At 42.4% G+C, this 288,358-nt stretch overlaps 1 protein-coding gene across 1 annotated transcript; it reads right to left on the reverse strand.

Annotated features, from left to right (window-relative positions):
* Positions 1-433: 433 nt before the first annotated feature.
* LOC124796175 (alpha-protein kinase 1-like) lies at positions 434-126,909 on the reverse strand. The gene is made up of 5 exons (XM_047260265.1): positions 126,834-126,909; positions 115,970-116,298; positions 70,889-71,074; positions 36,649-36,834; positions 434-544 (listed from the first exon to the last, which is right to left on the reverse strand). The coding sequence occupies exons 2-5, from the start codon at positions 116,246-116,248 to the stop codon at positions 434-436; spliced, it is 762 nt and encodes a 253-aa protein (XP_047116221.1). The 5' UTR covers positions 116,249-116,298; positions 126,834-126,909.
* Between the last annotated feature and the right edge of the window lie 161,449 nt (positions 126,910-288,358).

The following is a 288,358-nucleotide window of genomic DNA, read 5'->3' on the forward strand; positions in this document are numbered from 1 at the left end:
CATGCATGAGTCACTCTGTGGTTTTTCAAATTTGTAATCACAAGTTTCCTTGAAGAATTTCAAATTATTCATCCATTTGTTTCACACTGAACTTTGCTCATAAATATTTTCTTCATGTGTTGTTCAAATAATGGGCTACACGTACACAGAATGATTCAATATGGCCTTAATCAGGGAACATACTTCTCTGGGCATTAAGTTATGTCTTGAACCCTTGGACTTGTCCAGCATGTCAACCAGTGAGATGTCTAGCAGCAGCGGATGATTTAAACGAGGAACGTGTTTCTCACTATTCCATGGAGACTCAAGAATGCATTTTCACAAACTTTGGGATCGTCTTCAGTTACTGCTCACATGATAACGACAGTTATCCATTAGCGCTTTGGCATTTGTAGTATTTGACTTCCTTTCTCTTTTTACTGATGTGCTTCAATTAGACATGTAAATAACCAACCTGAGTATCTTTATCAGCAAAACTATTCACATGTGCCAATATCTGCATTTTGATTCCTCTGTCACACTCTCGAAACACTTTCCTGTACACCTGAAAACACCAGCACAATCAATCAACTTGTGGTCAAACAGCCCCATTTTTCGGCTTAGCTGCAGGCCAATTAAGATAGGATTTTTGAGAGTACTGCCAAATACAGCAGTAAGTTATCACCTAAGGTATAGCTGTTGTGTTTGAGGCTCAATGTCAGTAACTACGCCTACCTGCATTGCGGTCCCGTTTAGTGTGCTGGTATGACATTTACACTGTAGCTTACATGTTGTTTCCATTAGACTTCTGTTCTTTTTATTCCATCACACTTACACAAAACTACCCTTTTTCCTTCTCTCTACACCCTCACAATCTGAAACTATCACTTTGACTCATTGTAAACAAAAGCATAACATAATCCCATGAGGAAGCACTTTCATTTGTCTATGCAAACATACACTCAGCACGCAGCACTTGCAGTGGTCAAACGTGACCTAACAGAAGGTACCTCTGAAAATGCCACATAGCAGGAGATACGACTTTTTTCCATGGAACGTGAAATACGGCTCTTAGTATCAACCACACAGTAGTGAGCGGGATTTGGCCTTTTCACAGGGAAGCACATTTCTTCTAGCACTTCGAGATTTTGAACTAAAATGTAAATGTGGTGGGGATGGACATATGGCATTTTCAAAATGACATTTGTTTCAGCATACATTTCCTCCCACCCTTAATGTTGTAACTGGGACAAAAATTCATGCAGGCCTTACGTTGAGAAGACCCTTTTGTAAACATTTAATTTAGGAATCTCTTCTACAGAAATATTTACTATTAATATCTAACACAGATGATCTAACAGGCCTATATTCTGAACATGTACAGAGTTTATCTGTTACTACATGGTCTATCTATGTATAAGATTATTTGTTACTCCAGTGGGACAATTTACAATTGAAGACATGCCATAACTGTACAGAATATTTAAGTAGGCTTCACTGACATCATCTGGCTTCACTGTATTGACATTTACATCCCCACAGATGGTCAGGTTTGTTTTTGAACAAGATACCTTAGCTAGTGTCTGGTTTAGTTTTGATAAAAAAAATTGTCCAAATCACCACTGGGAGATCAGTACACATGTAATACAATTAATTTTTTTACACACGTAATGTTCTCTTGCTTCCACAGCTGATATTTCAAAATATTTATCAGGACTTAATGCAATAAGGTGATTTCTGATTTCAAATGAAATAACTATTTTCACATAAATACATGTGAGTCTACTATAGGATCACACAAGTTCATAAGAGGGTAAAGAAAATTTAAAAATTTCATTCTGTTTATGCTAGTGTTCAGTAGTAAATTGAGGTGTCTAGTGTTAGCAAATTTACTTCTAGTTGTTGAATTTTGTTTCTTATGGATCGTATATTTTGGCAGAAGACTATAGAACTTTTAGTTGGATTTATTGTGGTGGTCTCCTCCTCTTCCAACTCCTCCTCCTTCTACGTTAAAAAATCCTTCAGGTGGGATGGAGGCACTGTTTTTCACTTGCTGGCTATACTGTCTATTTCACTGGGTGTTGTTTCCTTTTCTTCTTGTGGTGCTGATCCTGTGTCACCTACTGATGCTGCTGTTGTTCGTGTAGACATACATGTTGTGACAATTTCCTTTTTCTCTTCCTGCATTGTTTCTAGCTCTTATAGGTACGTTTCTCCTTGGCTGCCAACTTGCTAAATCATTTCTGTGGATTCTTGTACACCCGAGTATTCAACAGAATGTATCCTACATCCCAGCCTTTGGAAGTAGAGAAGAGTGTCCTGTATATTATGGATCACTTTATCTGGTCTACACAAATGTCGTTTTGATTGAAGGGCCCTCAATGAATAAGAGTAAACAAGAAATTTTACAGTCCAAATACATTTTATCTAATCCATTGCCCTCAAGATTACATATAATTCTGCATCAAACATAGGACATTTGTTGGGAAGACAGATCTTAGAGATGCAATGAGGGAAAACCACAGAACAATTGCAAGACAGTCCCCTGCTGGACGCATCTGCAAATATTGCTACAGAGTAGCTGTGCTCATTTAAAATTTCATAAAAAAACTGAATTACCAACAATGCTGGACTGCTGTCTCCTCTGTACCTGGCTAAACTGAAAACAATTCTGGTCCTCTTTCGGCAACCAAAGTGGAAGCTGGTACCACTCCTCAGTTTTTGTTGCTAATTGTCCCCACACCAGGTGCCTCGAACTTCATGAGGATCTCAAATGAACTCTCTGCTCATGGACAATTTATGAAAATTTCTTGTACTGGTGTTTCTGAAACTGCTAGGAACCTATTCACCTAACACACTGGATGGCAAGTGGTGCCTCCTAGCTTTAGCACAAAACTGTGTACGGAAGGAAGATTGGGTTTAACGTCCCATTGACAACATGGTTATAAGAGACAGAGGACAAGCTCAGACCATGTGAAGGATGGGGAAGGAAATAGACCATGCCCTTTCAAAGGAACCATCCCGGCAATTTCCTAGAGTGATTTATGGCAATCACAGAAAATCCATATCTGGATGGCTCGACGTGGGTCTGAGCCGTCGTTGCCCTGAATGCGAGTCCAGTGTGCTAGCCACTGTGTCACTGTGCTCGCTAACTGAGTGTGGGTAGAGTCCTGTAAGCACCTGTGGCCTGCCTGATCACCTTATGGTGGACAGCATTAACGAGCTTATTAACCTAACCTAACCTAACCTAACCTTAATTCTCACTTATCCATACACTTTGAGTGCAGATAATCCACCAAAGATCTCAAGAAATTAAAAAAATTGAGCAGCTTTGCTCTGCTGGCTCCCCAGAACTTTAGGATTTTCAGTAGCTTGAGGATTCTTGCCTTCAGGTTCTTGGAGTTTCACAAACAGAACAACTTAGAATCAAATATGAGACCCAGAAACCTCAATGAATTCTTCAAACATACTCGTAGAATGGTGTTTCCGATTTCCTCATGAAGATCACTACACAGGAAACTTTATGGTGGATTTTATAAAACTTATATCTATGACAAAGAGAGTAACCCTCAAAACACTTCCCTAAGGAACATCATTCTCTTATTCGAAACTCTCAGACAGAAATACACTAACTTGGTAGCTAAAAAACAGATGGTGTTCATACCCGTCCCACGGTGTGTCAGTGGTAAGAAAATAGAGGTGAAAGAACCAACCTGATCTGATCTGATACAATTCAACTGAGTGGATCATGTCCAGTAACCCATTTTACTAAACTATGTTGTCTTCACATGTTTGGTTACTAAAACACTCATCACTTGACTAAATTACTGGCCTAGCGTGAACTAGCGTTAGGTCTGAGCTGTTCACTTATGGCGACAACAAACATTGCCACCCTGTTATTACAAGCTCCATACACACTTGTATGGGGTGAAACTTGTCTTCCTTACCAGGTACATTGGCTCAGTGACTACAGAGATATAAGGAAGAAGATTAAGGTTTAACGTTCCGTATGCATTGAGGTCGTTAGATACAGAGCACAATCTCAGGATAGGGCAAGGGTGGGGAAGAAGACTGGCCACGCTCTTTCAAAGGAACCATCCTGCCTGGAGCAGGCCAAATTGGACAGCCAAAAGAAGATCTGAACCATCGTCGTCCAGTACCGAGAGGGCATTGCTTGTTAATTCTTATTATATTCTTACACAATTCACTATAAGCCAATGAGCCATCAACTTAACATTGTCTCACTTTCCATGAGGGCCTAAGATGGAACATGCAGCCACCTAGGATAAATTGGCTAACCTCTCTGACCACAGAGAAAAGTGTGTATTTGAAGCTGCTATCCAAGTTCTAGCAGGAAGATACTAGATTACAACTGTGGCTACTGTGCCAAGTGCAACACTGTTTCAACATAGCCTTCTACATTGGCACCACTGAACTTTGCCACAGGCAAAGTGTTTATCCAGCCACATGCTGCGTTCATTGAGTGGACCCATGAAGACAAAGACGGTTGCTCAGCAGCTGGGACAGAAGTTGGCAGTGGTCTTGTTGCCATGCAGCAATCTGCATGCACAGAGTTATTTTGAGCCTGCAGAGCTGACCCATCTTGAGGTGATGAAACCTATGGCTTATGGATTTGCTGATAGTGTGCCTGTGTTCTGTTTATGTCTGGCATGCAGAGTTTTATTGTGGCCACAATGTGTGCATAACTGAATGTGACAACAACTTTAAATTTCTGAACAGGTACTGTAATCTGATGGAAACTATAACCGCCATTATCTAACAAGCACCTAAGTGCAATGTGTTCACAGACTGTGTTAATAACTGCCTGTACTGAACTGATGGGCTACAGTGTTTTAAGTTTGCTATATAATTTTACAGGCCTTGAACAAGTGTATGTTGTCAGCCGATGATTGGCCTATTAGATTTTGTGTGTTATAATTAACACTACTTCTGAACTGAAGAAAGGAAGATTGGGTTGACCATCCCTTTGACAATGAGGTCATTAGAGATGGAGCACAAGCTCCAATTGTGTCACGGGTGAGGAAGGAAATCAGCCATGTCCTTTCAAAGGAACCATCCCGGCATTTGCCTGAAGCGATTTCCCTAAGTCATGGAAAACCTACATCTGACTGGCCGGACGTGGGTTTGAACCACTATCCTCCTGAATGTGAGTTCAGTGTGCTAACCACTACACCACCTCACACTCAGTTACTTTCATACTGGCTGGCTGCACCAGCAGTAGCTCCTTTTACTAATAGAACGGACAGTTGTTTTCTGTTCCTAATACTGATCTGTTTCAGGTTAGCTTCTGATGTATTTCTTATGCCTTGTATGTGCTGGTGGACTGAGGTTCAAGTACGAAGGTGTATAAGACAGTAGTATTCAGACGGCAAATATCCAGGTTTCTGCAGACAGGAAAGTTTCATTTTTAATTGTATTTATGCTCTTTCTGTTCTTAATTGGTTTTTATTGTATGCAAAGCAAATTTTTTGTTCTTTTCAATTCAGTATAGGTTTGAACTTGCTTGCACCAGCTTGTTGTCATACTGAACACAGTAGTATTGAAAATAAATATTGTCTTATCATTTTTTCTTTGTCATTTTTGGATTAACATTTAGACCAGGAAGCACGCAATTCAATTAAATTTAAATCAATTTAATGAATGCAACTTATTGTTCAGAACAAGCCAAATTTATAGTTGTATGAAGCTCACTTATGTTCTAAATAAATGGATAAATATTATGCTGTTAACCCGAACTCAATTGATTCCACCCTTTTATCCTAAGGGCCCTACTACACATATCATTTTATCAAAGTTTTTGCTGGCAAAATGATCAATCAAGTTGCCTATGATGATGTTCGACAAACTGCTAGGTAGGAGTTAATGCATGACAGAGCAGAGTGCCACAAGAAAGCCCAGTTATAACAACAGTAACGATTCAGCCACTGATTCAGTAGTGCCTGAAAGACGAAGTTACGAAGTCTGAAGCCTCCGCGAGAACTGACCGCATGAGAAAACTAACTACTACACATGATGTCACTATTACCCTCACTGCAGCAGAGTGCTCAGAATGTTCCAGCATACGTACTACACCTTTCTTAATCTAACTCTCAAGCGCAGCAGTCCTCTGGTACTGGGGAGGCTATCACAGTCAACCTTCTGCATGCCTAATTGTCTACAGTCATCTGTGAAGTTGCAAGTGTTGCTGGAGAGACTCTGCCATTGCAAACTGCAGCTCCAAATACCAACTCTTCACTGATGGGGTCATCAATCTGCTGGCCTACTGGAGGCTCGATCAGCAGGGCCAGGAAGCTGTATGCCATGCATCGATCTGAGGGGGAGCCACTGCTGCTGCTCACCCCATTCCAGCAGCCGACACCGATGCTGCCAGCCCCAGTCGGTCTCCTAACTGGAGACTGCAAGTCAGACTCTAAATGATGAATATTTCAGGCTGGTATGGAGGGTGAGTCTCCTGGATGGATATCCTCAATGAGAACGCTTCAGAGAGTGGTGTACAGAGGCTGCTGTTTACTGCTGTCCAGCCATCTGCTGGCACCTGGGTGGCACCAACTGAGCCATGATGTACAGGCTACAACATGAGCCTTACACAACACAACAGATCTGCAGGTGACACATGCTCACCTCTACTGGTTGGGTTCACACTCCTCTGGCCCAACGGAATTGCCAGCACCTAGGGAAGACAATCCTGTACTTCTGATTAATAAATGTTTTGTTGGGAATAATAGTTTCTTAATGTTCTCAAGCATTAACAGAGCCTTCACACTGCACCCTGCTCGGTTCAATCCTAACAACCACAGGGGTCTGGGTCTGGACCCCTATATCTGGCATCAAAAGTGGCCAACTCCACTGTATCTGGAATCAGCGAGTGGCTGCCAGCAGTAGAGATGTCTATGCTTGGTACCATGCCCACAGTTCCACAACAGCAACAGCTGACATCCGTCAGCACAGCTTTGCTGTGAGGTCAATGGCTACAGACTGCAGTTTGCAATGATGCCTTGTGGTGAGTAACTGGTAGTTGTTGGCCTCCCCCTTCTTGTGTCTTTGGTAGCGAGCATGTCGAATCATAAGGACCTCCACAGTACATTAAAAATGTCAACTGTTAGGTCACAAGAATCTGCAGATTTGCTAACTTCCAGCATCCTGGAATAGCTGTGGGTCAGCAACTTCTGTTAATCCAACTCCGTCCGAATAGGCCTTGCAAGGACCAATGGTACCGCCTGGCCGCCATATCATCCTCAGCCCACAGGCGTCACTGGATACGGATATGGAGCGGCATGTGGTCCGTACACCGCTCTTTCAGCTTTATGTCACTTTAGGAGGCCGGAGCTGCTACTTCTCAATCAAGAAGCTCCTCAGTTTGCCTCACAACGGCTGAGTGCACCCTGATTGCCAAAAGTGCTTGGCAGACCAGATGGTCACCCATCCAAGTGCTAACCCAGCCCGACAGCACTTACCTTCGGTGATCTGATGGGAACTGATGTTACCATTGTGGCAAGCCTGTTGGCAACTTCTGTTAATTAATACAACCAAAACCCAGTACAAAGCTGTATATTGCATTTTTTTATTCACTTGATGACCAGCTACATATACAGATAACTGCACGCAATGTAACTGTTTGCACAGTTTCGAAATGGTTTTTGCATTTTCGGGAATACCATATTTCACTATGTTACGATGAGTTGAAAATGGGTCCCAGTCCAAAACTCATCAACGAGTGAAAGTGAAATTTGCAACTTTGGACTGTTTTTTTTGTAGTACTAATTGCAGATTTGTCTTTATATTATGAAAATACTAGGTATGTTTTCTGGGGCCAGTGAGATGTCAGTATTAGAAAAATTTATCTGGGTATGACTTGCCATGTGTCAAGCTGTGTCAGTTATGTGTAGTACATGTAGGTGCTTTGGTCATGAGGCACAGCAGTGCTCAGAGTCCTGTTAGGGCATGATAAGGCACAAAGAGTAGCTGCAGTTTGTTCGCATTTATTTATTTATTTATTTATTTATTGGGTGTACTGTTTCTGTATTTTTCTTGTATAACAGCAGATGGAGGTTGTACAAATGCAAGACACACAGGCAGCACCTATTAATGATTCCAAATACTACAGCCCTACAAAAACAGGACAACAAGGCATTGTGTAAAAGGGCAGAGAAATGCGAAGCTGCTGGTGGACAAATATGATCTGATTTGGAGAAGACCAAAACTGTTGATGGTACCCATTCCTTCCATACATCCTAAGGCAGCTAACCTTATAAAGCCATTTTCATGAAAAGCAACTGAAGACGTATCTACACTCCTGGAAATTGAAATAAGAACACCGTGAATTTATTGTCCCAGGAAGGGGAAACTTTATTGACACATTCCTGGGGTCAGATACATCACATGATCACACTGACAGAACCACAGGCACATAGACACAGGCAACAGAGCATGCACAATGTCGGCACTAGTACAGTGTATATCCACCTCTCGCAGCAATGCAGGCTGCTATTCTCCCATGGAGACAATCGTAGAGATGCTGGATGTAGTCCTGTGGAACGGCTTGCCATGCCATTTCCACCTGGCGCCTCAGTTGGACCAGCGTTCGTGCTGGACGTGCAGACCGCGTGAGACGACGCTTCATCCAGTCCCAAACATGCTCAATGGGGGACAGATCCGGAGATCTTGCTGGCCAGGGTAGTTGACTTACACCTTCTAGAGCACGTTGGGTGGCACGGGATACATGCGGACGTGCATTGTCCTGTTGGAACACCAAGTTCCCTTGCTGGTCTAGGAATGGTAGAACGATGGGTTCGATGACGGTTTGGATGTACCGTGCACTATTCAGTGTCCCCTCGACGATCACCAGTGGTGTACGGCCAGTGTAGGAGATCGCTCCCCACACCATGATGCCGGGTGTTGGCCCTGTGTGCCTCGGTCGTATGCAGTCCTGATTGTGGCGCTCACCTGCACGGCGCCAAACACGCATACGACCATCATTGGCACCAAGGCAGAAGCGACTCTCATCGCTGAAGACGACACGTCTCCATTCGTCCCTCCATTCACGCCTGTCGCGACACCACTGGAGGCGGGCTGCACGATGTTGGGGCGTGAGCGGAAGACGGCCTAATGGTGTGCGGGACCGTAGCCCAGCTTCATGGAGACGGTTGCGAATGGTCCTTGCCGATACCCCAGGAGCAACAGTGTCCCTAATTTGCTGGGAAGTGGCGGTGCGGTCCCCTACGGCACTGCGTAGGATCCTACGGTCTTGGCGTGCATCCGTGCGTCGCTGCGGTCCGGTCCCAGGTAGACGGGCACGTGCACCTTTCGCCGACCACTGGCAACAACATCGATGTACTGTGAAGACCTCACGCCCCACGTGTTGAGCAATTCGGCGGTACGTGCACCCGGCCTCCCGCATGCCCACTATACGCCCTCGCTCAAAGTCCGTCAACTGCACATACGGTTCACGTCCATGCTGTCGCGGCATGCTACCAGTGTTAAAGACTGCGATGGAGCTCCGTATGCCACGGCAAACTGGCTGACACTGACGGCGGCGGTGCACAAATGCTGCGCAGCTAGCGCCATTCGACGGCCAACACCGCGGTTCCTGGTGTGTCCGCTGTGCCGTGCATGTGATCATTGCTTGTACAGCCCTCTCGCAGTGTCCGGAGCAAGTATGGTGGGTCTGACACACCGGTGTCAATGTGTTCTTTTTTCCATTTCCAGGAGTGTAATTTTATTGCTGATGTGAAATCTGCCACCAAATTGGAATAATGTTTGAAGGAAATGGCCTTGAATATGGCTAAATTGTGGTTAGTTGGCAATTCAAAACATATGTTACATGCCAAGAGACTTAGTGCGGCCTGTAAGTTTGGCAAGTTGTCTAACAATCTCGTCCAGCACTACCATAAGCAGAACTGCACAGAAACATGGTGAATCAGTGGGGTCATTCCCTGACTGAATTAGGGAACAGAATGTGCTAATAGACAGGTTAACACACAATGTTGTGGCCTACAGAGTCATCCTCCATGAGGCAGAAAAAAGGGGTTTTCATGTATTTGTAGGGCATATTTCTACTACTAGGTCAAGGAGAGTCAGAATTGACAACCAAGGTGATTTATCTGCTGCCATTACAGTTGCCATGCAAATAGAGGAAATCAACATTGCTACACAGAGGCAGAGTGACTGGGGTGTTTCCCCCTTTGACACAAAGTGTCACAGGTGTGGGCATTCGACCCCACATCAGGCTGCAGTGTCATGAACCAGAATGTTATGAAGGTGGGGAGGTGTAGGTGTGCCACAATGCATGTGATTGCCAAAAGAAAATTCAGGACAGGGTATGTCCGAATAATTACTCATCAAATGGTGACAGTGTGGCTCATCCATTGGACAGCATTCCAACAGAACATGAGAATGCAAAAATGTATGCAGAGATAAAATGCTACTTGTTAGGGATCAATCCATACCAAGCAGACCAGCACCGGTTGCTTGACCATCTCAGAAAAATTTTATATTTTCTGGGTGAATTCCCCAATGTTTAGTAGTTACAAAAATATTTTTTTTAAAATTATTGTTTATTATTTTGAAATGGCTGCCATATTTGTTACAGGCCGCATGCGTTTTTTCGTATTTGCAAGCATCTACATTTTTTACAATTATTCAATAGTGGATTTTCCTAAGCCTTTTAGATAAAATGCATTTAGTTCAACACACTCTGGGTTACAAATTAACATCATTATCACTTAGCAGAATGTATTATTTAAATAATTTGTAATAGTTCAAAGTTATCAGCCACAAATTAAAAAAACTCAATTTTTGAAAGTAGTTTTACAAAGAAAGATCAATTTCTCAGCTTTAACATTTTTTCTGCTATTAGACTGTACAGTATAGTTACTTTTTATAGAGTATCAATGGTGAGCAGCTTACACTTAAAAAATACACTATTTTTAAAAATTGATTTTATTTTTTAATTTTTCCATTTTGTGGCCTGCAATATCTTTGTCGGAGGACCAAATAAAAATCTGAAAATTTCACACTTAATAGACATTTATGATATCAAACTTCAGTATAAATTTCAACTTTGAGATTCAATTGGAAGTTATGGAAAAAAAGGCTACAAACACGAGTCAAAAATACGTTTTTTAACATCTGCGATATCTGGCAGGCTAATCAAATAAAGTATACCACTTGCATAATGTAACACACCACATCACACTAGCTAATGATTATTTGTCAAAAAAATGCTGTGGTAATTGTTTCAGGAGGCTAACTATTGCATCTGCAAGCCTATACAAGTCTGATTGTTGTCTTCCCCCTTACACTAACAAGTGTCTACTCACACTTATTTAGCTAGAAGTTTTTGAAGCATGCAGTTGAAAAATGGTGTCCCAGTGTTCTGTTGGTGTTTTATTAATGAAGCACGTCATGAAAGTGTGTATGGAGTGTATCCTAAAGACATTACTGTAATCAAAGACTTTTTTACTTACGAGTCGGCCCAGAGGTCATATCAACATCCAAGTACCATGAAATGAAATACTTAAAAAATTTCATCATCTTTTTGGTCAGTCTTGCATGGACCCTTCTGAGAAACATACGAAACCTATAACAAAAGGTCTATGAGAAATAACATTTCATCATTATTCTACAAATAAAAGCCCTTTTGTCAATCTCATACCAGGAAAATCATTGTGTCCAACATGTTATTCTAAGATATTCACAAGAGAAAGGATAGTGAAACCTTAGATGCAGAATTTTGTGACTTGTCAGCAACCATTGAAAAAGTACATACAGCTTGTGAAATCCTGGGTATATCACCTGCTAGTAAAATTAGAAAACTAAGTCAAGATAAAAAAAACGAGTGCCTGGAATACAGAAACTGAGAAAGTGGCAGCTACATTCAAAAAGAATTTGGAAGTTTCAGTTCAAAATACAATTTGTACTGAAACAGATGGAAGTTCTAAAACTTCACCAACCAAATATGACAATTTGATAGAAAAACTAAAAACTAAAAGCAGTACTTCAAACAAAGAGGATAAAATTAAGATTATCAGTTTACTGCCGAATTCTTGGAGTCGAGGAAAAGTTAGTGATGAATTTAATGTGTCAGAACATCTTGTTAAGTTAACAAGGCAATTATACCAGCATTACAAAAGAAAAGTGCATCTAATTTGGTAGATGAAAACATAATCAATAGAGTTGTTGAGTATTATGACGATGACAATAACAGCCACTTGGTGTCTGGCAAAAAAGACTTTCTGTGAAAGAAAATGGTTCTAAGATTCAAACACAAGAAAGGTTAATACTATGTAAGTTAAATGAACTAGTCACTGAATTTAAAAAAGAAAATCCTGACATTAAAATTGGAAGATCAAAGTTTTGCGAGTTGAGACCAAGATAGTATATTGTTGCAGGGGCATCTGGCACCCATAATGTTTATGTTGGTTTGTATCATCAGAATGTACAGTCAATGATAGATGGGGACAATCTTACAGCTGACTATAAAGACCTTTTCGAAGTTATTGTATGCAATATTGACGGTTACAATTGTATGATCAAGGGAAAATGTGAAGATTGTCCAGGCAAACAAGCCTTACTTGACATGTCTGAAGAGTCCGAAGAAGACAATTTGATGCCTGACAATATAAAACACGAACAATGGGTGACACAAGACAGAACTGAAATGCTGACAGTCAAACTCGCGAGAAGAGTTTTTTGAAGTATTCGTGGCTAACCTTGAAAATCTGAAACTGCATCATTTTATTGCAAAAGCTCAAAGTAAATTTTTGAAAGACAAAAAGCAAACCTTGGCAGCTGATGAATGCTTAGTTCTTGCTTACTTTTCAGAAAATTATTCCTTTGTTGTTCAAGATGAAGTACAAGGGCACCACTGGGTAAACAAACAGGTCACAGTTCATCCATTTGTATTCTACTATAAAGATGAAAATAAAGTAATGAGCCACAGCTTTTGTGTCGTAAGTGACTACCTTGAACACAACACTGCAGCAGTGCACATTTTTCAACCAAAATTAACAAACTACATTAAATAATTAATTAAACTGATTTAATTTTTGGATGGGGCAGCAAGTCAATATACACTATATATATATATATATATGTCCTTTCATAAAGAAGATTTTGGGTTTGATGTACAATGGCACTTTTTCATTTCATGCCATGGGAAGAATGCTTCTGATGGTGTCGGGGGTACAACAAGCGAGCTGTCACAAAAGCAAGTCTGCAGCAGACCGATGACAATTATGTAACACCTCAAGAAATGTTTGAATTCTGTAAAAAACATATCAAAGGAATTACCTACGTTTTTGTACAATGTGAGGAAATACGAGAAGTCTATGACAGTGTCTTGAAGGAAAGGTACAACACCTGTCAGAAGATTAAAGGCACTCAATCTTTTCATTCTTTTGTACCCCATTCACACAACTTACTGAAGTTTAAGATCACATCAACTTCGCCTGATAGTTAACTTCATCGGTGTGAAAAACCTGTACAATTGGTTCTTCAAAATAAGACATAGTGGCTTGTGTTTACAATAAACAGTGGTGGATTGGCAAAGTTGATAATACCGACTTTCCAAACCAAGATGTAAATGTTGTATTTTATCACCCTCCAGGACCAAGGATTTTTTTTTTTAAATGAGGAGGATCAAGTTTGGATGCCACTTAAAAATGTATTAAGGAAGCTGTCTCCCATAGCATTTACAACTGTGACTGGGCGAACTTATAATTTAACACCCAAACTGAGTGAACAAATTTCTCAAATGTTCAATGAGCGATGTACTAAAAACGAATAACAAGAGAACTATATAATGTAATTAGCAGGCTTATTTTCAATTTTTAAAAAGTAACTAATCATAGATATGATTAAATTGTGTACTGTTACTGATATAAGCCTAGATATCACAGATGTTAAAAAACGTATTTTTTATTTTGTTTGTAATCTCAAAGTTGAAATTTATACTGAAGTTTGATATCATAAAGGTCTATTAACTGTCAAATTTTCAGATTTTTATTTGGTCCCCCAACAAAGATATTGCAGGCAACAAAATGGAAAAACTAAAAAAAAAAATCAATTTTTTAAGTGTAAGCTGTTCACCATTGATGCTCTATAGAAAGTAACTATACTATACAGTGTAATAACAGAAAATACATTAAAGCTGAGAAATTAATCTTTCTTTGTAAAACTACTGTTCAAAAATTGTGTTTTTTTTAATTTGTGGCTGATAACTATGAACTATTAAAAATTTATTAAAGAATACATTCAGCTAAGTGATAATGATGTTAATTTGTAGCCCAGAGTGTGTTAAACTAAATGCATTTTATCTGAAAGGCTTAGGAAAATCCACTATTGAATAATTGTAAAAAACGTAGATGCTTGCAAATACGAAAAAACGGATGCGGCCTGTAACAAATATGGCCGCCATTTCAAAATAATAAACAATAAATTTTGTTTAAAATATTTTTGTGACTACTAAACATCGCAAAATTCACCCAGCAAATATAATTTTTTTTCTGATATGGTCAAGCAACCAATTATTTTTTTCTTGGACCACTTGGTATGGATTTACCCTTAGGTAAAGGGGACAGGAAGGAACCTAAACACAGTGGCTTGTGTCAGTTGAAAGTCTGGATCTCTTGGGCAGAAAGAGACCGAGGTCTCTAAGGTATAGGTTGTGTGCAGAGAGTGACAAATTCTCTGTTAAATGTTATACAACAAATGACCTTCCACAGCACATAGAGCGGGGGATTAGGAGGTGGGAGGAGATGCACATTGGTTCCTCTAGAGACAACAACTGCAAGTGTCATGATGCCACCAAGGTTCACCAGTCATGACTACGGACACAAGCACTTAAGACCAATTCACACAATACAGTATCACAAGGTGCAGAGAAGTTAATAGGTACAGACTTGCTGCGGTGTAAAGGCATTCGAAACCAATGAGGAATTGGGTAAGTCCCCCTTTTCTGTATGCATAAATACAGTACATGTCAGTGACATGAATGGAGATTTTATAGTCCCAGTCAGTGTCAAAAGTTTTGGATGGATGAAGTGATTCTGCTGAAGGATCTGATGACTGCTAATTTGGATGTTGTCCATTTGGTCCCAAGAAGTCACCAGATGGCACTAGGAAATACACATTTTACATTTCTTGATGTATGAACAATCACTGATGCATATCTCACACCAAACATAACGGATACTCTTGAGAACTTGGGTCAATGTTAATATTTCTCCACCATGGATTTAAAGCATGAGTATCATCAACTGGAGGTATAACTAGATGATCAGCAGAAGACACCTTTTACCATCTGCAGGGGTCATTTTTAGTACCATCAAATGCCATTCAGACTCAAGAGTGTGACCACCACTTTTGAAGGATTATCGGATAGGGCACTTAGAAAATTGGAGCCTATGCACTTTGTAGTGTATCTGGATGACACCATCATCTTTTCAAAGGACATGGAACAGCATGTGCAATGGCAGGAGAAAGTGTTCAAAAGACTAAGGACAGCACGAGTAAAACTCAGCATTGATAAATGTCATTTTGCAGCAACAGAAGTAAATTATCTTGGGCAAGGAATTAGTCAGGAAAAGTGAGAAGAGATACACGATTAATATCAGCAAACAGTTAAACAATTGCAATCTTATTTGGGTCTGTGTAATTATTATTGTAAATTTGTGAAAAACTTTGCTGAAATTGCCGAACCTTTGAATTGTTTGTTACGGAAAGAAGAAAAATTTGAATTGTCTACTGATTGTCAAACAGCATTTAAGATGTTGATAGCAGATTTGACATCAGGTCCAATTTTGATATTTCCAATCTTCAAAACAGAATTCATTCTGTCTTCCAATGCAATAAATACAGCAGTAGGATGTGTGCTTAACCAGAGTACGGATGATAGAGAACATGCCTATGATTTAGTAGATTTGATTATGAAGTAGTGCACAAGCTGGGAAAGAGGAACACGAATGCAGATTGTTCGAGTAGGAATATTGCAGTCCTGTAAACACTGGGAAGAACAATTGCTGAGTAGCGAAAGGATCAGGCAGCTGACACAGACTGTCAGATATTCAAGTCGCAACTGCAGTTTGTCAAGCATGATGGTTTATTGCGCGAACAATAAAGTTTGGACTAAGACTGGTGTACCTGCAGTGTTTTGGGATGAAGTTTGAAACAAGCACATCACCATCTTTATGTCATGGAAGGCCATGGTGGGCAAAAAGCAGCTGATAAATGAGTTGCCAGGAAAGTTTGGTGGATTACCAGGAATAAAGATGTCAAGTAATATGTAAGTAACTGTATAACAAAAGGCTACCAGATGTGTCTCAGCCATTTTCATGTTTTAGCCCCTTTTAATAAGACACAGCAGGAAATATCTACATATTGACCATACTAGACCATTTCTCACGACATATTGTGATGACTGCAATCCCTGACCAACAAGTGGGAACAGTTTCCCAAGGAATGGTGAATGACTGGTGGCTCACATTAGGTGTTTCAGATACAGTAATCACAGATCAGAGCACTCATTGTATGTTGAATTTGATTAGAAATTGTGTCGACTGCTCCGCATTTGCTAGTTGCAGATTTGCCATTTTCGCCTTCAAGCCAATAGAAGAACATAACCAGTTCATAGCATGATTTTGAAGTTGTTGAGCTAGTATGTTAATAGTAATGACAACTGGAATGTGTACCTAAGCTATGTGACTACTGCATACTATTTTAAAATTCACACGGCTACCAGTCTTTTGCTACCCACATTATATTATGTGTTTATTATACATTTTTCTCCCACACAGTAGTATGGGAGAAATATGTCTTCATGTTTCGAAGTGATGAAACAAAAAAATGGGAACTAATACCGGATTGGTGACAAAATTCACAACAAGCTTGCAAAAGGTTTGACAACAAGTGAAATAGACAAACACAAAGGCTTCAGGACACCAGGAGCAGATAGGACAACACATGGGGAAGTTGCAACAATGTAGGGTTGGCCAATGGGTGTTGGTGACAAACCCACACATACCTAATGGTATAACACAGAAACTCACGACACAATACCACAGACCTGACTGAGTACTAGAAATGACATTACCTGCCAATTTATGATACAGACACCAACAAAAACTTTGATTAGTTATCCATGTTGGGTGAATTAAGCCATGAAAGGAGCTGTGTCTGCCTTGCCACAAACATAATCACTGTCTGCAGTATAGAATATGAAATATAGGATCACGAAGGAGGACAGACTACTTGTGAATAAAGTACCTTGTGAATAAATTACCTTGTGAATAAATTACCTTGTGAATAAATTACCTTGTGAATAAATTACCTTGTGAATAAAGTACCTTGTGAATAAAGTACCTTGTGAATAAAGTACCTTGTGAATAAAGTACCTTGTGAATAAAGTACCTTGTGAATAAAGTACCATGTGAATAAAGTACATCTGACATGCACTTTGACCGTGTCGATAGATAGGGTTTCAGATTACCATTCAATTATATTTTACTGCATTTGTTTTTATTTAAATTATTGGGGTGTATTTTTGTTGTCATTCTATTCATAGTATGTTTTAGGTGTCTGTTTACTTTTCTTTCTTTGTTCATACCACATATTAAGGTATAGTATGAGAATTAACTGCTGAACTAATGCAAAGTACATGAGATACTGTATGGGTTTTGAATAGATACTTAGAAGCAGCACAAAACTGACTGAACACGATGGACAGAAGAATTAACTGTGGTAAGGTTGCTCCAAGACAGACAGTCTGAATGACACAAGGGTGGAGGTAACTATGTTACAAGAGGCAATACACCACACCATGAACGGGCAAGTAAGTTCTACACAATTATCACCCCAGCAATTCTTAACTAGACAATGCGAAGGGGTAAAGGAATTTATCCCAGAGTAACGGCACACAACTAACTGAAAGAAACTTGGCACTATTCTATCATGTGTCCACAGTGGAAATGAGAATTGATGATGCCAGATTACATGTATTAATTCAATTTCCAATAGCAGCCAGGAAAGTGACATTATCAGAGCTTTTCGGTACATCCTTACCGTATTTACTCGAATCTAAGACGCACTCGAATCTAAGCCGCACTTGAAAAATGAGACTCGAAATAAAGGAAAAAAAATTTCCCGAATTTAAGTCGCACCTGAAATTTGAGACTCGAAATTCAAGGGGAGAGAAAAGTTTTAGGCCGCACCTCCAAATCGAAACAAATTTGGTCCATTGTAATTTGAGACAATTTAGGTCGAATGAATGACGAGACAGCTACAGTAGTCTGGTTCGAGTCGTAAGCTTAGCAGTTAAGCTTTACCACGTAGGTAATGCGTCAGGCGCTCCGTCCGTATTTATACGGGTACCCTTCCTTTTTCACGTGCTTCGTCTGGTTTGAGTCGATTGCTTATTTTGCTTTGATCTGATAAGTGCCGTTAACTTTGTTATAGGTGTTTGCGTCACTCTAAGCTGAAAATGCATTACTGCATTGTGTCATGCATTGTTTGTCGCATGCTGATGGTGCGTGTTTACGGCCTGTCGCGGCTCGCGGCATGGCTTGCTTTTGTGCGCGCTACCGCCGCGTACATTTAAAAAGAGAGAGGAATCGTCTCATTAGCGAAACAATGGCAAGAGACTGCTATTTGTTGTTACTTACACTGCTGCTTTCTTTGATAATGATCAGCAAGAATCAAATAATAGACTGCGTATGATAGAACATGTTCTGAACGAGAATTAGGCGAAAATTTTTCTCCGTTTGAAAATCTTTGCGGCCGCTTCTTTATTACATCAAATTCTGCACAGAAATTAGAGTCATCTTAGATTTAAAAATCTAGTCACTTGCCGTGCTTCATTTCTGACAGTATCACTATTAGGCATAAGAATAATACGAATATAAACATGACACGATACGTATATTCTTCCGCGTTTGCTGTTGTCTCACTCTAGTTTCGTAGTTTATTAGGCAGACAGGATTTATATGAGATAGCAGCAAACACGAAAGAATACATGGCAAAATGTTTATATTCGTATTATTCTTATGGTGAAGAGAATACTGTATGTGATTCAAATTTCATCAGGTTCCTATTAGCAACCATCTCTTCTCACAGATAGGAAAAAATTCAGAACGTAGAGTTGGCCATATTGACAAACATCCCAAATAGTCTTGCCAGTCAGATTTTCGTAGTACACTGAAATTGTGCTACATTCGAAGATGAACAATACGGAATTTGTATTTACTTCGTTGGATAATGTATGAAAATGCAGTGGTCGAAACTCGCGGCGGAGAAAAAAAGCTCGTCTTCCACTTTTTTTAAAATTTATTTACTGACGCAGAGGTTTTGGCGCCAGTATTTATGTTTGTGCCTACAAAGCATGCATGCGTAGAGCTACATATATTCGACGGCAGAAGTTAGTTGTGGCGGCACGTACCAACATTTTTCATAACTTCCGCTTCCTTTGCACTCGATTCTAAGCCGCAGGCGGTTTTTTGGATTACGAAAACCGGAAAAAAAGTGCGGCTTAAATTCGAGTAAATACGGTAACCAGTGAGGTGAGAAATAGCAGGGAAATGGGTACAGGTACAAACTAAGGAAGTTTGGAACAAAGGGAGAGCCTCGCTTTTGTGACATTGCAAGATTTATTGGGAAAGTCAGAGGGAAAGTAATATATGATACAGATGCCAACAAAAACTGTGCACCAGACACTCACTGATTGTTTTGGAAATAAAGATAGGGAATAGTAAAAGGTTGTGTATAAACTGATAGACAAACTTTTAATTATATGGAATTTGTGTCAGTGATAGAAATATTACAGGATAATATAGACTGGTATATGAAAATGCAAAGTACGGGGCAAGCTGAAGCAAGTGAATGTGAAAGAGAAGCGTTAATGCCACGTCCAAAATTCCAGAGTGGACATACACTGGATTTAATGGCTAGTACAGAGCTATGAAACAACGGAATACCAATAAATGGTATAGTTTGTGACATAGCAGAAACGACTTTTGTCTACCAGTTACAGTCACTGGTATAACCACACTCAAGCGGACACAGCTTACCCTATGTTGTACTGGCCCGAGAAGCCACTAGAAGTGCTGCCTATTCAAAACTTAACCTTCCTGAATAAGACCCTAAACTGGGACATCCCACACTCACTCAATAACCTAGTAGCAACGCAGGAAGGGAGAATTATGGCAGAGTAAATGCTCTGACACATACTGGAATATCACAATAGACAATCTCACAATATCACCACTACAAGCGAAACATCGACCAACATTGTACTGGTTCTGATTGCAATTTGTGTAATCTACTCCTGTTTAGAGTAAAAGTAAGCATATCAGTCACATTTACCTGTACATCAAATACAAGTTGGCTGGTTTATAAATAAACTGAGGGAATAGTAAGAGGTTATGTATATACAGTTACATAAACTTCTAATTATATGAAATTTGTATCAGCAAATACGGAATAGCTTTGATAAGGATCAGGTGCTTAACTCAAGGAGTTGGACACAGACTATAATGCTTATGAATTAGGTGTCAGCCCAAGAAATCATGAGATTCAGTTTTATTTGTATGGAAGGATAACTATGTTGAGCAATGTATAAATGTTACTGTGAAATGTGGGTGGTGAGACTGTAACACAATCACTAAAAATTTGTCAATGTTCTTCACTGGTTACACCAGAAGACAAGTCGTCCGAGTCACTGATCAGCAAACTGTCAGCTAGGAGGCAATGTTGTGCAGACCAAGGCAAACACAGAAGTGACTGCAATATGTGGGACCAGCTTGGCACCCGAGTCCACAAGTTAGGCACAATGGCATCATGGCAACAGACAGATATTGTGATACTGGTGACAGAGCAGAGTGCCACAAGAAAGCCCAGTTATAACACAGCAACAACTATTCAGCCACTGCCTGAAAGATGAAGTTACTACGTCTGAAGCCTCTGCGAGAACTGACCACACGAGAAAACTAGTACACATGATGTCACTAATACACGTGATGTCAATGTTCCAGCATAAATATTACACCTTTCTTAATCTCACTCTCAGGTGCAGCTATCGTCTGGTACAGGCGAGGCTATGCCAGTCAACCTCCTGCATGCCTAATTGTCTACAATCATCTATGAAGTTATGAGTCTTGCTGGAGAGACTCTGCAAATGCAAGCTGCAGCTCCAACTAACGACTCTTCGCTGATGGGGTGCAGAGACCACCATCTATCTGCTGGCCTACTGCAGGTTGACCAGCAGGGCCAGGAACCTGTAGGCCATTCATCATTGTGAGATGGAGCCATGCTGCTGATCACCCCATTCCTGCAGCTAAAATTGATGCTGCAGGCCTCTGTCTCCAAACTGGAGGCTGCAGGTCAAACTCTACATGATGAAGACTTCCTCAGGCTGAGCTGGAGGGTAAGTTTCTTGGGTGCACAACCTCAATGAAAGCACGTTAAAGATTGGCCCATGGAGGCTGCTGTCCACTGCTGGCCAGTGAGAGCTGCATCAGTTGGCACCTTGGGGCCATCAACTGAGCTGTGACATAATGGCTGCCACATGAGCCTTTCGCAACATAGCAGAGGTTGCCACCACCTGGGGAAGACAATCCCATACTTCTGATTATTGAATGTTTTGTTGCGAATAATGTTTTCTTCACCCTCTCTAATGTGATCGGATCCTTCTCACCACACCCTACTTGGTTTAATCATGACAACCACAGGGGTCTGTTTCTGGACTCCAGATCCCTAAGACATTTGTGCAATTAGATGGGGTACTACAGCAAATACACACAATGGAATTTCTGGATTTGCACTGGTATAACTAAGCGTGACAGGAAGAGCTTGGGAGTGTAAAGAGTTAGACAGGAGAACAAAACTTTTATAGAGAAGCATGCCAAGGAACTGGTAATTCACAATGGCGTTCATCTCAGATAATGTGTTGGAATTGTGGCAAGCCTATAAGGACGGAATGTGTGGGAAGGAGAGCCGAAACCAAGAATTATCGCTGCAGGTGCCAATTCAGTTTTTGCGGCATGGGTGGGGTGGTGTGTGTGTGTGGGGTGGGGGGATGATTACAGAGGCATATGATAAACCCAGTGCGGAAGCAGGTAGTCTGGAAAGTCAGATGCTCCGAGTTCACCAGAGTATTAGAATATCATATTGCATTAAGTGATCAGGTTCTGATCAAGATGCCATCCTAAAGACTGTCACCACTGAGAATGAAAGTATTAAGACAACATGTGGAAATTAAGATTTAACCGCACCATTTAAATCTCCATATGCTACTAAAATATTCTTGGCGCCTAAATAAAATGGCAAGCACTGCTCCGTAGTGGACTACCGTGAACTAAATAAAAAGATAGCACTGAGACCAGTGCAGTTGCCAGATTTGTATTCATTTTTCTGGTGGTTTAAGAGAGTGCAGGCATTTGCCACCTCAGATCTTAATCAAGCTTATAATCAGATGTCTTTATGTGAAGATTCAAAGCCTATGGCCTTTGTGACAGACTAGAACTTGCTTGAATTTAACCATGTCCATTTTGTGTTGGCAACAAGTGCTGCTATCCTCTCGAGGATTTGGTGGTACATAGCTCAGCCCAGTCACATATGCAGCATTTGCAGAAGGTTTTTTGAATGATTAAAAAACAGTGGGATTTACAGTTAATCCACATATATATTCCACAAGCCATCATATCGTTCATGGTATACTGCACCTTATATTACTTCCAGTCACTTCCTTTCCTGTTCCAGTCACAAATAGAGCAAGGGAAAAATGACTGCCTATACACCTCCATATGAACTTTAATTTCTCTTATCTTTGAGGTCCTTATGCAAAACATATATTGGCGGCAGTAGAATCATTCTGTAATCAGCTTCAAATGGTTGTTCTCTAAATTTCTCAATAGCATTCCATGAAGAGAAAGTTCTCTTACCTCCAGGGAGACTGACCTGAATTCACAAAACATCTCCATAATACTTGCAAGTTGATCAAACCTACCAGTAACATATCTAGTAGCCTGCCTCTGAATTGCTTCAGTGCCTTCTTTCAATCTAACTTGGTGGGCATCTCAAACACTCTAGCAGTGATCAAGAATAGGTTGCACTTGTGTTCTATATGCAGTCTCCTTGACATATGAACCACACTTTCCTAAAATTCTACCAATAAACTGAAGTCAACCATTCACTTTCCCTACTATAGTCCTTTCATGCTCATTCCATTTAATATCATTTTGTGATGTTACACCAAGATATTTAAGCAACATCACTGTGTCAAGCAGTACATTATTAAATTTGTATTTGAAAATTCCTCTAATAAGTTGCTAGGTGAAGGAATTTATATTAATAAGCAATTCCCACTATTGCAAAATGTCAAGCCAGGCTTGTCAGCATTGCATTTTTTTTTTTTTTTCATTTTTTTCATTTATTTATTTATTTATTTATTTTTTTAGGAAGTTCATTACTGGTTTCATGGAGAATGCAGCTCCATTTAACAAGTTACACTGAAAGGATGTAATTTCTTTGGGGGTCTTTCCAGGAAGCCTCATTTTTGGCGGTAAGCACACTGAAGTCAGCCCTGATATTAGCATTACTGAACTTCAACACAGAATGCTTTCTACAGACGGGTGTGTTGGCTCTAAGGATAGGGTGGTTGGTTGTTGGTTGTTGGTATGTTTAAGGGGGACTAAGCAGCGAAGGTCATCAGTCCCCCATTCCAAAATCAGGCGAGCCGAAAATCTACGAGGCAGACAAAAACCAAAGGGGGAGGAGACGTCCCCCCAGGCGATAAAAGAACACAAATGCAGCAAGAAACACTACAGACAAGAACAGGACAGAGGAACACCAGACAGAAAGAAACAGAAGAAAGGAGGAAGGCCGGAGACTGGTTGACTGACCATGAGAAAAAAAAAGGGAAAGAGTCAACCATCTGACGGCACACCAGAACAGCAACAGACACAAGGACAAAAGACACAGAAAGGGAAAGGCTCAGGACTTCCCTAAATCGAACCATAAAAAGGACTACTACGGATAAAATGTAAAACAGTGTCAGCCATGGAGGCATCGTCGGATAAAACCAAAGCTAAAGTGCCCGGGAGATTAAAAGATTGCCGGAGTGTGCGCAGTCGAGGACACTCCAGCAAAATGTGGCCGACCGTCAGCCGGGACCCACACCGACACAAGGGGGGATCCTCCCGACGCAACAGATGGCCGTGCGTCAGGTATGTATGGCCGACGCGCAGCCGACACAGGACTACCGAGTCCCTGCGAGAAGCCCGCAGGGAGGAACGCCACACATCGGTCATCTCCTTGACAGCCCGCAGTTTATTCGGGGCTGTCATGCCACGCCACTCAGCAGCCCACATCCCAATCAGCTTACGGCGCAACACCAGCTGCTGGTCGCGAGCCGTAAGGCCGATCTCCAAAGCCGGGGCGTCGATCGCCCCTTTGGCCAGCCTGTCTACACGTTCGTTCCCTGGAATGCCAACATGACCGGGCGTCCAAACCAGGACCACTGAACCACCAGAACGGGCAATGGCGGAAACAGCCTCCTGAATGGAGGACACCAGAGGAGAGGAGGGATAGCAGCGGTCGATGGCCTGAAGGCTGCTCAGGGAGTCACTGCAGATGACGACGGACCTACCTGAGCAGAAACGCATATGCTCAAGAGCGCGCAAGATGGCCACCAGCTCTGCAGTAAAAATACTGCAGCCAGCCGGCAAGGAGCGTTGCTCAACATGGTCAGAGTGAGCAAAGGCGTAGGCAGTGCGACCATCAACCAGGGAACCATCAGTGTAGACAGGCTCACAGCCCGGAAATGATTCGAGGAGCGCAAGAAAACGGCGACGGAGGGCCACAGGCGGAACCGAGTCCTTAGGTCCCTGTGCCAAATCCAGATGGACGGACAGCCGGGACAAACACCAGGGAGGCGTAGGTGTACGGACCCGGAAGGGAGGCAGAAGAGGGAATGACCCCAGTTCTGACAGCAGGGACTGGACACGGACAGCTACGGAAAGCCCAGACCTAGGTCGCCGTTCGGGCAGATGGAGGACCATAGCAGGGAAAAGCAGGCGACGATTGGGATGATCTGGCGAGCAATGAACGTGGACAGCATAGTCGGCGAGCAGACGATTTCGGCGAATCCGCAGCGGGGGAACCCCGGCCTCCACCAGTAGACTATCCACGGGGCTGGTGCGAAAAGCGCCAGTGGCAAGCCTAACCCCACAGTGGTGTATGGGGTCTAACAACTGCAACACTGAGGGGGACGCAGACCCATAGGCCAGGCTCCCATAATCAAGCCGGGACTGCACAAGGGCTCTGTACAACCGCAGCAGCGTGCAGCGATCTGCACCCCAAGACGTGTGGCTAAGGCAGCGGAGGGCGTTGAGGTGCCGCCAGCATTTTTGCTTCAGCTGAGTAACATGAGGAACCCATGTGAGCCGGGCATCAAACACGAGTCCCAAGAAGCGGCAAGTGTCCACCACTTCAAGCAGGTGGCCGTCGAGGTAAAGGTCAGGATGAGGGTGGACCGTCCGACGCCTGCTGAAGTGCATAACCCAAGTCTTGGCAGCAGAGAACTGAAAACCATGAGCCAGAGCCCATGATGCTGCCTTGCGAACGGCGACTTGCAACCTGCGTTCGGCGACTCCCGTAGTCGTGGAGCTAAATGAGATGCAGAAGTCGTCGGCATACAAAGAAGGGGACACCGACGACCCCACTGCTGCAGCCAGACCATTAATGGCTACTAGAAATAACGAGACGCTCAACACCGAGCCCTGCGGGACCCCATTTTCCTGTATATAAGAGGAACTAGAGGTGGCACCAACTTGCACCCGGAAAGAGCGGCGCAATAAAAAGCTTTGAAGAAAAGCCGGGAGCCGACCACGAAGACCCCACCCATGCAACGTGGCGAGGATGTGATGCCTCCATGTGGTGTCATACGCCTTCCGCAGATCAAAAAATACAGCAACAAGGTGCTGACGTCGGGCAAAAGCCGTACGGACAGCAGATTCCAGCCGCACCAAATTGTCCACTGCAGACCGGCCCCGACGGAAGCCACCCTGGGATGGAGCGAGGAGACCGCGCGACTCAAGGACCCAACACAAACGCCGCCCCACCATACGTTCAAGCAATTTGCACAAAACGTTGGTGAGGGTAATGGGACGATAGCTGTCCACCGCCAGTGGGTCCGCACCGGGCTTCAAGATGGGGACAATAAGACCCTCTCGCCATTGCGACGGGAACACGCCCTCGCTCCAAATGCGGTTAAAGATGGTGAGCATGTGTCTCTGGCAGTCCCTGGAGAGATGCTTCAGCATCTGCGCGTGGATGCAGTCTGGTCCTGGTGCTGTATCAGGGCAATCGGCGAGGGCAGCGAGGAGTTCCCTCTCGCTGAAAGGAGCATTGTATGTTTCATAATGACGCGTGTGGAATGAGAACGGCGTCCGCTCGGCTCGCTCCTTTAGAGAGCGAAAGGCGGGGGGATAGGAGGCAGTCGCAGAGCTCTGAGCAAAGTGCGCGGCTAGCCGTTCAGCAATGGCGGCAGCGTCCGTGCAGACAGCGCCGTCCAAGGAGAGCCCAGGGACACCCACAGGGGTCTGGGAGCCATAAATCCACCGGATCCGGGACCACACGTGCAAGGACGAGACACGGGAGCCCAGGGAGGAGACGTACCTCTCCCAGCACTCCTGCTTACGCCGTGCAATAAGACGACGGGCGAAGGAACGGAGCCTCTTAAAGGCGATGAGGGTCTCCAGAGACGGGTGCCGCCTATGACGCTGGAGAGCCCGCCTACGGTCGCGAATAGCCTCAGCAATCTCCGGCGACCACCAGGGGACAGCCTTCCGCCGAGGGAGGCCAGAGGAACGGGGGATGGTAGCCTCGGCCGCTGAAATGATGGACGTGGTTAAAACACGGACCACCTCGTCAATGTCACCCTGTGGGGGAGACGCAATGGTTACAGCGGAAGTAAAAGCTGGCCAGTCAGCCCTGTGGAGAGCCCAGCGGGGCAAGCGCCCAGAAGAATGACACTGTGGCAGTGACAAATAGATGGGAAAATGGTCACTACCACACAGGTCAGGATGCACCCTCCAGTGGAGGGATGGGACAAGTCCAGGGCTGCAAATAGAGAGATCGATGGCCGAGAACGAGCCATGGGCCACACTGAAATGCGTGGGAGCACCGGTGTTTAAGAGGCTAAGGTCGAGCTGAGCCAACACATGCTCCACGGCCCGACCACGATCATCGGAGACAGTCCCACCCCATAGAGGGTTGTGGGCATTGAAATCGCCCAGCAGCAAAAAAGGTGGCGGCAGTTGTGCTATCAGAGCAGCCAGCACATGCTGCGCGACAGTACCATCAGGTGGAAGGTAAATACTGCAGACGGTAATGGCCTGGGGCGTCCACACCCGAACAGCGACAGCCTCTAAAGCTGTTTGTAGAGGCACAAACTCGCCGTGAAGAGAGTTCAGGACATATATGCAGACGCCACCAGACACCCTTGCATAAGCTGCCCGGTTCTTAAAATAACCCCGATAGCCACGGACGGCGGGGGTTCGCATTGCTGGAAACCAAGTTTCCTGCAGAGCAATGCAAAGGAAAGGATGACGGCTGATAAGGTGGCGGAGCTCAGCTAGATGGTGGAAGAAACCGCTGCAGTTCCACTGGAGGATGTTATTAGCCATGGATGGGAAAGGCGTGAAGGGACTGGGGAGGCAGATTACGCCTCTGGGGCCCCTGCTGCTACGGAGTCACCATCTGGACAACAGCCATCTACTGCATCCGAGGGACTGGCGAGATCCATGTCCTCAGCGGACGCCAGAATCTCCACCTCATCCTCAGACGCAGAGCTTGTAGGAAGCGGTGGAATGGGTGCCACCGCAATGTCGGTAGCCTTGGGGAGTTTCTTCTTCTGCTGCTTCTCGCGCTGTGCCTTTGGTGGCGCAGGCTGGGAGGGCGCAACTGGGTCGGTCTCAGGGACAGACGACGACCGTGTGTCCCTACGACCAGGGACCGGCGGTTGTTTAAGCCACTTGCGGCTGTCGGCCTTTGTACCGGACGGAACTTGGGAAGGGAGGTCCCCAAGGGACCCCTTCCTCACGAGAGTAGCCGAAGAAGTCTTACGCTTCTCCGGCTGGGAAGGGGGGACTGATGTCCCCGATGGTTGGGGGGGTGTTGCTCCTGAAGTAGATGGAGCAGGAGCAACAGGAGGTTTAGTGCCCCCCACCATCAAGGGGGCAGGTGTGGGACTTCGACTCTGAGAGCTGACTGGAGCGGATGGAATTGTAGAAGGAGTGACAGTTGCAGCATAGGAAGCTGTCATGCGCACCGGATGAAGCCGATCATATTTCCGCTTCGCCTCAGTGTACGTCAGGCGGTCGAGAGTCTTTATTTCCATGATCTTCCGCTCCTTCTGCAGAATCGGACAGTCTGGCGAGCAAGGCGGATGGTGCGCACCACAGTTCACACAGATTGGAGGCGGCGCACAGGGATGATCAGGATGGGAAGGTCGACCGCAATCGCGACAGACGAGGTCGGACGCACAGCGTGAAGACATGTGGCCGAACTTCCAACACTTGAAGCACCGCATCGGGGGAGGGATATACGGCTTGACATCACAACGGTACACCATCACCTTGACCTTCTCAGGTAACGTGTCACCCTCGAAGGCCAAGATGAAGGCACCGGTGGCAACTTGACGATCCCTCGGACCCCGATGGACGCGCCGGACGAAATGGACACCTCGGCGCTCCAAGTTGGCGCGCAGCTCGTCGTCGGACTGTAAAAGCAGATCCCTGTGAAAGATAATGCCCTGGACCATGTTCAGACTCTTATGGGGCGTGATAGTGACAGAGACATCCCCCAGCTTAGTACAAGCGAGCAAGGCCCGCGACTGGGCGGAGGATGCCGTTTTTATCAACACCGATCCGGACTGCATCTTGGACAAGCCCTCCACCTCCCCAAACTTGTCCTCTAAATGCTCTACAAAGAACTGAGGCTTCACGGACATAAAAGATTCCCCGTCAGCTCTGGTACAGACGAGATACCGGGGCGAGTATCTTTCGCTCTCATTCATAGCCCTTCGTTCCTCCCATGGTGTGGCCAGGGAGGGGAACGATTTGGGGTCATACACATTAGCCTTGAATTGAGCTTTGGAACGCTTAGAGACTGCTGACGGCTGGCCGCCAGCAAGAGATGATGTACCACGCTTCATTGCGGGTCATCCGCCCTGATGCCACCTACTCCGACCAAGGGCCCTCCCCACGGGCGCCACCCAGCCACAGCAAAGGCCACCTGGCAGGATGGCCATTGCCGGGAGTCCTGATGCCCCAGGGAGATGGGCATCTACTCCTTGGCATACGTGGGGAGTGAACGGCGCAGGCATCAGTAGAGCGATCCCTGTGTTGTCAGGGGGCTACAACCAAGAGGGTACATGGCGACCCCACCACAACGGACTGGCTACCGTGCTGGATCTTAGGTGCAAAAATGGCCAAGGTCGTCGTTGCAGTTAAAAGAAACACTGCAGAGTGCAATGTGGTAATCGCCCAAGAGATCGAAAACGAGCGGGACACCCTTACAACGACGAGAAAGACGGCTAAAGGTCTAATTGCACGACGGATACAGTGCACCATGTAAGGCGCCCTTCCCCAATTGGCTCGCTCTTCGGAATAATTTAGAAAGATGGAGGTCAAACCCGAGAGGGGACCATCACATAAGGCCGAAACATGTGAGACTCCTTTTAGTCGCCTCTTACGACAGGCAGGAATACCGCGGGCCTATTCTAACCCCCGAACCCGCAGGGGGGTAGGGATAGGGTGGTTTTGTTGCAAGAGTAATAAGGGATAAGAAGGTCATATCTGTGTTTCAAGGGGTTTAAATAAACTAGACGGACGGTACAGTTTTCTATGAATTGGAGGCTGTAGCCATGTTATTTGTCATGGAGACATTTTGATATTATCTCTAATACTGAGTTCATCCTGGAAACTATCAATCATATGCTCAGCTGGGTGTTAGTCAGACCAAGAAAAACTGAGTGCATTACCAGGTGAGCAATGAGCATTTTGTCCTTTAAATTTGAGATCTATAACATTAGGGGCTCAGAGAATATGGTCACAGATGGTACGAGTTGTCTGTTTTAGTGCGATGAGAGTAATCCAGGAGACAATCAGCTGGTGGTAGATTGTGGTTTGTGGATGGTGGTGATAGGCTGATTCTGTCGCTATTCCAGTATTTCCATGAATCTTCTGTGGTATTTTTTTAAGAATATACACCATCATGATTTCGATATCACAACATATTGTAGAAAATAAAATAAGCTCCAAATCACATCTTAGTAAGACAATAACAAAATTTTAGAAAATGAAAAAATTGGCGGAAAGTTGCATCTTAGTTAAAACAGAAACAATAAATTCTAGAAAATGAAACTGGCTGAAAATTGCTTTTAAGTAACATCAACCTTAACACTTTTCATCAGCTCAAAATTGTTTACAGCTTCTTCCTCATTCTGAGGACTGGTAGTGGCAGGAGTGACTGTGAATGCCTTCCTGCTCGCCACAAACCTCAGTGTAGAATTTGAGTTTGTCGTTGGCTGCCTAATTTTCACCAAAGCCGTGCTTCAAAAGGTTTTTTAGATCTCCAAGTTTGACTTTTGGAAGTTCTACACCTGCTGTGATTGGTGCTGGACTGTTTGCATTGCTGAGACTTCTCCCTTTCTTCAGGATGCTCTTCCCTCTCCAGCTTCAAACTGTAAAAGGTCTCTCTATGAAGTAGACAAATCATCTAGATTCTGAGAAGCTTCAAGAAGAAACCATCGATGTAGTGTGCTGATTATTTTATGTTTTTATTCTGACCTTCACATCCATCAGAAAACAACAGAAGTTTTTTCACACTTTCGAAGTTTAGGTGAGTTAGTCTGTGATGAACCATTGATGCTGTTTGGTTTGATCTTTTGGCTTATTCATGTTCCAACCAAGTATACAAAAACAATGTCTGTTTTGGTTGCAGACTGTAAACATGTAAAGGTACATTTGATGGAAATAATAGACCACTTGGTCTGGCACTTCTGGTAGTACTAGATTCTTTTGACAGTCACAGCTGAGAGTTAACTCACCCTCGTTATTTTCTTTCAGCATTGTGCAGAACACGACAGGTTTCATTTTGTGCATTTGGACTGGGTTTGCAGGCTCTGCTTTTTGGTACTTCATTTTTCCTCTTCAATATGATTTTCCAGCAATGAGCATGTCTAACAGGTAGCACTCCTGTAGTAATAGTACTTGACAACATTTTCATGGTTCTCTTCAATACATGATCCACAATTTCATTATGCTCAACTTGCTACTTAAATACACTCTTTGGGTGTTTGTTCCTTGAGAATAGTGACGTTCTAAGGGGATAAACTTTTTAATGTGACTTTTTACAAATTCTTTTCTTCATACAACTTGGTTCTTCTATCATCTCCTCTTATCTCAGCACTGCATCTTGGTCTACAATTTTGTGGCACAACCCAGTAACCCTACATTTCTTAACTTGAAAAGCTGAAAAGTCGCTTTGCAAACAGAAACATTCTCAATCTCCTCACCCCTCTTTTTTTTGTCATCCCGCTGAATATTCCTTTAGGGAACGTGGTAGAAACATCTTGAGCTATGCAGCTGTTCTGCCATTCACAGATTCTTTTATGGTAAAACGTTTGCTAATTTGTTATGTCTTTCATGGTAAGCTCATTACATCTTAATTTTCCAAAGGGATGTTTGCAATCAGGCATCTCTAGGAAGGAATTATCTGAAACAAAGTCCCATGCTTAAGCATGCAGAAGCAGTAAACGGTGATGGAGGCATAGGGGTGGAGTGGGAGGGAGGGGGGGGGGGGGGGGGGGGGAGACAGTGCCATGATGACACCATTACAGGTCTTGAGAAGTAGACATGACACTCTGCACAGAGGTAAAATTAAAGGGGTAGTAAGCACGACGAGCTAAGTTAAAAACCAGGTAGCATATATAATAAGGCATTGTTATACCATACGATTGATAGAAAATTTCATTTCTTACTGCCAGCACCCCACCTCCCACAGTGGTTGCTTATAATCCTCACCAACGGACAATTCTTGCAAAATTGAAACTGGGAGCAATCTGGAAACAGGGCAAGTGTAGTATATAGTGCAACTACACAGGATTGCACACTCTCCTTGCTGCTCCTTCAACATGTGCTGCATTTAACACAAATTTTCTTTAGTTCTGCTATACACTGGATTCTTACTTCATTGCCAGATAGCTACGAGTTTCAGTTTTGCAGAAATGTCCATTAAATTGGTCAGAGTACACCACTGTGTAGTGGAGAGTACAGATTGTACCACGAATTTGTTGAGGTTCTGTCATAACAATTAGAGTCAACACAGCTGGGTAGTGTGCCCAACTCAAAATCGACAAAAAATTCATTTAGTGGGTTTTACATCTGGGCTACTCATTTGTAAAAGAGTAGCTATTTGCGATGGATTTGCTGTCAATAATGCAGACCAGAAGAGGAGGATAGGATATTTGGTGACCAAGTCAGTGGACAGGCCTTTTCAGCGAATGTATATCAGTTTTGTGGACCCATTGCATAAGTCAAATGCAGGAAACAGGATTATTTTTGGTTTGTGTTGATGCATTTATGGGACTTTTCCAATTATTGTTCTATGCTAACAGCAGCTCATGTAGCAATCCAAAAATTACACACAATTTTCAGTACCTCTGAGCCTCAACAGTCTGTATTAACTGATAATGTGACTTCATTTACCGCACACAGCTTCCAGCAATATGGGAGTGCATCATGCAACAATATCTCATTATCCTAATCCGTTTTACATGGAGTGCATTAATGGAAACCTTGGGTTGGACCCAATAACCTGCCACAGCAATAACCACAGAGTATGGGATCACTTGCTCCTGTGGTTAATGATTGCGTGCAATTTATGGTCTATTGATGACCTCTTGCTTGAAAAAGAGAGTTTGGCTAAAAGAAAATTCAGGAGGCTCATAAGAGGGGAGCCACACATTTTAATAGGGAGCAGAAGTCAAACACTTACCGACTTGTTGGCAAGGTCTTTGTTAGGAATTTTCAGTGTGTTAGCATCCCTTCAGGATGGATGACCAAGAAGTTGTGCAGATTTAAGGGTTCCTTGGAGACTGAAAGGTTTCTTATTCCATCACTATTTTGCTAAGTGATCTAATTAAGGAGAAGGAAATCAGGGTTCACATTAACCCCCAGTTCTCAGGGCTCCCAGACATGTTGCTGCATTAAGGGCGGAATGTTCCAAGTGTGGCACTATTTTGACTTAGCCTTCTAGGTTGGCATCAATTCCTGTACTTTGCCACTGGTGAGTGCAGTTTGTCTCTCTGGTTTGGAAGTGCTTATCTGGCTGTGCACTGTGGGCAGTGAACAGGGCCATGAAAACAGACATGGTACCTCTGCAACCAAGTCATAAGTTGATAGTGGGCTTGTTGGTATTTCGCCATCTGCAAGCATGGAGTTATTGTGGGCCTGCACAGAACTGAACAGTCTTGAGGTGCTGCAATCTGTGGTTTACGGATTTGCTGATAGTGATCTGTGTCCCATATACCTCAAACAAGGGAAAGTCTAAGTTGGAATATCAACAGTATAATTATAATGAAAAGGACAGACTGCTACTCACCGTAAAGATGACACACTGAGTTGAAGACAGGCATGATGAAAAAGAGTGTTATATATAAAGGTTTTTGTCAAAGCCTTCTTCAGGAAAGAGAAAAACACACACACACACACACACACACACACACACACACACACACACACCGCTACCACCAGCCACTCCAGCTAGAGAGCAACAGAAATGCACTGAATGGCAGCATCAATCCGGAGCAGGGTGGGGAAGGGGGAGGGATAGCAGCGTACATGTTTGGGGAAGAGGAATCAGTGTTGCCTGGTGGAGCATGCAGGTGGTAAGACAGGGCTGACAGGCGACCGTCAGCTCTCTCCTGCCACATGCACGGTCCACCAGGCAGCACCGATTCCTCTTCTGCCCACCTGCACCCTGTTATCCCTCTCCCTCGCTCTCTCCCCCCCCCCCCTTCCTCTCTGGACTGTTGCTCCCATTCAACACATTTCTGTTGCTCTCTGACTGGAGTGGCCAGTGGTATGCATCGTGTGTGTGTGTGTGTCTAATGTGTTTGTTCATATCCATATGTGACACACAAAAAATGGCTCTGAGCACTATGGGACTTAACATCTGAGGTCATCAGTCCCCTAGAACTTAGAACTACTTAAACCCAACTAACCTAAGGACATCACTCACATCCATGCCTGAGGCAGGATTCGAACCTACGACTGTAGCAGTCGCGCGGTTCCGGACTGAAGCACCTAGAACCGCTTGGCCACCGTGGCCGGCTGTGACACACAAAGCTATGTTGTGGCCACAATGTGTGCATAATAGATCATGGCAAGTAACATTCATTTCTGAAGAGGTACTGTAATCTGCTAGATAACTGCAGTTATATTATCCATCAACTACCTGTATACAGTGCATCAGTGCTGTGTTAATAACAGATTATATTGAACTGGTGATCCACAGTGCTTGACGTTTGCTGTATAATTATACAGACATTGGATGAGTGTGTTGTCAATGGACAGCTGGCTTGCTAGATTTTGTATGTTATGATTAGCGTACTTGGACTGGTTGGCTGCACTAACCTGTAGCTCCTGTTACTAATAGAAGGCACAGTTGTTTTCTGTTCCTAATACCGAGCTGTTTCAAGTCAGTTTTTGAGGTATATTTTGTGCCTTGTATGTGCCGGCAGACAGAGATTCAACCATCAAGTTTTATGTTACAGCAGTATTTAGAAGGCAAAGAACCAGGCTTCTGCAAAAGGGTGGCTTCATTCTTAATTGTTTTTAATTGTATTTATATTCTTATTTGGTTTTAATTGTATACAATAAAATCTTGATTCTTTTTGACACATTGTAGTTCTGAACTTGCTTGCACTGGCTTGTCGTTCTGTGCTGTGTAACACTGAACACAGTGCTAAATTAAAATAAATATTGTTTCATCAATACTTTTTCTTTTTATTGCTTCTGGAGTAACATTTAGCTCAGCAAGCAAGCTATTTAATTTAAATCAGTTTAATGAATGTAACTTATTGTTCAGAACAAATCAAATTTATAGTTTTTTGATGCTTACTAAGCTTCTCAATAAATAGATAAATTTTGTACTGTTAACCTGAACTTCATCGATCAATTCCACCTTTTATTCTACGGACCCACTTCGCGTATCACTTCAGACTTGGACTTGGTGTCACAATCTGGTTTGTGTTAAATCCAGTGTGCTGCAATACCTTTAATTACAACAACTTGACAAACTTTCATTGTGTTAATTACTTACCACATTTTGTTTTTGTCTCCTTAGTAATAATTTTTCCAATGAAAATGCATTTCATAGCACTGCTCTTGCATTGGCAAGCATAAAATTATTTAATGTGGTAAGGTGAATTTCTGTGCAAAATACCTATGATGAACTCTAAAAACACTGTGCAGTAACAACTGCTACACATGCCCATGGGACATGCACTGGGATGAACATCACAGTATGCAACCAACAGTTATCACTAAAATTTATTTACAAATATTAGGCTAATGAATTAGTTCAAAGAATTTTTGTTTAGTGTCTTGTTTTGAAAGTTCCTACGAGTGTATTAATCAATTATCATTGATGACAACTTAATATTTATGCACAGTTATTTCCCACCTTAAATGCACTGGCTGTTTGTAACATTTCTACTGTAATATGCAATCCATCATAAACAGTCGCACATTGTGCAAGTTTGCTGCCATTTTCATGTCTACGGGATATTGTTCCAACCGAACACTCCAAAATGGTTTATGAAGCCAAATTGAGTTGTGTAAGTGAGTAAAGGTCTTAATAAGTATAACAACCTAAGAGGAAAAATATCTTTTCATCCAAAAACTCTTTGACTATAGTGGCCATTATGAGGAAAACGTCGGGTAATTCAAGTAAAATTAGTACAGCTTCTTGTAAAATAACCACACCAAGCTGCTAAAAGTCATTCACGTAATGGTCATCTTCTGGCAGAAACAATCCTGTGAACAGCTGTTGCCACTTCGTAAGAATGCTTATGTCTGGCTTAGATAGAAACTCGTGTCAGAATCTCTCAGAAAACTGTTTTCATTTGCAGTGTGAGTTTCCACTGAAGCTAGCCACAGACGGCTGTATATAGTTGGGCGACAGCTGGTTGCAGACAGCTGTATGCAGCTGATAATGTGATTACAGGACCAGTTCTGCCAGATGGCCATTAGGTCAAAACTAGTTGCAGAGTAGTAAAACAAAAACTTTTCATGCCTTGGTGTGGTTATTTTACAAGAAAATATCTTCATATTAAAGCTATGCCGCACAATTTTAAGACAATTTTAAAATTGCTCTTCTGGATATACTTGACAAAAGAAAAAACTGACATTTTGCTTTCCATTCACGTCAGTGCTGCATTTGTTTTCAACAAACATTTTTTGTGCTTTGAACCACATAGAAATGTCAGTTGGCCATATAGTATTTGCAACACTTGTTTCCGTGCATATTAGGCAGTGCATGAAATGAAAGTTACTAATCCATTACATATCTTACACATCCTTCAGGCCTTACCTCATCCAAAAATCTTCTCTGTTTTTCTTCAGTGAGAAAAATTTCTGACCTATCATCATGATATGGAAATCTATTTTGCAATTTTTTGTAATACAGACCATTATGTCTGTAATCAGTGTCTGTTGCCGGTTGGACATTTCTTGTGGGCAAAACCTCATTGTACAGTCCACTTTGTGCCTCATACACCTATAAAGAGAAGTACATATGATTATAAGATCATCTAGTATTCTTCCCGAATCACAACACAAAGTACAGAAACAAAAAATTATGTCTTCAGCTGGGACAAAACAAAAATACATGAAAAAGTGAGGCAGAGAGAAAGACAAGCAAGAAAAAGGATGTGGGGTAGGATTGGGTGGGAGTGGGAAAGAAAGTTCGGGGGGAGGGGGGAGGAGAGGGGGCAAGTGAGACAGGGCACAGAGCATGGGAGGAGTGGTTGACAAATTGGATGCGATGATGTGGGATGGGGGGTGGTGCCTGAGAGAGGGAGTGATGGCAGAGGACAGAGACATGGAGCAGCCACATGGGCAGGCTGACAGAGTGCTTGGTCAATGGCTGGCATGGAGGCAAGAGAGATGGGGTAGTGGTTGAGGGGAAGGGATCAGAGAGACAGGCTGGTGACTGTGGAGTGGGAGGGATGACAGTGGAGAGGCAGGAAACAGAGACAGGGTGACAGCATGGGGTGGGGGGTGGGAGTGGGGAGGGGTCAGTGACATGGGGAGGAGGCAGTGAAGGGGTAAGAGAGGCAACAAGGGTGGTGGAAGAGAGATGGCATGGCTGTCAGGGTGAGGAGGAGAGAGTACAGTAGAGGCAAGATTAGTGGGGTAAATTATAATTTACTACTACTACTACTACTACTAATAAGTGTCAGTGTCAGCAGTTATGCTTTGCACGTGTTGTATGGATACTGTTATTGATACCCTTACCAGTGAGCTACCTAGCAAAATGCACTAGCTGCTGAGAATCAGCTCCCAGAATTTTCTGTCATTTCATGCCTTTTACTGACGAATATGCCACAGTCATGTCAAGTCGATAATGCTAGGGAGTAGAGAGCAGAAGTGCAGTGCTGTGAAGACCGCACACTGTATTTTTGCCTCTGTCTGATCGGTGAAAGCCACCTGACTTCATGCCACTCTGGACGTTGACACTTGTAGCAACCTTAATTACGTAACAGTTTTGTGCGCCATCAACTTCTGTGTCGCATCTAAGATGCATTAACCCATTAAATGTTTGTTTCTTTTATAAGCTGTAAGCTGGCTGCTGTCGGAGGAGGAGACTGGCTTGTCTCAGGAGTCAATGTGTTACGAGCTCATCACAAGCTTTAGCTCCTAGCATCTTCGGTCACGGACCACTGTAACGTGTGCAATCTGTACTGGGTTTGAATCAGTCGAGTGAATATCAGATGAAAGAGTTATGGGACAGGAATAGGCAAAATTAAAATGGTAAATATTGAATAGTTGTGTTGAGGGGTGTGGTTAATTGATATAGGAAGATAGTGCAGTCTGCAGCTTTCCAGAGTAAATGGATTTCATCAACTTGTGCAAGCGAGATATACTGTTGGGAGTACAATAAGCTAATTAAACTGACATCATCTTTTATTGCAAAAGTCCCTTATCATCTTTTATGATTAACCTTTGTGGTAGATAATTAAAGACATTTCATATATAGTTAGGGCAGAACTTACCTGCTATGTCGTCATTGTCATTCATAAGTTGTCTCCCTTGAAGATCCAATAGTCAAAACCTTAGTAACACAGTTATTTGAATTAGAACTTCTATGGGAGAGATTACAAGTGGTATACCATGTCATAATGCAATCTTCAGGCTAAACCATTGAGGAAAGGAAATGTGTTAAACTATGCAAGGCAAGAATGGGGATGTACCACATTCACGAATGGCATGCAGTGGGTCACAATGCGGTAGTGCTGCTTAGTAGAAATACAAGTGTATTTTGCATGTGTGTTGTAAATAAACTAATGTACAATGTCAGGAAGTGAAAAGCAGTGTAACAAGGCTGAAGAAGTATAAGTCATGAAGAAATGTACTGAGATAGGTAGTGAACAGAATTTTAAGTTATACAAGCTGGGAGCAGAAATGGAAAGGTAAATACATATTCCGGAAAAGCAGAAATGTCAGGAATAAGTGTGATACACAATGGATGAGATGGGGAAGTGAAAAACAGTAATACACCACTTTCCTGATAGTGGCAAGAAGACTTACAATGAGAACCCATACAGACAAGTACCGGAAGGCAAAGGAGGTCACATATACAGACACTCTTAGCAACAGTAATGAAAAAGATGGAGGAAAACACTAAGCACCTAATGGATACAATTATGTCAGGCATGAAAGAAATGGATGAGATAAGGAAAATTTAGCCGAGATAGAGAAAAAAATGAAGGACGACCCAGCTGAAATGGAGAAAAAGATAGAGAAAAAATAGATGAAAACACTAGGCACCTTGGCAAAAAGACAGAGAAAAACACAGCTGAAATGAGAGAAGTAAAGACCCAGCAAGTGGAATCTATATTGCTGAAACACTATCTTGAAACCTGTTACCAGGTGTAGCATAGGTGCAACAAAAATTTGATTTTCAATATTTCATGTAACTATTGAGCAAATTTAAAAAGCTATCACAATCTACTCATTAAGAAGTATAATCTTCAGTTAAAAGTTTAACACAATAAGACAAGTAGAACAGTTAGAAAATGTGTGTTTGTCTTGAGACAGCGTAACTGACGGTGAGAAAATAACACAAGCTTCATTCATCCAGTATTTGATGATGAAAGTAAAAATATTTATTGCTTGTTACATTTTCATTGTTCCCGCAGTCATATTTCAACATCATGCATGATGTTTCACTTTACTGCTTCTTCACCACCAATTCTATTTGCAACACACTTTACCGACAGTATCTACATATATCACTGAATGTACTTGCAAAATTATATCCTTGTACAACAAACAGTTCAGGAGCCGAACATTGAGCTGCTTGAAAATCTACCTTTGCTCCAAATGGAGTGCAGATGCAGTGCTTCATAATGAGAGCACTTAGCAACTTTCAACCAATTTTAAGAATAATTTCAAACTTTTATTAAACTTTTTCTCATTTATATGCTTAAAGGTGAATATTTAACATAGTAACTCATTTTTAAAACAATCAGACGTCTGAAACTGCATTATACATTAGACTTTGATTCTTTAAGAAATTGCATAGCTCGTTCATCACTAAGTGGAATAAGTGAATAGAAAAATATGAATGAGTTGCAGTAAAGACTATAGCCAACTCAGCACACAGCACGGCAAATACAACAGCACAAAGAGCAACTAAAGTTAGGGAAAACAGTGAGGTGGAAATCACCAAGGTCAAGGTGAAGTTAACGACACAAGTAAAGACAATTGCTGACATGGTAATTGCTAAAAAAAGATAATTTGAGTATCTCCATAAAGGAAATTTCACAGAAAGAAGCTGGGAACATCAGCACAGGAGTGAACAACATAGTAGTAAATTGATTAGAAGAAGTGTAAGCTTCTGATGACCAGAAGAGAGACTACACTGAAGTCTACCTGGTAGTGGTGGGCTGCTTCTTCTGCATAGGACAGATGGCAACAGTGGGCTGTGGCAAGGACGCAGGCCACTGACAGCTTAGTAAAGCAATGTTAACATACAGTCCAAGCAGCTACATTCTGATGCTACAATGCAGTATACCTTTCTGGGTGCATGGTGTGGAGGGTGCATGCAACACGGTGGCGGCTGGTGACCAGCCGGTGGGTGCTGATGTGTGCACCTTGGAATACTGATGCCTTCGACAAGCTAGGAGAATTACAACCCAATTCGGCATGCCACGCTACATGCCGAAACACCTGCAGAGGATCCCAGCTTCCCAGTGGGAAGACCTGTCTCTACAAATGGTGATGTGAAGCACTGTGGCTCCCGCATCATTAATAGGAAGAAGAGCGGCTGTACCACAGTGATCATGACCTGCTGCCCCCTGTGTAAGAGTCTAGTTGGTGCTGCAGTGAGCCAGGAAGTGGTACACTAGCAGAAGGTACCAAGTCTCAGAGAGAGGACTTGGTGCTAGGAGATAGTGTGGTGGTGGCAGTTGACCAGGGTCATGGGGGCTGCTTGCTGCCCCATGATATAGCAGTCCCTGGCATAGCCCCAGCATCATAGTTGGTCTGCCAGGCTGTGTATATCTCCAATAAAAAGTACTGTTATTTATACAGGATAGAGGCTCCTTTGTTGTGCCAATGTACCAATCCAGTCATGTTCCTGACAACATGTTGGGGACCACTGGAGGGGAAAACCACGTGGACCATTATGTAGGAACCCTGTCTTACTGCTCAACTGGGAGACTTTTGATGCCATGTCTAACCCTGTTGCTGTAACTTGCATGGCGACATCCTGCACTCACTTGTTACCAATGGCTACTGCGATGCTGCACTGCTATGCTTTGACAAAATTGCCAAAAAATAGTAGTGGTGCTAGACTACCAATACTCCTTTGGAAGACCTGGTGCCCAAGTCTCTGCCCTGCACTGGTCTGCAACAAACTTCAACACCCATGGCCAAAAATGTACAATATCTACAAAAAAAATTTTTGTAAGTACTAGGTAGCTTGAACCACAATGTTCAGAGGCTGTGATTGTAACCTACAATGCTTAGCCTGTTAGATCCTTACTTACAACTAGAAGGTTACATCTTTGTCACATATCTTCAGAGGTTGCGATTGTACCCTACAATTCTTAGCCCATCAGATTCTTACTTACAACTACAAGGTTACATCTTTGTCACACTAATTAGCAGTCCATTAGTTCATGTGAGAAAGCACAAATCAGTGTACACCTACTAACATCCTGCTTGTCTGTTCAAACAAATTTTGGGCTTGCAGCCGGTCGTCGTTCATTACTTCGGACGATATTTCAACTGGGCACCTGCCAGTCATCTTCAGGTGAGCCGTCGCAGATTGCAACGGCTCACCTCAAGATGACTGGCAGGTGCCCAGTTGAAATATTGTGCAAAGTATTGAACGACGACCGGCTGCAAGCCCGAAATTTGTTTGAACGATCAATTCGCCAGGAAAATTTTAAAATTCACATCCTGCTAGTCATCTCATCTAGACAACTCTATGTACTACTTAATATCTCATCACACTTCTTAAGGTCCTCATAGCCTGTTCAATACCCCTACAACTTCTTAAACATTAGGAAATACATTTCTTACTACTAAGCACATTGTAATGTCACACATACTACAATTATCTTTTACCTCTCATTTTTTACTTACAATTAAAAATGATACTGAAAAACTCTCTCTCTCTCAATAAATTACCAAGAACAAACATTCTTCAACATCACTTGGTCTGGCTCTATTAAACTCTTATGTTAGGCATCTCACTTGTCTCTCCAATGAATTTCTTAATCCTTTTTTAACATCATTCAGAACTTTGTCTCTGTGACAACTTATTCCCAGATCTATCCCTGCGCATGAACTACATGTGGTACTATCACACACAATACATTGACAAGTAATCCCTCTTACCTGTAATGCTAACCAGAAACTGAATTTCTCATGCAATGCTCAGTTTTTGGTGCTCCTGCTCCCCCAAAGCAACTAACTGATATATTGCGGCGCCGTATCATACAAATTAAGCCTTAGGGTTTTGTACACAGTGTAATCGATTCATTGCTTAATGTGGAAAAACGTTGCAAAAATACTCCACTGATGACAATTTTCCCTAGCTGTAAATTTTTCCATCTAAATTTCATCATGAGTCACTGAATGTCAATTCTGGCATGACGTTCGGGCATTAAGTTTACTCTCAGGTTTATCTTGTACCATTAACATCTATTACGCCCATCATGGACCTCAGACTGCGTCCATGTTCTGACCAGCTTGCAGAGAGCATCAGCAGGTTGCTCTGCAATGCTGGGACATAGTGCTGGCCCCATTGTTACATTCTCAACCCAAGGCATACACTCCTACAAAGATTCAGCCCTGTGGACTTGATCACTCACTTTATGAACACTTCTCCCCTTCCTTTTCCTACATTCACCCCACTTATGACGAAATATATGAGTCTGTACCACTTCTTCCAAAACATCTGCAGCACTACTATCAACTCAATAGTTTCCTGTACATTTTGGTGTAGTACCTACAATAACATCACTGTCTGCACTGTCTCTATGCATGATGCAAAAATGTGTGGCAAATGCACTTCCATGTGCATCTGACCCAGGCGCCACAGTCTAAAAACAACACCCATTATCACACAATAGGGTAGATACTACTGCACTTAAATCACTCATGTTGGTATCCACACACTTGCCTGCTCCAGTATGCTACCAGTGGTAGCTTAGTAAAACAACACTGACACACCATTCACATTATGCACATACTGGTACACCATGATGCCACCCTCCCCCACCCCCACCCCCAACCCCCATGCCCCCTCTGAGGGCATGGCACCATAGGCTCATGATGCAGCCTTGTGACAGTTGACGACCAGCAAGTGGGTCCTAATGTATGCAACTGTAATGTTGACATCTGCGTCCAGCTAGCAGCATGCAACTCAGTTATACATGCCACACTGCATGTGGTTGGTGCCAGTGGCGCTGAAGACGACTACAACACTTGCAGCGGAAGCCAGTCTTCCAGTGTGAAATCTCACCTCTGGAGTGGCAGTGTGAGGCATCATGGCTCTTGCATCAGTGTACAAGCGAGAGAGCTGTATTGCCCTCGTCAATACCTGCTGCCCCTTGAGCAGGAGTCGAGCTATTGTTGGAGTGAGCTTGGAAGTGGCCCATCATTGGAGAGGCACTAAATCCCAGGACGACGACTTGGTGCTAGAAGATGGTATGTCAATGGCAGCTGATCAGGCTCAAGGTGGTTGCTTGTTGACCCACAGTGCGGTAGTGTCTCGTGTAGCTCCGTTGTCAGAGTCTGCTGCCAGGCTGCGAATATCTCTTAAAAAGTGACCATTATTTACAGAGGATAGTAGTTCATTTGTTGTGCCGATATACTGTTTCCAGCCACATTCCTGACATTTCCATGGCCTACCAGAGGAGAAACCACTTGACCCGTTCTGTAAGAACCCTGTTTTACTGCTTTACTGTCAGGTTGCAACGATAGGCCTGGTCTGTCTTGCAACGTGTTAACAGATCTGTTGCTGCAGATAGGGAAAGGAGCACAAGGCTGAGCACATTTCCTGTATTTAGACAGAATAATGTAAAATGAGTTTCGAAAAGCCTTTGCAGGTAAATATTTTTCTCGGGAATTATAAGAAATGATCAAAGATGAACTGAGGTTGCAAGGATGCAACAGACAGATAAGTGTATCACTAGCAGGCATACTTGAGAAGTCACTGGTGTTAAATAGATATTTGGACGTCAGTGGGAGCACAGAATGAAGATATATGTATGATAAGGTCTGATGATCAAAAAGAAGAAAGTGAGCAAAGATGATTTTAAAATGCATAGAAGAAAGAGCACACAGGGAGGTCATAATTGCAATAGAAATAACAAGAACCTGAATTACTGAAACCATAATACAGAGGTGAACGACCTGGCAACAATAGGCAGCACTAAGTGTGGTATAGTGGCTACGCAAGAGGAAATTTCCAAGGGCAATGGGGCTATAATAATGATATCATGGGAGCAGGCTTTCAACCACAGCCACTGGTGTACGAAGCTAGATATGAAGAGAACCACAAGAATGGGGCCATCTGTGCAGAGACATTAGTTGTGACAAGAGAGACTACTTCATGCTGAGAGCAGAAGAAATGTGTAGACCCTGGATCAAAAACAAGAGAGAGGAACAGAAACCAGGAAAACAGATTAGTTTCAACTCAGCCCCACCCTGGGCCACATTGTGCCATTAGATTCATAAAGTTGGGAAGACATGATGCAAAACTGAGATACAATCATAGAAGTAAACTTCAACAAGTAATCGATGATATGGATAATACCACAAAGAAGCCTGTGGATAATAATTAAAGAAAGTGACACTACAGTAGCTAACATAGATGAACATACAGTTGGTGGTAGTATCAGAGTCCAGTCAGTTAAAGATGATGTTATGGTTAATGGAGAGATTATGACCGATTTTACAGGAGGAAGAAAATACCAATGAAGATGATCCAGGAGTATTAAAAGATACAGTTTTAAAGGTATCAAACATCTCTAATGCCGAGCCACTGAGTAATACTGCAACATTATTTGAAGCAGTGGAGGATGTATATGCTGAAAACAAATGGGTGCCTCAAGAAAAAAGTGTATCTGTGAATACCACTTCAATAACAGCATTTGCAGTGCAGAGGCTGTAATTAAAGCAGAGAGACCAAATATTAATGAGGACAAGGCACACATCATAACATTATCAGAGATTTGCACACAAATATAGGCATTCAAACTGAACCTTGTCCCTCCAGAATCAGATACAGCAAATGTTTCTCAATTAAAGAAGAGATATCATGGTTTGAAATCAAATCTCTGCACTACAAAAAAGAAGTATGAAAAGGCAAAAGAAGGAAAGATGGATTTATATGAGGTACATAAATGTTTAAAATACATGTTTTGTATCAAAAGGAGGGAATTGAAAGCTGCCACAACGAAAATAGAAGAGATGAAAATGGGTGTGGTCCATCCCCAAAAACCAAAGGAAGATAGCAAGAAGACAGGAGTATGGGTGACACTGCAAAATCCACTGGTTTCAAATACACTCAGATCGGAACAATACAGCAGAGGAAATATGAATAATGATGACTAAAAAAAATTTTTTTTGAATGCCACCTCAAGGAACAGATGACAATGAAACAAGAGACAGAATAAACCAACACACGGACATCAAAGAGTGGTACAGAAACTTGGAATACTCAAAAGTACTAAAAGAAAGAAAAGAAGACTCATCAAGATATTCAAAGCAATGGGTGAATGAAGAAAAATGGCAACATCACGCATCAGCTTTAATTTGGCAGTGGAATGAAAAAAATATTGTGATGTGATTTGTGGTGGTCATTTGTTGTCTCTTTGTGCATGAGGGATACTTGTGAAGTATGATGATAAAGTGAATCAGATTAGGCAGTGGTGGCAGTGCCATGGCAAGTCCAATTTAAAAAACAATGTAATTTTGCGAATGGAAGAATGTAGGAAGTGACTGGACTGAGCCATACTGTGCCAGTTTAGGCTATGAAAATAACATGCTGTGAACGGACTATTCTTAAGTGTCAGTGAACAAGCTTGTTTTCTCTTTTATACTGTGTTTATAGTGTGCAATAATGGTTTTCCAAAGTCTGTGTGCAAGGGAACAGTGACATCAAGCACACATAAAATGTGCAATGGACTGGCTAGCAGACTGCTGCAGCTCAGTGGGTTGCTGCAATTGTTGTCAAAACATACCGTCTTCAGGTTGAAACCACACCATCTCCCTCCTTTACTGATAAGACTCTACCAGTAGCAGCTTACTGAACGCATCAACAAAGGTGGTCTGCACCCTTTCATTTATGAACAGTGTTGTGTTCACACATGCAACTGCGGGTGCTCTCTGAGTGATCCACTGCACCATGAGGTTGCTGCACCGGGCGTAGTCCAGTAACATTGTCACAAAAAGTTAAGGAGGGAGGGGGAAGGGGGGTCCACTCCACACTCCACACTCCACACTCCACACTCCACACTCCACACTCCACACTCCACACTCCACACTCCACACTCCACACTCCACTCAGCTGATAGCTAAGGCTCGAATGGTAACATGTGGTTGATTTACTTGTTAATACCACGACTTGAAATTAGTATTTGTGCCACTGAAATCCAAAATTCTCACTGCATCAGAGCTAGGATCGTCCATGAATTCTACATATTTCATACATAGTGAGAGCTTAAAAGAAGGTGATATAGTATTGGCAAAAGAAAATGAAGTAAAACCCTACAAGTGCTTGAGGTCACTAGGGGGATAGAGTTGGTTAAGTGAGCATCTGATGAAAGAGACAGTGGACAGGAATACAGGAAATTAAAGTTGAACGTGTTTAGTAGTCCTGTTGACAGATGTAGTTAACTGATAAAAGAAGCTTGAGAGGTCTGAGGCTGTCTGGAATGAATGGATTTGCGAATTCCATAAACTTGTGTGCCAAGTCCAACAGCACGGTTCCTTTCTTGACTATGTGCTGCTGGTGCCACCAGAGTGTGGCTGTTGCAAGATGTGTGACTGATGGGAGTGCTGATGTGGCTGTGTTGGGAAGAGGCGTGGAGGACAGTGGACGGACAGCTGGGCTCAAGTAGAGAAGTTGCATCTCCCAGAAGCAAATGCTGGAGTCTGTGGCTGGGGCCAGTGGCATGCTGACGACAGTCTGATTGGCGCAGAGGGCTCTGGCAGTGGTCGAGACTGGAGACTAGGCATGTGATTAGAGATGGACGGTCAATAACCACGGAAAGACATCACGGAAAGCAATTATGCGGGAAGCCAAGTCAAAGGATGTCTCCGAGTTGGCATATGCATCGACATTATATGGACATGGTAAGCGGAAGTGGTGATTGTGTGTGGACAACAGCCCGTTGGAGCACATCCTATTTTCTCTGGTCGCACACTGCAGGGAGGTGAGGAAGAGCTCCAACAGATTGCAGGAGCACAATCAGAATAATTTTGAGCTAATCCTGTTCGAGGTGAGACAGAGTGTTACATGTAAAGGTGTATCACGTGAAATCAGCTGTGGCTCACTTTGTCTGGAAGTTTTGAGTGTTGAATTACAGCTTGTTATGACTATTGCATGTGGGGAATTGCTCAGTGGTTGGTTGGTTTAAAGGAGAGGGGGATGGGGTGGAGTGGGGGAGGGGGGGGGGGGGGGGATAAGGACCAAACTGTGAGGTCATTGGTCCTGGTCCCTTGTTCCCAGTAAAATAATTACACAAGGGAAAGAAGAAAAGAAAGGAGATATACAGCACAATAACAGGAGAATGGAAGAACCAGAAGAATGACAGAAGGACGACCAACACTAATATGGACAAAACAGGAAAAGAAAACCACAGAGAAAAGCAAGAAACAGGTAGAAGGGATAAAAACAAAAGAGCAGATGATCATGGTTGGCCGACCACGAGGATAAAAAGGAAAAGCCAGCCACTCTGCGACACATTACAACATCCAGCCTAAAAGCATTAGAGTGGAGAACACACAAGGACAAAGGACATGTGTGAAAACTTAAACAGAATGATAAAACCCACCGTCATGTATAAAACATAAAACTAAATTAGCCGATGAGGTGTTGTCAGTTAAAATTAATGGCAATGAGTCCGGTAACTGAAGAGTCCATTATAGGGCAGCCACAGGAGGACAGCTCACCAAGATATGGGCCACTGTCAGCCAGGCGCCACACCAACACTGAGGTGGGTCATCATGGCGCAGGAGGTACCTGTGTGTCACCCAAATGTGGCCAATGTGGAGCCGACAGAGAACCACAGAGGCATGGAGGTCTTCCACACATTCATAGTCTCCTTAATGGCACGCAGTTTGTTGTGCGTACTGAGGTCATTCCGTCTCCGAAAGCCGCAAAACCTTGCGGCGTAGTACTGAACGCAGGTCAGTTGCAGAGAGGCCAATCTCCATAAGCAGTTTCCCTGTAGCCTATTTGGTCAGCATGTCAGCAAATTCGTTGCCTGGGATTCCGACGTGTCCTGGGGTCCAGACAAACACCACTGAACGACTGGACCGTTCCAGGGCATAGATGGACTCCTGGATGGTTGCTACCATAGGGTGACGAGGGTAGCACTCGTCAATAGCTTGTAGGCTGCTCGAGGAGTCACTGCCACAGAAGAAATGACTCCCCAGGGCATGAATGGCTGTGCTCAAGAGCACAAGATATTGCCACCAGCTCAGCAGTGAAAACACTGCAGCCATTGGGCAAGGAATGTTGTTCAGTATCTCCCCCCACGAACATACGCGAAGCCAACGTGATCATCAGCCATCGATCCGTCGGTGTAAACCACTTCATGGTCTTGGTACATGTCAAGAATCGAGAGGAAGTGGCAGCACAAAGCCGCGGGGTTAACTGAGACCTTACAGCCATGTGAAAGGTCCAGGCAAAGCCGCAGCCTAGGTGTACACCATGGAGATGTACGTGAATGAACCTCAAGTATAGGTGGTAAAGGCAAGGACTCCAGTTCGGAAAGAAGGGATTGGACACGAACTGCAACTGGAAGCCCTGACCTGGGCCACCAATGCGGGAGATGAACTGCCATGGGTGGGAAAAGGAGACAGTAATTTGGATGCACAGGAGAACTACGAATGTGTGCAATGTAAAAGCAAGCAGTTGTGCACGCCTAAATTGCAAAGTAGGGACTCTGGCCTCCACCAGGACACTGGTCACTGGACTCGTCCTAGAAGCCCCTGTCACTAGGCAAACGCCACAGTGGTGCACTGGTTCGAGTAAACGCAATGCTGAGGGTGCCGCCGAACCATAAACCAGACTCCCATAGTCAAGGCAGGATTGAACAAAGGCTTTGTAGAGCTGCAGCAGCATAGAGCGATCTGCAGCCCAATTGGTGTTTCGCAGGCAGCGGAGGGCATTCAGGTGCTGCCAGCACTTCCGCTTAAGCTGATGAAGGTGAGGAAGCCAAATCAATCGGGTGTAAAAAACCAGTCCTAAGAATTGATACGTCTCCTCTACAGTGAGTGGATCAACATTAAGGTAATGTTCTGGTTCCGGATGAACAGTATGACACCGACAGAAGTGCATAACACACGACTCTGCAGCCAAAAACCGGAAACCGAGGGCTAGAGCCCATGAATGTGCCTTGTGGCTGGCTCCCTGTAGATGCTGCTCAGCAACACCAGTACTGGTGGTACAGTAAGAAATGCAAAAGTCGTCAGCATATAGAGAAGGATGGCCCTACAGCTGCTGCTAGACCATTAATTGCCACTAAAAATAGAGATACACTCAATACAGAGCCCTGCGGGACCCCACTGTCCTGGATATGGGGAGAACTACGGAAGGCACCAACTTGGGACACAGAAAGTACGGATGAACTGAAAGCTTTGGATAAAAATCGGGAGTGGGCCCCAGAGACAGCACTCATACAATGTGGCAAGGATATGACGTCGCCAGGTTGTGTCATACGCTTTTTGTAAATAAAAAAAGACGGAAACCAGGTGTTGGTGTCTGGAAAAGGCTGCTTGGATGGCAGACTTGAGGGACACAAGACTATCAGTGGTAGAGCGACCCTGGCAGAAGTTGCCCTGACATGGAGCCAGTAGGCCACATCACATGACTCCAGGACCCAACCCAACCATCAACACACCATACATTCCAGCAGCTTACAAAGAACATTGGTGAGGCTGATGGGCCAATAGCTATCCACATCAAGTGGGTTTTTACTGCCGTTGCGAAGGAAAGACACCATCGCACCAGATCCGGTTAAAGATGACAAGGAGATGTCACTTGCAGACCGATGAGAGATGTTTAATCATCTGACTGTGGATCTGATCTGGCCCTGGAGCAGTGTTGGGGCAATGTGCAAGGGCACTGTGGAGCTCTGATTCTGTAAATGAGGCATTATAGGATTCACTGTGGCTTGTAGTGAATGACAGGGCTTTCTCTTCCAGCACTGAGAGTGCGAAAGGCTGGGGGGTAATTCTCCGACGCAGAGGCTTGAGCAAAGTGCTCGGCAAAGTGCTCGGCAATCGTGATTGCATCGGTAGATAACACAGCATTTATGTTAACACTGGGAACATTTGTTGGGGTCTGGTACCTGAAAACACATTTGATCCTTGCCCACACTTGGGAAGGTGATGTATGGCACACAATGGTCGAGACGTATCTCTCCCAGCACACCTGCTTCTGTCGTTTGATAAGTTGGCAAATGTGGGCACAGAGCATGTTTAAAGGCTATGAGGTGCTCCAGGGAAGCGTGCTGCTTATGCCGCAGTAGAGCTTGCCAATACTCCTTAATTGCTTCAGCGACTTCTGGCGACCACCAAGGAACTACTTATCGCCGGGGGCAACCTAACGAGCGAGAGATCATGTTTTCTGCCACAGAAAGGATTGTTGTCATCACCTGCTCAACCATCACATCAATGTTCTCGTGTGGGGGAGATTCAACAGTGACGGCAGAGGTGAAAGTTTCCCAGTCCGCCTTTTTTAAAGCCCATCCGTGGGCCTGATGCTGGGGCTGTGACAGGAAGATGGGGAAGGGGTCACTACCCCACAGGTCATCATGTGCTATCCAGTGGATAGATGAGAGAAGTCCTGGGCTGCAAAGTGATAAATCAATGGATGAGTAACTACCCTGAACCACAATGAAATGTGTGGCAGTCCCAGTATTTAAGAGGCAGAGGTTGAACTGAGAAAATAAAGTTTCGACATCTCTGCCTTGGCCAGTAAGCAAGGTGCCACCCCACAAGGGGATATGGGCGTTAAAATCTCCCAAAAGTAGGAAAGGTTTAGGGAGTTGATCAATCGTGCAGCTAATACATTCAGGGGTACTGAACCATCTGGAGGAAGATGTACATTGCAGACAGTTATTTCCTGTGTCGTCCTTATTCTGGCAGCCACAGAGGAGTTTGAAGGGGCACCACAGTTTCACTAAGACTGAGTTTAGGACATAAACACAAAGTCTGCCTGACACTCAATTATAGTCACTATGATTCTTGTAATATCCCTTACAGCTGCGAAGGGGAGGGGTCCGCATTGCCGGGAACCAGGTTTCCTGGAGAGCAATGCAGAAAGCTTAACAGTTTCCTTAGCTCAGCCAGGCGGTGGAAAAAACCACCGCAATTCCACTGGAGGATGACACCATCGTGAGACTGGGAAGGCATGGAACATTCAATGAGGCAGTTTACACCTCAGGGTCACCGGCTGCCACTGACTTAGTGCCTGAGCAGTTTATATCCATTGTACCTGAGGGTCCTCAATGGACGCCAGAACCTCCACCTCATCTACAGATGAGGACGCAGAGCTTGTAGGCAGTGGTGGTGTGGGTGCCACTGCAATTCCCTTGGTCTTGGGGATCTTCTTTTTGGATTTTTCTCCCTGCTCCTCGGGTTTCCCTGGCTGGGAGGACTTCACTGATTCACCCTCTGGAACAGAGGATGAGCATGAAGCCCTATGACCAGCTGCTTTTAGGCTCTTCAGCCACTGGTGGGTGTCATCTTTCCCACCAGCAGAAATCTGGGAAGGGAGTGACCCAAGGAACCCCTTCCTAGAGAGAGGAGCCAAAGAAGACTTACACTTCTCCGGCACATAAGCAGGGACTGATATCCCTGATGGTTGGAGTAGTGTTGCCCCTGAAGTAAGTGGAGCATGTGCAACAGGGAGAGAATACTGCATGATGAACCAAGCCAGTTCATATCATTATGCACAAGGAGTGTGATTGTTCAAAAGTTAAATGTAATTTAAAATCTTGTTACAACTATGCATCTATTCTGTTGTTTTAATGTGGATTCAGTAGGGATCTTGTTATTGAACCTTTGGTTCATTTGTGTGTACTGTGAACTGCTATATTTTCTTAATCGAATGAATTTCTTAAATTCAAAACTGGTGTACTGATCACTTAGATATAAGTGTGTGTAGTTGAGAAGTATATTGGTAGTTGGTGTCTTCAGGATTGGGATAGCTAGTAGTAGCCAGCCAATAAGTAGCTAGTAATGATTTTACTCAGTTTTCTATTATAGATCAGTGGATATTCCCTGGTGTAATAAGATGGAAGAATCAGCAACAATCAACAAAATGAGGATGCAGAAGTAATGAAAACCACTGCATTAAAGACACACAAGATGTATCTACAGGACATGTGCCCTGTAATTGAAAAGTATCAGCACGATCTCTCTGTTCCATTAGGCCTCAATATGGATCTCTAGGAGAGGAGTGCTGAGGGAGTGGGGGCAGGGAGGGTGAGGAGGGGGGAGGGGGAGGGGATAGGGGGGTGGGGATAGGGGGGAGGAGATGGGGGGGGGGAGGAGGAGACCATGAAACAAAGGTGGTATAACCAACAACATCCAAGTCAGATTGTGGAACGCCCGAAGTCTGAATGTGGTAGGGAAGTAATAAAATCTGAAAAGGGAAATGTAAGGGTTCATTCTAGATACAGTACGAGTCAGTGAAGTGAAATCGAAGGATCTCTGGTCAGAAGAATATGGGTAAAACATCAACAGCAGCAGATAATGGTATATCAGGAGCAGGATTCATTACACAGGGAACAAAAATGATTTTTTTTCTGAAGCGTAAGTTTATGGAGTCTGTTTAAATACATATGATAATGAAGTACTTAGCCTATAAATTATTTTGTTCGAATAGACTCTGGTTCTCACATGATAACCTTTCCATAAAAAAATAGATCTTTTTTACTACTCTACCCACATTGACATGTTTTTATTTTTTTATATACCTATTTTTTAAGTAAAGTAACTGTACTCAATATGGCCTAGTGCCTTTGTCTTAGTAACTATGACAGGAATCGAACAGATGGCATCTCATGTGTATTTGACAAACTACGTTAACTATCTTTACTTCTCAAAGAGAGCGCCATGGCTATCAGTCATTTCACAGGTGAGCTTTTGCTATTCGCCATTCAGTTGTTATTACTTTGTGCAGGTAGGCCTCTTACGTTACTCATTCGTTATAAGTTTTCTACAAACGTCATACAGTTCAAATGGTTCAAATGGCTCTGAGCACTATGGGACTTAACTTCTGAGGTCATCAGTCCCCTAGGACTTAGAACTACTTAAGCCTAACCAACCTAAGGACATCACACACATCCATGCCCGAGGCAGGATTCAAACATGCGACCGCAGCAGTCACGCAGTTCCAAACTGAAGCACCTAGAACCGCACGGCCATACTGGCTGGCTCGTCATACAGTAGTAGTAGAGGGGTTTTTGGGCGCACGACAGCAAGGTCTTCAGCGCCCTCGTCATACAGTGTCAGGTACTTCATGCAACTGTCCTGTTTGGGCATTTCTGTTACACAAAGTATGAATTCTTGACAGAAGTCTTGTGTCAATAACACCAAACATTGTTGCTCTGTATGTGGTAAATATTATCAAGAAAAGCAACAACAGAATATACAAGATTTTTTAAAATAAAGCTATTGGGCATATTGTAAAACAACTTGGACAACAAGAGAAATGTTAGGCTCTGCACAAAGTTTGTAAAACTTGCATGGATTCACTTCCAATATTGGAGTCAAGGAGCACGAAAAGGACTTCTGTTTGGAATACCAATGACATGGATAGAGCCAAGAAACCATCTCTATGATTGCTACTTTTGTGCTGAATGTAAAATGTATAAATCAATACAAAAATCAGTCTAGGGCTTACTGAAATGTGCAATCTGCTAAGCCACCACTCCTGTATAGTAAAGATTTGCCAATACCGGTATTTACTTCCTTATCAGACAACTACTGTGAATGATGTTGAAATGTTTGACAAAGTAAATGCAACAGTTAAAGTGAATTTGGAGAATGTAGGCCTGCATTGCAAGGCTTTTCTCAGGGTGAGCTAAACAACTTGATTTGAGATTTAAATTTATCAGAGAAATCACCTGAGATTCTTGCATCAAGACTAAAAATCGGAAATCTGGAGGTTCCTATGGGACCAAACTGCTGAGGTCATCGGTCCCTAGACTTACACACTATTTAATCTAACTCAAACTAACTTACACGAAGGACAACACTCACACCCATGCCCGAGGGGGCCTTGACCCTCCGACGTGGGAGCCGCGCAAACTGTGGCAAGGCGCCTCAGAGCACAAGGCTACCTCGTACAGCCAAGACTAAAAGAAAAACTATTGCCTTCAGCCTGGGATATCAATAACATCCTATTGAATTGAGAGAGTGCAACATTCTTCCATATTTTAATGATATTAATTATATCATATATTGTAGTGATATTTTTGGACTTATAATTTAATGACTCTTCGAACATACGAACCGCAAAACTGATGACTTTTCCTAGATAGCTCAAAAAACAGTTTTAAATGTGTGTTACTGCATAATGGAAATAAACTTGCTTTCATTCCAATAGCTCATTAAAGTACCCTCCAGGAAGAACATCAAAATATTAAACTTGTTTTAGAGAAAACATCATTTTAACACCATCAGTGGTCAGTGCGTGTAGATTTAAAAATGGTAAATTTTTTATTTGGTCAGCAAAGTGAATATACTAAATAGCCATTTTCTTTGTATGTGGGACAGTCATGATAAAAATGAACATTGGAACAGAAAGGAGTGGCCACCAAGAATGAACCTGACTATAGGAAAAGATAACGCCGTTCATGAACCATTTGTCAGTGAGGGGAAAATCATTCTTCCACCATTACATATTGATCTTGGGTTTATAAAAAAGTTTGCTATAGTTTTAGATAGTAATGGCAATTGCTTCAAATATGATTGTCAATCATTACCTCATCTCGGTATAGAAATGTTAAAAATAGGAATTTTTTATGAGTCACAAATTCGTACTCTTGCAAAAAACAATGATTTCACAAACCACATGACTCAAGTTGAACTGGTGTAAATTATCAAAAATTTTTTGGGAAATTGCAAATCTGAAGACTATTCCAAAGTAGTAGACAAAATGCTCCAGAATTTCCAAAAAACTTGGAGGCAATATGAGTGTCAAATTGCATTTTTTGCACAGTCATTTAGATAAATTTCCTGACAACTCGGGCGATACAGCGAAGAATAAGGGGAACAATTCCACCAGAACATCAAAATTATGGAGGAAAGATATCAAGGCCATTGGAATCGCCATATGATGGCAGACTTCTGCTGGAACTTGCAGACACACAGACGAAAATTGCATACAAGACTTTTTTCTTAAACCTTACTTAGCTGTTTTTGTTTTTATGATTAATTTTATTATTCTTTTTATCATTTATACCATTTTGTTGGGTTGAAATCATCTGATAACTTTTAAATAAACATTTAAAAAAATATTCTCCTCTTTTTTTACAATTTAATTTCCAGTATAAATGGACTGCTTTTATCTCAAAAATATTATTATTTTCATATTCAACAGACCAAAATCACCTGAAATTGATTAATAAATCATATGCTGCAGAATCAATGCTACGCTGTGTTACAAACAGGAAGGTAGGGCTGAGAGTGAGTTATTGTGAACTGTTCAGTTATGTGGTGGCAAAGGTCCCGAGTGCGAGTCTCAGTCTGTCGGGAAGTTTCACCAACAACAATAGTTTATAATCACATGCCGACGTTGCAATCAGAAGATGGAGAGAGAGACAAAGTATATGAGGATATTGAAAGAGTAATTAATATGTAAGGGGAGATGAAAATCTAACAGTCAAGGGGGATTGGAATGCAGTTGTAGGGGAAGCAGCCGACAAAAGAGTTACCGGAGAATAAGGGCTTGGTAGTAGAATGAGAGAGAAGAAAGACTAACTGAGTTCTACAATCAGTTTTCGCTATTAATATGAAATACTATGTTCAAGAATCACAAGAGAATATGGTGTGTACTTGGAAAAGGCCCAGACCACCAGAAGGCTCCAGCTGAATTACATCATGGTCAAACAGAGATAATGAAATCAGATATCTGAGTGTAAGTCATGCATAGGAATGAATATTGATTCATGTAACAATTCAGTAATGATGAATAATTGTCCAGAAAAACCAGTGTGAATCTAAGTGGGACACTAAAATTGTTAGGAATGATGAGATGCATTTGAAGTTTGCTAAAGATTTGGATACTGGGATAAGGAAATCCATGGAAGGCAGTTCAGTTCAAGAGGAATGGACATCTCCAAAAAGAGCAATCATTGATGTTGAGCAAACACATATATGTACAAGAAAGGTAACAGTGAAGAAACATTGGGTAACAGGAGAAATACTTCAAGTGGTCAACAAAAGAAGGAAGTACAAAAATGTTCAGATAGAGACAGAAACATAAATCATTTAGAAATGAAACAAAAGGGAAGTGCAGGGATGCCAAAGTGAAATGGGTGCAGGAAAAATATGAAGAAATTGAAAAAGAAATGATCATCAGAAGGACTGATTCAGCACATAGAAAGTCAAAACAACCTTCCATGAAATTAAAAGTATGAGCGGCAACATTAAGAGTGCAATGTGAATCCCACCGTTAAATGGAGATGAGAGAGTAGTTAGGTAGGAAGAGTCTATCAAAGACCTATTTGAGGAGGAGATGAGAGAGTAGTTAGGTAGGAAGAGTCTATCAAAGACCTATTTGAGGAGGAGGAATTCTCTGATGACATGATATAAGATATTGGAGTTGATATGAAAGAGACATGGGATCCACTATAAGGGTCAGAATTTAAAAGAGCTATGGAAAGACTTGAGATCAAAAATAGCAGAATGGATAGATAACATTCCACTAGGATTTCTAAAATCACTGAGGGACGAGGTAAGCATGACTATTCAAAGTTGGTGCACAGGCTCTATGGGACAGGTGACATACCATCAGACTTTAGCAAAAATATCGTGCACACAATTCCAATGGTAGGAAGAGCAGATAGGTGTGAGAACTATCACACAATTGATAGCTTATGCCTCCAAGTTGCTGACAAACATAATATACAGAAGAATGGGATAAAAAACGGAGGATCTGTTAGATGATGATCAGTTTGGCTTTAAGAAAGGTAAGGGCATTGGAGAGGCAGTGCTGATGGTGCAGCTGATAATGGAAGCTATTAATTTTAATTTTAAAAACCAACAGCCTCAGCTGCAAAGTTTACCTAGCTTTACCTAGATTTCAGTTGGAGTAACCCAACCTTCTTCAGAATAAAAGTAACTACCGGTTGTCCACAGTGGACATCGTCAATCTAAAACTACAAATCGATGAATTATCGCCAGCCTGTAAAAACTTATCTGAAACTGCCTCGGCCCCACTACGCAACCGTGATGCGGCAGCCACGAGTGCTGTACTAGAACTGACTGTAGCATCATGAGGCCCGCCTAGTCAGACACACTCCTTGCACCTGCGCATAAACTGTGTGATGGGTACGTGTTATGTTAATAAAAAGTTGTGTATGACTAGGTGATGGCATCACTGCTATCACATACACATAATATTGACCACAGTCGGTCATATTGAAGAATTATGTGGTAGCACGTATATTTTACAATAGGGTAGTGACTTGGTGATCGTCAATCCAGTTACTCCACGTACATGCTATTGACCAACGAAGTTATTATCCACTAATTAAATCAAGTGCTGAAACTGTTCTTAACTCTAGAACGTGCATACCGAATATCGGTTGACCATCTGCGTGCATGTTCAATGTGTTCAATACGCCAAATATTAACTATTTACGCTGTTACCCTATATAATAATGAAATATTAATTAGGTAACTGAATATTCCCATATAACAATAGACACCTTCATAGATGCGTCCAAAAAATTTTTATGGTATCAAACTAATACACCTAGCGATTGAACCTATGGGAGTACAGACATATGTTGGCGAGGATAAAGCATAACCCGCATTAACATTACGGTGGATGGAACAATGTTTGTAAACCTTCAAAGAAGCTTCTATTTCGCAGCTGCAGTTGATTGTTGACAAGGTTGTTTTTGTCATGTAGTAAATGTTTAAAAATTTGCATTTCCTCTAAATTGTCTAACCTTGCACCTTTTACTTCAAAATGCAAAAGCTGAGTATTGTGGGGAGTAGGGGGGGGGGGGGGGGGGCGCATGAGCCAATTGCACTAAATTTTCAGCAAATGTCGAACCACGTGTGAAGTCTCCAGTTGTAGTTGGAATATGCTCCTTGTACCATGTTAATAAGGCTGTTACTGTTTGGCCAATATAAAATTTTGGACAGTCGCCACACGTGATCTTGTATACTCTGGATAATGAAAATTTATCTTTAGGCTTTTTTACACTATGAATCAGATTCTTCTGAATACTATTATTAGTGGAAAAAAACTGTCTTAAATCCCTGATTTTTCAAAAGACGCCCTATTTTATACGAAACTTTGCCTATAAAAGAAATAGGTACTATGACAGACGGAGTAACATCTGGCATGGTACCTAACGTAGAAGCTGTCATCATTCTGTTATTGTTTACTTTCTTGTTATAGAGCCGTCTCACAATTTCGGGCTCATATCTGTTATTTCAGCCTATTGTTTCAAGAGTTACCAGTTTTTGTTCCAAGGCTTCTGCAGATAAAGGAACCAACATCACTCCATGCAAAATAGAATGAAAAAATCCAATTTTATGCAGTATAATATTATCCGAAAACATACATTTCCTAAAGATGTCATATTCTATGTGATTATGTACTATAGATACTGTCGGATCTAAGTAGTTCAATGTCCTATTGGGCGACTCCTTCTCAAGAGTAAAATTAATTAACTTTCTCGTGGAGATCGTTAAATGCTAAAAATATCTGACCTATGTCTTCCTGGGACCCGTCAATTACTAAGAGAATATCATCTACGTATCTTGCATGGAACTGTATTTTCTCAGCTTATTCTACATTACTTGCAAAAAATTGAGATTCCACTGCGTTCATAAAAACATCGAAAAGAATGCCTGCTAGCGGGCTACCCATTGCGAACCCGTATGGCTGGCAATATAAATTATCATTGAAAGAAAAAGTAGTTATGTTTCAGAACAATGTGCAGGAAATTCATGAGCTCGTCAATTTCAACATCTGGTTACTTCTTATGACAACGTAAGTTGCGCTGTAAAATATTTAAAGACTGATCTACAGGTATATTGGTGTAGAGACTGGTGATGTCTAAGGAAGCCAGCTTTGGTGTGGCATGGCATATTACATTATTTAACTTATTAACCAACTCAGCAGAATCTTTGATCGAATAATTTTTCTAAAGACGAAATTGTCTTTGATTTTATAATGTAAACACCGGGCCAGTTTATGGTACACACTATTCGTACTGTCCACAATTGGACGGATCAGGTGGAAGTTTTTATTAACCTTAAACTGCCTCCTCAGTATGGGCAGCTTCAGGTTCATAATCAGGAGCCATTTCTTTTGAAACATTCCTATCAATTTATTGGTATTCTGTAAATCTGTTCTTATCTCCTTCTGTAAAGCTTGAGTATGATCTGAAGCCATGGGAGTTATACCATTTTGATCAAAAAATGCCTCTGTTTTCTCTATGTATTCTGCTTTGGACGCTATGACTAACGAGTTCTTCTTATCGGCTTTTGTAATTAAAGCGCTATTATTCTGCAGTTTATGGTTAATGCTTTCAACTGTTCTATATGTGTAAGGTTTTGATTGAGCAACTGACAGTTCACTTTCCAAGAATCTACAGGATTCATAGGCTAGTCATGTTAGAGCATTCTTCGGTGCTTTCGCACGTTCTAAACCTAATTTAAGATCTGCTATAAAATGGTCTACCACGTATGGTTTTGAAATTGCAGGTACAACATTGAATTTTAGCCCTTTGGAAAGTAACTGGGTTTCAGCTGATGAAGACACAATGTCAGTTTTATTAATAATATGTTCATAGAACTTGGGTGTCAATCCTGTATTACTGCCCCCTCCTCGTTGACTACCTCTAATATCCCCCTTCGACAAATTTGACAATTTTTTCGCATGTCCTGCTGCGATTTCTTCTTTCTGTTTAGCTATGTATTCATTGGCTTGTGCCCAAAATTCATCTAATAGATAGTTGTAGTGTACCGAAAAATATTTCTATATTTCAAGAAATAGCATATAGGCTTCTGCATTTAACCTATCTTTCTTTGTACTCAATTCTGCAATTCTGTTATTGAGAATCTGACCAATGAACTTCTTTTTAAATACTTTTGACTTATAGAACAATTTTCCTAAATATCCGTTTACGAATTTTGGGGTGACACTGTTTTGTTTACACTTGTTAATAAATAGGAGAGCGAGTAAGCTACTACAAACAGCATAGTGAACGCATTATTGTAGCCAAGATAGACACAAAGTCCACGCCTACAAGTTTATATGCCAACTAGCTCTGCAGAAGATGAAGAAATTGATGAAATGTATGATGAGATAAAAGAAATAATTCAGGTAGTGAAGGGAGACGAAAATTTAATAGTCATGGGTGACTGGAATTCGAGAGTAGGAAAAAGAAGAGAAGGAAACTTAGTAGGTGAATATCGATTGGGGTTAAGAAATGAAAGAGGAAGCCGCCTGGTAGAATTTTGCACAGAGCATAACTTAATCGTAGCTAACACTTGGTTCAAGAATCATGAAAAAAGGTTGTATACATGGAAGAACCCTGAAGATACTAGAAGGTATCAGATAGATTATATAATGGTAAGACAGAGATTTAAGAACGAGATTTTAAATTGTAAAACATTTCCAGGGGCGGATGTGGACTCTGACCACAATCTATTGGTTATGAACTGTAGATTAAAACTGAAGAAACTGCAAAAGGTGGGAATTTAAGGAGATGGGACCTGGATAAACTGAAAGAACCAGAGGTTGTACAGAGTTTCAGGGAGAGCATAAGGGAACAATTGACAGGAATGGGGGAAAGAAATACAGTAGAAGAAGAATGGGTAGCTTTGAGGAATGAAATAGTTAAGGCAGCAGAGGATCAAGTAGGTAAAAAGACGAGGGCTAGTAGAAATCCTAGGGTAACAGAAGAGATACTGAATTTAATTTATGAAAGGAGAAAATACAAAAATGCAGTAAGTGAAGCAGGCAAAAAGGAATACAAATGTCTCAAAAATGAGATCGACAGGAAGTGCAAAATGGCTAAGCAGAGATGGCTAGAGGACAAATGTAAGGATGTAGAGGCTTATCTCACAAGGGGTAATATAGATAATGCCTACAGTAAAATTAGAGAGACTTTTGGAGAAAAGAGAACCACTTGCATGAATATCAAGAGCTCAGATGGAAACCCAGTTCTAAGCAAAGAAGGGAAAGCAGAAAGGTGGAAAGACTATATAGAGGGTCTATACAAGGGTGATGTACTTGAGGACAATATTATAGAAATGGAAGAGAATGTAGATGAAGATGAAATGGGAGATACGATACTGCGTGAAAAGTTTGACAGAGCATTGAAAGACCTGAGTTGAAACAAGGCCTGGGAGTAGACAACATTCCATTAGAACTACTGACAGCCTTGGGAGAGCCAGTCCTGACAAAACTCTACCATCTGGTGAGCAAGATGTATGAGGCAGGCGAAATTCCCTCAGACTTCAAGAAGAATATAATAAGTACAATCCCAAAGAAAGCAGGTGTTGACAGATGTGAAAATTACCGAACTATCAGTTTAATAAGTAACAGCTGCAAAATACTAACGCGAATTCTTTACAGACGAATGGAAAAACTGGTAGAAGCCGACCTCGGGGAAGATCAGTTTGGATTCCATAGAAATGTTGGAACACATGAGGCAATACTGACCCTAACGACTTATCTTAGAAGAAAGATTACAGAAAGGCAAACCTACGTTTCTAGCATTTGTAGACTTAGAGAAAGCTTTTGACAATGTTGACTGGAATACTCTCTTTCAAATTCTGAAGGTGGCAGGGGTGAAATACAGCGAGCAAAAGGCTATTTACAATTTGTACAGAAAGCAGATGGCAGTTATGAGAGTCGAGGGGCATGAAAGGGAAGCAGTGGTTGGGAAGGGAGCGAGACAGGGTTGTAGCCTCTCCCCGATGCTATTCAATCTGTATATTGAGCAAGCAGTAAAGGAAACAAAAGAAAAGTTCAGAGTAGGTATTAAAATCCATGGAGAAGAAATAAAAACTTTGAGGTTCGCCGATGACATCGTAATTCTGTCAGAGACAGCAAAGGACTTGGAAGAGCAGTTGAACAGAATGGACAGTGTCTTGAAAGGAGGATATAAGATGAACATCAACAAAAGCAAAACGAGGATAATGGAATGTAGTCGAATTAGGTCAGGTGATGCTGAGGGAATTAGATTAGGAAATGAGACACTTAAAGTAGTAAAGGAGTTTTGCTATTTGGGGAGCAAAAGAACTGATGATGGTCGAAGTAGAGAGGATATAAAATGTAGGCTGGCAATGGCAAGGAAAGCGTTTCTCAAGAAGAGAAATTTGTTAACATTGAGAATAGATTTAAGTGTCAGGAAGTCGTTTCTGAAAGTATTTGTATGGAGTGCAGCCATGTATGGAAGTGAAACATGGACAATAGTTAGTTTGGACAAGAAGAGAATAGAAGCTTTCGAAATGTGGTGCTACAGAAGAATGCTGAAGATTAGATGGGTAGATCACATAACTAATGAGGAGGTATTGAATAGAATTGGGGAGAAGAGAAAGGGTTCAAATGGCTCTGAGCACTATGGGACTCAACATCTTAGGTCATAAGTCCCCCAGAACTTAGAACTACTTAAACCTAACTAACCTAAGGACATCACACACACCCATGCCCGAGGCAGGATTCGAACCTGCGACCGTAGCAGTCCCGCGGTTGGAGAAGAGAAATTTGTGGCACAACTTGACTAGAAGAAGGGATCGGTTGGTAGGACATGTTCTGAGGCATCAAAGGATCACCAATTTAGTACTGGAGGGCAGCGTGGAGGGTAAAACTCACAGAGGGAGACCAAGAGATGAATACACTAAGCAGATTCAGAAGGATGTAGGCTGCAGTAGGTACTGGGAGATGATGAAGCTTGCACAGGATAGAGTAGCAAGAAGAGCTGCATCAAACCGGTCTCAGGACTGAAGACCACAACAACAACAATAATAAATAAAATTGCCATACTAGTATTCGCAATTTTTAACCTTATATCTAAATACTTGTTGGCCTCACCAGAAACTTCGGCAGGTAAGAACTTAAATATTTTCAACATTTCGCGGCCCTGTCAGCAACAGTATAAATATTAATCTTAATTTTTTTTTAAAAAAAAAAGAGACTTCTCAATGACCAACTGCAGCCGCGAAATAGAAGCTTCTTTAATGGTTTAAAACCATTGTTTCATCCACTGTAATGTTAATGCAGGGTATGCTTTACCCTCGCCAACATATGTCTCTATTCCCATAGGTTCAATAGCTAGGTATATTAGTTTGTCACTGCAAAAAATTTCTGAACCCATCTATGAAAGTGTCTATTGTTATATAGGAATATTCAGTTACATAATTATTATTTTATTATTATATAGGGTAGCAGTGTAAATGGTTAATATTTGGCGTATTGAACATGTACACAGATGGTCAACTGATATTCAGCATGCACATTGTAGAGTTAAGAATGGTTTCAAAACTTGATTTAATTAGTGGATAATAACTTCATTGGTCAATAGCATGTACGTGGAGTAGCCGGAATGACGATCACCAAGTCACTACCCCATTACAGAGTATAGGTGCTACCACATAATCCTTCAATATGACCGACTGGTTAATATTATGTGTATATGATAGAAGCGATGCCATCACCCAGTCATACACAACTTTTCATTAACATAATTAAAGGCAGTCATATCCATATAAGTATCGCAGGAGGGTAACTTCACCTTGCCGCAATCTACTGGACACGAAGTTTTGGTTCAGACTAGCTGGATCACTTTGAATTGATCTTACTCAATGACATTTAAAGGTGCCCTTTGGAGCGTTGTTCGAAAAATCACATCATAATTGAACCATTTTCCCGTATCCTCCCATAGTTTAGACTAGTTCTAAAAGTACATATTGACATTTGTCTGTCAATTATTTTAAATGTGTTGACTGGAGCGATGTTCGCCAAGTCACACTTTCAATATGAGCATAATTGACCTTGTCGGTCAATAGTTTTAAGTGTGTTGACCACAGCAATGTTCGCCAAGTCACACTTTAGCTTTAAATATAATTCTGCTGTCATTCCCTAAGTTCAATGGCAGTGGTCACCAGGCCTGAATTATGATGGCAGTGTTCCACACACAGTTTTCACAATATGTGTGTGGGTCACCTCCATAAAGACAAATTGAGTACCCCATTGCTGCCACATTATCGCCTACTTTAGTGTTTTCTGCAACTCATAACCATAACCATAACTTCGTCATGAAGCTCAATCAGGCACGTGCATTAGTTTATTTTGACTCAATAGACCATTTCAGGTCAAATATATTAATCTTGAATAATCACCATCTATTTTACATGGCCCGTATTGCCGGATGTTACAGATTAGATGTAGTCTTGTTCATAATTTCATTCATGACCATTTGTGTGCAAAGTCAATAGGAGGTTCATGTATTGTAACCATAGCTAAGCAAATGCTTAACATCTATGTCTCAAGAAAAAATTAGACCTAGTAATAATAATGACGATGTTGGCTTTATATTACCCTTTCCACTCCTACGTCCTTTTTAGGTGATTAAACTTCATGCTTAAGCAGAAAATTTTCCTAGACAGGCCATATGTTGTAAGCACATGATGTCTTCCTCATATCATGACCAACGAATACTTCATAAATGTTAAGACAGTCGATCTAAGTACGTTCTGCAAAGGATAACATATACACCCTTTTCCTCAGCTGTACCTTTCTTTTATTTCACTGTGCTAGTAAATTAAAGGACAGGATTTAGGTTCACGTCTTGTCCCAACAAGTACCCATCACAAAGTGTACGCGCAGGCGCAGGGTAACGTATCCGCCTAGGCGGGCCTCACGACGTTACGGTCAGTTGTAGTACAGCACTCGTGGCTTCCGCGTCACGGTTGCGTAGTGGGGCCGAGGCAGTTTCAGATAAATTTTTACAGTCTGATGATAATTCATGGATTTGTAGTTTTAGCTTGACGATGTCCACTATGGACAAAAGGTAGTTACTTTTATTCTGAAGAAGGTTGGGTTATGCCTACTGTAGCCTAGGTAAAGTTAGGTAAACTTTGCAACTGAGGCTGTTGGTTTTTGAAGTTAAAATTAATATTTATACAGCTGCTGACAAGGCCACGAAATGTTGAAAATATTTAAGATAATGGAAGCAATATTGAAGAAAAACTGAGGCACGTTCGTAGGATTTGTCAACCTAGAAAAAGCATTCAAGAACATAAAATGATAGAAGATGTTCACAATTGTGAGAAAAATATAAGTAAGCTGTTGGCAATGACAGGTAATACACATTATGTAAAAGAACCAAGAGGGAAGATCAAAAATGAAATGTTCAGATTAAAAAGGTTATAAGACAGGCATTCAGTCTTTTGTCTTTACTGTTCAATCTATACATAGAAGAAACAATGACAGAAATGAAAGATAGGTTCAAGGGTGGGATTAAAATTCACTGTGAAGGATATCAATGAAAAGGGGGTGCGGGTAGGAGTGGCAGTGGGGGGAGGTGGAAGGGTGCAGCGTTCACCAACAGTGCCTTGTGGAAGTTAAGTGAGTCACTTTACTGGCATCACCAAACAGTAAATGAACAGTTTGGCGAATACATTAACAGGGTTATGCGTGTATTTTGCATCCATGCCAGGGAAACTGAGATGGTTGCTCATATTACATAAGATAGGGCTTGGATTATGTTTTGCACTACCACCGTGTACACTTAGCAACTTAGAAGAATTAGCACAACAGAGTGGAGGATTTTGGTACGTAGATCAGGGTAGAGAAACTGACCCTCCTATGAATGAGGTAGATGGCCAAGGGTAGCGAGACAGAGGTACTACATCCTATCGGTGTTTCTCATGTGAGGTGAAGGGACGTTTGAGAAGTGACTGCATGCAAAAAAGGGAAACACCAGAATGTGTATTTATGTACCCTGGCACCAATGGCCTTGTCCTTGACTATGTGGTACTCATGCCGCCAGAGTGCAGTCACTGCAAGACATGGGACCTATGGGAGCACTGGCACAGCTATGCTGGGAAGAGGCCCAGGTGAGATCAGGCAATCAGCTGGACTCAAGTATAAGGAACATATCTCTTGAAAGCAAGCACCGAATCTGTGGTCAGGGCTGGCAGCACACCGCTGACAATCAGCATGGGGCATGGAGGGCTATAGTTGCTGCCAAGGCTGGAGATTTGGCCTTTGCTTGGAGATGGATGGTCAGAAATGGAGAATATCTGGAGAGACACCAAGAAAAGCAATTCTGTAGAAAGCCAAGTCCAAGACATCACCGAGTTGGCCTGGACATTGACTCTGAATGGGCACCGTCAGCATAGGCGGTGCTACCATGTGGAAAACAATATGTTGTAGGGAGACTTGTTTTCTCTGGTCGCACACACACAGCACTGCAGAAGGGCAAGGAATGGCTTCAGCAGGTTGCAGGAGAACAATCAGAGTGGTTTTGAGCTAATGTTGGAGCCTGGTGCTCTTGTGTTCAGGTTGAGTCAGTGTTACATGCAAAGGCGCATTAACTGGTGCCAACTTAGCTCACTTCATCCGAAGTTGTCAGCACTGAGTTACAGCTTGTTATGGCTATTGCATGTGGTGCACACTAAGTGAATATTGCGTATTGCACATGAGGTATGTTAAAGTAAATACTGTACCACAAAGCAAGCCGGTTTATATCAGTATGTGCAGTGCATGTGATAGTGCAAAATTTAAATGCAATTGAAAATCTTGTCACAACTGTGCATTTGTTCTGTACTCTGTGGTTTTAATGTTGATTCAGTAGTGATCTTGTCTTTGAAACTGCAATTCATTTATGTATATTGTGACTTGTTATAGTCCCTTGTATGAGATATCATCAAAAAGTAATGGGAATTTTTGTTTTTCTTTACAAAATCTTTATTTATTTATTTATTAACACCAGCTTTGTCCCCTTCAAAGTAATGTCCCTCAGATATAACACACTTGTGCCAGCACTTCTTCCAATCTTGGAAGCACTTCTGGAACTCACTTTTCATTACGAAGTTCACCTCCCTCAGCGATTCTGTTTTTATCTCGTCAGTGGTGGCAAAACAATGTCCGGTTCCCTTCAGCCTTGGGAATAAAAAGAAGTCACAGCCGGCCAAGACCAGCGAATACAATGGCTGAGGCAATATAAAGGTTTCGAGCAAGCACTGAGGTGTGAGCTGGAGCATTATCGTGATGCAACTTCCATGAGCAGTTTTGCCACAATTCTGGTCATTTTCTTTTAATTGCTTCACACAAATGGCATGTAACTTCCAGGCAGTATTCCCTATTGACCATATGACCATAAGACAAAAACTCAAGATGCACTATCCCATTTTAATCGAAAAAACAGTGAGAAAAACCTTTACATGTGATCGAACTTGCCAAATTTTTTTCTGTCTTGGTTCTTCAGGCATTTTCCATTGGGATGATTGGGCCATATACTCATGTTTCACCACCTGTTATGATCTCCTTTAGAAGTTCTGGATCGCTGTTATCTTCATTCAGCAATTCCTGAGTGATGTTTATGCAATATTGTTTTTGATCGAAATTCAATAATTTTGGAACAATCTCTGCTGCTACACATTTCATGTGCAAAACATGAAAAAATTGCTTTTTCATGAGCCAAAAGATATGCCGTCATCATAAATAATCTCTCTGGTGGTGATTAGGGAATTTTCTAGAACCATTCTTCTTCATTACTTCTTCCACATTGTCATCAGTAATTGATGTGCTAGAGCATACAAAGCGACCATTGTTTTCAACGTCTTGTTGATCCTCTCTGAAACATTTATACTACTCAAGCTCTTGTCTTACTCACAGTAGATTTGCTGCATTTTATTTCACTTTTCAAGCACAATTTAGTGTAAATTCTTTGCACGACTTTTTCAAAAGTTAATATTTGACGAGCACTCAAAAACCAGATTATAAAGGCTGCGAAATTAAAAAATTCCCATTACTATTTGATTACACCTCACCTGAATGAATTCCTTGCATATGTGACTGGTGTACTGATCACTTAGACGTAAGTGTGGGTATTTGAGTCACATATCAGTAGACAGTTTCTTGGGGATTGGGGTAGCTATTAGTAGCCAGGCTAGAAGCAGCTAGTAGCTATTTTACTTGGTTTTCTATTATAGATAAGTGAATATTTTCTGTTATAATAAGTTACTGTTGTTGTCACTATTGAAGGCCAAAGGCCACATATTTGGAGTACTACATCTATCATGTTTCTGGCTGGAGAAAGTGTTCATGTGTGCGTGAGGTGTGTGTGTGTGTGTGTGTGTGTGTGTGTGTGTGTGTGTGTGTGTGTGTGTGGCTCTGCAACTCTGCGTGTTATCTTTATGGTGAGTAGCAATCTATGGTTTTTCTAATGTTCTTCATATTTCATTTATAATAGCATTTTCTATCTTGTTACATCAGTCTTTGTAAGGCAAATAAAGTATTGGTGAAAAGACTGGGCCTGCTCAACCTCCAGCCCAAACCTCGCTCCACCTGAATGCTATACTTGCCACACTACACATGAAAGAAAGATACAGTTAGCCAAGTTAGCCATGTTATACTGTTGGGAGACAAATAAATTGAGTAAACAGACATAATCTTTTATTGCAAAATTCCATTACCATAATTTATGATTAATTTTTGTGGTAGATATTAGGTTGGTAAACAAGTTCATAGCATTTTTGTTTTACTTTTTGGTATTCTGGTTGCTATGGATTTATTTATCAACTGTAATTTTTTATTTGTTGTCCATTGTTGTTATTTGAGTTTACATCATCTGGAGGTAGTGAGTGGAGCTGTGGATGCTAGAAAATGGAGTGCCAAATGGAGAAATCTGAACATCTCTGACATATTTTTCTATCTGAATACAAGAGAGGGGTGACAGCAGCAGAGGCAGTCAGAAAAATTTGCGCCATGTATGAGGAAAATGCACTGGACAGACTTTTGTGACACTTCACTTTCAGGAAGACCTTTGGGGTTTGATGAACATCATTTAAACTCATTAATCCACTGTGATCCTCATCAGTGTACTTAAGAACTGACAAACATAATGAATTCTGATCATGCCACCATCATGTCACATTTGCATGCAATGGGGAACGTTCAAAAATCATGTGCATGGGTAATTCATTCTCTAAGTCAAGATCAAATAAATCACCAGGTGGCCTTAGTTCATCTCTGCTTGCTCATCATCAAATGGTTAGTGAACAACACCGACCATTCCTATCATATATTGTTACTGGTGACAAGAAATGGTGTCTTTATGTCAACATAAGGAAAAGAAGAGAATGGTTGAGCCCAAACAAAGACCTGCATGTATCCACAAAACATAATGTGGAACAGTGACAGTGTTGCGCACTACAAATTGCTTCCTCAAGGTGTAACCATCACTGATGACACGGTCCACGAACAACAGCCAGAAAGAATGGATGAAGTGATACCACTCCACAATAACACCCACTTGATTCTTTGTCTGACAAAAAACACGAGTTGGGTTGGGAACTCATTCTGCATTCACCTTATTCACCCGATTGTGTGCCCTCCAATTTTCACCTCTTCTGCTCTCTATCTAACATTCTTCAAGGAACTTCCTTTCTGGATGAAAATTGTTGTGTCTAGACAAGACAGCCTAGACACAATGAGAGGAAGCCGAAAGGCACGCGCTAAGTTAACGCAGGAGGGCGTGAGATCTGAAACAGGATACGTAATGAATGCTATAAAGAAAAGTACGTAGCTTCTGTAATACTTAACTTTAATCCATCCTTTTGGTACATCTGGAGATTGTGGCGATACAAGTGAGACTTTAGATACATGCAATGTTACTAATGGCGCCTTGCTAGGTCGTAGCCATTGACTTAGCTGAAGGCTATTCTAACTATCTGCTCGGCAAAGGAGCGAGGCTTCGTCAGTGTAGTCGCTAGCAAAGTCGTCCATACAACTGGGGCGAGTGCTAGTCAGTCTCTCGAGACCTGCCTTGTGGTGGCGCTCGGTCTGCGATCACACAGTGGCGACACGCGGGTCCGACATGTACTAATGGACCGCGGCCGATTTAAAACTACCACCTAGCAAGTGTGGTGTCTGGCGGTGACACCACAAAAATGCACCTTGACACAGCTCGACAAGATCTTCACCACAAAACCATGTGATTTCTACGGTCACGGGATCTAAAAATTACCCCAGCATTGGCATACTGTTGTTAATAGTGACAGAGAATACATCACTGATGACTAAAGTCTCTGTTATGTGTTTAAAACCTATGGAAAAACGCTACGAACTTATGCACCAACCCATCATGCACAGTTAGGCAAGAACATATTTGCTATATCGGTCGTGGTCTGTTGTAGGTTGTCTCACAAAACCTTAGGAACATGGTAATATTAACTAGATTTCCTAAGCAAGAGGTTAGAGCATTATAGCATGTCATTTATACCCTTCTTACAACAGTCTAAAATTTGTTTGTAAATTAATACATCAGTGAAAAACTGGTCATCTATTGGAATACAACAAAGGATTAAAGACACAATGGAGATGGAAGACACACAAACAGTTACAAAATTTTCATCCTTACCTCATTTAATAATCTTCTGTTTCTATGACCAGGATGAAATACTTCAGTTCTTGTTTCATGAAATGGAAAGTCATTTCCTTTTCCTTCATGATACAGAACACTATGTCTGTTATCATTATGTGTCGTCCTCCTCGTATTTCTAGCTGGGAGCGTATCTTCATATAGTTCTCTTTGTGCAGCACATGCCTTCAAAGAAAATTATTAATGATTTGATGATGTTTGTGTCAATTATATTGATACTGAAAGTGTAGCACTACATACAATAAATGGGTTTATATCTGCTCTGTATAAAGTATGATTTCCGTAATACTTAATATATTAATATGTCATGTGAGATTTACTCACTACAATAGGAAGTGTAATGACCTATACTTCACGAGTCTCACAGGTCAAGTAACACCATATATGAGATATTGAGACACTACAAGAACTGCAACAGATCTTTATGAATGTGCACACTAATCACAGCCTGTATTTGTGTCATGGATGATTTACTTATATTTCTTATTTCAGAAGACTCTTTCTAGCAATGTGGTGTTCAATGTAAAAAAGAAAGAATGGAGGGTCAAGGTTGGGGCTGAATCTGGAGGAAAGGATAGAGGGTGGGAGGAAATGCACATTAAATTGGTGACAGAAACCCAAAGGTGAATTATTGGTGTGGTCACGAGTTGAAACAGATGATGGTGAACAGAAGAAGAGTGTACGAGACAAGCTGAAAGTAGGAAATACATTTAACCTACATGTCGAAAAACTGGCATACTTGCTGATACATCAGACTAATGGCTAATGACTCAACATTGCTGAATGAATACTAATAAGCTGTGATCATGAAATTATTACAAAATAATGCTAAATTCTGTGCAAGGCTGTGCGTTTCTGAGTGTGTGTGTGTGTGTGTGTGTGTGCGTGTGTGTGTGTGTGTGTGTGTGTGTGTGCGTGTGTGTGTGTGTGTGTGTGTGTGTGTGTGTGCGTGTGTGTGCGTGTGGGGGGGGGGGGGGGATGGAGGGGGGGGCGGGGCGAGCACACACGCATGAACACCAGCCAACTGCCATACTGAAACCCTGTCATGTTACCAGTTAACTAGTTAACGATGAGTTGACATCACTTTATTTCCCCTGCTTGTTGCGAGTGTAAAATGACGGAGGAAGAAGATTAAATCCAGATATATTGCTGGATAAAAGAGAATTGTAGAAAAATACTGGTGCTGAATTGGTGTTGAAATGTCAATGGTGTCAGATTGAAAGAATAACAGAAAAGAAATTGAATTTTATTTCAAAATGATTACAAAACCCAATTTATACACCATTTTATATGCAAAGAACTAATAGCTAGATGATTCATTTTCATGCAGTTTACTGCAAAGATGGAGAGTGGTGGTATGATTTAAGACGTGATATTGGAGGAAGAGTGATAAATTTAAAAAAGAACCTTTCTAAAAGCCAGCCCCATGTGGTTAAAAAGGTGGAACACATCAGCTGTCACAGATACAGATGAATATTTTGAAAACGAATTCAAAAATCTTATTTCCTTTATCACATTCATTTCTGATGAACTTTATAATGCTGATGAATCAGATGGTATGCAGTAACATATTAGCTACCATATTACATGATTCTGCAAAAGGCTTTAAAAATTAAAGGAATATAATTTCAACCAGCAGAAAAATGATCCTATCAGAACAAGCAGAAAGATATATATGTTCAGTAAAATAGATAAAAAATCAGTGATATCATATCTCAATGAGGAACTTGAAACTTTCAGCAAGGTCAGGAGCATGTAGAGGAACTCTGGCTCAAGTTTAAGAAAATAGTTGACCACACACTGGATAGTGTAAAGGGAGGGAACCTCCATGTGTACAGTGACTGTTAAAAAACTTCTAAGGAAACAGAGATAAATGCATAACAGGCGTAAAACAAAGTGAAGGGCTATAGATAGATAGAGAGATGCTGAATGAAAAGTGAAAAGAGCAATGCACGATGCCTTCAATGACTACCATAGCAGAATACTGTAAAATGAAATTACACAACATCCAAAGAAATTCTGGTCACATGTATAGAGTGTAAGTGGCACCAAATTTAGTGTCCAGTCCCTAGTGAATGAGACAGGAACTGAAATTGAGTATAGCTAAGCAAAAGCTGAAATGCTTAACTCGATCTTCAAATGTTCCTTTAAAAAGGAAAACCCAAGAGAACTACCCCAATTTAATCCCCATGCCACTGAAAAGATGAATGAAATAAGTACTAGTGTCAGTGGTGTTGAGAAACAATTGAAATTGTTGCAGCCACATGTAGTAAGCGTTGCTTCACACAGCGGAGAATGGCAACATAGAAGCAGCCAACGACCGAGGCGTTGCGAAGTAAGCACGGCACAGATAGCCTTGCTGACAGCAACAGTCAACGGCTGATGCAAGTACGCACACAGACCGAGTGCCGAGCGAAGCCTGGAGAGTGTTGAGTAAGGGGAAGTGAGGCCAGCACGCTAAGTCACACTGCAATACACTGGGGGAGTAATAACAAAAAGCTACCACCGAGGGTAAAAAACGTCCTCCTGCCGGATATAAATAGTGGAGCGCAGGCAGCAACAGACAGAAGCCATTAGGAAGAAGTTCAGATCTGTGGACGGACGTGGTCCATGTCCAAATGTTCAATCTTCATAGGTGACGATTCCGGAAGTCTGTTCCAGCTAGCAGGAGTCATCCGTTCGCCGCCAGATGTCAACTTCTGCTCTGGTCGTCAGCCCGAGTTCGGTCGGCACCATGGCTGACTAACTACAGCGAGAACTTACAGCACGACCGGCCACAGCGCGGTCTTGGTCACAAGCGCCGCCGGGGACTGACGCCCGGACTTCACGGCAACCACAGCGTGTGGTCCATCCATGACGGGACCTCACGGACATCGCGGGGGCTTCCCAGCCGCCGGTGCAGCCGCCTTCGGCAGCTGACCTCACGGAGATGAGTTCACCTCAACCACAAGGCATCCTCACTTCAGGGGAGCACTGGTGGCCCGAGGCTCGGAATGCGAACAGCGGTGCGCGTTGCGCGCATTGTCGGAGAATGTACGCAGCAGTAGCCAGGCGGAGGGATCCGCAGGACTGGGCAGCGACGATGAGGGAGAAATTGTAAAGAAAGTTCAATAAATAATTGTAAAACTCCACGCCATCTCAGTCTTTGGCGTAGCCACTGTGTCTGCTGCTAACAAGTGGCCATCTGTCGTAACAAGTATTGGAAGCTCCGTAACAAGTGTGTCAGGCGCACCCACGCCACGACTTTGACTAGCACCGTGCAGAGCAACCGAGAAACACCGAATAGGGTGAGTCCAGCAATTGCCTTCTCTCTATGTTTTCTGTGTAGCTAGACATGTCGAGGGTAACATTAAGGGATGTGAGAGTGTCATTGAAAGGCCTAGCAGCCTTGTAGACGTATCGCAGTTTCGTGGGAATGATAGTCATGTTAACTTAGTACCATCTAAATGTGTAGTGTGTGGATTAACAGGTCACATCGCTCCTTGCGATAAATTTGTACCATACACTTGTGATATGTGTGGCTTCTATGGTCATGTAACGGGGCAATGTGGTAAGTCTAGATGGATTGCCATTAGATGTGCTAGGAATTAACTTGCTTCTGCGTAATACAATTTTATTTTTGTGAGGCGAGGTATACCACATGGAAAATGCCAGACACACGTGCACCCGAGACAAGTGATGCCGTAGTCGCACTGGCAGAGCAAGTTAAGAAACTGATTGAAGAAAGTAAGTTGCAAAAGCAGCGCATGCAGAGGATGGAGCAACAGCTATTGCAAAATACTCAATCAGGCTCAGGAAGTGATAGTGTAGAATGCAAGGGTACTGTCTTTTCCGGTGTGGCAGATTGTTCAGCGGCTAATTTGATACCTTCCTTCTCGGGTAAAACATCAGAGGATGTGAATGTTTTCATTGGTGACGTACATAGTTCGGCTAGACTGCGTGGCCGGTCAGATGGAATGTGTTTGTAAATGGCGAGGTTACGGTTAGTAGGTGACGCAGAGACTTATGTGGCATACCACAAAGGGTTAATGGATGCTACTACGTTCACAGAGTTGGCTGAGGGATTATTGCAAAGGTTTAGGAAACAAAACATTGCCAGATTTTGTAGAGAAAAATTTGGGAGGATGATGCAAAAAACGGGTGAAATGGTAAAAGAATTTTCAGACAGAATTAGGAGAACGAATGCGCCCACGTACGAGTTAACGCAAGATGCGAGTGCAAATGAAGTTCTATTGAAAGACGCAGAGAATAGAGCTTTAGACACATTTTTGCGAGGGGCCTTGCCGGATTTTTCACGCCGGATATGGATGGAAAATCCAAGTGACTTAGCAGCAGCATTGTGCGTAGCTACACATTTGCAGGAAGTGGATAGCACAACTAGAAGTCGCAACGAAAAGAAAATTTTTTCGTCTTCCAAAGAGTGTTACCGTTGTGGGAAGCAAGGTCATTTTAAGGGGCAGTGTTGGGAACCGCAGTGTTGCAATTGTCAGAAAATAGGGCATAAGGCAAGGCAGTGTAAAGCCAAAAAACGGGTTAATGATACAGCAGGTAAAAACCTGTCAAATGAAAAAGGGAGTGTTCCTGCCATCAGGCATTCCCAGTAAAAAGAGGTACTCAGAGAGTGCACGAAGAGGCAGATTGTAGTTTGATGATTTGGATAAAAGATAAGTGGCGAAGTTTTAGTGGATACTGGAGCGCATGTATCAGTCGTCAGTGTGGACCTCGTGGGCAAGAAAGGATTGGAAGCTCCGAGATACAGATTGCGCACAGTAGGTGATAAAAAATTAGATGCACTAGGGACAGCACAGCTCAAGTTTAAGATAGGGAACGTGTGGTTCCGGGAGCAAATGGAGGTGTTGTCAACTGTGGGACAGGGATTTTTAGCGATACTTGGGTTGGACTTTCTGATTAAACATCACGCCAAAATTGACCTTTCGCAACATATGCTGGAACTCGATGGGAACTTGTTTTCAATGGGTACAGCTGTTGCAAATGTTTCAGAGTCGCAAGGTGCACCAATAGCTAAGGTGATACCAACTAACTGCATACAAGTGCATTAAAGGTGATTTCGTGTGAAAGTACAAACAGGTACAGGGAAGTTGATCTGGGTACCGGTGGATGTCGATGTGCCACAGCAGGGGTTATTCTTGGTAGAGCCACTACCATGTAATGAGGTTTTAGACGAAAAGCATTGCTTTATTCGTAGGAGTGTATCACGGGTAACGGACATAAATGGGCAGTTTATGGTACCGGTGAGTTTAGATAACTTCGGGCGGGATGATGTCGATCTGCCGAAGGGATTAGTAATAGCCACAGTAGAGTTAATGGATGAAGAGGACATCGATCGTTCAAGGCTAGACTATGATGTAAAGCAAACTGTCAGCATGTCTGCACTTCATGACAAGGTAAATCATTTGAGAGGAAATGATCGTTCGGGTATGGAAGCATTATTACTAAAGCATAAAGCATTTTTTGAAGCACAGAGTATGTTACCTGCTACACCGATAACACAGCATCGTATTTCGACACGGAATCACGCTCCAATGTATCGTAAGCCATGCGGACTACTGAAACAATTACAACCAGTAGTAGAGCAATTAATAGAGCAGCAACTGGAAGATGGGATAATCCAGCACAGTAATAGTCCTTGGTCTAGTAGCGTGGTCCTAGTTCCGAAGAAGACACCGGACGGGTCGAAAAAAATTTCACTTTTGTTGCGACTACAGACATTTGAATGAACGGACAGTGGCGGGCGTATATCCAATTCCAAATATCACAGAAACGTTAGACAACCTAGGGCAGTGTAAATTTTTTTCCACTATGGATTTGCGAAGCAGTTATCACCAGATTGAAGTATGTCCGGAGGACAGGCCAAAAACAGTATTTACGATGCATTGTGGTCACTTCGAGAATAAAAGAATGCCATTTGGACTAAAAACGCTCCAGCAACATTTCAGAGGTTGTTGGATGGAGTCCTTTGCGGGTTGAAACCGAAAAAACGCATGGTGTATTTGGATGACATTATAGTTTTTTCAAGAGATATAGAGCAGCATATGGAACACTTAGAGGAGGTATTTAAAAGATTAGAGGCAGCACGGCTAACATTAAGTTTGGACAAATGCCCTTTTGCACAAGCACAAGTAAATTATCTTGGGCATGTTATCAGTCAGGACGGGGTACGGACAGATCCTCGTCTCACTTCTGCAGTACGAGATTTTCCAGTTCCACAAACTGTTAAACAACTGCAATCATATATTGGTCTTGCGAGCTATTATCGAAAATTCGTACAGGGGTTCGCAGAAACAGCGAGGCCACTTACTAAGTTGCTAAGAAAAGGTGTTACCTTCCAGTGGACGTCAGACTGCGAAAAAGCATTTCAAGAGTTGAAACGGATACTAACATCAGATCCAGTTTTGAAGTTTCCAGACTTTTCGAAGGAGTTTATACTACAACGTGACGCATCCAATCACGCTCTTGGGGATGTACTTGGGCAAGAAATTGATGGCAAAGAATATCCGATTGCATTCGCGTCTCGTCAACTTAACAAGGCGGAAGAAAATTACTCCACGACGGAGAAGGAACTGTTAGCGGTAATATACGGGATTTCGTACTTTTGATGTTATCTGTAGGGTAGAAGGTTTAAGGTTGTAACGGATCATTCAGCTCTGAAGTGGTTATTAGGTCTGAAAGACCCAGCGAGTAGGCTAGTGAGATGGGCACTGAAACTCAGCGAGTTCGATTATGAGGTAATACACAAGCCAGGTGTGAAACATTCCAATGCTGACACATTGAGCAGGAAAGTGGCAGTATTACAAGTAACAGGGGTGACTGAAGATGAGTGGAAAAAGACAAGCTGTGGATAGTGATTGCCAATTGTTCAGAAAGCAACCGCAGAAGTTTTGCAACTGGCGCATGACCATTTTCTATCAGGACATGGCGGGGGAAGAGCTATGGATAGGCGGATAGAGGAGAAGTTTTGATGGAGGACACGACGTCAAGACATGGACGAGTACGTCAGGAATTGTGTGCCATGTGCACAGCGTGCAGACTTGAGCCATCAAAAGATTCAGCTTCAAAGATTACCAGAGGCAGACTGACCTTTCCAACAAATCAGAATTGATGTATTAGGCTCATTTAATAGGATTGCAGCAGGGAATAAGTACGTGTTAACAGTGATTGACCACTTTTCTAGGTATTTAGTCATGGTCGCATTACCAGATCCGAAAGCAAGTACGGTGGCACAAGCTTTAGTTAATAATTGGTTACTCAGGTATGGGATAGCTCAGTCCTTAATCTCGGATCAAGGTACTAATTTCCCGTCTGATCTGATGAAGCAACGTGTAAGTTACTGAAGGTAAAGAAACTAGGAACTTGTCCATTCCATCTGCAAGCAAACGGACAAACGGAGAGAGTGCATTGCACGAACACAAAGATGTTGAGTCACTATGTAAATAGTCAACACACCGACTGGGATGTGTACTTGCAATTCGTAACCAGTGCATATAATAGTAAGGTACATACAGCGACAGGATTGTTGCCGTACGAAGTGGTGTATGGGCGGAAGACGCCATCACCTTTTAACATGCTTCGTCCAAGGCTGGGAGCGGAGGGCGAGCATGTAAGGCAATTTGCGAAAACCATTAAGGAAGTATGGCAGATGAGCTTACAAGAAAGTGTTGGAACGACAAGAACGGATGGGAGGTACAACGAGGAAGTTGCCACAGTACAGAGTAGGTCAATGGATGCTACTAGCTAATCCGTATGTTCCAAAAGGGAGAACCAAGAAGTTCACAAACAAGTTCCAGGGACCGTACCAGGTAGTGGAAATGACATCACCTGTCAATGTAAAATTACAATTGCCTACCAAGACAACGGTGGTTCACGTTAGTAGAGTTAAGCCGTTCCTGGGGGTAGTAGATTCATGTATATGTACTTCTCCTTCTGGCAGAAAGCGAAAAGAAGCACCAGAAGCAGACAGTAAACTGGGTATTAAGTATAAATTGCGTTCAAGGGATGTGTAGTTAGCAGTAATTATCATGTGCGTATTATTTTTGTGCACGGATTAGGGTTATTTTATTGGTATTAAGGGGTAGTGATGGGAGTTTTTCCTTCTCTCTTCATTCTGTAGGTGACGCAGGATGGGGTACAAGTGGGTACACACACAACAGAAATACGGGGATTAGGTACAGAGTTGTTGAATGTGACACACGTGGGGCATGGGATGGCTACAGGTTTATGAGCATAAATAGAACAAACACAGAAATTATTGAATACGGATCTGGAACAGGTACAAACGCGATTTGATATAGTGGAAAGGAAGCTGGAAATGGCTAAATTGCTGCGGGACCGGTTAACAGCATTGGTGATGCACGAGTGAGGGTGGATGAATTGCAAGAGGCAGTACATCACACATTACACGGGCAGGTGAGTGTGACGTTGAGATCACCAGAAAAATTCAGACGGAGTCTGAAGCAGGCAGAGGGGGAGTTTCCAGAGGGGGTAGATCATGTAGTGCTGCTAATTGAAGTAAGTATGTCACTTTGTTATCATATGTCTAGGATTAAGGCAACAACGGATCTAGTTAAGATGTATATAGAGATTAGATTTCCAGTAACTAGTGTGGGGAGACAGTATCACTGTTACACAGTGCATCCTTATCCAGTCAGATGGGAGCGCATGGGGAAGGGCATACAGTTTAGGACAAAGGAGGTTTTATTAATTTCTAAGGAGGGGGATACTCATGCTATTATGTCGAGTTTAGAGTTGAGTAGATATCTAACGGAGTCAGTTTCCATTTGTCCATCACGGGTTGTTTTCACAGGCAAGGGGTCGTGTGAGATCCCGTTATTTAGGACAGAAGCAGAAGCTACGGAGTGCCGGAGAATAATAGTGAAGTCTACGCCACATTTTCAGCAAGTTGGGAGGCATTCATTGTATTCAGTATTCGCTACGGAGAGGATATCAGCCAAGTGTTATGACAATGGGAATTGGACAGCAACCACGGAGATGGAATTACGGGACAGTGGTTTGCTAATCAACAGGACAAATTGTGAAATAGTAGGGGATCGTTTCGGCTTACCAGCAACAGTCAGGGGAGTCGCCAAGGTTACAGATACTCATCTGACGTTGTACTGGCCAGATGCGTCAATCAGTATAGCTCAAGGAGAAAATTTGAAGTATATTAACAACACCTTGGATGCTACACTATTGCAAACGATAGATAAACTAGTAGATTCAGAGAAAGGTCAAATTTCAATGCAACAATTATTAAGGCATGTGGAGGAGTACGATACCAGGCAGGAACGTAGCATAGTGACCATTGGTATTTCAACCAGTACTATTACCATGTTGACTGTATTTACCGCTGTGGTATATGTCTTATTAAACCAGAGGATTCAGCAGGTTAATGCAAGACCACTCCATGAGATTCCGGTAGAATGGATTACCAGTAGGGCATGAGTCAGGGCAACCAGGATGTAGAATATAGGATAGAACTAGAGTGAACGTATAGGGTAAATTTGGGGACGAATTTAATTTTTAGGAGGAGGCAGTGTTGCGACCACATGTAGTAAGCGTTGCTTCACGCAGAGGAGAATGGCAAAACAGAGGCAGCCAACAACCGAGGTGTTGCAAAGTTAAGCGCGGCACAGATAGCCTTGCTGACAGCAACAGTCTACCAACTGGCTGACGCAAGGACACACACAGACCGAGTGCCGAGCAAAGCCTGGAGAGTGCTGAGTAAGGGGAAGTGAGGCCAGCACGCTAAGTTACGCTGCAATATAGTGGGGGAGTAATAACAAAAATCTACCATCAAGGGTAAAAAACGTCCTCCTGTCGGATATAAATAGTGGAGCACAGGCAGCAACAGACAGAAGCCATTAGGAAGAAGTTCAGATCTGTGGACGGACGTGGTCCATGTCCAAATGTTCAATCTTCATAGGTGACGATTCCGGAAGTCTGTTCCAGCTCGCAGGAGTCATCCGTTCGCTGCCAGATGTCAACTTCTGCTCTGGTGGTCAGCCCGAGTTCGGTCGGCACCATGGCTGACTAACTACAGCGAGAACTTACAGCACGACCGGCCACAGCGCGGTCCTGGTCACAAGCGTCGCCGGGGACTGACGCCCGGACTTCACGGCAACCACAGCGCGTGGTCCGTCCATGACAGGACCTCACGGACATCACGACTGACAGCTTCCCAGCCGTCGGTGCAGCAGGCGTTGGCAGCTGACCTCACGGCGACGAGTTCATTTCAATCACAGGGCATCCTGGCTTCAGCGGAGCACTGGTGGCCTGAGGCTCCGGATGCAATCAGCAGCGCATGTTGCGCACATTGTTGGAGAATCTACACAGCAGCAACCAGGCGGAGGGATCCACAGGACTGGGCAGCAACGATGAGGGAGAAATTGTAAAGAAAGTTCAATAAATAATTGTAAAACTCCACGCCGTCTCAGTCTTTGGTGTAGCCACTGTGTCTGCTGCTAACAAGTGGCCTTCTGTCGTAACAAGTAGTGGTGAAGAAGACGTAACAAAATCATTAAAACTGGACAAAGCTCCAGGGCCCAAAGGAATCCCTGTCAGATTCCGTACTGAATTTGCGGCTGAGTTAGCGCCTCTTCTCACTATAATCTATTGTAGATCCCTCGAACAAAAACACCTCGCCCAATTCATGGAAAAATGCACAGGTCACAAGAAAGGTAGTAGAATTGATTCATAGAACTACTGTTCAATATCCTTGACATCGATTTGTTGTAGAATCTTAGACCATATTCTGAGCTCAAACATAATGAGGTATCTTGAACAGAATGACCTTCTCAATGCAACCAGTATAGTTTTCGAAAACACAAATCATGTGAAACCCAACTTGCACTTTTCTCACATGACATACTGAGAGCTTTGGATCAAGGTAACCAGGTAGATGCAGTGTTTATTGATTTCCGAAAAGCATCTGACTTAATGCCATGTCCATGCTTATTGTCAAAAGTACGATCCTATGTGGTATCAAGTGAAATTTGTGGCTGGACTGGGGAATTTTTGGTAGGGAAGACACAGCATGTTATCTTGCATCAAGAGTCATCATCAGATGTAGCAGTAACTTCAGGTATGCCCTGGGAAGTGTGTTGGGACCCTTGCTGTTCATGTTGTATATTAATGACGTTGCAGACCATATTAACAATCAAACTGAACTTTTTGCAGATGATGCAGTTATTTACAATTAAGTACTATCTGAAATCAGCTGCAAAAATATTCAGTCAGATCTTGGTAATATTTCAACATGGTGTAGAAATTGACAACTTGCTCTAAATGTTCAGAAATGTAAAATTTTGCACTTTGCGAAACAAAAAAAAAGTTGTATCCTATGACTATAATATCAATGAGTCACTGCTGAAATCAGCCAATTCATACAAATACCTGGGTATAAAATTTTGTAGGGTATGACATGGAATTATCACATAGGTTCAATCATGGATAAAGTAGGTGGTAGAATTTGGTTTATTGGTATAATACTGGGGAAGGGCAATCAGTCTACAAAAGAGATTGCTTCCAAATTGCCCATGCAACCCATCCTACAGTATTGCTCAAGTATACGGGACATGACCAGATAGGACTAACAGGGGATATTGAATGTATACAGAGAAGGCCAGCAAGAATGCTCACAGGTTTGTTCAATCTGTTGGAGAAAGTCAGAGGTACTGAAGGAACTGAAATGGCAGACTCTTGAAGATATATGTAAACTGTCTCGAGAAAGTCTATTAACAAAGTTTCAAGAACTGGTTTTAAATCATTACTCTGGGGATATATTACAACCCCTATGTATCACCCACACAAGGATTGTGAGGATAAGATTAGAATAATTACTGCACACACAGAGGCATTAAAAAAAATCATTCTTCCCACGCTTCATATGTGAATGGAACAGGAACAAACCCTAATAACTGTTACAATGGGACATACCCTCTGCCATGCACATCATGGCAGTTTGCGAAGTATAGATGTAGATGGTCAGGGAGGAAAGTCTTGCATCCTTCCCCGACAGTGATTCAGAGTACCTCTGTAAAGAATGGACAACAATGTCATGTTTATGAGCCAAAGATATGAACACAGTATCACAGATCCAGAAGCATCAACCTAAGATGGTCTCCTGCACTTAATCCCAGTCTTGGGACTGAACCTAAAAATTAGATCATTACCACAGTTCAGCAACTTCTTATCCTTTGCTAACTGCCACATTCACATCTATTAAATGCTACAGTATTACCGAGAATGGCCATGACTACAAACTTTTCTTGTGATAAGCTGCTACAGACAACTGGATTTTTTTTCCTTGAGATGAATGCAGGCTTACCTTCTGAACTTGACTTGAACAGCACTTTCAAACTATTTAAACCATTGCTTATGTAGATAATCTTGCTTACGTAGGTTTGTATGTCTGTTTCAATCTGTAACTGTGACACAATGTGTATCTTTCTAACAAAGACAATAAAAATTGAGTACTACAGCCATAGTTTAGAAGGGAGTGAGACAGGGTTGTAGCCTGTCCCAGCGTTTTTCAGCCTTTACAGTGAGCAAGAAGTAAAGAAAACCAAGTAGAAATTGGGAAAGGGAATTGAAGTTCAGGCAGGAAAACCACAAGGTTTGCCAATGACACTGTAATTATGTCGGTGGTGGCAATGGGCTAGGAAGAGCACTTGAATGGAATGAATAGTGTCTTGAAAAGGGGTTACAGACGAACTCAATACATGTAAAACAACAGTAATAGAAAGTAATCAAATTAATTAGGTGGTGCTGAGGAAAATAGGTTAGGAAATGAAATACTAAATGAAGTCAATAAATTTTCCTATTTTCCTGCAGCAAAATATCATGATGTCTGCACTAGATTACTGGAAACAGCAAGAAAAACATTTCAAGGAAAAAAAAGGAATAAGTTACCAGCGAGTACAAATTTCGGTGCTACGAAATCTTTTCTGAAGGAATTTCTCTGGAGAGTAGCCTCATATGGAAACAAAACATTGATGATAAACAATTCATACGTGAAGAGAATAGAAGTTTTTGAAATATGGTACTACACAATAATGTATAAGTTTACATAGACAGATTGAATAACTAATGAAGTACTGAACCGAATTGGGAGAAGGAAGAAATTTATCCAGCAACTTGATTAAATGAAGAGACTGGTTGACAGAACACATTCTTAAGTAACAAGGACTTGTCATTTGTATGGTAAACAGGCAGTCTGGTTGTCTCAGGAGACTAAGAGCAGCCAAGCAGGCCAGTTGGCTGGGTTGTTGCATGTCACCAACCGATTATTTCCCCAGCCCTCCAATTTCATTCATCATCAAGCAATCCCGTCACCTCTGCCGCATTTCATTTTGCTCCCATCTTAAAACTCTATATTTACCTTCCTGTATTGTCATTTCCATAAACCATAAAGGGTAGGTGGGTAACAGTTTCAGTCACTGTTCAAACTTTTAAGCTTCACAGCAGTGCCACTTTATACATTTTTTTTTAATTACCTCCAGCTCTTTACAGCATCATCATAGATATTTCTATTGTGATTATAAGAGGTATGTAACAGCAAAGATAGATACAGGTCATTACTGCAGACAAATTCATAAGTTCCAAATAGTACATATCAAGCATACAATGGCAGAATTAAAGGAATTTCATTATTATAGGTGAGGTATTTTCTTGTAGTGGGTTGATTTTAAGTGACTGATATATTGTGAGATGCCAAGTCTTTACTCATTCCCTGTAATAACAATTGTCATCTTTTCTGAATTTCCCAGTCGCCATATTGTTTTCTCTTGATGTTGTGGTCCTGCTACATATTTGACCATTGACTTCTTCCCGAGTGCAGAGATCAAAGGCTATAAGAGGGCTTCTACATTTAAACTACTCACTACAAAATCACAAAATAGATTTCCGTAATTCTTCTACATTCAAATAAGTTCTCAACTAACAACAACTGATAATTAACAAAGCTTTTCAGACAACAAGTTCATACATCATGCTTCAATGCTCAACCAAAACCATAAATTCATACTTAACTAAAGATAGCATAGCAGACAGTCTACATAACAACATTCACTTTTCTTTAGTGCTGAAGCATTATCATCATGCCCCTTTCTTCTTTGGAGTCCACAGCATCCCCAAAGCATGACTGTGAAGTGCAATTGACTCCTCACTGGCCAGTCCAAATTACACATGTATCATCTCTTTCAGTGCTGTGCCCGCATTTTTGTTTCTCATATTTGCACATAAATTCCAAAAATCTCTGGACACAATAGATGCTCTTTATGCTACTATTAGTTAAACTCACATTTTTCACATGCACATCTTTCATCAGTCTAGTAAAAGGAAAGTGAGACATGCTGCTAAGCTTTATAGCAACATGTACCGCTGCAGATTCCCCCACTAAGGTGAAAGGTGTCATGTGGAATAACTTACACAACTAAAGACAGTGTGGCTTATAAGCAACCCATAAATTAATTTCACTTTTATACTGAGATCTCATGTGACCTAAATTCAATGTGTTACTTTCAACTTCAAATTGATTCATACAGTCATAATCAGTTTTCTTACATGTCATCATGGCTTAAAACTCATTTGATTTGTGACCATGTAAAGTTTCTGACTTTGTACTTCAGAAAATACTTAGTATCGTAAAACTATACTTAATTAAACAAGAGGCAGTTTCTATCCCTTTTCTCCAACTTTCACCCCATACTTGTTTAAGATCATTATTTTAATAACATGGTTTGTTTAATTACCAGGAAATGCTAAATTTACCCTGCCATTTACCTTACGAAGTTACATGTTGGCATTTCATCTTATCTTAGTTTCCACATTTACAAATCTCAGAATTGTTCTTATTCAATGTGTATTCATGAAGGAAATGAATAAGGGACCAGTGAAGTCCATATGCTTTAAATATTTTGGAGAATACTTCCCGATTTTCATTTAGTTTACTTTTCTAGTTTTGAATTTTTTTATTCGCTGTACTCTCACCCAAGTATCTGGACAGATACACTGAACATGCTGTACTGCTTTCACAAGGTAAGCGCTCATAACTTAGCTTATATTAGTACGTCACTTTGTAATTTCTTAAAATATGATAGAGAGTTGTGTGTATGGAGGGACAGCGGGGGAATGCTCAGTGAGGTGTTTCTGGGTCAAGAAATGAGGATGGTAATTACTGTAAGTGACACTTCAGTGAATTGTGTCACTAAATATCTGGCACGTACCATGGGATCAGTGCAGATGTTACCATTGACGAGGATGCCATGAACCAATATCAGTGGTGGATGGGTGCAAATGTGGTCGAGTTTAGTCCATACTTGAGACAATGGGGTGTGGGATCACATAGGTGATTGCTCCCAACACTCCTGCTTCCTTTTCTTTATTAAAAACTGTGCTTTCATCTGGAGTCTCTTGAATGCTAATGAATTACCCATAAATGTATGGTGCTTGTGCCACTGAAGTACCCTGCAGCATTCCCTGATAGCTGTGGCTATGTTTACAGTACACCATGGCGGTTGTTTGAATGAGCTGGAGGAGTAGGGTATCATTGCTGTTGCAGCATGAATAGTAGTATCAGTAGTACCCTGTACAATTTTGTAGGTATCCACCACACGACTGGCTGCAAAAGTGTCTGTAGAGAAGAAAGCCTACCAATCAGTTTTCCCAAGTGACCAACGTGGAGCATGTTCGAGATATCTTTGAGTGGAGAGGGAGAGAACGATAGAAAAATGGTTGCTGTCACAAAGATTGCCATGGACTGAATCATGGGTAAGATACTCGGGCTGCAAGCTGTGAGGTCAATATTCGAGTACGTTACATGGCCACACTGAAATGTGTTCCAGCTCCAGAGTTGAGTAGGCCGACACCCAATTCTGAAAGGACGTGTCCTAGTATTTAGCCTCTGCAAGAAATAGTATCACCCCTCAGAGGATTATGAGCATTAAAGTCTCCCAGTTAAGAGGAATGAGGGAGGCAGTTGTTCCAAGAACTCTAACAGCTATTGGTAATGGAAAGGCCCATCTGGGGGTACATAAACATTACAGATTGTCACATGAACTGAAAAATAGACACTAACAGCCACAACCTCTAGTTAAGTGATAAGGGGGACCTGCTCAATGAAAATATCAGAGTATATGAGGGTGCAAATCCCACTGGATCCTCTCTTGACATTAATGCAATTGTACAGTAGAGTTTGCTGTTTTATAGAGCACAGAGGAGTGTTGCCATATACCATACTTCCTGAAATGCTATGCCAGTTACAAAATGGAGGTTGGTCAGATGGCGAAAGTAGCTGTTACAGTTCCACTGAAGGAGCATTGGAGTCAGGCCTGAGAAAGTGGTGAATGGAAAAGTTGGGTGTGATTACTTCGCTACTAGGTCACAGTCCACCTGACTCTGTGATCCATCACCATGATGCAGAGGCTCGATCTTTCAGGGTTGGGGAGTGGAATGTCCAAAGTCTCAGAAAATGGTTTATCTTTCTGCTTCTCCTTCTCATGCTTTTAAGACTTGGACTTCTGTGAAGATTTCCCCATTTTATCTTCTAGGAGAGAAGAGGATCATGCTTTTCTTCGGCATGCAGCCTTGACAGGTGTCTTCATCCCTGATGATGCCAGAGGATGACTAGGCATCTTTGGCCACATCAGTGATGAGGGAACCACAGGTACTGTAGGGGTAGGGAGTGTGCGAGCTGACATTCCCTCCTCCAACTGTGAGGCAGGCCCTGGAATATGACCAGGCCCAAGAGATGTCGTGTGAGACTTTGTAATTGCATGAGGTATGAACTGTGACACAAGTCACAAAATTTTAGGCCATATGAGTTGGGTGAAGTCTTTCAAGCTTTTCCTTTGCATCTTGATAAGACAGGCAGTCAAGTGTTTTATACTCTTGAATTCTCTTCTCACTTTTAAACACTGAGCATTGTGGTGAAAGAGGAGGGTGCGGTTCCAGACAGTTGATATATCGAGGGCATTGGTTACAAGGACTGCCCTCATGGGATGTCCATCCACATATCTGACAGATAGGCTCATTAGAACAGGACGACGACATATGTTCTGGCACTTAAAACATCTCATCGGCTGAGGAAAATAAAGTCTGACATCACCCCTGCAAACCATGACCTTAAGCTTTACAAGGAAAATGGTGCTGTTGAAAGCTAGGATAAAAGCTCCAGTGTCCACTCTATTATCTTTGGGTCCTTTCTGGATGTGGCAAACAAAATGAACACTATGCCACACGAGATTAGTGCGCACCTCTTCATCAGACTGTAGCATTATGTCCCGGTGGAGGATGACGTGTTGAACTCTATTGAGCTCGATATGAGGAGAAATCGTGACTGGTATATCTCATATCTTGATACAGCCCTGAAGTGTATGTGATACACATACAAATCAATCTTCAATATTTTTGACAAAAAACAGTGGCATTTGTAGCGAAAGATCCACCGTCAGTTTGGGAACAAACCAAGAACCCAGCAAACTGTCCACTTCCATTTCTCCTTACCTGGCTTTCACCTTGATGCATGGTCAATGATGAAATGGCATAGGATTGTAAACCTCTGCATTAAAATCACTGCTTCTGACTGTTTAAATGGGCATGTTGATCCATTTCACAGTGGATCATCCACCCAGATGCCACTCACTCCAATTGAGGGTGACACCCTGCCTAGACAAAGCCCACCTGGCACAATAACCGCTGCTCCAAGTCCCAGTAACCCAAAGTTGATCGCACCTACTCCTTGTGTGACACAGTGATGCAGCACAGGTAACGACAGTGTGATCCCTGCATTGTCAGGACGTTACAACTGAGAGGTTACATGACAATCTCACCATGAAGGACTGGCTACAGTGCTGGATTTAGAGTGCAGAGGTAGATACACTTGATTGACAGGTGCAAAAGACAACAGTGCACAGTGGACAGTTAATGCACCACAGCAAGGCGTCCTTCCCCGAATGACCCACACTTCTGTAAAATTTGGGAAGTGGAGGTCAAACCTAAAATGGGGACCAGACTTTCAAAAGCCAAAAAGAATGAGGGGAAAAAGCATTAAAAAAAGTTAAATGAAAAAAACCTTCAGGAGTCCAAAGAACAGCCAAAATACCAAAGTAAAAATGTAACCAAATACAAATACTCCTATTAGTAGCCTCTTATGACAGGCAACAATGGGCCGAGGGTCTATTCTAGCCCCCATCATCGCAGGGAAGATGTGTGTTGTGTTAAGACCTTGACAATTATGTTAGAGGTACAGTCATAGTGTATAACTCAGTTTACAGAGATGAATGTGCAACTCTATATACAGAGACTGAAGTGACAACACTCTAGCAGAGTGTTGGCTACAGCAACAGCAACAGCAACAGCAGCAGCAGCAGCAGCAGCCGCCGCCGCCGCTGCCGCCACCACCGACACTGGCCATTCTGCAGCCTGTGCCAATGTCCATGTGGGGGCTATCCCCAGAGAGCTACTGCGCCACCCCAGAAGATCCCCTTGCTGTCTGTCTGAGCATAGCTCTGCATCACTGGATGCAAGTGTTCACCCTGTGTCCAGTTGTTTTGGCTGGTGTTCTCAGTCATTCAAAAGGTGAGAAGCCAGGGTGCGGACAGGAAATTGCCATCAGCTGTTGTTCCTCTCTGTCTCTCCTCATCTTCATCAACATTTGAGGCTACTTCTGCCCCCACACCCCTTTCCTTTGGAACTTTTATTTGGAAATTTTCCCAGGAGTACATTCTTCTATGGGTAGTTCCCCGTTCTGTGGCATCACCTACAAGGTACTGAATGCAAAATCTATTTTCTTGGAGTCCTCTCATTTCTTAGGTAAGAATCTGGACAAATAGATAGGATGTACTTCTCCATCAACCTTGAATGTAGGAAATTGGTTAGAACAACTTCAGTTAAGACCAGGCATCAATTTATGAAACAATCACCTGTCATCCAATTATTACCTGTAATTGATCTTTAACTAAGTTCACCTTGGGTCTTTTCCAACTCTTCCCACAACTTTTAAAACTCTTTTTGGTTTTCTTCGGTATCACCCATAGAATTAGGTGCACTGCTGGCAGATTTACTTTTTCTTGTATTTCAGCTCCACAAATTCCTGTAGCTCTTCTTCCAAACAAGTCAATGCTTTCTAAGCATTCAGCATTTTGTTAAATTCTCTACTTTGTTCTAATACCTCTACTCATCCTTGCATATCTGAGATTTCATCATTTAATGTCTTAAGTTCATTGTGTACCTCTTTAAACTGCACATTCATTTCACTTCTTACTAGATCACACTGTTTATTTACATCAGTCTGTAATTCCTAAGGCAAATGTGAAGTTTTATCAACATTTGCACACATCAAAAAAAGTTTTGCATCACCTCGATTCTGAGAGTTCTGGAACCCGTACAGAAAATTGGAATAGAGATCAACATAAACATAATTTCTGCCCTTTTTATTGCTCATGAAAACCACGCATTGCATGTTGTATCACCATACAGAGGGGCCTTCAGAGGTGGTGGTCCAGATTGCTGTAAACACTGGTACCTCCAATACCCAGTAGCACACCCTCTTGCACTGATGCATGCCTGTTTTCGTCATGGCATACTATCCACAAGTTCCTCGAGGCACTGTTGGTCCAGATTGTCCCACATCTCAATGGTGATTTGGCACAGATCCCTCAGAGAGGTTGGTGGGTCACATTGTCCATAAACAGCCCTTTTCACTCTATCCCTGGCATGATCAATACGGTTTATGTCTGGAGAACACGATGGCCCCTCTAGTCAAGTGATGTCGTTGTCCTGAAGAAAGTCATTTACAAGATGTGCATGATGGGGGTGCGAATTGTCATCCACGAAGATGAATGCCTCACCAATATGCTGCCAATATGGTTGCACTATCGATCGGAGGTGGCATTCACGTATCATACAGCCATTACAGCGCCATCCATGGCCACCAGCAGCGTACGTCAGCCCCACATAATGCCACCTCAAAACAGCAGGGAAACTCCACCTGGCTGCAATCGCTGGACAATGTGTCTAAGGTGTTCAGCCTGATGGAGTTATTTACCTCCAAACACGTCTCCGGCGATTGTCTGTTTGAAGGCATATGCGACACACTTCGGTGAAGAGAACTTGATGCCAATTCTGAGCAGTCCATTCGGCATGTTGTTGGGCCCATCTGTACCCCTCTGCATGGTGACATGGTTGCAAAGATGGACACTGCCATGGACGTCAGGAGTGAAGTTGCGCATCACGCAGCCTATTGCGCACAGTTTGAGTCATAACACAACGTCCTGTGGCTGCATGAAAAGCATTATTCAACATGGTGGCATTGCTGTCAAAGTTCCTCCGAGCCATAATCCGTAGGTAGCGGTCATCCACTGCAGTAGTAGCCCTTGGGGGACCTTAGCAAGGCATGTCACTGACAGTTCCTGCATCTCTGTATCACCTCCATGTCTGAACAACAACACTTTGGTTCACTCTGAGACACCTGGGCACTTCCCTTGTTGAGAGCCCTTCCTGGCATGATGTAACATTGGGGACATGATCAAAAGTACAGTATTAACCAACTAGGACACTTAAATAACTTGACAATTCAGAGGCTTCCTGTACCAGGATACAGATTAGCTGGCTGTTTTTTAAGGAGTTCCTTGCTTGTTTGGGGAGTGGCTATGTATGTGAAAAACAGTGTTCCGTTTGAGTCGATAGACATATCACAACACTGCACTGAACAGATATCTGAATGTTGTGCGGAGCATTTGAATTTAATGAAACTAAACTTCTAATTGTTGTTGTTTATAGGTCTCCTAACTCTGACTTCAGAGCATTTCTGCTCAAGCCAGAGGGTTATTGCTTCACTTTGTAGGAAATACCAGAAATTAGTTATATGTGGTGACTTCAATATTAATTTTGTATATGATGGTGCAAGAAAAAGGATGTTGGTAGATCTCATAAATTCATATGATCTGATGCAGACTGCTTTTTTCCAACTAGTGTGCAGGGGAACAGTAGCACAGCCGTTGACAATATTTTTGTTCATTCTTCATTTCTAGATGGGCATTCTGTGAGTAAAAGGGTGAATGGCCTTTCAGACCATGATGCACAAATTTTAACACTAAAAGGCTTTTGTACTCAAACAAATGTCACATATAATTACAAACTATGTAGGAAAGTTAATCCAACAGCAATAGATGATTTTTTAAACCTTGTCAAGGAACAAGAGTGGCAGGATGTTTATAGCGCCGAAAACATAGATGATAAATATAATGCTTTCCTTAACACATTTCTCATGCTCTTTGAGAGTTGCTTCCCATTAGAACGTTCTAAACAGGGTACTATCAGCAATTGGCAGCCTGGGTGGCTGACTAGTGGGATAAGGATGTCACGTAGAACAAAGCGACAATTGTATCAAAATATTACAAGTAGTCACAACCAAGCTACAGTAGCCCATTACAAGCAGTATTGTAACGTGCTCAAAATGTTATTAGGAAGCCTAAGAGTATGTGGTATGCAAATAGAAAAGCTAATTCACAGGATAAAATTAAAACCATATGGTCAGTTGTGAAGGAAGTGTCTGGTCAGCAACAGAAGGTCAAGGATATAAAGTCAGTTCGTAGGAAAAATATTTCTGTTACCGATAAATCAGATATATGAACAGCATTTAACAATCATTTTCTGAGCATTGCTGGTGAATTAAATAAAAATTTAGTTTCTACAGGGAATCACATAACTTCCTTGGCAAATGCCTTTCCGACACTGACGTCTGAAATACTCTTCTGTGATACAGACAAGGGGGAGATTGACTCAATAATTAAATCACTGAAGACTAAGGACTCTCATGGATATGATGGAGTGCCTAACAGAATATTAAAGTACTGTGCTGCAAATGTTAGCCCTGTATTTGATCATATTTGTAATTTTTCCTTTAGGAATGGTCAGTTTCCTGAACGATTAAAGTGCTCAGTAGTAAAGCCACACTATAAAATGGGAGAAAGGGATAATCTAGGCAATTTTACACCTATTTCTACATCATCAGTATTTGCTAAAATTACTGAAAAGGCTGTGTATGTAAGGATAATTGATCATTTTAGATTGCACGATTTGCTATCAAATGTACAGTTCGGCTTTAGAAGTCATTTAACAACTGAAAATGCTATGTTCTCTTTTCTCTGTGAGGTACTGAATAGGTTGAACAAAAGGTTTGAAATGCTAGGCATTGTTTTTGATTTAACTAAGGCATTTGATTGTGTTGATCACAAAATATTGCTCCAGAAGTTGGATCATTACGGAATACAGGGAGTAGTTCACAACTGGTTCACCTCTTACTTTAGCAACAGACAGCAAAAGGTCACTATTCACAATGTTGAGAATGGCGGTGATGTGGGTTCTGAGTTGGGTATGGTTAAGTGGGGGGGGGGGGAGGGGGGGGGGATGCCCCAGGGATCAGTGTTGCGGCTACTCCTGTTCCTTATTTATATAAATGATATGCCCTCTAGTATTACGGATAACCCTAAAATATTTCTGTTTGCTGATGACACTAGTTTGGTAGTAAAGGGTGTTGTGTGCAACATTGGCTTGGTTTCAAATAGTGCAGTCCATGACCTAAGTTCATGGTTTGTAGAAAATATACTAATGCTACATCACAGTAAGACTCAGTTTTTACATTTTCTAACACACAATTCAACAAAACCTGACTTTTAATTTCACAAAATGGGTATGTGATTAGTGAAACTGAACAGTTCAAATTTTTAGGTGTTCAGATAGATAGTAAACTGTCATGGAAAGCCCACGTTCAGCATCTTGTTCAAAGACTTAATGCTGCCATTTTTACTATTCAAACAGTATCTGAAGTGAATGATCATTTGACATGAAAATTAGTCCAATTTGCTTATTTTGATTCACTTCTGTCGTATGGTATTATATTTTGGGGTAACTCTTCCCATTCTAAAAGGGTATTTTTGGCTCAGAAACTGGCAGTTCGGGCAAGAAGTGGTGTGTATAAGTTCACGAACCTCTTGTCAACCCCCGTTCACGACTCTAGGTATTTTGATATTGGCCACCCAACATACATATTTCTTACTGTCATTTCTTGTCTGTTCCCAAGAATAAGCAACTTTCACTCAATTAATACTCAGCAGAAATCAAGCCTACATTTGGATCGGACTTCCCTAACTCTCATGCAGAAAGGTGTGCAGTACACCGCTGCATCCATTTTCAATAAGATACCACTCAAATTCAAAATTCTTAGCAGCAATTCAAGTGCTTTCAAATCGAAACTGGAGAGTTTCCTCATGGGTCACTCTTTCTATTCTGTCGAAGAGTTCCTTGAAAAATTAAGCTGATTCTTGTTGTACTGTTGACTGCGTTTGCTTAAACTTATGGACTGACTTTTCTTGGGACCATAAAAATTTCATTTTTATCTGTTATTACTTTTATGTTGTAATTTCATGTACTGACATGTTCCATGACTTTTGAGATTTGCTCCTCAATTTGGTCCTACAGAACTTGATATGTAAATAAAATAAAAATAAAAAACTACGGACAACATGAGCCATGTACTCCTTCCTGGTGGAATGACTGGAACTGATCAGCTGCCGGAGCCCCTCCATTTAATAGGTGCCGCTCATGCATGGTTGTTTACATCTTTGGGTGGGTTTAGTGACATCTCTGAACAGTCAAAGGGACTGTGTCTGTGATAAAATATCCACAGTCGACATCTACCTTCAGGAGTTCTGGGAACCAGGATGATTCTAAACGTTTCTTGATGTATATTACAGCTAGTAGTTAATTCTGCTTTCATGGCTCTAATCTCTGTCAGCAACTCCTTTAATTTTGCAAACAAGACCATTACATTGGCTTCCATTTTGCAGTTCGTGACAGGCATGCAATAATAATATTAATAATAATAATAATAATAATAACATTCAACACAAACCAAAAGAAATTTTACCAAACAATAGATAACACACACATAAAAATAGACAATCCACCAAACATAACAGACATGGAACACTTCTGGAGCAACATATGGTCAAACCCGGTACAACATAACAGGCATGCACGGTGGATACAAGCAGAAACAGACTCATACAAGATGATACCACAAATGCCTGAAGTGATAATTTTGCAACATGAAGTCACCCGAGCAATTAATTCTACGCACAATTGGAAGAACAAAAAGGCTGCTGCAAAGGAGCACGAGGATGTAAAGAGCAACTGATAATAGATACAGAGTGGACATATCAAGCTAAAACCAAACAAAGGTCGCTGCACTACGCATACATTGATTACCAAAAAGCTTTTGATAGTGTAACCCACTCATGGTTGCTACAGATATTGGAAATATACAAAGTAGATCCTAAATTGATACAGTTTCTAAACATAGTAATGAAAAACTGGAAAACCACACTTAATATCCAAACAAATTCAAATAATATCACATCACAGCAAATACAGATTAAGCGTGGAATATACCAAGGAGACTCATTAAGTCCTTTCTGGTTCTGTCTTGCTCTGAACCCACTATCCAACATGCTAAATAATACAAATTATGGATATAATATTACTGGAACATACCCACACAAAATCACACATTTGCTATACATGGATGATCTAAAACTACTGGCAACAACCAATCAACAACTCAACCAATTACTAAAGATAACAGAAGTATTCAGCAATGATGTAAATATGGCTTTTGGAACAGACAAATGTAAGAAAAATAGCATAGTCAAGGGAAAACACACTAAACAAGAAGATTACATACTGAATAACCACAGCGACTGCATAGAGGCAATGGAAAGAACAGATGCCTATAAATATCTAGGATACAGACAAAAAATAGGAATAGATAATACAAATATTAAAGAAGAACTAAAAGAAAAATACAGACAAAGACTAACAAAAATACTGAAAACAGAATTGGCAGCAAGAAACAAGACAAAAGCTATAAATACTTACGCTATACCAATATTGACCTACTTATTTGGAGTAGTGAAATGGAGTAACACAGACCTAGAAGCACTCAATACACTTACACGTTCACAATGCCACAAATATAGAATACATCACATACATTCAGCAAGAGAAAGATTCACATTAAGCAGAAAGGAAGGAGGAAGGGGATTTATCAACATACAAAACCTACAGGTAGACAATTTAAGAAAATTCTTTATAGAATGAGCAGAAACTAGCAAAATACACAAAGCAATCACTCATATAAATACATCGGCTACACCATTGCAATTTCATAACCACTTCTACAACCCTTTAGATCTCATAACATCAACAGATACGAAGAAAGTAAATTGGAAAAAGAAAACACTACATGGCAAGCACCCGTATCATCTAACACAGCCACACGTCGATCAAGGCGCATCCAACACATGGCTAAGAAAAGGCAATATATACAGTGAGACGGAAGGATTCATGATTGCAATACAGGATCAAACAATAAACACCAGATATTACAGCAAGCATATTATTAAAGATCTCAATACCACAACAGATAAATGCAGACTTTGCAAACAACAAATAGAAACAGTAGAGCACATCACAAGCGGATGTACAATACTAGCAAACACAGAATACCCCAGAATACATGACAATGTAACAAAAATAATACATCAACAACTTGCCATACAACATAAACTAATAAAACAACACATTCCCACATACAAGTATGCACCACAAAATGTACTGGAGAATGATGAATACAAATTATACTGGAACTGAACCATTACAACAGATAAAACACCACCACATAACAAACCTGACATCATACTCACCAATAAAAAGAAGAAATTAACACAACTAATTGAAATATCCATACCCAATACAACAAACGTATAGAAGAGAATAGGACAAAAAATTGAAAAATACATCCAACTGGCTGAGGAAGTCAAGGACATGTGGCATCAGGATAAAGTTGACATTATACCAATTATACCATCAACTACAGGAGTCATACCACACAATATCCACCAGTACATCAATGCAATACAGCTACATCCAAACTTATAAATACAACTACAGAAATCTGTAATTACTGATACATGTTCAATTACCCGAAAGTTCCTAAATGCAACGTAACATATACCGTACAGTGAAAAGGAAGTGACGCTTGATTAAGGTCCGCGTCACTTTCCATTTTTAACCAGACTTAACGTCTGAGAAAGTAAAGAAATAATAATAATAATAATAATAATAATAATAATAATAATAATAATAATAATAATGGACCCCGTGGAGGCCTGGGAAAAGAATAGGCCTCCGGTATGTTCTGCCAGTCGTAAAAGGCGATGAAAAGAACAAACCACTAACAGGGCTAACCCCCCTTTTAGAGGGATTAGTTGGTTCAGGACAGAACTAATGAAACCTCAGACAAGAACTGTCATGGTCGGGGACGACGCTTGAACCCTATGCCCGTCCACAATGGTAACAACACTGCTAGCCACATGGCAAATGATTTAAATCCAAATAGAGGTGTTTTGCAGGATATGCTTCCTACAACCACTCCAGAAGGAAAACAAAGGCAGAGGATGAGATGGTCTGATGGAGTTAACCGACACCTCATGTTCTGTTATTACCAAGCAACAAACTTAGGAACCAACACAACTGGATACAGATCACAAGTATACACAACATTTATTACCAGATACCCAGAATTAAAATTTTTAACAGAACAACGACTAGCTGATCAGATCCGTGTAATAATAAAAAATAACAGGATACCCCAGTCAGAATTAGAAAACATCAAACAACAAGTACAACAAATACTGGAACAAAATAATGTGCAATCAGAAGAAGAAGAAAACACAGTAATGGACTCAAACATCCCAGAGCAAACAAACAAAGAACATGCATCAATTAAACAATCAGAGGAAAATGAAATCTTAAGACAGCCACCAGAAGAAGCACAAATAGAACATGAAGTGACACACATGTTAGATATAGAGGAAAAATTTCAGTTGACATATACAGAATACAAAGACACAAATACAGACATTAGACCATTCTTGCATAGACCACCAAATAACCCACAAGTCGAAACAACAATAATAACTATCAACACAATCATGCACAACAAAATAAATGAAAATACAACTATAGAAGAGTTACAACTACTGGTTTATGTAGGAGCACTCACTACACTAAATATACACACTAGGCAGAGATCAGAACCAACCAACACACAGAAGAAACCCACAAAACCAGCATGGCAACACAGGCTACAGATCAGAATAGAAAAACTGAGAAAAGACATCGGACAGCGAACACAATTTATAAGAAATGAAATATCAGACAAAAAACGAAAAAGGTTAGGTAAAATCTCACAACAAGAAGGGATAGAGCAATTAGATGAAAAGAAGCAGAAATTACACTTCTGGAGCAACATATGGTCAAACCCGGTACAACATAACAGACATGCACGGAGGATGCAAGCAGAAACAGACACATACAAGATGATATCACAAATGCCTGAAGTGATAATTTTGCAACATGATGTCACCCAAGCAATTAATTATACTCACAATTGGAAAGCCCCTGGAAAAGATAAAATAGCAAATTTCTGGCTAAAGAAGTACACCTCAACACATTCACATCTAACAAAAATTATTTAACATATATCTAAAAACAAAGATGATGTGACTTACCAAATGAAAGTGCTGGCAGGTCGACAGACACACAAACAAACACAAACATACACACAAAATTCAAGCTTTCGCAACAAACTGTTGCCTCATCAGGAAAGAGGGAAGGAGAGGGAAAGACGAAAGGATGTGAGTTTTAAGGGAGAGGGTAAGGAGTCATTCCAATCCCGGGAGCGGAAAAACTTACCTTAGGGGGAAAAAAGGACGGGTATACACTTGCACACACACACACACATATCCATCCACACATATACAGACACAAGCAGACATATTTAAAGACAAAGAGTTTGGGAAGAGATGTCAGTCGAGGCAGAAGTGCAGAGGCAAAGATGTTGTTGAATGACAGGTGAGGTATGAGTGGCGGCAACTTGAAATTAGCGGAGATTGAGGCCTGGTGGATAACGGGAAGAGAGGATATATTGAAGAGCAAGTTCCCATCTCCGGAGTTCGGATAGGTTGGTGTTAGTGGGAAGTATCCAGATAACCCGGATGGTGTAACACTGTGCCAAGATGTGCTGGCCGTGCACCAAGGCATGTTTAGCCACAGGGTGATCCTCATTACCAACAAACACTGTCTGCCTGTGTCCATTCATGCGAATGGACAGTTTGTTGCTCGTCATTCCCACATAGAATGCGTCACAGTGTAGGCAGGTCAGTTGGTAGATCACGTGGGTGCTTTCACACGTGGCTCTGCCTTTGATCGTGTACACCTTTCGGGTTACAGGACTGGAGTAGGTGGTGGTGGGAGGGTGCATGGGACAGGTTTTACACCGGGGGCGGTTACAAGGGTAGGAGCCAGAGGGTAGGGAACGTGGTTTGGGGATTTCATAGGGATTTAGATATATAGGGATTTAGATATATATTTCCTACGTGGAATGTTTCCCTCTATTATAACCTAAATTATTTAACAGTTACATTGCAGACCCATACACATTCCCTGATACACTTACACATGGAATAACTTATCTGAAACCTAAAGGTCAAGCAAACCCAGCAAAATATCACCCCATAACATGCCTACCAACAATATACATATTAACTTCAGTCATTACACAGAAATTAATGACACATACAATACAGAACAAAATTATAAATGAAGAACAAAAAGGCTGCTACAAAGGAGCACGAGGATGTAAAGAGCAACTGATAATAGATACAGAGTGGACATATCAAGCTAAAACTAAACAAAGGTCGCTGCACTACGCATACATTGATTACCAAAAAGCTTTTGATAGTGTACCCCACTCATGGTTGCTACAGATATTGGAAATATACAAAGTAGATCCTAAATTGATACAGTTCTTAAACATAGTAATGAAAAATTGGAAAACCACACTTAATAAACAAACAAATTCAAATAATATCACATCAAAGCAAATACAGATTAAGCGTGGAATATACCAAGGAGACTCATTAAGTCCTTTCTGGTTCTGTCTTGCTTTGAACCCACTATCCAACATGCTAAATAATACAAATTATGGATATAATATTACTGGAACATACTCACACAAAATCACACATTGGCTATACATGGATAATCTAAAACTACTGGCAGCAACAAATCAACAACTCAACCAATTACTAAAGATAACAGAAGTATTCAGCAATGATATAAATATGGCTTTTGGAACAGACAAATGTAAGAAAAATAGCATAGTCAAGGGAAAACACACTAAACAAGAAGATTACATACTGAATAACCACAGCGACTGCATAGAGGCAATGGAAAGAACAGATGCCTATAAATATCTAGGATACAGACAAAAAATAGGAATAGATAATACAAATATTAAAGAAGAACTAAAAGAAAAATATAGACAAAGACTAACAAAAATGCTGAAAACAGAATTGGCAGCAAGAAACAAGACAAAAGCTATAAATACTTACGCTATACCAATATTGACCTACTTATTTGGAGTAGTGAAATGGAGTAACACAGACCTAGAAGCACTCAATACACTTACACGTTCACAATGCCACAAATATAGAATACATCACATACATTCAGCAAGAGAAAGATTCACATTAAGCAGAAAGGAAGGAGGAAGGGGATTTATCAACATACAAAACCTACAGGTAGACAATTTAAGAAAATTCTTTATAGAATGAGCAGAAACTAGCAAAATACACAAAGCAATCACTCATATAAATACATCGGCTACACCATTGCAATTTCATAACCACTTCTACAACCCTTTAGATCTCATAACATCAACAGATACGAAGAAAGTAAATTGGAAAAAGAAAACACTACATGGCAAGCACCCGTATCATCTAACACAGCCACACGTCGATCAAGGCGCATCCAACACATGGCTAAGAAAAGGCAATATATACAGTGAGACGGAAGGATTCATGATTGCAATACAGGATCAAACAATAAACACCAGATATTACAGCAAGCATATTATTAAAGATCTCAATACCACAACAGATAAATGCAGACTTTGCAAACAACAAATAGAAACAGTAGAGCACATCACAAGCAGATGTACAATACTAGCAAACACAGAATACCCCAGAATACATGACAATGTAACAAAAATAATACATCAACAACTTGCCATACAACATAAACTAATAAAACAACACATTCCCACATACAAGTATGCACCACAAAATGTACTGGAGAATGATGAATACAAATTATACTGGAACAGAACCATTACAACAGATAAAACACTACCACATAACAAACCTGACATCATACTCACCAATAAAAAGAAGAAATTAACACAACTAATCGAAATATCCATACCCAATACAACAAACGTATAGAAGAAAACAGGAGAAAAAATTGAAAAATACATCCAACTGGCTGAGGAAGTCAAGGACATGTGGCATCAGGATAAAGTTGACATTATACCAATTATACCATCAACTACAGGAGTCATACCACACAATATCCACCAGTACATCAACACTATACAGCTACATCCAAACGTATATATACAACTACAGAAATCTGTAATTACTGATACATGTTCAATTACCCGAAAGTTCCTAAATGCAATGTAACATATACCGTACAGTTAAAAGGAAGTCACACTTGATCAAGGTCCGCGTCACTTTCCATTTTTAACCAGACCTAAGGTCTGAGAAAGGAAAGAAGATAATAATAGTATAACCGTTAAATAGCACTGAAAATTATTACACAGTTTTTATATCTCCTCACAGTCGATAAAGTATATCTACAGTTCCGCACAATGAATCACTAAACAATAATATCAGCTTGGGACTTACTCCATCTCACGTAAACGGGTGCACAGGAAGCTGTACTGCGCTGTTGATACGTCATGCGTGGGTCATGCATTATGAAGCGAAGCAGCTCTGCCTTGCATTGGCTGGCTGCCACAGAAACATTGTCAGAGATTAATGCTGCACTCATAACCTCAAAATCAGCACTCTGAATTTTTCTGCATTATCGGTGTACTGCGTCTTGACTTGCATGCCAAAAGTTTTTACTCAAGCACACGAAAATATCTTGCTGTTGACCTTGTTGCTATGGTCAACTATTTCCTTTTATTTATTTCTATGCAACAATTCAAATTCCTTTGGTTTTCACTGATTGGAAATTATTTCTTTTAAATATTTTAATTACTTTGAGTGACACTAAAGCATGTTCTTGCACTATATATCTGTCACCGTTTACCGCAGTTACTCAAGGCACCATTGTATTTTCTTCCATTATTTTGTGAAAATATTTCTTATTTTTGATAAAACTTTCTCTTCTTTGCCCCTTTTATCAACAACCTGGACTTAGTGCGACAAAATGGTATGTAACTTTGCTGTTATGGGGCTGGACTAAGTCCAAACGATATGTTATCTACCTAACAATCTATCGCCTTGATGCTATCTTGGATACTTTCTACCTTAACTTTGTTCTTGTATGCTCACCTTTCTTGAACTTTCTTGATATAGTGCCATGCTATGTAGTGCCACAATCTCTTGCCATGTGACTTCTCTGCCTGCAGAGGGTCGAGGGCTTTAAGAGAGCTTCAAAGTATTCAAGCTACTGAACGACAGAAACACTTTCAGTAACTCTTCTTGTTTTTGTTGCTCCAATATAACAATTACAGTCTAATTAATCAATAAATCAGAACATCAACTCCAAACAGAATAGAATCTCAGAAAAGAACAGAATTACATTTCTCGTAAGTCTCAGTCAACTGTTTCCTCGGGTATTGTCATTTTTGAGAGTGCCTCTTGTTCTCTGCCTTCCAAAACACTGCCAAGCTGTGACACAAAAGCATAAGTGATCCCTTCGTTGTCATGTCTTGCTGATGTTCTGTGCTCGCACATTTTGCTCCAACTCTATACATCCATCAAACCAATGTGTGCACAGTAGGAAGTTCTGTACGTACTAACTACCTAAACAACATTTTTACATGAACATCTTTTATTGGTTTGAAGAGAAAGAGGTGTAACATGCTAATCTGAATAAACTACATGTCACACCACAGTACACAACATTCCCACAGAATTACAGAGGTCGTTGGGAGAGCCAGCCATGAGAGAATTATTCCACCTGTTGTGCATGATAAATGCAAAATACCCTCACACTTCAGGACGAGTGTAATAATTCTAATTGCAAAGAAAGCAGGTGCTAACAGCTGTGAATACAGTTTAGCAAGTCTTTTTCCAGAGAAAATTGGGATATCTGAGGCAATACTGACACTCCGATTTCCCTCTAGGATATACGTTAAAGAAAGGGAAACCATGTTTATAGTATTTGTAGAAAGCTTTTGATAATGTTGACTGGACTACACTCTTTGACATTTCTAAGGTAGTGAGGATAAAGTATGGCAAATAGAAAGGTTATTTATAGTTTCTAATGAAACCAGAATACAATTATTAAAGTGGAAGAATGAGAAAGGGTTGCAGTATTTGACTACCATCAGGGATAGGATACAACTCTGACTCACTCCTTTCTGAATCTGTACATTGAGCAAGCAGTAGGGGAAACTAGGGAGAAATTTGGAAAGAGTATTAAAGTTCAATGAGAAGAAATTAACTTTGAGGTTTGCAACTGACACTGAGTTCTATTAGAGACAGCAAAGGACTTGGAAGAACAGTTGAACTAAATGGAAAATGTCTTGAAAAACATATTATAAATTGAATATCAACAAAAGTATAATAAGGGTAATGGAATGTCAGGCGATGCTGAGGGAATCAGTTTAGAAAAATGAGACACTACTAGTAGTAGAGGAGTTTTGCTATTTGTGCATCAAAATAACTAATGACGTCTTCACTAGAGATGATATAAATTGCAGACTAGCAATGGCAACAAAAGCATTTCTGAAAAAGAGGGTCTTGTTAACACCTAATAAAAATTTAAATTTGAGATGTCTTTTCTGAAGGCATCTGTCTAGTGTGCAGCTTTTTACGGAAGGGAAACATGGGCAATAAGCAGTTCAGACAAGAAAAGAATAGAAGCTTCTGAAATGTGGTGCTGTACAAGAATGGTGAAGATTTGCCTTTAAACTGCTCCATACCTGCCACCTAATAAAACAACAAACAAGAATGCTGGGAATTGCATGTTATGAGGCACGTTCAGAAAGCAATTGTGCTATGACCCTGATGGGCTCTGGAGGTTTGCTTTTACAGGGTTGGCAACACTGAGTGGTAGTTGGGGGTCCCCAAACCAGAAAGAGCATTGCAGGAACATGGTAGTATGTAAACTCATGTTGTAGTGTCCAGTTGTGCGAAAGTTGTCAGTAAGAAATCACGCCAAGTGTGAGCCACACGCCGTGACCTGCTTCCTACTCACAAGGAACCACACATTTAAAAATTTTTTCAGAAATCAAAATGGTTTACAGCGAAGGTGTTATGAACAGTACGAGTGAGTGTGTTTAAGTGGTGTGGGAAGTTTAAAAACAGAGCAAATGTTCAAGATGAATAGAGGAGCAGAAAGCCCTCATTTTGACTGATGTGTTGGTGAAAAAAAATTGAGGAAACTGTTTGTGAAGACCACCAGTTGACAGTGGATGAAATTTCTTTGATGTTTCCATAACTCTCCAGGACTCTCTTCTACAGGACACTCACAAAAATGCTGGAATATGGCAACTGTGAGCAAGGTAGGTCCTGAAACAGCTCACAGAGCATCACAAGAAAAATCGTGTCAGTACCACCTGCAAATTACTTGAGTAACTTGAATTGGAAGACGGTGATTTTCTGATCTCTATCATGACTGGCAGTAAAATGCGATGGCTCATTATGTTCCTGAGACAAAATGTCCGTTGTCACAGTGGCATCACCCCAATTGCTGGTGTAAAAAAAGTTCGAAACCACAATTTTGGGCAAAAAATTCAGGGCCTCAGTATTTTACGACTGAAAAGGCATCATTTTAGTAGAATTTCTGTGTTAGGAAGAGACCTTCAATGCACAACAATATTGTGAGATCTAAAACCCCAGTGCCTTCCTGTCATGTGGCAAGGAGTGGTATAAGGAAAGAAAAACATTTTAGTCTTGCTACCATATTTCAGCTTTACCATGAAACTGAGGGTGAAACAGTGCAGTAGTGACAATTGTATATACTGTTGGTAGCACAGAACTGATGAAAACTGGCTGATGTGAATTGCAATATGTTGTCCAAGATATGGATCTCAGGAAGAACTTCAAGATGAAAAATAAAAAGCAAAGCCGATAGGCTGATATCGTACATGCAACAAGGGTGGATGTCATGGGACAACAAAGGGAAATTCACTGTATGTATCTACCACCGAAGCCATTGCATGTTCCAGAATGGACCCGCAAAATCAATAAGAATGCATTGCCTCACTCCGTAGAAATGTGGCCACTCAAAACAGCATTGCAGTGGAGCTGATTGATGTTCCACACAAAAAGTACAATGAGAGGTCATTTGCTCAATCTGGGCATCCATGCCCTGCCCACTGCAGTGATATTGGGTGAGTTGCTTTGTTCTAACTACACCCCAGTGACCTTGGTGCAATCAAGACCAAATTTCCCACTGAGGAAGTGAGGAATCACAACATGTGCACCATCATTCTCTGCGTGCAACAACATACAGCCTGACTGCACAGATAGTGTGCCATGATACGAAAAGTAGCAAATGTGCCACTGGGTGAGGAATTTCTTTCAAACTACACAGCCAGGCATGGCACATGTATGACAGAACAACCTATAGAGTTGGGTCAAAGCAACTGCTGCGGCAATAAGCCAACAAAAGTAAGGAAAGTTTGAAGACTTTAAAAATCGTGAGTACTGATTTGGTAACATGATCCCTCAGATGACTCAAACACTGTTGGTACTGATCAGTAACTGAGACAAGAAGTTAGTATTCAAATTTTGGTTAGTGGCCTTGTACAACAACCAAACCCGTGTTGAGAATTTTTGAGTCAAAAGCAATAGGACAATCAACACAACCTGTTATAGCACAGCATCAATCCTGTACAAAGATGCATCCATAGCTAACACAACAGGCTTAGCTAGATCAAAATCAATCCAACAACAGTGACTTAATAATGTGTCCTTTAATTGCTGAAATGCATCCTGACATTTTTGGGACCACACACAGGGAATACATTACCCCACATGGCAATTTGCACAGCATTTGCAATGAATTTAATATAATATGCACACTTGCCCATGACAGCTTGGAGCTCCTTAATGTTATGGGCCACTGGCAGATCTTTAATTGCAGGCAAGTGAGAATCACAAGGATGAACACCATGAACATTAATAACATGTTCCAAATATTCAAGTTCTTTGTGGAAGAAAGAGCACTTTTCCTTGTTGCACTTAAAGCCAGCCACAGAAAGAACTTGAAAAAAGTTGCCTTGTATTTGCCAAATGTTCAGCACATGTATGACCCATGATGACAAAATTGTCCAAATAGTTTGTAAATGAAGGGGCTTTGCTGTTAATTGTTCCAGAAATCATTGAGGAAATAGCAGGAGCTGAAGCACTTCCAACCAGTCTTTAAAACTGGAACAATGCCACACGAGTGTTGGGCATAACATATTGCTTGAACTACTTGTACAGCAGTAACTGGAAGTATGCCTTACACAAATCAGTTTTGGAAAAGTTATCTGCCCTGTCCCAATCTGCCTATTAATTCCCACCCTTGGAAAAGTTATCTGTCCTGCCCATTCCGACCATCCAGCACTTTTTATTCCAGTTCTGTCACTGGTTTAACCTACTCCATCGGGGGCCGGGCCACCCATGGAAGCAGCCATGTCATTTGCCAGCTCTGCTGAATATCATTGCACAGCTTTTACTATTGGTATGGCTACGAACCAGCTGTCCACCAGGATGAACGGCCACTGCCAAACTGTGGCCAAGAGCAAAGTAGACACAACATACAGCTGAACATAACCTGCTTGATTTCAACAGCTGGTTCACTACCCGAGCCATCTGAATTCTCCCCTCCACCATCAGCTTTTCTGAAATGCAGATATGGAATTACATTTAAAAGAAGTTCTCCGCTCCCATAAATGTCCCTACCTCAACCTACTGTAACATACTGTGCACCCGCCTCCCCCCCCCCCCCCCCCCCTCACCCAACAATTTCCACCCCCTTCCTCCAATTCCTCCTCCAATTCCTCCTCTCCATTCTCATCTCCCATGCTCATTATTTGCCACCCTTTTGCCAATGCACCCACCCATCTTTCACTGTACCTCTGCTTTTTCACTCCGTTTTCCCCACCTTCCTGACTCACAACCTCCTGATACCGTACCTGTTGTCATTCTAGTTCCTGCATACTCCACCAGACAGCTCTCCTGCCTCCCCTCCCCCCCCCCCCCCCCCCCTCCTGTAACTTCTATCCCATCCCTTCCCTGGCCCGTCCAGACTGCTGCTTCCATCCCAAGTAAGAGTTGCATTCTGGTCTGAGCTGTCAGAGTTGGCGGCCATGTGTGCATGAGGTGTGCTTGCTTGTCTGAATAAATAGTGTGTGTTTCTCTTTTTGTGACAAAGACTGCGGCTAAAAGCTTACGTGTAAGTCTCTTTTAACTATGCCTGTCTTCAACTTAACATGTCATTTTTAGGGTAACTAGCAATCTCTCTCAACCTACATTGTTTATATTCCTACCTGGAGTTGCCATTGTTTGATAGAAGATAACATGAATGTACTATGTGAACAATACCCTATAATTCCACAGGCTTTACATGATTTAAAAACAGCAGAATTGTTTTGGTAAACTGTCTAAAGGTAGAAGACGAGACACCTATATTTTTTTTCTAATTGAATTTTGGTAGAAATGTGTGAAACTATATCCAATTAAACAAGTACACACAACTACTATAACAACCTCTTTCACAGAGGATTTTACAGATATAGATAAACCTCAATGGTTACTAATTAATATTGGATCACAGTTGCCAAGTAATAGCTCTATGGAATTTCTAGTATGAGAAGGTGCTAACACGCATTTATTTCAAAATAACACCATCGTTGAACCCTTGTGAACACACAATGAAAGAGAGATGGTGACTGCGTAGAACTTAATGTTCTGAGAAGCATGTTACATGGAAGAATACTAGTCAGGAAACACCTAGTTCCTGAGTTTCAAATGAGAATCAATGAACTGCTACACTCAGACATGTGTGGTAGTTTGTTGATTACGAGATATCCCCTGCTGAACTTATGCATAAAAATTTTATTGTAGTATCACTATTAGAATTATTTAAATGATCACCTACAAAAATGGTAGAATATGATTAATTCCATAAGATGGTAGTAACAGTCTATGCAAACAAGCAAAAATTAAGGGCAAGGGAATACAATGAACATGCAACACACCAGTATTTGATACAAATGAAATAGTAATGGTTAAGGATTACCACCACATTGTTCAAATATAAAGAAAGGGACCAGTAATTTTTTTTGCAAAATACTGTCGACCATATAAAGTAGTAGGAATTCCACATCCAAGAGCAGTGTTTTTGGTGGATTCCAAAACTCAGAAAGAAACAGGATTGTATAACAATTATACAATAAAGAAATTCAAATCCCCAAGAGAATTTGCACCCTTCGCAAATTTGGCAGAGTGATGTCCATCAGCAGTCCCAGTTAACTGTTTCGTTACTTAATATTTAGCTTTCTGTGAAGCAATTTCTTCCTCTTCAATTATCCTATTACCTGTATTCTAGAGGCATCTCTTACTGTTCTTTCCCAGAGCATGAAAGTACTAACAGAAAGCCTGTCATTTTATATATTTTAATATAAAGAACATATGTTAATGAACGACTATAAACTTTGAGTGAAATAATTGCACTTTTGTACATTTTGTATGTGTGATTTTCTACCTTTTCTTTTCTGTTATGACTAATGGTAGGGTTTTGTATCTCTTTTATAGGGGAGCTCAGGTAACACAAGATGTTAAGTATGCATTTTAAGCCTTAGCTACTTATTATTAAATATATAAATTTTGCAGTGGTGAAATACTGAGAGTGACCACTGACTTACAGACTGACGACTAAACCACTAACTGCTACTGATGGCTGACGTGTTGTGACCCAAACTCTAATGGCTACTCATAGAGGTGTAGCTAGGACCAATTTTTGGTGCTGATATGGGTGAAGGTGAGACAATCTGTTATGTAGGGTATGCCGACCACACTTCACCCTCCATTGTCTTGATGAAGTACCCATGAGGAAGGGTACCTTAGGGTAGGGGGTGGAAAGGGAATCTGTCTTTGGGGACCTACCTTCTTTATTCCCCAGTCCTAACAAACTTACTCTTACCTTTCATTTCATTCTACTCTGAAAGGCGTACGGATTGTATCTTTCCCCTGTCCGGCTCATGTGTTTCCATCACTGAAACTCTTCTTTCATCCAGATTACATTATGGTAATTACAACCAGTTTCCACAGGTACGGCGATGAGGTGATTCAGGTAATCCATGGTAACAATTCTATGAATACTGACATAGATAGTTTTTTTTTTTTTTTTTTTTTTTTTTTTTTTTTTTTTTTTTTTTTTCACATGGTAGGGTAAAGGATCATTGGTATTGTGATCTCAGATATATGTTAGCATATATATGTTAGCAACACTAAGTAAACAGGGGGTTAGAAGGAGGAAGTAAATACTCATTCTTAATGGAGATGTTGATGCCCTAACTTATCATTGCAAATCAAATAATGTAACATACAAGATCTTGGGCTGCTAGCAATAGGGCATTGAGTGCTAATCACTTGTTTAACAAATGAGGTGCAAGATTAGTCTAAAGGACTCACGTTACTTCCGATAAGTGTGTGCTAGTGGCTAACAGATTTATTTAAATACAAGAAAAATGCCATAAGTATTAATAAATAACGTCTTTTAATATGAAATGAAGGAATTAAAATGCTATTAAATCAAGGTTTTGTGTCGTGTAATTATTAAAAGAGAAGAAACTGAGATTAACAACAAATGTAGGAGTATTCTCAGCAGTAGATGAGAAGCTACCTTATCATATTTTTTTGTAGTGAGAGAGAAATACGATTCCTTCAGTGATCAATAGATATACACACTGTAATCGGGTAACGTTAAATAGGTCATTGGCGAATTGCCTTTGACAACAAGTGCAGGTCTGTTATGCATAATATAAAGGGAAAATGAATATAGAAAGCATAACACAAGAGGTGGCTTCGTACTGCACAATTTGAAAGAATATATGTGAGTTATGGTATTGTGAAAAGTTACGAAAGGAGGATTTAGTGAACATATGTTTGAAGTGACAAGGTAGAGTCAACAAAATGGGGAAATTTCATGACTGGAATTTACAATGGAAGGGTCAGAAGCTGGGCATATGGTTAAAAAAGTTAAGATAGGGTGAACCAATTTTATGTAGGTACGGGAAAGAGGAAGGATTGATGAACCAAAAGAATGGATGGTCTAATCCTTGGTCAGATGAATCCCTAATGTATAATGAACATGGTGGAGAGAAAGATTGGCAGAGCCATGGAATGGGTGGCCTACATTTAGATCAGATGAATCCATAGGCAGAATGACCTGAACTGTTTCTGTAAAGGATAAAAGAAAAGGACACTCACATCACAGAGACAACAATATACGTGCATAGTATGTGTCCAATGGATAAGGCGTTAGCATAGACCTTACAAATGTATGAAGCGGTAATGTGACACTAATGAAGTATTCTCCAAAATAGTCAAAAGTAGATAATGATAGGTTGAAAAACAAAAAAATAAGACAAATATTTATTCTTTCAATTTTCATTTCCATACACACTGACTTACCACAAATCTCAGATTTGAAATCGTGGAAAGAAGTGTAGAGTGCAATGTCAGCATGTAACTCCTTATGGTAAATAAAGAATTAAACCTTTTCTGTCTCAATAAATGTAAGAACCTTATGTTGTCATAGACAATGATTTAGAACCAGTAAAAAGCAAATCACCTTTTATTAAACATAATGAAATAATATTGAGGGTGATCAGACATGACAAACATCTCTCAATAGTTTTCTTTATGTACAATATGGTGTAATGTTTAAGTAGATATCCACTAGCAAGTTGAACAGGCAATATCAAGAAAAAATGAGGAAACTGAAGAGACATGATACCTGCATTAGGTAATAACACCTAGCTAACACAAAACTACATACAATGATGTTTACTGTTCTTAAACCAAACTAATCAAAAAGTGAAATACCTGAGGAAAGATACATGATAAGACTTTTTCCTTTTATTGTGTGAACAGAAAGGGAGCTTGGTCTTAAGAGACATTAGCTTTTATGATAATAAGAATTTAACAAAAATTTACAGGTTATAAAAGGATTATAATTAGTTAAGTCAGTTATTTTACATGACATCTTTCACCTTCAGGGGGGATCTATGGTGTGACATGTTCATTCAGAATGACATTTAACACATCTTTCTCTCAAGCAGATAAAAATTGTTTAGGTAGTTAGTATGTAAGAACTTTCCAATGTGCATGCACTGGTTTGAAGAATGTACACGTCGGAGTGAGACGCGTGAGTGCAAAATGTCACCAAGGTGCAACGGCGACTGAGTGTCTCCACTTGCTGTGAATGGGTCACTTACACTTAAGACATCACAGCTTGGTGGTGTTTTGGAATGCAGAAAAGAAGAGGCACTTTCAACAATAATAATGCTTGGGGAAACAATTGATTGAGACTTAGGACAAATGTCATTCTGTTCTTCTCTGAGATTCTATTCTGCTCTGTTTTAAGAATCTGTTTGGAGATTTGGTGATTAATTGTAGATTTATTCACCAAATGTTGTGATTGTTATACTGGAGCAACAAAAATACAAGAGTTATTGAAAGACATTTACGTCATTTTGTAGCTTGAATACTTTGAAGCTCTCTTCCAGCCCTCGACCTTCTGGAAACAGAGTAGAAGCCATACAGCAAGAGTTGATGGAACTGCATTGCAGGTCCACTGCATTAAGAAAGTTAAATAAAGATGAGTGTGCAAGAAAAAATTAAGGTAAAAAAATTTCAGGATAGCTTCAGGGTGACAGGGCATTTGGAAGGTAACATAGTTTGGGTTTAGTACAACAGCAGAACAGCAAAGTTAAAAAAAGTTTTAAAAAACAGTAAAATCTTAGGACATTGTTTCAACTTTGATCTTCCAGTGCTCTGTCAAATTATTCTCACAGTATCGCATCTCCCGTCTCATTTTCACTTACTTCCTCTTCTCTTTCTGTAACATTGTCCTCGAGTTTAATCCCCTTAAAACTTTCAGGTTTCTCTTCTGTACTTAGTACTGGCTTGCCACCTGAGCTCTCGATACTGATACCACTGTTTCTCTTTACTCCAAATGTATCTCAAATCTTCTGATATGTGGCAGCTGTCTTTCCTGTAATTATATATGCTTTTACAGCTTTGCATTTGTCATCTTACCATCCTTCTTAGGGTAATTTTCCACTTTCTGTCAATCTCATTTTTAAAGGCCTGTATCCCATTCACCTTCCTTTGTTGTATTTTTATTTTTTCTCTTTTCGTCACTTAAGTTTAATATCTCCTCAGGTATCCAGGAATTTCTAGTTGGCCTTGTCTTTTTACCTATGTGATTCTCTATTGCATTGACAATTTCATACCTCAAAGCTACCCATTCATCTTCTATTGTACTCTTTTTCCCATTTCAATCCAACATTATTTAATGCTGACACTCAGCTACTTCTGATACCTACAATTTATCCAGGTGCCATCTCCATAATTTCCTAAGTTTTTCTAATTGCTTCAATTTCAGTCAGGAGTTCATGACCAAGAAATTATGGTCAGAAATGTTACAGTTAAAAATCTATTTTTGGAATTTCTGTCTTACCATTACACAATCAATCTGAGCTTTCCAGTATCCTTATGTCTCTTCCACATATTTAACAATCTTTCGATTCTCAAGTCAATGATTAAATGTCTCTCTCTGTGCAAAATTCTACCAGGCAGTTTTGTCTTTAATCTCCCCCCCCCCCTCCCCCCTATTCTCCTATTTTTCCTTCTACTCTTTTTCTACTAGCATATTCCAGTCGCCTATCACAATTTTTCATCTCTTAAATATCTGGATAATTCTCTTATTTCATCACACAGTCTTTCACTCTCTTCATTACGTGCAGAGGTAGTTCAGCTATATTCTTGCCCCACTGTGGTTGTATTAAGTTAGTGCATATCTGGGCTATTTATAACAGCTTACCTACACATCTGTTTTCTTATTTATTATTAGAGCTACTCCTGCATTAACCTGTGTAACCCTATACTGAGCTGACCGAAAGTCATATTCTTCCTGCCACCACACTTTACAATTTTCCACTATATCTAGCTTCAACCTACTCATTTCCCATATTAAATTCTCTAACATACCAACCCAATTATGGGATCTAACATTCCACACTGTGACCTGTAGAATACATCTTCCTTTTCTTGATGATGATATCCTCCTCAGCAGTCCCCACCTACAGATCCAAACAGGAGACTTGTTTTATCTCATTGATCACAAAGTTTGATAAATCGTGTTATCTCAGGTATGACTTACACTGAATCAATTACTGGAAATCTGAAAGCATTTATAGGAGCCTAATGCAAAGCTGTGCAGAATATCTTCCTCAATACCACTACCAGCTTCACACAACTTGTAACAGACTTGTGTTACAAAGTGTGCTTCAGGGGACGCAGTTGCTAAATTAGAGTGTATTTACAAACTCTTTCACATTTTAATGACTAGTGTCCTTTCCTGGCAGTAACACGAAACTTTAAAAGCCAGCTAAATGTATAACAAAACAGTGTAGAAAAGCAGACATTACTTTACTCAACAAATGGGAATGAAACTCTGGAAGAAGTGGGACTAAATGAGGATAAAGTGAGACTGGCATCTTGGGTTGAGATAGACATAGCAGAAGGGGATACAAGACAAATCAATAATCATTTCATATGAGCTACTACCCAGTTGTGTTGGGGGGGGGGGGGGGGGGGGGGGGGGAAGGAGGGGGGGGCATGTAAACAACCTAGTAAAAACAAGTTTTCATCTGATATTTATTTGATTGCATTTCCTTATAAATACACTGAAGAGCCAAAGAAACTAATACACCTGTCTAACATCATGTAGGGCCCCCGCAAGCATGCAGAATTGCTGCAACACGATGTGACATGGACTCGACTAATGTCTGAAGTAGTACTGGAGGGAACTGACACCATGACTCCTGTGGTAGTTGTTGTTGTTGTTGTTGTTGTTGTTGTGGTCTTCAGTCCTGAGACTGGTTTGATGCAGCTCTCCACACTACTCTATCCTGTGCAAGCTTCTTCATCTCCCAGTACTTATTGAATCCTTCTGAATCTGCTTAGTGTATTCATCTCTTGGTCTCCCTCTACGATTTTTTCCTTCCACGCTGCCCTCCAATGCTAAATTTGTGATCCCTTGATGCCTCAGAACATGTCCTACCAACCGGTCCCTTCTTCTTGTCAAGTTGCGCCACAAACTCCTCTTGTCCCCCATTCTAGTCAATACTCATCATTAGTTATGTGATCTACCCATCTAATCTTCAGAATTCTTCTGTAGCACCACATTTCGAAAGCTTCTATTCTCTTCTTGTCCAAACTATTTATTGTCCATGTTTCACTTCCATACATGGCTACACTCCATACAAATACTTTCAGAAACAACTTCCTGACACTTAAATCTATACTCGATGTTAACAAATTTCTCTTCTTCAGAAATGCTTTCCTTGCCATTGCCAGTCTACATTTTATATCCTCTCTACTTCAACTCCTGCAGGGCTGTCCATAAATCCATAAGAATATGAGGGAGTGGAGATCTTTTCTGAACTGTATGTTGCAAGGCATCCCAGATATGCTCAATAATGTTTATGTCTGGGGAGTTTGGTGGCCAGCAGAAGTGTTTAAACTCAGAAAAGCATTGCTGGAGCCACTCTGTGGCAATTCTGGATGCGTTGAATGTCGCATTGTCCTGCTGGAATTGTCCAAATCTGTTGGAATGCAATGGACATGAATGGATGAAGGTGATCAGACAGGATGCTTATGTGTGTGTCACGTATCAGAGTTGTATCTAGATGTATCTGTGGTCCCATATCACTCCAACTGCACACGCTTCACACTTTTACAGAGGCTCCACCAGCTTGAACAGTCCCCTGCTGACATGCAAGGTCCATGGATTCATGAGGTTGTCTTCATACCCGTACACGTCCATTTGCTCGATACAATGTGAAACAAGACTCGTTTGACCAGCCAACATGTTTCCAGTGATCAACAGTCCATTGTCGGTTTTGACAGGCTCAGGCGAGGCGGTAAGCTTTGTGTCATGCAGCCATCAAGAGTACACGAGTGAGCCATTGGCTCTGAAAGCCCATATTGATGATGTTTCATTGAATGGTTCGCATGCTGACACTTGTTGATGGCCCACCATCGAAATCTGCTGCAATTTGCGGAAGGCTTGCACTTCTGTCACGTTGAACGATTCTCTTCAGTCTTCCCGTTATCACAGGGTCTTTTTCCAGCCACAACAATGTCAGAGATTTGATGTTTTATTGGATTCCTGATATTCAAGGTACACTTGTGAAATGGTCATACGGGATATCCCAAATTCATCGCTACCTTGGAGATGCCATGTCCCACTGCTCGTGCGCCGACTATAACACCATGTTCAAACTCACTCAAATCTTGATGATCTGCCATTGTAGCAGCAGTAACCACTCTAGTAACTGCACCAGTCACTTGTTGCCTTATATAGGCTTTACCAACTGCAAGGCCATATTCTGCTTGTTTGCATATCTCTATATTTGAATATGCATGCCTATACCAGTTTCTTTGGCACTCCAATTTATATGTAATGCATATAACACTAATCTAATGTCATTATCTTTGGATGAGCAGCAAATTATGTGCAAAATACACAAAACTTTTATCCTATAATAAATAACTTAAAATTAATGCAGCACTTAAAGGAAAGTCTAACCTGTGAATGAAATGATTCACTTACGAATGAAGAGGACACATCTAGCCACGGCGATGGAACTCTTCTTTGCAATGGATACTGCAACTGCTGCTGATGGTGTTGCTGGACATCATGTTGCAGCTGTTGATGGTGCTGCCGCTGATGTAACTGTGTCTGTGGGAGTTGATGTTGATATTCATGTACCCACCGAATTGGTAGTTGTTGCTGCTGTTGTTGTCGCTGCTGCTGCTGCTGCTGCTGCTGCTGAAGGGTTAATAGTGTAGCAATTTGCTGAGGGTTGTTAACTTGCCATCTCCATGACATTTTCAAGAGAAGCTAATCTGCACGGTTAAAATCAAAACCGTTTGGAGATTCTGAAATTAGTAGAAGAGATACATCTGAATTTAACCATCAGTCACCTTGTACCTAAAGACAACAAAATTTCTTTCAGACTTTACTAATAATTACTTACAAAAAGAAAGAGGAGGAAAAAGAAAAATAGTAGAACATGGACTAGGGGAAAATAATGAAAGAGGAACTCTGCTGGTTGAACTTTTCACAGAACAACATTTATTTATCGCTAACACTGCAGGGTCAATCCACTCCAAGTGGTCCACCACTGGTTGCTTGACCATCTCAGATAAATTTTATATTTGCTGAGTGGAATTCCCCAATGTTCAGTAGTCACAAAAATATTTTTAAAAAATTTATTGTTTATTATTTTTAAATGGCAGCCATATTTGTTTCCAGCTGCAGAATTCTTGCGTATTTGCAAATATCTAAATTTTTTTACAATTATTCAGTAGAGGATTGTCCAAGGCTTTAAGATAAAATGCATTTAGTTCAACACACTCTGGGCTACAAATTAACATCATTATCACTTAGCTGAATGTAGTCTTTAATATATTTTTAATAGTTCAAAATTATCAGCCACAAATTAAAAAAACTGAATTTTTGAACAGTAGTTTCTCAAAGAAAGATTAATTTCTCAGCTTTATTTTTTTGTGCTATTATGTTGTATAGTATAGTTACTTTTTATAGAGTATCAATGGAGAGCAGCTTACACTTAAAAAATTACACTGTTTTAAAAAATGGATTTTATTTTTTAATTTTTCCATTTTGTGGCCTGCAATATCTTTGTTGGGGGACCAAATAAAAATCTAAAAATTTCACAGTTAATAGACCTTTATGATATCAAACTTCAGTATAAATTTCAACTTTGAGAGTCAATTGGAAGTTATGGAAAAAAGATTACAAACATGAGTCAAAAATACGTTTTTTAACATCTGCGATATCTGGTAGGCTAATCAAATAATGTATACCAATTGCATAATGTAACACAACACATTACACTAGCCAATGATTATTTGTCGAAACAATGCTGTGGTAATTGTTTCAGCAGGCCAACAATTGCATCTGAAAGCCTATACAAGTCTGACTTGTCTTCCCCCCTTACACCAACAGTTGTCTATACACATTATTTAGCTAGATGTTCTTGAAGCATCCAGTTGAAAAAATGGTGTCTCAGTGTTCTGTTGGTGTTATTATTAATGAAGCGTGTCATAAAAGTATGTATGGAGTGTATCCTAAAGACATTACTTTAATCGAATATTACAGTGAAGAAGAAAAAGTGTTGTTTTACTTACGAGTCAGTCCAGAGGTCAAATCAACATGCAAGTTCCATGAAATGAAATACTTAAAAAAAATTTCATCACGTTTTTGGTCAGTCTCTTTTTGAGAAACATAAAAAAACCTATAACAAAAGGTCTGCGAGAAATAACATTTTCTCATTATTCTAAAAATAAAAGCCCTTTTGTCAATCTCATACCAGTAAAATCATTGTGTCCAACATGTTATTCTAAGATATTTGTAATTAACAAGAGAAAGGAAAGTGAAACCTCAGATACAGAATTTTGTGACTTATCAGCAACCTTTAAAAAAGGAGATACAGCTTGTGAAATCCTGGGTATATCACCTGCTAGTAAAATTAGAAAACTAAGTCAAGATAAAAGACCAAATGCCTTGAATACAAAATCGAGAAGGTGGCAACTACAATCAAAAAGAATTTGGAAATTTCAGTTCAAAATACAATTTGTACTAAAACAATGGAAGTTGGTGGCAGACAGGCCTTTACAAATGTCTGCTTGTGTCTGTGTATGTGCGGATGGATATGAGGGTGTGGGCGAGTGTATACCTGTCCTTTTCTTCCCCCTAAGGTAAGTCTTTCCGCTCCCGGGATTGGAATGACTCCTTACCCTCTCCCTTACAACCCACATCCTTTCGTCTTTCCCTCTCCTTCCCTCTTTCCTGATGAAGCAACAGTTTGTTGCGAAAGCTTGAATTTTGTGTGTATGTTTGTGTGTCTATCGACGTGCCAGCGCTTTCGTTTGGTAAGTCACATCATCTTTGTTTTTAGGTATATTTTTCCCATGTGGAATGTTTCCCTCTAAAATATATATATATATATATATATATATATATATATATATATATATATAAAAAAAAAATCAAAGATGATGAGACTTACCAAACAAAAGCGCTGGCAGGTCAATAGACACACAAACACACACACAAAATTCTAGCTTTCGCAACCAACGTCAGGAAAGAGGGAAGGAGAGGGAAAGACGAACGGATGTGGGTTTTAAGGGAGAGGGTAAGGAGTCATCCCAATCCCGGGAGCGGAAAGACTTACCTTAGGGGGAAAAAAGGACGGGTATACACTCGCGCACACACACACACACACACACACACACACACACACACACACATATCCATCCACACACACACAGACATAAGCAGACATTTGTAAAGGCAAAGAGTTTGGGCAGAGATGTCAGTCGAGGCGGAAGTAAAGAGGCAAAGATGTTGTTGAAAGACAGGTGAGGTATGAGCGGCGGCAAATTGAAATTAGCGGAGGTTGAGGCCTGGCGGGTAACGAGAAGAGAGGATCTACTGAAGGGCAAGTTCCCATCTCCGGAGTTCTGACAGGTTGGTGTTAGTGGGAAGTATCCAGATAACCCGGACGGTGTAACACTGTGCCAAGATGTGCTGGCCGTGCACCAAGGCATGTTTAGCCACAGGGTGATCCTCATTACCAACAAACACTGTCTGCCTGTGTCCATTAATGTGAATGGACAGTTTGTTGCTGGTCATTCCCACATAGAAAGCTTCACAGTGTAGGCAGGTTAGTTGGTAAATCACGTGGGTGTTTTCACACGTGGCTCTGCCTTTGATCGTGTACACCTTCCGGGTTACAGGACTAGAGTAGGTGGTGGTGGGACGGTGCATGGGACGGGTTTTATACCGGGGGCGGTTACAAGGGTAGGAGCCAGAGGGTAGGGAAGGTGGTTTGGGGATTTCATAGGGATGAACTAAGAGGTTACGAAGGTTAGGTGGACGGCGGAAAGACACTCTTGGTGGAGTGGGGAGGATTTCATGAAGGATGGATCTCATTTCAGGGCAGGATTTGAGGAAGTCATATCCCTCCTAGAGAGCCACATTCAGAGTCTGATCCAGTCCCGGAAAGTATCCTCTCACAAGTGGGGCACTTTTGTGGTTCTTCTGTGGGAGGTTCTGGGTTTGAGGGGATGAGGAAGTGGCTCTGGTTATTTGCTTCTGTACCAGGTCGGGAGGGTAGTTGCGGGATGCGAAAGCTGTTTTCAGGTTGTTGGTGTAATGGTTCAGGGATCCCGGACTGGAGCAGATTCGTTTGCCACGAAGACCTAGGCTGTAGGGAAGGGACCGTTTGATGTGGAATGTGTGGCAGCTGTCATAATGGAGGTACTGTTGCTTGTTGGTGGGTTTGATGTGGACGGACGTGTGAAGCTGGCCACTGGACAGATGGAAGTCAACGTCAAGGAAAGTGGCATGGGATTTGGAGTAGGACCAGGTGAATCTGATGGAACCAAAGGAGTTGAGGTTGGAGAGGAAATGCTGGAGTTCTTCTTAACTGTGAGTCCAGATTATGAAGATGTCATCAATAAATCTGTACCAAACTTTGGGTTGGCAGGCCTGGGTAACCAAGATGGCTTCCTCTAAGCGACCCGTGAATAGGTTGGCGTACGAGGGGGCCATCCTGGTACCCATGGCTGTTCCCTTTAATTGTTGGTATGTCTGGCCTTCAAAAGTGAAGAAGTTGTGGGTCAGGATGAAGCTGGCTTCCCTACACCTGCCACCCTACCTAAAACCCCTTTCCTCAATACCTTAGCCAGCTTCATCCTGACCCACAACTTCTTCACTTATAATCTAACACCCAAACTGAGTGAACAAATTTCTCAAATGTTCAATGAGCGATGTACTAAAAACGAATAACAAGAGAACTATATAATGTAATTAGCAGCCTTATTTTCAATTTAAAAAGTAAGTAATCATAGATATGATTAAATTATGTACTGTAACTGATATTTTTTATTCCATAAGCCTAGATATAGCAGATGTTAAAAAACGTATTTTTGATCTTGTTTGTAATTTTTTACCCTGACTTTCAATTGAATCTCAAAGTTGAAATTTATACTGAAGTTTGATATCATAAAAGTCTATTAACTGCGAAATTTTAAGACTTTTATTTGGTCCCCCAACAAAGATATTGCAGACCACAAAATGGAAAAATTAAAAATACCATTTTTTAAAATAGTGTATCTTTTTAAGTGTAAGATGCTCACCACTGATACTCTATAAAAAGTAACTATACTATACAGTGTAATAGCAGAAAAAAATTTAAAGCTGAGAAATTAATCTTTCTTTGGGAAATTACTGTTCAAAAATTGTGTTTTTTTTTTAATTTGTGGCTGATAACTATGAACTATTAAAAATATATTAAAGAATACATTCAGCTAAGTGATAATCATGTTAATTTGTAGCCCAGAGTGTGTTGAACTAAATGCACTCTATTTGAAAGGCTTAGGAAAATCCACTACTGAATAATTGTAAAAAATTTAGATGCTTGCAAATACAAAAAAACGCATGCAGCCTGGAACAAATATGGCCTCCATTTCAAAATAATAAACAATAATTTTTTTAAAAAAAAAGTTTTTGTGGTTACTAAACATTGGGAAATTCACCCAGCAAATATAACTTTATCTGAGATGGTCAAGCAACCAATTATTTTTTTCTTGGACCACTTGGTATGGACTGACCCTGCATTTAAGAATCACGGAAGAAGGTTAAGTACATGGAAGGCACCTGCGGAAACTGGAAAGTTTTAGAATGATTACTTAATGGTAAGAAAGGAATTTCAAAAACAGATTATAAGGTATAAGACATTTCTATCAGCAGATTTGGTCTCTGGCCATAATTTATTGATTATGAGCTCAACACAAACTGTAGCACATGCAAAATGTAGGAAATTAACAAGTTGGTGTAACGCAGTAGATTATTCCGAGTTGCAGTGAAGTAAGCAATCTTAGAATGTGTCTTGTCCTGTAGCTGGAATGGCTGGTCGTTCTCTCTCTCTCTCTCTCTCTCTCTCTCTCTCTCTCTCTCACCATCTGTATAGCTGATGATATCCCCTCGGGTTGTGAACCAGTATGGCATACAATCGAAATGCATATTCACACTCCCTATCAATCTGTAGTGGTATTATTAATTTTTACTCAATCTTTTTCATGCTCCAGGCACAGTCTGTGCTGCTACTATGACAGCACTGTTAAAAACCTCAGCTCCTTACATTCAGTACTTTCTGAGATACAAAATTTTACCTGAAAACTATGACAACTTTTCTTGTACTGCAAAACATTAAGGACTGGACTATATTTCCTTATAGTTTCATCTGAAACTATAACTAGTAAGATCAGTTATATAAATTGTTTATTTAAAATTATCTTTGTTTTCACTACAATATGTTGTTGAAGTGATCATTTTGAAAGTATTATTTAGTTATCAGGTCAGTCCATGTAAAATCCTGCAACGTTCTGGTTCCTGATCTCAGATTTTTATAATTTTTTGTACATTTGAAGTAGTAGTTGTTTGCATGAAAAACCCAAATTTAAATTTTTAGGGCCTTTCATTTTTGAATCATTAGTTTTTAAAACATTCAAAATTTATTTGTTAAAGTGTGTGCCACAATTCAAGAAGGTGTTCCCGTGATAACATATTAAAATAAATTTTATACTACCAATAAGAGCAGCACCTAATGCATAGTTTGTAGAGCTCCGGGCTTGTTACTAAGATACAATATGTTAGTAAAACAAATAAGGCTGTCAAATCATTATTTTTTATTTAGTGACAATTTATTACTTTTGTAAACCCTCATCACCAGTTTTTTTAAAGGACTCATCCCTACTACTGTGGAGGCTGAGTTTGTATGTTCATGAAACACTTCTGGTGCAGTACACCACTAAGACAATTTCTCCCTGCCACTATCACACAGCTATGCCCCACAGTCAGACAACAGAATAGGAGAACAAAGGTTCTACAACACTCCAACAAATGAGTAACAATGTCACACAACTGAGTTAAAAGGTTTACTGATCTGTGTGTCTTGACGAATAAGAAGTCTGCAACAGAACTTGTAATATAACACAAAGAAAGGCCCTCAATGGTTAAGTGCACATAATCGTAGGTAGACTTCACAGTACACAGCAAATGCAATTTTACAACAACCGTCTGTTCACTTCTAAGCACTAAACGATGTTCCCTGTCTAAGACAGCCCTGGACGATGATCCATAACCAAGTGGGCAAGAGCTGCTCTTTCATCTTCCTAGTAGGCTTCTGTCTGTTGTCGTCCGTTCATTGGCGGATTGTATTCAGACGCAACTGGCCGAGGCGGAGTCGATAACTTCATCCACAGCACCGCCCGTGGTGCTGGTGGATCTCGCGCATGTGGCGAGTCTCTATGGCAGTGGCGCCAGTCCGCATCTTTTGTGCCTGATGTGCTTTGCCGAGGCTGTGTCTTGTTCGGACAACACAGCAACCATATTATTACAATTATACACTTCAATTTAAATTCACATTTGGCTTTCCAAATCAACTGTGAAGATACTTTAACATAAACCAAACAAAACATACTCATAAAAAGACTGAATAATTTACTTAATTACACCTTCATTTTACAAATACATTAATATTAACCAATTTTACTAATTAAACAATGATGTAGCTATTATTATTTCACAGTGTTTTATTTGAATGCCTCATAAAGAGAAACATTTTGATCATCTTCATGGAGAAAGAAATTATGGTGATAAAGTAACGATCTTTAATATTAAAGTCTAAGATTATGTACTGCAGTTTTCTTTGAAATGACATAATCTAGTTCCTCCGGGCAATAATGACAGATTACTGGTGTAACAACACGTTCTTTCCCAATACAATCTGAGGCTTTTCACAGCTCTTCATCTGATAGTCTACATGCCCTACCAGTGGCAACTGTGGGATGAAGTTTTTAAATTGCAGTCAATTTATCGGGTCTTCTCGGTTATTGATCATTCCATGTGAAATCTGCCAATAAGTCAATAAATTTGAATCCCGATGATTTCTAATTTTTTTCCATTTTATTTTCCAAAATAAGACAAAAATCAATAATTAAAGATGTTTTGGACATTTCGTTTTTGAGTTGATCATTTTTACAGTTCCCTAAACTGTGCAAATTTTTGTCATATTTCAAAACCTTAAAATGGTCATGCATCAAACAGCATTTGATGTTATGACCTGAAATTTATACCATTTTGTTCAGTTTACTGTAGGCTTTAAAAATACATGTTGCTTGACCAAGCTCAATAAAATGCAAAATTTTACCAAACCAAAACTTTTGCCACATAACAGGTAGCGTGCAACCTCTGACAATAAAGTTTGGTGAATAGTCCTGCACCATTAATGAACTATGAACTACAGTTACATTACTGTCCTTCAAAATCGTCACCTCCCAGAACTATGAACTGTTGAGCTCTGCAATGCATTTCCTGGAAATTCGCAAACATTCATCCTTTGGGATGGTGTTCAAAAGCCATGCCACATTTCACTGGATGCCACGAATATTGTCAAATCTCTTTCCTTTCCAAGCGCGTTTGAGTCAAGGGAACAGGAAGAAGTCTGGAGGATTGAGATCCAGCGAGTATGGTGGATGTTAAAGTTGCAACACCCCCTTTTTTGCCAGGAACTGTTTGATGATGGTGGCTGTGTGTGAGCAAGCATTGTCGTGAGCAAACAACCAGGATTCTTGTTGTGCATACTGGAGTTGTACCCTGCGTAGACATTGCATGAAACGGGTCAAAATTTCAACATACCATGCAGAGTTCAACGCCATTCCTTCAAGTACGAATTCCTTGTGGATAAAGCCTTGACTATTGAAAAAGGTGATGAGCATCATTTTGATGCAAGATATTTTGGCTCTGACCTTTTTCCGACGAGGTGATGTTGGAAATTGCTGTTCCATGCTTTGCCGTTTTGTTTCAGGGTCATACTGGAGACACCAGGTTTCATCCTCAGTGACAATACGGGTCAAGAAGTTGGGTGTCACATCCACTGTTTCAACAAAATCCTGCAAAGCCTCTAAATGTGCCTGCTTCTGATCGTCAGTCAAGTGATGTGGCACAAGACAACAACACATTTTCCTTATCGCTAACTCCTGGGTAAGGATTTGTTGCATGGATTCATGGGTCATCTGCATTTCATCCGCTATCATGTGCACAGTTAACTGACGGTTGTTCATGATTAATGGCCTCAGTTTCTCAATGTTTTCGTCACTGATAGCAGTCGCCAGTCGTCCACTACAGGAATTGTCAGAAACACTTTCCTAGCCTCCTCGAAAACAGGCAAACCACTCATACACGTACTTCATGGACAGTGCTTGATCCCGATAAACACATACCAGCATTGCATGCTTTTCTTTCGGTGTCTTGCCAAGCTTAAAACAAAACTTGCTTTGCTCATTCACTGTAAACAGGCACTTTGTCCAACAGGTTTAACATGGAACACACACAATGCTCAACTGAACTACGGTGGGGACACGTACTCAACAACGGCTGCTACTCAGGTGCAGCGTTGTGAGTTGCCAGTGTTGCCTGATCAACTGTTCTGACTTCATTCACCAAAGTTTATTGTCAGAGGTTGTACATATTGTTAGGAGTAATATGTATTTTCCAATTTACATAACTTTTAATTTACAGGAGTTTAGTTTACATAATAAAACAAAAACAATCACTTCTATTAATAGTAATTCACCTCAGTTGAGATAAAATTAGAAAAAGCATGGTGAGCAAAATAGGACCAGGTTGCTGTGTGCACATATATCTCATTAAGCACACATACTCAGGTAACAAAGTGGCAGAAAAAGGATGCTGGTGTCAGGATTTAAAACGGTTAATCACCCAATAAAATGCTGAAAGGCCCACGTTCAAACAAAAGTACCATGCACAACCAACTGAGTGGAGTAGTGTACTTGTCATATTCCAGCAAGTGCACTTCAACATTTGTTGAGAAATTAAGCATTTATATCACATTTGTCCCACTTTGTCTCCCGATGGTGTTCATACAGTATAAAACCATGGCTTAAGAAGTGCAAAAAGAATAAAATTTGAATAACTGAAGTTGTTTTCTTAACATTAATATTAATCAGTTGTGAAAGCACAACACGATCAAATATTACCTCTCTTCAAATTGAGTGAGATAAAGTATATACACTGTCATTTTTTTTCTACGTGACAAAAGACAGGCATTCAACATAAAACAGGAGCTTGGCTAAAATATTTTATAGAGCAACAGCAGTCACAGGAACGCAAATGTACCATGAATTTATTCCTACGAGCAAAGCCTAAAGTAAAGGTAAAGCAAAAATTGTTTCTGATTTTAAGGATTTGATGTTTATAAAATTCAACTGGGTTCAGATACTGCAGCATCTGAACAATTAAAGGACTTATTGCTTGTGTCTACGACAATAGATGGTGATTGGCTTCTGTGCTATCAAGAGATGAAAAATGAGAAGCAAACCTTTTATTTATACATCCCTGTTGCCCAATTCTTTCTTTCTAATTTTACGTTGTTAAGTATTGTGGACAGAGCAAAAGTGAGTGTGGAAAACATACATAAAACATGGATGTTTTATTTCATTGAAAACAATATGACATACGTCCAGGTGCATGCTTTTGTACAAAAGCAGCCATAATAAAAGATAGGTGGTAAAGGAATTAAATTGTAATTCTGGGAATAATTCGAAGTTTACTTTGTTTTTATTTCAATTTGTTTTCTTAAATTCAAAAGTTCTGTCATAGCTACTTTCTGCAATGGTATTGAATGAGTTAAGGATTACCCCCAAGTATTTGAGGGTACGAGCTTTTGTGATTGGATGTTCAGATCACCACCCAATGGGAATTAAGCATTTCCTGCACTTAGTATAGTGCTTTATGCTGCAGATCTGTGTCTTGAGGAATCACTCAGAAACCACATTGGTGAACAGAATATGTGGAACCGTGCCACCTACATTTTGTCTAAGATGAAGAAAATCATTCATCCATTTGGTCCTTTTACCATAGTTGCGATGAGACTTCAGTCTTAAATCTTCTAGTGAAATTTTGAGATTTTTATTTTAATTCGTTTGGAGCTAGTTGCATGTGAAATTCCTGGTCAATTTACAACTCCATGTGGTGTGTTTCATGAATTTTCATAGAATATTATGGCATGCACTTCTTTCAAAGGAGACCACTAAACAATTTGATGTAGTATCTCGTACATAGTTGTGCATCAGTGACTTGTAGATCACGGAATTTATTTGGGTTGGATGTGTACATTCCGTCTGCTTAACATGTGAAGACTTGTGTTACAACAGCAGAGAACTTGTAAAGATAAGAGTTTCTAGTCATGAATGCAGACTTGATGGCTGCTTCAAATTTGTTTCAGAGGCAATAAAGCCTAATTAATTGAATGTTAAACCTTTTATGCAAGTAGTTAACACCAAATAATTTCTTAAGAACTTACAGATATTGCCCAGAAGCTCAAGTTCCATGGCCTGTATTTGGTAAGTACTTTGTTGCTTTCCATCAGCTGAGCCAGCATCTGTCAACATAAAGTAAAAGGAGTGGACTTTACGAAGCCTATCAAGGTATGCGGATGGAATTATCTGTACTGAAACTTTTTTTATGATTTTAGGAAGCAAAACTGCTATGGTCATAAGCGCCCATTCCATGGCTTAGTGACGGGTGAAAAACTGAAATTTAAATCAGCAGCAACGGGAACAAAACTCAAGGACGGAAACTAAAAACGGAAGGAAATCTTAGAAAATTGCTATTGAAAGGGGGCTGTTTTCCCCGAAAAGAGCTTAAAAAGACCGATGTCATCTCACTAACACTAATAAACTCAAGGATGCGATTGGCTGAGCGTGCGTCATCTGCTAAAAGGGTAGATATATCAGGTGACAGATGTAAATGGGCGCTTAGCAAATTAAAATAGAGGCACTGAAGTAACAGGTATCTCACCGTCCACGATTGAGAGCAGTGGGGACAAAGGCTGGGAGGAAGAAGTACAAGCACAGGGAAGAGGTTTTATGTCCCGTAATTTATTATTGGGAAGTGCAGACCAATGTGTGTGCCATAAAAGAGCAACATGACAACATAAAATGCTCTGTAGATAGGTAAAGGGAACCATGCAAACGGCCGGCTGAGGAAGAGAAACAGCAGCCTTTGCCGTTATATTAGCTGCCTCATTTCCACAGATACCAACATGCTACCAACATGACCTGGGATCCAGAGGAATACCACAGAGATGCCCCCCCAAGTGGAGCTTGTGGAGGAAGTCACGAATCCAGTGCACCAGAGGGTGGACAGAATAAAGAGCTTGAAGGCTGAGAAGACAGCTGAGCGAATCCGAGCATATAAAATAATGTATCCACTGATGGCGGCGGATGTATCGGACAGCCTGGAGAACAGCATAAAGCTCCACAGTAAAGACCAGAAGGCAGGTCTGGATGCGAAGCCAAGGTGGTATTTGTCAAGAAAGTTTTAGGAAATTGGAAGGAAATGGAATGTAGCAGTTGATGAAAGCAGACTCCCGGTGGTAGTAAAGAGGAAAGGCGGCCTGCATACCCTAAATCAAAGAAAGCACGAAAAAAGGGTATGGAAGACAGATGACCAGCATAACGACTCAGAAGGACAGCTCGCCACCTGCACAGCGGAGGTTCGTAGTCTCAGCATAAAGGCTCTCCATGGGGCTGGTGTAAAAAGCTCCAGACGCTAAATGCAATCCACGGTGATGGACAGAGTCTAGACGCCGAAGAACAGACGGCCATGCAGAGGAGTAAACTATGCTTCCATAGTCCAATTTCGAGGGCACTAAGGCGCGATATAGGTGGAGGAGGACCACTCAGTCCGCACCCCAGGAGGTACCAATCAGAACAGGGAGGGTGCTGAGATATCGCAGACAGCAAGCCAAAAGATATGAAGACCAGCACAGTTTTCTGTCAAACATAAGTCCCAAGTATTTGGCAACATCCACGAACAGAATGGCAACAGGGCCTAGATGTAAGGAAGGTGGATAAAACTCCATATGATGTCAAAAATTTACACACTGGGAGAAAATCGGAAGCCGGTTTCGATGTTCCATGAGTGGAGGTGATTGTGACATCCTTGGAGACAACATTCAAGGAGGTTGGTCTGCTGACAGCTGTAGTAGGTCGCAAAATCATCGACAAAGAGGGAGCCCAAGACATTGGGAAGGAGACAATCCATAATTGGATTTATGGCAATGGCAAACAGTACAACACTTAGCACAGAGCCTTGGGGCACCCTGTTTTCTTGGGAAAAGGTATGGGATAGAGTAGTGCTCACACGCACCTTAAATGTGCGCTCTGTTATAAATTCACGAATGAAAAGGGGCAGCCAACCTCGAAAGCCCCAAGAGAACAGTGTGCGGAGGATGCCTGTCCTCCAACAGTTATCGTATGCCCTCTCCAGATCAAAAAATATTGATACCGTTTGGCATTTCCTGAGAAAGTTGTTCATGATATAAGTGAAGAGAGCAACAAGTTTGTCAACTGCGGAACGATGCCTTCGAAAACCACATTGGGCAGTGGTTAAAAGGTTTCAGGACTCCAGCCTAAGCAGCAATTTACCATATGCTCCAAAACCTTACAAACAATACTTGTGAGAGAGATTGGTCGATAGCTGGAGGGGAGATGTTTGTCCTTCCAGGTTTCGGATCAGGAATGATGATAGCTTCCCACCATCTGCTGAGAAAGGTAATGTCGACCCAAAGACAGTTATAAAGGTGAAGGAGGAAGCACAGACTACGGTATGATAGATGCAGCAACATTTGGACATGTATACCATCTGGTCCCGGAGCAGAAGGGCAAGAGGAGGAGAGTGCATGTCCGAGTTTCCACACAGAAAAACCACATTATAGCTTTCGCAATTTAGAGAGTAAAAAGCAAGAGGTCGCTCTTCCGCTATCCATTTCTTTGGGAGAAAGACTCATGGGTAATTAGAACAGCTCAAAATCTCAGCAACGTGTCAACCCAATGAGTTAGAGATTGCGACTGGGTCCACAAAGGTATCCTGTGCGACAGTTAGCCCAGAGATTGGTGAATAAACCGGACATGCCGCAGAGCCGTCGGATTTGACTCCAAACAACTGATGAGGGAGTGAAGGTATTAAAGGAGCTGGTAAAGAAGTGTCAGCTTGCCTTCTTGCTATAACATATGATGCAACGGCATCATGCACGTAGCAGCTTATAGCGGTTACAGTTGGCCAACATAGGATGATGGCGGAAAACGCGAAGAGCACATCTCCACTTGTGTATTGTGTCACAGCACGCTTCGTTCCACCAACGAACTTGGGGGCAGCGGGGAAAAGGGAAGGTACAGAGTATTGAACGTCCCACAGCTGTAAAAATAACTTCCATAACATGAGTGACCTGATCGTCAATGCTAGGAAACTGATGGTCATCAAATGTTGCTAGAGAGAAGAAAAGTGTCCAATCAGCTTTGTTTGGTTCTTGTTTTGTTTTGCTTTAGGGAGCAAAAACAACTGGGGTCATACGTACTCAAGTCAAAACTAAAGAACTCGACGATAGAGAGGAGTTAAGAAATGACTATACATCAGTCCCAATTGACATGAGAGAAGACTGCTAAAAAAAGGATGTGGAGAAAGGGCTGAATAAGATACCATACAGAAACGGAGGTCCAAAACTAAAAATTGAATGGTTTTCGTCATATTGATCTCACGGACAAAAAGTAAAATGCAGTCGACAGCAAGCACGTCATTTGCTAAAATGGCTGATAACTCTGACAGCAAACCCAAGTTGGAACGTAAACGGTGAAAAAAATGGGCATTCCATCAGGAAGTGGCAGACAGTTGAAACTCGGACGCAATGTGTACAAAGCGGTGGGGTGGTGCCACTTATCAAATGGTGATGGCTAAAAAGGCATTGGCCAATACACAACCCAGTTAAAATGACCTTCTCCCGGCAGGAGAGCCGAGAGGAGGTCGTCCAAGCCGCTGGGGGAGGCTTAATAAGCCGGAGCTTATTCCCGTGAAGGGAGGACCATTGGCAATGGCAAAGGGACGCCACCTCCTGACAGACAGCAACACAAAGATAATTAGAGGGAATATAGGAACTAGCAGACCAAGGCAGGAGGACTGAATCCTTGGCAGCATCATCAGCAGGCTCATTTCCTGGCAGACCGACATGACCAGAAACTCACATAAAAATCACAGTGGCTCCACCGAGAGTGAGCAAGTGACAATTTCATTGGACTGTTGCACTAAGGGATGGGCAGCGTACAGTGCACATAGACTTCGAAGGGCGCTGAATGAGTCTGGGCAGAGGACACAACTGAAAAGTCTGTGTCACCAGATGAACTCCGTAGCATGAAACAGGGCGAAGAGATCAGCTGTAAATACTGAACAGTGTGCCGGAAGCCGATATTGAAAGACATGGGAGCCAATGATGAAGGCACACCTGACCCCACGGTCAATCCGAGAGGCATCAGTGTGAACAAAGGTACTACCGCAAAACTCCATGCAAAGGTCATGAAACTGAAGGCGATAGAGTGAGGCTGGAGTAGTGTCCTTAGGAAGTGAATTAAGACCAAGGTTAACATGGGCCACTTCATGAAGCCAAGGTGGTGAAGAGCTCACAGCCACCAGGAAAGTTGCAGGTAGTGTGAAGTTAAGCCGTCGTAGCAAGTGCTGAAATTGGACTCCAGGAAGCAACAGAGAAAGAGGACGTGTCCGATACTGGCGACCAAAGGAATCATCAAAGAAGGAGGCATAGGATGGGTGGCCACGCATGGCAGAAAAATGGAATGCATACCTGCTGAAAAGAAAATCACGGCAGTAGGACAGTGGTAGTTCAGCAGCTTCAGCATACAGACTCTCAATGGGGCTAGTATAAAAGGCGCCAGTGGCCAAACAGATGCCACGATGGTGGATAGTGCTGAGACAGCGTAAGAGGGGTGGACATCCAGATGCATACACAAAGCACTCATAGTCAAGTTTCGAACAGACAGGAGACCGGCATAAACGGAGGAGGGTGCTTCGATCGGCGCCACATGAAGTACCATTGAGGACATGTAGGACATTGAGGAACCACATACAAAAGGCTGCCATATAAGACACATGGGAGAACCAAGAGAGTTTCCTCTATCGAGCATGAGCCCCAGGAATTTCGTAGTTTCAACGAACGGAAGAGCAACAGGCATAAGATGTAAAGATGGCGGGAGAAACCATTCGCGCCAATAAAAATTCATACAGACAGTTTTGTCAGTGGAAAACCAAAATCCATTGTCGAGGCTCCAGGAGTAAAGACAATCAAGACATCACTGAAGACACCCCACAGTGAGACAGGTCCGTGGAGAACTGCAATAGATGGCAAAATGGTCAACAAAAATGGAGCCGGAGGTGCACAGTGAGAGACAGGCCATTATAAAGTTAGGGGCGATAGCGAAGAGGATGATGCTCAGGACGGAACACTGAAGGACACCGTTTTCCTGGATAAAGGTGTCCAACAAGGCAGGACCCACACGCACCTTGAAAACACCATCTTTTAAAAATTCTTGAAGGAAGCAGGACAGGAGGCCATGGAAGCCACACGTGTAAAGAGTACGGAGGATACCCATTCTCCAGCAGGTGTCATAGGACTTCCCCAAATCAAAAACCATGGCCACAGTCTGTAATTTCCACAGAAAACCATTCATGACATGGGGGACAAAATAACGAGATGGTCAACTGCAGAACGCTGTGCTCGAAATCCACACTGTGCATTCGTTAGTAAAATGTGAGACTTGAGCCACCATATTAGCCAGGCATGAATCGTACATTCCATCACCTTGCAAACGCAGCTGGTGAGAGAGATAGGACAGTAGATAGAAGGAAGGTTTTTGTCCTTACTGGGCTTAGGTACGGGTATGATGGTGGCTTCACGCCAAAGTCTGGGAACTGTGCCCTCTGCCCAGATGCGATTGTACATGTTAAGCAGAAAGTGCTTGCCCGCAAGAGAAAGGTGCTGCAACATCTGAATGTGGACAGCATCTGGCCCTGGGGCAGAGAATTGGGAAGAACTGAGAGCATGCTCTAGCTCCTCCATAGTAAATGCAGCATTGTAGCACTCACGATTCTGAGAAGAGAAGGGTGTCCGCTGAGCCTCCTCCATTTTTTTCCGATGGAGGAAGGCACGGTGATAGTGGGAAGAGCTCAAAACTTCCGCAAACTGGCAGCCCAAGGTGTTGGAGATAGCAGTAGAGTCCATGATAACATCGTCTACTACTGTCAGGATGGAAATTGGCGAATGGATTTTTGTCCTGGAGAGCCGTTGGAAGTTGGCCCACATGACAAAGGAAGGGGTGGAACTGTTAAAAGAACTGGTGTATGAAATCCGGCTAGCTTTTTTGCTATCCTGAGGAATGTGATGACACTTTGCCCACATCTGTTTATAATTAATGCAGTTTTCCATCGTAGGATGACAGTTAAAAATGTGGATGAGCACATCCCCGTGCGAGAATTGCATCGCAATACACCTCAGCGCACCAAAGGACTGGGACACGGCATGGTAAAGAGGAAGTGCGGGGAATGGAACATTCTGCAGCAGTAAGGATAACGTTTGTGAGATATTCCACCTGGTCATCACAACTGCGGAAATCTTGTTCTTTGAAGGTCGCCAGGGAGGAGTAAACCCGCCAGTCAGCCTCAGTAAGCTGCCATTTGGATGTGCATGCAGGTGGGGAACAAGTCAGCAAATGTGGCAAATGGTCGCTTGAGTAGGTGGCAGAAAGAATGGACCATTCAAGATGATGGTCAAGCTGGGCAGTGCAGAAGGATAGGTCTAAATGGGAATAGGTGCGCAAGGAGTCAGAAAGGAAAGTGGGTGCTCAGTGTTATGGCAGAAAAAGTTAAGTTGATTAAGATCAGTCAAGAGGGCATCTCTCTGCAGGTTCTGGGAGAACCCCAAAGGGGATGTTGCACATTAAAGTCACCAAGTAGCAGAAATGGGGGAGGTAGCAGCCCAATAAGCAGAAGGAAGTCTGCCCTGGTGACATCAAATGATGGAGGCCTATAAATGGTATGGAGGGAAAAAGTCAGGTGGGGAAGGAAAAGGTGAACTGCAACAGCTAGTCTGGGAGATGGGCTGATTATGAATGTCATTCCATATGAGCAGCAAGACATCCTCATGAGATGGAATGCCGGCCTCAGGGGGAAGGTCAAAACAAACTGGGAAGAAATGTGAAAGCTCCAAGCAGTCATGAGGGCAGAGTAAAAGGGGATGCTGTGATGCTAAAAGCAGCTGTAAATCCTCTTTGTGGGACCGAAGGCTGCAAACCTTCCATTGGAGGAGAGTCATGATGAGGAAGAGATGTAGGAGTGTCACCAAGGCGGCTGTAGAGTTACAGCCCGTGAATAGTCACTGCTAAGGGCACATGGCACAGGGCACAGGGAAGGGCACACGGCACAGAAGCAGGGGATCCTGCTCCATGGGGTCCCCAGAAGCATCGGCTTGCGTGTGATGTTGGTCTGTGGAGTCCAACACTGAAAAACAGTTGGTGGTACGCACCGGCAACATAGAGGCTAGCCGGGCTAAGGTATCACATGGCAACACCGTCAGAGACTATCTCTGAGTCGGCGTAGGAGAAGACCGTTTGCCTTTGGTGGACTTCTTCGAGCCTTTCTGGTTAGAGGAAGACTCGGGAGGTGTTTGGCTGGAGGGACGTAGGAAGTCTTCACAGGAGTACTCCTTCTGTCCTACTGGTCGTGCAGCTGGTGGCTTCGCCCCTTGAGGTGAGAGTTTGATGGCTTATTGCACAGCTGAACAGGGGGAGGGGTGCTGCTACCTTGACACTGGGTGATTTCACAACCTCAGAGCCGAATTTGTGGTCGCACTTCTGCATGGCCGTGTCCTTCATGGAGCGTGGGGTAACAAGAACAGAACTGTAGGTGACACACGGGAGAACACAGGTTTTGCGAGTGACTGGGTAAGGCACCTTTTCCTTTACCCGGGTCTCTTGGACAGCTCACTCATTAAGATATGGCGAATCTCTTGCCCAACATAAAGTCCCGAGCGACTGGAAAAAAGCGCAGGAGACGCCTGTATACACGAAGGGTAGAAGGACAGATCCTCAGAATTACAGACCAATATCCTTAACATCGGTTTGTTGCAGGATTCTTAAACATATTCTCAGTTTGAATATAATGAATTTCTTTGAGACAGAGAAGTTGCTGTCCATGCATCAGCACGGCTTTAGAAAGCATTGCTCCTGCGAAACGCAACTCGCCCTTTTTTCGCATGATATCTTGCGAACCATGGATGAAGGGTATCAGACGGATGCCATATTCCTTAACTTCCGGAAAGCGTTTGACTCTGTGCCCCACTGCAGACTCCTAACTAAGGTATGAGCATATGGGATTGGCTCCCAAGTATGTGAGTGGCTCGAAGACTTCTTAAGTAACAGAACCCAATATGTTGTCCTCGATGGTGAGTGTTCATCGGAGGTGAGGGTGTCATCTGGAGTGCCCCAGGTAAGTGTGGTAGGTCCGCTGTTGTTTTCTATCTACATAAATGATCTTTTGGATAGGGTGGATAGCAACGTGCGGCTGTTTGCTGATGATGCTGTGGTGTACGGGAAGGTGTCGTCGTTGAGTGACTGCAGGAGGATACAAGATGACTTGGACAGGATTTGTGATTGGTGTAAAGAATGGCAGCTAACTCTAAATACAGATAAATGTAAATTAATGCGGATGAATAGGAAAAAGAATCCTGTAATGTTTGAATACTCCATTAGTAGTGTAGCACTTGACACAGTCACGTCGATTAAATATTTGGACGTAACATTGCAGAGCGATATGAAGTGGGACAAGCATGTAATGGCAGTTGTGGGAAAGGCGGATAGTCGTCTTCCGTTCATTGGTAGAATTTTGGGAAGATGTGGTTCATCTGTAAAGGAGACCACTTATAAAACACTAATATGACCTATTCTTGCGTACTGCTCGAGCATTTGGGATCCCTATCAGGTCGGATTGAGTGAGGACATAGAAGCAATTCAGAGGCGGGCTGCTAGATTTGTTACTGGTAGGTTTGATCATCACGCGAGTGTTACAGAAATGCTTCAGGAACTCGGGTGGGAGTCTCTAGAGGAAAGGAGGCGTTCTTTTCGTGAATCGCTACTGAGGAAATTTAGAGAACCAGCATTTGAGGCTGACTGAAGTACAATTTTACTGCCGCCAACGTATATTTCGCGGAAAGACCACAAAGATAAGATCAGAGAGATTAGGACTCATACAGAGGCATATAGGCGGTCATTTTTCCCTCGTTCTGTTTGTGAGTGGAACAGGGAGAGAAGATGCTAGTTGTGGTGCGACGTACCCTCCGCCACGCACCGTATGGTGGATTGCAGAGTACATACGTAGATGTAGATGTAGCTACATATATGCGACAATCCAGCTACATATATGCGACAATCCAGAGAGAAGGCGGCACGGCCGCCATTGCATTTGATACAGCAGGGGGGAGGAGGCAGACAATCACCCTAATGCGCACCCCTACCACAGGTTACACATTTGCCTGGGTATTGACAGGATGTTTTAGTGTGGTTGACACGAGGCACTGATATCAGCACATCGGGTTCGGAACGTACGGCCAGACTGTGGTAATTTCATAGCCTGCATTGATCTTGGATGGAAGCACCACTCTGTCAAAGGTGAGGAAAAGAGTGCATCTGGGCCCTAAGGAGTAATCTACCTCTTTCATTACATGATGGACGGCAATGACACCCTGATCAGAGATGTAAGATTGGATTTCGGACTTGGGTTAGACTATCGACCTGCCTGCTGTAAATTACACCACGGGAAGAATTCAAAGTTCTATGAGCCTCGACACGAACAGGGTAGCCATGGAGAAGTAAGGCAGCAAGCAGTTGTACTTGAGAATCAGAAGTAGTCTCCAAAAACAAAGTGCCATTCCATAAATGAGAGCAGGATTTCACAGGGCCGGCAATTGCATCAACACTTTTCCGAATAATTTACCATGGCGAAAAACTGACCGTCTTCAGTATGTGAGACCACGAGGAACTGAGGTGCAGTGAGAATGGTCTTTGAATCACTAGCCTCATTACATTTACGTTTTGTAGACGTTGATTATGAAGATGACTGACCCATCGCAAGGAAATCCCCCACAATTGGCAGCGTCCGAACACTTGACAGAGGGACCAATTGGCAATTTGGGAAGGTTGCAGCTCAGGCAATCACCTCTCCCTGGGCCTGGCCTTTACCGGGGGATACGTGCGAACCCTGCCTGTCAACCCAGGGCTGGAATTATGCGTTACTCAGTCACCTATTATGTGTCAGATGCGTGGGCCGACCTTCAGGAGCACACAGGGCGGAAGAAGAAAAAGAGGAACCTCAAATGCTGAAGTGAAGGAACGAGAGGAGAAGGGGAACAAAGAAAGGAAAAGAGCGAGAAACAGTGGTGAGACTGTTCTTTCGTCGGCAACAGACAATGCAGAACATTTCGAATAACACCCCTGACATGTTCCCCAAAGGAGGGGAAAAAGAAGAGCAAGAGGATAGACATGCAGCACAGAAGGGAAAAGATGCTGCAAAGGGTGGGGCCCCGTGGTAGCCAAGCACGAATCCGCCAAAGAGTGGTGAGCTCCCTGGTAGGTCCAATCGGCTTTAGAAAACTTCCAGCGTCTTGGGCGCATAGATGGCAGTCGTGGATATAATGAAAGGACGCATGGAAAATGGTCACCTGAGCATGTATCAGGAAGAGCGAACCATTCAAAGCACCAAGCTAGCTGAACAGTACCAATCAAAAGGTCCAAATGAGGGTAGGTTGATGTGGAGGCAGACAAAAATGTAGGTTCCCCAGTGTTGAGGCAATTAAGATCCGCTTGGTGGAAGAGGTCAATCAACAAGGACCCTCTTGGACATGGATGCAGAGTGGTGGGTGTTGAAGTCCCCAACCAGCAAATAGGGGGGTGGGAACAGACCAAGGAGATGAAGGTGATCAGCTCTTGCCACTGGTGTGGACAATGGAATATATATGGTACAAAGAGAGAAGGTGAATTTAGAAAGGGAGAGATGTACAGCGACAGCTTGGAAGGAACTGTGTAAGTATACTGTATGATAAGGGATAGTATCATGGAGGAGAATCTTAAGTCACCCGTGTGCCGGAATGCCAGCAACAGTGGGAAGATCAAACTAGACTGTTTGAAAATGAGGGAAGACAAAGCGATCTTGGGGACGTAGCTTTATTTCCTGAAGACAGAAGATGACCGGGGAGTAGAATCATAAGAGGATCGACGGTTCATCCTGATTGGAGCAAATACTGCAGATATTCCAATGGATAATTGACATAGGATGGACGAAAAAAAAGGAAAAATCTCACCACAGTTGCCGTCAACTCAGCGACTGCAGAGAGCTGGTGGAAAGGGAAGGTATGCAGCCCAGAAAGAAAAAAGAGCTGCACTAGCTCGGGGTCCCATGTTCACCACGACCACATCCGCAAAAAACTTATGGACCCCTGGAGGGGGGCTGAAACTTTGAATGCGGACTTTTAGATCGAACTAGAGAAAGGTGCGGGATAGTACAGGAAAGAATCCTGCTGCATCACATATTTGGGGCCCAGGAATAGTAAAGTTCAAGTGATTGTGAACTTTAAAAGCAGCAGCATAGAATGAAAAAAGACACACATATAGAATGACTTTTGAACTTAAAGGGCAGAAGAACAACAACTTAAAATTGAAGTAGATACATTGTTCAGAGAACAATATTTGTGGCACGTTAAGAAACAGCAGGCTGAGACAACTAGCTGGGAGGGCCAGCAGACCACAAATAAAGCAGCAGAGCAGCAAGCTCTAGCAGACTAGGAGGCAAATGCAGTTATCAGCAGTGAATAGAGTGGAGATCCATAAACTATACCAGCACTGTAAGAGCTTGGCTGAATGACTCTCAGTAACATGTCATCGTGCCATCAACAAAAAGGAAAAGCTAAGAAGTGTGTGTGTGTGTGTGTGTGTGTGTGTGTGTGTGTGTGTGTGTGTCTCAAGAAACTTGAAACGAGTGGGGGGAGAAAAAAAAAAAACAATAATTCTGTAATAAGTGAAGAGAAGGATGGGGTACATTTGGATGAGACAATATTGCAAATGATAGTATGAGTCATGAATTTAGTTTTCAGATATCACAAACAAATAATACTGGCAATTCCAAATTCAATGTCTGCTAATTATGGGTCAATTAAGGAACAAGACACAGTGGAGGCTGATAAGTCTGCACCACTTCCTCTTCAAGAAATAAAAAGGAAGCCTGAATTTTAAACTTACAAGCAAAAGGAGAGTATGAGAATAATGTTACAAAGTGTTATGATGTAGATTGGGGACAATTATACTATAGTACAAGTTACGGACAATAACAAAAGTATTGTGAGTGGAGTGAAGCCCGCAATAAATGGATTGGTTTCTGAGATTAACCAAGGGATTAACAAACAGTCAGCATAATTTTATGCTAAGTTAAACATTTTTGAAGGTGAAATACAGGGGAAGTGGAAAACAAAATTTCTAATTTAAGAGGTACACTGAAAAATTATGTCACAATTTAATGATATCTCAAAAGGACAAATTTGTTAAGTTAAACAGATATGTAATGATACTATTGTGACAGTGACAAGCAAATTGCTGAAGAGGGCAAACAGTTTAGGTAACAGGTGTTGCCTTGAATAAAATACAGGTACATGTAAATAATGTTGAAAAACAATGTGATGATTAAAAAAAATTGAAAACAGAATTACAGAAGAAAAAGATTAGTGTGAACAGTCTGGTGTACAAATTTATGCAAGATTACTAACCTGGAAACTAACCTAAGACAGTTTAGTACAACTCTATGTGATAATTTGCATGAGCATGATTGTAGACTAAAAAGAGTAGAACAAAATGTAACTAACAGCAATTGTCATGTGCCATGCAGTGGTGTTGCAGAATCGCCTGAAATTGCATGTGTTACCCACAGACAATTTTTGAACTTTGATCCCAATAAAAGTGTGCATCCTAAGGAATTATCGAGCGATTGTGAGGCTGTACTGCCTAGATTGTGGAACAATAAGCAGAAGATAGGATCGGTAGTTTCAAATGTTACGGGAGAAGCTCGTTTGTGGAGAAATTTAGCAGCAGAGAAATATGACAACAAGGAAAATTTTAAACAGGCATTTTTTGTGGAATATTTGACTAAACAAAATCAAATAGAAGTGTTGAATAATTTTTCGTTGGGTGAGAAATGAAAGAAATATTCTATTAAGTGATTTGTTGGTACTTTACACTATTTCGACATACAATTAGAAATTGAGCAGATTATTTTGGGAATTGAGAATAACTGGCTTTGTATTGGAAAAATAAAACAACCTCTGCACTCAGAGGTGACAAAATAAGTTTATGCTTTGTCTGGAGAGAGTAGAACAGCTCGTAAAGGAAAAGGCAAACAGAGATTATAGGCCTCCTATTAGACAAAATGAGAACAAGATCTGATGTATCTACTCACGATGTGCACGATTTCAGAGATTTCACATCCATACAGTTCACAGGCTCACTTATAGAGGCCACCTCGGTCAGCCCCTTGGCATGCTCTGGTGAGCTGCCAAGGAAACTACATTATTTAAGCGATCACAAATGAGTGCTCAGCCTATTATGTAACCAATATTAATGTTGTCTAAAGTGTTCAGTGCTACGCACAAACTGTACTTCATTGTATTTTACATTGACTCTGCAAAATACTATGTTCCATAAATATTGTTTGTTCTTGCTATAACAAACTTGGCAACAAGTGAGGGTTACGTTTTCTCCGCTTGTTAGTGTCAGTGCTACGTCACCCAACACCCATCTCAATGGAAGAAATACTCCAATGTATCATTACCCAGCAGCAAGCTTTCACAAGACAACAGCAGGCTCTCACCACCACTCTCAATCAAGTGGCATCCGCGTGTTTGTGGCAGGTTACTCTTTCGTCAGGGCAACCATCACCCTTTTTGGCACATGATAAATCGGCTAAAGACTGGGACTCCTATGAGATACAATTCCGCCAACATTTCCAGGTTTTTCATATGGGTGATGCAAACCTGTGTAGCACTTTCTTTCTTTCTCTCTTTCCTGGCTTTCGCCACACATGTATCTGTTGGCACAACAACTTGCGCCTTTGCAAGAACCGACCAGCTTATCATTTGATAAAATGTGCAATCTTCTCTCAACATATTACTATGACAGAACATATGTTCTTGCAATGCATGTAGAATTTTACTGTTGTCAGAAACACTCAAACCAATCTTACAAAGCCTGGGCTGCAGAATTACATGGGCTGAGGCATTGTAAATTTGTCACTAGTACCCCATCACAAAACCTACGCTGATTACATGGTGCATGATGCTGTTATTCGTGTGGCCCTGGATAGGGAAAACCACGAAAACCACTTCAATGTGAGAATCTGATGCTTACGGATGTGCCCAATATAGCACAGTCCTTTGAAGTGTCACGAGCCACAGGCGATCAGATTGCTGCGTGGGGGGTAGGTATCGGAATTTGCAGTCAACCTCTGTTAGGAATGCTGCAAGTGCTCAGGACAAAGGAGAAGCTGTTGCAGCAGTACAGCCTTCGACTCAGTGTCATATGGGGCAGTGTCGGTTATGGCCACAGCAGCAACAGGCCATGTCAGAACAGCAGCTGCGTGCCTCTTTTCTATCTTGCCCATATCGCTTCGTCCAACATGAGTGAGCTGTGAGCCCAAAGCATTGGACCTTTTGCAACAAGTGTCGAAAGAAAGGCCATACTGAATTGGCATGTAACTCCTCTTCAAACGAGGTGGACATAGGAGTACCAATGGACATAAACGGTACCTCTGCAATGACTGTGTCCCGAACAAATTGCTTATTGACTTGCATGTGCCTAATAAACAGCTAAAAATGCAAGTGGGCATAGGAGCTGCCGTGACTTTAGTAAAACCAAAAACGTGCGTGGACTTGGAATCCCCTCCCCTCACCAGGTTTCACAGAAGTTGGTTAGCTACAATAAACAGCAGATTTCGATCCTAGGTCAGTTCTTCATTCCTGTCTCTTACAAATCTGTTATTTGTTCTCTCACTTTCCTTTTTATGGATCATTCTCATATTGCAGACCTGTCTGGGATAGATGAGTTTAATGCTTTAAGGTTCTCCATTGCCGATGAGATAAATTTTGTGTCAGATCACGTTCCTTCTCAGCAATTAGAATTCCTCTGCTCTGTGTTTTCATCTCTGGACCAACCTTCAAGCCCACATTAGCACGAGAGAGTCTGCCCAACCTTATTTTCCTTTTGGGCACAACAGGGGCCTGTCACATTGTGTGATTCTGTCAAGGCTGAATTAGACCATTTAATGTAACTCGTTGTCATTCAGCCTATTTCTTCCAGTGAATGGGCTACACCATAGGTCACATTAAGAAGTGACTCCACTGTCATGATTAATGCACAGTCCACGATACATACATAGCATTTGCCCCGCACTGACGAGTTGTCCGCAAAATTATCAGGTGACCACCACTTTTCCAAGACTGATTTGTCAGAAGCATACCTCCAGCTCCCCTTGGATGAGGCCAATAGGGAGCTTCTTGTTGTCTATACACCTTTTGGCTTGTACTAATATCAACCCTTGCCTTTTGGCATCACAATTTTTCAGTGTTCTTTAGAACAGTTGATAGCCTCTGTGCCTGGTTACTTCATTGTTTTGAGTTTTTCCACTGAAGAACACCTTAGAATTCTCCAATCGTCGTCTCCTGTTTTGCAGTCGGCAGGTCTCAAATACAATCTTGTCGGATCTCAATTTTTTCAGCCATCATTTGAGTAGCTAGGTTTTGAGCTTTCTCGCACAGGGATCAAGCCATTGTGTCACCATGTCGACACAACTGTGACTTTGCCGCAGCTAACCTCCGTTAAGGAATTGTAGGCATGTAACAATATTATAAAAAGGAAATTGCGAGAGTCTTTTTGTTGTGCCTATCTGCGACTCAGAATCTTCACCATGCGGTGAATAGCAACTTTCCGTTTCATAATATTGTGTACTACCCCAAGTTTTTACCTGACTCTTCCACTGCAGCTCAGCCCTCACATGCAGTTTTGCATAAACATGTGCCTATTTTCTGGTCCCCTGCTTGTGATTGAGCATTTGCGTCACTTAAATCTAAGCTTCTATCTGCCCTGTGTTAGGCAGTTGTCAACAAAATCTTGGTGTGGTGTTGGTGCATAAATACACAGATGGGTCTCAACGACCCATTGCTTGCACTTCTAAGACTAACTCCCGCTCAGCAGTTGTGTTCTCAGATTGGAAAGGAGGCTTTAGCGATTGTGCTCACCCTCAAGAAATTTTAAGTCTTCTTGTGTGGTTCTAAGTTCCATTGCTCTTTTTCGCCCCTCAGCTTCCATGCTGGACAAGGCAGCGCATCATTTGCAATGGTGAGGTCCTCTCCATTATCATCATCATTTCCATTACTGGCTGATGGTGTAAAACACCAACATCAAAGACTTATCTCGCCTTCCAATCGAGCCAGACCCAGCATTTGACAAGGATTTGTTGCTTTGTTTTTATTTAGATATCAAGAATCCCATACTTAGTCAAGTCCTCTCTTTTGTGCAGCAGAAACTCCCAGGTTGTTCTGTGTTTGATGAGGTTCCTTTGTTAGCTACGGAGGACGCTGCTCCCTGGGTCATGATTCCCTTCCTTACACCGTAATGGACTGCAATCTCTGCATGTCAGCCATTGAAGGATCTCTTGCAACAAAGCTTTGGCTCACCATAATGTGAATTGGCTGGGCACAGATGGGGACATTACATGGCTTATCACCATTTCCACTCACTGTGTTCAGCAACAGGTGGCCCCACGGACATCTTGTTCCCATTGGGTGACACCGCAAGACCCACGAGACTGTCTACATGTCAATTTTAATGGGTCCTTCCTACATCAGTATTGGCTCATTGTAGTGGATGCTTATTCCAAGTTTCCCTACGTGATGTGTCATCCGTCTGTGTCCACAGTGACCTCTGTTTTGAGTCCCTCTAAGCTACTTGCAATTCAGGGACTCCCATATACCATGGTTACTGATAATGGCCCCCAGTTTGTTTCTCGAGAATTCGCATCTCTTTGTCAGGCTAGTCATGTTTGCCATCTCACAGCTCTCCCGTTTATCCTCAATCTAATGGCGAGGCCAAACACACGGTTTGGACATTATAAACTCAAATGCAGAAGTTTGTATCCTGCAAATCCCGTGAAGCTGCTTTAGACTGTTTTTGAGTTAGTACCATTTCAATTTCGTGGGGGACAAGAGAGAGAGAGAGACGGAGCCGCTACATGGATGCCAACCATGGACCTCCCTTCACCTGCTGCCTCCTATGCCACATCCTCTGGCATCGCTGGCTCTGCGATGGGTCTGGCCTTGTACACCTGTCTGGGCTCACGGTTTCGGCCACAGGCTGAACTGGGCTCCTGCCGCCATCAAGCGTTGCTGGAGACAGCGCCTCTGCAACCACACTCTTGACGGACAGAAATCCCATCACTTCAACCAGCTGCGGCCACACATGGAGGTGTGTGTTCCGGAGAGCCCTGCCTCTGCCACCTGTTCCTGTGTTGCAGACGGTCCAGTTCATGCCACAGCAGGGGTTGCTGCCTGGTTGATCACTGTCTGGGATCCCTGTTTCCACCCCCACTCTTTGACTGCCGTCACCTGTGCAGCCACGCCGCAGCCGCTGCCGCCTCTCTTACTGGGTCCTGTGAGGCCATTGTCGCAGAAGCTTCTGACGACTCCTCTGGAGCCAGCCGCTGACCTCAATGAGGACATCGCTATGGAGACACCATCCCCAGTCCTGCTCTACGGCCTCTTCAAAACGGGGTACAATGTAGCAGTAAACTGACCTCCTCATCACTTCTACTGCTATTCACCTGTGGCTGCCTGCCAAATGCTGCAGCAGCTGCCGCCATCTGGCAATGAAATGGATCACTGGTATTTTCCATGACTAGTAATCTCAGTGCCCTGCGAGACAAGTGCTTTTTATGGCCCCACATATTTTTCTCTGTGCCATGTACGTATTTCTGTGCTTAGTGTTTTCAGGTATGCATGTAGTTTTCGCACCCCCTAGAAGGGAGGAGTGATGTACCTCCACTCTTGATGGACACAATTTCAGAGGTCAAACATCCATACGGTTCACAGGCCCACTTTTAGAGGCTACCTGGGCCGACCCCCTAGCACACTCTGGTATGCCGCCATAGAAACAGTATTATTTAAGCGATCAAAAATGAGTACTCAGCCTATTCTGTAACCTGTATTACTGTTGTCCACACAATGTGTTCAGTGCCACATGCAATCTGTTCTTCACTGTATCTTATATTGGCTCTATAAAGTACTATGTTCCATAAATCGTGTTTGTTTTTGCTCTGTACTTCACTGTATCCTATATTGGCTCTATAAGTACTATTTTACATAAAGCGTGTTTGTTTTTGCTGTAACAGGATCTAAGCACATGTAAACAGAATAGGAGTACAAAAATCAAACAATTACAGAGGAAGATACAGAGGATGAAGGAGTTCTGCTGGAGGTAGATATGACAACATGGAAAGGATGGACAATTAGCAATATCAGAAAACAGCAGAATGGGCAGAGCAACTTTCTAGACCGCTGACAGAATGTAAAGCCAGAGTGAGAGGAAAACTAATAGCAGCCTGGAAGGGTGCTAGGATTTACAGGCTTCCAACACACAGATTAAATCCGTGAGGAAAACACTTTCTTACCAACAACCAACAAAACATCGTAGTAATATTACAGCAGGAACTAGTATAAAAGAAAAAGGGGATGAAGTATATGTACCTACTTTTCAGGGAAATATGACAGATTTTTGTAAAAGTAAAGATAATAACCATAATTCTAGGATCCAAGCTAACGAGGAGCAGCAGTTGTGAATGCAAAATGGTAGGGTCTATTAACCATTGGCAGCACAAACATGCAGCGAATAATGCTACCCCTTAGGAAAATGGCTGCAAGAGACAGGAAAGGACACCAGGTGCACTCAGTGTGCACGACTAGGTTCTGAAGAGACTATTCCAGCAATTATTCAGCAAACAAGGGTGCAATCAATGAAGATTGTGGCGCATACTGTAACAACAATGACTGTTGTTGGGGCTCCGAGGTCATACTTGGATCATTTCAGCAGTTGGCAGAGAAAATGCAGAAGACCAGCCTTGCACATGCAAGCGAGGTGGCACAGTGGTTAGCACCCTGGCCTTGCATTAGGGAGGACGACCGTTCTAACCCGCGTCTAACCATCCTGATTTATGTTTTCTGTGATTTCTCTAAATTGCTTCAGGAAGATGCTGGGACACTTTCTTTGAAAGAGCACAGCTGACTTCCTTCCCCGTGCTTCCCTAAACCGATGACCTCGCTGTCTGGTCCCATCCCCCGAATCAATCAACCAACCAACCAACCAACCTTGCACATGGATTTTCAATGAAGTTCACAATTTGCAATGTTGTCCCCAGAACTGATTATAGCCTCCTTATTCTGAGTCGAGCAGAAGGACTGAATCAGAGACAAAGGGTGTGGTTTCCTGAACTTGCACCACAGGGTTGATCACTGTATGTTCCCCAAAGATGGGTTAGATGAGCATTACACATCAGAGGCTGCTACCCAGTTAGCTGACAGTGTGTAAGTACACATAAGGGTTTTTTTTTTGTTTAAGGGTTCTTCATTGGTCCAGATAACAATAGCTGTAGGAAACCCAGAAGTATCTGTGTACAATCTGAAAGAATGCTCCCTACAGGCAAGAGTTTTAAAATCTTTGTAGTTAGCTGCCAAAGCATCCGCAACAAAGTGCCAAAGTTTGAAGCACTCCTGAAAAGCATTGAAGCTAAACATAACACTAGGTACAGAAAGCTGGTTGAAACCAGAAATTGATAGTAGTGATATTTTTGGGGAGAATTTAAATGTCTATCAAAAGGATAGTCTAATGGGAAATGGAGATGGCGGATTCATCCCAGTACACAAGAAGCTCAAACTCATCGAGATGGAAACTGAAGTTGCATACAACACTGTTTGGGCAATACCCAGTATTTGGGGTGACAATAAAAGGGTAACTGGATCCTTCTGTCACCCACCTGACCCACCTCCTGATGTAATCAGAAACTTTGGAGAAAACCTCAGGTTCCTTGTACGTGAGTTCCATAATCATAACATAACCATTGATGGAGACTTCAATCAGCGATCAATCAACTGGGAAAATTATAGTTTCATTAGTTGTGGGTGTGGCAAGACAACGTGTGAAACATTGCTACATGTCTTCTCTGAAAAGTACCTAGAACAGATAATTCGGAACACAACTCACGATGGAAATATATTAGATCCAATGGCAGCAAACAGACCTGACCTCTTTGAAGATATCCACACTGAAACTGGTATCAGTGACCATGATGCGATTGTGCCAACAATGATTACCAAAGTACAAAGGACAACTAAAACAAAGTAGGAAGGTATATGTATTCAGCAAACTAGACAAAAAAGCAGTAATGTCATCTATCAATGAGGAGCTTGAAACTTTCAACACAGGACAGGAGCATGTAGAGGAGCTACAGCTGAAGTTCAAAAGAATAGTTCACCACACACTGGATAGATGTGTACCCAGTAGAACAGTTCATAATGGGAGGGACCCTTCATGCTATACAGTCACTGTAAAGAAACTTCTAAAGAAACACAAACCACTGCATAACTGGTATAAAACAAAGCATAGGGCTGTAGACAGAGATGCTGAACGAAACACAATTGGCAGTAGGGAGGAATGTGTGAACCCTTCAGTCACCACCATCGCAGAACACAGTCAAATGATCTTTCACAAAACCCAATGAAATTATGGTTGTATGCAAAAGCTGTTAGTAGCAGCAAAGTCACTTATGACAGACAGGAACTGAAATTCAGGATAGCAGACCAAAAGCTGAAATGCTCAACTTTGTTTTCAAATGTTCCTTCACAAAGGAAAACCCAAGAAAACTGTCCCAATTTAATAATCGTACCATTGAAAGGATGAGTGAAATAAGTATCATTGTCAGTGGTGTTCAGAAACAGCTGAAATGGTTAAAATTGAACAAAGCTCCAGGCCCAATGGAATCCTTACCAGATTATATACTGAATTTGTGGCAGAGTTAGCCCCTATTCTAACTATAATCTATCGCAGATCCCTTTGAGAATTAACCACGTACAGTATTTGGAAGAAAGTACAGATCACATCCAATTACAAGACGAGTAGTGAAAGTGACACACAAAACTACCATCCAATATCCTTGACACTGAATTGTTGTAGAATCTTGGAACTAAGCACAAACGTAATGAGGTATCTCAAACAGAATGATCTCCTTGATGCCAACCAGCACAGATACCAAAAACATTTATAACGCAAAACACACCCCAAACATTTCTCACACGAAGTACCGAAAGCTTTGGATCAAGGCAATCAGGTAGAGACAGTATTCCTTGTTTTTTTTTAAAAGCAATCAACTCAGTATGACATCTACACTTATTATCAAAAGTATGATCATATGGGGTATCAAATGAAAGTGTGATTGGATTGAGGATTTCTTGGTGGGGAGGATGCAGCATGTTATCTTGGATGGAGAGTCACTGACAGATGTGGAAGTAACATCAGGTGTACCCCAGGAAATTATGTTGGGGCCCTTGCTGTTCATGTTGTACGTTAATGATCTTGCAGACAATATTAATACTAACTTCAGACTTTTCACATATGAGTTATCTGTGATACAGTATATTCTGAAAATAGTTGTATAAATATTCAGTCAGATTTTGATAAAATTTAAAAGAGGTGCAAAAATTGGCAGTTTGCTTTAAATATCCAGAACATCTAATTGTGTACTTAAAACAAAAAAACATGACTTGTGTGTTATGACTAGAACATCAACGAGTCCCAACTCTAATCGGACAACTTCTACAAATACTCAGGTGTAACAATTTGTAGGGATATGAAATGGTATGACCACATCAGCTCAGTAGTGGGTAAGTCAGATGGTAGACTTTGGTTTATTCGTAGAATACTGAAAAAATGCAATCAGTCTGCAAAGGAGACTGCTTAAAAATCACTTGTGTAACCCATTGTGCAATATTGCTCAAGCGTGTGGGACCTGTACCAAATAGTACTAACAGGTGATACTGAACATATACAGAGACAAGCAATATGAATGGTCACAGGTTAGTTTGGCTCATGGGAGGGTGTCACAGAGAGGCTGAAGAAACTGAACTGGCAGATTCTTCAAGACAGATGTAAACTACCCTGAGAAAGCCTACTTACAAAGGCTTTAAATGATGGTTCTAGAAATCTACTACAACCCCCCTACTTGTCACCACTCACAGAGGGATCGTGGGGACAAGATTAGATTAATTACAGAGCCCCCCCCACACACACACACATTTAAACAGTCATTCTTCCCATGCTCAATATGTGAATGGAATGGAACAAAAACCTTGGGACCTACCCTCTGCCATGCAGTTCACAGTGGTTCACACAGACTGATGTACATAATGAAGTTTTGGAGTAGGATTATAATGTAAATTACCATTGGAATGCTAATGAGGACCCTATATAGAATTTTGGAGAAAGCACTGTAAACGAGGAGCAGCAAAAGAGGGAGATACACAGGTAGGAGCAGCTTTAAGTAAAATGGAAGAAATATTGTCTGATAATGACAAAGTAGTGATGGACGTAGGAGAAACTTGGGGTTATTTTGAAAATTTTGACAACATTGAAGAAATAGCTGCAGAGTAGAGAGAGAGAGAGAGAGGGAGGGAGATGTGGCACTTAAGTAGGATGAAGATATTAAATATCTCTCTCTCTCTCTCTCTCTCTCTCTCTCTCTCTCTCTCACACACACACACACACACACACACACACACACATGACCACAGCTCATGTGGCTGCCGAGCCAGATTATGCCTTGACAGCAAGAGACTGGAGAGACTGGTCATGCGTGTATTAGTTGTGTTAGAGAGAGAGAGAGCACCTAAGCTTAGGTGTTTTGACAGTGCCCAATACCCAACCTAGCTAAGATGATCTCCTTGTAGTGAGAGGGCCTAGAAGAGGCTGAACAAGCTGCTGGGAGAAGTTTAATTCCCTTGAGCTTGTTTGCATGAAGGAAAGACTAGTAGTGATGCCAAAGTGACACCAGCTGCTGACAAATGGTGACACAGAGATATTCGGAAGGAATGGAAGAACTAATGGACCAATGTAGGAGGGCTGCAGATTTGGCGGCGGCAGCAGCAGTAGCCTCATTTCCCACCAAATTGACGTGACTAGAGAACCACACAAACATTGCAGTGGCACCCTCAACAGTGACCAAGTGGAAGCTTTCTTGAACCTGTTGCACTACGGGATGGACTGTGTACAGCACACAGAGGCACTGAAGAGCACTTAGATAATCAGAGGAAATGACACAATTGAAAAGCCTGTGTTGTCAGATGTACTGCATGGCCTGCTACAGTGTGAATAACTCTGCTGTAAATGCTAAGCAATGTTCCAGAAACCAATACTAAAACCATTGATACCAATAACAAAGGCACACCTAACATCATGGTCAGTCCGACAGCCATCAGTGTACACAAAAGTACTATTGCTAAGTTCTGTGCAAAGGTCGAGAAACTCAAAGCAATATATCGACTCTGCAGTAGTTTCCTTAGGAAGCGAATGAAGTCCAAGGTGAACACTGGCCGCTGCAAAAAGCCAATGTGGTGAAGGGTTCACACACATAGCAAAACGTGGCAGGGAGTCTGTAGTTAAGCTGCTGGAGCAATAGCCAAAACCGAACTCCAGGAGGTAACAGAGACAAGGGACGTGCCTCATACTGATGGTTAATGGAGTTGTCAAAGGAGGTGGCACAGGATGGGTGGCCGGACATGCCAGAGAAATGGCATGCGTATCAGCTGACAGGAACATCAAGCCGAAATGAAAGTGGTAGTTTGGCAGCTTCTGCATAGATACTCTCAACTGGGTCAGAGTAAAAGGTGCTAGTGGCCGCATGGATTGCATGCTGGCAGATCATATTCAGACAGTGCAAGATGGACTGCCATGCACAGGATGGGTGGCCGGACATGCCAGAGAAACGGCATACGCATCGACTGACAGGAACATCAAGCCGAAATGAAAGTGGTAGTTTGGCAGCTTCTGCATAGATACTCTCAACTGGGTCAGAGTAAAAGGTGCTAGTGGCCGCATGGATTGCATGCTGGCAGATCGTATTCAGACAGTGCAAGATGGACTGCCATGCAGATGGATAAATGAAACATCCACAGTCTAGTTTCGAACAGACAAGGGATCAGTACAAATGTAAGAGCATGGTCTGATCCACTCCCAGGTAGTACTGCTTTGGACATGTAGGACATTGAGGGACTGCAGACAGCTGGCAGCCAAGTAAGACACATAAGAGGACCAACAAAGTTTTCTATCAAGCATGAGCCCCAGGAATTTCGTAGTTTCTGCAAATGTCAGAGCAACAGACCCAAGATGTAAATATGGTGGAAGAAACCGACTATGCAACAAGAAATTCATAAAAGCGTTTTGGTCAGTGGAAAAGTGAAAGTCTTTGTCAATGCTCCATGAGTAAACACGATCGAGACATCACTGAAGACGCTGCTCAAGGAGACAAGTCCGTGGAGAAGTGAAGTAGATCACAAAGTTGTTGACGAAAAGGAAGCCGGAGATGCCCGGGGGACACAGGCCGTAATCTGGTTAATGTTTATCGAGAAGATGATGACACTCAGGACGCAACCCTGAGGCACACTGTTTTCATGAATAAGGGCATCCTACAAGGCAGAACCCACACGGGCCTTGAAAACTCTGTCTTTTAAAAATTCAAGAAGAAATGTGGCAGCCGTGCCTCAGAAGACCCATGTGTAGCGAGTACAGAGGATACCACTATGGCATCATCTGCTATGGTCGGGCCGGAAATTGGGGAATCAACATCTATACCAGAGAGCAGTCAGAGGCTGGTCCACACAAAGGACGAGGGTGCATAACTGTTAAAAGAACTAGTAAATGAAACCCAGCCAGCTTTTCTGGAATCTCGAAGAACACAACACTGTGCATGCAACTGTTTATAACTAACAGTTCACCATTGCAGAATGATGGTTAAAACATGGAGACCACATCTCCATGTGCATATTGCATCACGGCACACCTCAGTCCACAAAGGGACCGGGACACAGCATGGTAAAGATGAAATGCGAGGAATGGAATGTTCTGCGGCAGTAAGGATAACAATGGTAAGGTATTTTCCCCAGTATCAGAACCAGGTAAAAGTTGTCCGTTGAAGGTTGCCAGGGAGGTGTAAAGCCTCCAGTCAGCCTTAGAAAGCTGCCATTTGGGTTTGCATGTAGGTGGGATAGGAGTCAGCAAACTGATAGCACATGGTAAATGGTCACTCGAGTATGCGTCAGAGAGGACTGAAGGACTGATCACTCAAGACGATGCAGAAGCTGTGCAGTGCATAAGGAGGTCTAAATGGGAATAGGCGTGCATGGAATCTGAAACGAATGTGGATGCTCCAGTGTTAAGATAGATGAGGTTGAGTTAATTGAGATGGTCAGCCAAAAGGGCACCTCTCAGACAGGTTCTGGGAGAGCCCCAAAGGGGATGGTGTGCATTAAAGTCACAAAGCAGCAAAAAGGGGTGAGGGAGTTGCCCAATAAGCTGGAGGAAATATGCCCTGGTGGCACCGAATGACAGATGGTACAAAGGGAAAAGGTGAAATGAGGAAGGGAAATGCAGACAGCAACAGCTTGCAGCTGGGTGGCCAAGGAGATAGTTTGACTGTGAACATAATCCTGGGTGAGCAGTGTGACTCCCCTATGAGATGGAATGCTGTCTACGAGGGGGTGGAGGGGGGTGGAAGGGGGGGGGGGGATGATCAAAGCGGACCAGAAAGAAACACAAAGTGGTCATGAGGACGCAATTTTGTTTCCTGGAAGCAGAAAACAAGTGGACACTGCGATTCCAGGAGCAGTCATAATTCCTTCTTGTTAGATCGAATATCGTGAACATTCCATTGAAGGAGTCACGACGGGGAAAGGGGAGGAGAGAAAAAATGAAGGGTCATCACCTTGGTGGCTGCCAAGTGCCAGCCTTTGAAGACTTACTCCTACAGGGCACAGGGGCTGGAGGATCCTGTTTCATGAGATCTACAGAGTTGGGGCATTCTCACTGAGTCCGCCTGCAGATTCCAGTGCAGAAAAATGGTTGGCGGTGCACACTGGTGAAATGAAGGTCAGCAGGAAAAGAGTATCACGGAGTGACACACTAAAGAGAATTTCTGAGTCGATGAAGGAGAAGACTGCTTGTCTTTGTTGGATTTCTTGGAGCCTTTGCAGTTGGCAGATGAATACTCAGATGTTTGTTGTCTGGAGGGATGTAAAAAGTATTTGCAGGAGTATTCTTTCTGTCCTTTCCAGCCTGCTGGTTGTGTTACAAGTGATTTTGCCACCAGCTGGAGGAGAAGGAGATGGGTATGCTACTGTGACACTGGACAATTTGACAGTCATGGTGCTGAATTTGAGGTCACAAGTCTGCATGTCCATGTCCTTTGTGGAGCGAGGAGTAGCAAGAATAGTACTGTAAGTGCCAGATGGTAAAATGCATAGTTTTCGTGTAGCCAACAACTTGCGACTGACAGGGTAAAAACTTTTTCCTTCATCTGGATCTACTGGAAGGCCTGCTCATCAAGATACACAGGACTTTCTCAGGATGAGGCTGCATAGTCGCCACTGTAATTGATACAGTGGGGAGATGGAGGCAGGCAGGCAGCACTGTGAACATCCCTACAGCAAGTAACACATTTGGCTGTGTTTTGACAGGACATTTGAGTATTGTTGTAACACTGATACTGGTAGTAGGGCATCAAGTTTGGAATGTATGGTTGGACCATGACCACTTCATAGCCTGCTTTGTTTTTGATGGAAAATGTGAGAAAAAGAGTGTGTACACGAACTAAGGTTGCATCAACCTTTTTCACTATGGTGGACTGTAGTGATAAACTGACCAGAGAGTTAAGTCTGGATTTCTCTCTCAGCTAGACTACCGATCAGCCTCATGTAAATAACACCACGTGAAGAATTCAGTGTTCAATGGGCCTCAACACGAACAGGATAGCCATGGCGGAGTGAAACTGCAAGCAGTTGTTTGGTTTGAAAATCACATTGGGCTGCAAAAGCAATGTGCCATTATGTAAACAAGAACATGATTTCACAGGACCTGCCACTGCAACAACACCTTTCTCAATAATAAGCATAGCAAAGGCCTGACCACCTTCAGTACATGGTACCACGAGGAACTGAGGTGCAGCTGGGAGAGTCTTGGAATCTTTAGCCTCATTCTGTTTACACTTAGTAGACAGACTGAGATGATAACGGGCTCATCGCAAGAGAATCCCCCATGACAGTATCTCTGATGGCGCATTGCTTCTAACTGGGGGTGCTCCCTCAGATGGGACTCACCTGCCGTAGGTAACCGTTCACACGTCAGGCCATACCTCTTGAACTTCTGACAGAGAGACCAACTGGCAATTAAGCCATCACCCCTCCTGGGCCTGGCCTGTACCAGGGGATATGAGCAAACCCTAATTGTTGACCCGGGGCAGAGAATTACGCACTATCCAGTTACCTGTTATGCAGCAGAAGCCTGGGACGGCCTTCAGGAGTGCGCACGGAGGAAGAAGAAAGAAAGAGGAACCTCAAATGATGATGCAAAGGAAGGGTAGGAGTTGGAGAATGACGAAAGAAAGAAAGAATAAACAGAGGAGGGGCTGTTCCAATGTAAGGCTACTAAAGTGTCAGAACACATTCCCAAAAATATCCCAGACATGTCCCCCCAAAGGAGGGAAAAAAGAATAGCAGGAAGATAGACATACAGCAGGGAAACAGAAAAGGTGCTGCAAAGGCAGGGGGCCCATGGTAGCCAAGCAAGAACTCACCGAAGAGTGGTGAACCCCCTGGTCGGAAATGGCATGTGAGACCTGTTTGTGGATTAGGTCTTGGGGATAGTGCCTATCTTTGAAGACCTTTGTTGAGACCCTCAATTTACTGGGCAAGGGAGTTCTTGTCACTGTAGATATGCTGTCCCTGGGTGGCCACGCTGTGTGGAAGGGTGTTGAAGGCATGACAGCTGTTGAAACGCAGGTACTGTACATGGTTGGTGGGTTTAATGTGGACGGATGAGGTGGTCAACATTCATGAAGGTATACAAACAAATCTGTAGTACAGCCACAGGCACCTGCATGGCACCTTCAGATGAAAATCTGTTTATGGGCTTTTTAGTGGAGGCCTTCCTACCCTCCCAAAATGCCAAACCCTTGACTGGTCCACATTCGTTGATGATATCTTCATGATCTGGGCTCAGGGCCAAATAAACCTTTTCCTCATTCCTTCAAACTTCAACACTTCCTTTCGCATCCAGTTCATCTGTTTCTCCTCAGCCCTGTGTGCCACCTTCTTGGATGTTGACCACCTCCTCTCTGACAGCTCCATCTGATGGGTTGGCAGAAGAGCCAACACTGTGTTACTAGAGGAGGCTGAAATGCACGTGTTTTAGCTCACACAGGCTGGCATGAGGAGGGAAGAACTATACTGACGTGAGGTCTGGAACATGACAAGGAATTAGAATTCAGAAAGTGGTCGTAATTACTTTGATACTTAACTTTAATCCATTAATGATGAACGTCGCTCTTGACGGTACATGATTCACAATATTATCTGTTCAGAGTAGTAACTGAATATGGCGCCTTGCTAGGACGTAGCAAATGACGTAGCTGAAGGCTACGCTGAACTGTCATCTCTGCAAATGAGAGCGTATGTAGGCAGTGAACTATCGCTAGCAAAGTCGGCTCTACAACTGGGGCGAGTGCTAGTGGAGTCTCTCTAGACTAGACCTGCCGTGTGGCGGCGCTTGGTTTGCAATCACTGATAGTGGCGACATGCGGGTCCAAGGTACACTAACAGACCGCGGCCGATTTAAAGGTTACCACCTAGCAAGTGTGGTGTCTGGCGATGACACCACGCCATCCACATCTCTGTCCACATTAAACCCACTAATCACCAAAAGTACCTGCATGTCAACAGCTGTCATCCTTTCCACACAAAAAATTCCCTGGCCACCTGGAGATAGCATATTTGCAGTTACAAGAACTCTCTTCCCCATTATGCTGTAGGTCTCACCATCGCCTCCACAGATAGGCACTATCACCCCAGACCTAATCCACATTTAGATCTCCCATGCCATTCCCTCCCCCCCCCCCCCCAATCATCCACCACCCCTAAGAACAAGCTACAAAGGAGTGCCTCCTTAGTCAATGAAAACCACCCTGGACTGGAACAGCTGTACCACATCCTTCGGCAGGGCTTCGATTACCTATCATCACACCCTGAAAGGAGGGACATCTTACCCAAGACCACCCACCCCACCTCCAAAAGTGGTGTCCGTTGCCCGCCCAAATACCATAACATACCAGTTCACCCCTATGCCACTCCCAATTCCAATCCCTTGCATTAGGGATCATACCTTTGTGAAACACCCAGGTGCAATGCCTGCACAAACCACTTCCTATTCCAGGCATGTCACAGGCTTATCCTACACCTTCAGAGGCTGGTCCACCTGTGAAAGTAGCCCTGTTGCATACTACCTCTGCTGTAATTATTACATAGCTTTTTATATTGGTGTGACCACCAACCAGCTTCCAAACTGTGGCCAAGAGCAAAGTAGACCACCCTGAGGCACAACATGCAGCTCAGTGTAACACGCTGGATTTCAAGGACTCCTTCACTACCCGAGCCATCTGGTTCCTACCCTCCACCACCAGCTTTTCTGAACTGCACAGATGGGAGTTATCCTTACAACACATTCTCCGCTTCCGAAATTATTCTGAGCTCGACCTACGGTAACCTACTGACCCCACACCCTCCATCCAACAGTTTCCACCCCTTGTGTCCTGTCACCTCCTTATTCTCAACCTATCATCACCTTTGTGTGCTGTCCTCTGCTTTCCACCATTTCTTCTGTAATTAAAGCTATTTCTGTGGGTTCTTGTAGACCATCTTTCATCAACCTCCACTTCCCTTCAGCGTCCAGTTTTGTTTGGAATGCTATGAAACATATAATTGATTGTACAAACTCTCGCCATGGTTGTTTTTTGCTCACTCTCACATACTGAGCTTTTGCCCAAGCAATGTGAAAGGCTGTAAGACTGTCAGCAGACTGATTACATCGGAACTTTCATAGTGCCACCCATCTGTCCCTAGTGACTAAATTCCACTCCTTGCTCAACAAAGGGACTGGTCATTTGCCAGGTTTAAAGGTGACATTGGAACTAACATCAGCAGCCCCATAAATGATCATAGTTACATGTTTGCCAAGTCCTAGAACTGGGTTGATGTTGGAGTACAGCTTGTAAAGCATCTACTTGGCTTTGTTTGCATCCAGTTAGTTCACTTGGTGGCAGCTGTTGATTTGACAGATAGATTCAAATGGGAAAGTGGTCACTAAATTGCTATTCATCTGTCACTTCCCAAAGGGAAGTATCAGCTAGCATGGGAGAGCAAAGGGGTGCTGCCGAACTGTGTCACCACCCTTACATTGAGGAGGCAGGCAACACTTGACAAAGAGGAACCTCTCAGCTCTCAACTACTCAAACCCTAGGATAAGCATATATGTACAACCCTCAACCCCCCCCCCCCCCCTCCAGTACCACGCTCTGAGATCTCCCAAGGAGAGTTATTCTTAATGCAACACAAGCCTGAAGAAATACTCATTGATGGTGGATGGAAAGAGTAACAGGTGGAGAATTGTTTGTATTATCGACAAATAAAGTGGCTACAAGGTGGCCCTTTCATCTCCCGTACCAACCGCATTGCAGATGGTGCATTGAACCAAGGTTGTTTGAAAGTTTAAGATGCATCTCTTGTAGGCACAGGCATGAGGAACTGTCCTGTATTACAAGATTTATTTCTTGCACATGTGTTCTGAAATTTAGATTCCATTGCAGTACAGCAAGCATTAATCAAAGTGGGTTTCTCTATTCCGTCTCTCTTGTATACATGTTGGTCAGTTAAACATCCCCTGATGTGATGATTTCGTGAAATTTTTCTTTGGATTTTGACTTTTTTTTGGACGTGGATGTCACCTTTTGTTGAGATGCAGCCTGTTTGTGTGATGCTGTCTGTCTGCATAAGGTTGAACAGTTTTGTGGAGTTAGGGATAATATTCTGGGGAAACTCATTGCATAGACAAAAAATACTCATTGCACAAAATAATGTAATTAGAATTTAAGCAGAGTTTACATGTGTACATCTTGCAGGTATCATTTTAAGCAGCTGAGAATATTAACCACAATGTCCCAGTCCAGTTACTCACTTACCAAATTTGTTATCAACAATTAATCTAAATTTGAGGGTAACAAAGATATTCTCAAGTACAACACTAGAAGGAAATATTACCCTCTAATGGATCTACCTTTGACACAGAAAGAGATGAAATAGGCATCTATGAAACACTCTAACAATCTACGCATAAAAACGTCTATCAGATAGCACAAGTATTTTCAAATGTATATTAAAGGTGTTTATCCTTAACAACTCCATCTTGTGTAGGTTCTTTAAATGGTCTACACATTTAAATAAATATTTGTAACGATTCTTATTCATGCCACCCCCATGTGGCATGGATATTGTAGGGAGGTATGATTATACTTGAGTAAGCTGACAGAAAATTGAAAGTGATACCAACAATTTTTTTTTACATATGTCACTTTTTTTTTTTTTTTAATCTATCTCGGTGTCTTGTCAGTGTTTTGAGCTGGGGTAATAAAGACGTTTGTACTTGCACTCTCTCAATATTGTGTTAATTAAGAGTTATAATACATGGAAGTTGCAAGTTTTCATTCCCTTACCAAGCTACGTCCTAATCTCCACGTCCTGATGCTTCGAGGGCTTGCGTTTTGAAATGGACCTTTTCAGAGAAGAAGTCAACATGAAGAGGGAATAGCCAACACAGCCACGCCAGCACTGTTGTACAGCGTTGGGGAGACTAGGTCAATATCAAGTCGTACACCAAAACTCAAAGGAATTAATCTTCAACCAATGTTCCAGAAATGCCACAATGTTTCTTAACTCACAGACATCCATACTTGTGTGTTTCTGGACCTACAGTTACTGGTGCGACTAAATGTGCATAACTATGTCAGCTCTGAACAATTCACATTATCTCTCTCACTAACCACAATAATCTATACTACAGAGGAACTCTCGGGTAGAGATAATTAGTCATATTTAAAGGAAAAAAACTGTAAATGGTCATCATTTAGCCATATCAAAAATATTGTTTAGCTGGCTATAAGAGTTCCATGTTTGTTTTGTTGATACACTGCATGTTATAATGTTTATCGTGAATTTGATGTACAGAACAAGTAATAACTAACCAGCTTCATGGATGAAGGTTGTCTTTGCAATCTGGCAGTAATTTCTGCTGGAACTGGTTTAGAAGTACTGCAGGTTTAGTAGTATAGTTATTATTGCATGCAGATTTACATGTAGTTGTACTTATGCCAATACCTATTGCCTGTGTTTGCATGGCAGCACTGACTTTGACTACAGCTTTTCTTAGAGTGGTAGCAACAGCAGTTAACAGAACAGAAGGTTGCAGGAGTAAAGATTCTTTATTTTTTGCCCCAACACATAAAACTCTCTTGGTCACTTCAGTTTCTTTAACTTTCTTTTCTTCCAGAATCATCATGCAGTTTATTCAGAAGTGTGGCATTCAGGATAATGACTGTGTTTCATGAGTGTCTTCCTCACATGTTGCCAAACCCTACTGTACAGCGACAATACCTTTGATATTACAACACCGAATCAGACTAGACAGGAAAGGTCTTACCTTCAGTCAAATAAATCCAGCCACAATGTGCTATCAAAACACGACGAATTTCAGTTTAGGATGAAATTGGCCACTTTGCAACTCACCAGTCATTCTCTTCATATGCTGCAAATCTCTCTTCCACCTTGCACTTCCTATTCTTTTTGCAATCCATCAGTGTCTGTGAACATGTTCTCTACAACTTATGATATCCTCACTGAAGTTGTGTGTGTTGTGCTTTTCTGCAGCTACAATTGACTTACCAAAATTTTTAAAGTGCAAAAGTGTGGTTGTTTGGCAAGACGAAGCAGTTTCAACCAAAAGTGCCCTGTTGCAAAGCCATCTGACTTTACAGTTCCAACAATACTATCTAACATTTTGCTGAAACAGAAGGGGGATCATTCTTGAAAGGCCACTAGTCTCTATACATCAATAAAGCCATTCTGACACTGTTGTGCCCTGTTAAAATTATCAAGGTTCGATTTTCATAAAGCAATTCCTTGGAACTATTCTGTTGAGCCCTCTTAGTTGTGCGGGTGTTGGTGATCTTCAACGGCCCACCTATACAGTTCAGAATCTTCTTTGAGATTCCATAGAGACCCCACAAACAGCTAGGGATCCATACAGTCTACCCAGACAGCGTTCCATTTACCTGGTAAGCCTTATACAACTGAGGAGCAACATATTGTCCAGAGGCTGCTTGTTAACAACTGTGCTGCCTCAGCAGCCATTCATCATGTTGGTCCACAGCACACCTTGAGATTAAGGGTTTTTTTTCTTTTTTTTCTTTTTTTTTCTTTTTTTTCCCCTTTTTTTTTTTAATCAAGAAGTTAAGTCAATACTTTCGCTCTCTGAAACACACACTGCTCCACCATCACTCCCTACAGTAGTCGTTGAAGCATGTCGTGAGTTTATGGCAAGAAAAGACTGGTGGTCTTTCCAACATATACAGCTGAAGAACTCCAGGTTTGCTATCACTAGCTGAAAGCCTGGAAGAAGAAATGAGTGAGGTAAGTTCAGTCACTCCTTCCTTTTCTGAAGTTAATCTATTTTTTTTAGCTGTTGTGCTCCCTCTCATAGATGACAAATCTACCATAAAATATCCTAACATGAACAGTGATGTGCTGATATGTGTGATCAACTTCCACAGTGCACTGAACATTAGAGAATTATCTCTGAGGACAGAAGTTGTAACAAAGACAGCAAGTAAAGAATTTAACTATTTTTCATCAGACACCAAACTAGTCTCAAATGCAGTCATACCATCAGCCAGGAAGGTTATGCCGACACTTTTTGAAGGTGGAAAAAACTTCATCTCTCAACACTATACGTTGTAAGGTTTCACTATCACTAGTGCTTCATAATCAGACATCGTAAACAGACATCTTCAGATTGCAAAACAGATCAAAACAACACGGTGTTCTGTTGCTTCAAGAGAAATCACAGTACCCCACTGGCCTGAGCAACAGTTGCAACCATCACATACCTTCAGTTTGCATTCACACTGTGTTTACACAATCAGCATCTCGCACCTGCCATTCATCACTGCCTCACAAAATTCAGAAATGTTGTCACTCCCATCCCCATAATGACTATCACCAAGCAGCACTTCGAACAAACACCATATCCTGATTAATGGGATTATAAACACTGGCGAGTTCCAAAGCAAAGTATGACCATTCTGTTTGCAAGTCAGGACAAAAGAAGGCACTACTCACAAATGGTTGTTTAGGTGTTGTCGACCTGTCAATGAGTATTATGATCACATAACAGGGTTGTTATGAATGTACTGTTAACATATGACATTTCACTTTTGAGAAGCAGATGGGTATAGCAAAGTGAGTAGCTGGGAAAAATTTTTGAAGTGCTGGTTCTATCAGTGAAATGGATATTAAGGATATGTTCTTGATAAGTAACAGTTATCATTCACCAGAAAACTTTTTGTTTCAACTGAGAAAAGATAACCATCCAGAAGAAGTTAAGTAGGTCAACTAACAGTTTCAATTCTTCATAATATTCATTTCTCTGCCACAGATATGCAGCAAATACGAAGAATCATTTCAACCATTTCAAAGAGCAGAGCATTGTAAGGCGTGGAGGAATTCTAATGCTGTGGTACTGTGTTTTGTCTAATCTGTAAGGAGCTAACTCAATGCTAAAGTGGTAAAATCCTAAAGTCAGATTAGCTATCAGTATAGGCTGAGAACTGTGGTAGAATGTGAGCAATACGAAGTATGGACCAACACATCGCGAAGGTTAATCACTTATTCTAGTCTCAGAAAAGTATGTCTAATGTGGGCATACCACATCAGCCCTATATCTCAAGATTAATCCCTGTGGTTGGGTTGGGTTGTTTGGGGGAAGAGACCAAAGAGCGAGGTCATTAGTCTCATCAGATTAGGTAAGGATGAGGATGGAAGTCGCCCATGCCCTTTCAAAGGAACCATCCCAGCATTTGCCTGGAGCGATTTAGGAAAATCACAGAAAACCTAAATCAGGATGGCCGAACACGAGATTGAACTGTCGTCCTCCCGAACGCAAGTCCAGTGTGCTAACAACTGCGCCACCTCGCTCGGTAATCCTAAAGGCCATGCAGTTCATATTACTGATTTCATATGATCTCCCAAATGCATCCACTGAACATGGTTTTGCACGCATTTGAGCAACAAACTTGGCAGCCTGAAATTTGTGACGTGATACTGCTTGTTCACTTTTTATCAGCTAATTGTTCAGTATTATTATAATATGAACTAGTCTTTGTCAGGTATCCTGGAGACACGTAGCTGTTGATAAAGAGGTACACATATTGCAATAATTTAACAGATGGCTGTAGGTAAGCTTTAACATCAGAAGCAATCAGGATTCAACACTAGGCTGAGGATCTGATCTTGAGGGAGACATTGCAGTTTTCTGTTTGGTCCACCACCTCAATCCTCAAACAAATTTATGGCCGTAAAGCGTAACGCAGTGCTTAGATAATCTGTGATGAAGGTATCTGGAATTCTAATAGTGTGAAGCTTATATATCAGTATACAATGAGGTGACAGAAGTCATAGGGTACCTTCTAATATCATGTCAGACTTACTTTTGCCCAGCATACTGCAACTCGAAGTGGCATGGAATCAAATAGTCACTGGAAGTCACCTACAGAACTATTGAACCAGCTGTCTCTACTGTCACCCATAAATGCAAAAATGGTGCTGGTGCAGGATTTTGTGCATGAACTAACATCTGGATTATGTCCCGTAAATGTTCGATGGGATTTATGGTGGGCATCTAGGTGGCAAATCATTTGCTCAAACTGTTCAGAATGTTCTTCAAACCAATTTCGATCTGTGGCCCAGTGACATGGTGCACTGTCATTCATGAACATTCCATTGTTGTTTGGGAACATTAAGTCCATGAATGGCTGCAAATGGTCTCCAAGTAGCCATACGTAACCACTTCCAGTCAGTGATTGGTTTAGTTGGACCAGAGGACCCAGTCTATTCCATTTGAACACAGCCCACTCCATTATGGAGCCACCACCAGCTTGCACAATGCCTTCTTGACAATTTGGGTCCACGGCTTCATGGGATCTGTGCCACTCTCTAACCCTACTGTCAGCTCCTACCAACAGAAATCAGGACTCATCTGACAAGGTTGTGGTTTTCCAGTCATCTAAGGTCCAATTCATATCGTCGAGTTCAGGAGAGGCACTCCAGGTGATGTACTGTTAGCAAAGGCACACGCATTGGTTGTCTCCTGCCAAAGTTGTCTGCTGCCATAGTCCATTAAAGCCAAATTTTGTCCACACATTGTTTTCTGCAGTTACTTCCTGCAGTGTCGACTGTCTGTTAGCACGGACAACTCTATGCAAACATCGCTGCCCTCAGTCATTACATGCAGGCCATCGGACACTGTGTTGTCCACAATGAGAGATAGCGTCTGAAATCTGGTACTCTCGGCAAACTCTTTACGCTGTAGCTCTCAGAATACTGAATTTCCTAATGATTTCCGAAACAGAATGTCCCACGCATCTGGCTCCAACTACCATTCCATGTTCAAAATCTGTTAATTTCCATCATGCAGCCATAATCACATCAGAAATCTTTTCACATGAATCATCTGAGAACAAATGACAGCTCCTCCAATGCCCTGTCCTTTTATACTTTTATATACCTTTACATGCTACCAACATACATATACAGGGTGTTACAAAAAGGTACGGCCAAACTTTCAGGAAACATTCCTCACACACAAATAAAGAAAAGATGTTATGTGGACATGTGTTCGGAAATGTTTAATTTCCATGTTAGAGCTCATTTTAGTTTCGTCCACCTACGCTCAATGGAGCACGTTATCATGATTTCATACAGGATACTCTACCTGTGCTGCTAGAACATGTGCCTTTACAAGTACGACACAACATGTGGTTCATGCACGATGGAGCTCCTGCACATTTCAGTTGAAGTGTTCGTACGCTTCTCAACAAGATTCGGTGACCAATGGATTGGTAGAGGCGAACCAATTCCATGGCCTCCACGCTCTCCTGACCTCAACCCTCTTGACTTTCATTTATGGGGGCATTTGAAAGCTCTTGTCTACGCAACTCCGGTACCAAATGTAGAGACTCTTCATGCTCGTATTGTGGACCACTGTGATACAATACATCATTCTCCAGGGCTGCATCAGCGCATCAGAGACTCCATGCGATGGAGGGTGGATGCACGTATCCTCACTAACGGAGGACATTTGAACATTTCCTGTAACTAAGTGTTTGAAGTCACGCTGGTACGTTCTGTTGCTGTGTGTTTCCATTCCATGATTAATGTGATTTGAAGAGAAGTGATAAAATGAGCTCTAACATGAAAAGTAAGCGTTTCCGGACACATGTCCACATAACATATTTTCTTTCTTTGTGTGTGAGGAATGTTTCCTGAAAGTTTGGCCGTACCTTTCTGTAACACCCTGTATGTGCATATTGCTATCCGATGACTTTTGTCATCTCAGTGTACGAGTTTGTACTTCATCACATATCACTTAAAAGATGACTGTAAGAGGAAGAACCACTGGAAAATGCAGATAAGATGTCAATTGTTAATACTGCACAATTATCTTAAGTCACCCTTTCTCTTCTTCTGAACCTATTTTGTATTATGCACAATAAGCAGCTGTGACTCAACCAAAATCCCAGTTGTGTCTGACAACCCATTCGAAATTTTTCATAACACAGGACCTTACAGGAATCTGCCCATTATACCAGGCATGACCAGGCTCGGTTTGCCTGTATCTAAATGGGCATAATGATTTGTGAGTGCCACAACATTGGGAGAGATTCCATAGTTCACATTTCATTGTAGTTATGTAGCAAATTCTGCAATGCCCCTCATGGCCCATGTGCAGGCATCATCAGGTTTTAATCAAACAATGGAAAATCCAGGATGGAATGTAACAATATTATGAAAAGAAAAGTTGCTACTCACCATATAGTGGAGGTGCTGAGTCACAGAGAGGCATAACAATAAGACTGTCACAAATAAAGCTTTCGGCCATTAAGACCTTTGTCAACAATAGACAACAGTGCTGCAGGTTAGATGGAGGGCGGGTGAGAGGTGGGGAGGAGGGGGGGGGGGGGGGGGGGGTTGCAGACAACGAAAGAAGTAAAAAGTCTGGGTGTGATGGTGAAATGGTGGCTCTGTAGTGCTGGAAATGGGGACAGGGAAGGGGCAGGATGGGTGAGGACAGTGACTAACCCTTTCCCTGTTCCCTTTCTAGCACTACACAGCCGTCATTCCGCCATCACACCCAGTCTCTTTACTTCTCTCCTTTTCGGCTACTCCCCCCACCCTTCCACACATCTCACCAGCCTTCCATCTAACCTGCAGCACTTCACTGTCAGCCACCCCCACCACACTATCCCTCCCCTCCCTGCCCCAGCCTCCCTACTCCCATTCAGTCACCACTCCCATCAAGCAGTGCTGCTGCTCGCAATGTGGTTTCAGTTGCCTGAGACTGCAATCACGTGAGTGAGTTGTGTTTGTGTTGTCTATTGTTGACGAAGGCCTTAATGACTGAAAGCTGTATTTGTGACAGTCTTTTTGTTGTGCCAATCTGTGACAACTCAGCATCTTCACTACATGGTGAGTAGCAGCTTTCCTTTTCATAATATTGTTGCATCACCAGGGTTTTTTCCCAGCAATTTGGAAGTTTCATTTATTTCCAGTTGATCCTCCAACATGAGATTAAATGAAATTACTTAAGGGTTAATGGATGGTGGGACAAATGTGTCCGCAGAGTATTCTATCCAGCCTGTGCCTGTACCTCCAATGACACAAGTGTGTTTCCTATTTCTGAACTACTTCACTCTTTGCTGCTTGTCTGTCATGTTAGCAACATGGTTGAATGAGGCACAGAATGACTCCCAAATGTCTCTTGCATTGTATCAAGAATTGTTTGATCCTGGCTTAATTATAAATGCATTTTCAGTAACTTTTCTCATAATGCTGATCATATTAAACCAATGACTCCAGAGTAATTCTGGGCTGCACCACATTGTATGCTCACTTCTGCAGGGCAGCAATCTATTTTTTCTCTGGAATAGATATAGAATCTGACATCTAATGCATACACAAAACAGTCAAACATCATACATCCAACTATAAACACAAGATGGGGAGTGAAACTAATCATTATCTCTTTTTACCTGTGTCAAATCTGGAATGGAAGCAGTGAGTTTGCTGTCAAAGTAATCAGAATGAGATAATAATTCGTGATCGGGTATTCCAAAACTTCCCAGTCATTTGTCAGAGTGAGAAATGGAGAATATGGGAAAAGATCACATACTGAGTTAATTTGATGAAGGTACCACCATGGGCAAAAGGCTGTTTAAGAATACAAGGTTTAGATATTCTGTTAATAAAAGAATTACTGTACCAGTTTGGTCAGCTGTCTGGAAGCTCCAGATTCCAGAATGACAATTATGACTTATGCAAACTATGTTAATTGCTGAATTTGAGAAAATGAATTTGAGAATGCATCATTTCATCTGACTTTACCATCAACTCTAATGCAATACAACTGCACATGGAGTAACTCGTCCTCACAAAACCAGTCCTGGAAACTGCAAATTGTGTGATCAGGGGCCCTGTTCTCTTGGACCACAGGTAGCTCTATGCATGCTGCATTGAACTGAACTGATGTTCATACTGTAGACAATACCATTAATCACTGGTAAGCTATAGTTTTGTGGATGAATGTGCTCTTGCCACACTGCTCGATAAATGGTATGCACCACATAAGCACGCCTTCTCTGTCAGAACTCGACAGTGTATCCAATTTGTCATGACAAAGATCCAGAGGATTAACTCCAATAAGTGGTCTGACATTTGGATCTAGTTGACTTTTGACATGCTGATATATTAATACTAAAAAAAGTTTGTACAAGTCATCAGTTAGGTCTTGAGAGTTATTCTAAACCAGATTATTGCCCTTCATGTATTATGAACCTGGCCAATGAATACTAGTATAGGTTCTGCTATCTCCTGTGGGATCAGTAAATATTTAAGACAATTGGATACAAAAGAAATTGTAATGATCAATATAAGTGCTGGGAAAAGCTCTGGCAGTTATTGTGTCTTCACAGATCTACATGGAGGCCTACTGGTCTCCCTTCTGGCAGTTAATTCATAACACTGGCTTGTGGTGCCCTCAAAAATGCACTTTTACTATTGCTTGCAGCTGAGCTGAATGTGGACTGTGGTGGCTGAATTGCTGAGAATTGTTACTGAAATCATACATGCAGTGCAAGACATACTATCTGACTGCTGGTTATGATGGCCAGTGCATGTAAGTAATTTTAACCACATAACCACCTTACCACTTGAAAAAAAAAACTCTACCGTAGCTACACCTTTTTGAAATGGGATTTGGTGAGTAATACTCTATTCCTAAGACATCTTCTTTTATGATAGTCTCTACATTGATCATATGTGGTGAAATGCTCACAACTGCAGTTGTTGCATTGATCATTAGGGGTCCTATTGGACTGAAATGAGTGGGTAATGCCACATTTACAACACCTGATTGCCTCTTGCACCGCTTGCTCACACATCTGACACATAGGCAATTAAAACACTGCCTTAGAGAAGTGACATTTTGTGTCATCCATCATCACACACTTTGAACAATATTTGTTTGTAACTATAGTGAATCAAATGTCATAGAGCATGTGCAACATGTGTTTGGTTATCTTGCACCACGTTCTTGGAACATTGTTTCCCACCAATGACAATCGCAGCTGACAGTACAACATATTTGATTTCATCAACACAGACACCTTACATTTTTCTCCCATACACCTGAGCCCACTAATATGTTAGCATCCGACGCTAATTTAAATTCTCTCTGAACCCTGTTCATGTAAATACCGCAAATATTAACACCATCGTCTATGAGTGGCAACTCTGAACATTAAACTAGTTTCCTGATAAAGAACAAAGTCTCCCATAGTTATTTCTCTTACCTGCCATGAAAATCATACATGGCCTCATATCTGTGATTAAGAGTATCTGCTTCTGAAAGTGATCAGAACTTTCTATGGGCCCATATGCACTACTCACTATGACATTCTGGTTATTATGAGAGGTGTAGGTGAAAATAATTTGTGAGTCCTCTCTTATATCCCAAGTTCCTTTTTGTACAATTTTGCTTCTAGGCATCTCACGTCATTTATGGTTACATCTGCGGCATGATGTCAATTTGCCAGATGCACTCTAGTTCACTGAAAAGTGGAACACTTTTGCCTAATTCTTTTTGTAGTGAACTTGAGGAAGTTCCTAATATGACTGTCATGATTGTGTCAGTAAGTTAGTAGAAGCTTGGAACCCAGTTCAAAGTTTCCACCGTGCTCAAATACCCCACTAAACCTGGTGAGTTAATGACGAGTGAGAAAACTAATTAACAGCATATCACTCCATCTTCAGGCCACAAGTGGCCCATTGGGACCATCCGACTGCCATGTCATTCTCAGCTGAGGATGTGGAGAGGAGGAGGCGTGTAATAAGCACACCGCTCTCCCTATCGTTATGATGGCTTTCTTTGACCAGAGCCACTACTGTCTGGTCGAGTAGCTCCTCAATTGGCATCACGAGGCTGACTGCACCCTGAAAAATGACAACAGCACATGGCGGCCCGGATGGTCACCCATCGAAGTGTTGGCCAGGACCGACAGCGCTTAACTTCGGTGATCTGAGGGGAACCAGTTTATCCAATGCAGCAAGTCAGTTGCCAATTAACTGCATAACAATAAATTGAGTATGATTAACACAGTACCACTGACAAAATCAAGTCTAAGAACTTCAGTAGCTCAACAGTAACTGTGTAGCATACCATGCTCACTTCTAGAATTAACCCAAATAATTCTAAATGATCCAAGTACTAACTTGGATGGTGACTTCTATAGACTGGCATTTAGTGGCCAAATTAACAATAAATAGTTATGTAGGCCATCTCAAATCTCTAAGAAAAAGGTATGCAAGAATTGGAAACTCTACGTAGTTTGTGATAGAGAAAAGTAAAAGGCATAAATAACAACAATCATTTATACCTCAAAGCAAACAAGACTGCACATGCATTCTTCAGGCATATTACTCTTTTAAAATATAGTGAAGTCTCATTCACCCATATCTGATCACCGATTCCTTACCTTAAAATAGTCCATTCAGTGTCATTTACCACCTGTATAGCTTTGATTACAAAAATCAAAAACATTCAGCAGATCTCAGAATCATAGTTAACATAGCTATCTCCTTGAATTGATAATGTAAATGTAAAATCTCGTACTGTTTCCAGTACCAATCTGATATATCCTGCAATTTCCTGTACCGTTGTATACTGTGAGATGATAAGAGTGTCATTATTTACTGTGGCCTATACTGGGTTAGTTTTCTTATTTTTTCATAGATCTCTCCAGTCCTTTTGTCTGCAGAATGTGTTAAAAAAAAAAGATAACGAACAACTGACCTAAGAGGAACCCGAATGCAACAACAACAACAACAACAACAACAACAACAATACTACTACTACTACTAGTAGTAGTAGTAGTAGTAGTAGTAGTAGTTTTAAAGTATTACAATAGTAAATCATAAAAATGTGGATAGCAAGTAACATAAAAAACTGGACCAAGTCAACCACTGAAAACACACTAAATACACTGTAATGACGACGACGAACTTTGTGAAGTGATGAATGTATCACAATTCAAATACAGTTTACTGGTGGGCCCTCTCACATTAACATGAATCAACGCATTATTGTTCAATTTTCAAGTTGTCGTTAGATTTGGCAACTTTATCCCTTTAGAACAGTCAAGAAGTGCATCATGGTCGACTAGTAAGATTTCAATAACTGCAGCTTACATTCTTACCCACTCTTTCATTGATACATAACTCTATCTCTATTAGAAGGCCACTGAATGCAGGGTAATGACCCATCAAATTAGTGTTCACATTACAGGCATCATAAGCAAGAACATCTGCAAGTTCCTTACCCCAGATTCCCAACTGTCATGGCATTCAGGAGAATGGACATACTGCTACCTTTGCAGGCATAACACTATGTATCAATAATATGTTCTCCTATTGTCTACTAACCCAAAACTGCTTTAAATTGTGCAAAAATTAAATGTTTGCAATAATCCAGATGAGTGAGACTTTTCAATATTTTTTGAAGATTTCCTGGAACACCTCTCCAAGCACATGCAATTAGTGCCCACCCATATGAAATTCAAGTAATATAGAAATCAGGATGATTTGAAAAAAAAAGAAGAACAAGAAGAAGAAGAAAGAAAGAAAAAGATAGGCTGGCTTTGTAAATAGCAGTAGAAATGCAAAGTGCAAGTGTTCAAGTGTCTTCTAACGGGTTAACCAAAGTTTGCAGTGCCACTTTGACCAGTGATGTGATTATATCGTCTTATGCGATGTCATGGTGGTGCAGCGTACTTGAAACGGATCGTGTTTGCTCAGGACATGTGGAGTACAAAGTGGCATTCTCTAGTGAGGAATGTTCATTTTCGAAAGTGTTTGTGAGTGATGTTAGTGATTCATTGGCCTCTGTCAGTGTTGTTTGTGAGAACAAATTTGGAAGAGTGTGTGACCGGCCTGTTAGTGAGCTATTTTGATGCTGGCAGTTTTGTGCAGTTTTCGCATCTGGAATTACTACTGTGTGTGTTGTTTATGGTTGGAGATTTAATTTTATGTTTTGTCTTTTTGTTCATTGTTGATATGACAACACAGTTCACAAATAGTTTTCTACATTCACAATGGCAGATGACGTGGACGATGATTAAATTCCTACAGTTATTCGGTTTAATTGATAAGTATGTGAAATGTCAATTTGTGGAGAAGGTATGAGACTGATCAAAATTGCTGCATTTTTTACCAGTGATCAGTACATGTGGTGATGGCGTTTGTGGGACAACACATGATGTTCTATTCAGAGGAGTTCCTTGTTTGATAAGTCCAGGCTGGCTGTTCGAGACATTGTGGTGACAAACCATTTTGGTATTGCCAGCTATGTATATAGACTGACTAGCATGTTTTTACTTCTTTATTAATATGTAAGGTGTGTGTGTTAGTGTGTATAACTGTGTGTTTCTGGTATATCAGAATAGTTAATGCAATTTTTTTATGAAGTTTTGGGATGTTCTTTTTGCTGTTGGTAACACTGTTGGGCTGAGATTGGTACATACTGTGGAATTTGTTTGGAGAGGTTAGATTTTCAATATTAATTTTTGGAGCACATTAGGTTTGTGGTATTGTGGAGTTTGTTTTAGCTATATCCAGGGTGATTACAACTGAAGTTCCAGTTTCAAAACGCTGTATAAAAAGAACTATTGCTCGGAAAGATGTCAAATTTGAACTGAATATAGTTGAAGGGCGAAATATTATGGGAGGTGGGATGAATGAAAATTTTACCACTAGATGGCACTGTAATAGGCAATATACAGAAAATAAAAGATGTGAGGTACACAGCTGTTCCTCAGTTTTCATCTGAGATGCTCAGCATTAGTAACTGAATGCTGGATTGTGCACTGCTGGTATAGCTCTTCTACAAGAATGGTGACTGCCAGTAGCTATGCAGAAGTTCACGATACTCAAGTGTATGGGAAAAAAAAGGTGTTGGTCTGCTGTTTGCCAAAGGTCTGGAAAAACTGATTTCAAAATTTGAAGAGACGGTTCTTCTTAAGTGCAATGTGGCAGAGGGAGGAAGAAAATGATCCAACATCAGCAGCAGATGTGGCCACAGCATTCCAAAAGAGGTTGAGCAATGGTGTGCAAACACAGTGCACAGGGAACTGACCGAACCTGGGGCATGTCTGTAAGCATGGGGCATAAAATTCTACAAAACATCCTGCAATGCTATCCACACAAAATTACCCACTTCATACTGACCTGCCAGTAAGACAAACATCTGCTCTAGAGTTTCTTGGTTGCATGGAAGTGGACAATGAATAGCTGTGAAATATTCTGTGGACAGACAAAGCCCAATTCCATTTCCAATATATTTCCAGAATAGCAGAATAAGGGCAATGGAATATCTACTCACACATCAACCAGTGCTGCTTCATTCTGCAAAGGTAGCTGTGTAGTGTGGGTTGACAGCATCAATTTAGAGTAGGGCCATATTTCTTTGAGGACATGGGTCCTGCAGGTCCTGTTGCCCATACGGCCATTGGCAAATGCCATGAAAGTCTTCTGCACACAAACATTATTCCAACTTTTCAACAGCATCAATGTGTTGGTAGGAGATGGCACAGTCAGTGAAGGTGTTGCTGCAGAGGCATTCAGGAAATGCTAGAATTATCTGCCGTAATTTCCCTACAGTCTGACCATCCAGACCACCTGATCTTAATCCATGTGACTTCTGGCTTTTGAGTTGTCTGAAAAGTGCCATGTTCAGTCCTCTGACTGCAAGTGTAGCTGAACTGAAGGCACACATTGTGCAATGCATTCAATTGTGGCCTCTGAGACACTGAGAAGATCCAGTTTTTTGATATCAACTTCTGGCAGAAAATGATGTATACATAATGGACTTGTCTTTCAGTAGTCTAATAAAAATGGTTCAAATGGCTCTGAGCACTATGGGACTTAACATCTGAGGTCATCAGTCCCCTAGAACTTAGAACTACTTAAACCTAACTAACCTAAGGACATCACACATCCATGCCCGAGGCAGGATTCGAACCAGCGACCGTGCAGTTCAAGACTGTAGCGCCTAGAACCACTCTGCCACTACGGCAGGCTCAGCCGTCTAATAACAAAAAGTGATGTTGCTTTCTATACAGATTTTGGCCTCAGGACAAGTAAAACTCAATTTTTCCCGTCCGATGTGGTACGCTTATCTAATTAACAGTGCCACAACTGATGAATGCCAAACTTGTGTGGTCATGCACTTTGTACAGCACAGCCAGTTTAATGTGCAACTGACACTGTATCTGACATAATGCTATTAATTTGTCATTTGTAGGCAAATTCATTTACATGATGCTGCTTATAGCACCATTTAGTAGAGAGATTATCATTAAATTTTTTTTGTTTCCATAACGCTTCCCCCTTCTTCAATAACATTTGATTAAAATCTGACATTATTCTGAGCAGCGGTTCTTTTTTCTACAGCGTTTTGAAACTGGAACAACTTTAATTATAATAACCCTGTAGCTCAAGTGAAATGTCAGATACACGATTTGTCAAGTTGTATGTGATTTTGTGGTATCATGGATTTCATTGGAGGTATATTGGTCAAGTGAAGTATCCAGTACTGGGTTTTTGAACCATGTGTAGCCTCATGGTATTGCGGACTTTGTCTAAGCCAGCCCATATAGGTCAAGGGAAATTTCTGATACCAGTTTTTTGCAGGTTTTGCTGACAGTTGAGGTTTTTGATTGCTTGATTGTTGCATTAGTATGTGTTCTGCTACGTCTTCATTATTAGGACTGTTATATTTATTTTGTCCCATCTAATTCAAACAGTTAACCCACTAATTTTATTGTATTTCTGCAGTTAAATACTACTATTATTTGTATCTGCTTGCATGTGTAATAAGTGACGTCATGATCACCATACTGTATACACTTGAAATAGGAGTGTCCAGCTGATGGGTGGTACCACAATCTGTGGTTTTGTCCTGCCATCTAACAAAAGATGCGGTTAGCTCTGATCCACATGAGGAGGTCCAAATTCAAACTTGCTCTGTCTATTTTTGTTTGACCACAATAATGCAATTAATAATGAATATTATCATTTGTCGGCTAAGTTCAGTTATATTGCATTTAGAAAATTATGTATTGCAAATGTTTCCAAAACTACTGCTGATTAATGTATCAGCCACTGTACAAAGAAACAAAATTTTCCAAGAAGCTCAAAATTCAGTTTTCACTGTACTAAAAGTTCATCAACTGCAACAGATTAAAAGGCATCTTCAAGATAAGAATTTAGAAAATTAGTGTTGTTGCACACTGTTTGCCAAGTGTACAGGACGAGTCACTATTGTCACGAAAAATAACTCCAAAAGTATGATAGGAGCTGACAAGTTTTTGGGACAAATGTTGCAATGGGCCAATGGGGGCCATAATATAATACTGGTGTTTTGTTGCTAGGTGGGATCGCATCAGAGATATGAAGTTCAACTTTGTTTTTTTAAATGGGATGCTATAATTTGGTACTTATTTTCTGATAGTGGCTATCGAAACGAATCCAATGATGTGTAACAGTAAGATCTTTGAAGGTCAACAAAGGTCAAAAAAGTGGCATGAACGTCCATTTACAGAGGGTGCTCAAAGTGATTACCATTGGTATCAATGCAGTGCTGCGATCTTCTTATTATGTAAGTGGTATTTCTTATCACATCTGCACTTATTGAAGCAAATGCTTTGACAATTCTCTCTTGCATATCTTCAGAAGTAGTTGGAACATCTTTATAAACAATGTCTTTTACGAATCGCCACAAGAAAAAAATCCAGAAGTGCTAAGTCTGGTAAACGAGCCAGCCACAGCACATCACCTCTACGTCCAATTCAACAATTTGGGAATTTTCCCTGCAACTCATTTCTAGCCATCAGCGAAAAATGTGCAAGATACCCATCATGTTGCTAGCGCGTTCTGTTCCTTTTTCCTAAAGGTAGTTCTTCCAATAACAGACCTAATGTTTCTTGCATGAATGTGGCATACTTCCTCCCATTAAGATTTCCTTTGATGAAACAGGGGCCTATAATTCCATCCTCCAGAATCCCACACTATACAATCACATTCACCGACCACGGCTTTTGGTGTGCAACTTGCTGCAGCCAACATGGATTTTCAGTGGCCCAATAATGCATGTCATGCAAATTAACATTTCCATAGTTCATGAATGTAGCCTCATCAGTAAATAAAATCAAATTAATAAATGGGTCATCCCTATGAAACTGAAGTTGAACCTATCGGCAGAATTCAATGCGATGCATACAATCCGTACCAGTTTATTCTTGGTGGAGACTGATATGGTAAGGATGATATTTATGGCAATGTAGAACACAAACAACACTACTCTGGCACATGCCAGATTCCCTTGCAATTTGATGCGAACTAACACAATGATCTCTAACCACAGTGGCAAGAGTACCAATTTCCGTTTCCTCGTTAGTAACTTTCCTTTGCCGGATATGTTTCCGATGTGTTAAAGATCCAGTTGTTCTCAATTTATGATACATATATTTAAATGTACAACATGTAGGGTGAGTACAATGAGGATATCTTTCAGCGTATAAGTATCTAGCTCTCACTGAATTTCGTTGGCATTCTCCGTAAATGAGAAGCGTATTGATCTTTTCTTCAAAAGAATACATTATTCATATTCACTTGATTCAACGATTCTAGTCTTACCATTTCTATTAGTGTTGTATTGCGAAACCGTCGAATGGTGTGTACATGTCAATGGCACATTAGATGGATAAACCGTATTCGGTGAATATTTACTATTTGCACGATATACGAGAGAGAATCGTCAGAGCTTCAATAAGTGCCGATGTTATAAGGAATATCACTCAATCTGTGATAAGAAGATTGCAGCACTGCACTGATACCAATGGCCATCGCTTTGAACACCTTCTGTAAATGGACGTTCATGCCACCCCAAAAAAAGTGACCTTCATATCTCTTACGCAACCCCACCTAGCAACAAAAAACCAACATCATATTATTGGCCCCATTGTCCCACATAACATTTGTCCCACAAACTTTTCAGCTACTATCACACTTTCAGAGTTATTCTAGGTGGCAACAGTTAGGGACACTCCCTGTATAGTACGGTACCGAAACAGTGCTGTCAAGATCACTGTTGATCAAAATAAACATCCTCCTTTAACACATCAGATAATACCTATACCTGTAAGAAAATGGCACTGCATCTTTAGTTGTCTGTATACTACTTTTTATTGTACAACAATAATTTCCATAGGAGCACACAGCCATCCCACCCTCCCCCACTCAAGGAAAATTCTGACAACTCAGCAATGCAAACAGCATAGGAGCATGTTGTAAACAATATGGCACCTGACAAACCGATGAAACAGAACAGGCAAGCCAGAGAATCCCAACTAAATACCGGTGGATTAGACTTCCTGATCACCCTAGAAATTTACAGTAAGTTACACAACTCATCACTGCTATAAAACAGAGCAGCATATTTTAAGGTACAGTACGTAGGAAAAAAAAAAAAAACACTTACAGAACAAATACTGGAGATGGTTACAAAGGAGAAGGTAAAACTTTTTTCAACCATTCATTAGTATCATTCACAATACAAAACATATTCAGATATTTCCGAAATTTGGTTTCCAAGTTCACGTCTCTTTGCCCAGGGACATGGTCAACACTACACTATGATCTCTTCTATGCATTAGCGTATGTGTTGATGTTTGAGGAACTGGGTATAGGATATGCAGTTAATTACGAAGTATGTGTTTGCGTCAGTCTCTCCATATTCCACCCATTAAGTCTCCCTGATCCGTGGTTCTAGGCAACTGTTACATAGCTCTTCCCGCATCCCACACCTCCCTGCTCCTTTCCCTTTGTCCCTCTCGTTTCACTTTAATTTCAGAAGGAGCTACTGGCCCTGAAACAGGTTTGGCCAGGAAACAACATATCAGTAACATAGAATCATCATTTTAGACACTAAAGTGCAACATAAAGAAGTGCTGTTTCTACTAGGACAATGTAGCATATACTATGCAGAGGCAGATTAAAATGTATTGAAGGTGTGACAATTACCTGCACCTCATAATCTAAAAGGGTTCCTTCATAAGATGTATGGCAACAGAAAATTTGTAGGCCAACAGAACATTGCTTAGATCTCCTACCCATTAAAAATATTTAGGAAGAGTGAAATAAAACTTTGGTTGTAAAATGCTTACAATATTGTTTTCGATTCCTCCAAAACAAAACTTCAAACACAACAATAAACATCAAAAGATCAATTAATATTAGTCATAGATGCTTCAAAAAACAATTTCTTTGCAAACTTTGAGAAAGCCACTGTGTTTACCTAGAAAATCCTACACAAAGCATAATCAAATACTCATAAATTAGGGACATGTTTTTTTTTCAATAATCAATGGCATAAATAAATTTCACATAATCCTTTACAGCACAAACCTTCACTAAACAAGATGTCACAAGCCATCAGCTGTGCTATCTTGCACAAAAGCAGTTGTGATTGCCTAGGGGTCTGACCAGGAATTTGAGGCAAGGAAAAAAAAAAAATCTGTGCTTCCAACTTGAGAGCAATTGACAAGAAACCACCAGAGACTTATCCTGCACCCCACAGTCTGTTGGACAAGCAACAGACACTGACCAGTTATGGTGCAAAGTAACAAATAATGCCTGTACAGAGAGGACAGAATGCTTTCCAATGGGTTCTTGGAAATACAGAAGCGTCCGATTCCACCCGTTTGCTTTGACATAAGACGTAACAAATATGGTGGAAGCGACCATACAGCACGACTCCAATATGGCGCCTATGACGTCATTACGTAAAAATAACAACAAACACGAAAATACATTGAAAAACCAACACACACACGTTCCACAAAGAACCTAACGGGACAAGTGTGGGAAATTGGGGGGGGGGGGGGGGGGGGGGGGGGGGCTGGGTAGCGACAAAGTAAATATAAGCAAATTTAGGCACACACCATCATACCAAACAACACAAATCAACGAAAAAAACTGACAACACAAAACTCCCCAAATTCCACTAAACACAATATCCTCTGGAATTGGACACTTCCCTTGACCCATATAGCTCAACAGCAGCTCCCGATACCGGAACACCCACGGCCACAGCCACAAACTGAAACTGAACACTTCCCTTGACCTATATAGCTCAACAGCAACTCCCGATACCGGAACCCTCACAGCTACAACCACACATTGTAATGGAACACTTCCCTTGACCCCGACACACAACAAATACTCTAAGAATGAGAAAAATAATAACTTACCACAACAAAGTTCCAGCGCCGCAACCTAGGTCGGCCACCACAATCACACACAGGAACACACCTAGCCACAAACACACACACACCCATGCATACACACACCCACACACAACCACAAACCAACGAAAAAATACACAACGAAAAGAAAGACCCAACCTACCCACACCCCACCCCCCAACCCAACCTCCCCCTTCACCCCTCACCAAAAAATAAAATACCCATAAACAAAAACCAAACACAAAATAAAAAAATCTCAATCACACACTACAACTCAACAAAAACTGCAACAAAATAGATCCTCCACAACCAAATCACAAACCAACACCCCCCCCCCCCACACACACACACACAAACAAACACACACAAACAGTACCAAAAACTAACCCCCCCCCCCCCCCGAGCCGCAGCCACCCACCCACCCAGCCACCCAAACCAACCACCTTCAGCCTGTACATCTTACTAATAGTCCTTAAAAAAGAAAAAACAAAAAAAGAAAACAATGGCCCTCAGGGACGCTCTTCCGCCAACAGTACTCATCTAAATGAGACTGAAGGTTAGAAGAGTGCCTCTTCCCCCTCCCAAGAACTGACGTAACGCCCCCCCACCCCCGTGTCTCATAATTTTTAAACTCTAAAGTACTATGGTTAATGATTGTATCCCCTCTCACCCAACCCGCTATAACAAGAAAAAGCATCGGAAACTACTACCCGGTTCTATAAACTCCTCAATTAACCCCACTAATTCTGCCTTAGACCGCCCCTCCACAACCCTAAAAAAAAAATTCTGAAACCCCCCTGGTACAACAGCCCCCCCACACCCAAAGACTTACAGACTTACTCCTCCCATACCTCCTTTTCCCAAACTGCGTCTCATCCACCTCCACCATAACCCCAGGCCCACCCAACTTACCCCTGTACTTAATAAACTCAGAACATACTTCATGGCAAAACGAAAACCAGTCAAGCACACTATTCTCACTCATGCCAGTCCCAAGCATGCAAAAACTTTGATAGGATTTGTAACAAAAGTAATACATCAACAACACAATCTCGTGCATGCCCAACCTAGACTTCTCAAAACAGGAACCGCGATGTTTGGAGCACCATAAGGTTATCCCTATGGCACCGCCACATATAACCGTCCCTGCTCCAAGATGCTGGAAATTTTGCCAATGTCATTTCATTCCGACAGACAGCGCACTTAACCACCTCCGCAATCAAAGCGGAAAATTGTAGAAATTTGATCAGGTTCAAATGAGTCACGCCCATCATAGCACGGAGTCGCAGACTATTTATTTTATCAGTCATATCCATACCTAACACGAGCAACAACAAATTAATTCGCTCAAATTAACACACGTCCTACAGCAAACAGCACTACAATAACTTTCACACAAAAACGCTAAATCGTTAACTCAATGAAACCAATTCCACTCCAAACACAGCCAAAACGATAACCAGCCACAAGAATCAGAACGACCAAACTGAACCCAATACACCACACAACACGAAACTCTTAAACACACCACCAGAGGGCACCACGAACCACGACACGACACCTAGAAATGCGCCACACTCACAAACTAAACTCCGCACCGTCATGACGTCACACACCACAACAGCGTTACGTAACATGTCAAAGCCGTTGGGTGTGATCGGACGCTTCGGTCGACCCGGGTTCTTGGTTGGTGCTAGAAACATACTTTTCCCTTTCCCTTATGTTGAACATAAGAGTGATATACTGTTGATTACAGACTAAAGAGTGATGCATGGTCATTCCACTAGCCAATAAAAAGCAGGCAGTGGGCTAGGGTTGTTGCAATTCCCTGATTTCCAGGCAAGTTTTAGGATTTTTCCCTGACAAACTGAGATCCCAAGGGTAAGTTAAGACATAAGCTGACATTCTGTCTTTGTAGCTATGGTAGAAGAAACAATAGTGAAAATGAGGAAATATCTACAAAAAAACTTGCAAGCAGATGGCGTTTCCTGATGTGAGCAAAAATCTTAAGTACTAACGTGAGCAAAAATCTTGAGTACTAACATCAACGTCTTTTGTAATGAACTGTTTTTAGATGGAGAAAGCAAGCCAAATGGTATATATGTGATTCATTAAGACCACTGATGTTATTTTATTTCAATAAAACTAAACATAACTGATGATGGTCGAAGTAGAGAGGATATAAAATGAGGACGGGCAATGGCAAGGAAAGCGTTTCTGAAGAAGAAAAATTTGTTAACATCGAGTATAGATTTAAATGTCAGGAAGTCGTTTCTTAAAGTATTTGTACGGAGTGTAGCCATGTATGGAAGTGAAACATGGACGATAAATAGTTTAGACAAGAAAAGAATAGAAGCTTTCAAAATGTGGTGCTACAGATGAATGCTGAAGATTAGATGGGTAGATCACATAACTAATGAGGAGGTATTGAATAGAATTGGGGAGAAGAGGAGCTTGTGGCACAACTTGACTAGAAGAAGGGATCGGTTGGTAGGACATGTTCTGAGACATCGAGGGATCACCAATTTAGTATTGGAGGGCAGCATGGAGGGTAAAAATCGTAGAGGGAGACCAAGAGATGAATACACTAAGCAGGTCCAGAAGGATGTAGGCTGCAGTAGGTACTGGGAGATGAAGAAGCTTGCACAGGATAGAGTAGCATGGAGAGCTGCATCAAACCAGTCTCAGGACTGAAGACCACAACAACAACAAACATATTTGGTGACAAAAATACGCATTTCCTTGGAGTCACAAGTCAGATTTAAGATACCTTCACCGATTTCAGAAATAACGCTCAGAAAAAATAGGTGCCTTGAAAGAAGCGTATAAGAAGGGGAAGAATTGTGTAAACTAACACTGTAGGTGACCACCAATAAAATGTTGGCTCCACTATGTCCATTATTGTCAGTTATTACCCACTGTGATGTATCTGTTATTTTGTAGGTATTGCGTGATTTTTCTTTTGAGAAATATACGTGTGCTTAGTGTACGAACTGCCAGAAACTGACACAATTTTCTTCTTCTTATTGTCCATACTTTTGACGTGTAAACTACTTTTGAAGTGCCTAAATGCAATAGAACAAATAAAATGTCTATAAAGTGCCACACTGCACAACGCATTTGCAGTGAGATAGTCACAATTCCTGAAATCCATCACCCACGGCCTCTGGCCTGCTAAGGAGCACCGCAGTCCTGGATCCGTGAATAAACCACAAAAATCCTCTGCATTACACCACACAGAAACAGACCCAGCCCGCAGGCCGATAGGTGAGACTAGATCCGACATGCAGGAACTGCACTTTAGTGGGAACCGAATGGCTTCAGACTGGCACAGCCAATCCATTACAGATACCTGCAGAAACGGACTGGGCTTTTGGTCCATCGCGGAAATCCACACGTGTGATCAGCTATTCCCGAGAGACAGACAGCATGTCGATGAAATGAGGCCACGGTGATCAATCCATGCAACAGATAGCTTGTCAAAGACTCTGAGAATCGATAATAATGGGGATAGGTAGCAACTCACCATAAAGATGATTGCTGAGTCACAGACAGGCCCATAAAAAAAGTCAATCATCCTCTCACAACTAAATTTTCAGCCACAGCTTTTGTCAGAAAATGAGAGCATACACACATTCACACAATCACTCAGACACAACTCGTGCACATATGACCCTGTCTAAGGCCGCTGCACCTACAGTCTCACAACCAGATACAAACAAACCCCTCCTCATGCCTCTCGTCAGCAGCTGCTAGGCAAGTGACAAGAAGTGATGGCAGCATTGACTGCAGGTTGAGGGGAGCAGTAGGAAGGGGAGAAGCAGTAGTAATGTGGGAGTAGGGAAGCAGTGCACATACTCAGCTGCACCCAGCAAGCAATGACGCATTGCCACATGACACCACAGTAAACCATTTCATCTACTGAGGCAAAAACGAGATTTTCCCAGGTTTTTTTTTTTTTTTTTTTTTTTTTTTTTCAATATATTTGCCTGATGTGTTTGAAATTTCCTCATTACCAGAACAGACAGTGACAATCACCCCCCCCCCCCCCCTCCCCACACCCACTGAAAACATGGTATGTGGTTGGCAGTCTTGTTCCTCTGAGCAAGCAGTGTCCTTTTGGATATTATTGCAAAAGACCATAACTCTAACTGTTGCGCAGAATCCATTCTATATCATGGTTGTTCGAATATAATTTACAAATAATGGAAGCTGAACTCCAACAACTGTTGCAGCTGAAATCATGTGAACTTCAAAACATATCAAAATATAAGAAAGGGCTTGAGTTAGACCTTGGATCCTCACCCCCTGAAATCTTGGTTGTGCTTACAGAATGCTCTGTAGTACAGACCGAAATCTAAGTTAGGTTGGAAGGTGACAATCTGGTTGTGAGTTGAAGCCTACGAATGTGAAAGCAGAAAATCTGGTTATGGTAACAAACTGACTAGTAGTGAACCCTGATGTTTAGAAACACGAAAGGGGAGGGGGCGGAGGGAAGGTGCAGTATGTAATTTTTATTAAAGAAAATCCTTATATTTGAATGTGTCTGTGATGCAGTTGCAGATTACGAATTCATAGGTTGTGAGTTAGATCCCTAGTCACATCATTTTCAGCTTTGCCAGTATTTGTTAACGTGAAAAAGGCAGAAATGATTTAGAGCACATGTTACACTGTAGAACTCCCCTTAACTGGCTAGGTAACCATATTCCAAAGTCGAAGGAAGGCAACAGCATACCACCTCCCCACCTCCAATAGGACGATGTTTAATCAAGCACTGTGGTGTCCAAACCAATCTTGGGGTTCATGAGAGCTTTACTTCTTCTACATTTGATCAGCGTAAAAGTCAAGAATTCAACTAAAATGTGATACGTGTTCGTACCCCCCCCCCCCCCCCTTCGTCACTGAAATCTTAATTAGGGTGACAAAGCGATTCGTAGTATAGTCCGAGGTCCAAGTGTAGTTGCAGCTCTTTGGATCAGCCTTACAATTTTCCTGCTAGCTCGTCTCCTTTCGATAAAAAAATTAGTCTTACTGTATCATTGATGCGGGCACCACAACATATAAATCGTGTGTGTGTGTGTAACAGAAAATTGAGCATCAGTGCCCATGGGCAATAAGTACACATCAACGTATTACCAATGTGCCCAATTTCGTTGATGACTGCCCACAATATCCATGAGCGCTCACCCATTCTCTCACATTGTTGGATGAATCATATCCGCAATACATACGGTTCTTCAGTCACGAATCCAAAATAATTTACAAGGCGAGACCGTGAAGTTCGTATTCGATTTGAAAGAAATCATCAAATTTTGTTCACTCTTACCTTCCCTCTAATTATTTTCCCGTCTCATTTTAGTTCAAATGACCGAATCCATATAATCTCTGTCATAAATACACGATGTGTCTATTGACAGCACGCAACAAGGAACTGTAGAGACTTGGTGGAATTCAATTCACCACAAGCTAAGATGTTTCTGCTAAACGCAAAAGTTGCCACAAGTGGTTCGTCGTTCCGAAATTCCTTACTCGGCGTCTATTCTGCTTGCATTCAAATTCTGCATCACCAGAGATGTAATTGGCATCACAACAAAAGCAAATTCAAAGATGCTAGGCTGTGGGGGCACGGAAAAAATTCTGCCAAATCGGAAATCAGAAACGCTCAAAACCAACAATAAAGTTAGTGTGAATCCATTAATATATTTTTTGTGCTGCCTAACAACAGCTGGCTGAAAGATCAGAAAATTAAATATTTCTCTAATAGTTTAATAAGAAACTGACCATTAACAGAAACGCAAGTTGCCTATCTTAATCAAGATCTGACAATATTTATGCAACTACTGTCCGAAAGAAGCTGCATAAATATTCAGTCAGGTCTTGAAAACATTTAAAAGTGATGCAAAGACTGGCAGCTTGCTTTAAATGTTACCTAAAACTGCGTATTTCCAAAACGAAAAGGTATAGGCCTAGTACCGTATAGGTTACTATAATCTCAAGTGCGGCATAGTGCCAATCAGCTAATTCACACAAATAGCAACATGTATGGTAACACTTTGTAGTGATATGAAATGAAACGATCACTCAGTCTCAGTCGTGGGTAAAGCATGTGGTTAACTTCGGTTTACTGGTAGAATACTGGGTAAGTGGAATCAGTCTACAAAGGAGATTGCTTACAAATCACTCGTGTGAACAAGTCTTAGAATACTAGGCAAGTGTGTGGGACCCATACCTAACAAGACTACCAGGAGATACTGAACATATACAGAGAAAGGCAGTACGAATGGTCACAAGTTTGTTTGACCCGTATTTGGCCCACGGGAGAGTGTCACAGAGATACTAAAGACACTTGCCAGACTTTTGAAAACATGTAAACTATTCCTAGTAAGCCTACTCATAAAATTTCAAGAAATGGCTACAATTGATGACTCTACGAATATGTGCCACTCACATAAGGATCTTGAGGACAAGAGTAGATTAATTACAGCACACACAGACATTTAAATACTCATTCTTCGCATGCTCTCTGTGAATGGGACGGAAACAACCCCTAATAACTGATACAATGGGACATACCCTCTTCCATGCACTTCATAATGGTTTGTGGAATGTACAAGGAGAAACAAAGAGGACTCTACAACTTTGGCACGATATAGAAATTTATTGAGGTAACTTACAGAATCGGTAGATGTGTAATTTTGTAGCAAACAATCTCAGGTTCGCTTCACCTAATGCCTGGGTACCCATTCTGCCACAAAGAGCGCCAGCGTACTGCACAGTTAAAATGGCTACTTCCATTGGTGCAGAGAATGCTCACTGTGTGTTTTGGTTTCATGAAACCGACTTTGCAAAACTTTTCAGCGTAAATTTCGCACAGAATGCGCTAAATAACCTCCAAGCAAGCCTACAATTTACTCTTGACACAAGAAGTTTGTTGAGACGGGTTGTTCACGGCGACATCATAAATCACCGGTTCGCCATAGTGTTGGTAATGATGTCGAACTGGTTGCGGACAGCTTTGCCTGCAGTCCACAAAAATCAACGCGACGTGTGTCTCGCAAGACTAGCATTCCACAAAAGACTGTTTCGTGAGTATTGCAAAGACGTTTACACTTGAAACCATATAGATTCACAATGACGAAGCACGTAACTGGTGCAGAAAGGGTTGGTTGCTCGTGGGGAATTCTGTGTACAAATTTTGTATTTGATAGAGGACAAAGAGACATTCACGAACACAATAATCTTCAGCAATGAGTCAACACTTCATATCAGTGACATGGTGAACACCCACAATTGCAGAATATGGGGCAGTAAAAATCCATATACAATCCTGGAATGCGTTCATAACAGTCTGAAAGTTGATGTATTTTCTGCCCTTAGGAAGCTGGAAGTGTACAGCTCTTTCTTCTTCATAGCGAAAGTACTGATACTGTGTATCTGGATATACTGGAAAACTTTTTAATTCCATAGAACAATGAAGAAAGGGTGCGTCACCTCATTTTCTCAAGGAAGTTCGGGCTTTTCTCGATAATCGCTTCCCAGGTCGCTGGATTGGTCATGAAGGACCAATTGCATGGCCACCTAGCTCCTCAGAGCTGACACCACTGGATTTCTTTCTCTGGGGTTTCATTAAAGACCGTCTGTATGTTCCTCCTCTGCCAAACACTTTAGCTGACCTGAAAAATTGAATCTACGCTGGTGCTGCCCATGTTACACCTGATTTGTTGCCATGGGTGTAGGAAGAAACTGATTATGGGCGGAAAGTGTGCTGCATCACAAATAGTAGTCACACTCAACCAAAATGACACTTGTCAATGTTATGTGGAAATTGGAATTCGTGCAATATCAACGGTGTTTGATATTTATGTCATTGTCTAGAATATTGGCACTAGAGCATATGTCAACCACTGTTTTTTAACTCTTCGTCTTTTTAACAATATTACTTTTGTCATGTTCTTCTTTTTATTGCTTTTTATTACTGTAACACCTTTTATACTTTATCAGCTTATTACAGACTTTAACTATTGTATCCCCCTTTTATTTTCGCTGTTTCAATTAATTATTGAAAACTAGTGTATGCTGATATTAGTGACATCTGGTCAACTTACTACACAAACATCTTGCGGCTACTGTACGGCAGCTTGTTTTAAACAGTAGTTTTACTGACAACATGGCTCGTGCATGTGATGTGATTTATATGTATTTGACGATGCTGGTGCTGATTCCGCATTTAACATTCGACAGTGCCACTATGGCTGCAGTGCATTAGGACTTTGTTTTTATGAGACAGGTATGCCTCTTCATATTTAAAGCACGCAAATGTAAAAATTTTGTCAGTACTACTTTTCAATATGCTCTATGTATTGTTCTTAAGCTGTATACAGTTTGCGAGTGTATTTGTATTTTTCCCATTCTTGCTGCAGATCTGATGATGGTAATTAAACGCTGAATCCGGTAATCTGTTAAACAGAAAAGATTGTGACCATAGACGTAAATTAAAGGAAACTTATTACATATACGGGTCACTGCGTCTTTTCGCGACGATGTTGCAGCTTGTGAAACTATCCGCATAAGCCCATCCATATTTATCATAAAATAACAGCTATGTGTGTGTGTTATAGGAGCAGAACAGGAATCTAGTTAATGAATCTACATAGTTGTAGCATGTGGAAGGACTGCCTGGAGTTGTATGTTTTTATTTTTCCTTGAAAATCAAACTATTTTCTGTGTCCTCCTTTATTTCAGATTACAGTTAGCTGATGGTAGCATTTTTCTGAAACTGATAACTTATTACGACTGTTTAATGTAACAAAAAGTTCGGTAGTATACTAATGTCCAGAGTTCACTCAGCCACATCTATAGCAGAAAATATTGTTCACTCTTATCTCCCATTGGGCAACAACTTTCCATCTTACAGTGAATGGTTCAGAGCAAAAAAAAAAAAAATTATACACCACCTAGAATTATTCCTATAAATATATAAATTATTTGAGCTTACTCAAGCTAAGTTTAACACAATAAAATTAACAGGAAAGACAGTCTTTTCAAGAAAGCTGTAGGATATGGCTGTTGTGTTTTGGGTTTTTAGTATTATCCACACAACTACGTCCATATTTATTATAAAGTAAGTGTTATCTGTGTATCATAAGAACATAGGTACTTATCATTCAGCTAATATGGAATCTTTAGTTATTGAATCTACATAATCATAACAGTGGATGGAGTGGCTAGCAAGTTATGTTTCAAAATTTCTCTTCAATTGTCAAATTGTCTCATGTCATTTTTTTTGTTTCCCTCAGAAATGATTGTTCCACGAAAGAAGTAGCGACTACTGACACTCAAATATTTTGCCTCTGGTGGTTTTTTTTTTTTTTTTTTTTTTTTTTTTTGTTTTTGTCCATTGAAGGCTTCATTGGTACAGACAAGGGGGCAGCCAGCAGGATTGTTAAAAGGATGTATATTACACTGGAGAATATCCACAAGAGACAATTTCGTTAATTATTTCATTTCTCTGATGTAATTAAGTGAAAATAAAGTAAATGGATATATATGGAATAATACAGAGTCTTCCAGAAAAATGTGAACACTCTTTGTCAGGCTCTATCGAGATATCGATATTGTCGTTCGTTTTGAGTTACGAGTGTGTTGTAGTATGGTCTTTGGCCCAATAGATGACAGGCGTCTAAAGCTAGCGAAATGAGGGATGCTGAACTACGGACCTACAGATAGATGGCCCTAGCGCGTGCCGGCCACAGATCATGATCATATCATGAGTGTCCGCCAGAGATCACTGGTGTCCACCATATCTGAATTTGGCAAAAACGAAGTGTCAAAACACGGATGAAAATGTTTTTCGTTCTGCGCCCTCATAAGTCTTTTATATTCGATGTTCTAGATATCTACACATCAACATAATGAAGTGTTTCTAATCTAGCGAGAAAAAACAGTGACTGTTCTGCTATGAAATTCCTAAATTCGAGTGTTTTGGAAGTTTGAGAAGCTGACCTATAAATTGTAAATTTTATGAGTGCTTTACTTATTTGCCCATTTTAAAACACTATTTAAGATTCAACGGAGGTTAACAAATTACCTTGCTTGCCAAACCTTTAAACTACAGGTATTATTCGGAAAATCAAGTGTGGAAAAGAGTGAAGACGTCCCTTAAAGAAAAGTTGACATCGTTTGCTTAGGGGTATCTTTACTGACAACAGAAATTACAACTGAACTACTACCGTATTACTTACGTATAAATGGAAAAAAATTGTTATTTTTCTTTATCTGAAGTGATGCATTACCGATCTGCATATATGCTGATACTGTAATTGCAACATTCAATTACGAATTTGGCCCTCTCTTTGATCAGAAATTTAAATGCCATGATATTATTAACGCCTGTACATGACACGGTGTATTTTAACTGAGTGATAAGGTAGAAGTACTAGTTTTTGACAGTGCTTCAGTCTTTGATACGAGACAAGAAATACATTTAAATGAGACAAACACAAAAGCCAACGTTAAGGCTCCTCTTAAATGCATGATTTGTATCATTTGGAAGTTAAGTCTATTAATAATATTATATTGGACTGATCCATGATGATGTAGGAAGTGAAGGAACTTGTTGAAAATAACATCGATCACAGCTGTTAATTTTAAGGTTGGGGTGTCTTAAAACTGTAATTTTCCAGTCTGACACCCAAACAATGACTGGTACCACGGTTTTATTTTAAAATTGAATTCAAAACATGTCAGTGAGCAAAATTATTACACTATGAATTACAACCATTGAATCTTATTTCTGTGAATCTTTGTTCCAGTCTTTGACATGGTGTCAATCACTGAAGTGACTGGTTGTCAATGTAGGGCCCAAGCAAAAAACAAACCTGAAAGCAAAAGCTGCAGAAGCTGGCATCCCAATGGCTGCTACAATCTGTGAGAGACAAGGGTGACATTATATTGCAAATTTAGTGTAAAAAGTTCCATATTGTCTGAATTTGTCCTATAATGACAGGACATTCTAGTCCAGTCGATTTTCTTATCTGCAAAAGTACACTAGCCAATACCAGTGGCACAAAGGCAATGCCAAATTACAAACTATCCAGTAACAACAGAAGTATTGCTGGACAATGTACAGTAAATAATTTGTAATAACCTGAGAAATTCAGAATTGGTTTGAAGAAATAGAACAGTATTTGGAAAGAGAGTAACATTTTGAGAATAACAAATGACGCAAGTAGTTTTCAGTTATTATGAGAGCTCGCTTAATTTTTTTTTTTCCTCTCTCTTCTCCATTCTCAAGGGAAAAATGTGATAACATAAAAGTGCAAGAAAGTTGTGTACAATGTTGGAAATGACGAAAAAGAAAATCTCACCATGCTTTTAACAGCATATGCTGCTGTAAAGCTTGCTCCTCCTAAGAACATGATTTTCTCCAATCTCTCTCTCTCTCTCTCTCTCTCTTCCTCCTTCATGTGAAGAGTATTCCTGTAATAACAGCTAATAGCATACCAAGAACACGAGGGTGTCACAGTGGCGATTTGTTTTCTGGTATGGACATCTGATACAACTATTCCACAGCAAAACTTACTTTCAATAGGTGTGGTAGCAGTGCACTCCCATAGGATAACAGAATATTATGTCCTCCAGGAATCACATTGGGTACACCACTTACAGCATAAACTGTACAGCAACTACAATGTTTTGTGAGCAAGTAATATCAGTCAGTATCTTTAATTTTAACATAACTCTTGACTCCCATAATTACCTGCTTATACATGTGCTTGTACTACAGGTTATTGGTAAAGCAAATACTTATTGAATAGGTCTTCACACTTTTAATACTTAGCAGAAATTCTTTTATTACTGTATCACCTCTATGGTGAATTAAGAGGTACTGACTGGTTTCTTTGAACATTTAATAGAAGTCTTCTTTTTACCTGCTATTGATAAACAGCCATTCCAAGTTCTGTACAGAACAATCTCTCACATTTTTCATGAGGTTTGTTATTCTGTACACTAAGATTTCGTCTTCTAAATGGTAAATATTGCATTCAAACATTGTTGGTTTTAAAGGTAGTTCATGAAATAAATTATATTTAAACCAGAAAATTAAATGTTCCATATGGCACATGAAAAGTACCTTGCTACACACATGTATGTACAGATTCCAAAATGTCTGTGAATTTGAGTTACGAACTTTTTAAAATTGAAATATGAAGATCACAATACTTTGGGTCTGCAATAACTCAAACGTAAAATACTTTTGTTCCCTATGGGAAACTTTGTTCTTCACGTGACTCGTGCAACTGCTTTCACTCTTAATGGAAAACTAAATGGTTTATGTTAAAGCTAACTAGCAAAAAGTGTAACCATTGTTACATAATTTCTGTGAAGTAAGATTCCTTAATGTTAATTCCTTCCTTTGTCATCATAACTTGATAATTTCAGTTCCATATGGGACATATGAATTAAAAAAATGAAATGCTTTTATTACCAATCAGCAAAAAGTGTAACCGTATAATGAAGGTAAATGTTGATTATTTGCATTCTCTTCTCCCCCCCCCTCCAGTTAACATAGTTATCGAGGGAAGTATTTTCTCACCCTGAAAGCCATCTGTCAAATAAGTCTCAGAACATTTTTTTTCCATTAATTTCACACAAATCACCTGTTTCTAATGCAAGTGCATATTTTGTAACACCAAACATCTTAAAATAAGCTTATATAATAAACAATTATAATTTTGTTACAATATCTACACAAGATGTAAAGAGTTAATTTTACTTCAATGTGATTCATCCTTTGAAGTTCATCGTTACACAACAACAAATCTATGGACAAAATAGTTTTAAAAAATCTGTCAAAATGTCACACCCATCTGCATGGAATGCCCCATTGCATAATATTTTCCAATTTGAGCACTATACATGATTAAACAATATGAGTTTATTTAACTTCTGCCTTATACTTGATTTGTTGTTTAAAATTTTCTCAGCAGGCTTTTTTTTTTTGCCATATGTTTTAAGCATGTGCAGGAGTACAGGGATGCAATCTTACAAACAAGGTGAGTCTGATGTAAGTCCTCAATCCCAATTTCATAATGGTAATCATGACCAAGAGCAGGAGCAGGAAATGGGTAATCTACAAATTTATTTTTAACACAGTGCAAAATCTTGGCCTGTATATATTTCTGTCGCATATCCCCAGCAATCACAAACATCTGAAACAGTTTCTGAGCATTCTACAACAAAGTACACACAGTAACTTTTTTTAACCAGTTTCCCCCAGTTAACAAAATTTACAAATGCATTTTTATTGGCCATATTGGGAAAAACCTAGCGATAAACACATTCTAATGCAGATTTAACTACTGGTGGCTTCAGTATGTGAAGACAGTCTTTGCATGTAATCTGCCTTGAAAGGTGCAATGACACATACCCTGCAATATAATAGAGTATGTTTTGCTTGTAAAATGAGAACTTAATCTTATCATCAAGAAGTGCACACCACTTCTCTACTTCATTTTTTGCAGCAGTTTCATCACTTCCTACTACATGCTTTCTTGCATGAAAATCAAACAGGTGGCAAACAACACACATTAATATTTGAGCAATTCCCATTCATTGCAGTGACACTGTTACCCAAGAGCAACTTTCTCATGGCACATTTGAACTGGTATGCATTTGGGTTGTTGTTCCAACCACCTTTGGACTGAATGCAGGAGAAAAAAAAGCCCTATGTGGTCTTGTGACAGTTTATATGTTAGCAAATACTTCAGAGGAGATTCAACATGAAGCATACTTGCCAGAGCTATGTGCCTGACTGATTGCATATTGAAAATTATCCCAAACGCAAAAGTATTTCTTGCATGGAGCAGCAATGGAACACCAATGACTTTTAAGCTTTTGATATAATTTTCAGTGTCTCTGAAAATACCAAGCCAATAAGATTTGTTGTCATGTCTCAGGGGGCTCTTATACCCTTTACCTAATGGATTTCTGGAGTTCAGAATATCAAAAATCCTATCAATAGAATACAAAAATTCTACTGTTGCTTCACTTCCTTTAAAATTTGGATCACCAACCCTCCTCAAAAACTCTATACTATCTGCCACGCTAGAACTCAAAGTCTGTGCAGCTAATGAAACTGTGGTGTCACCGCCAGACACCACACTTGCTAGGTGGTAGCTTTAAATCGGCCGCGGTCCACTAGTACATATCGGACCCGCATGTCACCACTGTGTGATCGCAGACCGAGCGCCACCACAAGGCAGGTCTCGAGATACGGAATAGCACTCGCCCCAGTTGTACGACGACATTGCTAGCGACTACACGGATGAAGCATCGCTCATTAGCCGAGCAGATAGTTAGAATAGCCTTCAGCTAAGTCCATGGCTACGACCTAGCAAGGCGCCATTAACCATTTTAAGATAGAGTCTCACTTGTATCATCAAGGAATGCTGTACACAAATAATGGATTAAAAGTTAAGTATTATAGCAGCTACGTACTTTTCTTGTTACCATTTATTACGTATCCTGTTTCAGACCTCTCTCTAGCCTAAGTGAGATTACGCGTGCCTTTCGGCTACTTCAGTGTGGCGTAGCTGTCTTGTTACGCCACAACAGTTGGCGACGATTTAACGGAAAGGGTCTTGTTCTTTCTAATTGCTTACATTTACTTGTGTCATGGTTTCGCCAGATGTACTGTCCGAATTTTATCGCTTGCAGAATCAGCAGACGCAGGCGTTATTGGATGCCCTGGGACAGTTCGTCCAGGGTCAACGTGCACTGCAACACGATGGGGCAGCCGCCGCTTCACCGCTACCGCAGCCACAACATGCAGTTGCACCGCCGTTTCGCAAGTTTGAGCCAACCCAAGAGACATGGACTGAGTGGTCACGCCAGTTTGGATTTCATCTCGCCGCCTACAGAATTCAAGGTAACGAGCGGCAGCCTCATTTATTGGCATGTGTAGGGGTGCAAACGTACCGTGTGATAGTGAAATTATTTCCCCAACGCGACGTAGCAACTCTGTCCTACGAAGAAATTTTGTCGGCATTGGACGCCTATTTCAAAGAAACAATCAATGTCGTTGCAAAAAGGTATACCTTCTTTCGTACAAAACGTACGGCCGGTCAAACTAATAGGGAGTGGGTTGCAACATTGCAAGGCCTTACAAGGGATTGTGCTTTTGAGTGTGAATGTGGACTCCCTTATTCAGATACAATGGTACGTGACGCAACTGCACAGAGCTTTTCTGATGTTCGTATACGGGAGCAAATTTTGAAACTCGTTAATCCCTCCCTTCAACAAGTGATAGACATATTGGATAGACAAGACACACTTGACTGTGCTCAGGAATCTTTTGAAACTTTGCTCGCTGTGTGTAACATTAACCGGCCCGCCGGGCGCGCTGCGCGGCCCAGTAAACTGACCTCGCGCACGTCCACGCAGCTGCCGCCATGCTCTAAACCAGGTGTGCCGCGCCAGCACACAAATGCAGTGAAATCATGCCCGCGGTGTGCTACTAGACATTCGCGTGCCAATTGCCCGTCACGACAAGCTATTTGCTTTTTCTGTAATAAGAAAGGACATGTTCACAGTGTTTGCCAGAAAAAGCTCAGATCAGACACTCTTAATCATTCCAGGCCCTTTGCTTCGCGCCGGAATCGAACCAAGGACATTCAGGCTCGTGAACCATCGCCCATGGACATTCATGTAGTTAATTCCACTTCGTCCAGTGCCAATTTCTCTAACAGTGACTATGTTCGTCCCACAAAAAGTGTGCGTCGACGTCGCCGGAAATCACGTCAATTAGCAAGTGATGCAGTCCCTGTATCAGTTCAAATTGCACGAGACAGTCGCTCTTGTCGTCAGCAGAACAATAAACTTTTTGTAGATTTTGACTTTAATGGCAAGGTCATACCATTCCAGCTCGATAGCGGAGCTGCAATTTCATTGCTCAATCACGACACGTACAAACAACTGGGCAAACCTCCGTTGTGTGCCGCAAATGTTAAGCTAACTACATATTCAGGACAGAAACTCCCTGTGTTAGGACAGTGCACTCTTCTTGCAACATACAAGGGACAAACAAAACTTGTGTCATTTTACGTTCTTCGTTCTTCTACTGCAGTGAACTTGTTTGGTTTAGATTTATTTCAGTTGTTTAACATGTCTATAGTAAATCAGGTCCTATCAGTGAATCAGACTGTGCCTTCAGACAGTGTTTCTCGTCTGTGTGAAGAATTTGCAGACATTTTTGCACCGGGCTTAGGTTGCGCTAAAAACTATGAAGCACATTTGGAACTGAAAGTCAACGCGCAACCGAAATTTTTCAGAGCGCGCAATGTTCCTCATGCATTGCGTGATGAGGTCGCAAGAACATTAAACGATTTAGACTCACAAGGTGTGAGTGAATGTGCGCAATGCCTCTTCCATTTCAGCTCCGCTTCCTCGCTTACGCCGTACAGGTGTTCCGTTCGTCTGGACGACGGAATGCGAACGCGCCTTTCGCCAGTTGAAATCGGCGTTGCTTTCAAATACTTGCCTTACGCCATTCGATCCCCAGAAACCCCTTTTGTTGATGGTAGATGCATCGGATTTCGGGATCGGTGCTGTGCTTGCGCACAAAGATGGATCGCATGATCGCCCTATTGCCTTTCCGTCCAAATTGCTCTCGTCTGCGCAAAGTAATTATTCAAAGATAGAGAAAGAAGCTTTGGCTCTCGTGTTTGGTGTTACTACGTTCCATGATTTCTTGTATGGTCGTCACTTTACCATCATCACAGACCACAAACCTTTGACGTCGCTTTTTCGTCCGACCAAGGCTGTACCTCCGCGTACAGCGCAGAAATTCATTCGCTGGTCTATTTTCCTCTCGCAGTACCGCTACGATATCTTGTATCGGTCCACTGCTAAGCACGGAAACGCCAATGCGTTGTCCCGTTTGCCTGTTGCTGAGGATAGAGCATTCGATTCTTCCGAACTTGCTTGCATGTTCATTGATGCGGAAACCGATGAAGTGGTCGAATCGTTTCCGATTGATTTTCGTCGTGTCGCTACAGCCACAGCCGCTGACCCTGTCCTTGCTACCGTTTTGCGTTTTGTTGCTACGCAATGGCCTTTGTCAAAGTCTCGGATCGAGGATCCGTTGGTTCGCCGATTTTTTGCTCATCAGGAGAGACTTTTTGTTCGACGTGGTGTTTTGTTGTTGCGTTCTGATAATGATCAGTCCAGAGTCGTGGTCCCACGTTCGTTACAGTCCTCTGTTTTACGGCTTCTTCACCAAGGACATTGGGGTATAGTGCGAACGAAACAACTTGCTCGTCAGCACTGTACTTGGTTCGGAATCGATGCTGCGATTACGAATATGTGTTCTTCTTGCATGGCGTGTGCCGAACAACAATCCGCACCGCTGCGGAAAGTCTTTGCATGGCCTAAAGCCACTTCCCCTTGGCAACGCTTGCACATCGATTTTGCTGGTCCATTCTGGAATGCTCGATGGTTGGTTCTGGTAGATGCCTTCAGTAATTTTCCTTTTGTTGTCCGGATGTCTTCCACGACGTCCTCTGCCACCATCCAAGCGTTGTCTGCTATCTTTTGCATTGAAGGTCTTCCGCAGACTATTGTTTCCGACAATGGCCCACAATTCATGTCCGCAGAATTTCAGTCATTCTGTCAGGCCAATGGTATTCAACATCTAACATCCGCGCCGTTTTCGCCTCAGTCAAATAGTGCTGCTGAACGATTGGTCCGGACTTTCAAGTCACAGATGTTGAAGTTGAAAGAGTCGCATTCTTGGGAGGACGCGTTGTTGCTCTTTTTGTCATTGTATCGCTCTCAGCCCCGAGATGGTCTCTCACCGGCTGAGTTGCTCCACGGTCGTCCTCATCGAACCTCGATGTCTTTGCTGCACCCGCCGCATCAGGTTCCTGTGCAGCGGCAGACTTCTGCTTTTGTTCCAGGCGACGTTGTATTCTATCGCAACTATCGAGGTTCACGGCGTTGGCTCGCAGGGCGCATTCTTCACTGCCTCGGCCGCGCGATGTATTTGGTTTTGGGGGCCTCTGGTGAGGTGCGTCAGCATCTCCATCAGCTGCGCCTCTGTCGTCGCACGGGTTTTGCCGCTCCCCGCCTGCTTTCAGCGACGGTGCCGTCCGGTCAGCGCCCTGGGGACCCATCTGCTGGCTCGCCTCATCCCCAGGTGTTACCGACGATGCCTTCCATGTTGCCCCATGGCGACGCGCCGCCGCAGCCGCCGCCGCCGCCGCCTGTTCTCCCGCCGGCGCCGCCCGCATTCGACGCTTCGCTGCAGCCGCCAAGCGCCTCCCTGGGTCATGCGCCGCCGATCGCTTCCCGTGACCAGCTGTCCTCCGCCATGGAACTCTTGCCCGCTCCGGACCACATGACGTCATCGCGCGTCGGGTACCCCGACGCAATGGAGGTCGACCCTTCGGCCCCTCCTGTCTCTTTACGGTCGCATACACTGCATGTTGACGTGCACCCTGGACTAGGTTTTCAGGCGTTTCCTAGATTCCCTCGGACCGAATGGCCGGGTGCGGGTGGCACAGCCTCGCCTGTTGTTAGGCTCCCCACCTCATCGCATACGTCAACAAGGGGTCCTCCCCACGGCGGGCGGAAGCCTTATAACACGACCGTTCGCCGATTTGCGGGGGAGGAATGTGGTGTCACCGCCAGACACCACACTTGCTAGGTGGTAGCTTTAAATCGGCCGCGGTCCACTAGTACATGTCGGACCCGCGTGTCGCCACTGTGTGATCGCAGACCGAGCACCACCACAAGGCAGGTCTCGAGATACGGAATAGCACTCGCCCCAGTTGTACGACGACATTGCTAGCGACTACACGGATGAAGCATCGCTCATTAGCCGAGCAGATAGTTAGAATAGCCTTCAGCTAAGTCCATGGCTACGACCTAGCAAGGCGCCATTAACCATTTTAAGATAGAGTCTCACTTGTATCATCAAGGAATGCTGTACACAAATAATGGATTAAAAGTTAAGTATTATAGCAGCTACGTACTTTTCTTGTTACCATTTATTACGTATCCTGTTTCAGACCTCTCTCTAGCCTAAGTGAGATTACGCGTGCCTTTCGGCTACTTCAGTGTGGCGTAGCTGTCTTGTTACGCCACAACAGAAACATTCATTTTTCTATTTACATAACTTATATGTTGTCCTGATAGTTTGTTGGCAAATGTCATACCTTCTTCTTGTACCTTGTTCAATTGCTCAATGAAATGCCATCTAATAATGCCAGTTGGAGACTCAATAGTAGATACTTCTGCTAGAGCATTTCTGGCAAACTTAATCATATGACACATGTCCAAGATACAATAAATATATTTTTCCACAGGATGAGGAAAGTAGCTTTTAAAATCACCCTTGGAAAAATTTAAAGTACAGCCAAGTGAACGTAAAGTGCTTATATTTACCTTGTAGCCATCACATGTAACACACCAAACCCTAATGCCAGAACTATGCAGTCTCTCTAATGCAGATTTTATCGGTGTGGCCTGATTATTTGCCTGTACACTGTCAATAAAGAAATATGCAATCGGGCATTTAAATTTGCCTTTAATAGAGACAAGCATGAAAACCAGAGCCTCAGATGCCTCTATTACTTCTTTTGACTGAGGCACTTCCCCACCAAAGTCTAAAAAACCTGTGTATTGCTTAGTTGCTTGGTCCCAAACTACTTGCTTCCTAATTGCCATACTGTCTACAGTTAGACATGAATCGCTGAACAGGTCCCTTACAATTGGGTTCAAATCAATGTACTTAAAAACATCTTTTAAGAAGCCAGGTTCACAGTCTACACTTGCCACCCATTTGGAAATCAATGATTTATAGGGCAGAGGCATTAATTTTTGCAGGTATTCATATGCTGTTGGTGAATAAAAGTACACAATCATCACAAACATTTTCACATTTGTTGTGTATCTACTACCCTTTGACGAGAGAGAGTTGTTCACTAAATTGCACACTAATTCCACTTGTGTTCCTTTCTGATGATTGAGGAAGTTATGTAACTTCTCAGGAAGATCCCCCTTCTCCTTCAATGAACTTATGATGTCATCCATGGAAAACACTTTCTTCTCTCTTCTTCGAAGTTTTTCACGGACGCATTTCAGTTTACAATGTCTGAGAAAGAAATTGCAAGTTTCGGTCGCCTTGTCTTCCATTTCTACTTTCGACTGTATACCACAATCAATTACTGAAGAACCAGCTGCACTCTGAAATAAAGAAATAATTTCGTTATATATGATTGAAATAACTCAAGGCTTGATGAAAAAATATTGTAAGAAAACTTTGGGGGAGTGAAAACATTTTTATACTAAAGTTTTCGACACAATTCGCAGCTTCTGCATTGGATAAATGGGACATGCTTTCCATTCTCATTGACAACATTCTCCACGCAATCGGTAGCGTCTGCAGTGGGCAAATCGAGCACGGATTCCATGACAGAACGCTAAAAACAAAAATATGGACCTGTATTACATCATCATTGCTTAGACCTATGTAACCCATTTTTGTCCGTACGAAATAAATTCACAAAAGTAAGAAGCACACACATAGCAAGGAAATTAATTAGCTACCTCAAATGGAGAATCATCATTGTCACTCAAAATCCAAACAACATGTCGAGGCTGTTTATTTGGTGGCATCAAATGTGTCGGAAAGTCAAAAACTGATGGCACTGCTTCGGGTTCGAGACGTTTCTTCCACGTTCCAGGTCTCACTACGTAATCATCTTGTCGGAAATGGTTTTCGCAAAGAAAATTGCAAAACGTAGGATTAAAATCTTTCCGCTTCACGGAAGTAATCCACTTCTTTAGTAGCTCTGGGTGCTTTGGAGGAAACCTGTTCAAAAACATCGAATTAGCAAACGCACTAAGTCTGTGTAAGTCACTTTCCTTACTCCATCGCTTCGTACAATTGAAAGTGGAACAAGAAATCACCATTTCGATAATCCTTAATCCTTTATACACCGTACAGACCGAGAGAAACTTCTTGCTAAATTCGAATATGGCGGGCAATACAGACGACAGTAATCAGCTACTAGAGCCATCTATCGGTAGGTCCGGTAGTTGAGCATCCCTCATTTCGCTAGCTTTAGACGCCTGTCAATAGATGTAAGTTATTCCATCTCAGTTTGAGAAAACAAGATGGCTGGAGCATGCTTGACATTCGAACAACGAAAATGTATTGTGAAGTGGTTTTTCAAGTTTGATAATGCCGTTGAAGTGCAACGGCAGTGGAGGCGGGAGTTTCGAAGAGAACCGCCAACCCACTTAACAATGAAACGCATCATTGTCAAGTCTGAATTGCATGGAACAATTTGTGATATTCACAAAGGAATATCAAGAAGACAGCGTACAGCTACAAGTCCTGCTTTGTTGGCTCTCGTGTTGGAAACGTTTGTTAATTTTCCACAGAGGTATGCTACACAATGTGTACATTAAGTGGGGGTTAACAGGATAAGTGTATGAAGAATTCTGAAAACTGCAAAGTGGAAAGTTTAAATTTCGTGATCACTGCACACGATTAATGATGACGATTCTGATCGCCAAATGCAATTTTGCGAATGGTTATCATCAAATGGTAACTGATGAAGAACAATTTGTGACAAAGGTAGTGTGGAGTAACGAGTCACAATTTAAACTTAATTGAACCATAAATCGGCACAATAGTGTGCACAGGGCACCAGAAAATTCGCATGTTTATGTGGATAAAGCGGTCAATCTACCAGGGGTTCGTGTGTGGTGTGGACTACCATATAGGGGCTTAGTAGGACCCTTTTGCTTTGATGCTACTGTCACTGGAGAAGTGTACCTGGAAATGTTACACACATTAATTTTGCAATGTATACATGCGGTTTATGGAGCTGGTGAAGACAACTTCAACCTACAGGATAGGGCGCCACCACCTAGCCATACAAGCTTTCCTGGATGATACTTTCCCAGGGCATTGGATTAGATGAAGGGGGCCCACGCGTTTCCTCCATGGTCGCCAGATCTAACACCTATGGACTTTTACTTGTTTGGAAATGTGAAAGATAACGTCTATCAACATAAGCCACACACACTGGAGGAACTTCGCCAGGAGATTACAGTGACATGTGCAGCGATCTCCACTGTAACACTGACTGACGTATTTATGGTGATGTAGTTGTGGCGACTGCTCGTCGTTCTGTTGTATGTTATAGCCACCAATGGTGAACATTTAAAGTAACCATGTGCTAAACTTTCAGTTTGTACAACATGTGTGATCAATTATTAAATGTCAAATAAACACATAAGTAATAATTTTTGTTCCACTTTTCTGGCAGAAGGTGTATACTGTTGTTCTGAAATCATCTGTTTTTCTTGATCCTAATTTTGAACTTTATATTCTTCTTTTAACCAGTACAGCTCTTTTCCCTTCTCTGGTTCTTGTCATGCTCCTTTTGAAACAGCACCATCTGCAACTCTGCTAATTCTTTCACATTTGAGAACATGCATTTTTATTCTGAAAACAAAACTGTCAGTTTTAAGCTGAGCTGACTGTAGAAAAGGAAGAACACAGTACCTACAGTTACTTCCCCTTTTCTACCAGATTACATATAGCTGCTGAAGATGATTGCAAAAGCCAAAAATACGTACGAAATCGTTACTGTTCTTCAAATATTTAGGGTGAGATTCAATAACAGCTTCCAATTTGGATATGTGCCTTAGGTACTTTTCTACCCCAGGATTATAGAAAAGATTATAGTTGTTTACTGTAAACTGGCATCTTAATCTTCATATATATATATATATATATATATATATATATATATATATATATATATATATATATAATAGAGGGAAACATTCCACGTGGGAAAAATTATATATAAAAACAAAGATGAGGTGACTTACCGAACGAAAGCGCTGGCAGGTCGATAGACACACAAACAAACACAAACATACACACAAAATTCGAGCTTTCGCAACAAACTGTTGCCTCATCAGGAAAGAGGGAAGGAGAGGGGAAGACGATAGGAAGTGGGTTTTAAGGGAGAGGGTAAGGAGTCATTCCAATCCCGGGAGCGGAAAGACTTACCTTAGGGGGAAAAAAGGACAGGTATACACTCGCACACATGCACATATCCATCCACACATACAGACACAAGCAGACATATTTAAAGAAAAAGAGTTTGGGCAGAGGTGTCAGTCGAGGCAGAAGTGTAGAGGCAAAGAAGTTGTTGAAAGACAGGTGAGGTATGAGTGGCGGCAACTTTAAATTAGCGGAGACTGAGGCCTGGCGGATGACGAGAAGAGAGGATATACTGAAGGGCAAGTTCCCATCTCCGGAGTTCGGATAGGTTGGTGTTGGTGGGAAGTATCCAGATAACCCGGACGGTGTAACACTGTGCCAAGATGTGCTGGCTGTGCACCAAGGCATGTTTAGCCACAGGGTGATCCTCATTACCAACAAACACTGTCTGCCTGTGTCCATTCATGCGAATGGACAGTTTGTTGCTGGTCATTCCCACATAGAATGCATCACAGTGTAGGCAGGTCAGTTGGTAAATCACGTGGGTGCTTTCACACGTGGCTCTGCCTTTGATCGTGTACACCTTCCGGGTTACAGGACTGGAGTAGGTGGTGGTGGGACGGTGCATGGGACAGGTTTTACATCGGGGGCGGTTACAAGGATAGGAGCCAGATGGTAGGGAAGGTGGTTTGGGGATTTCATAGGGATGAACTAACAGGTTACGAAGGTTAGGTGGACGGCGGAAAGACACTCTGGGCGGAGTGGGGAGGATTTCATGAAGGATGGATCTCATTTCAGGGCAGGATTTGAGGAAGTCGTATCCCTGCTGGAGAGCCACATTCAGAGTCTGGTCCAGTCCCGGAAAGTATCCTGTCACAAGTGGGGCACTTTTGTGGTTCTTCTGTGGGGGATTCTGGATTTGAGGGGATGAGGAAGTGGCTCTGGTTATTTGCTTCTGTACCAGGTCGGGAGGGTAGTTGCGGGATGCGAAAGCTGCTGTCAGGTTGTTGGTGTAATGATTCAGGGATTCCGGACTGGAGCAGATTCGTTTGCCACGAAGACCTAGGCTGTAGGAAAGGGACCGTATGATGTGGAATGGGTGGCAGCTGTCATAATGGAGGTACTGTTGCTTGTTGGTGGGTTTGATGTGGACGGACGTGTGAAGTTGGCCATTGGACAGGTGGAGGTCAACGTCAAGGAAAGTGGCATGGGATTTGGAGTAGGATCAGGTGAATCTGATGGAACCAAAGGAGTTGAGGTTGGAGAGGAAATTCTGGAGTTCTTCTTCACTGTGAGTCCAGATCATGAAGATGTCATCAATAAATCTGTACTAAACTTTGGGTTGGCAGACTTGGGTAACCAAGAAGGCTTCCTCTAAGCGACCCATGAATAGGTTGGCGTACGAGGGGGCCATCCTGGTACCCATGGCTGTTCCCTTTAATTGTTGGTATGTCTGGCCTTCAAAAGTGAAGTAGTTGTGGGTCAGGATGAAGCTGGCTAAGGTAATGAGGAAAGAGGTTTTAGGTAGGGTGGCAGGTGATCGGCGTGAAAGGAAATGCTCCATCGCAGCGAGGCCCTGGACGTGCGGAATATTTGTGTATAAGGACGTGGCATCAATGGTTACAAGGATGGTTTCCGGGGGTAACAGATTGGGTAAGGATTCCAGGCGTTCAAGGAAGTGGTTGGTGTCTTTGATGAAGGATGGGAGACTGCGTGTAATGGGTTGAAGGTGTTGATCTACGTAGGCAGAGATACGTTCTGTGGGGGCTTGGTAACCAGCTACAATGGGGCGGCCGGGATGATTGGGTTTGTGGATTTTAGGAAGAAGGTAGAAGGTAGGGGTGCGTGGTGTCGGTGGGGTCAGGAGGTTGATGGAGTCAGGTGAAAGGTTTTGCAGGGGGCCTAAGGTTCTGAGGATTCCTTGAAGCTCCGCCTGGACATCGGGAATGGATTGGTAGAGGCAGACCAATTCCATGGCCTCCACGCTCTCCTGACCTCAACCCTCTTGACTTTAATTTATGGGGGCATTTGAAAGCTCTTGTCTACGCAACTCCGGTACCAAATGTAGAGACTCTTCGTGCTCGTATTGTGGACGGCTGTGATACAATGTGCCATTTTCCAGGGCTGCATCAGGGATTCCATGCGGCGCAGGGTGGATGGATGTATCCTCGCTAACAGAGGACATTTTGAACATTTCCCGTAACAAAGTGTTTGAAGTCACGCTGGTACATTCTGTTGCTGTGTGTTTCCATTCCATGATTTATGTAATTTGAAGAGAAGTAATAAAATGAGCTCTAACATGGAAAGTAAGCGTTTCTGGACACATGTCCAAATAACATATTTTCTTTCTTTGTGTATGAGGAATGTTTCCTGAAAGTTTGACCATACCTTTTTGTAACACCCTGTGTGTGTGTGTATATATATATATATATATATATATATATATATATATATATATACAGGGTGGTTCATTGATGGTGACCAGGCCAGATATCTCACGAAATAAGCGTCAAACGAAAAAACTACAAAGAACAAAACTCATCTAGCTTGAAGGGGAAACCAGATGGCGCTATGGTTCCCCGGTAGATGGCGCTGCCATAGGTCAAACGGATATCAACTTCATTTTTTAAAATAGGAACCCCCATTTTTTATTACATATTCGTATTGTACATGAAGATATATGAATGTTTTAGTTGGACCACTTTTTTCGCTTTGTGATAGATGGCGCTGCAATAGTCAAAAACATATGGCTCACAATTTTAGATGAGCAGTTGGTAACAGGTAGGTTTTTTAAATTAAAATACAGAACGTAGGTTCATTTGAACATTTTATTGCGGTTGTTCGAATGTGATACAGGTGCCTTTGTGAACTTATCATTTCTGAGAATGCGTACTGTTACAGCATGATTACCTGTAAATACCACATTAATGCAATAAATGCTCAAAATGATGTCTGTCAACCTTAATGCATTTGGCAATACGTGTAACGACATTCCTCTCAACAGCAAGTAGTTGACCTTCCGTAATGTTCACACATGCACTGACAATGCGCTGACGCATATTGTCAGGCGTTGTCGTTGGATCACAATAGCAAATATCCTTCAACTTTCTCCACAGAAAGAAATCCGGGGATGTCAGATCTGGTGAACGTGCGGGCCATGGTATGGTGCTTCGAGGACCAATCCAGCTGTCATGAAACATGCTATTCAATACCGCTTCAACCACACGCGAGCTATGTGCCAGACATCCATTATGTTGGAAGTACATCGTCATTCTGTCATGCAGTGAAACATCTCGTAGTAACATAGGTAGAACATTAAGTAGGAAATCAGCATACATTGCACCATTTAGATTGCCATAGATAAAATGGGGGCCAATTATCCTTCCTCCCATAATGCCGTACCATACATTAACCCGCCAAGGTCGCTGATGTTCCACTTGTTGCAGCCATCGTGGATTTTCCGTTGCCCAATATTGCATATTATGTGGGTTTACGTCACCGCTGTTGGTGTATGACGCTTCGTCACTAAATAGAACGCGTGTAAAAAATCTATCATCGTCCCGTAATTTCTCTTGTGCCCAGTAGCAGAACTGTACACGACGTTCAAAGTCATCGCCATGCAATTCCTCGTGCATAGAAATATGGTATGGGTGCAATCGATGTTGATGTAGCATTGTCAACACCGACGTCTTTGAGATTCCCGATTCTCGCGCAATTTGTCTGCTACTGATGTGCGGATTAGCCGCGACAGCAGCTAAAACACCTACTTGGCATCATCATTTGTTGCAGGTCGTGGTTGACGTTTCACCCGTGGCTGAACACTTCCTGTTTCCTTAAATAACGTAACTATCCAGCAAACGGTCTTGACACTTGGATGATGTCGTCCAGGATACCGAGCAGCATACATAGCACACGCCCGTTGGGCATTTTGATCACAACAGCCATACATGAACACGATATCGAACTTTTCCGCAATTGGTAAACGGTCCATTTTAACACGGGTAATGTATCACAAAGCAAATACCGTCTGCACTGGCGGAATGTTACGTGACGCAACGTACTTATACGTCTGTGACTATTACAGCGCCATCTATCACATAGCTGAAAAAGTGATCCAACTAAAACATTCATATTTCTTTATGTACTACACGAATATGTAATAAAAAATGGTGGTTCCTATTTTAAAAAACGCAGTTGACCTCCGTTTGACCTGTGGTAGCGCCATCTAGCTGGGCAACTATAGCGCCCTCTGGTTTCCTCCTTCAAGCTAGACGAGTTTCGTTCTTTGTAGTTTTTTCATTTGATGCTTATTTCGTGAGATATTTGGCCTTGTCACTATCAAAGGACCACCCTGTATATATATAAAATTATTAATAATCACGTCATTAAAGCAAGATTTATACATGCCCAATAACTGCAAAAGTGGATGCACAATGTTCAGTAATTCAAGAAAGGTAATTTCTATAGAAACCCCTTGCTGCTAGAATGAATTAATCATTCTAAGACATAAATACTACAGCTAGCTAGTCAGTAACACCTTCCAGGATTGTCATTCAAATCAGTCTGAATGATGTCTGTCGTATCACAGTTGGAGTCTCTGAAAAGACCAACTATTTCATAAAGCGGTCCGCATTTTGCAGTTGTTTTCATATTATATCCTACCCTTGACAAATTTATCAAATCATAAATTTCATTGTACACAACTTGGAACTTACATTTCACGTCTGGGAGGCCACCGATCTGTAGCCTCTGCTACCTTTTCTAGGCATAGTATTTACGAAGTTTTTTCTTGATGAAAAACAGTCGTATGTCTGCTGTAGTTGCTCTGTAGATCTGTGTGAAGTTGTTAGTGAATGGAAACTGTTGCATACTTTTTCCCACACTTTATTCGTAAATCCAGAGAGACCCCTTACTTGTCAAACAACAAACACCTGACCCTTAACTAATTCCAAGATAGATCGTTATGATGTTATAGGCGCAAATACCCTGCAAACTTAGTTAAATGTTTTGCACAAGTGTTTTAATCGAATGAGACTGCAGAAGTTCTTGTGTTTTCTACTACACTTTTGAACTCGTCTACAGTATCTACCTGCCTCGAAATTTCCTCAAACGAATAATTTTGCGATCTGGAACGCTTATCGCTCACGTTGGACACGCTGTTTCTGCAGACGGCGTCTATAGCGCATTTAAAATTAGTTACGACTTTTGACGTTTGGCTCACCTTAGGGGACGTGACGCCGTTGCCGAGGTAACACAAATGGCGAGCGGCTTTCTCTACCGCGCTGTTAGCAGGTCAGTTGGTAAAACGCCACTGTTGCCACGCCATGTATGAACAGTACCATGTGGTACTGGTGATTACATGCGGCCACCTTCAACGGCTCTCTTTGTAAAGTTGTATTTTCTGGTGATTAAGTGATCTGCAGTCATCAGGTATTGTGAACAAGCGTTTTGTTTTGGCACTCCATTAATAATAACAGTGTAGCACGTTTGAACATGTGATTCACAATAAAAGTGGTCGCCCAAGAACACTTTCGTCGGCTGTGAGGATAAGGTCCTGTTTCAAAGTGTTCCTCTGAATTGAATAATAGTAATGGACAATGCGCCATAGCACTCTGTTGTGATGTATAAAGCTAAAAACAGTGCAGTCTCCACTGCGGATATTTTGTTCTGGATGCAAGGAAACGTTCCAATGGATAAGGTTGAACCTAGCACCTATAAATATGACGAAGTTAATAGAACTCGTAGTGCTTTACAAGCAAAAACGCCACACCACCAAGTGGACAAACTGGCTGTCGCTAAAGGAGATAGTTTAAATCAGGCTTCCTGCATATCACACTTCTTTAAATCTGAGAATATGTGGGCTTAGGTGAAAAGTAATGTGACAAAAAAAACTAGAAGTTGAAGTTGAAATGCTGACAGTAGAAACCACTGCATGTGTTACATTACACGGCAGGTCTCGAGTTGTCAGCTATAACTGGAAGGTAGTTGAGGAGAAATGGATTCGTGAAGGACCATGATAAGGTTGAGCAATAAGAAATGTATGATGAGATAAAAGAAAGTATTCAGGTAGTGAAGGGAGACGAAAATTTAATAGTCATGGGTAACTGGAATTCGAGAGTAGGAAAAGGGAGAGAAGGAAATATGGTACGTGAATATGGATTGGGGTTAAGAAATGAAAGAGGAAGCCGTCTGGTAGAATTTTGCACAGAGCATAACTTAAACATAGCTAACACTTGGTTCAAGAATCATAAATGAAGGTTGTATACATGGAAGCATCCTGGAGATACTAGAAGGTATCAGATAGATTATATAATGGTGAGAAAGAGATACAGGAACCAGGTTTTAAATTGTAAGACATTTCCAGGGGCAGATGTGGACACTGACCACAATCTATTGGTTATGAACTGTAGATTAAAACTGAAGAAACTGCAAAAAGGTGGGAAATTGAGGAGATGGGACCTGGATAAACTGAAAGAACCAGAGGTTGTAGAGAGCTTCAGGGAGAGCATTAGGGAACGATTGACAAGAACAGGGGAAAGAAATAGTGGAAGAAGAATGGGTAGCTCTGAGGGATGAAGTAGTGAAGGCAACAGAGGATCAAATAGGTAAAAAGACGGGGGCTAGTAGAAATCCTTGGGTAACAGAAGAAATATTGAATTTAATTGATGGAAGGAGAAAATATAAAAACGTAGTAAATGAAGCAGTCAAAAAGGAGTACAAACGTCTCAAAAATGAGATCGACAGGAAGTGCAAAATAGCTAAGCAGAGATGGCTAGAGGACAAATGTAAGGATGTAGAGGCTTATCTCACTAGGAGTAAGATAGATACTGCCTACAGGAAAATTAAAGAGACCGTTGGAGAAAAGAGAACCACTTGTATGAATATCAAGAGCTCAGATGGAAACCCAGTTCTAAGCAAAGAAGGGAAAGCAGAAAGGTGGAAGGAGTATATAGAGGGTCTATACAAGGGCGATGTACTTAAGGACAACGTTATGGAAATGGAAGAGGATGTATATGAAGATGAAAATGGGAGATACGATACTGCGTGAAGAGTTTGACAGAGCACTGAAAGACCTGAGTCGAAACGAGGCCCCGGGAGTAGACAACACTCCATTAGAACTGCTGCCTTGGGAGAGCCAGTCCTGACAAAACTCTACCATCTGGTGAGCAAGATGTATGAGACAGGCGAAATTCCCTCAGACTTCAAGAAGAATATAATAATTCCAATCCCAAAGAGAGCAGGTGTTGACAGATGTGAAAATTAGCGAACTATCAGTTTAATAGCTCACAGCTGCAAAATACTAACGCGAATTCTTTAGAGACGAATGGAAAAACTGGTAGAAGCCGACCTCGCGGAAGATCAGTTTGGACTCCATAGAAATGTAGGAGCATGTGAGGCAGAACTGACCTTACGACTTATCTTAGAAGAAAGATTAAGGAAAGGCAAACCTACGTTTCTAGCATTTGTAGACTTAGAGAAAGCTTTTGACAACGTTGACTGGAATACTCTCTTTCTAATTCTGAAGGTGGCAGGTGTAAAATACAGGGAGCGAAATGATATTTACGAGCCGGCCGTGGTGGCCGAGCGGTTCTAGGCGCTGCAGTCCGGAACCGTGCGACTGCTACGGTCGCAGGTTCGAATCCTGCCTCGGGCATGGATGTGTGTGGTGTCCTTAGGTTTAAGTAGTTCTAAGTTCTAGGGGACTGATGACCTCAGATGTTAAGTCCCATAGTGCTCAGAGCCATTCGAACCATTTTGAAATGCTATTTACAATTTGTACAGAAACCAGATGGCAGTTATAAGAGTCAAGGGACATGAAAGGGAAGCAGTGGTTGGGAAGGTAGTGAGACAGGGTTGTAGTCTCTCCCCGATGTTATTCGATCTGTGTATTGAGCAAGCAGTAAAGGAAACAAAAGATAAATTCGGAGTAGGTATTAAAATCCATGGAGAAGAAATAAAAACTTTGAGGTTCGCCGATGACATTGTAATTCTGTCAGAGACAGCAAAGGACTTGGAAGAGCAGTTGAACGGAATGGACAGTATCTTGAAAGCAGGATATAAGATGAACATCAACAAAAGCAAAACGAGGATAATGGAATGCAGTCGAATTAAGTCGGGTGATGCTGAGGGAATTAGATTAGGAAATGAGATACATAAAGTAGTAAATGAGTTTTGCTATTTGGGGAGCAAAATAACTGATGATGGTCGAAATTTGTTAACATCGAGTATAGATTTAAGTGTCAGGAAGTCGTTTCTGAAAGTATTTGTATGGAGTGTAGCCATGTATGGAAGTGAAACATGGACAATAAATAGTTTGGACAAGAAGAGAATAGAAGCTTCTGAAATGTGGTACTACAGAAGAATGCTGAAGATTAGATGGGCAGATCAAATAACTAATGAGGAGGTATTGAATAGAATTGGGGAGAAGAGGAGCTTGTGGCACAACTTGACTAGAAGAAGGGATCGGTTGGTAGAACATGTTCTGAGGCATCAAGGGATCAGAAATTTAGCACTGGAGGGCAGTGTGGAACGTAAAAATTGTAGAGGGAGGCCAAGAGATGAATACACTAAGCAGATTCAAAAGGATGTAGGTTGCAGTAAGCACTGGGAGATGAAGAAGTTGCACAGGATAGAGTAGCATGGAGAGCTGCATCAAACCAGTCTCAGGACTGAAGACCGCAACATCAATATGTAACTTCTCTTGTTGCCATGTTAAAAGCTGCTTTTTTCGCCAAAACACACAAGTGTTTACAAATATTTATCTCACTAATATTCTAATACTGTTGAAACTGTGACAAAATCCTGAAATGGCTTATTAGTAAATTTGCGAATATGGGCAAGGAAGGCCAATAGTTAATGGAAAAGCCCACTCTCAGAAGAAAAATAAACGTCTAACTTCAGTTATATTGTTGCAAAACCCACAGAAATTCGCGTTTCAATAGCTATTGATGGTCCTTAAAAATTACATCATTTCATTGAAAAAAAAAAATCTCTAGTTGCTTGAATATTGCAGTAGTTATGGATGATTTGCATGTTAATCTTAGGACAAAATAATCTCCTCTTTGTGTGCTGTCACTTGCCAAAATCTTGTTGGGATATCTCAAATCCTTTATGAGATGCAAGGGATTTATGAATATTTCATTCTGGCTTTCTCACTGGCACACGAGTTTGTAATGCAGCGGTTTACACACATTGCACTTTCTTGAGACAGGAGACAGATAGCAATATCCGCCCAAGTTTAAAGAATAATGTAATCTGTTACCTAAATTTTATATGCAGGAAGATGTGACCCAACACGAACCATAAGCAGTTCATCATGAAGCTGGCGAATTATGCTATAAGATGTGCGGGAATGAGAGTTTAATAGGGAGTAGTTTCTTTAAAATCGTTTGAGGAAGATTGCAGATCGGCTGGCTTGCACGACTTGCATTTCACGCAATCAAGCTAACCTACCAGGAAGCGCTGGCATTATTGTCACCTGATAATACACTCCAGGAAATTGAAATAAGAACACCATGAATTCATTGTCCCAGGAAGGGGAAACTTTATTGACACATTCCTGGGGTCAGATACATCACATGATCACACTGACAGACCCACAGGCACATAGACACAGGCAACAGAGCATGCACAATGTCGGCACTAGTACAGTGTATATCCACCTTTCGCAGCAATGCAGGCTGCTATTCTCCCATGGAGACGATCGTAGAGATGCTGGATGTAGTCCTGTGGAACGGCTTGCCATGCCATTTCCACCTGGCGCCTCAGTTGGACCAGCGTTCGTGCTGGACGTGCAGACCGCGTGAGACGACGCTTCATCCAGTCCCAAACATGCTCAATGGGGGACAGATCCGGAGATCTTGCTGGCCAGGGTAGTTGACTTACACCTTCTAGAGCACGTTGGGTGGCACGGGATACATGCGGACGTGCATTGTCCTGTTGGAACAGCAAGTTCCCTTGCCGGTCTAGGAATGGTAGAACGATGGGTTCGATGACGGTTTGGATGTACCGTGCACTATTCAGTGTCCCCTCGACGATCACCAGTGGTGTATGGCCAGTGTAGGAGATCGCTCCCTACACCATGATGCCGGGTGTTGGCCCTGTGTGCCTCGGTTGTATGCAGTCCTGATTGTGGCGCTCACCTGCACGGCGCCAAACACGCATACGACCATCATTGGCACCAAGGCAGAAGCGACTCTCATCGCTGAAGACGACACGTCTCCATTCGTCCCTCCATTCACGCCTGTCGCGACACCACTGGAGGCGGGCTGCACGATGTTGGGGCGTGAGCGGAAGACGGCCTAACGGTGTGCGGGACCGTAGCCCAGCTTCATGGAGACGGTTGCGAATGGTCCTCGCCGATACCCCAGGAGCAACAGTGTCCCTAATTTGCTGGGAAGTGGCGGTGCGGTCCCCTACGGCACTGCGTAGGATCCTACGGTCTTGGCGTGCATCCGTGCGTCGCTGCGGTCCGGTCCCAGGTCGACGGACACGCGCACCTTCCGCCGACCACTGGCGACAACATCGATGTACTGTGGAGACCTCACGCCCCACGTGTTGAGCAATTCGGCGGTACGTCCACCCGGCCTCCCGCATGCCCACTATACGCCCTCGCTCAAAGTCCGTCAACTGCACATACGGTTCACGTCCACGCTGTCGCGGCATGCTACCAGTGTTAAAGACTGCGATGGAGCTCCGTATGCCACGGCAAACTGGCTGACACTGACGGCGTCGGTGCACAAATGCTGCGCAGCTAGCGCCATTCGACGGCCAACACCGCGGTTCCTGGTGTGTCCGCTGTGCCGTGCGTGTGATCATTGCTTGTACAGCCCTCTCGCAGTGTCCGGAGCAAGTATGGTGGGTCTGACACACCGGTGTCAATGTGTTCTTTTTTCCATTTCCAGGAGTGTACGTTTAGCACACGCTGGCGGCTATGCTTCCTTCCACTCAGCTGTCAAAAGTCGCAATTAATTGAAATGACATATGCAAAAGTACCCAGTGTGCTCTTAAATTGTTGGCAACATAACTGGAGGGAAACGGTATTCAGAGAATAACTAACCAAGGAATAAAATGGTGCCATATGTTGTGTGCTCCGAGTTAACCTATGGTCCTCGGTTAGCTCTCCTTGGGTTTTACCTGAGATTGTACAACTGGCCCTTAAGTGGTGATTGGGTTATCAGGTTGCTACTTGCTAATGTGGACAAAGAGATTTTGTGACTTAAAAGTAATACTTATGTTATTGATTTGTTCTATATAATTGGCAAAAATCACATTATTTTCTTTGTGAAAGAGAAAGAAATAACAGAATGCTGATATATTAATTGAATTAGAAAAATCGAATGGCTTAGCATTAATCCTCTCTCCTATGTAGCAGGTGAATTACTAAATTGTCATACTCACTCACGCATTTAATGGCACAGACTTTCGTACATCATCAATAGTTGGCATAAAATGTTCATTAATCCTCTACATCTACATCTACGTAATTACTCTACTATTCACAATAAAGTGCGTGGCAGAGGGTTCAATGAACCTCCTTCATCATGTCTCTCTACCGTTCCACTCTCGAACGGCACGCGGGGAAAACGATCACTTAAATTTTTCGGCGCGAGCCCTGATTTCTCTTATTTTATCGTGATGATCATTTCTCCCTATGTAGGTGGGTGCTAACAGAATGTTTTCGCAATCGGAGGAGAAAACTGGTGATTGAAATTTCATGAGAAGATCCAGTCGCAACGAAAAACGCCTTTGTTTTAATGATTGCCACTCCAATTCACGTATCATGTCTGTGACACTATCTCCCCTATTTCACGATCATACAAAACAAGCTGCTCTTCTTTGTACTTTTTCGATATCATCCGCCAGTCCTACATGATGCCGATCCCACACCGCACAGCAGTACTCCAGAATATGGCGGACAAGCGTGGTGTAAGCAGTCTCTTTGGTAGACCTGTTGCACTTCTAAGTGTTCTGCCAATGAATCAGAGTCTTTCGTTTGCTCTTCCCACAGTATTACCTATGCAACCGTTCCAATTTAGGCTATTTGTAATGTGCGTGATGAAATGTTTCTTTACTCTTTAAGAAGTTTCCTAGCCATTTCAATTTTCCAGATCGTTGGACGTAATAATGTTGAGGGTCTAGTGAAGCAGGGGATACAACCCGTCGGATTTGACCAATGACGTCATACATTAGTCATAGATAGTAATGTCTTCACTTCGGGGCATAGATAATAAAACAGTTCTGTGTTTCGGATAAGCGCTATCATTGTACATTAAAATAATTATTCTTAATGATATTGAGGTAATTTGGAGTATTAGTTTGTTATTGTAGAACAATTTTTAGTGTCTTATTTTCGTTTATAGGGATGAATTTGTCTCTTTGTGGGTACGTAATTTTCGTTACTGTCTGTCTAGTCGAGGTTCGGTTATTTCTCGATATTTCCGTGTGGTAAGTTCACTTTTCCATTTGCTTCTTTCACTGTACTTCACTATTTTGACATATTTCACTGTTTTATTCCATCAATATGTGTATTTTCGTGTTGTGAAGTACATAATAGAAATTTCTCAGCTGTCGATCTTCTTTCGTTTCCCAGCACGAGTATCAGTACGACATTTTCGAATGTGTACTTGCTATATTACAGGCGAAACCCCCGCACAACTAAAATTAGTATCCCGTCCTTCACTTCGCCTTTACACTGACGAGACAACTAAAATTTGTGTCCTGTCCTTCACTTCGCCTTTACAGTGACACTATAGGCTATATGTCAATTAGCGAGCAAGATACAAATGTTGCGTATAGCTATATATCTCAAGTAACGAATGGGATACTATTAGCGTCCAAGGCAACGAGAAAACTGTACCCCATTGTGAAGTACGGGATGCAAATTGTACATGTGTCGTCTTCTTGTCTCCGTGTAGTTCAATTGAGGTACAGGTTGCAAATGTAACGTACGCCTATTTCCACCTTTTCGTTACCGGTGTACATATATAGAGGTCAACGAAAGTCTGGCATACATATATTACATACGTAGGTCCTTCTGTCATCAGTAGTACTGATATGTACATAAGAAAAGACTGTTAGTCATTGGTCAAAGCCGACGGGTTGTATCCCCTGCTAAACTAGACCCAATGTTGATGTACATCTGAACTACTTAAATGCTGGTCCACGTCATAGAACATGGTATCTGCGCAAACATTTATGTGTGCTGTGTCTGCACAGAAAGATCGTTGCACATGGATAGGATATTTGTGCACATCTGAGATGTAGGCAAACCTGAAAGTTGACGTTGGAGATTTGAGCAAAACTACAATTGAGATAAGAAGGCAGCTGTTTACAACTGATTTATAGCGAAACTAAGAGCAGTTGAATATATGGCGAACACACCAACAGCTGTTAAAAGAAATTGTTGTAGATTTATCCAAAATGCTTAGTTCTGCCTGCCTTGCACACTCTCATCACGTTGACCTGCATACTTTCACTCAGTATTGTCCTATGTCATAATGCTTGGTGGCAGCGTAGCTAAAATCAAAACAAGTATTTAATCTACAGAAAAGTTCAGTCAGAATATTGTGTTAAGATGACAATAGAACGTATTACAGCACTTCCTTCAGGGACATACGGATTCTTACACTTGTGTGTCAATACATTTGCTCCATAGTGAAATCTGCGTTTCACAGCAAAAGTGAATTAAAGGTGAGTTGTACCATTTACTACTGCAATATTAAAGTAAAACTTTCCATATTTACTATGAATCCCTATTCGGAGTCCATATTACATAGCAGATTTTTCATGTATTTTCATGAATCATTATTCTTTACAATCTGTACAGCTTTGCATATGTTAGGTATTATTTCGCACATTGCTTGTTTGGACATTAGTGTCAAAACTTCTAAATCAGTGTTATGTCTTCCACTTGCCAGGAATCACAATAACGCTATCAGCCATACATGTGAAAATACTCTCCTAACACAAGTAGTTCTACGCGTTTTTTGAGGAGTTCCAGGCCGGCCGTTGTGGCCGAGCGGTTCTAGGCTCATCAGTCCGGAACCGCGCTACTGCTACGGTCGCAGGTTCGAATCCTGAGTCGGACATGGTTGTGTGTGATGTCCTTAGGTTAGGTGGGTTTAAGTAGATCTAAGTCTAGGGGACTGATGACCTCAGATGTTAAGTCCCATAGTGCTTAGAGCCATTTGAACCATTTGAGGAGTTCTAAGCATTAATAGGTATTTATAAGTCTCTATGTCCCTTTGCAAATAATTTTGCCATTCGCCAGGTTCACTCCCCCATTTGCGACAGTACAGTAGCAAACACCAATCAGGCTAAATGTAATCTATGTCCAATGGCGTGAAACCGCAATGTTAAATAATTTCCCCCCCACATAATACACCAAGTAGAGAGCTAATCAGGCCAGAAATTCCCACCTGACTTCAAGAGGTGACAGGCGAATCAGAAAATTGTTTATACAATTTAGATTTTCCAGCATGCTAAGCAGATGTGATGGAAACTCTACCAGGACCCAATCCCATGGCAGCATGCCTGGCCTCTAGAAGAATAGCGAGATCTCTCCAAATGTTATCAGATGGTGGCTGAGCCCTAAGACCCAAAACCTGCTAGCCAGCCTCCTGACAGTAGCGCACACCACACCACATGAGTGGCCCTACCGCCAGCGTAAACGAGAGTTATAATTGTCTGAGAGGCGAGCAGACTGTCCCATTATTCCCAGTGTTGTGTGCTTCGGCCTTTCTCAATTCCTGGGGAAACAAACTGCAAGGTTCCCATGAATCCCTTTGACCAAAGTGACATACATTCAGGTAGACAACCTCTGGAATTTTTTTTATCAAATGAGATACTCAGAATCAAATACAGTAATCAGAGTTAAAGGAAGTGATGAGAATCATGTGTCCTGCATATCTCGAGTTATGCCAAAGAGCAGATAGTGTTAACTTAATAATCGAAGGAGGCAAGCCAGATGGCTTGTAACCTTTCATAACCTCCCCCTTCCAATAAAATTTTGATGAATAAGAAAAGACCAGTCTGACAGGGCATTCACACTAGCTTGTTCAGGGCCAACATTTGCTATAAAGGTAGCGTATCAGCTAGAGCTCTGGTGTCATTGTGTAGGCTACTGTTCTTCAGAAATGACTAAATCATACATAAGGTGACAGAAGGTCCATTCACACAAGATTTTATAATATCCAATTAATTCTCTGATAGACTACACAAAAGTGATTGTTGATGTCTCTTTCAGATGCAGGAATGAAAGAAAGCCCAATGCTGAAGTATCGGAAGATGCCTTAAGTTAAGTAATAATCACTGAATACCAAGACACACAGACATATAGATAATGAGTTTAAACAGTTTATAAACATGTGCCAGTTCCAGTATTTCTATAGTGTAATCCTGTTGTTGGATGATCATATGTAAATGAAATCATTCATACTAAATTGTGACATCATTAATACACTCCTGGAAATTGAAATAAGAACGCCGTGAATTCATTGTCCCAGGAAGGGGAAACTTTATTGACGCATTCCTGGGGTCAGATACATCACGTGATCACACTGACAGAACCACAGGCACATAGACACAGGCAACAGAGCATGCACAATGTCGGCACTAGTACAGTGTATATCCACCTTTTGCAGCAATGCAGGCTGCTATTCTCCCATGGAGACGATCGTAGAGATGCTGGATGTAGTCCTGTGGAACGGCTTGGCATGCCATTTCCACCTGGCGCCTCAGTTGGACCAGCGTTCGTGCTGGACGTGCAGACCGCGTGAGACGACGCTTCATCCAGTCCCAAACATGCTCAATGGGGGACAGATCCGGAGATCTTGCTGGCCAGGGTAGTTGACTTACACCTTCTAGAGCACGTTGGGTGGCACGGGATACATGCGGACGTGCATTGTCCTGTTGGAATAGCAAGTTCCCTTGCCGGTCTAGGAATGGTAGAACGATGGGTTCGATGACGGTTTGGATGTACCGTGCACTATTCAGTGTCCCGTCGACGATCACCAGTGGTGTACGGCCAGTGTAGGAGACCGCTCCCCACACCATGATGCCGGGTGTTGGCCCTGTGTGCCTCGGTCGTATGCAGTCCTGATTGTGGCGCTCACCAGCACGGCGCCAAACACGCATACGACCATCATTGGCACCAAGGCAGAAGCGATTCTCATCGCTGAAGACGACACGTCCCCATTCGTCCCTCCATTCACGCCTGTCGCGACACCACTGGAGGCGGGGTGCACGATGTTGGGGCGTGAGCGGAAGACGGCCTAACGGTGTGCGGGACCGTAGCCCAGCTTCATGGAGACGGTTGCGAATGGTCCTCGCCGATACCCCAGGAGCAACAGTGTCCCTAATTTGCTGGGAAGTGGCGGTGCGGTCCCCTACGGCACTGCGTAGGATCCTACGGTCTTGGCGTACATCCGTGCGTCGCTGCGGTCCGGTCCCAGGTCGACGGGCACGTGCACCTTCCGCCGACCACTGGCGACAACACCGATGTACTGTGGAGACCTCACGCCCCACGTGTTGAGCAATTCGGCGGTACGTCCAGCCGGCCTCCCGCATGCCCACTATACGCCCTCGCTCAAAGTCCGTCAACTGCACATACGGTTCACGTCCACGCTGTCGCGGCATGCTACCAGTGTTAAAGACTGCGATGGAGCTCCGTATGCCACGGCAAACTGGCTGACAATGACGGCGGCGGTGCACAAATGCTGCGCAGCTAGCGCCATTCGACGGCCAACACCGCGGTTCCTGGTGTGTCCGCTGTGCCGTGCGTGTGATCATTGCTTGTACAGCCCTCTCGCAGTGTCCGGAGCAAGTATGGTGGGTCTGACACACCGGTGTCAATGTGTTCTTTTTTCCATTTCCAGGAGTGTAGATGGATACCTATAAAAATTTTCAGTGATCCAAGCAATCACAATCATTCTTTAAAGAGTCAGCTGGTCAGAAATGTATGGTAATTATTCATGTAAATAACCCAATTAGACATGAAAATATCGATCACTCTCCACTAGATAAGATACACATACATAGCAAGCACAAGAGATAAACAAGAGATATACAAAACACAAATCAATGAACTCCCATACATATTACTTAAATATTTAGGTCCTTTTCATTACTAACTTTGCATGAAAGTTATATTTTGGCAAAGAGATTTAATGTGTCAGACATTAGTATTTGGGATGCCCTGATATAGCAGGTAAATGTGACCTATACTAAATTAACAAAGAATGAGACACTGATGCTGACTTAATACTAACACATAATTTATAAAACAAGTTCTTTACGTGACTGGGTGCAATGTCTGCTGCAAAGAAACACAACCACGCCAAATGTATAATGTAAGCTAGTTCTTTCTTTCAACAGCATCAAACGACAGATAGTGGGGTGTGTCACTGTCACACAGTCACACTTTAGGATCACCAGGTGGGCATGGCGTAGTGAGTGTGCCTGTACACAGGGCATGGTAAGCCAGTGGAGAGTGTGTCAGTGGGCGAGACTCTAATATGAGGCCCACTACCTCCATCATCTGTCTCGTCAGGTGCACCTGACTCATCGGCAAGAAGTGCTCCTGGACCACTGCTGTCATGGGCAGTGGTAGCAGGTGTAGTTCTGCCTCCACTATTCTCAACAGCTGGCACAGACTTCAGGACAACTATCTGAAAGCTGTTCCCTAGGACCCTCCTGTGGCGTCAGCTCGTCTGTACCGAGGCAGAGAGTTTTTAAGGCTCATGCAAGAGCTAGAAACTGCTTGCACTTGTTGCGATAGGGTCCACAGCATGTGCACTCTAACTAAAGATCTGAAATATAAGACAGTTTGCTGATTCAACAGTGACATACCGGCGACAGCATGGGTGTAGGCTCCTAGAGGCAGACCTGTTAGTGTCTGCAATGACGGAAAGCACAGAGCTGCAAGGCTACAGACAGGCTGATTGAGTGCTTCCCTACAGAGAGAGAAAAGGTGCATATTCATCATCATGTTGCCATGTAAAACATCAGGCCGCTCTGCCCTTGAAAGCATGTGACAAGACAGGGAGATGTGGATTAACTGGCTGATTCTCTCTATCAACCCACCAACGTAAAAATCTTTTCTGGTTGATGAGCGCGTCTCTCTGCACTGGTCCACTGACATGGACTATAGTGTTGTCACTAGACATCCAGGCATGTCTTGGTTGCTTGCGCAGCCCCACCACAAGTCACCTTTGCCCTCGTTTGGACCAATTTGTCTGGATGTCTCTGCATATTACTAATGCCGAAAGTCACAAACAACACAAAGCTGGATTCATACGATTCATTTTGACAATTTACATGAAGTAAACAAAAATACAGCGTTAACCGTATCTAATACTAAGCCTATTCCAGAATGAAAATTTTCCTCTGTGGCGGAGTGTGGCTGATATGAAATTTCCTGGCAGATTAAAACTGTGTGCAGGACCGAGACCCGAACTCGAGACCTTTGTCTTTCCCAGGTAAGTGCTCTACCAACTTGCTCACGAAAGGCAAAGGTCCCGAGTTCGAGTCTTGGTCTGGCACACAGTTTTAATCTGTCAGGAAGTTTCACTAAGCCTATTCTTGCACTAAATCTATGCCATGGCGCTTATCTAAATATAACATGTACACATGTTTTCATTCATACATCACTCACACACAGCATGTTGGATAAGTAGCGTTATTGTTAATCAGACTAACTACCCCACCACCTACTGTGTTAGTGAAGTACATGGAATTATACCCTGCTAAAGCTCACCCATAGTTGTCACAGCATTGGAAGTGAACAAGCAAATCGACCCATGATGGTACTGATATACCTTCTTCCAGTCCTTTAGTCCATTGACTGTGTAGCGAATGTTCATTATTGGTCATGCCATTGGTTCCTTACGTAATCATACATTTGATGATCCACCCCTCCCTCCACTTGTGAACAACACCTATAAGACGGCTTCAAGTACATATGATCTTATATATTATAAACATATAAATGAACAAGGTACAAAGGATATGCACAGGTATTCTAAATTAAATAGGCAGACACATTCCTTTTGGATGGTATTCTCACACTCTTTCGACCTTTAACCTCTTTCTAGTAATATGATCCATTCTATATTGTGAAGGTTATTATTGCTGATCATTCTTCTCATGTTTTCCAAATTGAGACATAATCATATCTTGTCTCCTGTTCATAATGTCATGGTAAGAAACCTCTGTAAAACATATGTTCCAACAAGCTCAATCTAAGTGATCATTCCAAAGGCAGAGTGTTCCTGACGACAAAGCATTGATTGATGTATCGTTTCTCTTGTAGACCAAGTTTCCTCGCTTATGATGCTGCACACTCCGTCCTTCTAAATTCGAAACAAAAAATTCCTACAATAATCCGTGATAGCCGCAAATGCTCTCTGGCAACGCACCACACAAAAGGAGAAAAAAATCTCCACTCTCAAGCTATGGGTCCATAAAACGGTGGCGTGGATTAGTCCGAAAATACATAATTCGTCGACCTATGAGTGTACCACTGATGCGTGCTACAACACCAAACCAATCAAGGCTTACACTGCTTAAAGTCTTCCTATCCGTGGAGACAATAATAACTTCAGCAGAAATTTAGATGCAAGCCAGAAATCAGATGGTTCTCCCATTCTCACAGCCAACTAGGCGACAGATGTCCCCAGTTCCTCCAACACCCGAAGTAATGAGAGTAAAAATATCAGACAACGTGTCTCCTCTCCTCCATCACTCTTATTAATTTGAAACTATCCTTCCTTCTAGACAAGTGCTCCTAAGAGGTGACGCATAAAAAGAGGCCCCAGCATTTCATCATGGAATGCAAAACACAATACCTATGTACAAAGTTTGAAGGAACACACACCCGCATTCAATTCACAGAAAATTCCTGGAATGCAGAACATAAGACAATTACTATGTATTAACAGAAGTATAAACTGAACTATTGTTACCTACGGCCTAATTAGCTACTCTATTCGATGAATGGTTTCAAGTGCCTAGTTTCGAGCAGTTTGGTGAGCACCTGAGTCGCCTGTCGCGCAGATACCTTCTGTCATTGTTGCCTACCCTTTCCATGATGTTGACTGCTGTGTGGATTGGCTCGGCGAATCTCAATTGCTTTCTCATGGTCTCTATTTTGCTCGGGAACAAATCTATTCCGTTCAGAGTGTCGCACATTATCGCTTCTGTTGCGATAGAGGTTCTTCCAGCCTCCTTTCTGATGTGGCTAGTTGTGGTGGCGTCTGCTGTCACCAGATGTCCTGTCCCTGTTCGCGTGCCGATTATCCCCATTATTATTCTACCTCTGCTGGATGTTACCATGATAATCAGTGCCTGTCTGCAATCCCTAGCTTTTGCTCATCATGTGTGAATTTCAGTTCTCTTAAAATGTCCCTAAATGCTTCTACATCATTTTCACATCTGCCTATCAACAACTGTTGGTGGATTGTTGAGAAATTCATATGGCAGAAGTGAATAATTTTTGCAATGCTGTACAGGTCATCAAGGAACTGGTTCTTTTTAACCAGAGCCTCAAAGAATTTTACAAGGATCTTGAATTCTAAGGCAACTAGATCCATACCGCCCAAGATCTTATGTTTAATTCGTTCTTGCATCTTGGACAACCAGTAGTTCGCCAAGAACATATCCCTAAATTCCTTGTCTGACGTGCACTTTGCAACGATCGTTCACATTTTTTTCTGCGACACTGTCCTCAAGGTGCTCACAGACGAAATCTAATTTCATTCGTGTGATGGAGATAGTAATAGGTCGAATTGTGAAATAAAAATCTTTGGATGCAATGTGTTGCCGTTATCTCTATAATTTTGGAATTTCCAGACAGACACAGTGTTTGAAATCAAATCCATCATACGTTCATCCATGTAATCTCGATCCTGCGAGACTGTCCTGCACTGATTCAGTTCTCAAAATACCAATGTTGCTCACTAGCAGACCACTACATTGGTCGGCTGATCATCGGTTCTGTGGAGTGGTACGCAGTCATCTATAATACTCATGGTTCACCCTCCTCCTAACAACTGCTGTATGCATCCCCAAAAGTTTGTGTACTAATTTACTATTTCTCCACAACAGTCATTGGACTTCACGCCTGCTTTTTTTATCTCTTCCTTCATCAACTCTTGACCCCAGTTTCTTACCTGCTGAATATTTTGCGACATTTTCTTGATTTCCTTGTATGCCTTCTCCGCTTCCTTGTCCACTGCCATTGCAAACACGTTTGCCTCCTGTGCTTCCTTGAAGGCTTGCACATATAACGTTCAGGTGCTTTTACCTTTCTCTTTTACTTCTATTCTAATTGTCTTGATCATTCCCCTTGCCCTTTTTTCCATGTCACCTTTTACTTTTTTTAAAATTAATTTATCAATTCTTTCTTAAATTCTTGTTCGTCTTCACCGCCCTGTCTTCCATTTTGTTTTCCCTTTTCATTGCCCTGTCTTCTATTTTCTTTAAAAAGGTTAACATATCGGCCTCGTGCTGCTCGATTTCCATTGTATTGTAATGTGAGGATGTGTCTGAACATGATCGCGAGACTGGTTGAACAAAGGTGACGGATCTCACTTTGATCTGAGCCTTAATGCCCAATATGTTCTCTGGACCTATATCATGTCATGACGCAACATCTTTTTATCTTCACTTCCCGCTGTTATCCCTGTAGTGTACATATTCCCCAAACTGGATTCGATCTGAATCAATTGTGTGGTTATCTCTCTCATTTGAGTTTGACTGTTTGTCAGGGAAACCTGTCTGATCCTCTCCTGTGTTTGTGAAACTGTGTCCCATGGCCTCTCTATCCCATCAATTTTGTTAAAAGCTTTCTGTACCCTAGCCTTATTTCATGTGATCATAAGGAACCGAATAACAAATTACTTAAGACTTTCAAACTTTTCGCTATAACAAAAATGATTTGTCAAAGACTAACATAGCTATAAAATTGCTAGTCACAATACACATCACTCATATAAAAAGAAAAAGAAAGAGAAGGAAAAAACCCTTCCGAAATTACAATGCTGTTGTTGACACAACAGAAGCAACAAACAGACATGGGATAGAACCCACAAAACAAAAAATACAACCACAAATAGATGCATAATTTAAATTAATAATACATGCCAGCACCTATAACTAGCACAGATCTAAAAGAAATTTGCCACACTTATTCACAAAATAATTTTTAAACAGTATGAAATTGTACAATGAAATCCTACCAGCTGGCTGTGAATAAATACCAAAAACAGGAAAATAAATCTGAATGCATAAAATTACGTTTATTCACTCCTGACTGCCCACAGAATTTCCCACAAGCCGAATACTGAGCCGAGACTCCACTTTATGCAATACCCTACATGTGTGAGCTTAGAAATTGTTATTGGAGTCAGAGACTATCCAGACTCTGACACACCACTAAACACCCAATATTTACACACTTAACACAATGGAAATACGCTATATGAAATTCGGCCCTAACATGGGAGCAAAAGGTTGGAAATTGTTATAAAATCAATTAATAGCTATATTTTTAAAATAATTGATAATAAAAATCAGACGAAAGAAACTCAACCTGCTTTAGGTGAAGTTCAAATCAAAATAAACTGCTCATTTATTAGAAAAGTTCGACTGCATACACATGAAAACTAACAGACTGACAGTACGAATCTAACATGATAAACGCTTGATCTGCACAGGTGTGATTTGTAGGGAAGGACATTGGATTCAAACTGCACAGTTCCTCAATGTTGTGAATAAATAGCACGAAACTGAATATGACTATGCAGTGATTGATTGTTTAAACTAAAGTGAAAAGAGCCTATCTTCGTAAGAGAAATCTAACGACACAATGGCGTTGGTGTGCCATTACAAAAATGGTAAAATTACACCTAACGAGTCAGTGATGCACAGTATTCTTACCAGTCTCTTCTTGCCTCAATAGACGTGGAGATGTAAGTTAGCAAGGGATTTGCACCAGCCCAGAGTCTGTAGATCTCGTCGGTATGACGTCCCAGTATGGAATGCCAGAATGATCGTGCCCTCAGCGGTAAAGTGTTAATTACGTCTGTCAAATGGCGTGAAACTGCAACGTTAAATAATTTCCCACCACGGAACATATCAAGTGGAGGGTCAAAGTTTGTTGCAAAAATTCCCATCTGACGCCAAGAGATAATAGACGAATCACAGTTTTATTTCAAATGGCTCTAAGCACTATGGGAGTTAACATCTGAGGTCATCAGTCCCCTAGACTTAGAACTACCTAAACCTAACTAACCTAAGGACATCACACACATCCATGCCCGAGGCAGGATTCGAACCTGCGACCGTAGCAGCCGCGAGGTTCCGGACTGAAGAACCTAGAAACGCTCGACCACATCGGCCGGCCAGAGTGTTATTTACACAGCTCAGAATTTCCAATATGCCAATGAACATGACAGGAACTCCGCCAGGTCCCGTTCTCTTCAAGAATAGTAAGGTCTCTCCAGGCATTATCAGGTGGCAATCGAGCGCTTAAGAGCCAAAAACCCACTGTCCGGGCACTTGACAGTATCCTACGCCACGACACCGAAAATCTCGTCCTTCTTTGAAAAACATGAGAGTCGCGCAAGTCTCAATGGAGGAGCTCTAACAGCTGCATGAGCTAGCGACTTAATCCCCTGAGTGGCGAGCGGACTGCCCCGTTATTCACAGTGTTGCGTACCTCGGCCATTCTCCAAACCCTGGGGAAATGAACTGTAAAGTTCCTACGAACTTCATTTGCCGAAGTGGCATATGTTCACACAGACAACCTCTGCAGTTCTTTATCATTAAAGACAGTACTCAAAATCAAGTACGGTAATCAGAGTTAAACAAAGTGATGAGAATCATGTGTCCCGCTTATATCCAGTTATGACAAGGAACAGATTGTGCTCCTTTAATGGAAGTAGGCACGTCATATGGCATGTAACCTTTCAATTGTGATAATCTTGTCACAGCTCTAGCAGCACTGTCAGCAGATCCGTCAGCTCTAGATTTCGAGAAGAATCGACATGTGGATGAAATAATGAAGTGGAAAGATGCTGTCAGAAAACACACAAGAAGAAGAAAAATCGAAGCGTGGTAAGTGTCATAAGAATATTTAATCAGGTAGCAGAGGTACTAATCGCTTTTATTTTTCGGTGTTATAACTGTTAGCTGAAAGGACACAAAACTCAGATTGCAAAAAAAAAAAAAAAAAAAAAAAATAAGGACATAATTAAAATTCTGTAGGGGCAGGCTCTGAGCTTCTGACGGTCGAGATGGAAATGAGAATAATTATTGTTTTCCTGCAGATAATTATGAAAATTCGGCAATATCGACTTAAATTAAATGGTATGTGGATTCTGGGGCTACAGAGAATTTAATAAATCGTAATATATAATAAATAGTAATATACACTTGAAAAACACGAAAAGATTGCAAGAGCCAATTAAAATTAATGTTAATTAAGTCTGGAACATTTCTATAAGCTAAATGTGCTGGTGAAATTCTAGTTATGACTTATGTAAATGATAAGGAAACTCCGATTTTACCCGCACACATTCCTTTCAGTTGAAGTCCTTAGCTAGAAAAAAATGTTCAAATGTGTGTGAAATCTTATGGGACTTAACTGCTAAGGTCATCAGTCCCTAAGCTTACACACTACTTAACCTAAATTATCCTAAGGACAAACATACACACCCATCCCCGAGGAAGGACTCGAACCTCCGCCGGGATCAGCCTTACAGTGCATGACTGCAGCGCAGAGACCGCTCGGCTAATCCCGCGCGGCCCTTAGCTAGAGCCTGCTGTCAGTACGTAAACTACACTGAAGAGCCAATGAAACTGGCACAGCTGCCTAATATTGTGTAGGGTCCCGTGAGCACGCAGAAGCGTCGCAACACGACATGGCATGGATTCAACTAAAGTCTGAACTAGTGCTGGAGGGAACTAACACGATGAATCCTGCAAGGCTGTCCATAAATTTGTAAAAGTACGAGGGGGTGGAGATCTCTTCTGAATAGCACGTTGCAAGGAATCCCAGATATGCTCAATAATATTAATGTCTGGGGAGTCTGGTGGCCAGCGGAAGTGTTTAAACTCAGAAGAGTCTTCCTGGAGCCTCCCTGTAGTAATTCTGGACGTTTGGGGTGTCGCATTATCCTCCTGCTATTGCCCAAGTTCGCCGGAATGCCTAATGTACATGAATGGATGCAGGTGGTCAGATAGGATGCTTATGTACGTGTCACCTGTCAGAGTGGTATCTAGACGTTTCAGGGGTCCCATATCACTGCAACTGCACATACCCCACACCATTACAAAGCCTCCACCAGCTTCAACAGTCCCCTGCTGACATCAGGATCCATGGATTCATGAGGTTGTTTCCGTACCCGTACACGTCCATCTGCTCAATACAATTTGAAACGGAACTCGTTCGATCAGGTAACAAGTTTCCAGTCATCAGCAGTCCAATGTCGCTGTTGACAGGCCCAGGTGAGGTGCAAGGCTTTGTATTGTGCAGTCATCAAGGCAATATAGCGCGCCTTCGACTCCGAAAACCCGTATCGATTATGTTTCGCGGAAAAGTTCGGACGCTGCACTTGTTGATAACCCAGCATTGAAATCTGCAGCAATTTGCGAAAGGGTTGCACTTCTGTCGCATTGAACGATCCTCTTCAGTCGTCGTTGGTCCTATTCTTGCAGGATCTTTTCCCGGCCCTAGCGATGTCGGAAATTTGATGTTTTACCGGACTACTGATATTCACGTTACACTTGTGAAATGGTCGAACGGGAAAATCCCTACTTCATCGCTACCTCGGAGATGCTGTGTTCCATCGCTCGTGCGCCGACTATGACACCCTGTTCAAACTCGCTTAAATCTTGATAACCTGCCATTGTAGCAGTAGTAGCCGATCTAACTGCGCCAGACACTTATTGTGTTTTATAGGCGTTGCCGACCGCAGTGCCGTATTCTGCCTGTTTACATATCTCATGGACAGCCTTAACATTAATGAGATGTATCATGTAACCAAAATTTAACAGATTTCTTTTGTTACCCATGTGGAGACCTCATGCTTTTCATTATTTAGGATCAACTGCCACTTTTCCCACCCTACATATACCATGCCTAAATAATTTTGCCATTGGTTTTGATATTCTGATGACAACATAATCTGCAAACAATCTAAGTTGCCTGTTCAGATTGCCTCATAAAACGCTTATATAGATTAGGTACAGCGTAGGGCCTATTATACTTTCTTGGTGAATGCCAGATATCGCTTCTATTTTACTTGATGACTTTCCATCAATTGCTACAAAATGTTGTCTTTCCGACAGGAAATTACGAATCCAGTCGCACAACTGAAACCATACTCCATAGGCACACAACTTCGCTATAAGTTGTTTGTGAGGAACTGTAGCAAAAGTCTTTTGTAAATCCAGAAATATGGAATCAAGCTAAAACCCCTTTTCGATAGCACCCATTACTTCTTGAGGATAAAGAGCTAGTTATCTTTCACAAGAACGCTACTTTCTGAGTCTGTGATGGATGTGTGTCAAGGGATCGTTTCCCTCGAGGTAATTCATAATTCTGGTATTTGGACACCAAAATCCTACTGATAATCGACGTCAATGGTATGGGCCTGTAATTCTTCGGTTTACTCCAACTTCTTTTCATGTGTATTGGTGCGGCCTGTGCAACTTTCAAGTCTTTCCCGCCGAGGGCCTGTTTGTATATGATTGATGGTGCCGAGTGGCAATAGTAATTCATATGTAAAGAGCAAAGAAACAGTTAAAGGCACGTAAATTGTTTTGGTGTGTAGTTTATGGTGTAGAAAATCGTTTCAGAACGATTGTATAGGATTGAGTAACAGTGAAGCTCGTGCAGTGACGTCTTCAAAAGAGAGAATTAAGTATCAAACGATAACTCAGTAATAAGGGTGTTACAAAAAGAATAACCTAATTGCGAAACATGGGACGTGCAAACAAGAAAATGTGTGTTATTTGAATGAGCGTAGGCTAGAATTTCAAAAAATCGCCTTCAGATGTCAATCAGTGGGTCTTCTCAATTTGCAGTAAACAGAAGTAAGATGGCGTCCGCTCAAGAGATGGTGTTTTGTGTGCTGGAATTTGCAAAGAGTGAGTCAGTGATTTCGCTCAAGAGTGCTTTTCGTCGGAGTTCTGACATTGATGCGCTTGCACCCAAAAGCATTCTCCGTTGTTAACGCTAGCTTGAAGAGACAGGTTGCTTGTGCAAAGGTACGAGACCAAGTCGATCTAGAACTTCTGATGACTTGGTAAGAATTTAGCAAACGTTTGAGTGGAGTCCACGAAAGTCTACTCCACCTAAGTAGAGAACTGGCAATGCCTCATACGACTGTCTTAAGGGAACCACACCGTGGTTCGGGTCGAAAAAAATCGATTTTAGGTTTTCATCATATTTCGATAGATTAAAGTTTTATTTAAGTACTCTGAAAAGGATTTTGCTTAAAATTTTTTTTTCGAGCATTTAAAGAGCATTTTCCTACTATGTGTATTTACTTGCCACGCCCACTTTTCTGTCACCCACTTTTCTGCATATATTTTAGATCTTTATATCCCCTATATTGCTCATTAGGGATTTTCTTTACTCCTGAGTGTGTTGGCTATCCTTGGAATGCAACGGTCGGTATTCTTTTGTTTCTACTGTTTGTAAACGACACACTTTCAAACACACGGTTAGTTTTGTGCAAGTGTGATTGCGAGTAGTTGTTATACTTACGTTTTCAGTGCTTGTTTACGTGTGTTTTGTTGTATTTATTGAAGATGACGAAACGTAAAGCCATTTTCAAGAAATGAACATTTAGAGGAAACAAGTTTAGAAAGCTTTCTCTACAAGAGGTTATGTCGCCTGGCAACGATGTTTCTAATTGCAATTCTTCAACAAGTGCATCATCAAAGAAGCTCTCCCCATTTTAATAGAGTTAGAACGAATTTACTGTAAGTGACAAGGGGTGCAGTAACATTATTATAAATTTGAGAATATTATCAGATATAATTTCTAAATTTGTACTATGTAGACAACGTGGTGAGTCACAGATTGTGAAAATTTGTGAGAGTTCCAGTGGGAGAAAATACCTAGCAATTGCTTTGGATTTAATTTGCACTAAATGCTCAGCTATTATTCCATTTATGAGTTCTTAAAAACCAGATGCAATTGGCCCTTGTAAATTCAATACTAGATTAGTTTATGCCTTACAATCCATTGGCAAGGGCATGGCTGCAGGGAGACCATTTCGTTCATTGATGAACTTACATCAACCACCAAATAAATTTCAAAAACTGACTGCAATATTAAAGAAAGCTGTATGTGAGGTCAGTGAGGAAAGCATGAAACTGGCTGCTAGGGAAGCAGTGGAAGAAAATGATGACTGTTCGGATATTGCAGTTTCACTTGATGGAAGTTGGCAGAAAAGAGGACATAGGACATACTTCTCTGAATGCAGTAGTGACTTTAGTACTTTAGAACTTTAACACATTTTGATACATTTTCAATCTCCATTCTAGCATGCAAACCCCAGACATGATGTGCCTCTATAGCAATGTTCACACATTTGGATCCACTGGGAGTTAAATTGTATGGAGGTGAAAAGTGTGGCTGCACTCGATGTCTTCTTCTTATTTACAGTATCTGCACTCTGTAGATGCGCTATCATAGGAATATTCTGCTGGGATGAACCATATGTTGGCACCCAGTACTGACCTCTATCTTGTTGTTGTTTAACAGCGCCAGTGGCAGCATTCATTGTATTTATGCTGGTCATGTATCATCATCACACAAGTCGATGAGTGGGGCAGAGAGCAGCAACTCCTTGTCCTGCTCCAACAAGTGGGCTATGTACGCTACAGGATCCCATGATGCTGCTACTGGTTCATATGTGGCGGGGCTGTTGCTGTAGATTTTGATGAGATGGCGGTCAAGGCAGATGCAGGTCTGGATGTGTCTGTAGAGCTAGGCATATTGGCGCTCGACCCTGTTGAACAAAGATCAGGAAGAATTAGATATGTGCCAATAGGTGAAAACTTTGAAAAATAATAAGGCTAACAAGGGAGAGAATAATTTGATGTGTGATACTTACTTTTGCATTTAACCCTGTTCTTTATGACTGTCATGGAGTTCGACTGCTGTTGGCACTTCATGGTTCTCCTTCTCTTGCTGACTGACTGAACAAGACTGAGGCGCTGGAGCTGCTGAGCTTCACCTATATTTCCTACGATGAGTCATCAGATACTTCAATCATATTGGCTGAAGTCAAACACGTGACTCGATTAAGGGCTCCTATTGGCTCCCGCCATTTCCCCCACCCCAGAAAGTCATCAGCTGACGTCACGGCAGAGCCTTCTGGTGGTGGTGATATGAACTAGACCCACACCACATGGTGGACACACACTGTACACGGCCATCTTGAGTAACGGTACTTGTATCACGATCTGACATCAGGAGAGCGCCCTCTGGTGGCACCAGTATGGACTAAGCCAGTTGGAGTCCAGGCCCACTGGAGAGCAGATCTGCTTGAAACTGGTTAAATAATAATAAATAACAAGTCCTTTTTTCCCACGAATCCTTAGGAGGAGGTCGGTTTAGTACAAGTGTCCTTTCTTTAGTACCATTTTCTTTGCTCAGTAGAGATAACCAGGGTATAATGCATTATCCTGCTGGAATTTGAACTTAGCGCCATTTTTCTGGGGGAGGGGGGTTAGATTAGTGGAGATGGCCCAACTGACCTTCTTCCCGCCAAAATTCAAACTTCCCGCCAAAATCCGCCAACTTGACTGCCGTCATCGCAGCCATATTGGATGACGCCATCGCCGCCATCTTGGATAACGGTACTTTGGCGTGGGAACACCCTTGCCCCAATACTGGCATGTACACTGTGCTTGGATTCAGCATGAAAAGTATACGCTGTGTAAAGTGCTCTGCATTCACATCTTTCAGTGATAGCAAATGACTATTTATAATATTTAGATGAGGAGGTTTGTCCCAGCATTTGTGATTTTTCCCTCAACTCCAATTTTCATGTGAACAGAGTTGCAATAATATGAAGTATCTACACCTGCTGTTTCTCAATAGCCTAGTTTGAGCATCCTCTAATTACACTGAACATTTTTATACTGAACATAATAAAATAAAAATAAAAATACACTTCAAAGTTGGGAGACAAGAGAGGGGGGTAGATTGTCAGATAAAATACATAAAGACATGATGAAATACAAAGGCATGAGGGCGGAGCCCCAAAATCTTAACCTAAATACAATAAACATTTTCATATATCATTTTCAGTAGTAGCTTGAGCAGGAGCTGTTGCCATAACTTTCCTCCCATTACCTCCGCTGTCATTTACTTCTGCTTATAGGTTGGTACACTAAGTGATCAAAAGTATCCGGATGAAAATGACTTACAACTTCATGGCGCTCTCCATTGGTAAGCCTGAAATTCATTCTGATGTTGGCCCACCCTTAGCCTTTATGACAGCTTCCACTCTCGCAGATATACGCTCAATCAGGTGCTGGAAGGTTGCTTGGGGAATGGAAGCCCATTCTTCATGGAGTGCTGCACCGAGGAGAGGTATCGATGTCGACGGTGAGGCCTGGCACGAAGTTGCGGTGTTCCAAAACATCCCAAAGGTTCTGTAGGATTCAGGTCAGGACTCTGTGCAGACCAGTCCATTACAGGGATGTTATTGTCGTGTAACCACTCCGCCACAGGCCGTGCGTTATGAACAAGTGCTCCATCGTGTTGAAAGATGCAATCGCCATCCCCGAATTGCTCTTCAACAGTGGGAATCAAGAAGGTTCTTAAAAAATCAATGTAGGCCTGTGCTGTGATAGTGACACGAAAAACAACCAGGGATGCAAGCCCCCTCCATGAAAAACACGACGACACCATAACACCACTGTCTCCGAATTTTACTGTTGGCACTACGCACACTGGCAAATGACTTTCACCGTGCATTCGCCATATCCGCACCCTGCCCTCAGATCGCCACAGTGTGTACTGTGATTCGTCACTCCACACAACGTTTTTCCACTATTCAATCGTCCAATGTTTACGCTTCTTACACCAAGCGAGACGTCGTTTGGCATTTACTGGCGTGATGTGTGGCTTATGAGCAGCAACTCGACTACGAAATCCAAGTTTTCTCACGCCTAACTAAGTTTTCTCACGCCTAACTGTCATAGTACTTGCACTGAATCCTGATGCAGTTTGGGATTCCTGTGTGATGGTCTGGATAGAAGTATGCCTATTACACATTACGACACCCTTCCACTGTCGGCAGTCTCTGTCAGTCAACAGACGAGGTCGACCTGTACGCTTTTGTGCTGTACATGTCCCTTCACGTTTCCACTTCACTATCACTTTGGAAACAGTGGACCTAGGGATGTTTAGGAGTGTGGAAATCTCATGTACAGACATATGACACAAGTGACACGCAGTCGCCTGACCACATTCGAAGTCTGTGAGTTCCACGGAGCTCCCTATTCTGCACTCTCACGATGTCTAATGACTACTGAGGTCGCTGATATGGAGTAACTGACAGTAGGTGGCAGCACAATGCACCTAATATGAAAAACGTATTTTTTGGGGATGTCTGGATACTTTTGATTACATAATGTATATTTCACATGGAAGTACGGAGCAATGTGCACCTAACAGTTCTTCTGTACCTTAAGATGCATCATGAATTACGATATTACTTCTGTTTGTTGCTAAGACACAATCTTCTTAAGAATATTTGGCTCTCTCAAATGCTTCAATACTGGGTGATTGAGGATCTTATATCCATCTAGAGGGTTCGATACCTTCCTTCGCAGATGACAGATTACAGAGCCTGGGCTACTCTCAGAGTGAAATTTACATTTTGTCTGCCTGCCTGCCTACCTGCCTGCGTGCCAGCCCTAGTCGTCCATCCACCAGAGCTGCCACCTGCCGCTGTAGCCATCCATCCGTCCGTCTGCCTGCCCGTCTGCCAGGTTGCCTGTTCACCACCGCCCGGTGCTTGTCATCACTGCCGCCACTGCCCGAGGATCCTGGGCCACCCACTTTTTTCTGTCGTCGTCCAGCCGCTGCCTGTAGGGATTAGCTGGACTGCCTTCACCGCCTGCCAGAGGGGCTGCCGCCCTCTCTCACTGATGGCTCCTTCACCAACGCCGCCACCACCGCCACCGCCGTCGTCCTTCGGCGCCGCCCTTTGCAGCTGCGGCTGTTTCTCGTCCCTGCCGCCGCCACCGTCTCCGTCTTCACCCCCTACTTGCACGCCACCACCATGCCCACCCCACCACTTCCATCATTTTCAGTTCCCCCCAACTGCTCCAACCACCATCACATGGTGCTCATCCACTGCCCCAATCCCTGTCCTTCCTTCCCTCCCTGTATCGCCATCTGCGCCACCTATGACAGGCTCCCAGTTGGCACAGATTTCCGCCTTTTGCCCCACAGGCTCTGTGCCACCCGCGCCCCCACTCCCTGCATAACTCGCTCCTCAGTGAGGACCTGCCTCCCGCCATTTCCCCCTGCAACACATCCCCTACCCCCACCTCCACCCTGTCCTGTCCAAGCAACCTTCTAAATGCCCTAATGTTGACCCTTCCCCTGCCCTCTCCACAATGAAAACCCCTGATCCCTGTGACCCACCCACCCCCATGGACGTGACCCCAACCCCCACTCCTGCCACCCCTTACACCCACACCTTTGTCCTCTTCAATCCTGACACACTATTCCTGGACACCCGCACCCTCACCCTGGCCATCCTTAAATACTTCCCCAATGCCCCGATCTCCCTTCTCATTCTTCACAAAGACTCAGTCCTCATTAAATCCCCCAATGCTTCCTTCCACACTGATATCCTCTCCAAAACCCCATGTATCCAATTTGGCCAATGAGCCACCCTCACCCACTACGACACACCATTATCTCCACAACAGCCTCAACCTCCCCAACATCCACCGATCTTTATTGCCGTCATCATGAAGCTTAGCCCCATGGTCACAGATGCTGAGGTGTTGGCGGAACTAAATTCCCATCCAAAAATCCGCTTGGCCCGTCACATCTTTAATGATGCTGGGCCGACTTACATAATGCAGATATTCACCAAATCCTCCTCCTCCATTGACCACCTCCTTAAGGATGGAGCCCTCATCTACAATCGCTGTCATAAAGTGGACTCCCCCCATTCCCCCGTCCAATCCTATCGCTGCCAGTGCTGCCTAAGTACAATGACCATGTTACCACTGCCTACAAGAGCCCCCCTACCTGTCCCCAAAGCAAAGCTTACCACTTCTTGAAGAGCTCACCTCTCCCTCCTCCTGTAATACCTGTAATGAACCCCATCCTACCTACTCCTCGAAATGTAAAGCAAAACCTCCTCCTGTCACCCCTGAGCTCACCGTCCCTGTCAGTCTCGTCAGTGGCCCCATCCACCCCAACAATTTGCTCCACCCTCCCCCTACTGCAGAGGACATCAACTGCTTCATCACCATTGTCCTCCAAAACATCCACCCCTTCCAACACTCCCACACCCTTCACCAAATCACCCTCTCTGCTCCTTCCATCTTACCACCTATGCCACCTATTCCCACAGCCAGGCCCACTTCACCTTCACCCCTCTCACCACCCTCGTCTAAATCTCCCCTCCCATGTTGCGACAATATTACTGTATCCTGTACCATAATATCCGCTCCCTGCCCACCCACAAACTCTTCTTCCTCCACACCCTCCCTCAACACCGAGTGGATGCCTTCATCCTAAATGAAACCTTCCTTCAGCCCAATATCTCCATCTCCACAGCTTCTTACACCCTTCACCACACCGATAACCCATACACTCTGGCGAGTGGTGGGGTTGCTATCGGCCACCTCAAAAGTCCCTACGTGTTTGGCCACTACCTCTCCTCAACAATCCTGCCGAGCATCTCACCTTCAGCTTCTTCTTCCCCACCCTTACTGTCACATGTGCCACCATTTATATTTTTCCTCATACCCCCTCCCATACAATTTCCTGGTCTACATTGACCACACTTCTCCACCTATGTGATTGCCGCTGACCTCAATATCCACAACCGTGTTCATGCCAAACTCCAGCAGTGGCACCAGTTTATCACCACCCTCCAGGGAGACCTGGTTCCCCTCCCCCAGCACACCCAACCCAAATCCAACACCACTCCCAATGGGTTCCTAGCCTCTCCCAACCTCCTTGGGCACATCACCGTGGATGTCGTTGACCTCAGTGGCAGTGGCCATGTTCTTGTCCTCATTGTCTCTGATGGTCGCCATCTGCGCCCCACTCCTCGCCCTGACACCCCTCCTAAACTTGTGCACGATTACACCCATGCCAAGTGGGATGCCTATTGGGACTCCATACACACCTAGGTCGAACACCACGACCTTACCCTCCAATCTCCTGATGACATCTCCCGCACTGCTGCCTTCCTCCACCAGACCTTGTCTGACGCCGTCGCCACCCGTACCCTTACCAAAGCCATTCACCCTCACCTCCCAGCTTTGCCCCCACAGGCAGTCATTCTCCTTCGTGAATCACGCCGCCTCTACCTCTCTTTTCTCCACACTTGTGACCGAGACACCCTCACCCACCACCAGCAATTACAACAACACTTCCACAACATGCTTACTGCGAAGAAGCTTCGTGCTTGGCGACAGCCATGCACACAACTCAACGCCACGCTCCCAATAAACTCTTCAAAGTATTGATCCGCTTTCCACTGCCTTACTGGGAACCACCCTGCCTCATAGTACCCTCTCCTCCTTGATGACGTCCCCTTCCTGACAACCCCAGTAAGGCCAACCACTTTGCCTCCCACCTCTTTGATATCTTTTCCATTCCAGATAATCCCCAATTTGATTATTCCCACTTCTCTGACATCATCGAATGTACGGATACCTCTGTTCTTCTGCCTTGCTTCTAGCTTCCAGTACTTGGGCCACCATCTGAACTTAACATTCCCATCAATACACAGGACATCAGCCTCACACTCCACACTAAACGCAACACCGCTTCCGGCCATGATCACATTACCTACCACTGTTCCAAACACTGCCCTCCCTCCTTCCCTGCAGTCCTTGCCACCCTCTACAATGTAATCCTTGCCATCGGCTTCTACCCCATCCTGAGGAAAACCTCCCATATCCTGATGTTCTCCAAACCCAAGAAGCCTCCATCTGATGCCTCTTCCTATTGCCCTATATGTCTCACCTCAGTGTTCAGCAAGCTCTTGGAATTCATCCTTACCTGGCGAATCCATCACCACCTCCACCGACACCACCTGCTCCCCAACACCCAATGTGGCTTACGACCTTCCTTCTCTGCCGATGACCAACTCCTACGCTCACTCATCTCCTCTCCTTCCAGCTTAACTCCCGTCGCTCCGCCATTTTTGTCTCTCTCGACTTCAAAAAGGCCTACTACTGTGTATGGCATCCCAGTCTCCTGTTTAAAATCCAAACCTATGCCCTTCCTATCAACTATCTCCATCTGATTGCCTCCTTCCTCTCTTGTCCCCCCTCCTACGTTACCATCCATAACGCTGATTCCCACACCTTATGCCCCTCTGCGGGCGTGCCTCAAGGCTCTGTGCTCTCCCCTCACCTCTATCTCCCGTGCACGGCAGATATGCCCGTCCAGTACACCTCCTGTAGTATGCCAAATGACACCGCCTTCCTTGCCCTCGCTCCTACCCTTCAACAGTCCCAACGCCTTCTCCAGAATCACCTTGACCTTTTTACCGCATGGTGTAACCAGTGGGTCCTGAAAATCAATCTTTCCAAGACCCAGGCAATCATTGCAGGTCATACCACTCGCTCCTTCTGGCTCCTTGATTTTTCCCTCACCATCTGTGCCCGTGCTGTCCACCTCTCCCCCACCCTCACCTACCTAGGCCTCACCATTGACTGTCACCTTGCCTGGATCCCTGATCTCTATTCTATCCAATCCAAAGCCCACAACCACCTCCAACTCCTTAAACTCCGCTCTGGCTGGACATGGGGTTGGACCCCTCTACCATCCTCCACACCTACAAATCCTTAATCCATCCCATCCCCTGTTTTGTCAGTCACGCCTGGATATCTGCCCCTCCCCCCCAAAATTCTATAAGTCCCTCCATATCCTCAAGCATCATGCATTCCGCCTTGCCCTCTGCATACGCCTCCCACCACTCACATGGATCCTCTATGACGTGATTCCTTTCCCCCAACTACTCCTTTTCCTAGAACGTATCTGAGTCCTCTACACCTCCTGCTGCCTTGATCCCCCTCATCCCATGGTTGCTACTCTCCTCTCCAACCGCCGCCTGTTGCCACTCCTTCACTGTTGTGTCCCCCTACCCTCCACCTTTACACCCTTTATCTCCTTTCCCGAGGTGGCTTCCACCAGCTCCCCCTCCCAGATGATGACCTCTCTCCCTCCATTTCTCCCTCCTATCAACTCTGATCCTCACCTCCCCCTCTCTCCCTCTGTCCTTTTCCCGGGCTCCCTCTGCCCCTTCTTCCATTCTGTTCTTCCCCACCTACCCTCTCTTTGACTACCTTCTCTCCCCCGAGTCCTTTTGCTTTCCCCTCCACTGCCTTCCCCATTCCTTCTCACATCCACCCTGCCCCCTTTTTCTATGTCCTCTTCCCCCATCGGCTTCCCCCCTTTTTTTCCCTCATAGGTCCAGGTCCACCCCCCCGCCCCCATCTGCCGCCGTGACACCTATGGTGCGGTTTTCAGTGAATGTTCAGTGTTGTGCATCCCCTGTCAGTGTTGCGAATGGCCACCATATACTTGTGTTTTTTATCTTGTGCAAACAGAAACCAGACTATCGCCGTGATTTTTGTTTCCTTACTGTGCCTGTCTCCTTACCGTGTGTCTTCATCCGCATCGTCAACCCCTCAGGGGTGGGGGGAATCGAAATGCAATTTTTAAAAAAATCTTATATCACTGAGTGTTTTGTTTCTTTGTGCCGATACTCTGTATTATCGTAAGTCATCATTGATGACTTTTGCGGCGATTTATTCAACCTAACTGCAATATTCTATGAATTGTTGGGACGCATCGGAGATTCTCGCAGACGGCGGACGAACATGAAAAATGTAAGTCGGTGTTGTAAATCATAAAAAGTAGCTCTAAGTGTGTTTCTTTGTTTTTTTGTGGACTTTGAGGGGACAGGTACACTGAAGAGCCAAAGAAACTGGTACAACTGTCTAATATCGTGTAGCAGATATGCAGGGATGGGCAAACTCGTTCATTACTGGGAACTAGTTCACTGGTGGGAATCGTTCATTTTTACTCGTTTACCGTTCATTTGTGCGTGGTAAATGGTTCTTATGAAAAACTGAAAATTAATAGCATAGGTGACTGAAGATGGAAAGCACCAAGAGCGGGCACTTGCCTCCCCCCTAGAGTGCAGAGATTTTATTAATTACACAATTCTCATCTACTTGTAGAAGTAATTTTTGTGATTCTGCAAAACCTCATGTTTAGCCAGTTGTAGCGTTATGTGGCTAATCGCAGTGAAATACGAGTAATATAAGGTGGCGCACGAAAAACCGTCCCCGAGTACAGACTCCTTGGCAATTACGTACGATTTGTTGACCGCTACGATCAGAATAGAAAGACATGTAATAATTAGGCAGTAAATAAATAACAAATAACCTAATGAAAACAACTACTTTGAAACAACAGATAACGATTGATGGACGACAATGAGCAGTCTCATACTCGGGGCCGATTTTTCGTGCGCCACACTGTATCACTGAAATAATATAGTAGAAGTTATCATATTCTCTTTACAAAATGTGACACCAGTCGATTATGGAGCGCGGGCTTCATTCGGTTGTAAGTCGGTCAGCTTTCCATAATAATGAACATGCTGTTTTACCTTGGATTGTCCGCCCGCGGTAGCTGAGTGGTCAGCGTGACAGACTGTCAATCCTAAAGGCCAGGGTTCGATTCCCGGCTGGGTCGGAGATTTTCTCCGCTCAGGGACTGGGTGTTGTGTTGTCCTAATCTTAATCACTTCATCCCCATCGACGCGCAGGTCGCCGAAGTGGCGTCAACTCAAAAGACCTGCACGAGGCGAACGGTCTATCCGACGGGAGGCCCTAGCCACACGACATTTCATTTCATACCTTGGATTAAAAAAAGACGGAAAATGGCCACTCGTGTGTGCCGTGCCGACTTCCTTTGCATGTGGGATAGCAAAAAAAACTTGCCTTTTTATAAGTAAGTCTTCAGCTGTTCATCGAAATAGTGAAGTAAGCTGATATGCCCTTTTGTTGCCCGATGAGATGTATGTCTTACATACCACGTAATTTTTATGTAATTTACGTAATTATAAAATACGCTTTTATTACCGGTCGTGGACGCTGAATAGAATACGAAAAGAACCAGAGATCCAGAGTTCAAAAAAGGTTTGAAACAGATTTAGAATGGGCGTGCGCAGCGAGTGAAACGAACAAAACTCGATACTGAACTAACTAGGCGCAGCATTGGTTGAAATAAAATTTAATAGATGTACTAATGTAAATATTTTCTGTCTACAGACCAATTAAACAATAATTTTATGATCTACTTTCTCAAAAAAAGGGAACACAAACAGACATTTCCCTTCACAGGAATCGCATAAATAATTTTTTAACGATTTGGTAACTTGTCTGCTAGAGTAAGTTATCGTGATGCATCACTCTAGTGTTAAGATGTGACATAGGTATTAAACATGGCCATTTTTACGGTAATATTTTTTCTGCTTGAACTTTGTCATGTTTAGATATAAGTTATAGTATTTGCTGCTGCTGTTTGCCAGATATAGTGCTACTGAATTTCACTTTGTATTACTCTGTTAAACCAGTTTTACTACTGATTTATTTTTCTTGTTGCTGCACATTGGCTCATATTAGTTGTAATGTTGCATTTGCTCTGCTAATTTAGATATACTGCTGCTTGCTTTGCCAATTTGCATTTTTTTGTCATTGCTGTTTGTGTGAATTGTTTTGTACTGCTGCATTGCCTCGTCCCTTAGGATATATATATCTGAGCTCAGTATATGTAAGTTAGCTTAAGAGAGGGTAGACTATATAAGAAACTAACAATGAAGAATAGGGAAAGAATGCATTGAGAAGTTATATGAAAAAGATTTTGGCAAAAATGAGTATTGTACAATGAGAAATATTTATTTTAAAAGAGGATGAATAGAATACAGAAAGCAGGTTTAGATAGGACTTTTTGGGAATAATGATGAACAAAGGGAGATCTCCAAGAAAAAGAAAGTTTTGTTTGCAAAATACTGCAGTAATACAAACCCTGTCCTTTCCTTTTGTGTTATTCCGTTATGTGTTTGTGTACCCTTGTGTATTTGTGTTCTTCCTGTCTTTATGTGTTTAGCTGATACGAGTTATGTTGTAGAACTTTTCTAATAGTATGTTATTTCCTTTGTAAAGATGTTTAGACATTATTTATTCTGTTCTGTTTTAATGCTCATGAGTGAAATTAATGTTTCGAAAACTATTCTCATTATTTTATAGATTTAATTATGTCATAATTCCTGTAACACTGATGTATATGTCTATTTCTATTCTTTTATAAAGCCTGTATTACAATAAATGTTCTCTGTATTATTATGTTTTAATGATGTTTTCTGTATCTTTGTAATTGTATTCATGTTATAAAATTGTAATGGACACCAGTTCATGAAATTAAGTAACTTGTAAGCATTCATTTCACTGCACACGTTTCTGTTGGTCATAGTATATGCACTATGTGTGAGAAGCTGGGACTGTTAGTGTGTGCATGTGTGTTAATAATTCAGCAAGGGACTGGTTAACAGCATTGCTGGTTCTAAGGACAATTCCAAAAAGTTTGTGAGTCCACAAGTGGTGGTTTTTGGACTTGCTATATTGTCCGCAAGACTCTTCGATGGTGATTGTGCACCTGCACAGTCGCAACAGATGGCTGCTGGCCGTCTCTACAAGGACTACAGTGGGTCTGAATCTTTGATGGCCCACCAGTACCATTATTTCTACAAGGACTGCAGTGGGTCTGCACCTCTGGTGGCCCACCAATACCATAATCTCTACCTGGACTACAGTGGGTCTGCTCTGTGATGACCTACCTACCAATATTCTTCAAAACTTCGACTGACTCTGCTGTGGGGTTGCTGTGTTGTGGCCCATTACCTGTCTGCATGTCAAGAGTCAGCACTGTCTTTCCATTGGAAGGACAACACTACTTCTTCAAGACTGCATGGAAATCTACTACTTCCGTGTACATTTTCTTTTACTGCTCAAACTTTGAAAAAAAAAAAAAAAGACACTGCAATTTTATTGTGATGAATGATCGGGACTGTCTTTATGGACTGTGAGAAAATTTTAACTTTTGACCAACATTGTATCAATAAGTGTGTGCATTTGATTTATTTATTATTGAAATTAAGAAAAAAATTTCAAATCTGTATTGGCCACTGCCCAAAACAATTTGTAAAATTTTTTGTGGGGAGCATGGGGGCTATGTAAGTAGGCTGTTCAGGTTTTTATATTGGTAACGCCATGTAGCGCTCTGTATGAAAATCACTGGATGTACTGTGTGCAGTCTGCGGCTGGTTGGCATTGTTGTAATACTCGCTATTGTAGTGTTGTGCAGTTGGCTGTTAACAGCGCATAGCGTTGCGCAGTTGGAGGTGAGCCGCCAGCAGTGGTGGATGTGGGGAGAGAAATGGCAGAGTTTTGAGAGTGAATGATCTGGACGTGTGTCCATAAGAGACAGTAAATTCTGAAGACTGGATGTCATGAACTGCTATATTTATTATGACTTTTGAACACTATTAAGGTAAATACATTGTTTGTTCTCCCTCAAAATCTTTCATTTGCTGACTATGCCTGTCAGTAGCTAGTGCCTTAAGTAGTTTGAATCTTTTATTTAGCTGGCAGTAGTGGCGCTCGCTGTACTGCAGTAGTTCGAGTAACGAAGATTTTTGTGAGGTAAGTGATTTGTGAAAGGTATAGGTTAACGTTAGTCAGGGCCATTCTTTTGTAGGGATTATTGAAAGTCAGATTGCGTTGCGCTAAAAATATTGTGTGTCAGTTTAGTGTTGATCAGAATAGGTAAAGAGCGAAATGTCTGAGTACGTTCAGTTCTGGTCAGCTGTTTGAAAATCAAATAATGTAAGAGGTTTATCAGCACAGTAATTCATTAATTTTTCTAAGGGGACGTTTCAACGGGCCCAGGCGAGGCGTAAGGCTTTGTGTCGTGCAATCATCAAGGGTACATGAGAGGGCCTTCGACTCCGAAAGCCCATGTCGATGACGTATCGCTGAATGATTCACATGCTGAAACTTGTTGATGGCCCAGCATTGAAACCTACAGTAATTTGCGGAAGGGTTGCACTTGTGTCACGTCGAACGATTCCCTTCAGTCGTCGTTGGTCCCGTTCTTGCAGGATCTTTTTCCGGCAGCAGTGATGTCGGAGATTTGATGTTTTACCGGATTCCGATATTCACGGTATACTCGTGAAATGGTCGTAAGTGAAAATCCCCACTTCATCGCTACCTCGGAGATGCTGTGTCCCATCGCTCTTGCGCCGACTATAACACAATGTTTAAATGTACTTAAATCTTGATAACCTACCACTATAGCAGCAGTAAACGATCTGACAACTGCGCCAGACACTTGTTTTATAGGCGTTGCCGACTTTAGCGCCGTATTGGTGGTGGTGGTGGTTAGTGTTTAACGTCCCGTCGACAACGAGGTCATTAGAGACGGAGCGCAAGCTCGGGTTAGGGAAGGATTGGGAAGGAAATCGGCCGTGCCCTTTCAAAGGAACCATCCCGGCATTTGCCTGAAACGATTTAGGGAAATCACGGAAAACCTAAATCAGGATGGCTTTAGACGGGATTGAACCGTCGTCCTCCCGAATGCGAGTCCAGTGTGCTAACCAGTGCGCCACCTCGCTCGGTAGCGCCGTATTGTGCTGTTTACGTATTTCTGTATTTAAATACGCTTGCCTTTACCAGCTTCTTTGGCTCTTCAGTGTTTGGTAAAATCAATACGCTGTTTTAATGTGTAAAGGGAATATTGTGGCTTTTGTGGCGGCGTTCGTGGCGACAAGCAATTCGCTGTAGAAACGGCTTACGAAGTCACCGCCACACTTTTAATAGCGGGCCGACCGGTCCGCTGGAACAGTGAACAGAAAGATGAAAACCCAAACACTCTGATTAAATAAAAGTCGGTACTTATCTTTATTAACGAAGATACAGAAACACAGTAGTGAACTCCGTGTCTACAGAGATCCGTCTAGTTCGAGTCGGAGCGGCTAGGTCAGCGTCGGCTGACGACAAACAACAACTCTGCTGCGATGAACACACAACTGACTAGCAAGTACACAATTCGGTGGCGAGTATACAACTGAGCGGCGAATACAGAACTGTCCTAGCGCTCGCGACTCCAGCGCTTAAGAAACCAGAAGCCAGCGGTGGCGCGCGCAGACTTGCGGCGATTTCCTGTCTCGCTGGCGCTGCTTATGCGGACGGCGTCCGGACTTTGATGCTGCCAACCTTTTGGCAGCGGGCTCGGGTGGCATTACTGGTTAGGATATAACACTCCTCCCCCCCAAATCGCCGCACCGTCGTTGAATAATGACGTGGCGAGCGTCGACGGCGGGGGAGGGGTCTGGCCGCAGGCGTAGCAGAAGAGACCGGGGCGGAGACTGTTGTCGGTGGCAGTCCCCGGTCCGCACCCCAGCATTGGCTGCGCGGGGCCTCGGGAAACACCAACTGAAAACCGAGGTCAGGGTGCACGCCTGTGACCACGGGCGCAGCTTCTGGTACTGGACGTGACGGGGCGTCGGGACCCACGAAGAGAGGCAGCGTCTCCTGACGCTGCGTCGACGGTTGCTGAGTGGGCGCCGGACAAGGCGCTGCGGTGTCAGACTCCTTGGGGGTGCCGAAGGAAAGCGGCTGCAGGACAGGCTGCACAGCCACCGCTTGGGAAGGCGGCCCGGCTGAGGGGTCGACGTCCATCAACTCCGAAGGCGGTGGCGATTGAAGAGGGACCGCAGGCGCCGGAGCGACCACCTGGGGCGCTCCCGGATGAAGCTGCGTGGGAGACATCAACGGGACGGGCTGTCGGCGTGGTAGCGGCGACGGCTGCTGCTGCTGCCCTGGGGGCGGCAGCGAAGTCGGAAGGCGCGGCTGGAACTCGCCGCGGACCAAATCTGTGGACAAAGAACGAGCGGCAGAATACGGGCGGCCAGCGCGGCGCAACTGGTTCTGATGCCTTCTGTGCACCCCAGTAGCACCTTGAACAGTATAAAAACCGCGACCCTGGACACTTATCACGGTACCACGTTCCCAACGACGGCGACCGTGATAAACTCTGAAAAAAACGGCGTCGTTGCGCTGAAAACGCGTGCGATGCTCAGAAGCGGCGGGTCGATCCGGGGGTGCAACAACCGTAGTAGGGTGCGATGACGACGGCCGTGGAGAAGCTCCGCAGGCGAAGGGCCGTCGCGTGGCGTGGTCCGGTACGACGACAGGAACGTGATGAGGGCCTGCTGACGAGAGTGCGTAGCACGAAGGCGGTCCATATGATCCTTGAATGTACGTACAAAACGTTCCGCTGCACCATTCGATTGAGGGTGGAACGGCGGAGTAAGAACATGGCGAATGCCATTGGCAGAACAAAAACTTTCAAATTCAGCAGAGGTAAATTGTGGACCATTGTCAGACACTAAAACTTCTGGAAGACCCTCAATACAAAAAATTGAAGTCAACGCCTGTATAGTTTGTGCAGACGTTGTAGACTGCATGGGCACAACAAACAGAAAATTACTAAATGCATCTATCACAATGAGCCAACGAGAATTCCAATATGGACCAGCGAAATCAATATGTACTCGCTGCCAGGGACCGGCAGGGCGTGCCCACTCAAAATAGCGTTGAGGCGGAGCAGCTTGGTGTTCGGCACACGTCGAACAATCTGTAGACATCTGCGTAATCTGCTTGTCAATGCCGATGCATGTACAATGACGGCGGGCAAGCTGCTTGGTGCGGACCACTCCCCAATGACCTTGATGCAACAAGGCGAGGACCTTGGATTGGAGCACTTGGGGAACCACTACACGAAGCTGGCCATTCTCGGTGCGTAACAGCAAAACTCCGTGCGAAACAGACAACAGATGACGTTGCGGATAATAGCGACGAATCACAGGATCCGATATGTCCTTTGCCTTGGACGGCCAACCACGTTGAACAAAACGTAATAGTAAACTCAGATGAGGATCCGTAGCTGTCTCACGTGCCACCTGACGATAATCAATCGGAAAATCCCGGAGGGATTGATGCTCATCGGCGTCAATCTGATGGCAAGAGTCGTCAGAGGAATCGAAGACATCATCCGCAGCAATCGGCAATCTAGAAAGCGCGTCAGCGTTTGCATGCTGAGCTGTAGGGCGATACAGTATCTCATACTGGTATTGTGATAACAAAAGAGCCCAACATTGTAGTCTCTGAGCTGTCCGCTGAGGAACTGGTTTACACGGATGAAACAGTGACGTCAGGGGCTTGTGATCTGTTACTAAATAGAATGGTCTACCATAGAGGTAGTGATGGAATTTTGTGACACCAAACACAATAGCCAACGCTTCCTTGTCCAATTGGCTATAATTACACTGAGCTTTGTTTAGCAATTTAGATGCGGACGCAATAGGACGTTCGGTGTTACCGACTCGGTGAGACAACACAGCACCGAGACCGAAAGAAGAGGCATCACAAGCTAACACCAGAGGCTTGTGAGGGTCATAATGGACCAGACAACGATCATTCAATAAAGCCTCTTTAAGCTGCTGAAAGGCTGATTGGCAATCAGCTGACCACACAAACCGAACATTCTTACGGCGGAGACGATGCAACGGTGCAGCAATCTGTGATGCATTAGGTATAAACCTAATATAATATGTCAATTTGCCAAGAACTGCTTGCAATTCATGCAGATTGCGAGGGGCGGGCAAATCACGAATTGCTGCTAAATGTGACTGGGAGGGATGAATGCCTTGAGCATTAATAACATGTCCCAGATACTCCATCTCCGTAAGGAAAAATGAACATTTATCGATGTTGCAACGTAGGCCTGCCTGAGACAACACTGTAAACAAACACTCCAAATTACGGAAATGTTCAGCAGGCGTCTGACCGGACACAACAATATCGTCTAAATAGTTACAACACGATGGCACATTAGCCAGAAGTTGTGACAAAAAACGCTGAAAAACAGCTGGAGCTGACGCACAACCAAAAGGCAAACGCAGAAAACGGAACAACCCCAACGACGTGTTTATGACAAAATACTGTTGTGATTGCTCGTCGAGGGGCAATTGCATATATGCTTACAGAGATCAATTTTGGAAAAGAAACGAGCTTCCCCTAACTTATCCATCAGCTCGTCCGGTCTAGGCAAAGGAAAAGAATCAATGACAGTCTGAGGATTAACTGTCGACTTAAAATCAGCACACAAACGTAACTTGCCAGACGGTTTCTTTTTAATAACTAAGGGAAAAGTCCACTGGCTCGCTGAAACGGGTTGAATAACAACGTTGTTTTGCCAACGACGAAGTTCATCTGCTACAGGTGCCCGGAGGGCGTGAGGCACTGGACGAGCACGAAAAAATCGAGGCTGAGCATTATCTTTTAACGTAATGTGAGCGGCAAAGTCCGCAGCACAACCTAGTTCGTCTTTAAATATGTCACTGTATTGTTTACACAAATCGGTTATGCTGTCTTGAGGAACAATAACAGAATTAATTTGCAACACATTGTCTTGGATAGACAGGCCAAACAAGTCCGAAAATGTTTACACTGTCTGTAGCGCGGAGCACTGTGAATGAAACTGTTTTTGTATTGCCACGGAATGTGGCTGGCACGCTACATACACCTAACACAGGAATTTGTTCTCCACTATAAGTAGCCAAAGAAAGTTTTGCCGCTGAAAGTTTAGGGCGGCCGATAGCCGCATACGTAGCACTATTTATGAGAGTCACAGACGCACCAGTGTCTAATTGAAAATTGAAGGTCTTATCCTGGATGCGTAGCTTCACAAATAGTTTATTACACTGTCTCTGGATCGGCGCAGTGGAGGCGGAAGACACAAAATCAGCGCGTTTAGCGCGTGTTCGCTGCTTACGACAACTCGTGGGTTGGGCAGGTGGAACAACAACTCCCGCTTCACTTGCAGTCTGTACATTACTTTTTACAGCGTTTGAATTACGCTTGGGTCGCATAGCAGAGGGCTGGGTGGGTGGCTTATTGCGAACAAGTTTATTACCCACACGAACCGTGGAAGAGTCTTTAAACGCGACCTTCTGGGCGGGCTGGCTTTGAAGAACATGAATATCCATGGGCTGGGCAGCACTAGAATTGTTCTTGCGTTTACGCAAACAAACAGTCTGGATGTGTCCTTTCCTTTGACAAAAGTGACAAACCGCGTGTCTCAACGGGCAACGTTCACGAGGATGAGAAGGAACACACTTAGGGCAAGACTTAACTCTATCATTTTGCACACGCGGCTGACGAATGTGTTTAACATGACGCGGCCGGCTAGTGTTTACAGTCTGACTCTGCCCGTGGGGCCGCGGGCGTGACATAACTTGCTTAGCACAGGCAATTTGAGAAATACATGGCTGATCTAACTCACACTCAGCATAGTCAAAAGTATCTTGGGCTTCAATGATGTTCATCACAGTCTCTAATTACGGGTCAGGCAACTTTAAGATAGCAGCACGAATACGAGAATCTGCAATGTTTTGAGTAATAGCGTCTCGTAACATGACATCACTGTAGGAAGCTCCACACACACAATTAAATCGGCACTGACGGGTGAGGCCCCGTAAATCTGTTAACCACTGTTTATTAGATTGATGTGGCAGTTTCTTTAATCTGAAGAACTTGAATCTGGCTGCTGCCACATGAACTCGCGACTCGAAATACTCAGCAAGCTTGTTAACAACAACATCATAGTCTAAAGCTTCTGGCTTGGATTCCGGGAACAACTTACAAAGTAGTCGATAGACTTCCACGCCTGCAGTGGAAATTAAATAAAGCTGCCGCTCAGTACCCGTGATTTTGTAGACTGTCATGTGCGCCTGCAACTGCGCGAAATATTCTCGCCATTCTTCTCTTGATGCATCAAAAGCACGGAAAGGTGGTGCTGCCTGTGCTTGTTTCTTTTGTGTTGGAGGATTAGCCGCTTGTTTGGCGATTGTTTCCACCAGACTTTGTATTTGCTGCCTCTGTAACAAGATCAACTGTTGTAATTCGGCAGACATAGTGAACACAAATTAAACCAGCCCCCAAAATTTTATCGCTATAATTAGTATAACCAGAAACAAGTTGAATCAGCCCTGCACACGAGTTCGGAAGCCCTCGTCGCCAGTTTTGTGGCGGCGTTCGTGGCGACAAGCAATTCGCTGTAGAAACGGCTTACGAACTCACCGCCACACTTTTAATAGCGGGCCGACCGGTCCGCTGGAACAGTGAACAGAAAGATGAAAACCCAAACACTCTGATTAAATAAAAGTCGGTACTTATCTTTATTAACGAAGATACAGAAACACAGTAGTGAACTCCGTGTCTACAGAGATCCGTCTAGTTCGAGTCGGAGCGGCTAGGTCAGCGTCGGCTGACGACAAACAACAACTCTGCTGCGATGAACACACAACTGACTAGCAAGTACACAATTCGGTGGCGAGTATACAACTGAGCGGCGAATACAGAACTGTCCTAGCGCTCGCGACTCCAGCGCTTAAGAAACCAGAAGCCAGCGGTGGCGCGCGCAGACTTGCGGCGATTTCCTGTCTCGCTGGCGCTGCTTATGCGGACGGCGTCCGGACTTTGATGCTGCCAACCTTTTGGCAGCGGGCTCGGGTGGCATTACTGGTTAGGATATAACAGTGGCTGTATGCCAAAGTCTTCTGACTGCGTTATGTACCGGTGCAGGACTCTGTAGCCAGGCGAGGCTCACGCAGTCGCTGTAGCGCGATACCAGTGGTATGTGGTATAGTGGGCAGGGTACGGTGTCACGTTGGTAAGCGAGCGTGCCTCTGGAGCGCGATACCAGTGGTATGTGGTATAGTGGGCAGGGTCCGGTGTCACGTTGGTAAGCGAGCGTGCCTCTGGAGCGCGATACCAGTGGTATGTGGTATAATGGGCAGGGTCCGGTGTCACGTTGGTAAGCGAGCGTACCTCTGGAGCGCGAGCTGCTCGTCCGGTGTCTTTATGACGAAACAGTGTTCACGCGCCTCAGAAACGTTAGAAAATTTATCTGGCTCGATCTGTAATACTCAGAAGTTTCTTGTTACCGTTCCATATGCAAAGCACGTAATTCACTTGAACTACGTTTTGTGATATAAGGATACGACTGGAAACTGCACATTGATAAGATGGTTACGCATAGTCACTTTAAGATACTTAAGTCCCGTACCGTGATTGCTGCAACAAAATAAATGGCAGTTTCACCCTAATTTGAGTGAAGCATTACTTTTTTAATTTAATCGTATGGCTAGGGCCCCCCGTCGGGTAGACCGTTCGCCGGGTGCCGATCTTGTAATTTGACGCCACTTCGGCGACCTGCAGTCGAAGAGGATGATAGGATGATGATGAGGACAGGACAACACCCAGTCCCTGGGCGGAGAAAATTCCCCGACCCAGCCGGGAATCGAACCCGGGCCCCGAGGATTGACAATCGGTCACGCTGAATGGTCAATTCAGCTACCGGGGGCGGACGAAGCATTACTGAACACGATCGCTAATTGGAATTACTTGCATGGTATCATGAGTAGAACTTCGCAGTATTTGTATTTTAATATGCGATTTCTGCTTAGTTTGAAATCTCTATTAGGAGTACCTTTACTGGGGCAGGATTTGACTATACTGGTGTCTCACGTAGCAAGGATTTCCACGAAAATGTATAACGTAGCGGGCGCCCTTGATAAAATATGGATCTCCGTTAAGCACTCCTGCTACAGTGACAGATAAGACGGCCAAATCTGCCAGGAAGTGTTAATTGAAATTTCTAATGAGGCTGGTAGACTTGTGTTTAGGGCCTACTCAAAACTACGTCTGTTTTGGTTCCGCTTCTTCAATCACACAACGGAGTCAGGTTGCGTGAGAAACCAGAAATATTTTCCTTTATCCAATGAAGGCTGTTAGCATTATCTTGCATGCTACGACTGATATGGTCGATTGTGCACAATGGTTTCAGGTAAGCTCTGAGTAGTCTAACAATGGACTTAGTTTAACCATTAGGCAAGTGCGTAACCGTTTATTTAATGCTGGATTTAATATTCTAACTTCACATTTCAATAAGTCTTTGCCAAGTTGGGATACAGTGAGTGTTTCATGAAGCGAACTGATCTTCCTGTATACTGCGGTTAGTACAGAAACGCGCTTGCGCAGATCATAACAACGAGCTGGCACGTAGCCGAACAGCTGAGCGCCGTATTACGTCAGAGTGATGGCCGCAGCTTGCTGCTCCAAATGGTACGGGAGCCGGCGCATATTCGAACCTGTAGCTCGGCGTGTTCGGTCAGAGAGCTGGATGGCCTCTGTAATAAAATACTGCGTCGAAGGATCAACCACCGAACTTGAACAGGATGTCTTGCGACGTCCGCAACGACCAAACTTGACGATCACCAACAAAATAAAAAAAAAGAAACCTCAGCGCGCGGCCGACAACGTGGCATACTCACCGTACCAGCTAAGTTTTTCCAGTTGTAACTTCGTTAATATTTCCTATTACGAGGATGGGAAGACGTTTACCAGACAGTCGGTAAATGATTCTACGGCGTAAAATCTTTGGTGACACGCTTATGGTCCGATCGCCTCTAAGCTGACGAGAGTAAACTTATCTTTTTTAGTTTCTTGTTTTATAAACAATTTTCCTTACTACCAGATAATAATCAGCAATTTTGAACCTAAATGGGATTGAATTGCTGCCCCAATGCGCGAAATTTGAGTGTAAATTAACATTCATGGCTTTGCTTTAAAAGTAGGGTTCTAACTCAACTCGTTTAAATGTTAGGAGTTGCATAGAAGTTAGCTGTGTTAGTGAACCATTTCATCTTCGTGTAAGTAACATTGGTTGACTTCAAAAGTAATGGCAGTTGGTAATGTGGAACGCTTGTATTACACTCTTTGTACGCATACATAAGAATTTCCTCGTGGCAACATAAATAATTGACTGACAGAATATCTCATAATACTTGTTAAGAAATAGAACTGCACTATGCGTGAAGCATTGTAGGAAGAAATGAAAAATTCGAGTACTGGTAACAGCTGTTACTTGCAAGTGCGAGATTTTGTGTCACAAGATATCCAACGGTACTAGTGACATTGAGTGAGATGGCAAATAACTTAATCTGCATTTTTTGGTGTTCAAATTATGTCACAAAACGTAGTTTCTGACTGACCCTCGAGTGGAGCATAACTTCTGTTCTTCACGTGTAACACTTTCATTCACTTAGCAGCCACATGTGTTTCTGAGGAAAGGATTACTATTAAGCATTTGAGAGGCTTTTTGCTATATTAGGCGTCTATTTCACATATAGTGACATTATGCAACTGACTCAGTTTCCTGTACACCTCGCGGAGGTCTTTTGTCTTCCTAGGCCGGCATTTATTAAGGTTAAACAATGAGTTACCGTGGATTCGTAACAATTTATCCTCTTTAGCTTTCCTGTTCATGACCAAGTGTAAGTGGTAGACTATGGCTAACTTACGTAACTTGTGACTGCTGTATTACAAACCTACTCATACTTTCACTTTTTCCTGTAACTGGCAGAAATTTACCACGACTGAAAACGCGTTAACTAATTAGCTCGCTCATCAATTAGTTCTCATGACTTAAATCTTATCATTTTCCTCTGCTCTAGCTTCTGATGCTTAACACTACGTCTTATATTACAACATGACACAACAAGAAACATGATAGAGCACAAGCAAACTTTGCATTTTTTTGTTTTGTTTTGTTTTAGTGGAACAGCATGCATCTCTGTGGCACTCACTTCTGCCTGGCTAATACATTTTATAGATACAAACAAATAAGCAAATGATTCTGATCTTTCTTATCATGTTGTGGCCGGCCAGTGTGGCCGTGCGGTTCTAGGCGCTTCAGTCTGGAACCGCGTGGCCGCTATGGTCGCAGGTTTGAATCCTGCCTCGGGCATGGATGTGTGTGATGTCCTTAGGTTAGTTAGGTTTACGTAGTTCTAAGTTCTAGAGGACTGATGACCACAGATGTTAAGTGCCATAGTGCTCCTTCTCATTTAGTTCCTGGACCTCAGGAAGTAGGGATGCTTGTTTCTTAAAGCATAGCGAGGACGTGCCGGTATCATCCTATCTTCCTTCTTTTTCTGCTTTGTTGTGGTGACACCTTTATCCGCCGGAGCGACTTTAGGGGTAGAAACAGGCGGTGCTGCTTAGGTCATCGGCGCAGTTGGGCCGTGACACGCCTTTAGCCGATCAAAGTGTACTGTAGTAGTAAGATCAGGTAACTGAATTTCGGCATTCACTGGCAAGGTGATGTGGAGTAGAGGGAAGGGGCCCTCATACCGAATAGTGAATTTCTTACTTCCCCCCTTTTGTACCAAGAGAAATGGTTCAAATGGTTCTGAGCACTATGGGGCTCAACATCTGAGGTCATCAGTTCCCTAGAACTTTGAACTACTTAAACCTAACTTACCTAAGGACATCACACACATCCATGCCCGAGGCAGGATTCGAACCTGCAACCGTAGCGGTCGCGCAGTTCCAGACTGAAGCGCCTAGAACCGCTCGGCCACACTGGCCGGCTGTACCAAGAGATTTCGGAGCAATACCGAATCACCGGGTTTATATTGAGGGAGTGTTGTTCCAATCCAGTTGTTGTTGTGTGGCTTTAAAATTACTGTGTTTAACTTGTTCCATATGGCTTCGAGACGGGGGGGGGGGCTAGACTTTTCACTTCGCCTATGTTGATGTCAAGGGGAAATATGTCAATCTCAGATGGTGAAATCATCGTCTTCCAAGGCTGCTTCGTATGGGCAGTATCCATTGCCTAATGGACACAACTGTTGTACACTGAGGTGACAAATCCTATATAGCTGCCCCAGTGTAACTGAGTCTTCCCTACAAAATACGATAGCATTCACACAACAGTTTTCTGCACTCGTCCTAGGCGCCCGTGGGCTTTAGGGTGAAATATCCTAGTTCGCCATTTTTTGATTCTTAACAATTTGTAATCTTGTGCAAACAGTGCTGACATAAAATTTGAGCTTTGATCAGTGAGTTCTGCGTCGGGACTTCCGAAAGGCAGAACCAACTGATTGGAAAAGGTGCAAGCGACAATTACAATGGTCACATCTGCAAGTGATATAAAAATTCAGTATGTTGGAAAGTGATCAATAATAGACAATATTCTTGGTGCTTTGTAGAAATTGGCTGCAGATATCCAGATACACAATTTGAAACGGTTTCGATGCTTCTGGTAATGTTTGTAAAGGAACTTTAGTCCTTGGTGGAGGCGCTCTTTGTTCACCGGGCAGACAATTTTGTATATACAGGATGTTTCAAAATGAATGTACGTGTTTTAAGGCTCTGTAGTATTTATTACATACAACCTACAATTATAAACAATACATAAAATGAAAGAGCAACCCAAACAGTTTTGTTTCTATGCGTGAGTGCAAAGGAAAAGGTATGAAATCACCAAGAGAGACTGAAGGACATGTTGAACTAGAGTATTGGGCCAATGAGGCTCCCACGCCAACGTGCCGTTATCCAAGATGGCGGCGATGACGACATCCAAGATGGCGGCTGTGACGTCATCTGATAACATCATCAAAGATGATGGATTTTGGTGGGAAATTTGAATTTTGACGGGAAAATAGGTCAATTGGGCTACCTCCACTAACCTAAACCCCCATCCCCTCCCTCTGCCTCGAAATATAGTGGGAAGTTCAAATTCCATCAGGATAATGCAATACACCACAGTTACCTCTACTAACCTAAGAAAATGGCGGGAAGATAAGTCATTTGGACTACCTCCACTAACCTAAGTCATCCGACAGCCAACTCACCCTATGAACTGACGCGTAGTTTGAATTTTGGCGACAAAAGAGGTCAATTGGGGTATCTCTACTAACCTAAGAAAATGGTGGGGAAAAATGCACTTGGACTACCTCCACTAAATTAAGTCACCCGACCGCCACCTCCTCTTCCGCCTTAGAAATGGAGTGGGGGAGGACTTGGCCTGTGCTGGAAATAAGTCTTTATTATTCTGCATTCACCAGACTTTATTTAAACAATTTGATGCAGTACCACCATCCAGTGAGTACACCGCAAGGTCTAGACTCCAACTGACCTAGTACACAGTACCACTGCCAGAGGGCGGTCTCATCTGTGATGTAATGCAAGATGGCAGTCATGAAGTCAGCTGATGATGCAAGTACCGGTATTCAAGATGGCGAGAAACAGTGTGTTCACCACGAGGTCTGGACCTAGTACACAGCACCACCACCAGAGGGCGCTGTCGTGTGTTCTGTGACGTAATGCAAGATGGTGGGGGTAAATGGTGGGCTACAGTGTGGTTTCCAAGGGGTCTGGAGTCCAGCTACCCTAGTTCACAGTACTGTCACCTGAGGGATCTGTCATCCATTCTGTGATGTAACCCAAAACAGCGGTCAGGGCTGGGGGAAAATGGTAGGAAAACGACTCTGCCTGTGCTGGACATAAATCTTTATTTTGCAGGCAGTGTCTCCACCACGAGATCTAGACTCCAACTGACGTAGTACACAGTACTACCGCTACAGGGTGCTGTCATCCTTCCTGTGATGTAATCCAAGATGGTGGTCTGGAAGGGGAAAGGGCCCCTAAAATGACACAGCCGGGGACGGGTTGCTGGAGAGAGTAAGGAAGGAGTGTACTTTATTTATTTTGGAAGAAGTTATTTAGGGATGGATTATGAGAGATAGTATATTTATCATACTGATAAAAAACACATGCACTGACATGCTTGGGGTCTCGGCACACAGCCCACAGGTCTGTAAACTTCTCCTAAATAACGCTCTGCAGACACAAACAATTCCTAAATTACCGAAATAACTTCAGTACAAACATGCAGACTCAACCTAAATAATGCAGTACATTGATGTGCAGCCACGAAATCAGCTCATAAACTGTCCAAATGATGCATAGTGCAGCCCACAGACCCGCTCGCAAAATAATGGAACAGACACACAATCAACGTACTCAGACACCACCAGTCGCCTCCCTGTCCATTGGAACACACAGGAGGCTATTGCACACACTCCCAGAAGTCGAGATGCACCAACACCCCCCGGTTAAGTGATGCACGGATGCCCATTTGGGTCCCGCACGCATGAGGCGGTGACATCCCTTTCATACATAACTTCATTTAAATATTATGATTGATGCTACAGTCTGACACCGACCGATGTACAGGTAATGTCTCCTCTTGATGGCTGTGGTTTTGGAACGAATCTCAGTATCTATAACGCACATAATTTTCCGTGTAAAAAAGCTCTCTCATACTCTCGCAGTTATTGATGTGCTGGATCTATATGTCCCTCACAATAGGACACACACTCATTTTTTCTGGTCATGCCATAACATAAGCCACAGTAACATTACAATGCAATATATACACATTATACACAAACAGTGTAATTATGTTTTATATCTATGCAGCACCTGAAAAAAATTATGGTATGTCTACATTCACACCAGCTATATGTCTCGATTCTCCTCAGTCCTAGGAAATTATCTGACAAAGTCTTACAATCAGCGTTTCTGAAAGGTACTGCATCCTGCCAAGATTCTCTCAAACAAGTGTTTTGAAGGACAGGTGTCAGGCTCTATGTGTGATAATGAATACCGCAAACGTGGACGTAATGCTTGGAAAGACATCACTGATGCAGGTTGGTGTACTGTAATCATCATCACTGTCAATAGAACAGCAAGGAAATTGGAATTCGTTCTTCCTCACGGTGCTAACATGACACCCCATCCATCACATGTTACCCTTCCTGCTTTCAACATACACAAACTTTCTCACGACTTGGTAGAGTCTCCTATATCGCAGCATTAAGGATGTCTTGTGAATGAATCAGCTCTTATCGAATTTACCCACCGAATTATTGATGCCGTCAGTGTGGAAGCACCGTCCGCCTTTTCTTTTTCTTTCTGCAGACGAGACTTCCAGAGGCAAAACACTGTTTTATACTGATCGCCATATTACATCAACAACTAAACCTTGCAATAACCCTACATATCGTCAAATACGGAAAGACTCTTACTCAATTACACTACCCTCCCACAGGACAGGAACTTGAATATTAGAGTGTGAAACCGATCTCCAACCTAGCAATATATCACCGCATACTATGTCAATGTAGTAAACATACAATTCGTATCCTATGCCATACAAAAATCGCCCATTTTACATCATTTGTACATATGCCACGAAGACAGACAGCACCATAGATATACTCGCAGCACTAGATATTTCCCTGCGAGGTCGGCGGTCCTCCACTCCTGACAGGTGACCAGAGCACCCTCAATGGGCCGAAGTCACTCTCAGAACTGTTCTACAAATTCGGACTCGTTCCCCCTCGACACAAACGCGCTTCTGTTTCTGGTCAGGACCTGCTTCCGTGCTTGCTTTTTTCTATACCCATCTCCAGACTCTAGGATTAAAAAAATAAATATATTTTCGTATGGTTTGCACACAGCAGTATCCTACCGATCGCTCACACAACATAATTCCGAAAATGCAGACTGCGAATTATTTCTCAACAAACTCGAAACTTTAACTAGGTGGAGCATGCTCAAGACCACTGAGTAACTAGAAACTTATCCCATCTGCGAAACCTTTATGTGAGAACTCTAAAGAAATAGAAGAAATAGATATTTCTACCCTTGAATACCGAATTCCGTAATGTAGCAGATTTCAAATCATCCCTATAATTTACAAGGTCAACTAAGGTGTTTCTAATATCTAGAGAACTGGCAAACGTGTCCTTCACCTGCTAGATGTACACACCACAATCGATATTCTCTCAACTAAATAAAGACGGGAAATGTGAAGAAACAGTCAACTAAGTAATTTACATGGGAGGGAATAAAGGCCCAGTGCAAACACATACCCGTATTGAATCTTGTCAAATTTCCATTTGATCACGAAAGCTATCCAACACATACTAAGTATTAGTTCGCTATTTTGCTGTCTCCATTACCGATGGCCTCTGCTGTTAACTGGAAACGTGAATCATTACCACCACAGGCCACGCATAGATGGAATCATTCTACGAAATCAGTCACATACATATATTTTATCGCTATAGTTACAATTAAATGTTAGGATTGAGATCTCAGTTGAACGACATTCGACAATGAGTGAAGTATCGGAAATACACCCTGCTGATGGCTGTGGCTCTGGGAATAGAAATATCTGTACCATCGTTATCTTTTTAGATACTCTTCCCTCTGCTATCACAATATCCCACATCAAATCCATACCTTCCTTTGTGCACATGTCTGGCCACAATCAGATGCTTTATAAGCCTGATGCTCAAGGTGAACCTATCACGCATCCCATACTACTACTAAGTATAATACTTCACCAATAAATGATTGTCTACAATATGAAATAATACTGAGACAAAATCAGCGATTGGTGGACATGTCTAATAAGTTTTTCTTGCGAGTGGTGCCACTCTGTCTTAGAAAGATAGGCGTAATCAGCCAGATGATAAGTAACCCGATTGCAACAACTACTGCATGTTACTGTCACAAGCGGTCTTGGTTCTACAGGTGCACACTAGTATCCATGATAAAAGCTATACCTGCTTTATAAATCTAGGTACGACATCACCTCTGAATGAGGTGGTTTTTCTTTCCGGACAAATACCGAGACGGTGATCACTGGAGTGCATATTATCAGACCAGCAGCCTGATTACATGTAGCCCACGATGCAACCTCATGATAAAATCACTGAATGTTGAAAGTGATGCATCTAAGGTACGTGGTATGTAACTGGTATTCGCAACTCCCTCACGCTGCTAGACATTTCTCCAGTATGTGTAACATATTCTGTCTTGATACCATGTTAGAGGGTCCGTGATATATCCAATGAGTTATACGCAATGACTGATTGAGAACAGTAGTGGATGGTGTGCTGATTGAGGTCGTAAGAAATGTGCACTAGCTTTTCAGATGTCTAGTGTTACGCTATCCGCTAGAAATGATGTCTATGAATTGGAATCAAGTCCTCCCGTTCAACCACATACCTGCGTTGGGTCACAGCCACAAGTGAATCATATTTCTGGCACTCTCATATCTCGAAACGAGATACCTTTCTCGAACTTGACTGCTACAGTAAAATTCCGACGTGGTTTTAGTCAGCCCCTATGCACCTTGCAACTGATCCCATTTCTATAGCTCAGCAAATGTGATCGTTCCAATTTAAGTCAGAACTGAGCAGAAGTCGGAGAAAGCCATATCCACCACCTTCTGCAACCCATGTAGAAACAGAACGACCTGAGTTAGCGCAACAGGACCGTGTTTTGACCATTCGGTGGAAATGCGTGCATTGTGGTGCGTTTCCAAACCAGATACAGATACTACAGTCCGAAGCAGATCTGTGTCCATTCACATCTATCAGCCCAACATGCTATCACCGTTATTCTGTACCATCCAACAGAGAAAAATACGAACTATAAAAGCTCCACTAACTTCTTCCGATATAGAACTCAGCTAGGCACTGATGCTGGCGCGGTGATGCATAGCTGCGGCAGGGGTCCAGCGTGGATAGAGAGATGGATCAACGCTTACCAAAATAGCATTCCTAACGAAACAGACCATCCGTCACTAAATTTACCCATCAAACTGCTGCTGTTGTAGGATGACCCTATTAAATATACAGCTTTCGATCCACTGCAGAGGCCAGTTTAATGTTTCATTACCTGTACTCTAGGAGGATGATCGTATCCCATGGGCTATACTGTAAATCGCAAGAGACACTCCCTGTGGCCCTGTCTCGTTGTTTGAAGCATTATTTGTTTCTGCAGTTGCACGATTTGTACATTGCCATACATTTTGTTTTTCTCCCACGACTTCCAGGTCTGTGTCACGTTCTAAACTGACATTAAGACGTTCTGATCCCCAGCCTCTCGCAGAAAACTAGACGTTGCACCATGTAAATCATGTTATTACTGAGGCTGCCATATTTCATGATACACACACAAACACTGGATGATTTTAAATAAAAGAGAGCTACAACATAAGTAAATTGAGGGAGTTTTTGAACCGTTGTGGATGGTTTCCACACTACAGTTCAAAAGTGATTCACGAGCTCTACATTTAAACTCATCTGTCATAGTCATGGAATAGCTGATGACTCTACATTCCGTTTCGAATGATTCATCATATTACAGTCAAGTACGCGATCAGTGTTTCAGTGCTGTCCATCTCAGAAGGTGCTGTCCATCCACCAAAACTCTTTCTCCAACTCAAACAAGCAATATCAGTCAATCACTATGTGATAACCAACAGCGTACCAGTGCATGGATGGGATAGAAAAGACACCATCAATGTACTCTAATAATAAGCATCACAGTTGATAGCGTGAACAATTTTACAGTAATATCAACACTGACCAATGATGTGACAGCATGTTTCTCAATTTCAGTATCATAGCTAAACCACTCCTTCTCTACTTTGAGAGCATCATTGAGAACGTGGATAGATGACTGTGCAGTATGTCCATTCTTTGTGTATTCTCGAACACATACACCATCACTGTATATCAGACAGCACTCTACATATTTCTAACACCTCGAACATAGTGCCTAATTTATAATCTATCTCTCTGTGTATGGGAGTCACAGAGCATTCTCTCTGTCTCAGGGTAAAATTAGAGAGTGAAAGACCCTCCTCACTCTGTCATTGACCAACCCGCCCTGCAGTACCGTTACCGATTTACTATGTAACCGACCAAAAGAAGACCGCTACATTCCACATCTCGTGAATGAATGGAGCTTGCTGATTCCTCACCCATCCAAGTGCACAAGATTTCTCGAGATGCACCCATGTTGAGGAGGTTAGTACTCCTTATCGATGTATAGTAACAGATTTGAAAGCGTCGTGACAGAATAGCAGACAGTTAAGAAGAACAAGAAACAGATGATTCCTATGCGTGATGTAGCTCCAGACAGACAGAGTTCGAAGCATTTTTATGCAAATCAACCAAGCTATCAATTTTAAAGTATTATTCCAGAGTCTAGGATCAGCACCTGGAAGGTATTAGTAAGAGAGAACATAAGAACACACACTCCTAAGGCTACAACGTTCTGCACTTAAAACGGGCTATATTGTTAGATCCCTTGCGTTTCCGACCTATAAGTCATATGGAATGTAGCGCTGTTAATATTCCAATGTAAGAAATATATTTCAATCACATGACATACATACATCTTCCCGGTTTCTCTACAATAAACTACGTTATCGAACAGTAAAACGAAAAAAAAACTTCTGTCAAACATATGCTCTGCTTGATACGAGCACAATATAGCTTTCCGGAGACGTATAGCATACACTGTTCACATCCGATCACGGTTCAAAAATTATACGATGCCTGCATCGTTAGTAACAGGGGATACCTCTTACAAGGAAAGAGATAAATGCATGGCAGCAGCACCCCACATGTGACAATTACGAGTCATTCAATCACTAACTCTGTAAACACCACATCTGTCAGGCAAATGTATACAAGGGGATTGCAGTGCTTCACTAGCACGTATTGCTAACTTAGTTATGAAGCTGAAGTCTCGATTTTACACCCAAGATACGACAGGGATTGGAGTACATCGCATAAATCAAAGTTCGTTTAGAGGAAAGTGTCACGTTTTATCGCACATGAGATGGAAGTCCTCTGATGACCGACAGATTTACCATTAACGATCGCAAGTAGTCAGTGCTTTAAATCACATACAGAAGACATGGCCATGTACGAGTCGAATGCAGGTTATGTCAGATGGCTGATGCATCCTGACAGAACAATGGAAAAATTGACCTGTAGCAACTTCTCCCTCTCTACAATCCATCATCAGTCTACCATAAAATCGTATCTCTTTACAGCTCCATCTCAATGTATCATCCCACCCATTCTCTCTTATCCTTTAACGCAGATGCAAGTAAATTTAGAGGCGGACGGTTCTCTGTCTTCCAGAAAAGCGTCAAATAGAGTAGTCAACTCGCGTGTATCACTAGCACCTCAATAGACGTACAGTATAATGCAACCTCGACGGAGAAATAATTGACTGCTTCCCTGATGCCCTACGCTTCCATGTCGACGTTTTCTCGGCTTCCCATTGCTGCCGCACACTTGTTCTGTCGAACCAGACGATAAGCAAGTATTTCCTCAATTTACCCGCATTTCGGTGTACATTTGGTCAATTTATACCTATTCCTAGTCATTTTTCAGAATTCTATCGATTTCTTTTTTTTTTTTTTTTTTTTTTTTTTTTTTTTTTTTTTGTCAGTCCTATCCATGCGATCATGACATAACCTCTCGTTCTGTGTTCCGTAAGGAATGCTAGGAGGAATGCTATTCTGGCAAGCATTGCGACATCTCTCTATACGCGCTGGACCCTTGCCACAGCTATACATCATCACGCCAGCATCGGTGCCTGCTGAGTTCTATATTGGAAGAAGTTAGTGGAGCTTTTTGTAGTTCGTAATTTTGCTCTGTTGGATGGTACAGAATAACGATGATAGCATGTTGGGCTGATAGATGTGAATGGACACAGATCTGCTTCGGACTGTAGTATCTGTATCTGGTTTGGAAACGCACCACAATGCACGCATTTCCACCGAATGGTCAAAACACGGTCCTGTTGCGCTAACTCAGGTCGTTCTGTTTCTACATGGGTTGCAGAAGGTGGTGGATATGGCTTTCTCCGACTTCTGCTCAGTTCTGACTTAAATTGGAACGATCACATTTGCTGAGCTATAGAAATGGGATCAGTTGCAAGATGCATAGGAGCTGACTAAAACCACGTCGGAATTTTACTGTAGCAGTCAAGTTCGAGAAAGGTATCTCGTTTCGAGATATGAGAGTGCCAGAAATATGATTCACTTGTGGCTGTGATCCAACGCAGGTATGTGGTTGAGTGGGAGGACTTGATTCCAATTCATAGAAATCATTTCTAGCGGATAGCGTAACACTAGACATCTGAAAAGCTAGTGTACATTTCTTATGACATCAATCAACACACCATCTAGTACTGTTGGTGATCTTCTCAATCAGTCATCGCCTATAACTCATTGGATATATCACGGAGGCTCCGACATGGTATCGAGACAGAATATATAACCTAGATTTATAAAGCAAGTATAGCTTTTAACATGGATGCTAGTGTGCACCTGTACAACCAAGACCACTTGTCACAGTAACATGCAGTAGTTGTTGCGATTGGGTTTTTTAACATCTGGTTGATTACGCCTGTCTTTCTAAGATAGAGTGGTACCACTCGCAAGAAAAACTTATTAGACATGTCCACCCATCGCTGATTTTGTCTCAGTATTATTTCGTATCGTAGGCAATCATTTATAGGTGAAGAATTATACTTAGTAACAGTAGGGGATGCGTGATAGGGTCACCTTGAGCATCAGGTCAGACATGTGCAAAAAGGAAGGTATGGATTTGACGTGGGATACTGTGATAGCAGAGGGAAGAGTATCTAAAATGATAACGATGGTACTGATATTTCCCAGAACCACAGTCGTCAGCAGGGCGTATTTCCGAAACTTCACTCATTGTCGAATGTTGTACAACTGAGACCTCAATCGTAACATTTAATTGTAAGTATAGTTATCATATATATATATATTGCGAGGTGCCGGGGCTAGCAGTGTATTTAACACTAAATTCTAGAATCTACATATGTAAGTGATGCTCTAAACCCCCACCCCTATTCTAACTCCGACTTTTCCTGTTGCACAAGGATTAAAAAATATACGCGAACTGACTGTAATCAACCCTGCAAGTGGAGTAGAAAAGAGTTTGGCACCTGCAATAATTTAATTTGATAAATAAGTTAAATAAACGAAGGTTTCATTAACATAGTGAGGAATGATAGGTTTGCTCTACCGATTAACAGAATGAAAGTTCTGTCCAAAATAACAATATGATTTATTAAGACTAAACACAAAATACTAAACCAAAACACATGAAACATTTACAATACATCAAATTGGCTCAAATTGGATACTCACACAAACACTGTAAAGGTGAAGTTGTCCCTAAACTAGATTGTGAGGTTTAAAACGAAGTGGTATGTGGAGCCAATTCCTTGCTACTCAAATCATAAGAGAGACACACAACTAACCCAACATTAATTGCTGGTACTCAAGACAGAACAAAGATAGAAAAAGACGAACAGGCGCGCTCTGCTGAGCTCTGATTATCACCTAGGAAAATCCCTATCTGCCGGTGCTGCGGACATACATTACCAAACTGTCTTCTTAACTGCCAGAACACGATCTGGCGTACTGTAGGCGATGGCTGGTTGCTTCGACGTCCTCGACCGAAAAGGCGAGAGCCGACTACCCTGAGCACCCGTACAGCCCGAACACAGAACATTCCCGCCCCCACGACAGTGGCCGTGGTTAAACGTTCCAATCAGCAACTCGAAAACCGGCGGAAAATTCCACTCCATTGCCGGAGCACTACCATTCCACCAATGGAGATTCTTGGCGCCAATTTCTGCGCTGATTTTGCTACGTCACGGAGCTATGCCCTGAGCAAGCCAATCACAGTTACTATTTTGCAGAAAGCGCGGGAATTTTCCCCCCACAACTGCCTGGGTACACAAGTCATTCCCACGTCACGCTGGTAGCCCGCCAGAAAGTGTTTTCGCTAAGTTTCTGCGAAGTTACGGAACCTCTATCCCAGCCGCTACTTCAGGCCCCGGCGGGCGTGTCTCTTGACAATGTCGGCATCTGGAAAGCATTCACTCGACTGCCTCACACACATCGGCTTAACCCTCTCGAGATCAGTAGGCCCCACCTGTCACCGGACCACCTGGGTGACGAGAGACGCTGCGTGGGAAGTCCGCATGTGAAGGAATAGCAACTTTCCACCGCATGCAATTAGAGAGGAGAATCGTAAGATAGAAATATGAGAGGGGGCTCATGCCACCTCTCAATATATATATATATATATATATATATATATATATATATATATATATATATATATATATATATATATATATGAGACCGTTTTCGTAGGATGATTCCGTCTATGCATGGCCTGTGGTGGGAATGATTCATGTTGTAACCTCCCCACAAAAATATATTTAATTATTATATAATGAATGTAGACTCTGAACAAAATTGGCTCCCATTTATGATCTCTGTGCAGAAATGCATTCACATTTAATGTACCCACCAAGTTCTTTTCTCATTTAATGTTAAGTTCGAAACAGAAAAAATTCCTAAACCACAAAAATAAAAAAAAAAGTTCAGTAACCTGGTAAATTTTAGGAGGACAGCAACGCTGCGCCTCGGCCCTGTATTCTGAATAAAAAAGCAAAAAATTCTTACCTCAATAAAAACCGTGAATATATCTGCTCTTACCTATTTCTTTTTTTTTTTGTGGCACGGCTCCGTGCAATGCTGGCCTATACTTTTCTGATTCGTGAAAGGAATGATCATGTATTGGATAAATTCTTTAAATTGAAATGAATGCTTTTTTTTAAATTACTTTATATTATTAAAATTATTATTGGGGGCATTTTTTTAAACAAATTTGATGACGGTTAACATACATTACTAGATATGCGCAAGGCTGCTTGTTTACCTTCTACAATAATACTCATCCTCCAGAATCCCAACCAGAGCAGACTGCAGACAAGCGCAGACACGCGCCAACTACTGCACAGTACTGCCGACTCACGCAGGCTACTATACACTAGCAGAGACTCCTGCAGACTACTGAAGACTACTGCCGACTAGTGACAAGCAACAACGAACTACATACTGCTCTCTGGTCAGAGACTCTCCTATGCCTTGCCTATTGTCGGCATTGTCTTACAATGTTTCCAGTTAACAGCAGAGGCCATCTGAATGGAGACAGCCAAATGTCCACAGCTCGTGGTCGTGCAGCAGCGTTCTCGCTTCCCACGCCCGGGTTCCCGGGTTAGATTCCCGGTGGGGTCAGGGATTTTCTCTGCCTTGTGATGACTGGGTGTTGTGTGTTGTCCTTAGGTTAGTTAGGTTTAAGTAGTTCTAAGTTCTAGGGGACTGATGACCATAGATATTAAGTCCCATAGTGCTCAGAGCCATTTGAACCATTTGAGACAGCCAAATAGCGAACTAATACTTAGTATGTGTTGGATAGCTTTCGTGATCAATTAGAAATTTGACAAGATTCAATACGGGTATGTGTTTGCACTGGGCCTTTATTCCCTCCCATGTAAATTACTCAGTTGACTGTTTCTTCACATTTCCCGTCTTTATTTAGTTGAGAGAATATCGATTGTGGTGTGTGCATCTAGCAGGTACAGGACACATTTGCCAGTTCTCTAGATATGAGAAACACCTTAGTTGACCTTGTAAATTATAGGGATGATTTGAAATCTGCTACATTACGGAATTCGGTATTCAAGAGTAGAAATATCTATTTCCTCTATTTGTTTTGAGTTCTCACATAAAGGTCTTCACAGACGGGTTACATTTCTAGTTACTCAGTGGTCTAGAGCACGCTCTAGGTTTGTTGAAAAAACTATTTTCAGTCTGCATCTTCGGAATAATGTTGCGTGAGCGATCGGAGGATACTGCTGTGTGCAAACCATGCGAAAATATATTTGTTCTTTGGGTGTAGAAAAAAGCCCAAATTTGTAGAACAGTTCTGAGAGTGACTTTGGCCCACTGAGGGCGCTCCGGTCACCCGTTGGGAGTGGATGACTACTAACCTCGCAGTAGTGCTGTGAGTATATCTACAGTGCTGCCTGTCTTTGCGGTATATGTACGAAGGATGTAAAAGGGACGATTTTTGTATAGCATAGGATACGAATTGTATGTTTACTACATCAGTTTGTTACGTGGTGATATATTGCTGGGTTGGAGATTGGTTTCACGATTTAATATTCAAGCTCCTCTACTCAGTGGGAGGACAGTGTCATTGAGTAAGAGTCTTTTCATATTTGACGATATGTAGGGCACATTGCGCTGAAAGTCTCGTCTACAGAAAGAAAAAGAACAGGCGGACGGTGTTTCCACACTGATTTCATCAGTATTTCAGTGGGTAAATTCGATAAGATCCAATCATAATCCCCCATTCACTCACAAGACATCCTTTGTGTTGGAATATAGGAGTCTCTACTTAGCGGTGAGAACATTTGTGCATGTTGAAAGCAGGAAGGGTAACACATGATGGACGGGTGCCACGTTAGATCCATGATGAACAACGAATTCGCATTTTCATTGTTGTTCTATCGATCAACCTGTGTCGGTGATATCTTTTCAAGCATTATGTCTGCAGGTGCGGTATTCATTATCACACACAGTGCTTGCTGCCTGTCCTTCAAAACACTTGTCTGAGAGTATCTTGGCAGGTTGCATCACCTTCCAGAAGCGCTGATTGTGAGACTTTGTCATATAATTTCCTAGGACTGAGAAGAATCACGACATATAGCTGGTGTGAGTGAAGGCATACCATAATTTTTTCAGGTGATGTACAGATATAAAACATAACTGCACTGTTTGTGTACAATGTGTATATATTGCATTGTAAAGTTACTGTGGCTTATGTTGTGGCATGACCAGAGAAGATGAGTGTGTGTCCTATTGTGAGGGACGTATAGATTCAGCACATCGATAACCACGAGGGTGTGATAGAGGTTTTTTACATGGGAAATTATGTGCACTATAGATTCTGAGATTTATTCCAGAACCACACCGGCAAGAGGAGACATTATCTGTATATCGATCAGTGTCAGACTTTAGCAGCAATCGTAATATTTAAATGTAGTTACACTGGTAAATATATTACTGGCTTCCAATATTCTTGTGAGTCTTGTATGTATTTGATGATTCGTAGACAACTTTTGCAGGTTTAACTGTCAGTGCACTTTAGCGACCTGTGCAAAATAATTTTACAGCTGAAAGTCTTGTCTGCAGAAAACAATGACGAATGGTACTCCCATTGGACCTGCACCACACCTATGCATCATCGTGCCAGCAATTGTAAATTTTCACATGCCCTCGGCAGCGGAGTGAGTGTGATGGCTTGCACTGGCTCTCGCCACCATCGGCGCTGTCTACAAATAGGTCTTCCCTCCCATCCGGTCGCGTCAGCAAAGGTGCCTAGGTGAACACATATTTCGATAAGAATTTTTCTGGTAGCAAGTATGAAAGGGATGTTGCCACCTCATGCGTGCGGAACCCGAATGGGCATCTGTATGTCATTTCATGGGGGGTGTCGGTGCATCCTGACTTCTGGGAGCGCGTGCAATAGCCTCCTGTGCCATCCAATGGACTGGGGGCAGCGGGCGTTGTCTGCATACATTGTTTGTGTGTCTGCTGCATTATTTTGCAAGCAGGTCTGTGGGCTGCACTATGCATTGCTTCGGCAGTTTATGAGTTGATTTTGTGTCTGCACATCAGTGTACTGCATTATTTAGGAGGAGTCTGCATGTTTGTACTGAAATTATTTCGGTAATTTAGGAGTTGTTTGCGTGTCTGCAGAGCGTTATTTAGGAATAATTTACAGATCTGTGGGCTGTGTGGCGTGAGCCCAAAATGTCAGAGTGCGTGGTTTGTATCAGAGTGACAAATATACTATTTCTCAAAATCCATCCATAAATAAATTGTTCAAAAATAAATAAAGTACACTCCTTCCTTACTCTCTCCAGCAACCTAGCACAGGCTGAGTCATTTTCGCGCCATTTTCCATCTCCAGATCACTATCTTGGATTACATCACAGGAGGGATGACAGCATCCTGTGGTGACTGTACAGTGTACTATGTCAGTTGGAGTCTAGATCTCGTGGTGGAGGCACTGCCTGCAAAATAAAGATTTATGTCCAGCACAGGTGGAGTCGTTTCCCACTATTTTCTCCCACCCCAGACCACCATCTTGGGTTACGTCACAGAATGGACGACTGCACCCTCTGGTGGCAGTATTATGTACTAGGTTAGTTGGATTCCAGACCCCATGGCAACCACACTGTTTCCCACCATTTACCCCCACCATCTTGGATTACATCACGGAATGGATGACAGTGCCCTCTGGTGGTGGTACTGTGTACTAGGTCAAGACCTCGTGGTGAACACACTGTTTACCGCCATCTTGAAAATGGTACTTGCATCATCAGCTGACATCATGACCGCCATCTTCCATTACATCACAGATGAGACTGCCCTCTGACAGTGGTACTGTGTACTAGGTCAGTTGCAGTCCGGACCTTGTGGCGAACATACTGGCTGATGGTACTGCATCAAATTGTTTAAATAAAGACTGGTGCATGCAAAATAATAAAGACTTATGTTCAGCACAGGATGAGTCCTCCCCCACGCCATTTCCTGGGAGGAGGAATTGGCTGTCAGGTGACAGGTTAGTGGAGGTAGTCCAAGTGCCCTTTTTTTGTGCCATTGTCATAGGTTGGTAGAAATACGCGAATTGACCTACCTTCTAGTCAAAATTAAAACTTTCAGCCAGTTCATATAATGAGGTGGCGGTCAGGTGACTTTGGTTGGTGGCAGTAGTTCAAGTGCTCTTTCTTTCCTGCCATTTTCTTAGGTTAGTAGAGATACCCCAATTCACCTATTTTCCCACCAAAATTCAAACTACCTGCCAGTTCATAGGATGAGGTGGTGGTGGGATGACTTAGGCTAGTGGAGGTAGCCCAATTAACCTATCTTCCTGCCAAAATTCAAACTTCCCGCCTAGTCCGCCATCTTGGATAACGTCATAAGAAGACGTCACGGCCGCCATCTTGGATAACGTCATTTCCGCCATATTGGATAACGGTGGGAGCCTCATTGCCCCAATACTAAGCGAGTGAGTCTTTTGCGCATAGCCCCAAAAAATTAGCTTAGAAGGCTAGTCGTGAATTAGCAGTTCCAGTGACTTCTGTGTTGAGACTTTTAAGGAGACGATTACAACTACATCTTTATTGTTTGCACCTGTTACAAGTTCTAAAATCTACAGACTCTGGTTTACACGCCAATTTTGCAAGCGAAGTGTTTCTGTACGGCGACAAAGATGTTCTGGGTAGCGTCATCTTCAGTGGTGAATCGACATTTCACGTAAGTGGTAATGTAAACACACAAAATGTGCGCATCTGAGGGTCAGCAAATCCCAACTAGATGTTATATTCGCAAGACAGACCCCTAAATTGAATGTTTTTTGTGTCATATCTCGCAGAAAGTTTACCGGCGTTTCTTTTTCAGTGAAGCAACTGTAAGTGGTTTTTCTTATCTCGATGTGCTAGATCTATGGGTCTTTCTCAGTTGGAAGAAGCTGCACCACAAAACTTCATCTGTTGGCAAGATGGTGCACCGCCTCACTGATGTAACCCAGTAAGCAGTTGGTTAAACGACGTTGTACCCGATCGCTGGATTGGCACAAGGGGCCAGATATCAAGAGCTTGTTTTTCATTACCTCCACTTCCACACACTCTCTGACGCCATGCGATTTTTACCTTTGGGTGTTTATAAAGAATCACGTGTATGTGCCTTGGCTACCAACTGAACTACCCGACTTTAGAAACAGCGTTGTCACAACAATTACTCCAGACACACTGATCGAAGTTTGGGAAGCACTCGCCTATTGATTCCATGTGTGACGAATGTTGCTCACATTGAACAATTGTAGGAGAAGCTGTTTGATTTGCTCTTTAATTTGATGTATTATTTGTATTTGTAAGTTGAATGTAACAAATGCAACAATGTCTTAAAACTCGTATATTCATTTTGAAACACCCTGTACTTCCTAATGTTAGTTTGTTGACCTCTCCACCGGTAATCTGAGGCTGTACTTGCATTCATGGCTCATCGCCCATTTTGTCAGGCATGTAAACTGTCATGGCACTGTGCTATTATTCATTATTGCAATTCTTTAGGCATTACTGCTTTGTCACCCATTGGTGTTTTGCGATATAGTAGACCATGTTCTGTAACAAAATCAGATAGTGATGCATACCTGTGGCATTCTACATCAGTCTCTTGTGATTCTTTCAGTTCTTCTATGGAAACATTATATTCCTGACTTAAAACAGATCCGACAGCGTAATCTGATGCGTCCGTCGAAAGAATAAAAGGTTTTTCAAAATCTGGGTTTATTAGTAAAGTTGCACTAATCAAAATTTCTATAATTTCCCTCATTACTGCTCAGCATTCATCTGTCCATTCAAATACTACATCTTTGTTTTATCACTTTGCTAAAAGCTTTGCTATTGTAGCATAATCCTGCACAAAACGCCTATAATAGTTGCTAAACCTAGGAAGGATTGTAATTCTTTGACGTTTCTTGGGGTTGGAAAATTATTCACTGTTTCAGTTAGCCTAGGATCTGACTTAATTCCATCTGAACTAACGATGTGCCCCCAGTACTGAACCTGAGACTGTGCAAAAGAATGTTTTTCTAGTTTTAAACTCAAGTGTGCACTTTGGAATCTAGACAATATGTTTCTTCATCTTTCAGCATGCTCTTCCATTGCTTTTGCAAAAATTATGATGTTCTCGAGATACACGAGATGCATAGTAGGCTTTAAACCTCTCAATAACAAGTGGGCAAATCTTTGAAAAGTGGCAGACGCATTTCTTACACCAAAAGGCATCCGTGAAAATTCATACAATCCAGATGGGACTACAAAATCAGTTTTGGGTCTATCGTGCAGTGCAATCGGAATCTGATGATATGCAGAACGCATGTCTAGGGAGGTGAAGTATTTGCAATTTCCTAATCTGTCTAAGGTCTCGGCGATACGTGGCGCAGGGTAGTGCCCGTTATGGCAACCTTGTTTACTGCTCTCATATCGGCACATACACTATAAGTTTTGTTCCCACTAATTGATTTTTTTCGCACGATTACAAATGGACTGGGCCAAGGGCTTGCAGAGGTTTGAATTATCCCAGCAGATATCTGCTGTTGAATCGTATCTTCAGCAACAGATTGATGGGGTGAACGATACGGTTTCTGTGCTATTGGTCTAGTGTCTGCCGTGGCAATTTCATGTTGTATGAGGTCAGTTGCTGGCAAGTATTGCATTTCTTCGAATGACCACGCTCATTACTCTAAAACTGAATACAAAAAGTTTTGCTCTGACTGCGGTAAACGTGCCAACTTCTGTTTCAACTGATTTCTTAACGAAGGTGTTAATGAACAAACTTTCCTCACAGGTAACTGCTTACATCTTTTCTCTTGACACTGTTTCCGGTTCGAAATTTCTGTCTGCACAACTTCTTCGCCACTGGCTAGTATTGTGCCACGTGGGATTTCTACATCCCGTTGACCAAAATTGTCTGCACACACAGGTACTTGGAAACGATTCCCTTTTACTTCGGGTCTGCTTAGACCTCTCTTAACATGGATTTGCAGCTTGTCGGGAAAGTCATTCTGAGCGAGCGGGTCGACCAGGAAGTCCGATCTCGGCGATACCCGGCCTTAGACTTCAATCCAGAGAACATTCCCGTTCGAGCGCTAGTTGTTACGGGTGTGATGGTTTTCAGCGCCCATTTACGCGCCTCCCTCCACAGGTTACTCGCGAGTTGGACGCACGCTCACTGACCGGACAGCAGTGTGTGTCATTGAACCGAACAGCGTGCGTCCTATAATCTTTCACAGCCTGATAGCGTGTTAGGAAATTGTTCCCCAGGATGATAACAAAGTCCCGTATGCGTTTCCTCACTACTTCCATATCAAGGACGTACTTTTTTTCCTTTCAATGTGCAGATCTGTTGCACAAGTGCCTGCAGGAGCAATCATTTCGTCTCCAAGTCCACTTATATGGTAGCGGGGCGGATTTAACACACGCTTCTCGTTATTAGAAACAAAAAGAACACTAATCTGAGCTCCGGTATCTACAAGAATTTTGACAGCCTTCTTTCTGAGCTTCCCCTCTAAAACTAAATTTTCCACCTGAATGTCTTCTCCCCTTCATATAGGGTCGATGTATTTCATTGGAGGCGTAGGTGGGTGGCAGAACTTGCCCCACGGTTGTTTCCCCGTGGAGTAGTGTTCCTGTTTGATTTTATTTATTTTGCCTGCTGGCACGTTCCTCTTTCGGGAATTCGGCCACTTCTATGGCGGACTACGATCTTGTTCGTCTCCGACGGTATGGCATTTCTTACAACAGGAAGCCCAGCAGCGCTCGGCCGTATGGTTGGGCTTCCCTCATCTGTGGCAATTCGTGTCATTAATGCACAAATGTCACGCTTCGCTGGCGAGCGCGGAGGTGGATACAAATCTTCCCGCTTCCTCGCGTAATAGAGCAACTCTGACTGCTTCACGCAAGGTGATGGGGCAGGCTACCTTTACCTCACTCCCTACATGTGGGTCGATTCCGCGTATGGATACGTCGAATGCTCTCGCTTCAGCTTCTTCGATTAACACTTTATTACGCGCATTAACACTTCCTAGGGTTTTTAACACTTCCTAGGGTGTATGTGTGACAAGATACTGCAAAATTCTGTCCGCAGACGCTTCAAAGTCCTCCCCGCTTTTCTGTCTAAGGATGGATCACGGTAATAGCCAACCCCATGCTTGTCGGAGTAACGCTCTGCTAAGGCCGGTATTACACTATCAAATTTCTTTGTCAAAGATTTGATCAAAGATGTGATCCAATATTCCGTCAAATATATTTGACGAAAATCTTTGACGTAGCGCTAGAAGGGGTATTACAATGTCATCAAAGTTTTCGTCAAAGTTCAAGATGGCTGACAAATACAAATTGTTATTTACCACAGCAGCTGCTTGTACCGCGATTGCACTGTGTGCACATGTGATACAGAAGCGGGGGAAAAAAAGAAAACGTATCTGGGTGAAGCCGTGGGTTTCACGACGAGACGAAAAAAGCATTCAACAAAACTTGTTACGTGAGCTAATAGTGGAAGACGTCAAGAAAAATGGTTCAAATGGCTCTGAGCACTATGGGACTCAACTGCTGAGGTCATTAGTCCCCTAGAACTTAGAACTAGTTAAACCTAACTAACCTAAGGACATCACACACATCCATGCCCGAGGCAGGATTCGAACCTGCGACCGTAGCGGCCTCGCGGTTCCAGACTGCAGCGCCAGAACCGCGCGGCCACTTCGGCCGGCTGGAAGACGTCAAGACGTACTTCAGTTACTTACGAATGGATAAGCAGACATTTCAGTATGTGCTCAGTGAAGTGATTCCTCATATCTCAAAACATAGTACTCTCTTAAGAACTGCTATACCGCTGTAACACTTCGATTCCTTGCTACAGGAGAAAGTTACTCTAGCTTACAGTACAGCACTCGAATTCCACAGTGCACATTAAGTAAAATAATACCTGAAACGTGTCAAGCAATTTATAAAGCACTAAAGGACCATTGTCTGAAGGTAAACAAATGTTCAATACACTTTATGTTCATTAAGATCAATTGCTATTTTATTTTATTCACATAGCAAATTTCAGTTGGTGTGTGAAACCACAAAATTAATAGAGATGTATGAAGCGGATGAGGCGCTTTACAATGTGAGACACCCTGATTATAAAAATAGATTACGAAGATTGGAGAGATACAAAAATTATATACGTCTATATCTATAAAATCGAGTCTTCTTCCTCTATTCCAGCCTGCTGCAAGGCAGTCTGGATATACGCAGTGGCGGATGGTTGTGCTTGAGTTGTCGCATGCAGCAAATCCCACCTGTCCATTAAATACCGCTGCAGACCGTGCATTGTAGCGGTGGTGAATTCCTTGCCACCCACTTTCTCCATCTCACGCAGATCTGCTGCGATGTGGGCGCCAAGGGTACCGTAGCGGTATTCTTGGACAGGCAGAGTTCTGGCAATATCAGCCACAGCCTTCAGTGTCCTGGTGGCCTCCACCATGATGTCTGTCGCCACGTCTGGTGTGACTTTCCTCCTTTTAGTGGGAGGTCACTCTTGACGCAGGGGCTGGGGCTGGGGCTGTGGCTGTGCCTCGTTACATGCGACAGGCTCTTGCATCTCATGCAATAAAATAAGAGATAAAAGCCATTAGTTACGTACTTCCTTGCACATACATAATCTTATTTATTTACAGGTACCCACAAGCAGAGGAGAGTGGGAGCAAATTGCAGAGGATTTCGAGAAGAAGTGGAACTGTTATAACACTACAGGAGCAATGGACGGAAAGCACATTCGTATTCAATGTCCACAAGCTAGTGGATCTCACTTTTTCAATTACAAATCCTTCAACAGTATCATTTTATTTGCCGTGGTAGATGCTTTCTACAAATTTTTGTACGTTGATGTAGGAACTAATGGGCGTGTTGGTGATGCTGGAGTGTTTTCAAAAAGCAAACTACGCGAGTGTCTCATTGACCGATCTATTCTCAACATTCCTGAAGGCAGGAAGCTTGGGAATACAAACATTACAACTCCAATGGTTGTTCTAGCAGATGACGCTTTTCCTCTGAGTTATAACATTATGAAGCCATACCCCTTAAAAGGAATCACAAAAGAAGAAAAGGTTTTCAATTACAGACTGTCACGAGGAAGAAGATTAGTGGAGAGCAGCTTTGGCATTCTTGCAAGTCGTTTCAGGATTTTTCTTACTGCCATTAATCTGCCTCCAGAAAAAGTTACCACAATTACACTGGCTGCCTGCACATTGCACAACTTGTTAACTGAGAGAAGAAAACACTCGTACACTCGTCAGAAAACAGTGTCTGCCGTAGTAGGAGACTGCACTTATCTTGAGACACAAAGCACTGAGGACCTACAGCGAATGGAACCAGTAGCTTGCCAAGCTGCTTCTGGACGTCCAGCACACGGGAGAGCAGTTAAAGAATACTTTAAGACATTTTACAATGGCGCTGGGAAAGTGCCCTGGCAAGATAATCACATTTAGTAACGTAAAATGTAAACAAATGTACATACCTCTAACATTTCTTCGAACGTTGGTGTAGCACGTTCACTTTCACTTTCAGCACTTTCAATGTTGCAAACACTGTCGTCCGCCTCTGTCGCCTTGTCCAGAAATTTCAGCATGTGGAACCAGTACACTTGTGGAGTATACGCCGCCTGTGCATTGGCTCCACTTTTGCTTTTATGCATCTGTAATAATAGTAATGAAAATAATGTAAACTACTTATAGGTTACGTAAACATTATTGTATGCTTCAAGTCGCTGCAGTGAACAAATTAATGCTAATCATTTGTATGACATGTAAACTTTACTTGCATAAATAAAAAGAAAGAAATATGTCGATACGTACTTTTGCTTTCTCGTACGAGTAACTTGTGCGGAAGCCATTAATCTTCTTCTTTATGTCCTCAGCCGTACACCCAGGCCGTATGTCACGGCTAATAATCTCCACAATACTTTTGTAACTCTCCCATCTTCGTAATCTGTTTTTATAATCAGGGTGCCTCACATTGTAAAGCGCCTCGTAAATTTCTATTAATTTTGAGGTAGACGCCACACACCAATTGTACTTTGCGGCCATGTTTACAAACACTAAAGATGACAGAACGCTGCAGCGATGCTAGCTCTCCACGTGGTAACATATCGCATTGCAGTGAACAGAAGACGGCGAGGCCATAGATTTGATCAAATATTGGACGACATTTGTCAAAGTTCCCTATTACATCATCAAATATCTTTGACAAAGATATTGGACAAAGAAATTTCATAGTGTAATACCGGCCTAACCCCTTTGCCAAGAGTTCAAAACTGGGTGCTTCCCGCAATGGGTCTATTGACGCGCATCGCCCGAAAGCTTCAGCTTGGTGACATTTAACAAAAAATGGTCTGGCATTCGCATATACGTCACATGTCCCTGACGATTTTTAAATCGCGCCCGCCCGAAGGCGCGTCTAGCGCAAACAGTGCAGACAGCTAAGCGGCCCCCAGCAGCAAACCGCTAGGCGTCGCTATGGTTGCCAGCACACAGGATCGGCAGGAAAATGTTGATCCAGATCGAATAGTGGGAAAGATTTCACGTCTGGATATCAGTCTGTGCATGTCAGGATGGTAGCAGGTGGGCATACGGGCTGTTTCTCCAACATGTAAAATGATAAATGCTAGGATTCGCAGGGAAAAAATGGGTTTTATTCCCGAGAACTACCACTAAGGGATACAATGTTCATAAAAATTGGATACAGCCACAGAGTGAATGGCACGTTGTATGGAAAGAGCATTCCGCCCTCAATAGGAATGACTGGTGGATACGTCCAGAGGATAAGGAAGCTGGCAGACAAGAGAGCGACCCGGTGTTGCGGCCGCTACCTCGCCGACCCTCTTCAGTACCTCACGTGACCGCACCCGGTCCCCCCACTGGGTGGTTTGTGGCAGAAAGTTGGCGTGTCTCACTCAGCAATACCGTGGTGGCGTCCCTAGCTCAGCCTAATAGCGTGGTAGCCAGCCAAAAAGTACTGAGAAGAAGTTTACATAACTGCCCATGCCACTGCCTGAGGCTAAGTTAAAATAATGGACCGTTACCATGTACAGTATGCAGTACAATCACAGACGCTTGACATACCATTTCAGCATCACTTTTTCTTCTACTAACGGCATTGCATTACAACAGCCTTATTTACGTTTGCCTTCCTTGCTACAAGTAAGTATGCTCACACATTTGAAGATGACCATCCACATAAAGCACATTCATGAATCCGTGTTATTTACATGTATAATTTTTACGATAAGCATCTGATCAGTACGAAATGCGCGCGATTGCGACTTGTCGTCACTGGAAGAGGAACAAGGAAACTCCCTCTCACTCGCCCCCCCCCCCCCCAACCACCCACTGCGGCCAATATGTTAAAAACATACGTTTATAAAGACCATAGACTGCCTAAGGCGCTACAGAATTTGACGTTGACTGTTTCCCACCATGCAATCTACTGCCCCTCTGCACTCCACACGCCATGGAGGTAACGGGATCCGATAATTTTTCGCGCATCAATTAAGGAAGAATTACATTATAAATGAAGTGACTATCGTTAGTTAAACCAGACTATCTAAAGTGACGGTAAATCAGACGCTATCGATTAATCGATAGTCTATCAATGTTTAAGTAACACCTCAGCACAATGTCGCAGCGCGCCTCGCCCTTGATCTCCCGATATCAGCTGACACGTCACCCGCACCGCTGGCGGACCCACCGTCGCCTCCTGCACACCAACAATCCACCTCCGCTCAGTGCTATGTTTCATTGGCTACCAGCAACACGCAGCTCATGCCGCCCGACCCGCCCTCCCCCTCCCACTTCACCTGCTGCTTAGGACCCATCACCAGTGGCACCTGTCATAAAATAAATACCACGCATGGGGCTCCGGTTCGACACAACGCATTCAGGCTCTGTTGTGCTAAAGACATTGTCAAAGATTCACTTGATGCGGGTATCCTACAGTACTCAGACAGCAACTGGTCCTCACAGTACCTCACAGTACAACTCATGTTAAAGAAGGATGGTAACTTCTGTATCTGCGATGATTACAGAACCCCAAAATCTCGCACGATCATCGATAACTACCCTATTCCCCCCGTACAGGACTTCACACAGTCGCTAGATGGTGCCCGAGTGTTTACAGTGCTCGACTGCCGTAAGGCGTACCACCAAATTCCAGTGCACCCTCCCGACGTATCTAAGACTTCTATCGTACACTGTTTGGGCTCTTTGATTACCAATTAATGCCCCGTGGCCTAGAAAACGCCACCCAAACCTGGCAACGTTTTATCGACTCAGTGTCATTTAACTTTCCCTTTGCCTAGCATACCTCAACGATATTCTCGGATTCTCATCATCTGTCAGAGAGCATGAGCAGCCTCTTGAACAAGTCCACGTGGCCTTGGAATCGAATGGCATCGAGATGAATCGTGAGAAGTCGCAGCTTGGTAGCAACACCATCACTTTTCTGGGTCATACTATTTCGTCTGATGGCGTGCACCCCACTTCGGACTGGGTCGACATCATTCTCAGTCTGCCTCTCCCAGGAGATTATTCTGAACTAAGACGCTTTCTAGGCGTGGTCAAAACTTCTCCCATGCAGCTTCCATAAAGATACCTGTGTCTGATGCATTGGCCGCAAAGAACAGGTCAGGCAAATGGCTTCTCCCTTGAACAAACGACATGACTGATGCTTTCAACAATCTGAAGACCGCACTTTCCAATGCCGTTACCCTTGCCCAAACTATCCCAGAAGCACATGTGTCCTTCACAGGAGACGTCAGCGACGTGGCCGTCGGTGCTATCCTACAACAGCACGTGGGTGACACTATGGAACCACTCAACTTCTTCTCGTAAAAACTGACAACATCTCAGTGTAAGTGGTAGGTGTTTTATTGAAAAACTTTTAGCGGTTTATGAGACAATCAAATACTTCTGTAACGATATTGAAGGGCCATTCACAAACTGTCTCCGGATCCCCCTCCCTGCAGGCTTCACCACCTCGACCTCATCTACCAGTATTCTACAGACACAACAGACACATGATACATCCAAGGGGCAGAGAACGTGGTGGCGGACTACCTCTCATGGGTCAATATTATCACTATGCCTATCAGTCTCAAAGAACTGGCACGCTGGCAGGCCATCGACACATCAAGCCAACAGCTAGGCAACAACTGATCGAGTTCTCTCGTGCTTGAAATGTGTCATGTTCCCATCATGATGACACCAGTGCTCTGCAACACATCAACAGGCAGGCTCTGACGAGTTGTCCCGATTGAACTGCAATTTGAAGCTTTTGATGCCTTACACAACTTGGCCCACCAGGGTGTAAGAGCAACCACCACACTGGTAACTTAAGATTATGTCTGGCTGGGAGTCAAGCACGACTGCTGTAGTGGGTGAGGACGTGCACTTCCTGCCCACTTAACCACCTCGCCACCTTTGCTATCTCCGCCCCCCCCCCCCTCCACTCCCATCCCCACCCAGCACACTGAGGAACTCGGACGTCAATCTCGTGGGGTCACTCCTTCCGTCTGAGGGTTTCAAATACATACTGTCTGTGATCAACTGGGCCACCCGGTTGGTTGAAGCAGTTCCTTGGAGGATATCATGGCTGGCACCATTGCTGACACGTTTATCAACATGTGGATTTCCGGATTAGGCTGCCCTTCACAAATGTACCAGGGTCACCAGTTCAAGTCTAACGTCTAACCTGTTCAACCAGCTGTGTGGTCTGTGTGATGTGTCAAAGTTCCACACCACGCCCTGCCACCCACAGAGAAACAACCTGGTCGAACGCTGACACAGGACATTGTGCTCATATGAAGTGGTGGGCTCTGGACTGAGGCACTTTCCTGGACACTTCAAGGAATACATGTGATGCACAAGGAGGACCTTGATGCATTACTTGTACGAATCCTGTATGGCGAGTTCGTGGACGATGTTCCACCACCCACTCAAGACTCACTACCTGCCCTGGTTGAGTGTGCATGTGCCCACATACATATTTCTAACCTTCGGACATCACCACCTAAGCCGCACACCACTCCACGTGTGTTCCTCCATAAGGACTTGAAAACATCCTGCTTCATCATGTTACGGGACAATTCTGTATGTGCAGCTCTTCAGCCCCCCTTAGTCGGGGCCACATAAAGTGCTCATGTGCAGCACCAATATTAAGTGCATGATGCTCAATGGCAAACCTCAAACAGTATTAGTGCTCCATGTAAAACCCACTTGGACCTTGGAAAACTCTCCTGAGGCACTGGCTCCCCTGTCGCACCAAGACGACACCTTCTTGGGCCTCCCCTCAGTGCATGAATATGGTGGGAATGCTCCCACTGAACCAACAGTAGCTGATGCACCTTCTGTCTCCAGATCCGGTCGCCATATTCAGTTGCCCCGCTGGCATGAAGTCTACTATGTTTCACTACAGCTAGTTCTCCTACACACCACCATAGGGCCTCCAGACAACTTCACCACCGTGTTTTGCACTTCTGGGGGGAGGGAGGTGGAGGTGGGGGGATGGATGTTCTGTGGCGACTATTGTTTGTTTCTTTGGTGAACGACTTTCTTTGGGACAGTCCGATGCTGGGTGTCTCATGTGCAATAACACTCGTGTTTTCTGCTATATTGAGTCTAGTTATTCAGTCTTTAATTAATATATTTCCATCAAAATGTGTGTTATTAGTGACGTACATTACCTTAACTGCACCAATAACCACAAGTGGAATTACAACAAAATACTACGATTTCAGCAGTCTGACAAAGAGCAAAGTGCCGGAAATGTCTTCTCATGACGACTGTGGCTCTGGAAATATCAATATTCTATGTACATTTACAATCTCCATAAAACTGCACATAATTATCTATGTAAAATCTCTCATACTTCTTATGGCTGTCGATGCATTGAAATCACATTTTCAACTTCAAATCCATACATCCCTTATCACCAGGCATATTTCCACCAACGTCATTTTTCTTTTGGAACACTGACCACAGTAACTTTACGCTCCAATAACATAACATTTCCGATTATCATTTAAGGTGTATAGCGTCCGAAAAATTATAATATGTCCACACTCGCACACACCAGCCAGCTCTGGATTCTCCTCAGATCTAGGAAATTATTTAACATTTAGATCTTCCAGCCAATCAGATTCGAAAGAAAACTGCAGGTATTTTCAGTCAGCGCTTCTGGAGGCTCTACATCCTGCCATGACTCTCGCAAACAAGTGTTGTAAAGCACAGACATTCGGGACTATGTGATAACCAACAGTGCTCCCATGGAAAAAGGGGTTGGAAAGATGTCACTGATATTGTTTTGGCATGCTGTAATAAACATTGCAGTCGATAGTGCGACAAAGAACATTTGAGGATCTGCTTAGGAGAGCTAATGAGAGGATGTTCTGTGTATCAATGTTACAACCATATTGCCTGCTCTTTTAGTATACTATACCAGATCCAGTTGAACCAGTGCATTGGTACAGTGTGCAGGTGTTTACGAAATGAATCTATCACCCCTTAAGGTCAGATATACTCATAAATGCACTGAAATCCAATTCCCAACGTCAAACTAATCAGACAGCACTGTTCCATAGTTAGAAGGCTGTCTAGTCATTCATCATCACTGACTGAATAGAGAGAGGTCTGTCACAACGAGACAAGTAGCACACTAACTTACACGAGGAAATTCACAACGATGCAGAGTATAGGTGAACTGCACAAAGAAATTCAAAAGCATAACAGCTATAATTCATCAGTATCGGATGACAGTCTATAAATATCCCCCTGCACATGTCCTAATCTCCTTTATCGTATTCCTGTGATTAATACACTATAAATAAGACAGTGTAATGGTGCCACAGTTTTTGATGACAGAGCAGTCTCTCTCTCTCTCTCTCTCTATCTATCTATCTATTTATCTATGTATCTATCTCTCTCCCTCTGCATTAATTTTGTGATACCAAAGGAGTACAACTACGAATTATAAAAACTTCGCTAACGCCGCCTGGTAGAGATTTTAACAAGATTTTACCACATGTAGATCTTGATCATTTGTGGCGGTCCCATTAAATATACACATATTGGTCCACTGGAGTAGGCGGCCAGTGATTAAAGTCGCTTCGACAGACCTGTGTAAAGTTTTGTTGCCTGTACTGGAGGAAGACCATATCTCACAGACTACCAATCACAACAGAGCGTTCTTGTGTTGCTGCTTTATAAGCAATATAATACAGTGTTTTCTACTGTAACACATTGGAGCACATGTGACACAGCTATACATTTTGTTTTTCTGCCGTGACTCTGATGTCCGTTTTGCCACATTTTCATCAATTTTAAGTATTTCCAACAATTTTAGTAAATTTATCAGGCTTTCTGTAATTTTTACGCATTTTACCCTATTACTCGAGGTACAAACCACCACTCTCGACGAGTTGTCACGTCAACAAAACGTCTCTTCGCGTCGAAAACGTGGTGCCATCAGTCAATGATTTGCAGGACGGTTCTCAGTTTCTGTAACATTGCTAAATCATATCCTCAATTATTTAGCAAAGATCATACACATGTGGACATATCGCGAACCTTGTTACACTGCTTACGTCACATGACACAGATACTGTTTCTTAGTGTAGGAAATACCCATCAGCAGAGAAGACTTGCAAGAACTATGTTCCTTAGCCTAAACGTATTAAAAATTTGGTAAGATTTTATTACGATTGGCCATCCCGCCCTATGTGGATGGAAGTCACAAAGTATTCTCGTATTTGTAGTATAAAGTTGAAAATTGAAAGATCTCACCAGCACTTTGACGATTACCACCCCAACAAACGAATCGAATCTGTGGCAGCATTGTGCCCTATATTTCGAAATGAGTTGCCCCTTTGGTCTCCAGATTAAACCATGAGTGCTACATCATACACCTTCCCTTTAGATGCATGCATACTGAGGAGGTTAGCACTTCTTATTGGTGTATGGTTGATACAGGCCAGAGACATTTGAGTGTTGTGATGTAATAGGCGATTAAGAAGAAGAAGAATTGTATGGCGTATGCACGATGGAGCTCCAGACAGAAGGAGTTTGTAACATTTTATGCACATCACTTGTGCTATCAATTCTGTAGTATTGTTGTAGTGTTTGGATTCCATACCTAGAGGGTACTGGGAAGAGAAAAATGATTGTAGAAAATAAACATACGCTCTTCATGCTACGTGGTTCTCACTTAAGCACGCTACAATGTTAAAGCAATGAGGTTTCCGATATATTAGTCGTGTGGAATGAAACACTGTTAATATTCCAGTACAGGAAATATATCTCCAACACCTGACATATATTCACCCTGCAAGTTTTCTATCCCACTCACTATGGTGAGAAACTTCAAGTTGATGAAACTACACCCACTTCGCATCCGATTACGGTTTGGAAATTATGCTATGATCGCAAAAGCCCTATAAAATGATCATCAGCTATGGGAAATGCATGGAACAATGATATCTTATGAGGAAATAGACAAAAGCATAGCAGAGGTTTTTGATACGCGAAATTACACGGCATGCCACACTAACTCCGTGAACAGAACAGTCTCTTCCACACACGCCATATTTCAAGCAAATGAATACACAGGGATTGCAGTAGCCTACTTCACAAACCCCTGCCATAATTAAGTGGCAGATTGTTCTCTTTTCTAGGAAAACATCCAAGGCACCAATCAACTTGTACGTATACCTATTACCTCAGTAGACATACAGCAGCAACAGTTCTGTAAGGTATTTGTCAGCTGACACTACGTGTCTGTCATTGGTACAGAGTACAGAGAAGCACACCGTAAATACTGTTGAAAACACGTAAGCTATATTGTACAGGGTCAAACACGCGATCCATTCTGTAGTTGTTTACTGTAGCGCCCCAAAAAGATTATACCATTCTTTTCAGCTAAGGACACTTTGCAAAGTCTATGAAGTGGTTGCCGATAACTTAAGTGTCACACCTGGGCTTGTGATCTGACATATGTAAATTTATTACTCTACATTTGGTGATCATCTACGTTATACAATCTATTCCACCCGTCTTGTCGCTATCAGCGAAAAATGGCTCTTTCCCTAGTTCCTGATGCTTTCATGTCAACTTTTTCTCGTATTCCTCTTGCTATCACACACTCGTTCACATGTACAAGAATTTTCCTGCACCAAGCAGACTTGTAAGTATTCCCTCATTCTCTCTCAGTTTTCGCGCATTTTGGCATATTTTCTCTCAATTTATATGTATTTTCCGTCAGTGTTGATAATTTTACCGATTTTATGTCACTTCTGTTCACGTGATCGTGATTTAACTTCTGGCCACGTATTTTAAAATTGCTTGTAAATGTTGTTCACTTTACTCGTTGTCAGATTGCCACAATCGTAATATTTTGTTGTACTTTCATTGATACATAAGTGATGGGTTTCCTAGGACGACTCCTTTTGATGTCTGAGAGAGTGGCACCCATGGCTGATGCTTTGTTCAGGGGTTCGTGGGAGTTCGGGTCTGTGGACGTTGGTACAGCACTGTCACAGTCTAACATAACAGTCGCGACACTCACTGCTGTAAAAGTTGTTGCCGTTTGACAGATGGAGCGACACTAGCGCTCCAAGCGGCAGGTAAGGTGAACGTCAGACACGTCGTAAGCATAATGTTTGTTTGCATCCATTTCCTACGTAATTTCCGAATTATTCGAGTTAGTTTCTTGCCTCCAAGAGTTTATGTAGTATCATAAGGCATATATGTTTCTAAAAATGATTCTAAAGTAAGCGCAAGTGTGGATAAAAACCATGAATAGTGTGGCAAGCTACAACACATTCGTGAAGAAACACCGTGACATTAGGCAGAATTGCAGCTTACCACGTTGATATGAAAAGAATATAAACACACAGATTCACATGTAAGAAGCACAGACATGCAAAAGCGATGGACAGCTCGTTTATCGTTCTGTAGGCCTACTGTGTTTGTCATTGTCGCCTGTTGCCACAAGTACAACCTTCATCTTTATATTATTCTAAGCAACTGACAAATAGTTGGAGAAATATGCTGAAAACATTATAATGAGCTGATTACATTACATTTCACGAAAAATCAAATATTTGAATAATTTTCAAACAATCTGTCTGTAGGCACTTTCCTTGTCCCATGACAGTTTCGCTCGAAGTCTAGCGATCTGCACATTCTGACACTTCACACGCTTTTGTAAGACACGAACAGCTGCACTTAATCTAACCACTTCATCGTCAAAGCAGGTCTGTGTTGACGATTCTCACGAATCTGGCACTAATACATGGAGAGTTGAACTGGCTGCTTCTGTGTCATAGGACTGTTTTACAGCTTCAGATTGACTGTCGAATCTTTGTGGCAGTTTCCTCTTCATCGTCAGTTGAGGTGGCTTATTTGGAATGTCAAACAGTGTGGGTACTGCATTTCACGCGAGTTTGTTATTGTCTGCGTCCATGAACTGGTTTTGTTCGAAATGTAGCGAACAAAACCTAATATTATCATACGGGTAAACCGGGTCTTTCTTCATAAGGTCTTCTCGTCTGCTATTAACTAGCCATATTTTTGCTCCTAAAACGAAACATTCATCATTTATACACATACATTTGCAAGTGAATCCTGACGATACAGTTTAGTAACATGATGGTATATACCTCCCAGGATCCTTAGGAAACCTAAAAACAGACAGCTGTGGTGTCTTCTTCCTGTTGTTGCTGCAATTTATTGCGCTACAAACGCTCCCGATGGTAAAAACCATTGTATAAATCAAAATAAACAATCACTATTCGCTTTCACGATCGCGCCGAACTCACAGTTCAACCTACCAGCCGCTTGGAGCGCTGCTGGCGCTGACGGCAACAAAATCGAGGCGAAGTGTCGCGACTGTTATGTTAGACTGTGGCACTGTACAGGCGTCTAAAGCTAGCGAAATGAGGGATGCTCAACTACCGGACCTACCGATAGATGGCTCTACCAGCTGATTACTGTCGTCTGTATTGCCCGCCATATTCGAATTTGGCAAGAAGTTTCTCTCGGTCTGTGCGGTGTATCAGGAATTAAGGATTATGGAAATGGTAATTTCTTGTTCCGCTTTCAATTGTACGAAGCGATGGAGTAAGGAAGGTGACTTACCATTTCACAGGTAATAGGACTACTGATACAATACAGACTTAGTGCGTTTGCTAATTAGATGTTTTTGAACAGGTTTCCTCTAAAGCACCCAGAGCTGCTGAAGAAGTGGATTACTTCCGTGAAGCGGAAATGTTTTAATCCTACGTCTTACAGTTTTCTTTGCGGAAACCATTTCCGACAAGAGGATTACGTAGTGAGCCCCGGAACGCGGAAGAAACGTCTCAAACCCGAAGCAGTGCCATAAGTTTTTGACTTTCCGACACATTTGATGCCACCAAATAAACAGCCACGACGACATGTTGTTAGGATTGTGAGTGACAACGATGCTTCTCCATTTGAGGTAGCTAATTAATTTCCTTGCTATGTGTGTGCTTTTTACTTTTGTGAACTTATTTTGTACGGACACAAATGGGCTACATAGGTCTAAGCAATGTTGTAATACAAGTCCATATTTTTGTTTTTAGCGTCCTGTCATGGAATCCGTGCTCGATTTGCCCACTGTAGAAGCTACTGATTGCGTGGACAATGTTGTCAATGAGAATTATTGCGTGGAAAGCATGACCCATTTATCCAATGCAGAAGCTGCGAATTGTGTCGAAAACGTTAGTATAAGGATGTTTTCACACCCCCAAAGTTTTCTTATAATATTTTTTCATCATGCCTTGAGTTATTTCAATCATATATAACGAAATTATTTCTTTATTTCAGAGTGCAGTTGCTTCTTCAGTAATTGATTGTGGTATACAGTCGAAAGTAGGAATGGAAGACAAGGCGACCGAAATTTGCAATTTTTTCTCAGACATTGTGCACGAATTAAAACGTAAACTGAAGTGCGTCCGTGAAAAACTTCGAAGAAGAGAGAAGAAAGTGTTTTCCATGGATGACATCATAAGTTCATTGAAGGAGGAGGGGCATCTTCCTGAGAAGTTACATAACTTCCTCAATCATCAGAAAGGAACACAAGTGGAATTAGTGTGCAATTTAGTGAACAACTCTCTCTCATCAAAGGGTAATAGATACACAACAAATGTGAAAATGTTTTCGATGACTGTGTACTTTTATTCACCAGCAGCATATGCATACCTGCAAAAATTAATGCATCTGCCCCATAAATCATTGATTTCCAAATGGGTGGCAAGTGTAGACTGTGAACCTGGCCTCTTAAAAGATGTTTTTAAGTTCATTGATTTGAACCAATTGTAAGGGACCAGTTCAGCGATTCATGTCTAATAGTAGACAGTATGGCAATTAGGAAGCAAGTAGTTTGAGACCAAGGAAGTAAGTGATACACAGGTTTTATGGACTTTGGTGTGGAAGTGCCTCAGTCAAAAGAAGTAATAGAGGTATCTGAGGCTCTGGTTTTCATGCTTGTCTCTATTAAAGGCAAATTTAAATGCCCAATTGCATATTTATTTATCAGTGTTGTACAGGCAAATAATCAGGCCACACTGACAAAATCTGCTTTAGAGAGGCTGCACAGTTCTGGCATTAGGGTTTGGTGTGTTACATGTGATGGCTGCAAGGTAAATATAAGCACTTTATGTTCACTTGGCTGTACTTTAAATTTTTCTAAGGGTGATTTTAAAAGCCACTTTCCTTGTGGAAAAATACAATGTTCATTGTATCTTGGACATGTGTCATATGATTAAGTTAGCCAGAAACGCTCTAGCAGAAGTATCTGTTATTGAGTCTCCAACTGGCATTATTGGATGGCATTTCATTGAGCAATTGAACAAGGTACAACAAGAAGGTATGATATTTGCCAACAAACTATCAGGACAACATATAGCCTAAGTTATGTAAATAGAAAAATGAATGTTTCATTAGCTGCACAGACTTTGAGTTCTAGTGTGGCAGATAGTATGGAGTTTTTGAGGAGGGTTGGTGATCTAAATTTTAAAGGAAGTGAAAGCAACAGTAGAATTTTTGATATTCTGAACTCCAGAAATCCATTAGGTAAAGGGTACAAGAGCCCCCTGATACTTGACAACAATTCTTATTGGCTTGGTATTTTCAGAGACACTGAAAATTATATCAAAAGCTGAAAAATCATAGGTGTTCCGTTGCTGCTCCATGCAAGAAATACTTTTGCTTTTTGGATAATTTTCAATGTGCAATCAGTCAGGCACATAGCTCTGGCAAGTATGTTTTGTGTTGAATTTCCTCTGAAGTATTTGCTAACATATAAACTGTCACAAGACCACATAGAGTCCCCCCCCCCCCCCTGCATTCGGTCCAGAGGTGGTTGGAACAACAATCCAAATGCATACCAGTTCAAATGTGCCATGAGAAAGTTGCTCTTGGGTAACAGTGTCACTGCAATGAATGGGAATTGCTCAAATTTTAATGTGTGTTGTTTGCCAACTGTTTGTGATTTTCATGCAAGAAAGCATGTAGCAGAAAGCGATGAAAGTGCTGCAGAAAATGAAGTAGAAAAGTGGTGTGCACTTCTTGATGATGAGATTAAGTTCTCATTTTACAAGCAAAATATACTCTATTATATTGCAGGGTATGTGTCATTGCACCTTTCAAGGCAGATCACATGCAAAGACTGTCTTCACATACTGAAGCCACCAGTAGTTAAATCTGCATTAGAATGTGATGCTCTCCAAGCTTTTCCCAATATGGCCAATAAAAATGCATTTGTAAATTTTGTTAACCGGGGAAAACTGGTTA

The sequence above is a fragment of the Schistocerca piceifrons genome, chromosome 4 (genome assembly GCF_021461385.2).
Source record: "Schistocerca piceifrons isolate TAMUIC-IGC-003096 chromosome 4, iqSchPice1.1, whole genome shotgun sequence".
In the NCBI taxonomy this organism is placed as follows: domain Eukaryota; kingdom Metazoa; phylum Arthropoda; class Insecta; order Orthoptera; family Acrididae; genus Schistocerca; species Schistocerca piceifrons.

Bases quoted from the DNA above. Each gene is read 5' to 3' on its own strand.
- LOC124796175 (XM_047260265.1), bottom strand. From the start codon at position 116,248: ATGTCATGGAGATGGCAAGTTAACAACCCTCAGCAAATTGCTACACTA. The intron at 71,075-115,969 runs GTAAGTGAATCA...TTTTCTTTGAAG, and splicing joins TAGATGTGTCCTCTTCATTC to GCATGTGCTGCACAAAGAGA. The intron at 36,835-70,888 runs GTAAGGATGAAA...TTCTCTTTATAG, and splicing joins ACAGAAGATTATTAAATGAG to GTGTATGAGGCACAAAGTGG.